Raw genomic sequence first — 245,458 nt, 5'->3', positions numbered from 1 at the left:
ACACAATAACATTTAAAAACCAATGTAATAGTTAAAAATTAAAAAATAATGCTGGACAAGACCAGGTGAAATATAACTAGGATAGAATTTCGGAAAAGAATGGGGCGTACAGACAATTCTAGATCACTAATAAGGTGCAATTAGGGACATATTGCTGGGAGTTTCCTTATTCTGGGAAGGCACACAGGAACAACCACGTTTTCAAGTTCCTCCTAAAAATTGCCAAAGTTCTTGGGGAGTGAGTTCCAGAGTCGGGGGGCCACCACTGAGAAGGCCCTCTCCCTCGTCTCCACCAATCGCACCTGCGATGGAGGTGGGAGTGCGAGTAGGGCCTCTCCAGATGATCGAAGAGATCGTGTAGGTTCGTACACCGAAATGTGGTCACGCAGATTCACAGCTCCTCCACATACACACTGGAATTGTTTCTCCTTCTCACAGCCACCTGATTTATGGTCACCCTGCACACCTGAACAGACGTAAAACCTGATTCCATATAATTATCTGAAAGGTGCATCAAATACAATGTGGACATAAATCTCTATTTTGTACACATGTAGGGCTTTAATCTCTTATGCTAATAAATCTCATTGAGATAAATGAGGCTGATTCTGAATACGTATGGTGTACCTAAGCACTTCCTCCATAGTTTTTCATTCATATTCTTTCTCTCTCCCTCTTCACCCCTGCACTGCCCTGCCTCCTGAGAAATCAAAAGCTTGTCTCTCTTTCTGTTGAGGTTTCCTTCTTCCGTTGGATTTGTCTTGTTTATTTTTCATAGACATTGATCTTGGCAGTGGATGGCATCAAAAGAAGAACACAGGAAACTGCCTGTGGTGTAATAGAACCCAGACGGGCAACGTTCAAACATTGCGGAGGTGTCTCCATAGTTCTCAGACACATTGCTTAAGCCTTCATTTTGTTGTGTTCTAAGGTCTTGCATTGCATGCTGTGTGTGATTATTCCTCCAGAGAAATAACCCATGCTTCAGGCTATTACAAAGTATATAAAAATAAACCAAATGACCACTTGAAGGAGAGACATATATAAGCCCGGATCAAATCCCAGATCTCATATTCCTATAGGTCCTATTATACTTATCGACCACATTCTTCCAAGGCTGAGATACAGATGTGGTTTCTTCAACCTCCAATCAATACATTCAGTTGCGTAACTCGGCTGCTCATTACTGTTGATTTATTAAGACAGGAGAACACTGAAATCGGGACCTCTCTTTGCCCGGGGAGATAATGGGTTAAATGGTCTATTTGCCTGTTTTTCCAACTCCAATAGGAACAAATCAGCAGGGAGGTTCTTGTTTGGCTGAAAATATGATTTGCCATTGCTCAGTTAAAGCATGGTTCCCATTAAACATTAGCTCCCAACGTCAATACAGAAAGGAATGCAAAAACATTGTCATTTGAACTTGTGTATGTATATTCAACAGCAGGTTATTGCTGTCAGTGTTCGCTTCCCCACCCTGCTGAAATCACTCCCAACCTGAAAGGGTGCCCCTGATAACACAGCATAGATTATCTACAGCCAAGCCCAGGAAGGACAGCTGTATCATAAAATGCAGTCAATGCCTCTCCCTCTCCCCACCTTCCCCAGTCATTGCTGTGTGATTCATACATTAAGGATTTATACCATGGTCCATACTCTGGTCACATCGAGAATAGACTACTGCAACGCACTCTACATGGGGTTGTTATTGAAGACTGTTTGGCAGCTTCAAGTAGTCAAACGGGCGGCAGCCAGATTTCTCACCGGAGCGGGGTACAGGGAACACACAATTCTTCTCTTACGTCAGCACCACTGGCTGCCAATCTGCTACCGAGCACAATTCAAAGTGCTGGCTTTAGACTATAAAGCCCTAAAAAGTTCCAACCCAGTTTACCTGTCTGAACGTATCTCCTTCTATGAGCTGAAAAGGAGATTAAGATCTTCTGGGGAGGCCCTGCTCTCAGGTGCAGGAACGAGAGATTAGGGCCTTCTTAGTGGTGGCCCCTAACGAAATTAGATCAGCCCACTCCTTTCTGACCTTCAGGAAAAGGCTAAAGATGTGGGTGTGGGATCAAGCGTTCAGTTAGTAACCCACTAGAGAACTATGGAATAGTGCAATGACAATTTGGAATGACCAAGGACTATGATTTTGGATAACATAATTTTAAATAGCGTTTTAAAGTTTGATAAGTTAGTTCTTAATGATAATTTTAATATATCTGTTTATTTTACTATTATTATTTTTTTGTCGTGTCAGGAGTGACTTCTGATGTGAGAGAATTGGCCGTCTGCAAGGACGTTGCCCAGGGGATGATTTGATGTTTTTATCATTCTTGTGGGAGGCTTCTCTCATGTCCCCGCATGAGGAGCTGGAGCTGATAGAGGGAGCTCATCCGCCTCTCCCCGGATTCGAACCTGCGACCTGTCGGTCTTCAGTCCTGCCAACACAGGGGTTTAACCCACTGCGCCACTGGGGGCTCCATTATTTTACTATATAGGTATGTTATTTTACTATATAGGTATGTTTACATGATATCAGATGACTGCCTATACATGTAAGCCGCCTTGAGTCCCCTGCGGGGTTGAGAAAGGCGGGGTATAAATAGGGTAAATAAATACATAAATAAGTTTTCTGGAATTGTTGTTATATGGCTTCAAGTTGTTGCCAATTTATGGAAACCCTAAGGCAAGTCTATCATGTTGTTATTGTTGTTTTTGTAATATTTGTTTGGGGAGGGGAGGGGTTGCCTTTGTCTTCCGCTGAGGCTGAAAGTGTATGACGGTCCCAATATAACCCAGTGAGTTTCCATGGCTGAATGTGGATTTGAACCCTAGTCTCCAGTCGAACTCCAGTTCTCAAACCTTGCACCACCCTTGTCCATCCTGCAACCCATGGGCCTATGCATGCAGGCCAGTACAAAATTGTAAATCTACTTAGCACATTATGGATTTATTTTTTATTTATTTTTTTTGGTAACTCAATTGCACAGTTCTTGAGAGCGAACTTTGTGGATGACAACAGAACGAAATGGAATATCAGAAAACATAAATATTGGAGTATTATCTTAATTTGTATTATAATTGCAAACAGTCTCACCAGAAGACCTGCTCAGCAATTTTAAGAAATCCTCCGAACTGGAGCAAAATTAGGATTATTATGTGAATTTTATTTTATTTTTTTTTTGCTTCTCTGTGATGGTAGATTATCACAAAAAAAAATGCACTGAGTTTTTTGTGGGTTTGTTTGTTTGGCTTATCACCTATTTTTAATCTTGGTGTATTTTACGTGTAGCCCAAGATGATTCTTCTTCCAATGTGGTCTAAGGAAGACAAAAAGTTGGAAACCCCTTCTCTATACCGTGCTGACTTGCCTCGTAGCCTAGAGTGGTTTTGCCATTAACAAGAAGATGACATTTATACCAGCAACTATTCTGCAAAAACCACTTCAGTGCAACAGCATTAATTATGCACATAGCCTACCCTGAGCATCAGCACCAATTATTGCTGCTAAAGAGTCACAAGGTATTAAACAGCCAGGTGTGCAGACTCTCTGTCCAGGACATTCAGAGCTCCTCCTTCCCTGTATACCCTACTAATTCAGGGCACAAATCGCATAAAATGCTGCACAGGAGGTTCCTAGTTCAGAAGAAGAGTCACTGCTGCAGGAATAGGCAACATCGATCTCCCTTAAATTATCTGTCCCTCTCTATCCCGAAATCCAATCCAACACTTTTTTAGAGGAGACTTCTTTTGGTTTGCCTTGGAGTTTTCTTATATGCACCCTAATGTTAATATGTCATAACTATATCTTTCTTTCTATTAAAGGATTTTTTTCTTATTCAAAAAAGGTTATCCAAAAATCTACAAAGAACTAAAGGACACAATGGATTTTTAAACATTAATTGGTTGCCATTCAGATCTGGTTCTGATTCTCAGGGCAGCAGCCTCAAAGCAGCCTTCCCACTGTTTTAATTGTGTGTTGTCTTATTGATAATGTTGTATATGTTATTGTCTATGTTTTATTTTAATTTGCTTGTATCGTTGTTATTGCTTGTATTGTTGTATTCGGGCTCAGCCTCATGTAAGCCGCACCAAGGGAGATGGTAGCGGGGTACACATAAAGTGTTATTTATTATTATTATTATTATTATAAAGCCATGCTTCATCATAGCACCCCTGTCTCTTGTAAGTCAACATCAAACACCCAGCCAATGAAGAATTGTGGGGAAGTGACAGATTCACAAGGGTAGAACTGTACTCACCCTCTTGCAGGACAGATCCAAGAGAGAAAGGAGTATGTATGTATGTATGTGGAGCCCCCAGTGACGTAGTTGAGCTGCTGAACTTGCTGACCGAAAGGTTGGCGGTTCAAATCCGAGGAGCAGGGTGAGCTCCGTTAGTTAGCCCAGGCTTCTAACAACCTAGCAGTTCAAAAACATGCAAATGTGAGTAAATCAATAGGTATTTCTCCAGCGGGAAGGCAATGGCACTCCATGCAGTCATGCCGGCCACATGACCTTGGAGGTGTGTATGGACAACGCTGGCTCTTTGGCTTAGAAATGGAGATGAGCACCAGCCCGCGGAGTCAGACACAACTAGACTTAATGTCAAGGGGAAACCTCTACCTTTACCCACCTCCACCCATATCGAGGCTTGAATTGTGTTATTGCTATTGGTTTTGATGCTTGTTTTATATTTTGTATAATATTGTTTTATGTTGTTGTTATGCACTCTAGTGTGCTATGTTTTAACTTTGTTATTTGGGCTTAGCCCCATATAATTTGCACCAAGTCCCTACGGGGAGATGGAGCCGGGGTATAAAAATAAAATTATTATTATTGTTATTCAATGTATTGTCAAAGGCTTTCATGGCCGGAATCACTGGGTTGTTGTAGGTTTTTTTGGGCTATGTGGCCATTATTGTTGTTGTTATTATTGTTACTACCTATGAATGAATGAATGTATATGAATGTATGTATGTATATGTTCCTTTAGGTCGCTTGTCAATTTATGATGGTCCCATGAATTTCATAGGGTTTTCTATAACAAAGAATATACTCAGAGATGCCACTTATACCAATGACTATTCTGCTAAAATTATTTCAATGCAGAAGCATAAATTATACACACAGTCTACCTTGGGTATCAGCACCAATTAATGCTGAACTAAAGAGTGAGGAGATTAAAGGGCCGATCCATGCAACAATTTCAGGTGCCAGTTTTCAACCCTTTATACACAAAGGCAAAAAGTCTTTATAATATTAGCTATACCAAATGAGGTTTTTTTCATCTGCTCATCTGACAATGTGGATAGGTATGGACATTGAAGTCAAAAGGTTAGTCTACCAAGGCTTTGATCCTTAAAAACTTTGTTATGGGCACTTAAGAGGGGAGAACAAAAAGGCTTTCTGTCTACCTCTTTGCATTTCGAACCATATATGCTATATACAGCTCACTTCTATGTTTGTTGTTATAATCTGTCCTTAAATTGAACTGAATTTATGGTGACTCATATGGAAACACCTGCAAGAGCCTTGACTCAGAACTGGCAAGCTTGGTGCCATTACATTGGAGCCTTGGAGTTTGGTTCCAGAACCCCTGTGAATACCAAAGTCTGTAAATCCTGAATTCCCCTTCTATACAATGCTGTATAATAGTATCCCTTATCTAAAATGGCAAAAAGGAAAGGTTTGGGTTTTTTGGATTGTGATTGTGGTGGTGTTTAAATATATTCAAGCCATGGATAATGATGGGAACTGTATTCCAAAACATGTGGAGAGTACCAGATTGAGAAAGGCTGGGTTACATTGGTTCTCCAAAGGTCTTCCCCATTCCACCTGGAGTTGCCAAGCATCTAACCTTACAGTTTTGATAGATAGTAAATCAAGTGCAATACATGCAAGGTAGAACAAGCACATACATGATTAGTAGACTAAAAATAGGACTGCTAGCAGCAAGGAAGTTCTTCCTGTCCAGCAGGACTTTAGGCAAAATTCATTTGTGAAAACAGAATTCCACAGGCTTGTGTGGTATGTGGCTGGAATGTGGATGACAAGGACTACGCCACCTTCCCTGAGAGTTTCTGGGCTCTGCTTTTCCTTCCCCTGAGAAAGCAGATTGGTGCGGAAGAAAGTTTCATCCATGCACTCCCAGGAATGCAGGTTGTGATAGCAGAAATGGCAATGAAACTGCCTCGAGGACAAAGGAAAAGCTACAGCGGAAGCACATTGTGTTGCTCTCAGAGGAGTTTTCAGGGAGTTCCTTTTAAATGTGTTCCTTTCACATCATGGAAGAGACTTGTAAAAGGAATTGCAGAAAAGGTCTCAGAAGGAGTTTTCCCTGAGTTTTAATTTTTTTTAAAGTAACTTGAATTATCTTCCAAAACATTAAATACAGAGATGTATAACACTTGTTGTGAGAGATGCCGTAACCAATGGTGAGGGATAGTGGAGGCTGCTTTTATGCAACCTCTGGATAACCATGCATTTAAAGGGTTGTATGTTTAGGGAAGCAATGCTTTTAAACAGACTCAAAAGTAGAGTGGGCAGATCAAAAGACAACCTGTCAAAATGGCACAACCTAAAAGAATCCACCTTGTGCAATTGTGGAGCAGAATGCGATTTTCCTGCTTCTTGGCAGGCGGTTGGGCTGAATGGCCCACAATGTCTGTGCAGGTACAGCTGTACCAGGAGCTCCAATTTTGTTTGCTTTGCATTGAATGTTTGTTGTAGTCCTAAGTTTCAGGGACTCTGCAGATAGGTGGCTTCTTTTGGCTGCAATCATAGGGCAAGCCACCTGTCAATTATCGTTAGGTTCCCTGGTCCCACCCCCTTTTTGAGTTTTGGAGGGAATAGGAGCCATTTTGGGTCCAGTCCACACAGAGAAGCTTTTCATGCAGGACATAATACCAAGAGCTCCTGTAGAAAGCTTTGTCTTCTACGGCTTGGCCGGGGAGATATACAGCCCACAGCTTGGCCAGGGTTATACAGCCCTACAGCTCCTTTGCTGAAGGACTTCAGTCAGCCATCACAGAAACCTGAGTTCTTTTTCCCCTGGAAGTCTACAAAGCTCTGCTTGGCAAGGGTCTCTCGCGGAAGCCAGAAGCAGTTGGTACCGGGTGCAGGGGCTCCACGCCAACAGAGGCAAAGACAGACTGCCCAGATTAGAAGTTAAGGATTTCCCTATTAGTTAATATACAGTTTATGAAGATAGTGCCTGTTCCCTGTGGACAAGATTGAGAGAGAGCCAATAGATTGTTAAGAAAGCCTTAAAGTACCTGTTTGTTTTCATTAATAAAGAACTTTGTTGAACCTTTAAGCAATCTAAAGACTCTGTTTTAAGGAAATCCAAAGGTCTTTAATCTGAGGCAGCCCCAGCGTCCTGTTGGGCACACAGAATTTATGTCCTGTCTATAGTCTTATGCACAGGCCCAGCGTGCGACAGCACAATGTCTCTTCCAACTCTATGATTCTGTAAACAACTCCGCCTCTGTATGCTTGCCCACTATGCACAGAGGAAGAACTGTTTAAAGCCACAGATAGTGCAGTCGCTGTTGCCCATTTTTGGTCTAAAATTATTTAGCTGCTTGTGTTCCCTCTATTTTATCCGTTTTATATTATGTATGCAATGCTTTTGACACTAAATAAATAAATATGTTTAGGAAGGAAAAGATTCAAAAGAGTTTGTCCATAGCTCAATGACAGAACATTTAAAATATGCTGAACTCATATCCCAGCATCCCAAGTTAGGACTAGGAAAGACTCCTATTTTGGGGAGACAATGCCTGGCAGTGTAGGCTAATTTTTCCAAGGTGGTGCCCTCCAGACATTTTAGACTATTTCTCCTCTCCCTGATCTCCCGAGGAGATTAGGCTAGCACCCTCCCTATCCATGTTTCATAAGGAACTAAAGACATGGATGTTTCACTGTGCATTCAATTGACAATTCCCTTGACAGGTGGTTCCTAACCATGTCCTAAAATCAAGTCCCTGTATTTTATTACTGCACTTTTTAAGCTAAAACGACTTTGTTAAAACTGCTATATCCCTATGTTGTTATAGGATCAATGGACTTTATTGAACAGCCTGTTTTCTAACTTGTTTGCACACCAGCCCCCCCCCCCCCCCAAATTAGATTTGAAGTATTTCTGGTTGCTGCTTATGATGCTTGTTTTACTATTGTTATGATGTTGTTTTAATATTTTATTTGCTATGTTTTTAACTGTATGTGTTTGGGCTTGGCCCCTTGAAAGCCACCCCGAGTCCCTTCGGGGAGATGGAGGCGAAATATAAAATAAACAACAACAACTTCTTCTTCTTCTCTCAGCTATAGATAACATGGCCATTGCTGAGGAATTATAGTTATCCTATTTTTGTTCAAAATGTCTAGAGGAGGCTGGTTTAGTTAACACTGTGATAGTAAACTATCCTTGTAAATTACATTTCTTCCCTAAATGGCAAATTCTCCCATATGATATGTTGTGAGTGTTACTATTCAAGGGAAACATGTGAAAAATGTTGCTAGACATGTCCAAGCCCTTTGGCGCACCCAAATTAGCTATTTGGATCCTATCCAACATGTTACATGTGACGATAAAAATGGTATAATAAAAAATACTGTCCAGTTTTGGTACACTTAGAATTTACTTTTAGAAATAATAAGCCATCAACAAAAACAATAAAGGAAGTTCCCATTCAAATGCAAATGGAAAATTATAAGGCACAAAAATCAAATATATTATTCATTTGTAACAAATACACTTTGATAATAAACAGTGATATTTCTATGTGGTGTGTTAAACTGGTTAAACAAGTATACAGTGAGGAATCCTGGAGTGAGTGCAGGGACTTTGTATTGGTAAGAATCAGAAAATCATAGTGTTGTAAAGGATTACAAGGATTATCTAGTCCTGTGGTTCTTAACCTGTGGGCTGTGGACTACCAGTGTGCCTTGAGGATGAAAATCTGGTCAACGAGCCTCCTTCCTCTTTATTTATTTTATTTCCACTCCTTTCACACCACCAGCCACTCCTTCCCTGTCGTTGACCATGGCATATGTTCTGTATCAGAAACTAGAGCTAATATGGTCTAGCCAATGCAATTTTCTGAATCAGCATCCTAAACCGAATCTAAAGTTGGCCAGAAACTGATTCTTAACCATTTTGGTACTAACGTTGGAATGTGGTCCCTAGTCAAAGTGGTCCCTGGTCAAGTGGTCCCTAGTTAAAAAAAGGTTGGGAACCACTGATCTAGTCCAAACTTAATTTGCCATTTAGGAATGCATTACTTAAGCACTCCTGAAAAATGGCCATCCAGCCTCTGTTTAAAAACATCAAGAGGAAGACCTCTTTTGAGGCAGGCAATGCCTCAAAGGCGGCCGGGGGGGGGGGGATGCTAAAGACTGCTCAAACTTCCATACAGTGGCCCTTATTTCTCATGCCAGTAAGGTATTGCTCAAGATCCTGCAAGGAAGACGCCAGCAATACATGGAGAGAGAGTTGCCAGATGTACAAGCTGGGTTTAGAAAAGGCAGAGGAACGAGAGACCAGATGGACAATATCCACTGGATAATGGAGAAAGGCAGGGGGTTTCAGAAAAACATCTATTTCTATTTTATTGACTGTTCTCAAGAATTTGACTGTGTGGATCATAATAAATTGTGGCACATTCTTGGTGGTATGGGGATGTTAAGTCACCTTATCTGTCTCCTGAGGAATCTGTATAAGAACCAAGTAACAAGAGTCAGAACAGACAACACAACAATGGACTAGTTCAAGATTAGGAAAGGAGTACAGCAGGGCTGTATACTTTCCCCCAACCTATTCAACTTGTATGCAGAACACATCTTGCGATGTGCGATGCTTGACTAATCCAAAGCTAGAATTAAAATTGCTGGGAAAAAACATTAACAACCTTAGGTATGGAGATGATACCACTTTGATGGCCAAAAGCAAGGAGAAGCTGAGGAGCCTTCTAACCAAGGTGAAGGAAGAAAGTGCAAAAGCTGGGTTGCAGTTAAACATAAAGAAAACCAAGATTCTGGCAACAAGAATGACTGATAATTGGCAAATAGAGGGAGAAAACGTGGAGGCAGTGACAGACTTTGTATTTGTAGGCACGAAAATTACTGCAGACGCAGACTGCAGCCAGGAAATCAGAAGATGTTTCCTTCTTGGGAGGAGAGCAATGACCAATCCCGATAAAACAGGGAAGAGTAGAGACATCACACTGGCAACGAAGATTCGCTTAGTGAAAGCAATAGTATTCCCTGCGAAAGCTGGATCACAAGGAAGGCTGAGCAAAGGAAGATAGACGCTTTTGAACTGTGGAGCTGGAGGAAAATTCTGAGAATGCCCTGGACCACAAGAATATCAAGCAGTCCATATTCCAGGAAATAATGCCCAGCTGCTCACTGGAGAGAAGGATATAAGTGGCATAGATGAAGTACTTTGGCCACATCATGAGAAGACAGGAAAGTTTATAGAAGACAATGATGTTGGGGAAAATGGAAGCAAAAAGGAATAGGGGCCAACCAAGGGCAAGATGGATGGATCCTTGAAGAGACTGGCAAGGACCTTGAAGGAGCTGGAGTGGCCACAGTTGACAGAGTTGGAAGCGACTGAATTAATAAACAACAAATGCCACTGTTGCCATTAGGATGTTTTTCCTAATATTTAAATTGAATTTATTTTATTGTTATTTGAATCCATTAACTCCCAAGTTTCTGTCACAGGAAACAAGATTGCTGCATGGCATTTCTTCAGATAACACTACTCCGACTTTTCTTCTCCCACTCACTGAGTTGTTCCTCACTCGGCTTGGTTTCCAGACCTTTCATGGCCTTGTTTGCCCTGATCTGGACACATTCCAGTTTGTCAACAATATTTTTGAATTTGTTGCCAGAACTGGAGAGCATGGACAAGTTATGTTTATTTGGAGGACAACTCTTAAAATACCTCAGCTAGCATGGACAGTGGAGGAATTTTTTAAAGCATACCCAATGCAGAGCCGCTTCCGGACCTTATGAGGACTTAAGGTGGTTCTTTTTATCCTTATCCATTCAGAGAAACTGAAAAAGATGGAATCAGAAAAGGGCAGAGTAACGAGTTACTCTAATTAGTATGTGATCCTCAAATTAATACCTGTGCATTACACATACAAGAGGAAGGCCTTGCCTTTCTTGGAAAAAATGTATCCTCCCTGTATGTAAACACGTACTCATCTCTTCTCATCCACTGAAGCTCTTGAAGGGGAAATCTTAGTTCACTGAATCTTCTAAAAGTACAGCAAGGGTCAAGTGTTTCAGAAGCTGCCTCTTGATTAAGTGCAAAGAGATGATGGATGTTAATCCCCAGGTGACACTATAGTTTCTATTAGATAACTGGTGTAAGTCATACTTTCTGTGGCAAACACAGGAAACAGAAAACTGAGCAATGCTTTTGCCGAGGTAGGAAAAGAGAGGCATTTCCTTCCCATGGATGACTATGGCCCTTTCCACACAGCCGAATAAAATCCCACTTTGAACTGGATTATACGGCAGTGTAGACTCAGATAACCCAGTTCAGAGCAGATATTGTGAGATTTTCTGCCTTGATATTCTGGGTTATACGGCTATGTAAAAGGGCTATGAGTTATCCAATGTGCTGAACCCTAACCCTTAGTGCAGTGGTTCTCAAGCTTCCTAATGCCATGATCCCTTAATTCAGTTCCTCATGTTGTGGTGACCCCCAACCATAAAATCATTTTTGTTGCTACTTCATATCTGTAATTTTGCTGCTGTTATGAATCATAATGTAAATATCTGACATGCAGGATGTATTTTCATTGTTACAAATTGAACATAATTAAAGCATAGTGTTTAATCACAAAAACAATATGTTTGGGGTGTATGAACAACAGATGATGGGATTTGCAGTACACATTTGACTTACACAGACCACTGAGACCCCCATGAATGACAGACCTAGACCAAACTTGGCATACCAAACTCCCATAACCAACAGAAAATACTGGAGAGGTTTGGGAGGAATTGACAATGATTTGGGGTGGGGGGGGGGGGGGACAATGATGGATACAGACCAAACTTGACACAAATACTCATCAGGCTCAAATGTGAACACTGGTGGAGTTTGGGGAAAACAGACCTTGACATTTGGAAGTTGTAGTTACTAGGATTTATAGTTCACCTACAATCAAAAAGCATTCTGAACTTTACCAACAATGGAATTAAACCAATCTTGGCACACAGAACTCCCATGACTAACAGAAACACTGGAAGGGTTGGTGGGCATTGACCTTGAGTTTTGGAGTTGTAGTTCACCTACATCCAGAGAGCACTGTGAACCCAAACAACTACAGATCTGGACCAAACTTGGCACACAGACCCAACGTGGCCAACTCTGAATACTGGTGGGATATTAGGAGGATTGACCCACGATTTTGGGAGTTGTATTTTACCCACATCCATATGCATTTTCTAATGGGAGCATTAATAAAAAACAAAAGGAAAGACGGACTTTTTTGCGTTAAAAATTAACTAAGCTGCTTCTGCTGTTGCTCCTCTTCCTGATGCTGTTGGGCCACTCTCAATCTTACATTGTGTGGACGCTTTCCCCCCTGCCTTGAAGGGGCTTGAGAGCCTCCCTCCAGTCTCACACACTCTCCCTCGCCCACACATGCGCACCATGCTGCCATGCGTGGAGCACGCCTGCTCTTCCCTCAGAAACAGCCCTCCCCTTTGCTGAGAGGCCAGCCAATCACAGCAGAGGAGGGCTTTTGGATGGAGGATTTGCCGTCTGTTTCCAAAAAGGATGAGAAGGACAGGCTGAGAGATCTTCTTCCTTCTTTGCCAAAGTGGTTCCTAAGACCATCAGAAATAGGTGTTTTCTGATTATCTTTGGTGACCCCTCTGAACCCCCCTCACGACCCCCCCCAGAGGTCCCAACCCCCACTGCCTTAGTATATTTCACACTATGCATAGTTCCTTTAAATTTCAGAATACGGAATATTCAAAGTGGATTCACTGCTGTGGAACATACAAGCTGTCGTTGCTGTAACACTACAGTTAAGTTATTTCTCACTTTTTAATGGATTTAAGGTTGAAATACTTCTTCAAAGCTTTAAGCTATCAGCTGTAAGAGATTCCAGCAGAAATACATATTTGAGCTAGGAGTGTGGTTTTGTTGCCTTTGCCTTCTCCTATTACACAGGGAATTTGCCTGAATTTGAATTCGGGGTAAAACTCAGTTCTTTATCATTGCTAGAAAGCAGAGAGAAAACAGCTGAGATTGGGACTGTCCCCTTTATGTATTTGCAGTGTGAACAGCTAGGCTTTGTGGGACAGGAAGGAAACGAGGAGGTAGAAATGTACTATCTCTCTCCAGCTGTTTCAGGTATTAATCTTAAGAACAGGAACACAGAGGCCATTTCTTTTTCCTGTTCAAGCCTGGGAGGAAGAGAGAGCACACAAAGAAACTTCCAAGAATGAGTGTTCCCCAGCTGCTCTTTGACTTCCTATCCACAACAATATATTGTTCCTCGCAAACTAGTAGCCTAGCCACAGGTTGCTCATGCTTCTTTGAAAAATGGACCCAAATCAGCAATTAAAAATAGACAAAGTTTGCCATTCAGTACCAAGTGTTCAATCTGTCAGTCTAATCTATATAAATAAAAATGTAATGTTCGTTTGTGGAATTAACATAACTCAAAAACCACTGGTTGAATTGACACCACATTTGGACACTACACTCCTAACAGACCAATGAGTGACTGTCACTCATGAAAACACTGAAAAACACTGCGGAAGGGACTTAAAAAGCAAAAAAAATAAATTACATTACAATGCATGTGCAAAACCACACATATACACATATATACACACACAAAACATATACACAGACTGGGGCACAGCAATGCGTGGCAGGGGACGGCTAGTAGTAAACATCAGGTTTGTTGTTTGTTTTTTTTTTTGATAAAAAAGATAAATCTATATTCTACATTCTACATTTCTTAAACTGTGGTTCCTGACCTCAAATGGGGTCCCTTTAGTTCAATGTTGAGGTCACAAAAATTTGGCAACAGTAAGAGGTTTCAGAACATCACCCTTTTTACACAAATCTGTTACTAACGATGTGCAATGTTTATAGTGGACCCTACGGAAAATGCTTCCGCTGTACTTAATAAAAAGGAAAATCAGCCTGTTTAACAAGCCTTGAAAATGAGGACTTAATATACGGAAATGTTTTATTTTAATACCTATATATCTGGGGTTGCGTAAATATATCAGACAGAAAGCGATAGTGAGTGAAAAAAAATGTTTAAGAAACCAAGAGCAAACAAATCCAAGGTTTCGAAAACCAAAACCTTATACAGTCTACATGTTGCATCTGTTAGAGAACACATCAATTTTGTTATCTCTCTGTTTTGTTTTGTTTTGTTTTTTTCTTGTCAGGAGCAACTTGAGAAACTGCAAGTTGCTTCTGGTGTGAGAGAATTGGCTGTCTGCAAGGACATTGCCCAGGGGACACCCAGATGTTTTGCTGTTTTACTATCCTTGTGGGAGGTTTCTCTCATGTTCCTGCATGGGGAGCTGAAGCTGACAGAGGGAGCTCATCCGCGCTCTCACCAGATTCGAATCTCCGACCTGTTGATCTTCAGTCCTGCCGGCACAAGTGTTTAACCCATTGCGCCACCGGGTAAAGCATTTTCTCTGTGGTAAAGCATGGCTGACCCCGACCCCTCCTCCTGTGGCTGATTCAAACTGGACCGAGTCAAGCACCATCCTGGGGGTGGGGGGGATACCAGAAAAAAAAATCGGAAAGAAATCAAGCTTTTTTTTATTCCTTAAAATAACTTAGCCACTACCCCCCTCAATTTCCATCCTGAATGGATCATTCCAATCCCAATTACTGTATATTCAATCACTGTCGAGGGTTTATAAAGACTTAAAATAGTGTATCACTACTAAAATAATGTATAAATATTAAAATAATTATAGCGTCCCTACTTCGTGGATTATCACTTTTTGCGGGTGGTCCTAGAACGTAGTGTAGGCCATTCAATACTATTCTGTAGCCAGCTTTCAGCAGAAGTTGGCCACAGAGTGGTGTTGAAAGACCCAGAAATTCCAAGAGAGGTGTTCCCTCAAATTAAAATATAGCAAATTTTTATTATTGGTATTTTACTTTCACAGGGGTCCAGTGTCCCTAAAACTAGCAAATGTGGAAGACGGATATAATTGTCCACTGCTGCAATTGCACCTTTCTCTTACAAATAAGTATTGTCCTACTTTCAGATCTCCGGATTAATTGACAATATATAATTCCTATGAATAAGCTCAATTGTGTGCATAATCCGGAGCATATGATGTTGAGAGCATGACCTCAGAACAAAGGAAAAGCTTGTATGAGCTCTGCAGACTTGTAACACACTTGGCTTGGTAGGAACATGCTCCAAATGTGTGCAGTAAATGTAATAGGGATAGAATATTTTCAGGTTTGTTCCTTATAAGAGATCATTAGGGTAAAAAGAAACAAAAGCACAACAACCCCCCCCCCCCTCAAAAGTAAATGGAACTGGGGGAGGGAGAAAGAGCACAAACATGGAAAACAGCTGCTAGCTGAATGCAAAATAATGTTTCCATTAAAGTTAATTGGCAGGCTCTAATTGATTTTAAAAGGAGGCAAAATTTCAAGGCTCAGCTGCAAGCCAAAAACACTGTTGGCATCGAAAAGAGTTTTTCTCCAAACAAACCTGTCACTGAGTTAGAAAACAGAACAAAAAGGTTCGTATTCGTTCAATATAATTCTCAGCAGGTGGGTTTAATACAAATTGACTAATCCCTCTTTAAAACAAATGAATTAATCAGCTAAATGCCACATAAAGTAATTGGGCTCCATCCAGAGAGGGAACGTTGTGCTTTGCCCAGTTACAGAACAACCATCTACCACTGCGTTGACAGAATGAACACGATGCTCCCTACATGTTCTGCATGCAAAAATAGAGCAGGAAAATCAGTGCTATAGATCCACACAGCATTTATTTCACATGCAATAGGAAAGGATTTGATTCTATTGTCTTTTAAATGTCCTCTTCCTTTCTTCTTTCTATCCAGCTCCCCTTTCTCCATGTCTCCCCCCTTTTTTCCTGTATTCTTCATAAAGTAGGAGTCAGAAAAAATAGAATCTATTCTATTATTATTATTATTATTATTATTATTTATACCTTGATTTTCTCCCAGAACTGAGACCACAAATGGCTCACAACCTTAACAACTACACAATTTTTAAAAAACCTACAAAATATAAATATCATAAAAGGATGTTTGTTTGAATGGGAAAACATCTGCCATTCATGACCTGACCTTGGATGATCAGCCAACCTGCTGTATATAGTGGAGAACTGGTTGGATGAGGCTGCAGAGCATAGTTAATAAATGCTAGGGTTCTAATTCAGGATGCATCCACACTGTAGAATTGATGCAGTTTGACACCACTGTAACTGCTAAGGGTTAGTGCTATAGAATCATGGGAATTAGATTTATGAGGTCTTTATGCTGTGATGGGCTGGATGAGGGCTAACAAGCTGAAGCTTAATCCTGACAAGACAGAGGTCCTCCAGGTCAGTCGCTCGGCAGATCGGGGTATAGGGTGGCAACCTGTGTTAGATGGGTTTACACTCCCCCTAAAGGCACAGGTCCGTAGTCTGGGGGTCCTTCTGGGCTCAGCGTTGACACTTGATGCTCAGATGTCAGCTGTGGCCGGGAGGGCCTTTGCACAATTGAGTCTTGTGCGCCAGCTGCGACCGTACCTTGAAAAGTCTGACTTGACCATGGTGGTCCTCGCCTTAGTTACCTCTAGGTTGGGTTACTGTAATGTACTGTGCATAGGGCTGCCTTTGAAGATAGTCTGGAAACTGCAGTTAGTGCAAAGATCAGCAGCCAGGTGGATAACTTGTGGATAACCAGGTGATCCCACCAGTTATTTGTCACAGTTGTTGTTATTAATATTATATAATCTGTTTTTCTCTCTTAAAAAACACTCAAAGCTGAACCCAAGGTAGTTTCCAAAATGATGAAAAAATACCCATTAGAAAAATGTAAAATAATTTAAACTGCATTAAAACAGTTTAAAAACATTTTAAAAATGAACAAATGTGATGATGTCACATGAGTGGAAATACAGGATGATCCAGCTATAAGTTGGAGCTGTCTCTATATAAAGCTCACGATTACTATAGTACTCCAGATATTAATTTTAAAAATATTGTTTTCACATGCAATCTGGTCCAACATAATGCAATACAATCCTGCAAATTCTGGAGATGGCTCTTGTTTCACAATTATATAGGATCAGGGTGTTACAGTACATTTTCTCCCCAAATACCGCTGACTTAACACTGACTTATCAGTGCCTAGAAGTATGCGGATTGCTTTGAGGAAATGTTTGAAAGTTTCTATTTTGCTTAAGCTAAGTATGACTAAGCCTAATCAACGTATAAATGGGAGACCACCCAGAAACCTCAAATGCAGTGCCTTGAGTGCCATCACAAAAGATATATGATGTTTTCTGTATTTTAATTTTATTTTATGTTGAAAAACACTTCCAATAAACTGCATATCTCAAACATGCAAACCTCAAACCTGTTCACAAAATGTGGAATAAATAACACTATGACTTCATTCAAACTCTGATATCATCAGTTGAAGGAATTAGGTTTTGAAAATACTATTTTCTCAGGCTGTAAGAACCACTGTGAATTTTAAAATAGTGCTAGGGATTTTGGAAATTGTAGTCCAAAAACTAACATTTCAAAATCCTGTTTAGAGGATGATAGCTGATTAGATGAACGAGTGGTCTGACCTGATGCAGTAACTTAATTTCCATCACCAGGTGAAAAGAGGAAATGATATAATCTAAATTGGCATGCAGCCCCTCTTTCCATAAACATGTTTGTCTTGCTTTTCTATTTTTATATCTTTTGAGCCTTAAATGTACAATTGTTTTAAGTACCAGCTTGCATTCAGGGAGGTTATGACTGGTCTAACGAAGGAATCTATAATTTAGAAAGCACTACTTGACTTCAATTTAACTAAACTCCTTCCGTTGGATTAGAAGGATTGGACAGAGTGGAAGCTTGCTTAAAGAGATTGTGTTGTCAACCCATGGCACCCCCCTCCCCAAAAGTTTAAGAACAATAAGAGGACTTCAAACACAAAATTTATTTATTTATTTATTTATTTATTAAGCATTTTCCGCAGTTTCAAAGTTTTGAAATGTCAAAGCCACTAGGGCATGGTTTCTCAACCTGGGGGTTGGGACCCCTGGGGGGGTCACGTGGAGGCATCAGAGGGGTCGCCAAAGACCATCAGAAAACACAGTATTTTCTTTTGGTCATGGGGGTTCTGTGTGCCAAGTTTGGCCCAATTCTATCATTGGTGGAGTTCAGAATACTCTTTGATTGTAGGTTAACTATAAATCCCAGCAACTAAGACTGATAACTCTTTGTGTGCAGATCTGGCTAAGGACTTGTGCCAAAATGGGGAGAAAGGCATGTCGGACCTTGGGGATCTGGGGGCTGAACGAGGATTGAATGATGAGTTGACTGAGGGAAGGGGAGAATCTTTGGGCAGTCATAGGATTGAGAACATTGTGGAGTGGCAGCGGTCTATGATGGCCGCTCAGAGGACGATCAATAATATAACAACAGATCTTTTGGTTCAGCCAACCGCAGCCTGCACTCAGGATCATCATCTACAAACGGACATGTTCGCGGTGGACATTGCTGACCAATTGGTAAACAGAGGCAGATGGACCTCTAAGAGGGCAGTTTGTAATTCCTTGGCCCAAATCCTGGGTAAAAGACAACAGGATATAAGACTAGAAGCCATAGTGTGGTTATGGAGGGACTACCAATCATCTGACCGTTCCTCCCGTCTTCAAATAACACCAGAAGACAATTCATGGCTCGGAGAGCTTATGGCAAAGCGCTCTGTCTTAAAGAAATGGGGCATTACCATTAGGAGGGTAGTTGTGGACCCCCAGATACGCCCCTTATTTGCCTCCGGGGTTCCTTCTCGCCATACACCATCAGGTCACCGTGTGAATTCCACAATTAGCTCCCCGGTTAGGGCCTCCCCCTCCCCCCCTCCTGGTTCATACCATTTTGAGACCCCATCTGCCCCGGTCGCCCCCGCTCAGCCAGCCACACTCCTTCGCTCGAGAACACTCCCCTTATTCAGCCCACTCAGCTCCCTTGATGTTTCATTATCTACCTCATCATCAGAAACATCCTTACCTAACGCCCAAGGGAGATTATTCCCCAGCCCGACTTCTTCCTCTGAGAGCTGACTAGTCATAGATCCTGCCCATGTGGGGGGGGGGGGGAGGGTTCCAGAGGAAGGGGGTGCCATCCAAGTCGTGTGGGGGAGGAGAATAGCGGGTCACCAACATCCCAGGGAGAAGCGCAACAGAGTTCTTGCGACCCTGGAGAAGGTAGGGAGTGGTAGGCTCCATGGCAGCCCCCTTGGCCTTAAGGTCCTGCTGATTAATGCCAGATCCGTTAATGGTAAGACCGCGGCCATCCAGGACTTGATCATGGATGAGAGGGCGGATCTGGCATGCATCACCGAGACCTGGTTGGATGAGCTGGGGGGAGTAAATCTCACTCAGTTGTGTCCACCTGGTTTCGGAGTGCATCAGCAGGCCAGACAAGGGGGGCGGGGAGGAGGGTCGCAGTAGTCTTTCGGCAATCCACCGCCGTGATCAGATGCGCTGTTCCGCAGGCTTCGGGGTTCGAGTGTGTCCACTTGAAAGTGGGGAGCCGTGACAGTGTGGGGTTCCTGCTGGTGTACCGCCCACCCCGCGACCCAGTAGTTTCCCTGTCTGAGCTAGCGGAGGTGGTCTCTAATTCGGCCTTGATCTCCCAGCGCCTGGTGGTGCTGGGAGACTTTAACATCCACGCCGAGACCACCCTTTCTGGTGCAGCTCAGGATTTTATGGCCACCATGACGACCATAGGGCTGTCACAAATAATATCTGGTCCCACTCATCAAGCTGGACATACTCTTGACCTTGTTTTTGTGGCGGACAACGAAATGATTAGAGTGGAAGATCAAAACATCCTTCCGGTGTCATGGTCTGATCATTATCTGATCAGTTTTAGACTTGCTGCGACTCTCAACCTCCGCAGGGGTGGAGGACAGATTAAACTGGTCCGCCCTAGGAGACTGATGGATCCGGATGGATTCCTGAGGAATCTTGGGGCTCTTCCTGCCTTGGAGCCTGGTGATTCCATCGACACCTTGGTGTCTCTCTATAATGGGGAGATGTCCAGGGCGTTAGATGTGATCGCACCCGAACGCCCCATCTCGTTGCGTCGTGACAGGCCATCTCCCTGGTTCACTGGGGAGCTGACCGTGATGAAGCATGTGAGAAGGGGGCTAGAGCGCAAATGGAGGAAATCTCGGGTCGTGTCTGATCGAGCACGGGCTAAAGCCTCTCTTAAGGCATACTCCGTGGCTATTCGGGTGGCCAGGAAATCATTCACGACCACCCGGATAGCGTCTGCAGCAAATAGATCATCGGAGCTGTTTCGGGTCGTGGGGGAACTCCTCCACCCACCTGTGGTGGAGGAGGTCACTGATGACCCAGCAGCTCGGTGTCGCGATTTCGCACACCACTTTGCAGGCAAAGTCACCCAGATACGCCTTGAGCTTGACTCCAATTTCATCGCAGTTCCAGAAGAGGTGACGGAGACATCTGCTTGTCCAACCTTGTGGGATTCTTTTAGGCTTGTTCTTCCTGAAACCGTGGAGGAGATTCTTGAGGCTGTGAGAGCGACCACCTCACCCCTAGACCCGTGCCCATCTTGGCTCATTAAATCAGCCAGGGAGGGGCTGGTTGATTGGTTTGTATTGATTATCAACGCATCGTTGGAGCAAGGGATTTTTCCATCTAACTTGAAACAGGCTGTGGTTCGCCCACTCCTCAAGAAGGCTTCCCTTGACTCCACGGTGCTGAGTAACTACAGGCCAATTTCCAACCTCCCTTTTTTGGGTAAGGTGCTGGAGCGGGTGGTCGCCTCCCAGCTCCAGAGCTTCCTAGATGATACCAACTACCTAGATCAGTCACAATCTGGTTTCAGGCCTGGCCATGGCACCGAGACGGCATTGGTCGCCTTGGTGGATGACCTCCGCAGAGAGCTGGACAGGGGGAGTGTGACTCTGTTGGTTCTCTTGGACATCTCAGCGGCTTTCGATACCATCGACCATGGTATCCTTCTGGGTCGTCTCTCTGGGATGGGCCTCGGGGGCGCGGTTCTATCGTGGCTCCGGTCCTTCCTAGAGGGTTGAACCCAGATGGTGAAGCTGGGAGACGCCTGCTCGGACCCCTGGCCTTTGACCTGTGGGGTCCCGCAAGGCTCTATTCTGTCGCCCATGCTTTTTAACATCTACATGAAACCGCTGGGAGAGGTCATCTGGAGTTTTGGAGTTGGGTGCCATCTCTATGCGGATGACGCACAACTCTACTACTCCTTTCCACCTAATGCCAAGGATGCCTCCCGGGTGCTGGACGAGTGCCTGGCCGCTGTGTCGATCTGGATGAGGAAGAACAAGCTGAAAATCAATCCTGACAAGACAGAGGTCCTCCTGGTCGATCGTAAACCGGATCGGGGTATAGGGTGGCTACCTGTGCTGGACGGGGTTACACTCCCCCTGAAGCCACAGGTCCGCAGTTTGGGTGTCCTCCTGGACTCGTCGCTTACACTTGAGGCTCAGGTGTCGGCGGTATCCGGGAGGGCCTTTGCACAATTGAGACTTGTGCGCCAGCTGCGACCGTACCTCGAGAAGGCTGATCTGGCCGGGGTGGTCCATGCCTTGGTCACCTCTAGAATGGATTACTGCAATGCGCTCTACGTGGGGCTACCCTTGAAGACGGCTCGGAAACTCCAACTGGTCCAGCGGGCAGCAGCCAGGATGCTAACTGGGGCTCATTACAGAGAGAGGTCAACCCTTCTGTTTAAGGAGCTCCACTGGCTGCCATTTATTTTCCGAGCCCAATTCAAGGTGCAGGTGCTTACCTACAAAGCCCTGAACGGTTTGGGACCACCCTACCTGCGTGACCGCATCTCCACCTACGAACCCACACGCTCGCTCCGGTCATCTGGGGAGGCCCTGCTCGTGATCCCATCCACGTCGCAAGCGCGCCTGGTGGGGACACGAGACAGGGCCTTTTCTGTGGCGGCCCCCCGACTTTGGAATGCCCTTCCAAAAGATCTTCGCCAGGCCCCTACTTTAGCAGCTTTCAGAAAGAACCTAAAAACTTGGCTGTTCCGATGTGCCTTCTCAGATTAGGAATCCCCACCCAAGTCCTAGAAGCACTTTAGCACAATTAACATTACTGCACACCGTACTATTTTATTCCCATGCTCCTCCTACCACTCTAGCACTTTTAACCCTGTACCCCACTGCGCTGGCCGGCCCAGTTTTAAAGTGTCATGATATATTGTTATTGTCGTTATTGCTTGCTTAACTTATTGATTTGCTATGTTTTCTACTGTTGTGTTGTTTTTACTGTATTGTGTTTTGAGGCTTCGGCCTGTGTAAGCCGCATCGAGTCCTCCGGGAGATGCTAGCGGGGTACAAATAAAGTTAATAATAATAATAATAATAATAATAACTACAACTCGCAAACGTCAAGGTCTATTTTTCCCCAAACTCCACCAGTGTTCACATTTGGGCATATTGAGTATTCATGCCAAGTTTGGTCCAGATCTATCATTGTTTGAATCCACAGTGATCTCTGGACGTAGGTGAACTACAACTCCAAAATTCAAGGTCAATGCCTACCAAACCCTTCCAGTATATTCTGTTGGTCATGGGAGTTCTGTGTGCCAAGTTTGGTTCAATTCTGTCATTGGTGGAGTTCAGAATGCTCTTTAATTGTAGGTAAACTATAAATCCCAGCAACTACAACTCCCAAATGAAAAAATCAATCACCACCCCACCCCCCAACTCCACCGGTATCCAGATTTGGGCATATCGGGTATTTGTGCCCAGTTTGGTCCAGTGAATGAAAACACACCCTGCATATCAGATATTTACATTACAATTCATAACAGTAGCAAAATTATAGTTATGAAGTAGCAACAAAAGTAATTTTATGGTTGGGGGTCACTACAACATGAGGAACGGTATTAAGGGGTCACGGCTTTCGGAAGGTTGAGAACCACTGCACTAGGGGGTCCGGATGGACTAGCAGCAGCTGTACCCCGAACTCTATCAAATCTAAACCCTTTAATAAATGTATTAAACTGATATTTTGTGTAACTTGTATTGCTTGTATACTGTTTCAGTTTCTAAATATATAAACTTTTAATTTCTAAATGTATTTATATCAAATGTATCCTAAAGGCATCCACTGTTCTAAAGGACGTTTAGCATAATGCCAAGTTTTTAAACTTTGTTTGTGTTTTTAAATCCATGTTAACTGTACCCTCAACTCACTTCTGACATGATAAATAAATAAATATCTGCTGTCCTCATGCCTCCTGTTTGCATAAGGTCCGATCACCAGGCCTGTAGCGAGGGGGGGGGGAGGTTTAGGGGTTCAACCCCCCCCCGAAATGTTTCATTTTTTTTAAAAAAAACAAACTGGTTTACTCATGAATTTTAACTGGTTAACGAAATCCCCATGCTAAGTCTATGAGATGCAAAAAATTAAGAGTCCCTCCAGACCGGCAAGCACTATCTCAGGCAAATATTGACAATTTATTCACACTGTCATTACTTGCAGCAATAGTCGATGTAGTGAAGCAACCAAGTTGAGCGTGTGTGTGTTGAATGTGTGTGTTAAGGAGGCCAGACTTGGTGGAGGTGGTTGACAGGGGCGGAGCTGCAGGCTATTGAAGGCTGCTCTGCCCCCTGCTGTGCTCTTTGCTTCAGCATGAGCTAGGAGGCAGGTTTCACCCCCCCCCCCGAAAATTTCAACCCCTCCCAAAAAAAATTTCTGGCTATGGCCCTGCTGATCACTAAACATTTAACAAATATATTTCTAGTGATCTCCCAAGCCAGTTAATGTCAAACATTTTGTGTACAGATGTGAACCAGGTGATCCCTTTTGTCACCAAGATGACCTTAAGATGTTTTCCTGTTTGGACATGGCTAGAGGCTCGTCAGCCCCACAGAAGGAGAGGCTAAACAAATATGAATACAGCAGTGTCATATATCATGTTCCACAGTTGATGGTGGTTGGTGGTGGCAGGCTTAGCAGTTGGTGATGGAAGGGTTAATGCAAGTCTTAGTTCTAAAGGGCTGAGTAATCTGTAAGTAAGAGTTTAAGGGTGAAAGCAGTTAAGGGTGGAGGCATGCAAGAGATAGTTTGCAGCTGGGTTTCACTGGATATAAGCAGCTAGCCTTGGGACTGATCTTCGGAAGCGAAATATTTGTCTTACTTTGGTGGTAGATGCTGTTTGTTTTCCCCCAGGTTTGTGGATGTTTGGTATCCTGACCTGTTTCCTGAACTCTTGGAACCTTGAATCTCTGGACTGGCTTTTGACTGCGGTATAGATTCTTAATCCCTGGATTCCAGTGGTTAAATGCCAAGAGTTTAATCATTGAACTCCTCGCATTTAACCACGGAACTGGACCCTTTGACTACAGTGTTCTTTTGAATTTGCATCAGCGTTTGCTATCAGTTTTTATTTTATATTCTGTGGCTGCTACCTTTATGCTTTATATTGTGGACTATTAAAACAGCCAAAAAGTAAGTGCTGCTTTAATTAAACAGTTTGATACAAACTGAGTGTTTGTTTGGTTCACCTCTGCCTGTGTATCAACAGAGCCCTGGCACGTGACAGGCAGCCAAGTCCCTGGTTGTATTGTCACTCTTTGTCTTTTGGATCTTGCACCTTTTCACTGCGGAACTGGCCACTTAAGTTAATCAAGAGGTCATCTGCATACCCATGTCACCACTTCTCTTTGTTCCATGCCCTCCACATGGGCATCTCTGCAGTGGACTGGATCTTTGAACTGACCAACCATCAGCTGTTCTTCCTACATATTTTCAGCCAATTAGGAAAGGGAGTGGGAAATCTGCCAGAACAGTATAAAATGTCTTGTGTTTTTGTATTAATTTGAAGCATCCTGCTTGTATTTAGATCCTTTTTTAGCCAAATTGTAACAAACCTCTATAGCTTTGCCTTAAACCCAAGTGCTTGTTTTTGGCTGATCAGGTTTAGAGGAAGGTTGCCTGGCATGGACCTCTTTATCCATGGTCCTAGTTGAAATCTCTACAATTGAATGCAATTGTGCCTTTACTTAAATTAGTGGACCTAGACATTGAAAGGAAATACCATTTGCCACCTATCCTATTGTATTGTTCTTGGTTTAAAAACTTGCTTGCTTATATATTTCTGAAATAGAACCCATCAAAACAATGTTGGCAGAACTTCAGGAGATTATTCGTCACATCCAAACTCTCTGCAGGAGCTTATATGGGAATCCAGTGCTAGGGGAGCTGGGCTCGATCAGGACTAAATACAAAAGGAGACAATAAAGGTTTTGGAAGGCCTATCAGCACATCAAGGATAGTTAATCCATCACAAGTCATTCTCTCACCCATTGTTCAGAGACCTGCCAACCCCTCTCCAACCATTGGATGGAGGGAAATAAACATCAGAGGCAGCCAGTACCCTCTCATTGGCTGAGGTGTGCCAAACTCCCGCCTCTACAGGGAGGCCGCACTGATGTCACACCGGCTTAGCCAATCACAGAGAAACTGGGACCAGCTGGGGGAAGCGGGAATTTTGAAACTGAAAATGTATTAAAATGCATGTTTTACTGTATTATGTATCTCAGCTTATCTTTAGCGGGCTACTGCAAGCTGGTATCACTTCAGCTGACTTTAATAAAATCCTCAGTGACTTCTCTCCAATTTGGTGAGCATTATTTCGTCAAATTGGGCTTCCTCACGCTCACCAAGCACAACTGTTCATGGTTACATATTTCTGAAATAGAGCCCAGGTTGGCTGAGCTCCTGGGCCACATGCCGCTTAACAGGCTTGGCTCTTGGTCTCAGGTTCTGGCTATCCGTGGCACGGATGTCACTATTTGTGGCTGCTCCAAATTGTTCCATTTCAACATCATTCTAGAAAATAGGAAATGATCTCTCCCAGTGGCATCATGCAGGTAAACAAGAGAGAGGGGGAAGCTGAACTCTGGGAATCTCCCTCCGCACACCCACACACCAGCTGCCATGTGGCAGAGTAATTATCCCTGTGGGTATGGATGGGTTAATACACTGTACCAAACCAGGGTCTCCATCAGTACTCATTAGAGGGTCTTTGCACAATCTGTTTACATAATGGCTTTGCATCCTGCAAATGTTCAGGAATTTGCATCTTAATGTCAGTCCAAAGTGCTCCCAGTAGCTTAAGGCAGGAAATTAAATTTGTCTTATCCAGTTGATTCTTGGGGTGAGCAGAACTAGGCAGACCTGGATATTTCCCCTAAAGTGACTCTACTACACTTTAACACTATGCTTAAAAAGCAGAAGCTTAATCTCTGCCATTTAATAAAAAAAAAATCTAAATTAGCTCAGCACCTTTCAAAACCATAGTGGATATAGGCTAAGCACAAAAGGGGGGTTGGGTTCAGAATCACTAAGCAACGCAAGAGTGCATTTTGCCCTGCACAGTAATTATGTAATGCCTGAACCTGGGTTTTGTTAAATGTATTTATTTCCCATTACGTGCCATTAAGATGGATGCCAAACAGCTGAAGGTCAAACCTGTTTGCAAGAGCTGAATACGCATAGTAACTTTATTACTCATGAAGACCTTAGGGAAGGAAGAACAGAATGCAACACAATGATGTTCAGTGAGTGATAGCAAGCTTTGTGTCTAATTAGAACGGCACTAGATTACTTTAGTCCAGTATGTTACAGATAGCAGATAAAGTCCCACAGATGAATAAAGAGAGCTTTGTGGAGATGTTGTCTAACAGACACCAGAGATTGTCAAAGCTGTCAAGGAAGTTTCATCGGCTTCATTTCTTCATTAGGCCTGAAGTTCCTGATATGAAATCTCACCAGGACACTTTCATAACAAGCATAAACAAAACTTATTTTAATAAATAAAGGATACAAAGAGACATAAAAGGAAGAAATAGAAAAAAACAGAAAGGAAGAAACCATGAAAATGAACAAAATCTGGCTACCTTATTAAAAAACTCTAAAATTATAGAGTTTTTTTATAAAATTATAACAGTAAATAAAGAACAAAACTCAAACACAAGGGAACTCCAGACAAGAAACAATCAGGAACAGCTAGTCACCTCTCAACAAAGGATTCCCCCAGGCAGGAACAAGCCACACCTAAAAACTGTCAGGCCATCAAATGCTAATTGAATTGAAACATTCACACCTAGCTCCAACAGCAAAGAGTTCTTTCTCCCACCCTGGACTTTCCACAGATATATAAACCCAATTTTCCTAGTTTGCAACAGACCTCACAACCTCTGAGGATGCTGCCATAGATGCAGGTGAAACGTCAGGAGAGAATGCTTCTAGAACATGGCCATACAGCCCAAAAAACCTACAACAACCCAGTGTTTCCAGCCATGAAAGCCTTCGACAATTCATCAAAGAGACATGAGTTATTATATAAATCAGTAATTGCATATCAAATAACCAGACTCCAGCATCGCTTCTCTATGTACAATATGATGCTCATATCCATGGAACAGATATAAGTGAATTCACTTATTCAGGTATAATAATAATAATAATAATAATAATAATAATGAATTTATAACTTGCCGCTCCCTGCAACTTGAGGCGGGATGCAACATAATTATAACAAGAGATAGAACACTTTTAGACTTTGTGTACAAGCTACAGCCTCCTCTTGATGCCTCCGTAATTTGTTCCACTGAAAATAATCATGCTTACTATTATCCACAACTTCACATGTCTATGCAACGTCAAGGAATGCATCCCTCATGGATAGGGGAATTAGACTGTACTTTGTTCTGGATTTGCTTCCCCCTTTTGCCAGGACCGACTCCACAGGAGACAGCTGAGGAAACAAGCCAAAGTCTGAGGTTTAAATATTATGATAAACCATTGTTTACACTGTCATGGGACCTTGGAGAGCTGCACTTTCCTCAGCAGATATTTTAAAACAAGAGTGTTGGCTTGCATGCCCATTTTAGATACAAGAATAGGCTTTCGAAAAGCAGGGTCAGATTCTGGTTCCTTTTTAACAGCCTAGGCTTATAATGGCCTATTGTTGCTGTGTGCCTTGAAGTGATTTCTGACTAGGGCCAGCTTACCACAGAGGTTTCTTGGCAAGACTTAATTCAGAGGGCATTTCTCTGGGGCTGAAAGAATGTGACTTGCCCAAGGTCACCCAATGGGTTTTCATGGCAAAACTAGGATTCAGTCCAATACTCAAACCACTACACCACACTGGGTCCTATGCTCACTTCCCTAGAGCCAAAATTGCTCTGACATCCACTAGCAATAATGAAATGACACTATGGGCAATTTTGATCCAATTTTAGGTGATAGTGACCATCAAGCTAAAAAATCGACTTGGAAGCAGACTTGGGACCCATATTTATTTACCCTTTGTTGTTGTTTATTTGTTCATTCACTTCATGACCTCATGGACCAGCCAACATCAGAGCTTCGTCAGCTGTCACCACCCCCAGCTCCTTCAAGGTCAAGCCAGTCACTTCAAGGATACCATCCATCCATCTAACTTTTTCCTTTCATTTCCCCCAGCATCATTTACTTCTCCAAGCTTTCCTGTCTTCTTATTATGTGGCCAGATTACTTTCTCTTGTTCATAGTAGATCTGGTGGTCATCTGTTGTGAAGTGGCCCATTCTAGTCCATTTCAGTTCACTGACCCCCAGAATGTCTATCTTTAATCTTGACATCTCACCAATAACCACGTCCAATTTGCCCTGGCTCATAGATCTAACATTCCAGGTTCCTATGATATGTTGATCTTAGAAGATTGGATTCGTCGTTCACTTCCAGCACCGTTGGCCGCTAACCTTCCTTTCGGCTTTGAGCTAGCTGCGTTATCACATCTGGGGCTAGTTGAATTTATCCTCTATTCCTCCTCAGTAGCATTTTGAGCATCTTCCGATCTGGAAGTCCTATCTTCTGATGGTATATTGACATACCTCCGGTTGTACTAATCTGTTTAGTTTTCATGGCAAGAATACTGGGGTGGGTTGTTGTAGGTTTTTCAGGCTGTATGGCCATGTTCTAGAAGCCTTCTCTCCAGACGTTTCACCTGCATCTATGGCAGGCATTCTCAGAGGTAGTGAGATCCTCAGGAGAGAATGCCTCTAGACGTCAGGAGAGAATGCCTCTAGACCATGGCCGAAAAAACCTACAACAACCCAGTGATTCGGGCCATGAAAGCCTTCGACAATACATTGACGTCTTATTGCTTGGGGGAATCCTTTGTTGGGAGTGGTTAGCTGGCCCTGATAGCTTCCTGTCTGGAATGTTTTTGCATGCACGGACCCCTAAAACCAGGAATATCAATTATTGTCTAAGGCTTTCATGGCCGGAATCACTGGGTTGTTGTAGGTTTTTTCAGGCTATAAACTTACAACCCAATATCATTGTTTTTAAAGAAGGCACAGTTCTGCTGTTAAAAATCAAAATGTCCCCCCTCCCCATTTTTTTTCTTTCCAGGAATATCAGTGTTGCTTTTAGTGGCAAGTACTTTCTCCCCACATCTTGCCTAGCCCGGTTCTAAGCCAAGAACAACCTCATTACTGAAAATGGCAGGACATCACAACCCCATGATTTCAGCAATCCCAATTTGGCTTGTAACAACAAGGCAAAAAGGAAAGATTTTTTTGTGTCAAAAGCATTGCACACATAAGTATAAAACTGATAAAAATAGAAGGAGCACAAGCAGCTAAATCATTTTTGACCAAAACCCGGAAACAGTGACCACATTGTCTGTAGCTTTAAACAAGTCTTCCTCTGTACGTGAGGGAGGGCATTATGGACAAGCATACAAGTGCAGAGTTCTTTCATAGAATCATAGAATCAAAGAGTTGGAAGAGACCTCATGGGCCATCCAGTCCAACCCCCTGCCAAGAAGCAGGAATATTGCATTCAAATCACCCCTGACAGATGGCCATCCAGCCTCTGTTTAAAAGTTTCCAAAGAAGGAGCCTCCACCACACTCCGGGGCAGAGAGTTGTACTGCTGAACGGCTCTCACAGTCAGGAAGTTCTTCCTCATGTTCAGATGGAATCTACTTTCCTGTAGTTTGAAGCCATTGTTCCGCGTCCTAGTCTCCAAGGAAGCAGAAAACAAGCTTGCTCCCTCCTCCCTGTGGCTTCCTCTCACATATTTATACATGGCTATCATATCTCCTCTCAGCTCCACAGTCGCACAAGGTGGAGGATTCTTTTAGGTAGTTCCATTGTGCCAGGTTTTCTTTTGATTTGCCCACTCCAGTTCTGAATCTGTTCAGGGACTTCCAAGTTGTTCATTCTTGTTTGCCCCTGAAGGCAGACCCTCCTGAGGACACGCAAAGAGCCTCCTTGAAGAATGAGAAAATACAGTCCAGCGTCCCCTGGACAATGTTTCTTGTAAACGGCTAATCATTCCAAACCCAAAAGCATTGCTTTTAAACATAAGTGGGATATGCAACAAAATATTGCAATGTGAAATGCTCCCTGTTAAGGATTCCAGCCACTTAATTGGATTTCCTCTCCCAGTCAGTCAGCAACCTGTGATCAGGAGGGTTATACTGATCCTATTTTACTTCCTCCCAAGGTATGTTTATATTACCATAAACCTTGGGTTCAGCTGGGCTAGTATTTCCTACGTGCTCTTCCAGCAGTCACCAGCCAATCCTTCTCCAATGCCAGAAATACAGCTTAATGGTGTAACATTAGAAAATGTTGATCATTTCTGCTACCTTGGTAGCCATCTCTCCACAAAAGTCAACACTGATACTGAAATACAACACTGCCTGGGCTCTGCAAGTGCAGCTGTTTTCCGAATGAAGCAGAGAGTGTTTGAGGACCGGGACATCCATAGGGATACTAAGGTGCTTGTTTATAAAGCTATTGTCCTCCCAACCCTGCGAGACGTGGACTGTCTAAAGAAGTCATATGCAGCTCCTGGTACGATTCCATCAGCGCTGCTTCCGGAAAATCCTGCAGATCTCTTGGGAAGACAAGTAGACAAACGTCAGCGTGCTGGAAGAACCAAAGACCACCAGCATTGAAGCGATGGTCCTCCGCCATCAACTCCACTGGACCGGCCACGTTGTCCGGATGCCTGACCACCGTCTCCCAGAGTAGTTGCTCTACTCTGAACTCAAGAACAGAAAATGGAATGTTGATGAGCAGGAAAAGATTTAAAGATGGGCTCAAAGCCAAGCTTAAAAAAAAAACTCTGGTATAGACACTAAGAACTGGGAAGCCCTGGCCCTTGAGTGCTCCAGCTGGAGGTCAACTGTGACCAGCAGTGCTCTAGAATTTGAAGAGGCACGAATGGAGGGCGAAAGAGAGAAACCTGCCAAGACGAAGGCGTGTCAAGCCAACCCCAACCGGGACCGCCTTCCACCTGGAAACAGATGCCCTCACTGTGGGAGAAGATGCAAGTCAAGAATAGGGCTCTACAGCTACCTACGTATCCATCGCCAAGACACATCACTTGGAGGTCCATCATCCTCAGGCTACGAGGGATTGCCTAAGTAAGTAAGTAAGTAAGTATTTCCTATGTACCCATGGTTCTGTTTTGGTGAGCAGAAGGTATAACTGGACCTCTTATTAATCTCTTGGTAATATGAAGTAGTTTAGCCAAGATTTCTACAATATCTCTCAGCAGTTTAGAGAGAACAATAAAATGGCTTAACAAGAGGTGTGGAAGTATTGCGTGCTCCTTCCTCTTCCACTACACAAATCAGATTCTTCCCCTTAGGAATCCTTTAATTTTGAACATGCCATAATTTAAACTAGGCTCCAGCAGGTAAATCTGGTTCGATGCATATGAGATTCTGCCATCCTGACCTCCCACTTTTGTTTACATAAAAACCAGCAGTCAATAGTAAAATCGCTGCATCTAATATTTTATGTATTATTAATCACTTCCATCACTAAGTCTGGGGAAAGTGGGACTGGTCTGCAGAAACAATATTATCTAGTGCTCACAATAGCACAAATAAGCCTGGCTGCCCATAAGCAGACTGCTGCCTTGAATCTGCAACGCTTTCATTTCAAACTTCAGAGATCCCACTTGTTGCGGACGGTGACTTCACTCATTACTGCTAGAGAATGACAAATTTCTTTTAATATGCAATCTAAACTACAGTTCATTGAAGGAAAAGAAACAAGATGGTCCGGTTACAATAATGACCTTGTTGACAGAAAGAAACTACTTATACAAATCCTCAAGGCAGTTCATAGCTCTGAATGTTTATCATAACACTGGCTTGAGTAAAAATGAAAATTCAGTAAAATCCCTTAATTTTCTTTATGATGCTCTACAATTTATTTTTAGCCATATTTGTCTCCCAGAAGAAAGATCCCTGAGTTTTTTTAGATGTTTATATTAGGGAGGAAAGTCAAAATGATCACAGTTGTCTTGTGTTCTTACAAGTCAGGATCCTCAAGAAAAGAATGGAACATTGAAAATGTGGGCTTAATGAAGATCTACAAAATCCAGAAGATCTTGACCCATTTTTGAAATTGTGCCAATCAATCCATTTCCCGTTTCTGAGACAAAAATAAGGCTTCTCTTAACTGCTTTTGGTAAACTGCTACGCTCCCTTATACATGAGAAACTGCGCCATCTACTAACATAGTTAAGATTGCAGTTTCTATGGTTCTATTATTCAATAAGAAATACTGAATTTAATGTGACATAGTGTAAGGGATGGATTAGTGGGGTTGCACTCTAGGGCTCTATTTACTATGTCTTGACCAGTGTAGCAACACTGCAGAATTTGAAAGCTCAGTAAGAAGGCCAGATTTAAAATGTTCTTACTTTTAATGTTAATGGAAAGGAATTTAATCACATTTGACTCTTTAGTCTACGTAGATACATTCCTATTTTATTAATATGTGAATTATAAATATCAATAGATAATTAGTCAGCGAGGCTGTAGTGGCATAGGGGAATAAATCGCTGAGCTGCTGAACTTGCTGACTGAAAAGTTGGCAGTTCAAATCCACGGGACAGGTGAGCTCCCGCTGATAGCCCCAGCTTCTGCCAACCTAACAGTTCAAAAACATGCAAATGTGAGTAGATCAATAGGTACTGCCTCAGCAAGAAGGTAACAGCACTTCATGCAATCATGCTGGCCACATGACCTAGGCGGCGTCTACAGACAACGCTGGCTCATTGGCTTAGAAATGGAGATGATCACCACCCTCCAGAGTCAGACACGACTAGACTTAATCTCAGGGGGAAACATTTACCTTTTTAGCTAGTCAGATGGGACATAAATAAAGCCTACAACCAGGTAACATGGGGTGAAACAACAACAGTCTAGTTGTAAAATTAATTTGTAACACATACAAGAGAGAGAAAACCAAAAGGAACAGAGAAAAATCCACAGTAGTGGCTTGACTAGTAGCTGAAAGCTTTGTTTGCCATAATTAAATTCCTGAATTTCTAGTTCTCAGGGGAAGCTTGTAAAACCTCCCTGCCTATTCTATAAATGATTTGTGTTTACTTTTTGTTAATTGTTGGAGCTTTTATACTATGGCATGGAGAGATTTTGTGGGGATTAGTTGTGAATATTTCATTTCTTCCATCTGCCAAACTTGTAATGAACAAATCAAAGCTTAGGGAAAATCCCCAATCTTGTTTCCTTTTGAGCAGATTTGGAATACAGATGTCACATGTACATGTTCTTTTTGGGGGAAAAGATTTCACTTCCAGCACTTGTTTCTGTTGAATTATACAGCAGTGATGTCTGGGTCTGATGTTCAACATTAATTCCTTTGTGACTAAAGCATCAATGCATAATTATTGAAATTGAGAATGGTGCTATTTTTGTCCAATTCAAACTTGACGGCATCTTTGGATTTTGCCCATTGCATAGTTCTATGGCATGGGTAGGGAAGTGCATCCTGAAGCTGCCTTTGTCATCTTTAACTGTTCCAGACTCCTTGGATCATCATTTTTCTCACCAAAAGAAAGGAACCTTGAAACCCCCAGTAGTGGATTTTCATATTCTAAATAGGCCGAAGAGCCCCTTTTGCACTGTATAATAATTAAAAAAGTCAAAAGAGGTGGACTTCTAGATCCCCGTGGCTGAAAAGCTGAATCCCACATTCACTATACTTAAACCGCTGAGCTGCAGAACTTGCTGACCAAAAGGTTCACGGTTCGAATCTGGGGAGTTGGGTGAGCTCCCGATGTTAGGCCCGGTTTCTGCCAAGCTTGCAGTTTGAAAACATGCAAATGTGAGATCAATAGTTACCGCTTCTTCAGGAAGGTAACGGTGCACCCAGGGGCGGCTTTTGCATTACGCTAGGTAAGCGACCGCTGAATAGTTTTTTTTTTTTGCCAGAGGCACAAGGGCGCCTTTGTAAATGCCCCCTCCCCTCGGCAACCTTTCTCTGCCTCCCTCTCCCTCTTGAAGGCTACACAGAGTCCGCCGCCTCCCTTCTGGCTCTGCGCATGCGCCCCACAGTTGGACGGGAAAGGCGGGCTCGTGTGTTTCCCTCCACTCTGTGCCTGTGTGCGTGCGTGCAGGAGGAGGCGAGAGCAGCTGTGTGCGAGGAGGCGCCCCCGTGCCTCCAGTTATTCAAGATCGGGGAGGAGCAGGAGGGGCTCAAGGCCAGGTCAGTTCTAGTCACCTGCTTACAAGGAAAGGGCCTGTGGCTGCGAGGAATAGTGGGAGTTGGAGTCTTCCCCTCTGCATCCAAGAACTTCCTGGCCCCACTTACTGTTATTGTTATATTATTATTATTATTATTATTATTATCATTATTTTATTATATGGGGCAGAAAGGATGAGGGAACCTGGTATAACTTTGACTTGCTGTTGTTTGTGGGTTTGTTGTTGTTTTTGTTGTTGTTGTTGTTATATGGGGCAGAAAGTTGTATTGGATCACACGTGGGACACTTCACAAGTATCTAGGACTGTGTGATGTATAGGTGAATAATGCATGCAGATCCCAGTAAGGTCGCCTTCTGCAGCTGGCAGGCAGATCATGATTTTGTCAGTGCTGATTGTGTTTAAGTGCAGGCCAAGGTCTTTAGGCACTGCACCCAGTGTACCAATCACCACTGGGACCATTTTCACTGGCTTGTGCCAGAGTCTTTGCAGTTCAATCTTTAAATCCTCATATTCCAGGTTTTCTGTTTATCCCAGATTATCTGGTAGTGCGGACTCATATAATCCAGTTCAAAGCAGATAACCTGGGATCGGATCTTGGGTTATAAGGACAGTGTAGAAGGGGGCTAGGGACCCTTCCAGACAGGCCCTATATCCCAAGATCTGATCCCAGGTTCTCTGTTTATCCCAGATTATCTGGCAGTGCAGACTCATATAATCCAGTTCAAAGTAGATAACCTGGGATCGGATCTTGGGTTATAAGGACAGTGTAGAAGGGGTCTAGGGACCCTTCCAGACAGGCCCTATATCCCAAGATCTGATCCCAGGTTTTCTGTTTATCCCAGATTATCTGGCAGTGTGGACTCATATAATCCAGTTCAAAGCAGATAATCTGGGATCGGATCTTGGGTTATAAGGACAGTGTAGAAGGGGTCTAGGGACCCTTCCAGACAGGCCCTATATCCCAAGATCTGATCCCAGGTTTTCTGTTTATCCCAGATTATCTGGCAGTGTGGACTCATATAATACAGTTCAAAGCAGATAACCTGGGATCGGATCTTGGGTTATAAGGACAGTGTAGAAGGGGTCTAGGGGCCCTTCCAGACAGGCCCTATATCCCAAGATCTGATCCCAGGTTTTCTGTTTATCCCAGATTATCTGGCAGTGTGGACTCATATAATCCAGTTCAAAGCAGATAACCTGGGATCGGATCTTGGGTTATAAGGACAGTGTAGAAGGGGTCTAGGGACCCTTCCAGACAGGCCCTATATCCCAAGATCTGATCCCAGGTTCTCTGTTTATCCCAGATTATCTGGCAGTGCAGACTCATATAATCCAGTTCAAAGTAGATAACCTGGGATCGGATCTTGGGTTATAAGGACAGTGTAGAAGGGGTCTAGGGACCCTTCCAGACAGGCCCTATATCCCAAGATCTGATCCCAGGTTCTCTGTTTATCCCAGATTATCTGGCAGTGCAGACTCATATAATCCAGTTCAAAGTAGATAACCTGGGATCGGATCTTGGGTTATAAGGACAGTGTAGAAGGGGTCTAGGGACCCTTCCAGACAGGCCCTATATCCCAAGATCTGATCCCAGGTTTTCTGTTTATCCCAGATTATCTGGCAGTGTGGACTCATATAATCCAGTTCAAAGCAGATAATCTGGGATCGGATCTTGGGTTATAAGGACAGTGTAGAAGGGGTCTAGGGACCCTTCCAGACAGGCCCTATATCCCAAGATCTGATCCCAGGTTTTCTGTTTATCCCAGATTATCTGGCAGTGCAGACTCATATAATACAGTTCAAAGCAGATAACCTGGGATCGGATCTTGGGTTATAAGGACAGTGTAGAAGGTGTCTAGGGGCCCTTCCAGACAGGCCCTATATCCCAAGATCTGATGCCAGGTTTTCTGTTTATCCCAGATTATCTGGTGGGTCGGGCTCATATAATCCAGTTCAAAGTAGATAACCTGGGATCGGATCTTGGGTTATAAGGACAGTGTAGAAGGGGTCTAGGGCCTGTCTGGAAGGGCCCCTAGACCCCTTCTACACTGTCCTTATAACCCAAGATCCGATCCCAGTTTATCTGCTTTGAACTGGATTATATGAGATAACCTGGGATCGGATCTTGGGTTATAAGGACAGTGTAGAAGGGGTCTAGGGGCCCCTCCAGACAGGCCCTATATCCTAAGATCTGATCCCAGGTTTTCTGTTTATCCCAGATTATCTGGCAGTGCGGACTCATATAATCCAGTTCAAAGCAGATAACCTGGGATCGGATCTTGGGTTATAAGGACAGTGTAGAAGGGGGCTAGGGACCCTTCCAGACAGGCCCTATATCCCAAGATCTGATCCCAGGTTCTCTGTTTATCCCAGATTATCTGGCAGTGCAGACTCATATAATCCAGTTCAAAGTAGATAACCTGGGATCGGATCTTGGGTTATAAGGACAGTGTAGAAGGGGTCTAGGGACCCTTCCAGACAGGCCCTATATCCCAAGATCTGATCCCAGGTTCTCTGTTTATCCCAGATTATCTGGCAGTGCAGACTCATATAATCCAGTTCAAAGTAGATAACCTGGGATCGGATCTTGGGTTATAAGGACAGTGTAGAAGGGGTCTAGGGACCCTTCCAGACAGGCCCTATATCCCAAGATCTGATCCCAGGTTTTCTGTTTATCCCAGATTATCTGGCAGTGTGGACTCATATAATCCAGTTCAAAGCAGATAATCTGGGATCGGATCTTGGGTTATAAGGACAGTGTAGAAGGGGTCTAGGGACCCTTCCAGACAGGCCCTATATCCCAAGATCTGATCCCAGGTTTTCTGTTTATCCCAGATTATCTGGCAGTGCAGACTCATATAATCCAGTTCAAAGCATATAATCTGGGATCGGATCTTGGGTTATAAGGTCAGTGTAGAAGGGGTCTAGGGGCCCTTCCAGACAGGCCCTATATCCCAAGATCTGATCCCAGGTTTTCTGTTTATCCCAGATTATCTGGCAGTGTGGACTCATATAATCCTGTTCAAAGCAGATAACCTGGGATGGGATCTTGGGTTATAAGGACAGTGTAGAAGGGGTCTAGGGGCCCTTCCAGACAGGCCCTATATCCCAAGATCTGATCCCAGTATGATATTTCAAGCCTTGGGAAAAGTTTGAATGAAACAGAATTGAAGAATGCCTGTCAACACCTTCAAACCATTTTGGCTGATAGTGAAGACTGTGATGTGAATGGTGATGATCTGTTTGAAGAGCTACAAATATTTGCAACCATGCTGCCCCCAGGAAGTCATCCAGCTAAAGCGTTGTCTTTCATAACCAAACGTGGTTATGTGGATACTTTCCCAAATGTTTATCTTGCATTGAGAATTCTGTTAACACTTCCAGTATCTGTGGCCAGCGGTGAAAGGAGTTTTTCAAAATTAAAACTTATAAAAACGTACTTAAGATCAACTTTGAGTCAAGAGCGCTTGAGTGGACTAGCAACCTTGGCCATTGAAAATGGCTTGTTGGATGAAATGGAAACAGATATAATAGTACACGAGTTTTCAAAATTGAAAGCCAGAAAAATATCTTTTTAATTTTAAAAGTGTTCAAGTTTATTTGTGTTAAAAAAAAAAACTGGATGTTAAAGTATCCAGTCAAGTGAAGGGGCCAGATGCTGGCCGTGTTACCACACCCATTGCAATGGTCCAGGCTGGCATGGCACTTTTGAAGGACAAGAGTTCGCTTTCTTAAAAAGGAGGTGTCTATTCTCCTAGGGCTGCGTTCTCCAAAACAAATCTGATTTACAGACCCAACAAGCATGGGTTTGAGTTCTCTGTTATTAGCAAGACCCTAATCTGAAAAATCTTTTGAAGAGACAGCATGACCAATAAACCTTTGTGTAGTACTTGTAGACCAAAAATAACAACAAAAACTTAAAATTGTTGCTAAGTTTAATAAAATATTTGCATTCTAAAAAAAGTTAATTTGTGTTAATTCTAGGTAATGTAACTATATGAACATAATGTTGTAAGTAAATTTCTGGTTTGTAAGGTAACTCTTTTATTCACCTCTACCTTCTATGTTTTATTTTTCAGTGATTGGTTGGGGGGGGGGCGCCAAAATAATGTTTGCTTACCTTTGAAAATTACCTAGGGCCGCCTCTGGGTGCACCATGCAGTCATGCTGGCCACCATGGAAGTGTCTACGGACAGTACCGGCTCTTCATCTTAGAAATGGAGATGAGCAACACCCCCTGGCATTAAATTGGACATAACTAGACTTAATGTCAGGGGAAACCTTTACTTTACCTCCCTCATATGTTCTAAGGACCAGTGAAGTAGAACTGAACATTATTTCTGATAGCTTTTAACATGCTTCTTCAAATGGTACTTCACCCGTTCGCTTGTACTGCACTGCAAAAGACATCTAAAACTAAGATAGAGTTGGAAGAGACCACAATCATAGAATCAAAGAGTTGGAAGAGACCTCATGGGCCATCCAGTCCAACCCCCTGCCAAGAAGCAGGAATATTGCATTCAAATCATCCCTGACAGATGGCTATCCAGCCCCTGTTTAAAAGCTTCCAAAGAAGGAGCCTCCACCACACTTCGGGGCAGAGAGTTCCACTGCTGAACGGCTCTCACAGTCAGGAAGTTCTTCCTCATGTTCAGGTGGAATCTCCTTTTTTGTAGTTTGAAGCCATTGTTCCCTGTCCTAATCTCCATGGAAGCAGTAAACAAGCTTGCTCCATCCTCCTTGTGGCTTCCTCTCACATATTTATACATGACTATCATATCTCCTCTCATCCTTCTCTTCTTCAGGCTAAACATGTGCAGCTCCTTAAGCCGCTCCTCATAGGGCTTGTTCTCCAGATCCTTGATCATTTTAGCCGCCCTCCTCTGGACAAGGGTCATCCAGTCCAGCCCCCCCCCCCCCAAAAAAATGCAGGAACACACAAAGAACTCCCAAAAGATGGCCATCCAGCTTTTGTTCAAAAACCATCAGAGACGGGGATGCCACCACACTCCAAGGCTGCATATTCCATTGCTAAACAGTAGAAAACAAAAAGGCAGCTCTCTTCTCAATATGGTATTTTTTCACTTACTTAAATATGTATATCATGCCCACTCTTAACCTTCTCTTCTCAAAGCTAAACATACCCAGCTCCCCAAGCCAATCTCCATAAGGCATGATTTCCAGACCTATAACTATTTGGATCACCCCTCCCTGGATATGTTCCAACTTGTCAATATCCTTTGTGAATTGTGATGCCCAGAAATGGAGAGTATTTGAAGTGAGGTCTGGCCAAAGCAAGAATAAAGAGGCACTAATCCTTTCCTTGAGCTAGACACTATATAATAAAATCTAGGCTGTTTACTATCTATGCCTCATCGGTGTGGGTCCTACTACCGATTCCAAATGCGTCTGGGTATCGAGTAGACCTACCAGCCGAGGCTTGTAGATATTTCAGCTGGAGTTCAGTGGATCTGTAATGCTGTCCTCCCTCCGACAATTCTTTGAAAACTTCAGGGCTGTTTTCCCTCTGATTGCTGTGAGGCTGTGAGCTCTCAGCCAGAGCCTTGGGACCTTTCCCTTGGAATTTCTGTTTCTATTTTCCCGGATGTTCTTGAGAAAAGAAGCTTTTCTACGGAACGAGCTGGTCTACGTCCTATAGTTTAGCTTCCTTATGTGAGACTTCCCAAAACATGGCTTCTTTCCCTCCCAGAGCCCTGAACAAGGGGTGGAACCAAAGCTTTATTATGATGGACAAGTGGCCTGCCCTATGACTGCAAACAGATAACAGAAAGAAAATAAAGTTGGAGCTCCTGGTACAGCCGTACCAGCACACTAGAACTAAATGGTCTTTTAAGATACTGCATTATACTGTTGACTCAGATTAAGAGGGTGAACTGTACAGCCCCCAGCCCACTTCTGAGGTCCATCAATATCTCCCCCACTCCTGTAGGATCCTCTAAAAACTTCCACTTTCTATCAGTTGGCTCCAAGAAAAAGCTGCATTCCTTCCTTGGCTTTCTCCTCTTCTCACTATCTACATGTTCTTCTCCAGATAGCAGTGGAAAACAAGGATTAGGAAGACAGCAACAGATACAACATAAATTCAGGAAACCCTTGCCTTCCACTGAAGAAGACATGGGTGTGATTGAAACCTCTTTTCAAAATGCTTTGCTTGCTCCCAAAAGCCCTGTGGGAGGGTTGACTCATGAAAATGACCTGAGCATACATTCCAAGTGACTTTACTCCTTGGGAATAAAAATGGCATGTTGAAAGAGTGAATAGCCTTCCACTTATTACATTCTTCCAAAGAAAGGAAGTGAGGTTAACTTGCCACGAGTGCTGTCACTGTGAATAGTGGCATTTTTCTGATTTGTGGCATTAAGGGTTGGAGGGAATGCTCCAGTCTAACCATGCCCACCTCCATAATAGTGTTTTGACACTAGTATACTCAATGCTCAGTGGTCCTGATTCCCTTTAAAGTAATGCATTATGTTAGTAGAAAAAAGCAAAATGTTGTAATGCTGATCATGTCTAAAAGTCAAAGTTTTGAAGTAATATTGATTTTACTAAAAAAAAAAAAAAAAAACTAATCACACTTTTTGCACAACGTGTTTATTCAGTCCTTGACAGATTACCACTGTGATAGGGCTGTACACAGCTTACAACACAACTAACATCCATGGTGGCAGCACGATTTCTCTACTGCCAATTTGTCGCTTCACCAACTGCATACTGAAGAACTTCTAATGATGGCCAGAAGAGGATTCTGAAATAAATACAGATAGTCTTAATTTGGTCAAGCAAAAAAGCAAGGTCAACAAGATAACTGCACCTTACCATCAAAGTAATCGTAATTGCACTTTTATCATCAGCTGCATTACAAGAGCTGGGAAATGTCACAAATTAGTAAATTGGAACCAAGTGTATCTGAGCTACCTTGGATGATAATACACATTAAAATTGCTAACAATTATGTCTGCACATATAGCAAGCTTCCTGCTTAATTATGACTAAGAGAAATCAAAATCTATTTAATAATTATATTCCTAAAAAGATAGACATATCTAGGTATTCTCCTATGAACACAGCATGCTAAAATCTAAGTAGACTGACAGCATAATCATAATAAGCACTTTTAAAATGGCTTAGTGACCTCCAATATTATTTTAATAAGCATTTGTTCTGCTTTTTAAAAATAATCACAATGATAAACATCAAATACTACATTTCAAATATCACTTTTCTGATGTAGGAGCACAATCTTGGTATCATCATATATAATAAACTAACTTTAGTTTTTCCCTAGTAATTACATCATTCTCCATGTTGATATGTGATTCAAGAAGAGCAACAAAATAGTTGAATGATTTATACAGTCAATAAAAAGACTGCAAACTGCAAAAAAAATCTCTCTGATCATCATTCATATCTCAAAGACAAGACGATCGTTTTTTCATCAAAGCGTTATCCCAAAGGCATTTAATCCAAGATTCTACTGATAAACAGCTCGGAGTTTTCCACTTTGAAGCAATTTCAACCCTTGCAGCTAAATAAAAGTTAATTAGTTCTTTATATTTTAGTGATCTGTACTGATTATGAAATAAAGAGAGAAGTCCAATTTTAGGGTCAACGTTAACTGTACGAGTTATTTTGCTTCCTATAAGTGTGTTTAAAACTTCAGCCTAAGGACATGATCCATATGCTGCAGTTTTTAGTGTTTACGTATGAAGCTCCTCAAATAAAGTGTTAACCACTTTGATAATAAACTACATCACAGGTAAAAAAAAAAACAACTTGAATGGGTTGAATTTAAGCCCAAGCAACCAAACCTGGTAGGAATGGACTTCTACCTCCACCTATGGGTGGGACTCCCAAATGCAACACAATGAATTTTCTCTCTACTAAAACCACAGAGTTGGAAGAAAATCTCATGGGCCACCCAATCCAATCCCCTGCCAAGAAGCAGGAAAGTCACATTCAAAGCACCCCCATCCAGCCTCTGTTTAAAAGCCTCCAAAGGAGGAACCTCCACCACACTTCAGGGCAGGGAGTTCCATTGTTGGATAGCTCTCAGTTAGGAAATTCTTCCTCATGTTCAGCTGGAATCTCCTTTCTTGTAGTTTGCAGCTATTGTTCTGTGTCCTAGTCTCCAAGGCAGCTTAAAACAAGCCTGCTCCCTCCTCCCTATGACTTCCCCTCACATATTTACACATGGCCATCCTGCCTCCTCTCTGTCTCCTCTTTTGAAGCCTAAATATGCCCTGCTTTTTAAGCCGCTCCTCATAGGGCTTGTTCTCCAGACCCTTGATCATTTTAGTCGCCCTCTTCTGGACACATTCCAGCTTGTCAACATCTCCCTTCAATTCCGGTGCCCAGAATTGGACACAGTATTCCAGGTGTGGTATGACCAAGGCAGAATACAGGGGTAGCATGACTTCCCTGGATCTAGACACTATACTCCTAATGATGCAGGCCAAAATCCCATTGGCTTTTTTGCCACTGCATGACATTGTTGGCTCATGTCTAACATGCTGTCCATGAGGACTCCAAGATCTTTTTCGCACAAACTGCTGTAGAGCTAGGCATCCCCCATTTTGCATCTTTGCATTTCATTTTTTCTGCCTAAGTGAAGTATCTTGCATTTGTCACTGTTGAACTTCATTTTATTAGTTTTGGCCCATCTCTCTAATCTGTCAAGAGTGTTAATCTCCTGTTATTTGAACCTGTCCCATTTAACAGGCTTCACTAAAGCACTGAGGCAGCACTTTATGGCTTGCAGTAGGGCAGAAAGGGGATGCAAAGCCCACTTCTATCAGCCCTGTTACATACATCTACATTTGGATCCAAACGAACAGGTATGAGCTCGGCAACATTATTTGCAAACCCGTCTTCATGAAGATAATTCGATTTGACTTTAAGACGAATAATACTAAATGTAAAATATTTTGCATCATACATATAGTCAGTACTTACTTTTGCTGCCTTCAACTGACTTTTTACCTAAAAACAAGCACAACAAATTAAAAACCCTCAATATATCCTGATGAATTAAGTTACTGAAAATGCCATAATAAAGCCATGTTTCAAATTTGATTACTACATGCACAAATGATTCAGTACCTATTTTCTGATTATTTGTAAACATGGCTGGCAAACCCCATGATCTTTACTTTTAATTTAGAAAACGCCTGCAGAGAAATGGACTACAATACAATTTGATAGCTTTTGAAGATAAAATATTGCCCAACAGATTTATAAACAGAAAACCTGCTAAAATGACTTGATACATTTATGGATACTTAACTTTACATTCTATAGTATTATTTAAACATTAGCAATTATGCAAATATAGTATTATTAAGGAGAAGACAGAAAGTGGAAGCATAGAATCATATAGTTGGAAGAGACCTCAAGGGCCATCCAGTCCAACCTCCTACCAAGGAGCAGGGAAATCACATTCAAAGCACCCCTGACAGATGGCCACCTATCTATATTTTAAGAGAAGAATTAGAACTTTTCCCTGGGCTTATTAGAAGTCCACTATGAATCAATCGGCACCTTTTACAGATTCTTTCATGGGTTGAGGAAAGATATCCCAATGCAAGTTTAAAACAGTTTGTCTCGAAACAGGTCTCACACTAAAATTCCTTGGGATTTAATAAAAAATACTACTTGGGCCGTTCATTAAAATTACAGTTTATATAATGTGATTTAAACTGTATCAAAGCTTGCTGTTTTGCCTGTTATTTCGCATTTAAGTAAGCAAAAAGAGCTTCCTAATTAAAATTTGTATTCCTGTAGCCACCCACCTGGTTTGCTGCATCATTTAATTCTGTAGTTCACTGTGATTATAATTCTATTTGGCATATATCCAAAATCTTTTTAACTCATAGGTATAATTGCAAAATGCAAGCAATCACACACATCTTACCTCCATAAGAGATCTTGTAATAGACATATCCTGTTAAGATGATACCAACCCAGAGTTCTTGGAATACCTGAGTGTGGTAAATCCTATTGGTTTCCCACCATCTCTGAACAGCACTCCTCAGCATCTGAAAGAGGGAAGAAAATGATAGTATTTTGAAGTCAAAAGCAATGCTTTGTCTCAATCACACAGCTCTTGTGTAAGGTCCCAAACTGTAGGTGCTCCAGCAGGATTCTGGGGTTGAGATGTGCTGGAGAACCCAGAGATGCCTAGCAAGGGGTTATCTCATATTTAAACAACATAGTTCTTTTTATTTCACATTTTTCTACTTTCATGACAGTCCTGCTTCCCCAATCTTTGTAAAAGTGGACAGCCTACTGCATTTGAATTCAATAAGATTGAATAAAAGCCATTCTGACGACTTCAACTGGAAGTCTGAATCACATACTAGATTGGTTTTTTATTTTTGTAATTGTGCATCCCATATTGACTATCTGATAAGGTAGCATTTTAGAATATTTGCTACCTAGCTAAGACATTAAACTGCTATTTCATAGCTGTTGGAAGAATTCCTCAATTCTTCAGTCAAGTCCAATTCTGAATGAAACTGTTTGCTGGAATATGCTGTTATGGATTATAACTTCCATGCCTTTATTAAAGCTGTGAGCATTTGATACCAGTCACAGCTTTAAATGTTGTCATGAAAGATCTTTCAGTAAAAGTTTGTGAGACTTCCTATGCATCCTCAATTTTAAAAACTACATTTTGGAGGGAAAAAATGATGTACAATCCCTGTGCCTGTGGGGCATACGTTCCTGCTCTGATACAGAACTGCGGATAATATCAAACTCTTTTGAAATAAAGGATTTTTGGCAGAATAATATCATGGAGATGTGCCTAAAGATGACATATTTTGTCAGACATGAACAAATGAAACTCCTGGTATCAGTCCCACAGATACTGGGATCCTACTGGAATTTGAAAGCAAACTTTGATTAGGACATTAAACACTCTTTTGTAGAAGGACTTTGGTAACTGTTGGATTCTTAGCAACTTGTTATCTCAGACAAAAAAAATATGTTTTTAAAAACTTGCAGTTCTCCTGCAAATTAAACTTCTAGTAAAAGGTAACTAGAGTCATGTTGGGGCACCTACAGATCTGTAAAAGTTAAAACCTGCAAATGTGGAAGACCAACTATATACGCATCTTCTCTGACAGTCATAGAATCATAGAGTTGGAAGACTCGTGGGCCATCCAGTCCAACCTCCTGCCAAGAAGCAGGAAAATCGCATTCAAAGCACCTTGACAGATGGCCATCCAGCCTCTGTTTAAAAGCCTCCATCACATTCCAGGGCAGAGATTTCCACTGCTGAACAGCTCTCACAGTCAGGAAGTTCTTCCTAATGTTCAGGTGGAATCTTCTTTCCTGTAGTTTGAAGCTATTGTTCCGCGTCCTAGTCTCCAGGGCAGCAGAAAACAAGCTTGCTCCCTCCTCTCTATGACATGGGCATCATAGTCTCCCTACTCTGGACACATTCCAGCTTATTGACATCCCCCTTACATTGTGGTGCCCAGAATTTGGACACAGTATTCCAGGTGTGGTTTGACCAAGGCAGAATAGAGGGGTAACATGACTTCCCTGGTTCTAGACACTATACTCTCCTTTTTATGCAGGCCAAAATCCCATTAGCTTTTTAAACTGCCGCATGACATTGTTGGCTCATGTGTAACTTGTTGTTCGCGAGGACTCCAATATCTTTTTCACATATACTGTGTTGAGCCAGGCGTCCCCCACTTTGCATCTTTGTATTTCATTTTTTCTGCCTAAGTGGAGTATCTTACATTTAGGAATCTTGCATTTAGGTATCCAGACTGCATCCAGATAGTTAGGAAAATGGCTGACATGTTCCTGTTTAGGTAGCCTTCCATTTATGGGAAAGGAAGATGATATATACTTTTATCTGGGTTGTTGTAGGTTTTTTCGGGCTATATGGCCATGTTCCAGAGGCATTTCTCCTGAAATGCCTCTGGAACATGGCCATGTAGCCCAAAAAACGCTACAACAACCCAGTGATTCCGGCCATTAAAGCCTTCAACAATACATTATACTTTTGGACTTCAGCACCCAGAATTCCTGACCATTGGGCAAGATGACTAGGGCTTCTGGGAGTTGGAGGCCCAAACACCTGGGGGACCACAGTTTGTTCAGGCCTGCGCTAAGTGTAATTTGCTGGTTTCATAAAATCATCAAATAACAGTTGAAAGGGGGCATGATATACAGCTTGGACTATGATTGCGGGGTTAGGTGAGATGTTTTTAACAGTTATTTAATTGTATTTATAGAACAGAATAAATACAAGGGACGTTCAACCATAGATAATTGCTTTGTCCTGCAGACATAATTCAAAAGTATAATTCAAGGGGGATGAGTCTGTATTCAGCATTTATAGACTTGTCTTCAGTGTTCGACACAACCTGTCGTAACATACTATGGGAAAAGTTGGCTGCCACAAACACTGACAGAAGATTACTTACGTTAATCATTATGCTGTACTCTGACACCGTACTGAAAGACAGACTTGGACACAGTGGAGCCCTGAGCAATGAAATCAAAACATCAACTGGGGTGAGACAAGGGTGCATTTTAGCCCCCTTTCTCTTTAACTTCTATATAAATGACATTGTAAATATATTAACCTCTGATAGTCTACATGGCCCTAAAGTTTTGTCCAAAACTGTTAACATCTTGCTTACGCTGATGACATGGTGATTATGGCAACATCTCCAGTGGGACTGAGAAGATCTCTGCCAAAATTCGATTTGTACAGTGAGCTAAATTCACTCACTATGAACAAGGATAAATCCAAAATTATAGTCTTTGGAAAAAACAGGAAACGGTACATGTGGTCCCTGAAAGGCATAAATTTGGAACAAATTAATTGCTACAAATATCTAGGCATTATGTTCTCTTCATCTGGTGCTTGGTCTAACCACATTACTCATAGTATATAAAGAGCAACGAAAGCAGCAGGTTCCATTTATAAGCTGCACCGTCATAGATACCCAGGCACAATCAGACCTGCCCTGAAAGTCTTTAAGACAAAAATAATGCTAACACTTATATTTGGGGCTGAAATTTGGGGGCACATCAATTTGACCAAGATCGAAGCCTTCCAAGTTAAGCAGCTTTGCACCCTCCTGGGCCTTTCCAGAACAACGCTGACGGCGGCAGTAAGGGCGGAGCTAGGAATGCCCCCAGTAAAAGCTCAAATCTTAATGAGACAGTTTGATTACTGGTCAAAAGTAAACTGTATGGATCCCAGTAGACTTCCTCGCCTATGTCTACAGGATCAAGTCCAGCGTGACCAGAAGTCATCGTGGATGTTGGCTCTGAATAATGAGTTGGCTGGAATCGGCCTGCCTTTGAGAGTGGGTCCAGGGGCAGGGCAAGTGCTCAAGGGGCGCACTCGGGATGTCTATGCACACCTGGACCTAGAGAGCATAGGTAGGTCTTCTGCCACAAAGTTTTTAGCTTCCCACAAAAGGAATATTCATTTAGAGCACTATCTAACTATTCCACTTCCACTACCCTTAAGAAGATTATATACTAGGGCTAGGTTTGAACAACTCGGTATTATGATGCAAACTCGGCGCTACTGTAAGAGAGAGATTATGCGTATGGGGAGAACAAACTGTGGAAGATATTGAACATTTCTTAATTGACTGTCCAGCATACACTGAATTGTGAGACAGATATTTACATCCAATATTATCCAACTGCAGGTCCCCCAACAGAAATGATCTTCTGACATCCCTCTTGCAAGGACAGGAAAGATCCATCATAATCAGAGTAAGCCTTTTTATTCTGAAAGCTATCAACAAAAGAGCAGATTTCCTGAAAGAAGAACCAGGAAAATAAGACTGACTGTAAATAGAAGGTCAGCTGCTGTCCTCACATTTTTGCCTTGTTTTTTTACTCGTGTTTTATTTTGAAATGGTCATATGACTGGTCAAATAAATACATTATTATTATTATTATTATTATTGTTGTATTAATATGTTTTATTCTTTGATTTTAATGTTTAATGTGTTGTGTATTTGTATGCTTTTACATTTCAATGTGGCATTGAATTATTGCCAAACCAGAAGCTGCTCTGAGTCCCTCCAGGGTGAGACAGAGCAGGGTAAATATCCAGTACATACATAAATATGTATTGGTTCCAGGACCATCTTCTGTGGCAATAAAAATCTGTGGATGCTCAAGTCCTATTGTCTGCAATGGTGTAATAAAATGGTAAAATCATGATGGTTTTTTTTTATATTAAAAAAATATTTTCAAGCTATGGTTGGTGGAATCTATGGATACAAAGGCTCCATATATTTGTGTGTGTGTGTGTATTTATCAGGCATGGACAAACTTGGGCCCTCCGTGTGCTTTGGATTTCACTCCAACAATTCCTAACAGCCTGCTAGGAATTGTGGGAGTTGAAGTCCAAAACAATTGGAGGCCCCAAGTTTGCCAATGCCTGATATATATGTATTTTGCAATAATAAAACACAAGACTGATCCTCAAGTAGCAACAGGATGATATTTTTCACATGCTGCACTATGTGTGTGTGTGTGTGTGCTTGCGTAATATTATATTATGTTTTGACACTAAACTAATCTGCTGGTTTCATATAATCATCAAATCAAAGTTGAAAGGGGGCATGCATGTTTATGCATGTAGTGGAGCGTCTGGGGGTTGTTTCCAGGACCATCTTCTGTGGCAATAAACAAATGTGGATGATTAAGTCCCATTGTCTGCAATGGTGTAGGAAAATTAACCACCCTATGAACCATTTCAGAGTTTAAGATTGTCCGGGGAGGCCCTGCTCTTGGTCCCGCCTGCTTTGCAGGCGCAACTGGTGGGAACGAGAGACAGAGCCTTCCTAGGGGTGGCCATTCAGCTGCGGACCTTCCCAGCTATGTTAGATCAGACCCCTCCCTCCTAATATTCAGAAAGAGAGTGAAAACATGGCTCTGGGATCAAGCCTTCAGAGAAGAACCACAGTGCAACATGTGCAATGACTATCGGAATGGGTTGAGAGATTTAAAAATTTAAAAAAGTGCATCATTGCTAGGACATCAAGACAATTAACCCAAGAATCTAAGACAAAAGCCATGTACAGGATTTTATCATAACCCAACACAATTAATGGAATTAAAAGGAATTCTCATGAGCTGGTCTTTTACCGTACTAAAGTGAACTTGAACTACATAGCTACATAAAGTGAACTTGAACTACATAACTACATAAAGTGAACTTGAACTACATAGCTACATAAAGTGAACTTGAACTACATAGCTACATAAAGTGAACTTGAACTACATAGCTACATAAAGTGAACTTGAACTACATAACTACATAAAGTGAACTTGAACTACCAAACACAGCATTGCCCAAACATGAATCAAGGAACTATGAAAGGCACTGCAGACTACTTCAACAAGAGGAATCAGCCATAGCAGAACACCTGATGAACCAACCTGGACACAGCATTTTATTTGAGAACACAGAAAGGCTGGACCACTCTCACAACCACCATGTCAGACTACACAGAGAAGCCATTGAAATCCACAAGCATGTGGATAATTTCAACAGAAAGGAGGAAACCATGAAAATGAACAAAATCTGGCTACCAGTATTAAAAAACTCTAAATTGCAACAGCACAACAACAGAGAGGAAGCAGGCAGGGACATCTAATTACATCTCAACAAAAGTTTGCCCCAGGCACAGGCAGGCCATTGTATGCTAATCAAGGTGGTCAGTTGAAACATTCACATCTAACTCCAGCAGATAATAGTCCTTTGTCTCACCCTGGTCATTCCACAGATATATAAACCATTTTTCCTAGTTCCAACAGACCTCACTACCTCTGAGGATGCTTGGCATAGATGCAGCGAAACGTCAGGAGAGAATGCCTCTAGACCATGGCCATATAGCCCGAAAAACCTACAACAACCCACTGAACTTGAACTATCAGAATGACCTGAACTATGACTGCGGATTGTGTGAATTATAAAGACAGTCATGTTTTATAACATTTTAATGTATATAATTTTTAAAAACATTGAAATGTATTTTAATGGTATTCTGTGGTTAAGGCACTGAATCATTTCCTATCTGTAAGCCATCTAGAGTCTCATTCATAGAATCCTAGAGTTGGAAGAGACATCATGGGCCATCCAGTCCAACCCCCTGCCAAGAAGCAGGAAATTTGCATTCAAAGCACCCCTGACAGATGGTCATCCAGCCTCTGTTTAAAAGCTTCCAAAGAAGGAGCCTCCACCACACCCTGGGGCAGAGAGTTCCACTGCTGAACAGCTCTCACAGTTGGGAAGTTATTCCTAATGTTCAGATGGAATTTCCTTTCTTGTAATTTGAAGCCATTGTTCTGCGTCCTAGTCTCCAGGGCAGCAGAAAACAAGCTTGCTCCCTCCTCCCTATGACTTCTCCTCACATATTTATACATGTTTATGATTTATTTAAAACTTTTATTTCCCAATCTTCTCTACCTTCTCTACTCAGACCGGCTAACAGCAAAGATTCAATGCTAACACTGAAAATCTAAAACATACTACACAACATTAAGTTACCAATTACATTACATAAATTACATTAAATTACATAAAAACCATTCGCCAGGATAAAATCGTGTCCAACTCAGTCCGTATGTGCAGTCCATATATTGTGATCAGTACCATTCGTTGATTGCCGGGCTCAGACATCATTCCACAAAAGCTTTGTTGCATGGCCAGGTTTTCACTAGCTTCCTAAAGGTCAGGAGGGAGGGGGCAGATCTAATTTCATTTGGGAGGGGATTCCATAGCCGAGGGGCCACCACAGAAAAAGCCCTTCTCTCGTCCCCACCAGACGTGCCTGCGAAGAAGCGGGCAGATCTAATTTCATTTAGGAGGGAATTTCCTAGCCGAGGGGCCACCACAGAAAAAGCCCTGTCTCTCATCCCCACCAGACGTGCCTGCGAAGATGGCGGGACCGAGAACCGGGCCTCTCCAGACGATCTTAACACTCTTGATGGTTCATAGGTTCCTCTCAGCTTTCTCTTCTGCAGAATAAACATGTCCAACTCTTTAAGCCGCTCCTCATAGGGCTTGTTCTCCAGACCCTTGATCATTTTAGTCACCCTCCTCTGGACACATTCCAACTTGTCAATATCTCTCTTCAATTGTGGTGCCCAGAACTCAGGGCAGAGACAGGCGGGATATCATTAAAAAAATTAAAAATGGTAAAATCATGATGAATTTTTGGGATTAGAAAACAATTATTTTCAAGCTGAGGTTGGTAGGCCCACTGTATACATAAATCAGGCCTGGGCAAACTTGGGCCCTCCAGGTGTTTTGGATTTCAACTCCCACAATTCCTAACAGCCGTAGGCTGTTAGGAATTGTGGGAGTTGAAGTCCAAAACACCTGGAGGGCCCAAGTTTGCCCTATGAAGCTCGACCAAAGGCCTAGGAGGCCCATCTTCTTTTCTTTCCCACCAAACCCACCCTGAGAGAAGGAAGGCCAAACCCACCTTGAAGCCTGACGAGAAAGAACGAGGAAACGCAGCGAAGGTCACGACGCCGCTCTGCTTAGCAGCCGCTGCTTCCTGTCAGCGCAAGGTTTGCCGGGAAAGGACTCACGCAGGCGCACTCGATCACACATACACACTGACGCATGCGCACTCGCTTGGAGAGCGCTTAGAGCAGCGCCCTCTATCTTGGAGGACTTGACATGACAACTTCCTTCAAAGGATGCATTCCACCTTGTAGAATTTACTACAGTTCCCATGATTCCATAGCATTGAGGGAATCAAAGTGGTGTCAAACTGAATTAAATCTACAGTGTAGACACAGCCTTATATTATTTCCATCAGTCACTATGGTGGCCATGATGGATGGGGGATTTGAAGTCTTAACCTTGCCTAATTGTCCTTGGCTTGGGTGAACTTAATTAATATGAATTAACTAAGGAGATTCCATCTGAACACGAGGAAGAACTTCCTGACTGTGAGAGCCGTTCAGCAGTGGAACTCTCTGCCCCGGAGTGTGGTGGAGGCTCCTTCTTTGGAAGCTTTTAAACAGAGGCTGGATGGCCATCTGTCAGGGATGATTTGAATGCAACATTCCTGCTTCTTGGCAGGGGGTTGGACTGGATGGCCCATGATGTCTCTTCCAACTCTTTGATTCTATGAATTAATATATTAATTCATATGAATATGAATTAATATATTCATAATCATCTCCTCATCATACTTGAGCACCTATCTACTTTAATCCACTTTAAATGCCTGGAGAATTCTGGGGTTGGGTTGTTGTAGGTTTTTTCGGGCTATATGGCCATGTTCTGGAGGCATTCTCTCCTGACGTTTCCCCTGTATCTATGGCAAGCATCCTCAGAGGTAGTGAGGTCTGTTGGAACTAGAAAAATGGGTTTATATATCTGTGGAATGACCAGGGTGGGACAAAGAACTCTTGTCTGCTGGAGCTAGGTGTGAATGTTTCAACTGATCACCTTGATTAGCACTGACTGGGGCAATTTTTTGTTGAGAGGTGTTTAGATGCGCCCGTACCTTGGGAAGTCTGACTTGGCCACGGTAGTCCACGCTCTGGTTACATCCCGCCTAGACTACTGCAACGCTTTCTACATGGGGTTGCCCTTGAAGACGGCCTGGAAGCTTCAATTAGTCCAACATGCGGCAGCCATGATTCTAACAGGAGCGGAGCGCAGGGAGCACACAACCCCCCTGTTGCGCTAGCTCCATTGGCTGCTGATCTGCTACCGAGCTCAATTCAAGGTGCTGGCGCTGGCCTATAAAGCCCTAAACGGTTCCGGCCCAAGATACCTATCTGACCGCATCTCTGCCTATGAACCCACCAGGACTTTGAGATCTTCCGGGGAGGCCCTGCTCTCGATTCCGCCTGCTTCTCAAGCACGGCTGGCGGGGACGAGAGATAGGGCCTTCTCGGTGGTGGCTCCTCGGCTGTGAAGACCTGGCTGTTTGTGCAGGTGTTCGAATAACTAGTGCAATGATTGGCAATGAACATAGGAATGGAACAATGGATGATGAATTCTGGATTATGTTTTTGGATGATGAGACGATAGTGATTGGTTAATGTAGTAATTGTTTATTGTTTGGATAATATGCTAATTTGTTAATTGTTGTTACATTATTGCATTGAATTATTGCTGTTTCTACTGGTTGTGAACCGCTGTGAGTCGCCCTCGGGCTGAGAACAGCGGTATACAAGTAAAGTAAAGTAAAGTAAATAAATAAATATGAATTAATATATTCATCCATCACCATCTCATCATACTTGAGCATCTATCCACTTTAATCATTAATGTAGATTGTGTTTATTAGAATGTTATTCTATGACTGCTTGTTTTCTTATGAAATTTTGATGTTGTTGTTGTTTGTTGTTTATGCTTTGATTTTATTGCTGTAATATGTTGTCTGGGCTTGGCCCCATGTAAGCCGCTCCAAGTCCCCACTGGGGAGATGGTGGCTGGGTATAAATAAAGAGCCAACCTCAAAAAATGGGACTACAAAGTGGAATCCCCGACATGCGAGTGTGGAGAAGAGCAAACCACTGACCACCTGCTGCAATGCACCCTGAGCCCTGCCACATGCACAATGGAGGACCTTCTTGCGGCAACACCAGAAGCACTCCAAGTGGCCAGATACTGGTCAAAGGACATTTAATCAACTACCAAGCTTGCAAACTCTGTTTTGTCTGTTTGTTAAAAATGTAATACAATTGTCTGGTTGATACTGACACAATAAATAAATAAATATTATTAAATCTACTTTAAATGCCTGGAGAATTATGGGGTTTGTGGTTTAGGGAGAGGCCTTTTTAGACAAGCCCCCACCCTGGTAGTCTTTAGGAAGAGTCTGAAAACTTGGCTATTCCAGTATGCCTTCGATGAATGAACAATAATCCCTGACCTTGACCAAACCCTGCATAATAAAATGCCCTTGGAAGCACTTTATCCCATCTTCTAGTGCAATTAAACCTCATTTTCGTCCCTCTGATCCTCTGTCTAGATCAGGGGTCCTCGAATGTTTTAAACAGAGGGCCATGTCACAGTCCCTCAAACTGTTGGAGGGCCGGATTATAATTTGAAAAAAACTTGAAAGAATTCCTATGCTCACTGCACACATCTTATTTGTAGTGCAAAAAAAAAAAAAACAAACCCACCAAAAACTTTAAAACAATACAGAATTGTGTCCAATTTCGGGCACCACAATTGAAGAGCAATATTGACAAGCTGGAATGTGTCCAGAGGAGGGCGACTAAAATGATCCAGGGTCTGGAGAACAAGCCCTATGAGGAGCGGCTTAAGGAGCTGGGCATGTTTAGCCTGAAGAAGAGAAGACTGAGAGGAGATACTGATAAATTTATTAGTATTTTAATGGGAAGTGTGGGCCTGCTTTTGGCTCATGAGATAGCGTTGTTGTTGTTGTTGTTGTTGTGTGCTTTCAGGTCGTTTCAGACTTAGGTTGACCCTGAGCGAGGGCCGGGTAAATGACCCTGGAGGGTCGTATCTGGCCCCCGGGCCTTAGTTTGAGGACCCCTGGTCTAGATACATTACACAGCCTGCTCACCCAGTGTTTTTAAACTTTTAATGTTTGCAACTTGCCCTGCCCACTGCCCATTGTGATTTTTGTGTGTGTGTGTGTGATTCAATCACTGTGATCTTATATTGTTTGGTGTGTTCATTTGTATTGTTTTCTGTATTTATTTATTTTTAATTTTCATTATATTTTATGTTGTATATTTGTTTATTTGCTCGGCTGTACTGTTGGGCTTGGCCTCATGTAAGCCGCCCCAAGTCCCCTTGGGGAGATGGTGGTGGGGTACAAATAAAGTATTATTATTATTATTTGAAACACAACAAGATGAGTCCACAGCAGACACTCTGCCTGCTGTTATATTGGATCACACATCGGACACTTCCCAAGTGTCTAGGACTGTGGGATGTATTGGCGAATAATGCATGCAGATCCCAGTATGGTGGTCTTCTGCAGCTAACAGGTGCCGATTGTTTTTAAGTGCTGGCCAAGGTCTTTAGGTGCTGCACCCACTGTGCGAATCACCATTGGGACCACCTTTACTGGCTTGTGCCAGAGTCTTTGCAGTTCTATATTGAATCCTCATATTATTATTATTATTATTATTATTATTATTATTATTATTATTATTGGAGGAAACCTTTCCCTTATTTTTCTATTCTATTATTATTATTAAAGGAAGCCTTTCCCTTATTACATCATTATCATCATTGGAGGAAGCTTTTATTAATATATTATATTGTTATATCATATCATATTATAATAATATAATTATATTCGATCATTATTATGATTGTATTATTTACTATTATTGGAGGAAGCCTTTCCCTTATTATTATAGTATATTATTATTATTGAAATTGTGGGAATTGAAGTCCAAAACACCTGGAGGGCTGAAGTTTGCCCATGCCTGGTGTAGATGCACCCAAAGAGCATTAATAATATAATGCAGATGCACCCAAAGTCCATTAATTGTATAATGGAGGTGCACTCAAAGTGCATTAATTCTAGTGTGGGTTAATGGGCATTAAATCTCAAGTGTAGATGCATTGAATGTGCATTAAATCTAGAATCTGGGGGGAGGGGAGCACAGTGGTGGAAAAAAAAGGGAAGGGAATGTTTAAGCAGAACAATAAGACTATATGTTAAAGAGTGTGTTGAATAATATGTAACTGTTATAAACAAATGTATAACAAATATAATAATTATGATAAAACAATAAAAATACTTTAAAAAAATCTAGAATGCAGATACACCCACAGGTCATTAATTTAATAGCATAAATGCACACATAGGGCAACAAATCTACAGTGTATAGATACGCACAAAGTGCATTAATTGTATAACGTAGATGCACCCAAAGGATATTAATTCTAGTGTGAATGCATTTAATGTACATTAAATCTAGAGTGCAGATGCACCTACAGTGCATTAATTTAATACCGTAAATGTACACAAAGGGCAACAAATCTACAGTTCATAGATGCAGCCAAAGTGCATTAATTGTATAATGTAGATGCACACAAAGGGTATTAATTCTAGTGTGAATGCATTTAATGTGCATTCAATGTCAAGTGTAGATGCACTTAATGTGCATTAAATTTAGGGTGCAGATGCACCCAAAGTGCATTAATTGTATAACGTAGATGTACCCAAAGGTATTAATTCTAGTGTGGATGCATTTAATGTGCATTAAATCTCAAGTGTAGATGCACATAATGTGCATTAAATCTAGAGTCCAGATGTACCCACAGTGCATTAATTTAATAGCGTAAATGTACACAAAGGGCAATAAATCTACAGTGTATAGATGCACCCAAAGTGCATTAATTGTATAACGTAGATGCACCCAAAGGGTATTAATTCTAATGTGGATGCATTTAATGTGCATTCAATCTCAAGTGTAGATGCACTTAATGTGCATTAAAGTGCAGATGCACCCAAAGTGCATTAATTGTATAACGTAGATGCATCCAAAGGGTATTAATTCTAGTGTGGATGCATTTAATGTGTATTAAATCTCAAGTGTAGATGCACATAACGTGCATTAAATCTAGAGTCCAGATGCACTTACGGTGCATTAATTTTACAGCGTAAATGCACACAAAGGGCAGCAAATCTACAGTGTATAGATGCACCCGAAGTAGATGCACACTGTGCAGATGCACACAGTGCATTTAATGTGCATTCAATCTCAAGTGCATTTAATGTGCATTTAATGTGCATTCAATCTCAAGTGTAGATGCACTTAGGTAAAGGTAAAGGTAGTCCCCTGACATTAAGTCCAGTCATGTCTGACTCTGGGGTGTGGTGCTCATCTCCATTTCTAAGCCGAAGAGCCAGCGTTGTCCGTAGACACCTCCAAGGTCATGTGGCCGGCATGACTGCATGGAGCGCTGTTACCTTCCCGCCGGAGCGGTACCTATTGATCTACTCACATTTGCATGTTTTCGAACTGCTAGGTTGGCAGAAGCTAGGGCTGACAGCAGAAGCTCACGCCGCTCCCCGGAATCGAACCTGCGACCTTTCGATCAACAAGCTCAGCAGCTCAGTGCTTTAACCCACTGCACCACCGGGGGCACTTAGATGCACTTAATGTGCATTAAATCTGGAGTGCAGACGCACCCAGTGCATTACTTGTATAATATAGATGCACCCAAAGGGTATTAATTCTAGTGTGGATGCATTTAATGTGCATTAAATTTCAAGTGTAGATGCACTCAATCTGCATTAAATCTAGAGTGGAGACACAAGCACAGTGCATGGGAGGGATAGCCAATACTCCAGAGGACAGGAGCAGGATTCAAAACGATTTTGACAGATTAGAGATATGGGCCAAAACTAACAAAATGAAGTTCAACAGTGACAAATGCAAGATACTCCACTTTGGCAGAAAAAATGAAATGCAAAGATACAGAATGGGGGACGCCTGGCTCGAGAGCAGTACGTGTGAAAAAGATCTTGGAGTCCTCATGGACAACAAGTTAAACATGAGCCAACAATGTGATGTGGCGGCAAAAAAAGCCAATGGGATTTTGGCCTGCATCAACAGGAGCATAGTGTCTAGATCTAGGGAAGTCATGCTACCCCTCTATTCTGTTTTGGTTAGACCACATCTGGAATATTGTGTCCAATTCTGGGTTCCACAATTCAAGAGAGATATTGATAAGCTGGAATGTGTCCAGAGGAGAGCGACTAAAATGATAAAAGGTCTGGAGAACAAGCCCTACGAGGAGCGGCTTAAGGAGCTGGGCATGTTTAGCCTGAAGAAGAGAAGGCTGAGAGGAGATATGATAGCCATGTATAAATATGTGAGAGGAAGCCACAGGGAGGAGGGAGCAAGCTTGTTTTCTGCTTCCCTGGAGACTAGGACGCAATGGAACAATGGCTTCAAACTACAGGAGAGGAGATTCCATCTGAACATGAGGAAGAACTTCCTGACTGTGAGAGCTGTTCAGCAGTGGAACTCTCTGCCCCGGAGTGTGGTGGAGGCTCCTTCTTTGGAAGCTTTTAAACAGAGGCTGGATGGCCATCTGTCAGGGGTGATTTGAATGCAATATTCCTGCTTCTTGGCAGGGGGTTGGACTGGATGGCCCAGGAGGTCTCTTCCAACTCTTTGATTCTATGATTCTAATTTGATAATGTAAATGCATACAAAGGGCAACAAATCTACAGTGTACAGATGCACCCAAACTGCATGAATTCTAAAGTTCAGATGCATACTGTGAGTAGGTGCACCCTTTCTCTTTAAATTGGCGCGAACCTGGGGTTGCAGCTCTTTGGAAAGGAGTGCGCATGCGCCCTGAAGGCGTTTGTAAAGGCGCTAGTTCTCATTATCTCAAATTGGTCCCATCTGCAGGCAGAGGCGCAGAGGAGACAAGAGAGGGGCGGGGCCTGGCAGATCCTTCCCAGCCTCTTGTCCTCTGGAGCTGAATCACTGGCTCTGTTTGGAGAAGTTCCTTTTGCTTGCTCTAGGCCAAGATGTTGAAGAAACTGACCTTGGACCAGATCAATGACTGGTTCACAATTGGAAAGAAAGTCACTCAGGTGGAGTTTTTGGGGCGTTTTGCTTCTGCCCCTTTTGCTGCTGAGGAGAGTTCAGATACTCAAGAGTAAGTATTTTGATTGGTTGCATTTGTATTACTTTTCTTTCGTCTACATGGCAGAATTAGTGCGGTTGGACTGCATGTTTCAATGCTATGGAAACTTGGGAGTTGTAGTTTGCAGCATTATTTGGCAGAGAAGGCCAAAAATCTTGTAAAATTCCCAACTCCTCTGGCAGACAAAGCCAAAGACCTGGAAGAACTACAACTCCTTTGGTGGGGAAGGCTAAAGCCCTTTTAAAACTACAACTCTCTTGCAGGGAAGGGCAAAAATCTTCTAAAACTATAACTACTCTTGCAGAGAAGGCTAAAGGCCTTCTAAAACTACAACTCCTTTGGCAGACAAGGTCAGTGGCCTTTTAAAACTACAACTCTTGCAGAGAAGGCTAAAGGCCTTCAAAAACTACAATTCTCTAGCAGAGATGGGCAACAGTCTTCTAAAACTACAACTCATCTGGCAGAGAAGGCCAAAGGCCTTCTAAAACTACAACTCTCTGGCAAACATCCTCTAAAACTATAACACCTGTGTCAGAGAAGGCTAAAGGCCTTTCAAAGCTACAACTCTCTGGTAGGGAAGGGCAATTTTTTTCTAAAACTACAACTCTTCTGTCAGAGAAGGCTAAAGGCCTTCTAAAACAACAACTCTCTGATAGGGAAGGGCATTTTTCCCCTTAAAACTACAACTCCACTGGCAGAGAAGGCTAAAGGCCTTCTAAAACTACAACTCTCTGGTAGGGAAGGGCAAAAAAATTCTAAAACTACAACTCTGTCAGAGAAGGCTAAAGGCCTTCTAAAACTACAACTCTCTGGCAGGGAAGGGCAAACATTTTTCTGAAACTACAACTCTGTCAGAGAAGGCTAAAGGCCTTCTAAAACTACAACTCTCTGGTAGGGAAGGGCAAAAAATTTCTAAAACTACAACTCTCTGGCAGGGAAGGCCAAACATTTTCTAAAACTACAACTCCTCTGGCAGAGAAGGCTAAAGGCCTTCTAAAACAACAACTCTCTAAAACAACGAATCTCGGCGACTTTGAATAATTAGCTTTGGCTAGCATAGTAAAAGCCAAGTTTTAACTCTGGTAAAAGTTACATAGAGACCGGAAAATACTGTCCTCACCTCACCTCAATCCCTCTAAGAATGCTTGTCATAGATGCAGGTGAAACGTCAGGAGAGAATGCTTCTAGAACATGGCCATATAGCCCAAAAAAACCTACAACAACCCAAATACTGTACTGATTGTACCTTAAATCCTCGGCTGTCTTCCCCGTGCTCTCTGGGGCAGGATGGGAATTCTATATTTTTTGTTCTCTAGCAGTGAGGGTTAAATTTAGCTCAGATGTGTTTGCAGGAAAAGTCAATTCTGGCAACTATTTTCATTGATTTTCTGCTCTACTTATGGCAGTTGTGGCCACAGTTCCCACATGTCAATTTCAGACTATTAAAAGGAAACCTTCAATATGACACACGCACCATACATCCAACAGCAGATGCTTAGGGCAAAAACATATATATATATATAATGGAATATTCCGAGCTTTGTTATCTAACTATCAGTGCTTGTGTATCTTTGTCTAATGGCTCCATATAAAAGCATATAATCCTCTAAAGAAGCGTTAGTCTATTTAAATCCCAACAGCATTGAAAAGCCTTATATTGTTTTCCAAGCAAAGATAGAAGTAGTGGTAATTGTTATTACTTAAGATTAAAAGGAGTGATGGAAAAAAATATTTGCAGCTCTGGAATGTGGACATCAGGTGTTTTTAAACAACTAATTTTTCGTTTTATGGTGTCGAGCTTTGACATTTGCAGCCTGTAGAACGACTCCATCATAATCCTGTGTACTGAAATGTAGATTGTATTGGAATTCAACCCCACTCCAAAATCAGAACAGTAAGTAAAGAATAACATTAAAAAAACAGGGAAATTCCAAAGATTGGCACACTTTGCGTGGCCCCATTGTGAAGGGAAGCCACTTGCTGTGGAAATGTCGTTTTGTAGGTAAAATAAGTGCTCAAATCGGGGCCAGCTAACGCCTCCCAACAAAGGATACCTCTAGGCCAGTGTTTCTCAACCTTCCTAATTCCGTGACCCCTTAATACAGTTCCGCATGTTGTGGTGACCCCCAAACATGATGGGGTTGTGGGGGGGGGGGGAGGTTGTTTTTTCATTTGGGTGTTGTAGTTGCTGGGATTTATAGTACACCTACAATCAAAAAGTCTTCTGTACTCCACCAACAATGGAATTGAACCAAACTTGGCACACAGAACTCCCATGACCAACAGAAAATACTGGAAGGGTTTGATGGGCATTGACCCTGAGTTTGGGAGTTGTAGTTCACCTACATCCAGAGAGCACTGTGAATTCAAACAATGATGGATCTGGACCAAACTTGGCACAAATACTCAATATGGCCAAATGCAAACACTGGCGGAGTTTGGGGAAAACAGACCTTGACATTTGGGAGTTGTGGCTGCTGGGATTCATAGTTCACCTACAATCAAAGAGCATTCTGAACCCCACCAACAATAGAATTGGGTCAAACTTCCCACACAGTACCCCCATGACCAACAGAAAGTACTGCGTTTTCAGATGGCCTTTGGAGACCCCTCTGACACCCCTTCGCGACCCCTCCAGGGGTCCCGACCCCCAGGTTGAGAAACACTGCTCTAGGCAGTAAGCAACCAGGCTTTGAGGCCATCCAGTGCCAATCAAGGTGGCCAATTGCAGCATTCATGCTTGCCTCCAACAGACAAGAGTTCTTTTTTCCACCTTGGTAGTAGATAAATAGGTACTGCTTTGGCCAGGAGGTAAAAGTCACTTCTGAAAGCATGAAGGCAATTCCATCAGGAAGGCGTCCATGGACGACAGGCTCCTCGGCGTGGAAAAATGGAGCAACAGCATCTCCCTATGGCCGCGTCGAGCACAGCCTCCAGATGCCGTGAAAAAGAGGGAAACCTTGCCTTTGTCTATGTATTGTCTGTATGTGTTAATTGTATAATGGCACTGAATGTTTGCCATATATGGATTCCGTAATCTCCTCTGAACCCCCTCAGGGAGACAGAGAGGAATATAAATAAAGTACATTATCATTATCCCAGCAAGCGAGAGTCCAAAAGTGGCAGGCTCAAACCCAGAACCTCAATCAATGGCTGATACCAAATGAGAGACTCCCCCCTGGGCGCACAGAAAACTGGATAACTTGGAAGGCGCTGAACAGACTGTGCTCTGGCACCACGAGATGCAGAGCCAACCTTAAGAAATGGGGCTACAAAGTGGAATCCTCGACATGCGAGTGTGGAGAAGAGCAAACCACTGACCACCTGCTTCAATGCAACCTGAGCCCTGCCACATGCACAATGGAGGACCTTCTTGCAGCAACACCAGAGGCACTCCAAGTGGCCAGATACTGGTCAAAGGACATTTAATCAACTACCAAGCTTGCAAATTCTGTGTTTTGTCTGTTTGTTTGTTTGTTTTTGTTAAAAATGTAATACAAATGTCTGGCTGCTGATGACACAATAAATAAATAAATAAATAATCATTATTATCCAAATTTAACAGGCAAAATAAACATTTTGCAATATAGGAGATGTCTTTAATAACAAACTGCAGTATAGAAACTATCTCAGTTTTATTTTTACAGATTTTTTTTTACTCTATAGTGATACGACTCAAAGGGTGGAGGGCAAAATGCCTATATTTTTGTACAGAAATTGATTTTTTTTTTTTTGCAATGCATAGTTTCATACAGAGGTAAAATTGTCCCTGTACCTTTTTACACAAACAGTAGCTTGACCATCTTTTTGTATCTGGTCACTTACCTGTGTGTTAGGGCCTTTCAATACAGCAATATAACCCAGAATATCTGCTTTGAATTGAGTTATTTGAGTCCACACTGCCATATATTCCAATTCAAAGCAAAAAATGTGGGATTTTATTTAGTGGTGTGGAAGGGGCCTTAAAGATTTGCACAATCTGCAATTCCCCCTTCTCTTTATATCCATAGTAGTGGTTAGGACTATTAGATTTCTCTAAGAAGAGGAGATGCTCTTATATGGATTCTTGGAAAGGGAAGCTTACCTTTATTAATGGCTTGTTTCTTTTTAAAGTAAGGTGTCCTTTTGTTTACATTTTTACTGCAGTTGAGAAGAGATAGTAAAAGCAAACCCAAATGGCAGAGCCTTGTGGGAAGGAAATAGTTCCCATCAGAAAAGTATGATTAAGAACATAAGGGTTGTTGTGAGTTTTCCGGGCTGTACGGCCATGTTTCAGAAGCATTCTCTCCTGATGTTTTGCCCACATCTATGGCAGGAATCCTCAGAGGTTGTGAGGTCTGTTGGAAACTAGGAAAATAGGGTTTATATGTCTGTGGAACGTCCAGGGTCTGTTTGAGGTAGGTGTGGATGTTTCAATTGTCCACTTTGATTTGGAGCTTCAAGGCCTGCCTGGAGGAATCCTTTGTTGGGAGGTGATTATCTTGCCCTGATTGTTTCTTGTCTGGAATTCCCCTGCTTTTGATTATTGTTCTTTATTTACTGTCCTGATTTTAGAGTTTTTAATGGATTCAAAAACAGAGGAATTCCAGACAGGAAGCTATCCGGGCCAGCTAACCACTCCCAACAAAGGATTTCCCCAAGCAATAAGAAGTCAATGTATCGTCGAAGGCTTTCATGGCCGGAATCACTGGGTTGTTGTAGGTTTTTTCGGCCATGGTCCAGAGGCATTCTCTCCTGAGGACCTCACTACCTCTGAGGATGCTTGCCATAGATGCAGGCGAAACGTCAGGAGAGAATGCCTCTAGACCATGGCCATATAGCCCGAAAAAACGTACAACAACCCAGTAAGAACTCAGACCTTGAAACTGCTAGGTCTTTAAATACTAATCAAGGTGGCCAATTGAAACATTCACACCTACCTCAAACAGACAAAAGTTGGGTTGTTGTAAGTTTTTCAGGCTGTATGGCCATGCTTCCGAAGCATTCTAACCTGACATTTTGCCTATATCTATGGTAGGCATCCTCAGAAGTTGTGGCCGGAGGTTTAACACAGCTGGTAAATCATTAGCAATTATAAGATTTATCAACCAAAAGGTTGCAAGTTCGAATCCCCGGTTTGGCGTGAGCTGCCAAATGTCAGCCTAGCTCATTGTTTACCTAAGCAATTCGAAAACAGCTTTATCTGTGAGTAGAGAAATTAGGTACCCCTAAAAGCAGGGGAGGTGTTTTACAACGCCATAAAGAAAGATCAGAAAATGTTGGGCGACTAAAAGGAAGGAGGAAGTCTGATGGCTCTTCGTCCAGCATTCTCTGGACTCGTGCCCAATCTTCCATGGCATCTCCTTTTGTTCTGTCTGTTTGTGTATTGTCTATACAAAGCGGCATTGAATGTTTGCTGTGTATATGTACTGTGATCCACCCCTTTGGGTTGAGAAGGGCGGAATATAAAGTGTTGTTGTTGTTGTTATTATTATTATTGTGTGGTCTCACCATCTCTGAGGATACCTCACAACTTCAGAGGCTTCAAATTACAAGAAAGGAGATTCCATCTGAACATGAGGAAGAACTTCCTGACTGTGAGAGCCGTTCAGCAGTGGAACTCTCTGCCCCAGAGTGTGGTGGAGGCTCCTTCTTTGGAAGCTTTTAAACAGAGGCTGGATGGCTATCTGTCAGAGGTGATTTGAATGCAGTATTCCTGCTTCTTGGCAGGGGGTTGGACTGGATGGCCCATGAGGTCTCTTCCAACTCTTTGATTCTATGATTCTATGCCTGCCATAGATGCAGGCAAAATGTCAGGAGAGAATGCTTCTGAACATGGCTAGACAGCCCGGAAAACCCGCAGCAACCCAGTGATTCCAGCGATGAAACCTTCGACAAGAGTTCTTTCTCCCACCTTGGACATTTCAGAGTTATATAAACCCCATTTTCCTAGTTTCCACCAGACCTCACAACCTCTGAGGATGCCTGCCATAGATGTGGGAGAAACATCAGGAGAGAATGCTTCTGGAATAAGGCCAGACAGCCCGGAAAACTCACAGCAACCTAGTGATTCTGGCCATGAAAGCCTTCAACAATATATTAGTTAATGTTATGAGTATAAATGATAACCGCAACCCCTGGATGCCTGCCATAGATGTGGGTGAAACGTCAGGAGAGAATGCTTCTGGAACATGGCCAGACAGCCCGGAAAACTCACATCAACCCAGTGATTCCGGCCATGAAAGCCTTCAACAATATATTAGTTAATGTTATGAGTATAAATGATAACAGCACCCCCTGGATGCCTGCCATAGATGTGGGTGAAACGTCAGGAGAGAATGCTTCTGGAACATGACCAGACAGCCCGGAAAACTCACAGCAACCCAGTGATTCTGGCCATGAAAGCCTTCAACAATACATAAGGGAAACTATTTGAAGCACCCATAGTCACCTTTTAAGGTGAGAGGATGTGAAAGAAAGAAAAAACCACAAAAAATTAAAAAAATTGTGAGAAATTTTAGCTCTATGGATTTTTTTCTTCCTGCCTTTCCTCCTTTCAAAACGGATATAATGATGGTGCTATTGTTATGAAAGAGCTGAGGTCAGAGTGCAATCCATTTGTGGGTTCTGATCTCTCAGCTGAGCTATTAGAAATAATAATGCCTTATAAGCTTCTTCCTTTTCTAATTCTCTTTTTTTCACAGCTAAATCTTCAGTTCCAAAATGTAATGGCTTGCTTTAGAGAAGGCTGCGCACGTGCAGATCTAAAAAAAAAAAGCCATTGCTTTTCACAGTGATAGGACTTTGAAACGATCGGAAACTTGTATTTGTATCTCCGCATGCTTGTAGGGAATGTATAAACGAAGTATTCTGAATATTGGGTTTACAACAGAACGGTTTAAGGTAGAAGGTTCTTTTATACAATTTTTGCTACCGAAATAGTGGAAAGAAGTTGTCATCCTAACGACCTAAGTACTGTAAATTTATATGCAAAGAATAATCTGTTTAAAATTCTGAATTAGGAATAAAGGGAAATGGAAAGGCAATAAGTATAGTTTCTTTGGAGCGTTGATTCTTCAAAGGAAGGAAGAGGTAGGGAGACAAGGGAATCCAAATACATTTTAGGGAAGAGGAATGCCTAGCTTGAAGGGTAGTAATAGGGAAGGTTCCAGATTCGATGGGAAAATGTGGGGAACATGCCCTGTGTATTTTTGTCGACGTAACTGGATACCGTTGGGATCTCCTCTTTGTCCATTTTCCCAGAGCTGTCTCCAGGTGCCACAAAGTGGACCGAACAATTTGTATTCCATATATCCTCCATTTGGTCCTCTTTTTCCAGGTTGGTTAGGAACTCTTTTAAAACTTGCTTGAAGATATAAACAATTTCCCAAGGCAACACATCGTTTTCTGCCAGGACTTCTCGAAATCTGCAAAGAGACGAGAACAGGAAAAAAAAACATCATCCTTTTACTATTAACTTCATTTATTGATGGTAAACTGGAGTCAATGTGTGGAGTATATGGATCAAGTCTCTGAAAGATCCCCCCTCCTATGTGGGGTACCCCAAGGTGCAATTCTCTCCCTTTTTCTCTTCAACATCTACATTAGACCCCTTGCTAGTTTGGCTCGGAGCTTCGGCCTAGACTGCTATCAATATGCAGACGACACCCAACTTCTTCTGCGCTTGGAGCTTGGAGCAACGTCAATACCAGAGAATTTCACCTTATGTCTGGAGGCTCTGTCGAACTGGCTACGTGCTAGTAGACTGAAGGTGAACCCGACGAAGACTGAGATTCTCTGGCATGGGCGCTCGATAGATCTGACCCATTTGCTACCCACCTTCGATGGTGCTGCCCTATCTCCTTCGCCTACCGTTAAGAGCTTGGGTGTTGTTTTGGATTCACAGCTGACATTGGAAGCTCAGGTCGCTGCTGCCAGCAAACAGGCCTTTTTCCATCTACAACAAGCGAGGCAATTGGCACCCTACCTATCTGACGAGGCTCTGACAACAGTCATCCATGCCATGGTCACGTCTAGGGTGGACTATTGCAATGCCCTGTATGTTGGCCTTCCGATGTCTACGACCCGAAAGCTCCGTATTGTTCAGAATGCAGCAGCCAGGCTACTTACAAGAACACCCATGAAATGCCATATAACTCCAGTGCTGCGGCACTTGCATTGGCTTCCAACTGATTACCGTGGTCTATATAAGATGCTAGTTCTGACCTTTAAATTTTTTTACGGCCAGGGTCCATCGTACCTTAGGGACCGTCTCTCCTTCTCCCATCATCTCCCATCATCGAAGGTCACAACAACAATCCCAACGCGACTTACTTTATATACCGGGTCCTAGAGAAGTGCACTTGGAAAGTACCAGACGCAGAGCTTTTTCCATTTCTGCCCCTGCCTTATGGCATTCCTTGCCACCCTATATGAGAGCCATGTGTGATTTAAGCCCTTTTACCCTAGCACTTAAGACCTGGCTTTTTACTAGAGCTTTTGATCTATGTTAATTTTATCAATATCTGTATGTATGTATCTTTATCCTTTGCAATTCGACCTGTAAATTGTCTGGAGCATCTTGGATGGAGGGCGATTAATAAGTAATAAAATGATGGTGATGATGATGATTTGTTGTTCTCACTTTTACTCTTAATATTAGGGCAAGGATGTCATGCCCCTTATAGCTTTGTTCTTTAGGAATAAAACCAAGGTTAGGAATAAATTGGTATATTTGGATGCTCTACAACAGTGGAAACGGCATTTTTTCCCCTGTATTAAGTTGTCCGAGCAAATTGATTTGAAGTGACGTTGCCCTCGAGTCTTTTTCTGGGCTCAAAAAGAGAGCATAGATTTGTTCTGTTTTCGTATGAAGGAAAATTCTATACATTGCCTTTTGAGGGGAATGACATGTATAGAATTGTAAATAATTTTAAAGGACAACTTTGAAGACTTACCATATATACTCAAGTATAAGCTGGGTTTTTCAGCCCCTTTTTAAGGCTGAAAAAGCCCCCCTCAGCTTATGCTCGAGTCATGGTTGTTTATTATTTTACTCTGTTATTATTACATTTACATTATTTTACTCTGTTATTATTACATTTATATTATTTTACTCTATTATTTTTATTACATTTATTTTACTCTATTATAACATTTAATATTTTCTCTATTATTATTACATTTATTGTTTTACTGTATTATTATTATTATTACATTTAGTATTTTTCTCTTTTATTATTATTACATTTATCATTTAACTATTTGTTATTACATTTATAATTTTACTCTATTATCATTATTACATTTATTATTTTACTCTATTTATTATGATTTTTACATTTATTATTATTTATTACACTAGCTGTCCCCTGCCACGCGTTGCTGTGGCCCAGTCTAGCGATCTGGAAAATAAAATAATGGGAAAGTGTTGGTTTCTAATATATGTCATTTCTTTCTGCTTGTGGGTAAACAGTATTTCTTGTTGTTTCTTTGTCAGTGATGATGTAGAGATTGTCTGGTTTGCCTACTCTGGAACATGCAACATAGAATTGTCCTTCTTTAAGGGTCCATTTCAAATCTATGATATTATGTCTCTCTGTGTGTGAATCATATCTATTCACACACAGTGGCTGGATAGCTCTTAGTCAGGAGGGATTTGATTACGTTTTTTTGCCCTGGTGAAGGGAGTTGGATTGGATGGCCTTAAGTATTTTCTGTTGGCCATGGGGGTTCTGTATGGAAAAGTTTGGCCCGATTCTGTCAATGGTGGGGTTCAGAATGCTCTTTGATTGTAGGCAAACTATAAATCCCAGCAACTACAACTCCCAAATGTCAAGATCTATTTTCCCCAAACTCCATCTGTGTTCATATTTGGGCATATGGAGTATTCGTGCCAAGTTTGGTCCAGATCCATCATTGTTTGAGTCCAAAGTGCTCTCTGGATGTCAGTGAACTACAATTCCCAAATTCAAGGTCAATGCCCACCAAACCCTTCTAGTGTTTTATGTTGGTCATGGGAGTCCCGTGAGCCACGTTTGGTTCAATTCCATCATTGGTGGAGTTCAGAATGCTCTTTGATTGTAGGTGTACTATAAATCCCAGCAACTACAACTCCCAAATGACAATCAATTTTTTTGAGTGATGGTCATTCATTGGGTTGTTAGGTGTATTCTTTCCAAATTTGGTGTCCATTCGTCCAGTGGTTTTTGAGTTATGTTAATCCCACAAATGAACATTACATTTTTATTTATATAGATTTGTTATTTTACTCTATTATTATTATTATTATTACATTTATTATTTTATTCTATTAATATGTTTATTTTTACCCTGTTTATTATCATTACATTTATTATTTTACTCCATTGTTATTGTTATTATTATATTTCCATTATTTTACTCTATTATTATTAATTTTATTACATTTTTTATTTTACTCTCTTTATTATTAATGGAAGATACGTAAGCACATCAACACTGAAGAAGGTTGGAATAATGGTTTAATCAGAGTTGGACAGTTTTTCTTAAATTAAGTTTTATGTAAATCTTCAAAAATATTTACAAAAATATTTGCAATTTTATTTGTATCTATTTTTATTTTGAAATTTGCCAGTAGCTGCTGCATTTCCCACCCTTGGCATATACTCAAGTCATTATGTTTTCCCCATGTTTTTGGTGGTAAAATTTGGTGCCTCGGCTTATATTCGCATCAGCTTATATTCGAGTATATTTGGTAATTTGTGAGCAGGAAAAAAGTTGCTCTTAACAAAATGTAGATCTGGGTTGAATCTTACCACTTAGTTCTATAATGGCAATTGCATATGTTAAAGCCAGACACACTGAATAAAGACATTTTCTGAGGAAATGTCAAGCAAAAAAAAGGGAATTCACCAGCTCTCTGAATAATAAAGACCATTTAATATGTAATTGGGTGTTTGATCAGTGTGCACTGAATTATTTTGCAAAGGATTTATTTCCACAGGAATTTGGAGATGAAGGTTTTTTGCTGTTGCATTCTGTCAACAGATACTTAAAAGTACATCAGCACTCGGCTTTAAAGCCGGATATCTATAATCCTATGCATTTTAACTGGGATGCCTTGTTGATCTCATGGGAACTTTTGAAAATAGTTGTATGTAATTGCATTGGAAGGTTGTATAGTTGTAAACGTACACGGCAGAAGGCAAGTATCACAGAACATATATTTCCAAGTCAACATGTTTAGAAACATGCTGCCGAACTATAGTGTACTTGCTTGGATATATTTTAAGGGAAATGGGTTTGGAGTGTCAGTCAACATACTTAATCCGAAGCTGCAAAAGTTTGTTTTCCTCTCCCCTAAAGCTTTTGAAATTCTAGATCGATAAAATGGGTTTACCTGCTGAGAATGATTCCAGTTTGACACGGTTGGATTTGCGAGCAGAGAACTTCGAGCTGCCTCTGTTCAGTCGCTGGGATAGTTATCTGTGGACTTTGGGAGCTCTTCAACCAGTTGTAATCCACACCGGTCTTCTGAACTTTTTGTTCATTTTCTATCTCCTGGATCAGTCGCTCACGCTCTTTCAAATGCCATTTCAGTTCTCTCAGAAGTGTTTTCGTCACAACCTCTGAGCCGGGGTATTGCCCAGTCTTGTAGGAATAATTCTTTGGCCATTTCATCCAGCCAAAGAATGGCATTTTGTCAGCTGAGTTTAAAACAGAGAGAAAGAGAACTACATTTTGGCATTACAGAAGTAAATTGATAGGTTTCTTTGGAGCTCTTCTTCTAGGTTTGTTTGATAAATCTTATTATTTTATCTATACCATCCCGCTAGAACAATGTTTCTCAACCTGGGGGTCGGGACCCTTGGGGTAGGTTGTGAGGGGGTGTCCGAGGGGTCGCCAAAGACCATCAGAAAACACATTATTTTCTATTGGTCATGGGGGTTTTGTGTGGGAAGTTTGGCCCAAGTCTATCATTGGTGGGGTTCAGAATTCTCTTTTATTGTAAGTGAACTATAAATCCCAGCAACTACAACCCCCGAATGTTATGGTCTATTTCCCCTAAACTCCACCAGTGTTCACATTTTGGCATATTGAGTATTCGTGCCAAGTTTGGTCCAGATTCACATTTTGACATATTGAGTATTCGTGCCAAGTTTGTCCAGATCTATCATTGCTTGTGCTCTCTGGATGTAGGTGAACTACAACTCCAAAACTCAAGGTCAATGCCCACCAAACCCTTCCAGTATTTTATATTGGTCATGGGAGTTCTGTGTGCCAAGTTTGATTCAATTCCATTATTGGTGGAGTTCAAAATGCTCTGATTGTAGGTTAACTATAAACCCCAGCAACTACAACTCCCAAATGACAAAATCAATCCCCCCCTCAACCCAAATTTGGTATTGTATCGGGTATTTGTGCCAAGTCCCACCCCAACCCCACCAGTATTTGTGCCAAATTCGGTCCAGTGAATGAAAATAAATTCTGCATATCTGATATTTATACTGCAATTCATAACAGTAGCAAAATTACAATTATGAAGTAGCAACGAAAATAATTGTACGGTTGTGTATTACCACAACATGAGGAACTGTATTAAGAGATCATAGCATTAGGAAAATTGAGAACCACTGTGCTAGAATATTATATTTACCACTGTGGTTATGAGTATGTTGAACTCATGTCTTATGTTTGTTGAAACGTGCATATCACTATTGGGTAAAACTTAAAACCCAAGTTTAAGCATCCCATCTTCAGAAATCAGTGGAAGTCAATTGCATTTTCATTTGGCTGTATTATTTCTCTGGCATGTGTTTAACCTTTCACAACATATTCAAACTTTCAACAAACCCAAACCTTAGATTTTTTAAAAATATATTTAAAAAAAATAATGTTTAATCCTTCACAACATATTCAAACTTTCAACAAACTCAAACCTAAGATATATATATATATATATATAGCTTACGATTTTAAAAATGCGAATAATGAATCATATATTATGCATATGCAACTATGATAGCTCTCTCTGGTTTGTAAACAATTGCAAAGTAGTTTAAACATGATATCCAGGTCAGTTCATTTCTAATTATTGCTAGAAGGCAGCCGTTGTTTACATTTGCTTGCTGTACCTGATGAATCTCACTTTCTCTTTCTTTGTATATCTCCTGTGCTTTAATTGTCATTTTGTAAGTTAGTTTAATGGTTTGCATACTTACTGTACTTGTTGAAAGGAGTATCTGTTGCTGAGAAGATTGTGGACGGCTTCTGCTTGACTTGAATATAGTTTATTCCAGCATATTTCGTTCTACAGGTTCAGAAAGGGAGACGAATATTCCTCATTCTTCCCAGTTTAGAGAAGTGCATTTTAGTTGGCACATGGTCTTCGGAAAGTCTTTCCTCAAAGTCCACTTCTAGCTTTTGAATACCAGAGTTTTCTTTTTTTCTTTTTGCTTGTAATTCCTCCTGTATGCGAGGGATTTTATTTTCAAAGCACAGACGATAATTTCAGGAGCGTTGTAGGGCTGCTAAACGCATCCGAAGGTATTGTTGGTACCCAGATGAATAGCGATACTCTGAAGTCACGCCAGATGCTCTCCCAGCTACAGTTAAGACTGTCGCTTGGATGATGTGATGCTTGGATGTGCATAGCTGTAGGTCACAGTTTAGTGCTGTATTTTTTTTAATGCCTGTGGTGCTCTAAAAATAACCACGTTGCTTTCGTTGTCGAACTAAACTTTGAGGCCATTTTGATGCTGGGTTCATGGGAAAAGGGGGGGGGCATTGTTCCTCCTATTAGACTCAAGGGAGGGCAGAAGGGGGGGCGGAGAAGATCTCGAATCCAGCTCCTGTGTTTACCTATTCATAGATACGCATTTTAAAACCAACAAAGCCTCGTGAAAGCTCATCTCACTTGGATTTGTGCCAGTTCAAGTCTACTTACAAGGCACAGTAATGGGGGGAGAATCTTAGACTTTACTTTCCCTGATTAAATTAATCTCTCCGCATTTGCGCAGTTCTTATTTATAGTCCACAGCTGTTAGCAGGTTTGTGAAGGTTTTTTTTTTTAATTTTTAAAGAAGTGAAGGTATTTAAAGAAGCTCTCTCTGCCTCATTGGCATCTCCCTCCAAACCACGAAAGACTTAAAAAATGCAAAATACAAATCCTATCTAATGGACAGGCTGCCTTATACTGGGTCATCTGTTTGTACTTCTAGCTCAGTGTTGCCTGTTCAGATTTGCAGTTGCTCTTGAGTAGTGTCTCTCCTATTGTTGTATGCTGTCAAGTTGATTCAGCATTGTGGCAACTTTATCCTTAGGTTTCCTTGGTATGATTCATTCCAATGAGGTTTCCTCTAAAACTGAGATAGAGTGACTTGGCCAAAGTTACTTCATGGGTTTCCATGGCTGATTAGGGATTTGAACCTTGGTCTTATGAACCTTTGTGCCATGCTGCTACGCCTTACCTTTTAATGTCAACGACTTAAATCAAGAAATAGTTTTCTAAGATCTACAGAGAAACTCGCTGGAACACCCCAGCAAGCGAGAGTCCAAAGTGGCAGGCTCAAACCCAGAACCTCAATCAATGACTGATACCAAATGAGAGACTCACCCCTGGGCACACAGAAAACTGGGCAACTTGGAAGGAGCTGAACAGGCTGCGCTCTCACACCACGAGATGCAGAGCCAATCTTAAGCAATGGGGCTACAAAGTGGAATCCACGACATGCGAGTGTGGAGAAGAGCAAACCACTGAACATGTGCTGCAATGCAACCTGAGCCCTGCTACATGCACAATGGAGGACCTTCTTATAGTATCACCAGAGGCACTCCAAGTGGCCAGATACTGGTCAAAGGACATTTAATCAACTACCAAGCTTGCAAACTTTGTGTTTTCTCTGTCTGTTTGTTTGCTTTGGTAAAAACGTAATACAAATGTCTCGTTGCTCCTGACATGATAAATAAATAAACTGGAGATGTCGGGCAATCTCAATCCTTTGGCATGCAAAATCCTGTGTTTTATCTAGTGAATGATGGTGTGGCACACTAGGTCAAGAACACCTTTTCACCCAACAGCAAACAGTTCATTAGTGGCTAACTACAGAAGTTTATTTACCAAAGGCATATACAAAAAGGAAAATGGGCATTTTCCAGAAGACAGTGGGAAAGGTGCTATAAAATATCAATAGTCCAAAGATCTCAAGATCAATAGTCCAAGATTGTAATGTCCATGAAATCCAAGGTAGCAAGACACATGCAATACCAAAAAGGCAAGTTACATAAAATCCAAAATAACAAGGCACGTGAAATCCAAAATCACAAGATACATGAAATCCAAGAGTCAAAGCATAGGCCAAAAATCCATAGCATGGAAGCAAGAACTTAAGCAAGGGAAATACCCATTCAGGAACATAGGCAAACTTGAGAGCTGTTCATGAACTTGAACAGGCCCAGCTTACCTGTCCGAACGTATCAATAATAATAATAATAATAATAATTCATTTATACCCCGCCACCATCTCCACAAGAGGACTCGGGAGATATGAACCATCTAGGAGCTTAAGATCGTCTGGGGAGAACCTGCTTCCGATCCTGCCTGCATTGCAAGCATGATTGGCGGGGACGAGGGACAGGGCCTTCTCAGTGGTGGCCCCCTGGCTATGGAACTCTCTCCCCAGGGATACTAGATCATTCCCTTCCCTCCTGATTTTCCGAAAAAAGGTAAAAACTTGACTCTTTGAGCAAGCTTTTGAGAATGCAGCGGAATAGATAACATGAAATTATGAATGATGAACATGGAATGGCCAGATCAGTGGTTCTCAACCAAGGGTCCCCAGATGTTTTTGGCCTACAACTCCCAGAAATCCCAGCCAGTTTACCAGCTGTTAGGATTTCTGGGAGTTGAAGGCCAAAAACATCTGGGGACCCCAGGTTGAGAACCACTGGGCCAGACGATATTACTGGAAAACGATTTTAACAAGATGACATCGGTGACTACATGTTTTAATGGTTTTTATATATGTTTTTATATTGTTATGTTGACATCGAATTGTGTCAATCTGTAACCCTCCATGAGTCGTTATATGGTTGAGAAAGGCGGGCTATAAATGTCGTAAATAATAATAATAATAATAATAATAATAATAATAATATGTTAAAATGAAGTTGTCTGCTCTAAAGAGCTCAGGGACCCAGCATCTAATTTAAGCTCAAACCTGACCAAACAGACATGAGATCATATTTTCGGCACCTGTGATTGAAGGACTATTTCTTATGAATTGTTTTTGACCTTCTAATTAACCTTTCTTTAGGTTGTTGTAGGTTTTTTCGGGCTATATGGCCATGTTCTAGAGGCATTCTCTCCTGACGTTTCGCCTGCATCTATGGCAAGCATCCTTACTACCTCTGAGGATGCTTGCCATAGATGCAGGCGAAATGTCAGGAGAGAATGCCTCTAGAACATGGCCATATAGCCCGAAAAACCCTACAACAATCCAGTGATTCTGGCCATGAAAGTCTTCGACAATACATTAAAACTTTCTTTAGCTTGCTCTGAGCAGAGCCCTAATCTCATATCACAGGGCAACTCTCCATCTTCTGAAGGCTGAGAAGACCAGACAGCCTGATTCTCAGAAGAAGCATCTGCTATCTCTTCTGCAGCTGTTGGCCCTGGCCTGTCTCTGTGATCTACGGCCTGCATTTCTGTCTATGTTTTCAACCTGAGAAACAGACACAGACTCTGTGAAAATCTCATCCTCTGAGTCAGAATCCCCAATATCCTCTACATCATGCTCTGAGCCTTCATATAGAATCATAGAGCTGGAAGAGACCACAAAGGTTATCCAATCTAACCCCCTTCTGCTATGCAAGTACACACAGTCAAAGTCTTCCTGTTAGATGGTCATCCAGCCTCTGTTTAAAGACTCTCCCAATCCGTTAGACAGCATATGTCACTATTGAACAGCTTTTACCTTCAGGAAGTTCTTCCTAATGTTCAGATGGAATCTCCTTTCTTGTAGTTTGAAGCCATTGTTCCATGTCCTAGTCTCCAGGGCAGCAGAAAACAAGCTTACTCCCTCCTCCCTTATGACTTCCTCTCACATATTTATACATGGCTATCATGTCTCCTCTCAGACTTCTCTTCTTCAGGCTAAACATGTCCAGCTCTTTAAGCCACTCCTCATAGGGTTTGTTCTCCAGACCCTTGATCATTTGAGTCACCTTCCTCTGGAAACATTCCAGCTTGTCAATATCTCTCTTGAATTGTGGTGTCCAGAATTGCACACAATATTCCAGGTGTGGTCTAACCAAGGCAGAATAGAGGGATAGCATGACTTCCCTGGACTTTGCTCAGTCTAAACACTATACTCTTATTGATGCGGCCTAGAATTATATTGGCACTTTTAGCTGCCATATCACACAGTTGATTCACGTTCACCTTGCGGTCTGCCGAGACTCCTAGACAGATTCCAGCTGCTTTGGAGAGTAATCTTCTCTAGTAATCCTTGGAAAAAAAATGCAATGGTTGGAGGAGAGATGTACAGTTCTTCCCCCTCCAAAAGCATATAACTCTCGGCAACATCACATAAGCATATGTGTGTGATGTTAGTAGAAGGATGAGGCCTCTAGATATTAAGAGCCCCACAGGATTTGTTTCAATTGCATCAGTCATGATTCATTCTTGTGTAGTGGGTGACTCAGGAATGCAGGTTGAATATCCCTTAGCAGTGGTTCTCAACCTGGGGTCCCCAGATGTTTTTGGTCTACAACTCCCAGAAATCTCAGCCAGTTTATCAGCTGTTAGTATTTCTGGGAGTTGTAGGCCAAGAACATCTGGGGACCCCAGGTTGAGAACTACCTGTTGGGACCAAAAGTATTTTGGATTTCCCACCCACCCTCTAAACACAAAAGTCATTCATGGTTCAAAGGGTGCTTCTACACTGTAGAATTAATGCAGTTTGATACCAACGTAACTTACTGATGTAAAATTGTGGTAGTTGTAGTTTGGTGAAGCACCAGTATTCTTTGCCAGGGAATGTTAAAGTCCTTGCAAAATTGTAGCTCCCAATTCCACTGCATTGAGCCATGAATGTTAAAATGGCATCAAACTGCATTAATTCTTGCTCAGACATGGGCAAACTGTGGCCCTCCAGGTGTTTTGGATTTCAATTCCCACAATTCCTAACAGCTTACCTTACGGATGTTAGGTATTGTGGGAGTTAAAGTCCAAAACACCTAGAAGGTCCAAGTTTGCCCATGCCTGGTGTAGTTGCGGTACATCTTTAAAGTCATTTAATACCCAATTTTTAAAATAATTTTGTGCAAATCTGGCTATCAGTATTAAAAAAAACTCTAAAATTACAACAGCAAAACAACAGAGAGGAAACAATCAGGGACATCTAATCACTTCTCAACAAAAGATTTCCCCAGGCACTGCCAGGCCATCAAATGCTAATCAAGGTGGTCAGTTGAAACATTCACATCTAGCTCCAACAGACAAGAGTCCTTTGTCCCACCCTGGTCATTCTACAGATATATAAACCCTTTTCCTAGTTCCAACAGACCTCACTACCTCTGAGGATGCTTGCCATAGATGCAGGCGAAACGTCAGGAGAGAATGCCTCTAGAACATGGCCATATAGCCCGAAAAAACCTACAATGCACCAGTTTTGTGCATGAATTGAAAGATCTCTATATTAAGCCATTAGAAAGCAAAGGTGTCACTATTTCAGCCAGCCATATGGACAGTTTTGAATTTGGAGTACTGTATATACTCGAGTATAAGCCTAGTTTTTCAGTACTTTTTTAAAGCTGAAAAAGTCTCCCTTGGCTTATATTCGAGTCAAGGTTTTTATTATTTTACTCTATTATTATTATTATTATTATTATTATTACATTAATCATTTTACTCTATTATTATTACATTTATTATTTTACTCTATTATTACTGTTATTATTACATGTCTATTATTTTACTCTATTATTATTGGAAGGATATGTAAACACATTTACACTGAAGGTTAGAATAATGCTTTAATCAGAGAACAGTCTTATCTTAACTTATAGTTTTATTCAAAAATATTTAACCTACCGATGCCTCAATTAATGCAATGTTATTGGTATCTATTTTTATTTTGGAATTTACTAGTAGCTGCTGCATTTCCCACCCTCGGCTTATACTCGAGTTTTCCCAGTTTTTTGTGGTAAAATTGAGTGGGCTTATATTCGGGTCGGCTTATACTCGAGTATATACGGTATTTTGGGTTTCCAGATGCTTAGCTTGTATACACTTCCAGACTTTTTGCACATCTCAGAACAGTTTTACCATCTCTTGTATTTGATATGTTCAGGTTCTCTTTCTCTTCTTGCAGTTTTCATTGACAATATTCTCTTTCAAAAATATTAGTTTTTCCCGGTCACCCTTTTCAAATGGGTTTTATTGAAATCTTGTAGAAAATTGGTTGCGCTCTTTCGTTGTGGGTGTCAGGCAACATAAATGGCGATGCGTGCGGCTGTTATTAAAGCTGATCTTACTTATATGTTGGAAAAATCCAGGTGTCACTATTCATCATCCTCACTTGGAAGGTTTTCACATTGCATTGTATATAGCGCAATAAGAAGGGGGGAAGGAACTGGACGTATAATGACAGAACTGCCTTTGCAGATTTTCAGAGGAAATTAAAATGTTCCCTGCCACCTCTTCCCTTCTGTAGTTGTCAGGTCACTGCACCCTTGCTAGTGTACATTTGGCAAAAATAAAAAGCATTGGAAAGGAAAGACTGGCCTAAATCCAGTTGTTTGTCCTCGGCTGAATTAGAACTAATGATTCAGTGGGTAAATTCCATTGGTTCAGTGGGCTCGCTCTAGTTGCGGCTAACGATTTTATTTAGGCTAATGCCTTGGATAATATAATATGTTTATTTGTTTTTAAAAAAACCACCAAGATGATTGGGTAAAATTTTGGAATATAAATACTTTGTGAAATTTTTTTCTTCAAAATGTATTTAGCCAGGAGGGGGAATTATGCATTACTGACATTCCTTTCTTCCTCCTTTTTACCAATGTGAATAAAGCAAAAGAAGATGAAATGTTTCTATAATCTCAGAGAAGAGATTAGTTTGGCTGAATTGCCGTGTTACAGTAAGCACCAATTTTTATGGGAAACTGGATTTTGTATCCCCCTTTCAAATATCTTTTCTATGTATGTAGATAAGATGTCAAACAAGCTTTCGTTTATCCATCTAATTTGTAGAATTTGTAAACTGCTCGACATTAAGACTTTCATAACAATATATACATTTTACACAAAACAGATTTTGCAGTAAAAGCCCAATACTTTTATTTATTTATTTATCTATCATGTCAGAAGCCAGTTCAGGGTAACAGTTATAACATATTTAAAAACACAACATTATTTATTTATTTATTTATTTATTTATCGTGTCAGGGGCAGACCAAACTGTTGTACTGCATTTTTTAACAAACAAACAAAACACAAAGTTTGCAAGATTGGTAGTTGATTGAATGTCCTTTGACCATTACTTGGCCACTTGGAGTGCCTCTGGTGTGACTGTGAGAAGGTCCTCCATTGTGTATGTGACAGGGCTCAGGTTGCATTGTAGTAGGTGGTCTGTGGTTTGCTCTTCTCCACACTCGCATGTCGTGGACTCCACTTTGTAGCCCCATTTCTGAAGATGGGCTTTGTACCTTGTGGTGCCAGAGCGCAGTCTGTTCAGTGCCTTCCAAGTCGTCCCGTCTTCTGTGCGCCCAGGGGGGAGTCTCTCATTTGGTATCAGCCATTGATTGAGGTTCTGGGTTTGAGCCTGCCACTTTTGGGCTCTCCACTTTTGGACTCTCGCTTGCTGAGGTGTTCCTGCAAGTATTTCTGTAGATCTTAGAAAGTTATTTCTTGATTTAAGGCGTAGGCGTGCTGGCTGATACCCAAACAGGGGGTGGGCTGGAGATGTCACTATCTTGATCCTTCCATTATTGGCTGCTACTTCCCGACGGATGTCAGGTTGAGCAATACCATAGTATCCTAGACCCATGTGGAAGCATTATAATGGAAGAAAATATTTGAAGTTAGAGGGAGATGTAATTTAGGAAGATATATCATGGTTTAGTAGCCCGGCATGTAGAAAACTTCATTTCCAGAAAGGCTGTGAAAGTATAATAAGAATTTATTTGTATTGAAACATGGCTTGTGATGCACAGTCTCTTAATAAACTGTGGTTTGTTAGCTAGCCACAAATGATAGCACAACCCATCAAAAAAAAAATTGGTTTCTTCATTTTTAGGCTTGTTCCTGGGGTTGTTCGTATTGCTGATTCCGAAAATGGCATTGGATAGACCGCATCATCTCTGGTTTCTTAGATATTGTTATAAAGGCTTTCTGATATTGTTATAAAGGCTTTCTATGGGCGAGCAGATGAACATTGGTATATGTCATGTTTTCTGTATCTCAAAACCTAGAACCAATAGGGGAAAATTGGTGTCATTTTTGGAATCAGCAGGTCAAATATATCCAGAAACAGAACTAACATTTGAGGCACCAAAATGTGTGTTGGCCAGTGTAGTTTGAACTCGTGGTTTTGTTTTTGCCTTACAATTTATAACTAAAGCAACAAACCACAATTATAACAAACCGTGGCTTATTGTGGCATGCGGGCATACCAGTATTATGTAAGGCAGACCATATTAGTATAAGACCCTATTTAGTCTATTGAGACCCTAATTTAGTCTAGGAATACAGAAGGTCTAGAAATCTGTAAATTTCCTTGCTATTATACAGTATGTATCTTAACTGACTTTTGTGAAAGGTGAGCAAATTGTCCTGGCATCTCTGGGAAAGCAATGTTTATTTATTTATTTACTGCATTTAAATCTCCATCTCACCTCGAAGAGAATTCAGGGCGGCTCACAAAAAAGGCACAATTTGATGCCACATACACATACGTAGGATAAAACAAAACATATACATTAAAAGCAATAATTATAACATCATAATCTTAAAACCAATTACTTCAAAACCACACAGTCCAAAGGCATCTTCCAGCAGCCATTCCAATAATAAATTGCACTATTCAACAGTAACTTACTATATTGCAGATTATTGTCCAAAGGCTTGGTCCCACAATCATGTCTTCACTTTGGTTGTGGGACCTTCACTTTCTGAAGGAAAGGAGGGAGCTAATCTAATCTCACTGGGGAGGGAGTTCCATAGCTGAGGGGCCACCACTGAGAAGGCCCTGTCTCTCGTCCCCACAAGTTGCTCCTGCGAAGAAGGTGAGACCGAGAGCAGGATCTCCCTAGACGATCTTAACCTTTGAGATGGTTCATAGAAGGAGATACACTCGGATGGGTAAGCTGGGCTGAAACCATTTAGGGCTTTATAAGCTAAAGCAGTGGTTCTCAACCTGGGGTCCCCAGATGTTTTTAGCCTTTAATTCCCAGAAATCCTAACAGCTGGTAAACTGGCTGGGATTTCTGGGAGATGTAGGCTAAAAACATCTGGGGACCCCAGGTTGAGAACCACTGAGCTAAAGCCAGCACTTTGATTGTGTTTGGTAGCAGACTGGCAGCCAATGGAGCTGACGCAACAGTATGCTCCCTGTACACCACTCCATATGTTAGTATCTTCTGTGATATGGTGTCTCTTCTGTCTTTCAAAGAAATTGGTGCTTGCTTGCAGTAGCAGATCAGGGAAAGAACGATCTTAGCCAGCAAATGACTCATGGCCGGAAGTATTAAGTTTGATTTTTTATTTTATCTGGAATAGTAAGTAGAGCTGGCCCCTTTAATTACATAAGCCTGTATCCGTATCAATTTGGCAGCTGGCTGCTTAAACTCATCTTTGTTGCTTTAAAAAGTTATTTATATTCACCCATATCACGTCAGTGGAAGTTTAATTGGTATTCATCATGGTTGTTCATTTGGTCTAGTTTAGGAGACAAAAACAGGACTCTTTTCAGGAGAAAAGGGTAGGTTGGAAGAGGAAACATCCCGAGTATATTCTTTGAATGCAGAAATCCGTCATTTCTAAATATTTCCAGATAAAAGGATTTGGTAGGAGGTGATCTGGAAGGATGTCTGCTTTAGACTTTCCCCAACCTGTCCACCTCTCCAGATGTGATGATCTGCAGCTGTTCATGGCTCTACTGCAGTGGTTCTCAACCTGTGGGTCCCCATTTAGCCTACAACTCCCAGAAATCCCAGCCAGTTTACCAACTGTTAGGATTTCTGGGAGTTGAAGGCTAAAACACCTGGGGACCCACAGGTTGAGAACCACTGCTCTACTGGGCCAGCATGATGGGTGTTTTAGTGTGCCACTCCTGGAGAACATCAAGTTGTGGGGGTCCTGCTATAATATATATGTCAACTATTCCCTAGTTCTCAGTTTGGTTTTCTCCAGTTCACCTACTTTGATGGAACTCTCGTTCTTATGTCTACACAGCATAGCTTTCAAAAGAGGACCCAATTAAGGCTACCATCCTATGTTCCCAGAAAAATGAACGTAGGACAAATTATAAAGCAATCCTCAAGGTTTTTAGTAATTCTCTACATTTGATGTTGGACAGTAACTCACAGATACTTTTTCCCATCCTAGGCAACGGTGGTTTCCACTGTAATTTTCTTCCTGAGTTTAGAACTTTCCAATTGTAAAAAGCGGGTGTGTTGGACAGTAGACAAGGATGGAGAAGATGTGGATCCGTGGAACTCACATTGCACAACTATGCTTCCTTTTAAGACAAAGATAAATGTAGACTTCAGGGGAAGTATAACCCACTTCCCTTCTGTTGCTTGCAGTTAGAGATCCAAAAAGATCACATCTCTATATACTATCCTACCTGTATATTAAGATCCTCAAAGTTAGAAGGCTTTCTTTTAGTCACATGATTGTCACATCTACATTTGGTGAGGACACATGAAGGGCCTTTTCAGAGACTGATGTCAGACTATGGAAACCCCTTGCATAGGGTGTTAGATTGATTCTTCTGTGCTTACTTTCAGCTTGAAGGCAAAGGCTTTTTGTATGTTGTGTTTCTCCAAATACTTTCCAATTTATGGGAAATCTATAACAGAATTTTGTAGGGGTGGGAGTATGCGACTTGCCCAAAATCACCCAGTGGGTTTCAGTGACCAAACCGGAAATTAAAACTCTGGTCTACAGATTCATAGTCTAACACTCAAACCACTGCACTAGAACTGTCAAACTCAAGAACCATGTGCCAAATTCATCCCGCCATGTCATTTTATGTGGCCTTCCAGATGCTGGACAACAACTCCTGTATTCCTCGTCATTAGACCTCATGACCGGAGTTGATGAAAGCTGTGTTACAGTGACATCTGGAAGGCTGCAGTTCATTCCGTTTAGTCTAGATAGTGGGGTTTGAATTGATACACAAGGCTTGTGGATATGATGAGTTGCAACCCAATTGCTGTTGGGTTCCAATCCCCATTATCTCCAGTCCACATGGTGGATGATTAAAAGTGCAGCTAGTTGTTGTTCAGTAAAATCTGGGGGATGTTTACAAAATTGAAAAAAAACTAAAGCACACCGACCACTATGTAGAAAAATTATTTTTGAAAGCTGAGAGAAGATATCTGGAAACCTGCTCTAATGTTAACTTCCACCTTGCCACCTGCAAATATTTTGTGTGGACTGGCAGCTGCTCAGATCAGAGCAGTTGTCCTGTAAATTAACTTGTTCAACTTTCTTCTCCCCATTTTACCCTGGTTGTTGAGTACATCTGTGTGAAGAAGGCAAAAGGAGCTGAGTTTTAAATTGGCAGTCATTGGAAAGCCTTCAGCACTTTTTTCGGTGGTCTTGTCAAGTGCCATCCGGACGACTGGTGGCCCGTGAATTAAGAACTGAAGATTCACTGGACTAATTATTTCCAGGGACGTGACAACTCTTCAGTAAATTTCTATGCCAGGATGACCCCGAACAGTCATGGTTAGGACTTATGATTGGCACGGCTTAGCTATGTGCTGTATCTCCTTTGGGCATCTGGCTGATAGTCTGGACCTGACAGCTGACTGACAAGGTTAAGTTGATGGCCATCTCATTTTTTGGGGGGCTGCAGGGGGTTTAGGTATAAACTCGACTCTGTCCTTCAAGAGGACTGACTCTCTTCTGCCAAGGGGTGCTGTTTTGTTCTATTTATTTTTCAGATGCGAAGGATGCGCTTCTGAGCCTTGACTTTAGAGCAAAACTCATTTTAAACACTATAATGGAGAATGGACTGGTAGAAAGGGAAGGAATTTATTTTACAATCTGGTTTCTAACCAGTGAAAATCTGATAAAATCAGAGGCTGCACTCTCTGGTCAGACCCAGTACAATTTTCATTAAAAAAAATAGTCTTATCACAAGCTGTTTTTGTTTTAGCCTTTGGTGTTTCAGGTATTTTGGACTTATAGTTTAACTAGAAAGGTGAAAGATCAGGGTTCCTGTGAACATTTTTTTTATCTTGTCAAAAGCAGCTTGAGAACATATTGCAAGTCACTTCTGATGTGAGAACCGTCTGTTTGCAGAGATGTTGTCCAGGGGATGCCCTGGAAGCTTCTCATGTCCTTTCATGGGAAGCTGGGGCTGGCAGATGGGAGCTCACCCTGTCTATGGGTTCAAACCACCGACCTTCTTGCGGATTCAAACCGCCGACCCATTGCGCTCTGTGAACGTAACATTTTGGACACCTGGAGGGTGATTTAAGAATCCCAAACAGTCCATGGCAGGGCTTCTCAAACTTTTTCATTTGTGAGCTGTCTTGTCCTGAGAATTTTTTACACGATCCCAGGTATATAGGTATAATAAATAGATTTTAAAAGTGTACATTTTCTGATAACAAATCAATATTTTCAAGGTTTGTTAAACAGGCTGATTTTCCTATTTATGAAGTTCAACTGAAGCATCTTCAGCAGAATCCACTGCAAACTTACTTACTTAGGCGATCCTTAGTTGTCTGAGTATGATGGCCTTCCAAATTCTTGGAAGACACCTGTGCGTGAGTTTTTTTATGTGTGGAGGTTAGTGCACAGCCAATCGGCACACAGTCTTCACAGAGTGAGGGTCCCAACCAGTGGTGTGGTTAACACGACGGCGATGGCATCTCCATCTGTTGTGGAGTCTTCTTTCGCCTTCACAGCCAGTGTAACATGTCCTGTGTAATCTTCCACCTGATCCGCCATTGAGGTCTTTGGATTGTCCTTGTTCTGGAACCTTCTCTACGCACCCCTGAGAGTGCATGACTCTGGTGGCTACCACAGCTTCATTGTACATTCAAGACCCCTCACCATGGCAAGGTAACAACCCATCAAGTAAATACTGGACAGATTCATATGAATGTCCAAATCAGTCACAAAGTGACATTCAGAAAACTTTCACTGTTGACAACTTTTTTAGAACCCCAACATTGAGCTGAGAGGGATCCCATTTTCAGTTTAAGAAGCAGTGGTCTATGATATGGTTTGAAAGAAGCTTCTTATATAGTCTTGCAATCCTGATGTAACCTGAGTATTCAAATAAATCTGCTTGCCTTGGTTTCCACTGTCCCAGCAAACGATCAGTAAAGACCTATCTTTGAAAGAATGATGGCTTCTTCATCTAGCAGTTGTGTAGGTTGTTGGAAGGAATATTATAGTGCTTTGCCTATTCCTTGCTAGATATTTCTTTCTGTTTGGCCCACAGCGGGTTTGGACAAATGAGACGAATTCCTGACCTGGTCAAGTTGAGGATATTCTAAATCTTCTACCAAACAATTCCCAAAACTGTTGCATAACATTCTTATTCAGTTGATGAAGACTAGGTTGGATTTGACATTGAGAACCCTTAGGCTGTTGGTTTCAATCTTGTTTCTACCCAGATGATTGATTTGTGACAAAGATCTGCTAATTCTCTTGGAACTCTGAGTGATTTTCTATACCATTGGTGGTGATATCTTTCAGGATTTGTTGGGGTTTATATTTGTCAGTCAGGGACACATCATTTTATTGGTCCTACTGTATATGATCTGGCTGCCTGATGGGTAGTTAATGGAGTATTATGCTCAAGAGTTATGTGACATGGATGTGTTTGACAGCCTTGGGCAAATCACTTCTCAGCATGTGATTGCCTCTGTAAATTGGGATAACTATTTACTAATCTTCTTTTATTCTGAATTCCTTAATTATATGCTGCATTTGTATAATTTGGCCTACAGCGTGTGGCCTTGTGAAGTTATCTGCTTTGCATGAAGACGTAGGGGTTTTGTGTTTTTTTTTTTTGCTTTCTGTTATCATCCCATTATTATTTAGCAGTGCACTTTTCCTTCTCCATTAGATACATGGGTGGGATGAGAGATTTCTTCAAATTGATTGACTGAGCTAACGAACTGATCAAGGAATAAAAATGAGAAGAGTCTTCACTACAGCAGACTGATGAAGAGGCAAGCAAAGATTGCAAGATGGAGTTTTGGAAGACAAATGATTAGTGGTATCAGGGAAAATGGATGTAAATGTGTTGAGCATTCTTTATTTGGAATTCTGAAATCAAGAGTACTCCATAATTGTTCATATAGGTGGCTGAGATAGTGACAGTGTAAACAAACTTTGTTTCATGCACAAAAATATTGAAAATTACCTTCAGTTGCTTTTCCCACTTTTCTGTAAAGTGAAAGGTTTAAAATGAAGACCATTCTCAGCAACTGGACTGTTGACATTCCTGAGAAAGTTGGCATTGCCCTGAAGGGGTGAACAGTCATGGTCAAGAGCCCCAGAGGAACCTTCCGGTGGGATTTGAATCATATCAATGTGGAGCTCTCTCTTTTGGGGAAGAAACGCAGGAAGCTGCATGTTGACAAATGGTGGGGCAACAGAAAAGAGCTGGCGACAGTCCGCACGATTTGCAGTCACATTCAGAACCTGATCAAGTGTGTCACGCTGGGTTTTGTTACAAGATGTTCACTTCCCCATTAATGTGGTTATATAGGAGTCTGATTCTCTTGTAGAAATCCATAACTTTCTTGGAGAAGCGTTTATCTGCCCGGGTGCACATAAGGCCAGGTGTCAATTGTATGGTATCTGAAGCCCAGAAGGTTGAGCTGATCCTTGAAATGATATTGAATTGGTATCTAATTCTGCTGCCTTGTTCTAGCAGGCCACCACAGTCAAGAATAAAGTTATCAGAAAATTCTTGGAAGATATCTATGCCTCTGAGAAGGGAACTGTACAATAACCAGATGAATAAACCTTCAACAGATCTTGCAGTGACAAACCTGGGCAGAGCATACTTCTAACCTTCAGCCCATAGTTCAGTGGTTCTCAACCTGGGGTCCCCAGATGTTTTTGGCCTTTAGCTCCCAGAAATCCTAACAGCTGGTAAACTGGCTGGGATCTTTGGGTGTTGTAGGTCAAAAACATCTGGGGACACCAGGTTGAGAACCACTGCCATAGTTGGACCTTCAGTCTATGTGTATTAGGTGTATATGAAACACAAATGAATTTTGGTTTTAGACCTGGTTTCCATCTCCAAGATATCTCATTCTGTATATATAAATGCAAATGCAATTTTTTAAAATTTGAACAAAATAAACCCTGAAAACCATAACATGTGACACCAAGCTTGTACTTGTAGCACCAACAGGAGGTAGAAGTGGAGTAGGGTTGGTCATAGTGATCAACCCTATATGTGACTTACTCTCTTGTAGAATGGGCTCATTCTTGGTATAGAATTAAGGTTATTTCTTCTTCTCAGAGTCTATACCATCTTCAGTATTCATAAATGTAAAGCCTGAAGCTTTGATGGTCTGAAAATGGGTGTTTCATAATAGTTAATACAGTGAAGCATTAGGATTTTGGAATTAATGCATTTTAACTGTTCCTTGCCCTGGTCCAATTTTAACCTGTTTTAGAATTTAAGGACTTTACAGAGTGAGATTTTTAAAAAATTATCGTAGCCCAGAAATTGGGGACGTCTGATCTTCCAGATTATGTTATCATTAAACCCCCATTAACTCCAGCTAGAATGGCAACTGATGGCAAGGGTTGTTGGGCAACAATGTTTGGAGGGGACACAGGTTCTCTGTCCTTGATATATCAGTTTCTCCACTTAGCTTCATAGTAGAGAAATAGCCCTCTTCTCCACGGGACACATATCCAGGGTTTAATTTAGCCATATCCATAATAATACATTCCCTCTTGGCATTTCTAGGTCCTCTAGTATAACTATATGGTATTATCGGGTCAGAAAAATCTTTCAATACAATTTGCTATTATCCATAGCCCAGGAAGGTATCTCTGAACATACAAGAATATAGTGTATGTAACTTGGGTGTCCAGTCTTTTCATTTCTCTGGGCCACATTGGAAGAAGACAAATTGCCTTGGGTTGCACATTGCTGTAAAACTGAAGCTACACACGTGTGCAAATAATGAGAGTGGTGCTGTACAGAATACACACTTGAAATTCATTAATTTTAACATTTTTGTTTCTTCTGGCTAAACTACTTACAATTATTAAACACAGGGTTGTTGTAGGTTTTTTGGGCTATATGGCCTGTTCTAGAAGCATTCTCTCCTGACGTTTTGCCTGCATCTATGGCAAACATCCTCAGAGCTTGTGAGGATAATTATAATACAAATTACAGATAATACTCTGATTATTACTTTGTTCCATGGTTGTCTGCAAAGTTTGCACTCAAGAACTACACAATCAAGTTACAAAAAATAGCAAAAAAACCTCACAATGGTAAGTTTACGATTTTATGATGGGTTGCTTTCATGGACAACTTGGGCCACAAGTTGGATAAGCCTGGTATATAATAAAGTGCCTTCTGTTAGTGTAAAGCTTGTAGACACCCAAAGAACCTTGTTGGAACAGATCTATCATTTCAGTGCCCAGAGTGCCAACTAGGTGCCTGGGAGAATACATATGAGTGTATTAGAACACTTGTGTTCCCTAGCAACTGGTCTTAAAAATTATAATACTTTTGATAGTGCGAGCAATAAATAGCCACTATGATTTGTTCCCACTGAGAGTTTTATAATGCATGGATTTATCTAATCCCCTTTTAAAGCTGTCCAGATTGGTGTCCATCATTAGAGCTTGTTTAACTGCAACCCTGTTTGTAGACGTGCTTACTTTTATCTATCTTAAATACCACTGTTCAGGTTTATTGGATATCCCTGGGTTTTAGTGTTATTTTGGGGTTGGGATTGAATTGTCTCTCGTCACTATCTGCATTCTAAACTGGAATATTATTATTATGTTTATTTATATCCTATCTTGTGTCCAAAACTTGGGTTGAAGGGGTCTCGCAAGAACCATAACCAATACTAGCAAATTGTGCCCTGTTATGCATCAGTTTTGCATGGCCTCAGTAGGAAAATTGGAATATAGATATCTAACTACAAAAAATCTGTGTGGGATTCTGAAAGCAGCTGTAGTCTGAAAGTGTTTTGTTGAGGTCTTTGTATTTTCAGTTGCTCACAATGTATGTTCATCTATCTTCAGGTGTGTGTGTGAATTATGGTATATCTATGTTTGGGTTATAACAGTGAATTATGCTCAGTACTTCTATTTATTTTACGGTATTTATATTCCGCCCTTCTCACCCCAAAGGGGACTTGGGGCGGATCAAAGAATACATATATGGCAATCATTCAATGCCGATTATACAATGACAAGATGGACAGCAGATAGAGGTATATATAGTCTTTCCCATATTTTGGCACCTTTGGAGGCTGTGCTCGGTTCCAGCCACAAGAGGTGCTGTTCCTCCATCTCCTTGCCGAAGAGCTTTCTTTGTTCGTAAACTTCCTCCTTTTTTTGATAGAAACGCCGTGCCTAAATACATCCACACTTTAATGTGGTTCCAATTTATCTACTCACATTTGTTTTTGAACTGCTTGGTAGGCAGAAGCTGGACTAACTCTTCACTCACCCTGACCTGGGCTTCGAACTGTCAACTTTCCAGTTGGCAAGATTTGTTGCAGCTTGGTGATTAACTTTACAATACTGCTGTGAAAATGGCAGACCCACATTGTCTTGTTTCCTTGCAGTGATGATATAGGTTTAGACACCTGAATTAGTTGTTGTTGTTGTTGTTGTTGTTGATGATGATGATGATGATTTATTACTCTTACTTTGGGGACCTTTGCTCTAGGTCCTGTAGCACAATTCTGTTAGTTACCTTCCATGGAGTTATGATAAGGGACCCGAAGATTCCTAGAGAGAACATATGAATCAAATCTGCAGATGTGAAATCCGCAAGTGTGGTGTGCCAACTATAGATGATACAGTTCATTTTGGGATGCTTGTTTTATTCAGCTTCCCCAAATTCCAAATATTATATTTCCTGAACAATGAAGCATTTGAAGTCTGACAGAGTCTAAAACAAATCTAGAAATTACGCATTATGTTCACTAAAGCACACTAAAATATCTGAAAGTAGTAAGCAAACATTACAGTTACAGAGGAAGGAAGAATAATTGAAAAACTTATTAGGGTCAGAAGTTAACTGCAAGGAAGTAGATGCTGGGGATGCTTTTACTGCAGATCTTATGAATTACTTTTCCATGCTACAGCTTGAACATTTCTGAGCCAGAATAGCTATTAACACTTGCTGTAATTATTCCATTGCCATGCCTTCTTCTATCTTTAAGTTTTGTAGATGATTTAATAGTCGTAGTGCATCATAGATTCTCTTCCAACAATTCACTTTGGAGTTGAATATCCATTATCCCTTTATACAGTTGAGTATGCCTTATCCAGAACTGTGAAATCTAAAATACTTCAAAATCCAAAATTATCCTCATGCAGAGTTTAGAGAGTGATACCTTTGCTTTTTCATGCGGTCAGTGTACACAAACTTTGTTTTATGCACAATTATTTAACACGTTGTACATAAAATTACCTTCTGGCTATGTGCAGAGGGTATATTTGAAACAGCTTGCTGATGAGAAACTTGTCACCGGTGTGGAGCTCACCTGTTGGACAGACACCTAACAGGAAAATGTAACTATATTAATCGGACTTTCTTTGATTAACTGATTTAATTTTCCTAGATTTAATTTGCCTATATTCGTGACCACATCTTCCCTTATGAACCCACACGATCTCTAAGATCTTCTGGGGAGGCTCTTCTCTTGCTTCCACCTCTGTCCCAGGTACGGTTGGTGGGGACAAGAGAGAGGGCCTTCTCGGTGGTGGCTCCCTCGGCTCTGTAACTCCCCGGGGAGATTAGGCTAACACCCACCCTGTCCATTTTCCACAAAGATCTAAATACGTGGATGTTCCACTGTGCTTTTCACTAGATAATTCCCCAGATAGCTGGCCCCAACTAGGACCTAAAATCTTATTCTCACACTTTACTTCTGTTCTGTACCCAAAGTTATAATACTCTATTTTATATTGCCCTCTATCTCTACTGTTGCCATATGACCTACACACTTTATCCATCAGCCCTGCCCTCACAATTGCGTTTTTGGACCACTCCGCCTACTCATGACCAGAAATTTATTATTGTTCACTGGTTGTTGGTTCAATGCTTGCTTTTATATTTTGTTATAATGTTGTTGTTTTATTCTGTTTTATGCTGCTGTTTATGTATTTTAATGTATTGTATTGTAACTATATTGATTGGGCTCCTCCCTATGTAAGCCGCCCCAAATCCCTTTGGGGAGATGGAAGTGGAGTACAAAAATACAATTATTATTATAATATTTTGCTCATACTAGCTATAATAGTTATTAGACACTGACCACATAAATTTAGCCAAATTAATGAAAGGAGATCTCATCAGAATTATTACCAGAAGGAAAATTTTGTTTCACACCAGAAATAATTGGCACATTGATACTAAACGCTATCCAAACACCATTGAGAAGGTTAGGCTTTGCATGAATTTGGAGATGTTAAGAAAAGGTCTTCCCTGACTTCAGGCTATGAAATGACATTGGAAAGCCAATATCACCAAAAGGAATAAATATATCCATACAAATGAAGACCCAAAGAAACAACAAAATAGACCACACACTTAACACGCAATAATACATTTAGCAGCCAAGAAAACAGAACAGACATGATAAAGATCACCATGTTCAACCATGCTGAACTTTATTTTTATTATTACTTATTATTGTTTATTTATACCTTGGTTTTTTCTCCACAAAGGAGACTCAAAGGGCTATTGCTTTTCTAAAGCAAGTGTGATCTGCAGCAACATTTTACAATGCAGAATGCAGTTCTTCAGATTTCTATCACTGCAAACCATATCCTTTCCCATTTTTCAGTTGTGAACCCCACAACCATCACATCTGATTTCTGAAACAACAAAGCACATTTAATAATAATAATAATAATAATAATAATAACGATAATAATAATTTTATTTCTTACCTACCTCTCCTCGTGGCTCGAGGCAGGTTACAGAATAATTAAAACACATAAACATTGTAAAAATACCACAAATACACATATTAAAATATATTTCAGTTTCATATTAAAATATACAAAACAGATTAAACAAAGGACATGAGTTTAAAATTCATGCTTAAAATTGTCTGGGTAGATCTGCCAGAAGAAAATTCCAATGGTTCATTTAGATGTTGGAGCTCTTCCGGCAGGTTGTTCCACAGTCTTGGGGCGGCTGATGAAAAGGTCCTCTGAGTCTTGGTCACTAGCCGGGTTCTGGCTGGTTAGAGTATATGCCCCCCAGAGGACTTGTGTTCTGAAGGGGAAATTGTGGAGGAGAAGGCAGTCCTTTAGATAACCAGGACTCAAACCATGTAGGGCTTTAAAGGTCAAAACCAACACTTTGTACTTTGCCCGGGAACTAATGGTCAACCAGTGGAGTGACTTTAGTATTGGAGTGATACGCTCACTCCTGGATGTTCCTGTAATTAGTCTGGCTGCCATGTTTTTAGAAATAATTGCAGTACACACCATTCCCACAACATAGCCATTTTCTGTGGTCTACCATGACTTAGATGTGCCTGCATATGGATCTCAAACATTTGGCAGACCTAATACAGCCTGGCTGCCATATTTTGAACCAACTGGAGTTTCCAAACTTGATATAAATGTTGCCCAACGTGAAGCACATTGCAGAAGGCCAACCTTAAGGTTTCCAGTGTGTACACTACCATCTAAAGGTCCTCAGATTCTAGAAAGGGGCACAGCTGATGAACCAGATGTTGCATCTACTCAGGCTGACATTTGGAGAGATGGATCCAGGAACACTCCAAAGCTGTGAACACAGTGTTTCAGGGGAAATGTAACCCTATCCAGAACTGGTTGACTCACCTCCACTCTCAGATTAGGAACCTTGATGGCAAGCACATCTGTTTTGTCTGGATTCACTTTCAGTTTGTTTTGACACCACTTTAACTGCCATGGCTCCAAGCTATGGAATCATAGGTTGTAGTTTGGTGAAGCACCAGTGGTAGAGGCTCCTTATTTGGAGGCTTTTAAGCAGAGGCTGGATGGTCATCTGTCAAAGGTGCTTTGAATATGATTTTCCTGCTTCTTGGCAGGGAGTTGGATTAGGTCGCTTCCCAATCTGTGATTCTATGGTTCTTTGGCAGAGAAATGTCAAGACCTTATAAAACTACAGCTCCCCACTTCCATAGCACTGAGTCATGACACTTTAAAAGTGGTGTCAACATTGCAAGAGTTGAATGGCCTTGTTTTACAAAGAACCACAAAACAATAAGGTTTTATGCATGAAGTTGGACAGCGGTGCATAGATGATGATGATGATTATTATTATTATTATTATTTACAGCTTTTATATTCCGCCCTTCTCACCCCGCAGGGGACTCAGTGTACACATATATGGCAAACATTCAATGCCAATTTTTGACATACAAACATATACAGACATACACAGAGACTATTTAACTTTTTCTGGCCGCCAGGGGAGCTGTCGCTTTCATCGTCCGTCTGCGACGCCGATGAAACACTTCCGCATTCCCCGCATGCTTCCCCGCTGGAATGCTTTGCTGGAGTCTTCTTTATGGCCTCATAAATCAGTTAATTTAGCCTCCCCACACTTTAAGGTGGTACCTAATTTTCCTACTTGACAGATGCAACTGTCTTTCGGGTTGCAAAGGTTGACAACAGGCTACACACAATTGGTTAGAAACCAACTCCAACCCGGGCTGGCTTCGAACTCATTACCTTTTAGTCAGAGTGATCTTAATGCAGCTGACACTCAGCCAGCTGCGCCACAATCCCGGTGCTAGATCCATTTTTATTGCAATGCAGATAGCGACAAGTATGTGATAACTTACAATCTGCATAATGGGGATAAATATCATGTGGCCTGTCCAATGTTGGACTATAAATCCCAACGATGGAACTGGACAATGCTTGATAATAAGGAGAAGCTAATGATGTTGTTTTTTATTGCCTTTGTTGTGTTTTATACTGTTTTAATGTTTTAATCTTTATTATGATATTATATATACTGTTTTGTTGGGAACCGCCTTGAGTCGCCAATAGGCTGAAAAAGGCGGTATACAAATACAGTAAATAAATAAATAAAATAGCAAATCGTGAGGAAGTGCTAGGAGTTGCAATTCATCAACATCTGGAATGCTGTATGATTCCCAACCATATTATATTGCAACAGATATCCAGTCTTGTCTATATATCTGGAACATTGTATTTAAGTATCAGGTATTCGTTGCTTTCCCTTGCCAGATTACAGTAGTGTTAGGTACTTTTGTACAGTCAGACATCCACATTTGCTTGATGTAGGTGATTGGATGCCTGCAAAAATGGGGAAAGTTTGAATCCAAAAGACATTTTTTTTAGTTGAGAGATCATTTTTCTAGGAATCTATTATTATTATTATTATTATTATTATTATTAAACTTTATTTGTACCCCGCTAGTATCTCCCGAAGGACTCGATGCGGCTTACAAAGGCCAAGGCTTCAAACAGCAACAACAGACAATAACAATACAATGCAAACAAATTAAAAACATAAGCAATAACAAAAACAAAACATTACACTATTATGCAATAAAACCAGGGCCGGGCCAATGATGGGTACAGGTTAAAAAAGTGCTGGGTGTGAGAGGTGATATGTTGGGATTTTGGGCAAGTGCAATGTGCAGAGAGTCTTAAGCTCTAGTAAAGTGCTTCTGGGACGTAGTGCTGGAAGTTATCCTATTCTGGAAAGGCACATCGGAATAGCCAGGTCTTCAAGTTCTTCCTAAAGACTGCCAATGTGGGTGCTAGACTAATGTCTTTGGGGAGGGTGATCCAAAGTCAGGGGGCAACCACAGAGAAGGCCCTGTCCCTCGTCCCCACCAAACGAGCCTGCGACACAGGTGGAATCGTGAGCAGGGCCTCTCCGGATGAACGGAGGGAGCACGTGGGTTCGTATACGGAGATGCGGTCACGCAGGTAGGCAGGTCCCAAACCGTTTAGGGCTTTGTAGGTAAGTACCTGCACCTTGAATTGGGCTCGGTAGGTAAACGGCAGCCAATGGAGCTCCTTAAACAGGAAGGTTGACCTCTCTTTGTAAGGAGCGCCAGTTAACATCCTGGCCGCCGCTCGTTGAACCAGTTGGAATTTCCGAGCCGTTTTCAAGGGGAGCCCCACATAGAGCGCATTATAGTAATCCAACCTAGAGTGTACACATATATGTCTACATAATCTATAGGTCCTCCAATGCAATTCAGTGTCTACATAATCACTCTGGAAAACCTAGAGATTTCTAGAAAGATATTAATCAACATAATCCACAGAAAATAACTCAATAAATGTAGAGGACCAACAATATTACTACTACTATTTCTCAGACACCTTTGACAACATGGCATCACTATATTTCATGGGATAAATTTCAAAGCATGGGTTGTCCCCCGTGCTTTCTCTCCAAAAAATGACATAGAAAAGAACCCATTACTGATCTACTCACACTCAGATACTTCGATTTAAAAATGGTGCTAGACTAAGCATTCTTGCATGGCATTGTGAACATATAAGATGCTGGTTTCAGCCTATAATTCGCTTGGTAACATAAAGCGACGGAGTGTTAAGTAAGGCATGCGAAGTATGGGAATTTAGGTGGAAAAAATAAGCTACCGCAAATTGCGCTCTGAACGGAAGTGCTTGTGACAGCAGCCCTCCTTCCACAAGCCTGAATATTTTGAGTCCCTTATTTTTCCACTTTAATACCCAATTTCTCATTCCTCCATCAATGTTTTTGGAAGCCAAGGGTTGGAATCACAATTAAAATTCATCACCACCTAAGCCAGCCACAGAAGGTATGGCTCTCCTTGTTTAAGTAGCAATGGCTCCCCTTTTCCTTATTTCTAAAAAATTCCTTTCGCTATCATTTTTGAAGGACATAACCATATATTGTAATAATAATAATAATAATAATAATAATAATAATAATAATAAAGATATACTGCTGGCGTCATAAACTGGACACAGGCAGAAGTGGACAATTTGGACAGAAAAACAAGAAAACTCATGACCATTAATAATTCATTACATCCTCGCAGTGATGTTGACCGGTTCTATCTGCCTAGAAAGTTTGGTGGCAGAGGACTTGTACAAGTAAAACAAGCAGTCGAAGAAGAAAAACATGCCCTGGCAGAATATGTAAAGGAAAGCCAAGAACCTGCTTTAATTGAAGTCAATAATCGGAAACTTCTAAAAGCACAGCAGACAAAGAACCAGTACAAGAAAACTGCACTCCAAACCAGAGGTGACAGCTGGCACAACAAAGCCCTGCATGGGCAGTTCCTTGAGAAGATTGAAGGAAAGGTTGACAAGGAGAAGACCTGGTTATGGCTCATGAATGGAACCCTGAAGAAGGAGACAGAAGGCCTGATTCTTGCAGCCCAGGAGCAAGCCATCATAGAATCATAGAATCAAAGAGTTGGAAGAGACCTCATGGGCCATCCAGTCCAACCTCCTGCCAAGAAGCAGGAATACTGCATTCAAATCACCCCTGACAGATGGCCATCCAGCCTCTGTTTATAAGCTTCCAAAGAAGGAGCCTCCACCACACTCCGGGGCAGAGAGTTCCACTGCTGAACGGTTCTCACAGTCAGGAAGTTCTTCCTCATGTTCAGAACCAATGCAATTAAGGCCAGGATCGAAACATCAGTGGATGACCCAAAATGCAGACTGTGCAAGGAAGCTGATAAAACTATGGACCATCTCCTCATGTGTTGCAAGAAAATCGCACAGACGGACTACAAACAAAGACACAACTCTGTGGCCCAGATGATTCACTGGAAATTATGTCACAAGAACCACCTGCCAGCAGTAAATAATTGCTGGGATCATAAACCCGCAAAGGTCATGGAAAATGAACATGCAAAAATACTGTGGGACTTTCAAATCCAGACTGACAAAGTTTTGGAACACATTACACCAGACATCACAATTGTGGAAAAGAAAAAAGTCTGGATTATTGATGTCGCCATACCAGGTGACAGTCGCATTGAGGAAAAACAACAGGAAAACCTCAGCCACTATCAAGACCTCAAAATCGAAGTGCAAAAACTCTGGCATCAACCAGTGCAGGTGGTCCCAGTGGTCATTGGCGCACTGGGTGCCATGCCAAAAAATCTCAGCTGGCATTTGGAAACAATAAACTTCGACAAAATCACGATTTGTCAACTGCAAAAGGCCACCTTACTTGGATCTGTGCGCATCATTCAAAAATACATCTCACAGTCCTGGACGCTTGGGAAGTGTTCAACTTGTGATTTTGTGATACAAAATCCAGCATAAAGATCTCGTTTGCTGTGACATACTGTGCTCTTGTGTCAGTAAAATAATAATAATAACTTTATTTATACCCCGCCACCATCTCCCCAAGGGGACTCGGGGGGGCTAACATGAGGCCAAGCTCAACAATTACAACAAGGCAAAAAGAATACAATTATTTATTATTATTATTTATTTAGAGCTTTTATAACCCGGTCTTCTCAACCTCCGAAGAGGGACTCAGGCCAGCTAACAACAGGAAATTCATACACAAATAAGCTAAAACATATTAATATCTTAATACGTTAATACATTAAAATACATTAAAATACAGATTAAATAATTACATAAAACCAAACATACAGTCATACAATAATACATCAAATAAAATACAATAAAATATAACAAAAGAAAATAATACAAGATAAACACAGGATATAACATAACAGCTCAGATTCCGGACAGATGTTGACTCTTTGTCATTGGTATTGGTAAAGCAAGCAACTGTGTGTTTACTTCCTTCTTAACATCCTTAACTTAAAAGAGTCATTGTCTCTGAATAATGTAAACAAGAGTTCATCAAATCAACAACAGTTAATCATTGTCACAGTTCTCATCAGCAACTTTTAATTACAGTCCATGAATTGTAGTTGTTTTCCAGGCCTTATTCCTTAAGATGGTATCTTCAGCCCATTGAGATGCCATTTATACACCTTTCATCAATTTCATTCAAACCATACATCAAATTTATCAATGGCATTACTTTCCCAGGAGTTCTCCACCCTAATCATAGAAAGCGGAAAGGGATGACTGTATTTAGGATTATTTTTAGTGGGTCCTCAAGAAGGTATGTTCTGTTCTTGTTTATGTTTTTTTTAGTTTATAGAATAAGAATTTGTCTCCTCTTCCTATTCCTAGGATATCTAAAAAGAAGAGTACTGGCATTGAATATGTCGCAAAATACAGACAACTGGAGACAGAAGAACTTAATGAAATAGACAGCAGTTGGCCTCCCTGTAAACCAGGTAAAAAAATTTTTCCTTCTTAGCCATGAATATCAGATGTAAGGCTGGATTTTGAAATACTGCATTTGAGAAAAGTTGGATTAAAATTCTGTGTGAGAAGATAGTTTGTTAGCCATGTGGGTCTGTATATATAAATACAATTTTAGCTGGATGCCAAAAAGGAACGGAGAATGCATTTTCACTACTATCAAATTTTTCTAAAAATCATGAGTCAAATGTCTCATTCTTTCATGAAAGTGAAACCTCCCAGTGAGATGGGAGAAGCTAACTATTCATCTCTCCTACGAAGAAGGACAAGGCAAGAATCCCTATGTTGTCTCCAGTCACCAACCAAATATAGAATAGTAACACATTAAGGCACCTTAGTTCCCATATTGGGAGAAAGGCAGAATATTACATAAATAAATGGATAGTTTCTCAAATCTACCTGTCTTCCTGATTTGGGGGTGCAGGGAGGCAGTAAGCAGGACATGAGAGATGAAGGACTTTATAGGGAAGTCTCCTCTCCGTCTTCTCTATCTTGTAGTTTTTATTTATTTATTTAGGGCATTTACATCCCGTCCTTTCTCAACCTCCGCAGTGGAACTCAGGAACCAATCGGCACAGCACAGTGCAAACAACAGAGTAAAACAAGCATAAATACACATCTTAAAAGCATAAAAACAGCATAAATACACATATTATGATGATACAGATATAAAAATACATTAACAAAGATTTTGCTTCTACAAGTTCCCTTCCTATGACATCATCAAATTATGAAGTTTTTTATCTTGACATGTAACAGGCCATCCCAGTTGGCTGTGATGGACAATTGGAGAAGTTAATGCAAGATAAGACTGTTAATAGCAGTTTTATTGTGGTTGTTTTATGTATCAGAGGAAGTGTGTGGCTTGATATCATTTGCTGGGGAGCACAAATGGGAAGGAGTTCTGCACTTTGGTCTTGTTTGTTGATTTCATGTTTTGGTATTCATTGTATGAACATGATTTAAACCATTCTGGACATATATGAAGCCCAAGAGGTTTAAAAATAGATACCTATATAAGTCCTTTCCCTTTTGTTTGTCTGTTAGAAGTAGCCTCATCTCTCAACCCACAATGGGAGGAACGTAGAATGAGGGAAATAGAAGAGGACCTTTTTTGTTGTGGCAACCTAGTTATGCAATACCCTCCTGTTGGGGCCCCAGTTGGCACCAGTATTGGTTTAATTCTGGCAACAAATGAAAACTTTTTATGAAAGTCTTTAGAGGGCAGTGTTTTCATCCAGATCTGTATACAGGGCAGTCTTCGAATTACAAACACCTGACTTACATCCGACTCCTATGTACAAACCTTGGGGCTGGGGGTGAGACCACAGGAGGCGAGAGGAAATCTACCCGTAGGAAGGAAAATTAATTCCTGTGAGAATTATCATGGGAAAAATGTGTCTTCACCGAAGCTTTATCACCAATTCTAGTTTCCATGACAACACAAAATTTTCTTTTTTTTTTCTTTTTTTAAAAGATAATTTTTATTCATTAAAATCAAAAATTTGCAATATTATAAAATAGGAAGGTGGGATAAAAGAGGGAATCAGGAAGAACAAGATCTATAAAAAAAAAGGAAAGGAGGGGAAGGGGATGTAGAAATGAGGTGGGGGGATTTTTTTTTTACTTCCAATCTTCTTTATTGTGGTCAATTATTGTCCTTAGTTTACTGTTTTATTCGCCGTTTCCTGTCACTCTGCATTCCTGTAAGACAAATCTTTCATATTATTGTTCTCATCTTTTCTCGTTTCATATATTCTCTCAAAGGTAGCCAGTCCGTGACCTTCTTGGGTGAGCCTTGAGCTTTCTCTGATAGCTGAGTTATTCTGTCCATATTCATGATTTCCATAATTTTTATCATTCACTGATCAGTTAAAGGTGTATTTTTATTTCTCTGATTCCTTGCGTAGACTATTCTTGCAGCCATTACAAAATAGTTGAATAATTTATCTTTATTTTTGTCATTTCCATATCTGTTATTCATAGCAAAATGTATTCTGGTTTCATCTGTATTTTTATGTCTGATATTTTTTTTGAATGTTCTCTTGTATCCCCTTCCAATATTTCTTTGTTTCTTCACAAGACCATCACATGTGTTAAAAGAGCCCACATGGGATTCACATTTCCATCATTTATTTTGTGTATTTTTATAACATTTGGCCAATTTTTTGCGGGGCTGTCATATACCATGGGTACATCATTTTGCACCAATTCTCCTTCAAATCATAAGCATATGTATATTTTAATTATCAATATCCAATCACAGGGATAGAAAGTGAGGTGAAATTGTTTGAACAGGGTTACAGGGTGTCAACCCTTCCCTATACTATCAATTTTTTAAATATTCAGCTGAAGTTACACTTAAAAATTTACCTGTTCCAATTTACATACATATTCAACTTAAGAACAAGCCTACAAAATGTATCTAGTTCGTAACCCAGGGACAGATCGCACATGCATGGTTTTAGACTGTTCTAACTTTCTAAATTCTTCACTCTGTGGTCAACTTGCAGGAAAAGGTGACCATATGGTCCAGGCATGGGGAAACTTTAGCCTTCCAGGTGTTTTGGATTTCAACTCCCAGCCGGTAGGCTGTTAGGAATTGTGGGAGTTGAAGTCCAAAATACCCAAAGGAGTCACACTGGAAGATCTAAAGATTCCTAGTGAGGAGTGCTTGTAGGTAAAAAAAAGCAGATTTTAAATCCATGTGGTCAGTTGAAACATTCACACCTAGCTCCAGCAGACAAGAGTCCTTTGTCCCACCCTGGTCTTTCCACAGATATATAAACCCATTTCCTACTTCCAACAGACCTCACTACCTCTGAGGATGCTTGCCATAGATGCAGGCGAAACATCAGGAGAGAATGCCTCTAGAATATGGCCATATAGCCCGAAAAAACATACAACAACCCATTAAATCCATGTGTTTTCCACTTTCATAGATCTCAGCAAAAGTACAGGGCCCTCTGTACATGTAGAACATGTCACCCTTTACCTTGTTTAAAAAGAGGGTGAGTGTTGAACTGTATCTTAATACTATATTTATAATGTGTGAATGTGAATGTATTTAGTGTGAAGAACAAAATACTTTCCAGAAATATCATTTTTGAAGAAGTTTGTACCATTTTACCAAGAATGGCTTCATCTAGAAGCCCTTAAAAAAACACTTTAAATTCCTAGATGTTGGATTTAACCTTCTTACAACCAGTCCTGGGTTTTCTCTTTCTAATGTTACTTGGGGTTGGGTGAAATAAACAAGTAAATAAATTAAATTCTAGGTATCCTAGGATCCCTAGGTGTTACCAACAGACTCCTAGGCACCAGACAATGAAGCTTCTGGGATTTTTCCAATGCTGCCATAAACATTTTCTCCTAGCTCTTTGAAATCTCCTCTAGCCTTGGTCAGATCTCACAGAGCTGTTGATGTTTCCATACTGACATCTATGAATTTGCCAGAGGGTGGGTAGCCAGCCAGCATTGTAGTGTTTTGACAGAATGCGACGGTGTACATGAATCTTTCCAAGGAATATATTTAGAAGAAACCTGGCCAGAAAGCAGTATTTTTTTTTAAAAGTTGCTTGATTGTTAATTCTCAACGACAGCACAGGCAAGCCAAAGCTTACACATATTAAAATGCAATTCACTACATTCTGAATTGGTTAATTGCTAATACAAAATAGCATATATATATATATATAAAACATTCTTCAAGACTTCATGGGTATTATCTCTTTTAAAAAATAAATCCCGATGTTACATAATTGCTGCCTCATTTGAATAATCTGCTTAATGATAGACTTTATGTTAAACAGAACAGCGTGGAGATGTAGAGTTGGATGAAACCACCAAGGCCATCCTATCCAACCCTTTGCAAATCAAAGTTTTCCTGACAGATGGCTGTTCAGCTTCTGTTTAAAACTTTCTAAGGATGGAGGCTTCACCAAGGCAGAGTATTCTGCTGTTGAGCAACTCTTACCATTAGGAAGTTCTTCCTAATATTTAGAGGGAATATATTTCTCTGTAGTTTGAAACCATTGCTCTGTGTTCTAGGGTGCATCTACACTTTAGAATTAATGCAGCTTGACACCACTTTAAGTGCCACGGCTCTTCTATGGAATCATAGAAGCTATAACTTGACTAGATTTTTAGCTTTCTCTGTCAAAGACTGCTGGCGCTTTACCAGACTACAGCTTCTGTGATTCCATAGCATTGATCCATGATAGTTCAAACAGTGTCAAACTTCATTTATTCTACAGTGGTTCCCAACCTGTGGTCCGTGGCCCCACAAGGGGTCCGCAAGAATGAAAATATGCTCAGTGGCCCCACCATTACTACACTGTTGTCTCGAAAAAACGCAGCAACAAGAGCGACTGGTCTTGCAAAACCCTCTTATAGTGCCGAGGCAATGGGGATGTCAGGAGGAGAGAGGTTGACTACCCACGAAAGAGAGGTTGACTGCCCATGAAAGCCCGGTTTACCTGTCCGAACGTATTCTCCCCTATGAACCATCAAGGATGTTAAGATCTTCCGGAGAGGCCCTGCTCTCGGTCCCACCACCTTTGCAAGCGCGTTTGGTGGGAACGAGAGACAGGGCCTTCTCTTTGGTGGCCCCTCGGCTATGGAATTCTCTCCCGAGCGAGATTAGATCTGCCCCCTCCCTCTTGTCCTTCAGGAGGTTATGGAATGAAGCATTCCCAGAATAATGGCTGAGACTGGTTACAGCCCAAGGTGAGTGACCACATATGCGGACTGAATTGAACATGATTTTATCTTGGTGATTTGGTATATATGTATTTTAGCTATATGTATTTTAATCTTGTATTGTTGTATGATGTTTTAACTTGTATTAGTAGCATTGAATTCTTGCTGTAAGCCGGTCTGAGTCCCTCTACGGAGGTGAGAAGATCGGGATATAAAAGTTTTAAATAAATAATAATAATACTATTACCACATCAGCTCTAGATGATTAAATATGGTTTTCTGTGGGCGAGAAGATGGCGATTACTGGATGGCATATGTTCTGAATCAGAAACTAGACCCACTGTGGTCTATCCAATGCAGTTTTCTGAATCAGCATCCCAAATAACCAAACCGAATCTAGAGTTGACCAAAAACTGATTCGTAACCCTTTTGGTGCTAATGTTGGAGAGTGGTCTCTGGTCAAAGTGGTCCCTGTTGAAGTGGTCCCTGATCAAAAACAAGTTGGGAACCACTGATATAGATACATCCCTAGTCTCTGGAGCAGCTGGTTTCATCTTCAATACGGCACCCTTTCAAATATTCAAACCATGTACCTTCTTAATCTCATCTTCTCCAAGCTAAGCATACCCAGCTTCCTAAGGTGCTCTTCTTAAGACTTGGCTTCCAGACCTTTGACCACTTTGACCAAAGTTGATTTTATTAGCACTAATTGTACCATATATACCGGTGTAATTGAAACATGAGGGTGTGACAGTCCTTTGAAAGCTGTTCACCCTTTTTTGCAAAATAGTAAAGGCCTGGAAATCAATCTGCTGTCTCCATTCTCTTCCTTGCCTGCTGCACTAGAATGAACGGGTAACATATGCTGCAACATCCAAGCTAAGCATACCCAACTTCCTAAGCTGCTCTTCTTAAGACTTGGCTTCCAGACCTTTGACCATTTTGATTGTCCCCCTTTGGACATTACAATATCCTTTCATGTCAAAAAGTCTGTTGTGTTAATGGTGGGCTGCGATGAGTTGTGGAGTCCAAAATGTGGGATCAAAATAAATTATATATTATGTTGAATTTGTCTTTTTCTATTTTTTGAGTTTATTACAAACCAAACCAAACCAAACCACCCCCCTCAACCCTCCCCCCAAAACCCTGATTGAAGTGCTTAATGTCACCAAAATGAAAGAGAGAGAGAGAAGCTGTGAGAGAACGTACTGTGTATTATATCACTAATCCTGCCACTAATATAATAATTAATATAATGGTACATCCTGGTTTTATTAATAAGTTGAAGTTTGCCCAAGTGCTCCATCCTCATGTTGCTTGTTCCTCTCTCCCCTTTGTTCCCGCTGCTATAAGCTAGAAAGTCTCAGATTGAAGATGGTTTCCTGAGACTTCTCAACCAGGAAACTACCATATTATTCCAAGCCACTTCAAATAATGGCATACGTTTGTTGGACCACATTTTCCCAGTCTGGTTAAATTCATTATTTGGGTTAATTAAGGACTTACAGAATTATTCAAGAGTATGCTGAGATGAGAAGGTCATTAATTCTTCAGCATGTTTAAGATGAAAGCTGGACATTTGAGTAAATTGTTATCTTCATCTCATGTGGATGACATAATACTTGTGAAGTATCTAAATACCTTAAAGGCACGGGATCCCATCTTTTCTTGGAAGCTGGGTCAGCCCTAGTCAATACTTGGATGGGAGACTGCCAATGAGTAGCAGGTGCTGCAGGCTATATTTCAGAGGAAGGAACTGGCAAAAACACCTCTTGAGTATTTCTTGCCTAAGAAAACCCTGTGAAATTCTTGGGGTCACCATAAGTCAGCTGGCAACTTGAAGGCAAATATATACACACACCAATAAGATTATTTATGAAGATTATTCCAAGTATCCGATTAAAGCAAAAGTTGGAAATTTAGTGGGATAGAACTCTATAGGATTATAAGCCCAGTTTCTGAAAGTATTTTCAAGCTGTGGATGATGGAATCTGTTGATGCAGAATCTTAGGATACAGAGTTCATATTCTTGAATATAAAATTAATTCCAAAATTGTGTACATACCAGGATCTCTGCCAAGTAACAGTCACGTAGGCTATAACACTCACATAGGATATCTTCAACATCAATTTTTGAATAATTAACTGATATAGTATAGGTCAAATGTACATTGCAGTCTTTTTCCCCCCAACTCAGTGGTTCTCAACTTGTGGATCCCCAGATATTTTGGTCTACAACTCCCAGGAATCTCAGCCAGTTTACCAGCTGTTAGGATTTCTGGGAGTTGAAGGCCAAAACATCTGGGGACCCACAGGTTGAGAACCACCACCTTAACTCTATGCTCCTTCTTTGTCTTGTGTTTTGTGTAGCCTTTTGTCTTGAAAATAATGATGATAATAATAATAATAATAATAATAATAATAATAATAATAATGCACAGCAGACAAAGAGTCTGCACTCCAAACCAGAGCTGGTTTGGAGTTTGCACTCCAAACCAGAGCTGACAGCTGGCACAACAAAGCCTTATATGGGCAGTTCCTTGAGAAAATTCAAGGAAAAGTTGACAAGGAGAAGACCTGGTTATGGCTCATAAATGGAACCCTGAAGAAGGAGACAGAAGGCCTGATTCTTGCAGCCCAGGAGCAAGCCATCAGAACCAATGCAATTAAGGCCAGGATTGAAAAATCAGCGGATGTGCAAGGAAGCTGATGAAACCATGGATCATCTCCTCAGCTGTTGCAAGAAAATCGCACAGACGGACTACAAGACACAACTCTGTGGCCCAGATGATTCACTGGAACTTATGTCACAAGTATCACCTGCCAGCAGCAAAGAATTGGTGGGATCATAAACCCGCAAAGGTCGTGGAAAACGAACATGCAAAAATACTGTGGGACTTTCGAATCCAGACTGACAAAGTTTTGGAACACAATACACCAGACTTCACGATTGAAGAAAAAAGTCTGGATTATTGATGTTGCCATAGCAGGTAACAGCTGCATTGAGGAAAAACAACAGGTAAAACTCAGCCGCTATCAAGACCTCAAAATCGAACTGCAAAGACTCTGGCATAAACCAGTACAGGTGGTCCCAGTGGTCATCGGCACACTGGGTGCCATGCCAAAAGGTCTCAGCCGGCATTTGGAAACAATGAACATCGACAAAATCACGATCTGTCAATTGCAAAAGACCACCTTACTTGGATCTGCATGCATCATTCGAAAATACATCACAGAGTCCTAGATGCTTGGGAAATGTTCAACTTGTGATTTTGTGATACGAAATCCAGCATATAGATCTCGTTTGCTGTGACATACTGTGCCTTTGTGTCAATAATAATAATAATAATAATAACAACAACAATAATAATAGTAATAAATCACACAGTCCTAGATGCTTGGGAAGTGTTTGACTTTTGATTTTGTGATATGAAATCCAGCATATATATCTTGTTTGCTGTGACATACTGTGTTTTTGTGTCAGTAAAATAATAATAATAACTTTATTTCTATACCCCGCCTCCATCTCCCCGAAGGGACTTGGGGCGGCTTGCACATGGAACAAAATTTCCACAAAAGATCAAAGCAAAACAATCAAAACAAAAAACACAATTAAAATAAAACATAGCAAAGCATAACAACTTGATAAAGACACAATTAAGTAAACTATAAGGATATAAAACAACAGCATTAAGACTTGCTCAAACAATGCACAACAAAAAACCAACAACCAGAAATACTAAGATTGGCGCAATCAGGCTATGAAAAGGACTGGGCATGGGATAGTGCAAAACAGTGTATTATAGGGCCGGGGGATTGGAACAAGTGCAGGGAACAGAGTACTATCTGGCAAACTAGGGACTGGGCATTTTTAAGTAGGGACTAGTCATTCACAAATGCTTGTTGGAACATCCAGTTTTCAGATCCTTACGAAAGGAGGACAAAGTAGGGGCTTGCCTAATCTTGCTGGGGAGGGTGTTCCAAAGTTGGAGGGCCACCACCGAGAAGGTCCTCTCCCTTGTCTCCACCAGCCGTGCATATGATGGTGGTGGGAGCGAGAGGAGGGCCTCCCCTGGCAGATCTTAGAGCAAGCGCTGGTTCATAGGGGGAGATGCGGTCCCGAAGATAAGTGGGGGCTGAACCGTTCAGGCCTTTGAGGGTCAGAACCTGCACCTTGAATTGGGACCAGAAACTTATTGGCTGATGATCAGGAATAAGTTACAGCACTGCTACTCAAAGTCACGATTCATTGACTGATAACAGTCACAGCATGTTTCCAAGAAAAAAAGGACAGTTGTAGTCTATGAGCATAAATATAATGCAAATATGACCCCTACATTGGTTATTATAAGAACCATTGGGTTATAACAATAACTAATAAGTCATGACCTCAGTTCAGAGAAGCTCACAGTTTAAATAAGGCTTCTTGTAGTTGACAACCAAACAGTGACTCCCATAATCCCCATCATTCATGTTAGTTAAGGATGATGGGAGTTATTTTCTGCCCACTACTGTGGATGCCGTGCAGAGGAAAACTGGGGAATGGAGAGTGTCTTGCAGAAAGCTATGTGGGTGAGAGGTACTGTAAAAATATCTGGCGAAATCTGCTGCCGTTTCATCTGTCAAATCCTATTTGTGTTTGGCTGTAATTGAAGCGCTGTATCAGCAAGGGCAAAGGGATTTGTATTTTTTATGTGTCTTTGCTTACAAAGTGTCCAAGTTTTGCCACCAGGAAATCCAGGTCCTTCACAAAACCACAAATAATGCAAGTACAGCAACTTGTAGAAATCCAATTAAATTTACCCATTGAAAGTAATGGGGGATGAAAATCATGTGGGTAGGTGAGGGATAAAAACGATATATTGAAGAGAAGTGGATTTAGATTATTTATAGCATTGCATAAATGGTAGTAAGCAAAAGGCAGGGTGTATTGTCGAAGGCTTTCATGGCTGGAATCACTCAGTTCTTGTGGGTTTTTTTGGGCTATATGGCCATGTTCTAGAGGTATTTCTCCTGACGTTTTCGCCTGTCTTTTTTTGTAAAGAAGCTGCTTTGGTGGGAAGATTACGGTCGATTAATGAAGCAACATGATTTGTGGAAGTAATCCAAGATGGGTTGTTGTAGGTTTTTCGAGTTGTATGCCCATGTTCTAGAAGCATTGTCTCCTGACGTTTCGCCTGCATCTATGGCAGGCATCCTCAGAGGTGGATGCCAGCCGTAGATGCAGGCGAAACATCAGGAGAGAATGCTTCTAGAACATGGCCACACGGCCCGAAAAGCCTACAACAACCCAGTGGTTCCGGCCATGAAAGCCTTCGACAATACATTAATCCAAGATTATTTACAGAACTGGGAATGGACAGCAGTTATTTGATTCTGAACTGCACCCCCAAATTCATCAAAACTTTGTTCATTCGTTCAGTCGTCTCCGACTCTTTGTGACCTCATGGACCAGCCCACGCCAGCGCTCCCTGTCGGCCGTCACCACCCCCAGCTCCTTCAAGGTCAGTCCAGTCACTTCAAGGATGCCATCCATCCATCTTGCCCTTGGTCGGCCCCTCTTCCTTTTGCCTTCCACTTTCCCCAGCATAATTGTCTTCTCTAGGCTTTGCTGTCTCCTCATGATGTGGCCAAAGTACTTCAACTTTGTCTCTAGTCTCCTTCCCTCCAATGAGCAGTCGGGCTTTATTTCCTGGAGGATGGACTGGTTGGATCTTCTCGCAGTCCAAGGCACTCTCAGAACTTTCCTCCAGCACCACAGCTCAAAAGCATCTATCTTCCTTCACTCAGCCTTCCCTAAGGACCAGCTCTCACATCCGTAGATTACTACAGGGAATACAATCAAAACTATGTTAACAAAATTTTCCATCTTAAGAAAAGTCAATTAGCAGTTGTGTATGTTTTCCTGTGTCTATTGATTTTCTTTCCTAAACATAGATTTTCATATTCTTCATTGGAAGGACAAAAGTATAGTGTAAAGACAGCAAAACTTATTACTTCTTCCTGCCCCCCCCCCCAAAAAAGAACTTTGGGATTCAAAATAGAGTCTTATAAAGAGCAGTGGATATGGAGATCAGGGATGTAATTGGTCTACATCAGTGGTTCCCAACCTTTTTTTGACCAGGGACCACTTTGACCAGAGACCTCTCTCCAGCATTAGTACCAAAAGGGTTACGAATTAATTTTTGGTCAACTTTAGATTCTGACTGGTTATTTGGAGTGCGGATTCAGAAAATTGCATTGGATAGACCACATCAGCTCTAGTTTCTGATACAGAACATTATCCATCCAGTATTCACCATCTGCTTGCCCACAGAAAACCATATTTAATAATCCTTGGCACTATAAGAAGATTTCATGAGACCAGTCATGCTTGTTGCAACGGTGTAGTTACAGTGAGGTCGTGGACCATATTTTATTTCTTGTGGACAACTAGTGGTCCATGAATCACAGATTGGGAACCACTAGTCTGTATGCAGACAGTCTTTGATATCGCAGTGATTCTCAGCCTATGGATTCCCAGATGTTTTGGTCTTCAACTCTCAGAAATCCTAACAGCTGGCAAACTGGCTGGGATTTCTGGGAGTTGTAGGTCAAAACAACTGGGGACCCACAGGTTGAGAACCATGGTGCTAGCATTTGGTTCCAGCACCTCTCATAGATAACAACATCTGTGGATGAATAAGTCACATTATAACAATAGAATAGTAAAAGGGTGTCCCTTATATAAAATTGACAAATGTTTAAAACATTTTCAAGCTGCAGATGATTAAATCCGTGGTTGCAAAATCTATGGATATGATGGAATGACAGCAGCACCAACAACAAGAACAACAATAGAATACCTTTACCCAGGGATATCTTTTCACTGCAAGAACTACATTCAGTCTTTTATATTTTTTCACACTCGATATGCATCTTACTCTTTTCCCCCCTTCAGCTTGGTGATCTCCAGAACTATTTGGACTACAATTCCCATCACATGCAGCCAGTATGACCAGTAGTCAGGGATGATGAGAGATAAGCATCTCGGTATCCATAGCAAGGAACCACTGTGCTCACAGTATTGATGGCTGTTAGTGAGGAAAGATTGGAGTCTCATTTGTGTTGACCACCCTTAACAATAGTCATGAGACTCCTTTAGTTCCTCCCAAAGGTCTTATTTCTCCAGGCTTTCCAAATGTTTTAAATCTTTCTGTTTTCTGGGTTTATTTGTGCATTGCTTGCTTTCTTTTGTATCTTCTCTTTCTCTCTCTCTCTTGCTCTGACTCCTTTTCAGAATTTTTTTGACAGGGTCTTTCTTAAAGTCAGCTCAGCATTATCAGTTTTGGCAGGAGGCCTTTCTCCGACCCCTTCTGTCTGGGATCTTTGTGGCTGGAAGAGACTAAGTTAATTATTAGGGACTCCTGACAGAATTGTCTTCAAAATAGTCCTCTCTCAAGATAGTTTAGAAAGAGGTGTTTACAACTTCCATAATTAAACCAATAAAACCGTAAATCTTCTTACTATAGGGTTTCCCCAGATTGCAATCAGACATCTGCTGGAGAGGCCCTCCTCTCGGTCCTACCACTGTCACAAGCACGGTTGATGGGGAGGAGGGAGAGGGCCTTCTCGGTGGTGGCCTCCTGACTTTGAAATGCCCTTCCCTCGGAGATTAGGCTGGCCCCCACACTGTCCTTCTTCCGTAGAGACCTGAAGACCTGACTTTCAAACAAACTTTTGAGAACGCCTAGTCCCTAGTTGTTTTACGCAGTAGTTATGCAGCCTTCACTTCATCCCATGCCCTTGTTCCATGGTTATAGCTCTGCACTTAACCGATTCCTTTGTCCTATTGTTTACATCCTGGCCATGCTTACGGTAGCTTACCGCCATTGGTTGATGAGCACTATTTTAATTGAATCTTAAGTTGTTGTTTCATATGTCTGTATGTTTTATTCCATTGTATTTTATTTTGTACTTTATTTTATGTTCTGTTTTTAGGCACTTTGTCCCTTGTGTAAGCCGCCCCGAGTCCCTTCGGGGAGATGGTGGCAGGATACAAGAATAAAGTTATTATTATTAATTAAACTTTTATTACCTACCAATGATCAGTTATATTAAAGCATGTTAAATGCAAGATCTATAAGTAAAGAAAATTTTGTGCTGCTGCAAATTCTACTTGGGGATGTACCATTGCAGAAATCACATTAAATGTATTACCTAGTTTGATAATCAGGTAAGTGGGGGACACAGTTTTCTTTTGTCAACATTTTAGAAATAATGAATGCCGCTCTCATTAAATGTTATCTGTTTTTGTACTCGTTTAATATTACAGTGCTAGCCATCCCCTGCCACGCATTGCTGTGGCCTAGTCTGTGTATGTGTTTTGTGTGTGTATATATGTGGTTTTGCACATGCGTTGTAATGTATTTTTATTTTTTGGCTTTTTAAGTCTCTTCTGCTGTTTTTCAGTGTTTTTATAAGTGATTGTCTCTCGTTAACCTGATAGGCGTATTGTGTCCAAATTTGGTGTCCATTCGTCCAGTGGTTTTTGAGTTATGTCAATCCCACAAACGAACATTACATTTTTATTTGTATAGATTTGAACGTGTGTGTGTAGTTGTATTTTTATTTAGATAGTTTATCACCTTCCATATGTATTAGGTGGAATACCAATTCATAACCATATTAGATAAATTAAAATTTCAAAATCCTTGTTTAAGCCAATCAAATGCAATCAGATCTTTGCAATCCATGGGTTGTCCAAACCATGGCTTGAAAATACTCAGAAAAAAAAATCAAAAAGTAAACTTTGATTTTTAAAGTAATATTGTGCATGAAACAAGTTTGGATGTATTGAACTATCAGAATGTAAACCTATTGGTATCTCAGCTACCTGTGTGGACAATTTTGGACTACTCTGGGTTTTGGAATTCTGGCTAAGGGATAATTCAAAAAGTTAAGTTGCCTTTAAGGAATCAGGTTCAAGGACCATGTGTAGCTCATAGGTCACATTTCCCCACTCCTAATTTAACTAGAAATGCCAGGGTCATATCTAAAGAGGAACAAGTATTCTTTCCAGTGTCAGCTGAAAACATTTTTCTGTCTGAAGTGAGGCTCATCCTTTTTATTGTATAATAATAATAATAATAATAATAATAATAATCAACTTTATTTGTATCCTGCCACCATCTCCCCTATGGGGACTCGGAGCGGCTTACATGGGGCCAGGCCCGAACAACAAATTACAATAAAAAGAACCAAAAATGCAAACAATAAACAACATCATAATTACATAAAACATATGAACACATACCAATATAAAAATTTCAATAGACACAGACATAAAGGCAATGGGTGGGCTACACGTAATTATTAAAACAACTAATTAAAACTAATTAAAAACTCAGACAAGATAAAAGAGAGAAGCAGATAATATGTGGAGTAGTAGTAGTATTCAAGGATAGCACCAACTCTGATGACTCTGTAGAAGTGATGGGAACAAGAGAATTCAAATGAGAACACTGGATGAATTCTGTTGATAGGTGGACTTGAATCCAGATCCTTGTATTCAGTAGAAATCTCAATATTTGCCTCCTTATATTGTTGCGTTATGATGCGTTGACTATTTTCTGTTAATGTTCTCTGGGATCTTGGATTTTGATGTCTCATGCAACTCTTGACTAATTTGCTTTTATGTTATGTTTTTGTTTGTTAAGAAACTTCAGCTCCATCTCAACCTGAAGCCAGCCCTGTGACATGTGTACCTGTTAGCAATTACAGGTATCCAGATTTGCCGATATCAGGATACAAGGAACAGGTAAATGACATTGGCTGTCAGTTGTGAAATGTTGGCGTCATAAAATTTGCAGTCTTCTTCATACTCCTTAAGCTTTTTCTGGGCTGATTTCAGTTAAGGTGTGAAATCTTATTAAAATGAAATTTGGAAAAGGTTTTTTGTTTCTTTATAAGAAACACATTGGCTAGCATCTTGTTTGCAATGTCATAGACTAGATGTATGGCCTTTTAAAGTTTTGTATTCATATTTATGATTGTGGGTGAATGAAAATACATTCTGCATATCAGCTAGTTACATTACAGTTCATAACAGTAGCAAAATGAAAGTTATGTAGTAACAACGAAAATAATTTTATGGTTGGGGGTCACCACAACATGAGGAACAGTATTAAGGGGTTGTGGCATTAGGAAGGTTGAGAAACACTGCTGTAATAGCTATTCAGCAGTGGTAATCTCTGCCTCGGAGTCGGTGGAGTCACCTTCTTTGGAGGCTTTTAAACACAGACTGGATGGCTCTCTGTTGGGGATGCTTTGATGGTCCTTTTCCTCCATGGCAGGGGATAGGACTAGATAGCCCATAGGGTCTCTTCTTCTGTGATTCTGTGACTGTAGCCCACTTCTTCAAAAGGAGAAGCAATAGGAATAAAATTGGATAGTATTAAAAGGTGCCACAAGACTCCTTTTTCCATCTTTCCTTTTTAAAAATACTGAAACAGCCAAACAAGCCATCACTTTGAACATGGGTTGAATTTTAGAATGTTTAAGAGTAAATATCAAATGTAGCAAAATGTACAAAATGCATTTTTAAAGATCTTTACAGCATACCTCCAGTATCAGTTAGTGATTGTTGTAAAATTATGTTTTACACAGCTAGTTTCCTTGATAGAGAACAACTCAGTGGTCATTATACGTGGATCTACTGGGAGTGGGAAGAGTACTCAGCTTCCGCAGTATGTCCTGGACCACTTTGAGCAGCACTCTACTTACTGCAACATCATTGTTACACAGCCTAGGAAGATTGGGGCCAGCAGCATTGCGAGGTGGATCAGTAAGCAACGGTCATGGCCACTGGGTGAACGCGTGGGCTACCAGGTACCTCTAACAAAATGGGAGCATGTCTTCGTGTAGAAAGGGGAAATATGGTTTGCTTATTTAATTAATTCATTTATATCCTACTAGCCGCCCCCTGCCCCGTGTTGCTGTGGCCCACTCTGGAGGTCATGGGAGTTCTATGTGGGAGGTTTGGCCCAATTCTATCGTTGGTAGGGTTCAAAATGCTCTGTGATTGTAGGTGAACTACAAATCCCAGCAACCACAACTCCCAAATGTCAAGATTCTATTTCCCCCAGACTCCACATTTGGGCATATTGAGAATTACGTTTTTATTTATATAGATCATTTCCCCAATAATTGGACTCAGGGCAACTTGTATATATGTATTTATGTTCCTTCCAAATGCCTGATGACTCCATATTAGGAGGGTGACGTGCAAGGAAGTAAAGTCGGACCTCCACATCTGCAGGTTTCTCACTTGCGGATTTGATTTCTTGCAATCCTATGCTACCGCCTCCTGAAATTGGGGATACAGCATACGATTGCAAATTAAAGCCAAAAAAATCCTCAAGAGGTAGGGGGAGGCAAGGGACTACTGAAAATGCTGAGTCCAGCTTCTACAGAAGCTGGAAGAGGATAAGGGTTCTGGATCCTTCCCAAGAGCAAGAGGAAAGAGTGATAGATATGACTTGTTTGATTATGTTTGCAGGTTGGGTTAGAAAAGGTTGCATCAGAAAAGACCAGACTGATGTATGCAACGACTGGCATTCTCCTTCAGAAACTTGTCGGAGCCAAAACTCTTTCAGAGTTCACCCACATCTTCATAGATGAGGTAAGTATGAGGATGAGAAAAGACTGCAGTCCTTTAGCAACTTATAGGGGAATTTTCTGAATTAACTGGAGCTTGGTTGGGGGAAACTGTTTTGTGGATTAAAGTTTGCAAAATTTCTCAACTAACATAGGCAATGGTCAAGATCTAGTTCAAAAAGCTGCAGTACATTGAGAGAACTTTTACTTCTGAAGAGACACATTGAAATGAAGACTATTTTTGAAAGATGACATTACTCCAGCATTTAAGTTGATTCCTTTGATGTGGAAATGTTTTTCTTAGACACTTAATGCATGTTCAAATATTGAGAACTAGAATTGTTTTGGAATAACATGCTCACTGGCTTTCAATGGATATAGATACTATACAATCCCTTTGCAATATGGACACCTGCTTGTCAACTTACTGTGACACCATCAATTTCATAGGGTTTTCTTTGGCAAGGAATACTTGCAGGGTGAGCAAGTGTGAGTAGATCAATAGGTACCACTTCTATGGTACGGTAAATCTTTACTTTTTACTAGTGTACCATTCAGATGTCTGCATCACTTTACCAACATTACAATTTCATTCCTCAGGGCACCAGTATCTCTTGATTTATATATTTGAATATCTAAGTTTGTTATTTTTGAGTTGTTCTATAAGTACACCTGATGTTGTTCATTTTATTGTTTATGATTTGATTTGTTTGTTATGTTATGCCGGCATTGAATGTTTGCCAATATTCTATTGTAAACCGCCCTGAGTCCCCTCGGGGAGATAGGGCGGTATAGAAATAAAGACTATTATTATTAATTATTATTATTATTATTATTATTATTATTATTATTATTATTGGGCTTGGTTTATTTCTTGGTGCGTAGCCTTGTCATAAAAAGCCAACGTGGGGGTGTGACTCTTAGAATTTTTTTGAGTTGACTGCACCTTATCACCCATCACGCATACTCCAGCGCACCAAGTTTCTCTTCCCTAAATTTCTCTTTGCCCACTAGCAGACCAACTCTTCTGGTGTTCTCCTCCATTGAGCAGTCCCTTCTAGTGCTTGAGTCTTTTTCTCTGGATTCTCTTTTTCCTTTCTTTCTCCTTTGTATCTTTTCACACTTTCCATTTTAAAAAGTTCCCTAAGCTCTTCTAAATTGCTTTCAGCACAGCACACAATTCAGCTTCTGCTTGGCCTATCTATGGCAGCTACCATAGAATCATAGAATCAAAGAGTTGGAAGAGACCTCATGGGCCATCCAGTCCAACCCCTTCCCAAGAAGTAGGAATATTGCATTCAAATCACCCCTGACAGATGGCCATCCAGCCTCTGTTTAAAAGCTTCCAAAGAAGGAGCCTCCACCACACTCCGGGGCAGAGAGTTCCACTGCTGAACGGCTCTCACAGGAAGTTCTTCCTCATGTTCAGATGGAATCTCCTCTCTTGTAGTTTGAAGCCATTGTTTCGCGTCCTAGTCTCCAGGGAAGCAGAAAACAAGCTTGCTCCTTCCTCCCTGTGGCTTCCTCTCACATTTGTCACATGCCACAACAAGGTCAGGTTTAGACCAGCACAGAGTCAGAATATTATCACAATCTCTGAATCCACTTTGAAATTTCCAGATCCAACCATGGCAGAATATTACATTTGCTCTATTCCTTAGCGCGATTGGGTTATAACAAGAATTTGCAAGGAGTCCTCTAATTCTGTTTGAAAATCTTGCTTTGAATCTTCTACTGCTAGCCCCGAAGAGGGTAGGTTAGGGACTTTCCATGGAAGGGGTTAGGAAATCAGGAATGTGGATATCAGAACACAAAATGTGAATTACAGCAAACTCACTTTGTGCTGAGTCATACGATTTGTTGATTATTTATAGGTACACGAGCGTACTGAAGAAATGGATTTCTTACTGCTGGTTGTCCGTAAACTCCTGCGCACCAATTCACGGTTCGTGAAGGTAATTGTGAACTCCTATTATTTAATTTATTTTATTTACAGCATTTTTACCTCGCCCTTCTCAACCCCCGAGGGGGGAATCAGTGCGGCTAACAAAGGCAGCAATTCAATGCCACAATCAATAACACAATTCAATGCCACAATCAATAACACAGTATAAAACCATAAATACATACAGAGTTAAAACAATAGCAGTTAATTATAACCAAATTATCATTAGTCATTAAAACAATACTCAGTCCACAAACGCATTGATAGAACCATAAACTCCTAGTCCATATTTATGAAAAAATATGAGATCAGTTTACCATAATTCAGGTTTATATGAGTTATCCCCAATATCCTGACATTAGCAACTGTGATGGCTTTCAGAAAGTACTATATAAACTTGAGTATAAGCCGACCTGAATAAAAACTGAAGCACCATATTTTGCCACAAAAAAGAAGGGAAAACATATTGACTCGAGTATAAGCTGAGGGTGGGAAATGCAGCAGCTACTTACTGGTAAATTTCAAAATAAAAATAGATACCAATAAAGTTACATTAATTGAGGCATCAATAGATTAAATGTTTTTGAATATTTACATAAAACTGTAATTTAAGACAAGACTGTTCAATTCTGATTAAACCACTATTCTAACCATCTGCATTGTAAATGCGCTTATTAAATATATTTTTTATTGAATTTGTGGGGGAAGAATTTTTTTTTTTTTAGGAGGGTATAGGAGTATCTGGTGTGTGGGGAAAAAATCTATCTGGGGTGAAAAGGGTAAAGGGGTTTCCCTACAAATGGGGGTAATAGTGAAGAGGTTGAAGGGAATAGGATAAAAAGGAGGAGTAAAAAACATGACAAATATATATATATATATATATTTAAAAAAGATGGAAATAAAATCTTGTTGATTTTTTAATCTTTTCCTGTCCGGGGTATTAGTCTTTTAAATATTAATCATAGTTAATCTCTCTGTCTTCCCATATTTACTTCATTTCCTTTTGTTTTCAAAGAAGAAAACATTTAATAGAGTCCAATCCATAAGATTCTTGGGTTTGCTTTAAAAATGTGCTTATGTATCCTTTCAATAATAGAGAGTGGAATAATAAATGTAATAAAAATAATAATAGAGTAAAATAATGGAAATGCAATAATAATAATAATAGAGTAAAATAATAAATGTAAATAATAATAGAATAAAATAATGCAAATATAATACTACTAACACTAATACTATTACTAATAATACATAGAGCAGTGGTTCTCAACCTGGGGTCCCCAGATGTTTTTGCCTTCAACTCCCAGAAATCCTAACAGCTGGTAAACTGGCTGGGATTTCTGGGAGTTGTAGGCCAAAACATCTGGGGACCCCAGGTTGAGAACCACTGACATAGAGTAAAATAATAAATGTAATAAAAATCATAACAGAGTAAAATAAGAACCTTGACTCAAATATAAGCTTGGGGGGGGGGGGGGGGCTTTTTCAGCCTTAAAAAAGCGCTGAAAAACTTGGCTTATATTCGAGTATATATGGTAGGTATGCCATGTGATATTGAGAATCCTGTAGGATCTCAAAATGATAGTAGAACTATCATAACTGAGAGACTTAAAATGGGGAGGGGGTTGCTTTTCCCTTTCTGCACCTACTTCTGCAATGAGGTGGTGAAATGTAATGTCTATGAGATATATTGCAATGCACAGCATATTTCAGCAAAAAGACACACAAAATGTGAAGATGAACCAAAAGAACCAAAAGAAGAGACCTGAAGGATACTCTCTTACTGTTTACTATCCTGCTGACAAACAAAAGACAGGAATAAAATAAAAAAGAGGGGAAAATATTCCTTGTCCATAGCTCTTTGTGTTATGTTATGCAAGCACAGCTTGTAGGCAACTATTTGGAGAGTTGAATGGAATGTTGTAATTTGTGTATCTGAATTTACCACCACTCTTCTTTGTGATTATTACAAAGGTAGGTAGCTAAGGAGAATCTTGGGTAATTCTTAGTTTCCTGAAACTTCTGTGAGTTGCATTCAGAAATGTATAGCATCCATGGGTTCATGGGAGATTGCTTCTGGGTACAAATGTTAGTAGAACTAGGCAGTGAGCTGGCAGAAACTAAAAGCTACTGCTGAAAAACTTGAGATATTGGACACAGAAAGAATATGTGCATTGAGTGGATGTTTGTTTGCCCACTATGTTACAAACAGGTCATAGCATAAAATAAAATTAGGAAACCATTCTAATCATTGGGCAATCATGTAGAAAGGCTGTTGATCACTTCTTGCCCATTAGATTTCTCTGAATTCAGTATTTCCATGTGAGCAGGATGCTGAAGAACCCTATCATGAAAGATCTGACTGTCTTAAAAATAATATGCTAGCTCACTCGCTACTTCCCTTCTCGGTCCTTTTGCCACTGCCATCTGCTTCCAACAGTCACTCATTCCTCTGCGAAAAGGACATCACAGCTGAAAACAGCCTATTCGAAGCCAGGAGACGCAGCTGGGATTGCCCTCAAGCAATTCTTGGCACATCAGAGGAGGATGTTCCAGCTGGAACACTATCAGAGTTGTACATGCAGTTTCCCCTGATACTAACAATGTTCCCTGAGGTAGCTGCAGACTTTCAGTGGTGTCCCCGAAGAAGACACGGTCTTTTAAAAGCTATCCATCTGTCCTTAAAATGGTGGCACTCTAACTGTGATATTATTAATTTTGTGGTTAAGATTTTTTTTTAAAAAAAATGAAGGATTTGATTGTTTAGTATGCTGTGTAAAATTGTGCACATATTCTCAGTGGAGAAATAAGAAAAATAAGAGGCTGGGTAGAGGATATGGTTTTCGGGCATTCAGTTTGCATAAAAATTAGGTACAATGAAAAGTCATCCACAAATATTTTGCTCAGGATGGTTTTAATGTACCTGGAGTTCCCATTTGTACCTTCTTACTGATTTAATTTAATTTCATATTAATAAACAAAGGACAGTCATAATTTTTAACAACAGTATTTTGCCCCAAGCTGCTTTCGTTCTTGATTTGCACACTGAATAAACAATTTGTGCTCTTACTGAAACGATGTGGAAATGTGGAAAACAAAATATTGTCAACATTTGTTTTCATTTGGTTTTGTGTGTGCATATGAAGCATGTGCATGCATTCAAATCATAAACACACTTGTTTATTCACATGCATCTTCATTTTTGTAATTCGTTTAAAACTTGCATTTCACAGGCACTTCCTTCGTACTACCTCATCCTTTATTCCATGTAAATGTTACATCTTTTTTCCCACAGCCTGCTTCTTTCCTAATATTATAGTGAAGTTGGGAAAATACTGTTATGCGTCTCTTCCTTCAAATTTTGTGCTTCCCTCTAGGCCAGGCATGGGCAAACTTCAGCCCTCCAGGTGTTTTGGACTTCAACTCCCACAATTCCTAACAGCCTGTAGGCTGTTAGGAATTGTGGGAGTTGAAGTCCAAAACACCCGGAGGGCTGAAAGTTGCCCATGCCTCTTCTAGGTCACATCTCCTGCAGTGCTGCTTTCCTCAAGCATGAGAAAGGAGGCTGTTGTCTCACAGAAGGTGACCACTCCTGATTGGATATCTCTGAATATCTGGTTGACTACATTTGGAACACAACATTGGACTAGATAGGCCAGTGGTTCTCAATCTGTGGGTCCCCAGGTGTTTTGGCCTACAACTCCCAGAAATCCTAGCCAGTTTACCAGCTGTTAGGATTTCTGGGAGTTGAAGGCCAAAAACATCTGGGGACCCCCAAGTTGAGAGCCACTGAGATAGGCCTTTGATCAGAATGTCCACTGTGGCTTTTTTTTTTTGTACATTGCAATTCCAGATTTACATCTTCTAGATCAGTAGTGCCCAATCTGTGGTCTGTGGACCACCAGTGGGCGTCAAGAACCTAACTAAGATAGCTGATGGACTTTTTTGTAGAGATGGCATCGCTTTGGCTCTAACTATCTCCTGTTGATACTCTGCAGCAAGCCGGCTGAAGCTCAGTATCTACTCAACTTGTTCCTCTGAATTTTCTTTCGACAGGTCATTCTGATGTCAGCGACAATCAACTGTCAAGAGTTTGCCGACTACTTTGCAATCCCGGTTCGCGATAAATTGTACCCAGCCTATGTGTTTGAAGTGGAAGGCAAACCCCATGCAATTGAGGAGTATTACCTTGATGATCTGACACATGTCATCAGTCATATCATGGTATGGAAAACAACCCGCTTTCAATGTGTTGTCAAAGGCTTTCATGGCTGGAATCACTGGGTTGCTGTGAGTTTTCCGGGTTGTATGGCCATATTCCAAAAGCATTCTCTCCTGACATTTCACCGACATCTATGACAGGCATCCTCAGAGGTTGTGAGACCGCATAACCTGTGAGGATGCATGCCATAGATGTGGGCTGTGTCAGGAGCGACCTGAGAAACTGCAAGTCGCTTCTGGTGTGAGATAATTGGCCGTCTGCAAGGACGTTGCCCAGGGGATGCCCGGATGATTTGATGTTTTATCATCCTTGTGGGAGGCTTCTCTCATGTCCCCACATGAGGAGCTGGAGCTGATAGATGGAGCTCATCTGCCTCTCCCCGGATTCGAACCTGTGACCTGTCTGTCTTCAGTCCTGCCGGCACAAGGGTTTAACCCACTGCGCCACCAGGGGCTCCAGATGTGGGTAAAATGCCAGGAGAGAATGCTTTTGGAACATGGTCCTACAGCCTGGAAAACTCACAGCAACCAAACCAGCTTTCAGTTTCTGTCCTTTGTTGGCTGTCTAACATATTTCAGAGATATTGATGGAAATCAGGGTGACCTAAATGTTCCCAAACTTTCTTTCTCTCATGTATCACATAAGGGCATAGTGTAGGTATACAGTGTATGTGGTCCTTCAGAATATACTGCCATAACTCAACATTAACCATACCTAGCTAGTACTGATAGAAATTTTAGTCCAGCAAAATCTGGATGGCCTTGAATTGCCTGACTTTGACTTAATAGATAGCTAGGCAGTCCAACTCCCTGCTATGCAGGAAAAGCACAATCAAAGCACCCCTGACAGATGGCCATCTCGCCTCCTTCAAAAGCCATCCTTCAAACTACAGGAGAAAAAAAGAGATTCCATCTAAATATTAGGAAGAACCTCCTGAGTAAGTACTGTTTGATAGTGGAATATGTTAATTTGTTGTCTCAAAGTGTGATGGAATCTCCTCCTTGGGAGTTTTTTTTACACAGTTTTGGTGGCATGGGGATACCAAGTCACCTTGTCTGTTTCCTGAGGAATCTGTATAACAACCAAGTAGCAACAGTAAGAACAGGCCATGGAACAACAGACTGGTTCAAGATTGGGAAATGAGTATGGCAAGGTTGTATACTCTCACCCAACCTATTCAACTTGTATGCAGAACACATCATGCAACGTGCGGGGCTTGACGAATGCAAGGCTGGAGTTAAAATTGCTAGAAGAAACATTAACAACCATTGATATGCAGATGATACCACTTTGATGGCTGAAAGCGAGGAGGTGCTGAGGAGCCTTATGACCAAAGTGAAAGCGGAAAGTGCAAAAGCTGGATTGCAGTTAAACTAAAAAAAAGCAAGATGATGGCAACTATACCGATTGATTGAAAATACAGGGAGAAAATGTGGAGGCAGTGACAGGCTTTGTTTTTCTAGGCGTGAAGATGATTGCAGACGCTATTTACTTCTTGGGAGGAGAGCAATGACCAATCTCGATAAAATAGTGAAGAGTAGAGACATCATACTGGCAACGAAGATCTGCACAGTTAAAGCAATGGTATTCCCCATAGTAACCTATGGATGTGAGAGCTGGACCTTAGGGAAGGCTGAGCAAAGGAAGATAGATGCTTTTGAACTGTGGTGTTGGAGGAAAGTTCTGAGAGGGCCTTGGACCGCGAGAAGATCCAACCAGTCCATACTTCAGGAAATAATGCCCGATTGCTCACTGGAGGGAAGGATATTCGAGACAAAGATGAAGTATTTTGGCCACATGAGAAGACAGGAAAGCTTGGAGAAGACAATGGTGCTGGGGAAAATGGAAGGAAAAGGAAGAGGACAAGGTGGATGGATGGTATTCTTGAAGTGACAGGCTTGACCTTGAAGGAGCTGGTGGTGGCCACAGTTGACAGGGAGCTCTGGCTTGGGCTGGTTCATGAGGTCACAAAGAGTCAGAACGAATAAACAACAGCGAACAAAACATATTGGATTGCCATCTGTTGGGAGTGCTTTGACTGTATTCCTGAAAGTCAGGAGGTTGGACTGGATAGCCCTTTGGGTCTCTTCCAACTCTATAATTATTTGATTATAACACAGCAGTGTCTCCAACACTTCCTGACCCTTTGCCTCCACTGATTGAAATGGCTGTCTCATTTTGTGTAACGGTTTCATCGGCCTTGGCTGCAGACTGATTATTATCCTCACTGAAAGAAGAACATCAATTTGCACAGTTGGGATTTATGATGTGTCATACCATCACAAAGAAGATCTAGTGCGATGGAGGACTTTCCCCATTTAAAATTGGTTAAGTTCTGCACTCTCAGTATAGCGAGATCTGATTTTAATGAACCCCTCACCCTTCCAAAACCATAGATTGATGGTTTCCAACTTAATTTATTGGAGAATGGAGCCGAGGGGACAGTAGGAAAAGGGGAAATTTAATTGGCTGCAGGCAGACGTGACCATCAAAGGAGGACTCAGACTCCTACAGCCATCGGAGTCCTAATAAAAATAATAAGTATCTTTCCTCTTCTAACAATGTCCTGTCAGCATTCATATATGTGTCACTGATGTGTCAGCTCCAACAGAAAGTGGGGGACAGGGGAGGATTATATAATATTCTGATGTTTGTGAAAAGATTCATTGTGATGGATTGGAACAAAAAGAAAACCGGGAAGTTGACTGAGGTGTCTTTTTCTATCAGGCGAGATCTGCCAGGTGCGTGATCACTTTTGCGACAAGTTAGTTTGCAACACCTTTTAACTCTGGCATCCTTACGAATAAGAAAAAAAAGGTCTGCTCTAGATTCTGGACTTTTGAGATTGTGAGGCTTCTTAATCCTCAAGACTATTGTTTATGTCTTTCTATGGAGTTTTCTCATTCTCTCCCCATCCCCTTTTTCTAGCTGTAGCCCTTTTTCTTTGCTTACTAGAGAGGAACAAATGCATTGGTACAGGGAATCACGTTTTGTGTCTTTAGGGCAACTCCAGCACAATTTTCATAAACCATTCTGTTGGAGATTTCGGATGGGGGAGGGTGGGAAGGCGTACAGCTTTGTATTTCTGGCTTTGTTATTCCAAGGAAAAAGTAGTCAGACTAATGAAATAGCTATGCGATAGATAGAAATGGACTTATTAGAAATCCTTAGAATTAATGACATTCAATAATAATAATAGTAATAATAATAATAATAATAATAATAATAATAATAATAATAATAATTGAACATGTCAAGCTACTCTGGAACTTCCGAATTCAGACAGAGTTCTGGAGCAAAATACTCCTGACTTCACAATCAGGTTAAAAAACAAAGTATGGATCATCGATGTTGCAATCCCAGGTGACAGCAGGATTGAAAAGAAACAACTGGAAAAGCTGACATGATATGAGGATTTAAAGATTGAACTGCAAAGACTCTGGCAAAGACTCTGGTCCCAGTGGTGATCGGCACACTGGGTGCAGTGCCTAAAGACCTTTGCCTGCACTTAAACACAATAGTCACTGACAAAATTACCATCTGCCAGCTGCAAAAGGCCACCTTATTGGGATCTGCATGCATTATTCGCCGATACATAACACAGTCCTAGACACTTGGGAAATGTCTGATGTGTGATCCAATACAACAGCCAGCAGAGTGATCTTCCCTGCTGTGGACTCATCTTGTTGTGTTTCAAATGCCGGTTGAAATATTTTTGGGACCACCTGTACTGGTTTATGCCAGAGCCTTTACAGTTCGATTTTGAGATCCTGATAATGGTCACCTTACTTGGATCTGCGCACATCATTCGAAAATACATCACACAGTCCTAGATGTTTGGGAAGTGTTCGACTTGTGGTTTTGTGATATGAAATCCAGCATATATTTCTCATTTGCTGTGACATACAGTGTTCTTGTGTCAGTAAAATAATAATAATAAACTTTATTTATATCCCGCCACCATCTTCCTGAAGGACTCGGGGCGTCTTACAAAGGCACTCCAGGGTGCATATGTAACATACAACAGGTAACAACAGTACATAAGTGTTAAACAAGTCACATAAAATTATAACAACAACCCCTATCAACACATATAGCATAATATCAAAATAATACAATTTTAAAAACAACAGTAGATAAAACTAGCTGCCATCAATTCACAAAGTGCCAAGTGTCTACTTCATATGGCCCAAGTCAGCCTACTTGAGGTCAAAAGCTTGTTTGAACATCCATGTTTTCAGGTTGGAACAGAAGGAATGAAAGGCGGGAGCTAACCTAATCTCTTTTGGGAGGGTACTCCAGCGCCAGGGAGTCACCACCGAGAAGGCCCCCCCTCTTGTCCCCACCAACCATGCTTGTGACATTGGTGGGACCGAGAGAAGGGCCTCCTCTGTTGATCTCAGAGCCAGCTCCAGTTCGTAGAAAGCGATGCGGTCTTCAATCAATGTATATGAAGGCTTGGAACGTGATACTTTACAAAAGTAGTAGTACAGTTATCCTTCCATGTCAATGGATTCAATATCCACAGATTAAACTGGGTGCAGTAGATTGTAAATATCTTTTAAAAGTCCCAAAAGCAAATCTTGATTTTACCATTTTATGTAAGGGAGGATACCATTTTTATATGTCAGCCCCCCATCTACATTTGCAGTTTTCACTTTTGTGCAGTTGTTTATTCACAGATTGTCTTAAAAATATTATCTCTAGGAATCTTTTAAATTCTAGAGTCAGCTTCCTCTAGTTATGTCCCATTATTGTCCAGTAGCAGATGAAAGGCCCCCTTTTCATCCCAACTGCCATTACTATGACCTTGCAGAGAGAGAAGACACTATTATCTATTGAAATTAATATGCTTCCACATTGCTATTCTTTTTTTTAAATAAGTCTGATGGCAGGAAATTCACAAATTAGCCAATTGTAATTTTGGCTGAATTGTGCCATGTAAGTGCTCTACATCAGGGTCTTCAAACTTTTAAAACCAAGGGCTGGTTCACAGTCCCTCTGACTGTTGGGGGTCCCGGACTATATCTAGCAATAATAATCATTCCCAAATGCAGAATGACTTCATCAAGACGGACGAACTTTGAAACGAAATCGTTTTTTGAAAAGTAATTTTGTGAAAATGATATATATTTGGCCCTCCACATGTGTAGGTCATCCAGTGTGACTCTATGTATGGTCAACTTCCACCAAAAAATGCTTATTGAGTTGTGTTGGAGAAGCTAGGCAGTGGTCCTCAACCTGTGGGTCTCCAGGTGTTTTGGCCTACAACTCCCAGAAATCCCAGCCAGTTTACCATGTGTTAGGATTTCTGGGAGTTGACGGTCAAAACATCTGGGGGCTCAAAGGTTGAGAACCACTGAGCTAGAGATTCCTAGATAAAACTTCATTAGGTATTTGTAAACCCTCCAGTGTGATGGCCAATGGTTGTTGACCATAGAGTCATGCTGAAAGTCCTACAGATACCTAGAGGAGATGTTTACTCAGATAAACAAGTAGCATATGTTATGTGTGGTTTTCTCACTTTCACAGGAGTCCTGTGCAAATGTGTAGGGTTAACTATTATTATTATTATTATTATTATTATTATTATTATTATTTACAGTATTTATATACCGCCTTTCTCACCCCTGGACTCAAAGCGGTTTACACATAAATAATGGCAAAATGCAATGCCTTACATTGGGCAAAAAAATATTTCAGATACCTGCATTTGTTGGGCAAATATATATTCAATTCCTGATTTGAGGAATTCCCTTTGGACTGCTGTATTAATGCCTGTCTTTATGTCTGGCTCCTGTGTCAACTCTGTCATCTTGCAAACACAAATCCAGCTTGATAAATCACCGTGGCAGCTCTGTCATGCACAAGAATTGGGAAAGAAAGGGACAGTTATGCTTCAGCAAGGTGAAAACATGAGACTTGGAAGCTGAAGAAGAGAAAGACAAATTAATGACTTAATATTCCCACATGTAAAAGTGGATATTTTTTGGGGGGAGATAATAGGCAGCTTCATAGAAGGATCCACAACTCATCCTTGCTCCCCTTTTGAGTAGAGAAAGTTGTGTATCTATTCAGAGGAAGCATATAAACATACACAACCTGACACAAAGGATCCTGTTTATTTGAATACAACCAGGGCTGAGCCATTATGTTTCCTCTCCTTTTTCAATCTTCCTCTTCTCAGATTTCCTTAACCCAGTCCTATTGTTTACTACTCATGTGTTTATCTTATTCTTCCCACACTTCCCTTGTCTGTTTACCATCAATTCATCATTAATTTTAAGCCCTTTGGGAAGATTTGATGTTAGTTTTGCATCCCACCCACCCCCTTGATTAGGCAAGTGGCAAACATAGTATTAAACTGTTTCCCCCTTCTCTCTATTCCCTAGACTTACATTCAAGCTTCTGAGGAGCCTCAAATACATGCAGAAATGTACAATGCAGCTGTCACTCTGATCATGTGGTTTGACAAGCTAGAAATACAGGAGAATGGGTAAGAAACTGTTGTCTCTATTCCTTGTCTCTGTTCAGAAATCAAGATAGTTTCATCATGTAAAATCCTTTAGAATTTACCAACAATAATAATGCGGCTGTTGCATTTTATGGTTTGCAGGTTAGAAATTCAAAATTCAAAAAGTTCAATTAACCCAAACCATGTAGGGCTTTAAAGTTCAGAAACTAATGGTCAACCAATGGAGTGACTTTAGTATAGGAATGGTATGCTCACTCCTAGATGTTCTTGTAACTCGTCTGGCTAGTGTGTTTAGAAATAATTGCAGTATACACAATTACCACAACATAGCCATTTTCTGTGGTCTACCATGACTTAGATGTGCCTGCATGTACAGTATATCTCAATTATTTGGCAGGTCTGATACAGTTTTACAAGGCGGCTTTCCTGTAAGGAAATAATATAGCAGACTTCTTGATTTCCCACAATGTTTACATGATGATAGCAGACAACAACAACAACAACAATAATAATAATAATCTTTATTTATATCCCGCCACCATCTTCTCAGCTTACAAAGGCACTCCACTATGCAGCATTTTATTTATTTATTTACAATATTTCTATCCCGTCTTTCTTAAACCCGAAGGCGACTCAAGGCGGCTTACAAATTGGCAGCAATTTGAAGCCATAACAATCCACAGTATACAATTAAAACATTTAAAACAACGTTATAAAATCCATACAAAAACCATTAAAAACCTATAATAACCAGTGTCTTCCTATTAATCTCATTTACCAGTAGCATCATCTAAGCCGATCCATGTTTCAATCTTACATAATTCCGTATTTTTCTATTATGCTGCATTTCCAAAAGCTTGTTCAAAGAGCCAGGTTTTTACTTTTTTCGGAAAATCAGGAGGCAGGGGGCCGATCTAATATCCCTAGGGAGGGAGTTCCAGACTCAAAGGGCCACCACTGAGAAGGCCCTACCCCTCGTCCCCGCCAAACGCGCCTGCAAAGAAGGCAGGAGTAAGAGCAGGGCCTTCCCAGACGATCTTAAATTCCTAGATTGTTCATAGGGAGAGATATGTTCAGACAGGTAAACTGGGCTGGAACCGTTTAGGGCTTTATAGGCTAAATCCAGCACTTTGAATTGTGCCAGGCAGCAAAGTGGCAGCCAGTGGAGTTGGTGCAACAGAGGAGTGGTATGCTCCTTGAGTGCTGCTCCAGTTAGTAAACTGGTTGCCACCCACTGGACCCATTTGAAGCTTCTGAACAGTCTTCAAAGGTAACCCCACATAGAGCGCGTTGCAATAGTCTATAGCAGATGTAGCCAGAGCGTGGACTACCATGGCCAAGTCAGACTTCCCAAGGTACGGGTGCAGCTGGCGCACAAACTTTAACTGTGCAAATGTTCCCCTGGTCACCGCTGAGACCTGGAGTTCCAGGTTCAGCGATGAATCCATGATCACTCCCAGGTTGTGAACCTGCGCCTTCAGGGAGAGTGTAACCCCATCCAACACAGGCTGTAATCCTATGCCCTGTTTGGCCTTTCGCCTGACCAGGAGTACCTCTGTCTTGTCTGGATTCCATTTCAATTTGTTCACCCACATCCAGACCGTCACAGCGGCCAAGCATCAGTTCCAGATTTGAACAGCCTCCTTCGTAGCAGGATATAACATAAAAGGTTCATGAATATAAAACATACATGAGTTATAAAACAATATCACATAGAAATTATAAAGAACACTATCAACACATATAATATAAAATATAATAGTACAATTTTGAAACACAGACCATCTGAAAATAAAACTAGCTGCCTTCAATTTACAACTAAAGTGCCAGAGTTCCAACTTCATACGGGCCCATTTCAGCCTACGTGAGGTGAAAAGCCTGCTTTAAAATCCATGGTTTTAGGCTGAATCTGAAAGATTCAAGGGTGGGGGCTAACCTAATCTCTTTTGGGAGGGCGTTCCAGAGCTGGGGAGTCACCACAGAGAAGGCCCTCTCTCTCTCAACTGCACTCCAGACGGTGACGGGACATTGAAAGTTTGTCAATCTCAAAGCCTACGCTAGTTCATAAAGAGAGGTGCGGTCTTGAAGATAGGTTGGACCTGAAGCGTATAGGGTTTTATAGATGATAACCTGCACCTTGAGCTGATCGTGGAAACTTGTCGGAAGCCAGTGGAGCTGCTTTAGCAGGGACACGGTATGAGCCCTATAGCTAGCTAAATAGGATAAACCAGGTGTTTACTCAGAGATAATTGCAATATATTTGCACTGTTTTCTGTTAAAATTATAGTGTGCATCAACTATTTCTATCAACTTGTTTTTCTACTATGCTTTTCCAGTTTATTTTTGAGAGCTCACAAAAGTCTACTTCTGGGTTTTAGCAGAACAAGAACAAAACTATCTTACCATTCTAGAAAGTCTTATTGTTCTTCTTCTAACTTTTTGAAGAAAGATGGTTTTGACATGTCTGCAGTTCTTTCAGGTGAAGGAACCGTTGCCAAAACTTTTGGTTTTGTAATATATTATTAACTTTTTAGTGGAGAGTGTTGTGGCTCAGTCTGAGCCTGAGCTTTCTGAGCCTGAATTTCCTCAGGACGAGGAGAATGATGGGTTACAGATTTCTGAACATGTCCCTGGTGTTGATGCAGACAGTGTTGATACTGAAGACGAGGCAGTGTTTCAGTTTCCCAGGGAAAGGAATGTTGTTTTAGAAGATGGTCATGATTTGAGTGAAACTTCACAGCTGCAGGTGGAGGAGTCGACCGCTCCAGCTGTGAGCTCAGTGCCTGTCGATTCCCAGGCGGGCCAGTCCCAGGATAATGAGTTATTTGGCCTTGAAGGTGCTGGGGATTTAGTTAGGGAGGACTGTTTGCAATTAAGGGTATGCCGAAGTGCTCGGCTTGCTAACAAACGGGAAGTTTGAGGTCAACGCAGTGCTTTCATGCTAGGAAAACATATTTAACAATCTGATTGAAGTCAACCCTTTGTCAGTGCAACTTTGCTTACACCCTGTTCATTTCTCTGAAATTGCCTCGGCTTTTGGGGAAAGCTTTTGACTCTTTGGGACTTTGGTTTTGATCTTGGTTTTTGGGGCCTTTGTCATCTGCCATGGATTCTTGTTTGACCAATGCTTGTGGATTATACTTCATGTTATTTGCCTTTGGACCTTGGAAACTCTGCCTTTGCATTTGAGACTTCGTTTTGGCTATAGAACTTTTGGAACCTTATTTCTATGTTTATGATTTTGCTTTTTCTTCAATAAACTACAAAACCTACAGCCTTGGTGTGTGGTGGTGTTCCGAGCAAGGTGAATCTAACCTGAGCTGCGACAGAGAGCTAGTGTGATGTAGTGGTTTGAGTTTTGGAGACCAGGGCTCAAATTCCTTCTTGGGTATGGAAACCTGCTGGATAACCTTGGGTTAGTCACACTCTCTCAACGTCAGAGAATGGCAAGGGAAAACCCCCTCTAAACTAACTCTGCAAGTAAAAACCTGTGATAGGGTCACCTAAGAAATGTTTTGGAGGCGCATATATTCATCATCACCATCATCATCAACAACCCTTTTAGCAGCAATGCATTCCTTTTACATTTTGATTTTAACATTCTTTTTGCCATGTAATCTTAAAATGTTCAGTACAGTCTTTTTCAGAAGAGAAATGTCAGCACAAACTTTGAAAACTGATGTTATCAGCACACATTTCTAGAGTGGAATTCTTCAATGTGCTGTCCTTTGTCTGTAGACCCAAAAGATGTTTCAGATAGTAATTTTCAACCTGCAGAACCGTGGCTGTATAAGACAGGTCTCACTGTGTTTAGCTTCCAATATCAGACAAGATCTGATTCAGCCAGCGTATTTAGGGAGATATTTATCTGGGCAGAATTACCAGGGAGACGTTTTCATGGGCAAAATTACCTGACAAGAACTGTTGCGACTGACAGTTTTTAAACAGAGACTGGATGGCCATTTGTCAGGAGTTCTTTGACTGTGAATGGCGAAATGGGGTTGAACTGAATGGTCTTTGTGGTCTCTTCCAACCCTACAATTTTATGACCTTTTCTAGCCCTCTATTGGGTGGCCAGCACAAAGAATGATCTATTGAGGTCGGAAATTCTTTCACCCTATCCTTATGTATCTCTGCAAATTAATAAATACAGTTGTTTCCCTTCAGGCTTTACATCTGTTTCCTATTTTGAGGGAATTCATAATAAATCCCTTCCCAAGTTCAAAACGGTAATAGCAGTATTTTTTTACAACACTGCATCATTTTAATTACAATTTGTATCTTTATCTTTTATTTATTTATTTTCCAGAAAAAGTTAATCAAAACAAATATTCCACTGAATATCAATATGGGTAGCTTTTTAAGGAGACTTTTAATGTTTCAGTATTGTGGAATAATTATGACACTTTATTTATATTCTGCCCTATCTCCCCAAGAGAACTCAGGGCGAATCACAGTAATCATACATGGCAAAATTCAATACTGTTTTGGATAAACAATACAGAGACAGGCAGAACAGAAGGAGGTATGTTGTGGCAACCAACATCCAGCTTTTTGAAGGTTTGTGCTCAAAATCCAGCCACAGGGGGGTGCTGTCACTCCATCCTCTATGGCAAAGAACCATCAGGAATTCTTCCTTCCTTTTGATCGTCAGGCATTTTCTGATCTTTTTCTTTATGGTGTCGTAAAATACCTCCCCCATTTGTTTCTTGCTGTTTATTTGTTCAGTCGCTTCCGACTCTTCGTGACCTCATGGACCACCCCACACCAAAGCTCCCTGTAGGCCTTGACCACCCCCAATTCCTTCAAGGTTGAGTCAGTCACTTCAAGGATACCATCCATCCATCTTGCCCTTCGTCGGCCCCTCTTCCTTTTTCCTTCCATTTTCCCCAACATAATTGTTTTCTCTAAGCTTTCCTTTTTTCTCATGATGTGGCCAAAGTACTTCAGCTTTGTCTCTAGTACCCTTCCCTCCAATGAGCAGTTGGACTCTATTTCCTGAAGTATGGACTGGTTGGATCTTCTCGCAGTCCAAGGCACTCTCAGAACTTTCCTCCAGCACCACAGTTCAAAAGCATCTGTCTTCCTTTGCTCAGCTTTCCCTATAGTCCAGCTCTCACATCCGTAGGTTACTACGGGGAATACCATTGCTTTTACTATGCGGATCTTTGTTGCCAGTGTGATGTCTCTACTCTTCACTATTTTATTGAGATTGGTCATTGCTCTCCTCCCAAGAAGTAAACGTCTTCTGATTTCCTGGCTGCAGCCCATTTGTTTTAGTGGTACCTAATTTCTCTAATTACAGCACAAGCTGTTTTCGAACTGTTTAGGTCAACAGTAAGGTGGGCTTGACAGTCGGCAGCTCATGCTTCGAATTGGCAACCTTTCAGTTATTTTTTTATTTATTTGTCGTGTCAGGGCAATCAGTCAATTGTATTACATTTCTAACAGAACAAAACAAATAAACAGAAAAAATACAAAATTTGCGAGTTTAGTAGTTGATTAAATGTCCTTTGACCAGTATCTGGCCACTTGGAGTGCTTCTGGTGTTGCTGCAAGAAGGTCCTCCATTGTGTATGTGGCAGGGCTCAGGTTGCATTGCAGCAGGTGGTCAGTGGTTTGCTCTTCTCCACAATCGCATGTCGTGGATTCCACTTTGTAGCCCCATTTCTGAAGGTTGGCTCTGCATCTCATGGTGCCAGAGCGCAGTCTGTTCAGCGCCTTCCAAATTGCCCAGTCTTCTGAGTGCCCAGGGGGGATCTACCAACCTTTCAGTTGGTAGATCTTATCATTGCTGGTGATTTACCATCTGTGCTAAACCCCGGCCCATAACAATTGATTATGTACCCCCAAAAAATCAATGGAACCTAACCATGGATTATATACCCAAAAGTATTCCTGTGGACAAAGGGATATTTCTAATACCCTATAACACATAGGAATTCTCATTGGGGTTAGAAAATACCCTAGAAGGGTTTAAATACATTTGGATCATGGTTAATCTTTGCTTTGGCTTATATAGATTTTCAAAATGCATTCATAGTACATAAATATGTTCAAGGATAGAGTGACTCCCCAGGCAATGTCAAATGGAAAGTTTGTTTTGTTAACTGTAGTACAAGATCATATCTCCGTATAGTGTTTATATTTGAAATCATTTTTTTAAAAAAAAAAAAGAGAAAGGAAAAAATGCATGGAAAGCTTTGAATGCATATGGGGAAATTCCAGTAAGTTACTTTTTTGGAGTTTGTCTTATCTAGCTTTGATATTTAATGTCCATGTGAGTTCAAAGAGCAGAACAGATTAAAGCAATTTAATTTGTTGTGCTCTGCAGCATTTTTAAACTTTGCATTCAGTGAATGTAAAAATGGAGACGCTTAATAGGAAAAGACTTTTTAATCATGACTGCTCCTAATTTGAAATTGCATTTGTCGAGATTTTAGTACTCCCTTAGTGATTAAAAATATGTATTACTTGATATGTTGTTAAAGTATGCAACCTTCTCCTTCCATACTTTTTAATTAGTTAAAAGTTTGGGGAATAGAATGATTTTGCTCAGAGCAGTAACGAAACAAGTGGACTCATTCAACCTGACTTCTCAGGTTGAATGAGTCTGCAGTGCCTTTTGTGTTCCTTGATTTGTGTTTGGGCAATGCTGCTGTGTTTGGTGGTCCCTATGTAGACTTGTCCACAGCTGGATATATATGGTAAACTCCTGCAGAGGTGAGAAGCTCCCTCTTGTCCTTCTGGATGACCTTTGTGATCCCTTTCCAGCTTTAGGATTGTCTTATTCTAAATTCTTTTCAAGGTTTAGCTCATTTAAAATTCCAAAATAATACTGTGTGAAGATGTGTATGCAAAGCAGGCTGTAGAATTTGGTAAAATTTCTGGGTGTCCATTAGACATGTGCAGTACTCAAATCCAGAGTGCATTTCTGCACCTGGTGGGTGCTGCCATCTTCAGGAGAGGATCATATTTGAAGATTTTCATAGCTTTTTTTCTGTTCAGCTTTATATCCAAATATCTCTAAAAGTGGTAACATGAGAAGGTCCTATTGAAATAATATTTACTTTATTTTGTTAATTACAAAATGTGTGAGTTTTTTTAAAAATAATCACTACTTGGCTTGCATATAATTAAAGCTCAATTTGAAAACAAATCGCTAGCACCCAAGTTATCATTATGTACAGACATGCCTTTTGTACAACACCGCCTGATCTCTGCGAGTGCAGCCTTTTTCCGAATGAAGCAGAGAGTGTTTGAGGACCAGGACATCCATAGGGATACCAAGGTGCTTATTTATAAAGCTATTGTCCTTCCAACCCTGCTATACGCTTGCGAGACGTGGACAGTCTACAGACGTCACATGCAACTCTTAGAACGATTCCATCAGCACTGCCTCCGGAAAATCCTGCAAGTCTCTTGGGAAGACAAGCAGACAACTGGAAGAAGCAAAGACCACCAGCATTGAAGCCATGGTCCTTCTCCATCAACTTCGCTGGACAGGCCACATTGTCCGAATGCCCAATCACCGTCTCCCAAAGCAGTTGCTCTACTCCGAACTCAAGAATGGAAAACAGAATGTTGGTGGGCAGGAAAAGAGATTTAAAGATGGGCTCAAAGCCAACCTTAAAATTTTTGGTATAGACACTGATATCTGGGAAGCCCTGGCCCTTGAGCCCTCCAGCTGGAGGTCAGCTGTGACCAGCTATGCTGTGGAGTTTGAAGAGGCACGAATGGAGGGCAAAAGAGAGAAACGTGCTAAGAGGAAGGCGCATCAAGCTAACCCCGACTTCCAACTTCCACTTGGAAACCAATGTCCTCACTGCAGGAGGAGATGCAGATCAAGAATTGGGCTCCACAGTCACCTATGGACCTACCAACAGAACACCGACCTTGGAGGATCATCATCCTTGGACTACGAGGGATTGCTTAAGAAGGTAACATGCCTTTTCTACCTTCGTTGCCTTTTTTACTTTCAAAGAGGCATTAACAAAACAAAACGAAAACCTGGAGCCTCTGCTACCAAATGTATGATTCACATTGCATAATAATGATAATTAAAAAGCATTATGGCATTATGATGCTGCGCATAGAATTGGAGATCCACGGCATTTCATGTCATGGTCTCATCGTGCCTATAAAGCGGATGGGCTTGTTTTGCGCTTTGTAAAACTGATTCATTTCATACGAAAATATAAAGAGGCCATCTGTGCTTATATTTAGAAAGCTCTTGGTAAGGCTTATGGGGGGGGGGGGGGCTTTGTCAAAATGATTTAGCATCGTAATTTGGCAGGATGGCGTTTTGTGTCCTAATTAAAGCATGCCTGAAATTACAGGACACTTATTTATTAGTTTGCCTGTCTTCTTGACGTTCAGCTTCCTAAATCATGCAAGTCAAATGAAAACCTGATTACCATTTGAAGTTTGCAAAGTTTGAGTGAAATTAAAATTGCCATTAGCTCAGCAAGGTTCTTTAAACAACAACAACAGCAGAAACAAAAACAACAAACTATCTATCCATGTGTATAATAGTTTGATTACAACTCTGGAGACTAGGATTCAGTTATCCTCTCAGCCATGGAAACCTATTGGATAAACTTTAGGCGAACCACACTTTACTCCCAGAAAACCCCATGATGGGGATCAGCTAGGAGCAGGGGTCCACAAACTTTTTAAACAGAGGGCCAGATCATAGTTCCTCAAACTGTTGGAGGGCCGGATAATAATTTGAAAAAAACATGAATGAATTTCTATGCACACTGCACATATCTTATTTGTAGTGCAAAAACACTTAAAAGCAATACAATAATTAAAATGAAGAGCCTAGTTGTACCAGTCTCTGTTGCTACTAGGATGGGCTTATCTCCCCTGGAATGGTCCCCTCCCTCTTGCTGTGTCTGGATGCAGCTTGCTTTTCCTGTCAGCTTGGGTTTCTGATACAGGTAAAGGTAAAGGTAGTCCCCTGACATTAAGTCCAGTCATGTCTGACTCTGGGGTGTGGTGCTCATCTCCATTTCTAAGCCGAAGAGCCAGCGTTGTCCGTAGACACCTCCAAGGTCATGTGGCCGGCATGACTGCATGGAGCGCCGTTACAGATACTCTGTTACAGATACAGATACGCCGTTACTCTGATACAGAGAGAACCTGATTTTTCTATACATTTCAATGCTTGTAAAGTACATACAATTTATACATAAATAAATATCTATTTTTTCCAATATCTCCCCATCAAGATAGTTTGTAGATTGTGTTTCCTCATCAGCATCCCTATGCAGTCAGTGGTTCCCTTAATGTGTATGGCAAGAACACTTTTCTTCTTTGTCTTTACTCTCGTTGCTTGTTTTGTATCTGTTTTGTTATAATTTTGGGCCTGGCCTCATGTTAGCCGCCCCGAGTCCCTGTTGGGTAGATAGTGGTGGGGTATAAATAAAGATGATGGTGATGATGATGATTATTATTATTTGAAACACAACAAGATGAGTCCACAACAGACACTCTGCTGGCTGTTGAATTGGATCACACGTTGGACACATTGTTATTGTTATTGGGTTGTTGTAGGTTTTTTTGGGCTATATGGCCATGTTCTAAAGGCATTTTCTCCTGACGTTTTGCCTGCATCTATGACAAGCATCCTCAGAGGTAGTGAGGTCTGTTGAAAGTAGGAAAATTGGTTTATATATCTGTGGAATGACCAGGGTGGGACAAAGGACTCTTGTCTTCTGGAGCTAGGTGTGAATGTTTCAGCTGATCACCTTGATTAGCATTTGATTGCCTGGCAGTGCCTGGAACAATCTTTTGATGAGAGGTAATTAGATGTCCTTGTTTGTTTCCTCTCTGTTGTTGTGCTGTTCTAATTTTAGAGTTTTTTAATACCGGTAGCCAGATTTTGTTCATTTTCATGGTTTCCTCCTTTCTGTTGAAATTGTCCACATGCTTGTGGATTTCAATGGCTTCTCTGTGTAGCCCGACATGGTGGTTGTTGGAGTGGTCCAGCATTTCTGTGTTCTCAAATAATATGCTGTGTCCAGGCTGGTTCATCAGGTGCTCTGCAATGGCTGACTTCTCTGGTTGAAGTAGTCTGCAGTGCCTTTCATGTTCCTTGATGCGTGTTTGGGCAATGCTGCGTTTGGTGGTCCCTATGTAGACTTGTCCACAGCTGCATGGTATCCGGTAGACTCCTGCAGAAGCGAGAGGATCCCTCTTGTCCTTTGCTGTACGTATTGTTATTGTTGTTATTGTTATTGTTCTCGGTCTTGCAGCTCTTTTATTATGACTCTTTGTGGAGGACATATGGGGAATCTTCAGCCCATGGGACAAATATACTTTATCCTCAAGGGTTTTTAATATATTCTACTGGTTATGTAAAGCCTAAATACATTCCTAAGCTGTTATCTCATAGACTGGAATGAAGGAATCCAGAGCCCTAAGTTTGCAAGATCTGATGACAGGGTGACTTGGAGGTCTTTCATCCATAGCATCCAAATGAGACTTAACTGACTTGATGGCTGTTAACAACAGCAACTGCTCTCTCCGATTGCAGATCAGTGATAACAAATAAACTTGCAGAGAACTTAGCTGGGCACTTTGCAAGCTATTATACAGAACTGAGCCATGGACTTTGCAGGCATTTTGCAAACTGTCTCATGGCATTCAGCTGTACGCTTTGGAAGAGACTGCATCAAAGTGACTGGTGTACTTCAGTTCTTCCTGTCCACGATAAAGTGCAGATGCCTGTTGGGAAACCTTTCATTTTTTACTTTATTTTTCATTGTTCAGAAATGACCTTAAACTTCAGTACAATTACATTATTTCATTGCCTTTTCTGGCAGCTGCTTTCTAGTTTGGGCCAGCTGTACACTGCTGTGCATTAAAAGGAGAATGCTATAGGGCCTAAATGCCTTCAGGGTGCCAGATCTCCTCTGATATTGGAAGCTAAGCAGGGCCAGCCCTGGTTAGTACTTGGATGGGAGATCATCAACAAATGTTCTGTAGACTATATTTCAAAGGAAGGAACTGGCAACACCACCTCTGAATATTCCTTGTCTGTGAAGTTCATGGGGTCACCAAAAGTTGACTGGGGACTTGAAGGCACATGCACTCAGACAATTTTTTTTGTAAAAGCTTTTAATACAGCTTCTCTTTATCTGAAATAACATAAAGAATGAGAATGACTTGCCTTCAGTTGATGCTGTGAGCTATGTTTCCCTCTTAGCTTTAATCATGCATGATGGGTATGTAAGAAAATAAAAACCACGTAGCTTTCGGTAACAGTTTTGTAAACACATACCATTCACTGAATAACGAAAAGTTGATATAGCAAAGCAATATCATTCCTTAGGCTGTTCAGAAAAATAGATCACAACTGGACCGGGCTGTGGCACAGCTAGTTAGTAATCTGCTGCATTAAATCACTACTGACTGAGAGGTCATGCGTTAGAAGCCTGCCCTAGTCTGAGTGAGCTCCCTACCATCAATAGTCTAGTTTGCTGTTGACCTATGCAGCTTGAAAGACAGTTCCATCTGTCAAGTAGGAAATTTAGGTACCGCTTTATGCGGGGAGGCAAATTTAATTAATTTACGAAACCATCAAAAAGCCTCCAGCAGCATGCAGGAGAATGAGGATGTACTCCATCAAAGGACTTGGTGTCACAAGCAGACAATGAAGGGGCACCTCCCCGTGTGGCTGGAATTGAGAATACCCTCATGAAGTCGGAAAGCTGGAATGTTAAATTGCCCCTGTGTCTGTCTATATATGTTGTATGTCTAATAGCATTGAATGTTTGCCATGGAAATATGCATTGTAATCCGCCCTGAGTCCCCTGCGAGGTGAGAAGGGTGGAATATAAAAACTGTAAATAAATAAATAAATTTATTGTGGAGTTAATGCAACCTGTTCTTTCTAATACCAGGGCAGAAAATCCTAATCTGGAATACATGTCGGAACGTGGAAGTGTGTTGGTATTTTTACCAGGTGAGACATTTTTTAATGATGGAAATAATTATGGATGAAAATATTTGTCAGATTGGCTTTCTCCCAGTTTTTTTGTGTGGAATATGATGAAATTTGTAAATAAGAAAATTATTGCAAAATGAACCAAAATAGATTTCTCTCCTATATGCTCTATTTAATGTATAGATTGGAGCACATTCTTATGTGGAGATGTCCACTTCATGCCATATGCTGAAAAGGTGAATTCCCTTTGGAAAAGGAAATGACAAATCCTGTTAAGCACCAGTTACATGTCTGAAAAATGTGAGGACTCAGAAACAAAACTTTAAAAAAGCATTCTTCAAAGCCTATGGGCTAGTTGGATGGATTAATCCATTCTTATTTCACTTTTATTTTTTTATTTAGCCTATTTATACCCTGCCTTTCTCAACCCAGTAGGTGACTCAAGGTGGCTTACATATAAAGGCAACAATTTGATGCTATGTAAACACACATACATAACAAAATAAAATAACATATATATTAAAACAATAATTAAAACCATATCAAACCTTCGTATGATTTCTGAAAAATCTTGACTATGAAGAAAATGTATGTTTACGGTAATTTCTTATGAAAAAAGAAACCTAAATTGTTTGAAATCACTCTCTTAAAAAAGATCCCGGGTATATAGATATATAAAATAGGAATAAAAATAAAACATCTACTGAAAATAAATCAGCATATGCAAGACTTGCTAAACAGGCTGATTTTCTTTTTCTTGGAGTACAGCTAAAGCATTTTCTTAAGAGTCCACTGTAAACCCTGCGTGTCATTGTTAACAGATTTGTGTAAGTGGGTGGAATTCAGAAACTTTGTATTGTTGCCAAATTTTTCGTGACATCAACGTTGGTTCTAAGGGGACCTCATTTAGGGTCAGGATCCACAGTTTAAGAAGCACTGCTGTATGTCAATTTTTGTCAGAAGATGACCAGAGTTGTGTCAGAGGACCTAGAAATTCTTAGAGAGAGCACTCCAAGGCGTAGCACCTCCATCAGGTATCCAACAGAATAGCAGTATTAGTCTCCCACTGGCACATAATATGAAACGTACAGATTGGCCAAATGAGGTGCAAATCACAACCTTCAGCCATGGTCTGGTCAGTTGAAATCCTTTGCTTCCTGCCGAATTACAGTTTCACTAACTTTGTTCAAGGAGCCCTGGTTTGAACAGTACACTTAGTATCTCAGGAGAGGGTTGGATGTTTACTGTAGAATAAAATGAATAATAATTGTTAACTAAAGGTCATTGGCATTCAGAGAACACCATGTCATGGCAGTGGCATGAAAACATAAATATAAACTCTGATCTGAGCATTTATTTATTTATTTACAGCATTTATATTCCGCCCTTCTCACCCCGCAGGGGACTCAGGACGGATTACAATGTACACATATATGGCAAACATTCAATGCCAATTAGACATATAGCATATATAGATATACACAGAGGCTTTTTCTGGCCGCCAGGGGAGCTTTCGCTTTCATTGTCCATCTGCGACACTGATGAAGTACTTCCGCATTCCCCGCATGCTTTTTTGCTGGAGTGCTTTTTGCTGGAGTCTTTTTATGGCCTCCTAAATTAGTTAATTAGCCTCCCCACACAGAGGTTGTACCTAATTTTCCTACTTGACAGATGCAACTGTCTTTTGTGTTGCAACAAGCTACACAAAATTGGCCAGAAACTCACTCCGACCTGGGCTGGCTTCGAACTCATGACCTTCTGGTCAGAGTGATCTTAATGCAATTGACACTCAGCCAGCTGCGCTACAATCCCGGTGCCCACTTGACCGTCAAAGTTTGAATGCAAACCAGACAAAGGCTTTATATAGATGTGAGAATCACATGTAGTTGAGCAAACCTCCAAGTGACTTTTGCCATTTTTGTATTACTTTAATTAAGAGTTATAATTTATTTTCATCCTCTAGGTTTGGAAGAAATAAATTACATGCATGAGCTTCTCACAGGCATGGCTTACAGGAGGTGAGTTGTTCATCTATCTATTTATAATACCAGGCAGTGCGCAAGAACCAAAGATCTGGTGGAGTTAACGGCTATAAAGTTAGGGTATAGTTAATATAGTTGCCTTATCTGTTTCCATTCACCAAGTCAAGGGTGGAACTCATGCAGCCCTCCAAATGTTGGTATACTGCCGTAGCCAATTTTGGGAGTTATAGTTCAACCACATTTGGAGGCACCAGTTGTCGTTACTGGTGGAATGGATGAAAATGAGGTTTTACATGAAAACACTAAACAGATTAGCTAGTGGTAGAGTATATTTTAAAGAAGAGGAGTCTACTGTTTATAAACATTCTTCCTCCCTTGTGAAAGTATTGTTGCTTTCTTCTGTCCTTTCAAACATGAATCCAAATGAGTTGATCCTGGGTCAATAATGGGTTGGTATAATGCATGGATATTTCTCACATGTTCTTCACCAATTGACCAAAGAAAGAAAATATATTTGACCCTTTCAAATTCACTCAGATTTCTTTAGAAGCTGATGAGGTCTTTTTTCTCCAACCTGGAAATAAATGGAAAGTCTCCTTTCTTCAGTAGATAAATTAAGTCAGTTTTTTTTAATTGTTGTTCATTCATTCAGTCGTTTCTGACTGTTCATGACCTCATGGACCAGCCCACGCCAGAACTCCCTTTCGGCCGTCACCACTTCCAGCTCCTTCAAGGTCAATCCAGTCACTTAAGGATCTTATCCATCCTTCTTGCCCTTGGTCGGCCCCTCTTCCTTTTTCCTTCCATTTCCCCCAGCATCATTGTCTTCTCTAAGCTTTCCTTTCTTCTCATGATGTGGCCAAAATACTTCATCTTGGCCTCTACGACGCAATATATTTCCGGCTATGATTTGTAAATGGAAAACTTTTGTTGATCTCTGTAGCTACAGGTGGGCTCCCATGGGAATCATCCTTATCACTCAGCTCTTTACTCAATTCCTTATCTACTGTTTCTGCTTCCTATTTCCCCAAATGCCCTTGAGGTCATGCACTTTCAGAGCCAGTTTTATCACAGAGAGAACCATCAGCCTCTGGAGTCTGATCTACAACAATTGTTCTGTTCAAATGAGTTCAAGTTTGTAGCCCAGTGGTTCTCAACCTGTGGGTCCCCAGATGTTTGGGCCTTCAACTCCCAGAAATCCTAGCAGCTGGTAAACTGGATGGGATTTCTGGGAGCTGAAGTCCAAAACACCTGGAGGAAGGGCCCAAGTTTGCCCATGCCTGCAGTAGACTCTCAGTTAACTTGTTATTTTATTTATATTCGAATTATTATCTCATGTTTATTATTGTATGTTTAAATTGATATGCTAATTGCTTAAATTCATATGTTTATTATTATATGTGTAATGTGGCATTGTATGCCATGGATTGTAAGCCACCCTGAGGTGGCTCACTGGGGTGAGAAGGGTGGGGTATAAATGTAGTATAATAATATAATAATAATTAACCGGCACCCATGGGGATTGGTAGATGCTGGATAAATGTAATTTCTGGTTGTTTGAGAATTACTATACAAATTTGGCCTAATAATATATCCTATACCATACCACAAACTCTATATTGACTTGATATTAATATTGAAATAAAATACTTAAAAGCAAAGAAAAACAAACATAGCAATGCAGCACAGTTTTGTTGTAGTACACAAATTGATTTTACTATATCACAAAATAGATTGTATTTTAACTTCTATTTATTCAATTACTTTTCTGGTTGCTTGTGTTCTGGTCAACTAAGAGCCTACTTCATATTGAAGCTTTGGAAAAAATGCAGGTCTAAGACATCATGAAATACCCTTTGTTGGGGCACACCAAGGAAACATAATGTTCTAGTGTTCCTTTTTACAGCTATGTTAATCTATGTCTGTGCTGCTCCTGAGTTTCTCAAATGCTCCCTCTTAGGTTGCAAGTGTATCCACTCCATTCTAGTATCACCTTGGAAGAACAGACTAATGTGTTTTTGGCTCCAGTTCCTGGATACCGAAAAGTGAGTTTTTAATCCTTGTGTGAGCACCGTGAATCCTAATTTTTGGGGTGCAAGTGAGGGAAAGCAGTGTATGTTGTTGACTATCAGTAACTGGAGGGAAGATGAAAGGAATCAGGTCACTGAAAGTTATATGAATTGGAAACAAAGGGAGGACAGAACTGAATTGCCTCCTTTTCCCACCAAATTGAAAACACAAGTTGTTTTCACATTATAAAAGATAACTCTATCTAAATGTTTACAAGCTGATTTTATTATATTGTGATGTTTATCATCATTTTGGTGTGGGTAAGAAGAAGGGGCTGCGGTGAAACAATGGGTTTAACCGCTGAACTGTGCAACTTGCTGACTGAAAGGTCGACGGTTCAAATCCATGGAGCAGTGTGAGCTCCCACTGTTAGGCCCAGCTTCTGCCAACCTAGCAGTTCGAAAACATGCACATATGAGTAGATCAATAGGTACCGCTCCGGTGGGAAGGTAACAGCGCTCCATGCAGTCATGCTGGCTACATGACCTAGGAGGTGTCTATGAACAACGCCGGCTCTTCGGCTTAGAAATGGAGATGAGCACCAACCCCCCAGAGCTCGACTCAACTATACTTAATGTCAAGGGGAAACCTTTATTTTTACCTAAGAGTAGATAGTCCCAAAAAGTAATATTTAAATAGCTATATAAATAAACAAATACACCTTCAGCTGCTTTTGTTTTCACAAGTCCTTTAAAAATAGATCTATGTGTTGGTCTACTCCTCCATTGCTTCCTATTCCTTTACTCCTTTTTAATTGTTTTTGTAGATTCTCCTCTCTACAAACATAGCGGAGAGCTCTGTAACTGTTCCAGATGTCAAATACGGTGAGTATGTTTGGATGCATAATGATTATAATGAGGAAAACGGATGTATACGTGTGTTTTGATTTTACCGTTTTGGATGTAGTGGTATTGAAGATTCTTTGTTCTTCTTTGCTTGGGAGTTACATTTAAAAGTCAGATTCCTGAATTCCTGTTTCAGAACAGAAGCCAGAAATGCCACAGGGTGAAATCCCACTCCAACCCCATCTCTCTCTGAAATGCACTTTTAAAACTAGTACAGAGAGTACTCTATGCCAAAAACCAAATTTTGCCCCAAGGAAATTTATATTTTGTGCAGAGCGGAAGTGGAGGAGAGAAATTTAGTGGTGGCTTTTGGCAAAAACCATTCAGATTAAATTAGGTGCAGTGTTTTAATTTGCTGTGATTCATTCAATTTGCATAAAATCACATGCAGTGCTTGTGGTTCTCATTTGGCAAACTCCAAAGAACTAAAGAAGCAGGGACAGAGAAGAATGTAGGTTAGGAAGTAAAAACAGAGGAAGCAACATCCCTCTTTACTTGGGTCGACATCTACACTATCGACTTGATGCAGTTTGAGACCACTTTGATTGCCAGGCATTGTTGCCAAGTCATTGCATTAAGATTTTGGCTGCACCTCTTACTTGGGCTCCTTCCCCACAGCTGAATAAAATCCCACATTACCTGTTTTGAACAGGAATATATGGAATGTGGATTCAGATAACCCAGTTCAAAGCTGATATTGTTGGATTTTCTGCCTTGATATTCTGAGTTATATAGCTGTGTGGAAGGGTCCCTAGATAATCCAACCTTTTGTCAGTGTGGGGTCATTAGTCCCTTTTCTGTTTCAAGATATGTTGTCTTCCCTTGAGATGAAATTTTAGTCCTGACATGACAAATGTACACTGGAAAAGCACCGAGGAAGCTTTTCAGAGCTACTGTGCCTTTTGAATGAAAAGATTCCTTCTTATGGCTTTTCCTTTGTTATTGCTTTACAACATTACTAAGGGTATTTATTTCATTTCTATGTACACTTGGGTTACTAGTTTCCTTTCATTTATATCAGTGTTAGTTTTCATATACTGGGATTTAAAAAGCAAACAGACTTTTGCATTGACTTGCTTTGAGGAACATTTCTGATACTGTATTATTGAAGGCTTCACAACCTCTGAGGATGCCTGCCATAGATGCAGGTGAAATGTTAATTTTTAAAATCACACTTAAAATAGAATCATAGAATCATAGAATCATAGAATCAAAGAGTTGGAAGAGACCTCATGGGCCATCCAGTCCAACCCCCTGCCAAGATTCAAATCGCCCCTATTTATTTATCGTGTCATCCGCAACCAGAACATTGTATTACATTTCAAACAGAACAAAACAAAGAAACAGATTAAAAAAACAAATTTTGCAAACTTGGTAGCTGATTAAATGTCCTTTGACCAGTATCTGGCCACTTGGAGTGCCTCGTGTTGCCGCAAGAAGGTCCTCCATCATGCATGTGGCAGGGCTCAGGTTGCATTGCAGCAGGTGGTCAGTGGTTTGCTCTTCTCCACACTCGCATGTCGAGGATTCCACTTTGTAGCCCCATTTCTGAAGGTTGGCTCTGCATCTCGTGGTGCCAGAACGCAGTGTCTTCAGTGCCTTCCAAGCCTCCCAGTCTTCTGTGTGCCCAGGGGGGAGTCTCTCATCTGGTATCACCCACGGATTGAGGTGCTGGGTTTGAGCCTGCCACTTTTGGACTCTCACTTGCTGGGGTGTTCCAGCGAGTGTCTCTGTAGATCTAAGAAAACTATTTGTTGATTTAAGTCGTTGACGTGCTGGCTGATACCCAAACAAGGGATGAGCTGGAGAAGTCTCTTGACATCACCCCTGACAGATGGCCATCCAGCCTCTGTTTAAAAGCTTCCAAAGAAGGAGCCTCCACCACACTCCAGGGCAGAGAGTTCCACTGCTGAACGGCTCTCACAGTCAGGAAGTTCTTCCTCATGTTCAGATGGAATCTCCTTTCTTGTAGTTTGAAGCCATTGTTTCGCGTCCTAGTCTCCAGGGAAGCAGAAAACAAGCTTGCTCCCTCTTGGTAAAGAAGAAAAGCATGCCTTAAGCCAGTGGTTCCTACAGGGACTGCTTTGGCCAGGGACCACTCTCCAATACTAGTCCCAAAAGGGTTACAAATCGGTTTTTGGTCAACTTTAAATTTGGTCTGGTTACTTGGGGTGCTTATACAGAAAATTGCATTGAATAGACCACATCAGCTCTAATTTCTGATACAGAACATACTTTAGATTTGTTTTGGTTATTTGGGGTGCTGATTCGGAAAATTGTATTGGATAGACCACAGCAGTTCTAGTTTCTGATATAGAACATATCCCATCCAATGGTCGCCATCTACTTGCCCACAGAAAACCATTTTAAATAAGCCTTGGCACTATAAGAGGGTTTTGTGAGACCAGTTGCTCTCGTAACGGTGCAGTAACGGTGAGGCTGTGGACCATATTTTAGTCATTGTGGACCACTAGTGATCTACAGACAGAGGTTGGGACCCACTGCCTTAAGCGGAATGGGGTTATTTTTGCCCCTCGCAGTCGGGTACCATAAGGGGATGGGATGGCCTATACTTTGGCAGTGACCTTTTTTGTTGTTGTTGTTGTTGGTGGCCATTTTTTTTACACTTAAAAGGCAATTTGTTCCAATAGTGCAAGAATTGTTGAGCATTTATTTTGGTTTCCAAAGCCACCTCTTCTAGTATTTATTTATTTATTTATTTATTTATCGTGTCAGGAGCAGACCGAACAGTTGCGTTGCATTTTTTAACAAACAAACAAACAGACAAAATACAAAGTTTGCAAGCTTGGTCGTCGATTAAATGTCCTTTGACCAGTAGCTGGCCACTTGGAGTGCCTTTGGTGTTGCTGCAAGAAGGCCCTCCATTGTGCATGTGGCAGGACTCAGGTTGCATTGCAGCAGGTGGTCAGTGGTTTGCTCTTCTTCACACTTGCATGTCATGGATTCCACTTTGTGGCCCCATTTCTTCAGGTTGGCTTTGCATCTTGTGGTGCCAGAGTGCAGACTGTTCAGCACCTTCTAAGTCGCCCAGTTTTGTGTGTGCCCAGGGGGGAGTCTCTCATTTGGTATCAGCCATTGATTGAGGTTCTGGGTTTGAGCCTGCCACTTTTGGACTCTCGCTTGCTGAGGTGTTCCAGCAAGTGTCTCTGTAGATCTTAGAAAACTATTTCTTGATTTAAGTCGTTGACGTGCTGGCTGATACCCAAACAGGGGATGAGCTGGAGATGTCTCTGCCTTGGTCCTTTCACTATTGGCTGCTACTTCCTGGCGGATGTCAGGTGGTGCAATACCAGCTAAGCAGTGTAATTTCTCCAGTGGTGTAGGGCACAGACACCCCTTCTAGACACCTCTTCTAGTTAATGGCCATAAGCCACTGTAATAATGATGTAGAGGAAATGTGGCTTGAACTTTGAAGTGTGAGCATCGGGGGCAGGACACATCCAAACAATTATGCAAAGTGACACAAAAACGAGAGATGGAAGACCTTTAGGTTGGTGCTGGCAGCCACTGTGCAGCGGGAGCGCCGTGTCTCTGCCAGAAGAGAAGGAAGCCTGTTTTTGCATCTCATCACCGGCGCTTCCTTGGTTCTGCCGCTTGCTGGTTCAGTGTATCGGTTTGACCTTTGCGCTGACAGTGGCTTGGGGCTATAATTCACAATGTTCTCATGACCTCTGGTAGTAGCAGCCATGAGATAAGAAGAGAGATGCTTGTGTCATTCGCAGCTGCTTAGCAGAAACGAGGCGGGCTTTTCACTTAAGTCAGAAATATCTCCTTCTGCAAAAGCTTCTCCTTATGCTCCAGCCGGTCTTTAAAAAACCTAACAGTGAGGTTTAGTGCAGGCATGGGCAAACTTTGGCCTTTCAGGTATTTTGGACTTAAACTCCCAGAATTCCTAACAGCCGGTTACAGCTGATACAGATATTTAATTGTATTACATGTTTTCATCCATTTCCCGTAGGGTAGCTGTGTTTGTTTTTGTAGTCATAATAGCAAAAAGATTTATGACATCTCAAATAAATCTCCACTCCTTTATTTGTATCCCCTCTTTTCTCCCTGTTTGTAACTCAAGTAGGCTTTTAAAAATAGTTATGAATTCCTGAAATACAAAAGTTAAAAAGAGATTTAAACACTACTTGTTCAGCACCCTTTGTCTGGAAATCCAAAATACTCCAAAACCCGTATTTGTCCACATGGGTGGCTGAGATAACGACCTCTTTACTTTCTGATTGTTCATTGTACACAAATCTTGTTTCGTGCACAATTTGATTAAAACATTGTGCATTAAATTGCCTTCAGACTACGTCTATAAGGTTATATGAAACAGAAATGGATTTTGAGTTTAGACTTGAGTTTCAACTCCAAGATACCTCATTATATATATATATGGAAGAGTTCAAAAATCTTTTAAAAATGGAGTATTTTGGGTAACCAATACTCAGCGTGTCACAATGCGCACAACAAAAACAACAAATAGAAAATCCGGCACATTGTTTAGGAGGGATAGGTTAGATCCAATCAATCTTCAAATGGGCAGCCCTGGGGATAACGTAATTATAATAACTATTTTGAGGTTGGATATGTTTTTAATGGATGTTTTAATATATATGTTTATTATGTATGCATGTTTACATGGCATCAAATTGTTGCCTATATATGTAAACCACAAGGCCCCCAGTGGTGCAATGGATTAAACCCTTGTAACAGCATGACTGCTGACTTGAAGATTGGGTTGCGGACCTGAAGGTTGCCAGTTCAAATCCGAGGAGAGCGCAATGAGCTCCTTCTGTCAGCTCCAGCTCCCCATGCGGGGATATGAGAGAAGCGTCCCACAAGGATGGTAAAACATCAAAACATCCAGATGTCCCTTGGGCAACGTCCTTCCAGACAGCCAATTCTCTCACACCAGAAGCAACTTGCAGTTTCTCAAGTTGCTCCTGACACCAAAATAGTAGTAGTAGTAGTAGTAAATAAATAAATAAACCACCTTGCGTCCCCTGCGGGGTTGAGAAAGACAGGTTATAAATAGGGTAAATAAATAAATAAATAACCCATATATGTTCTGTGGTGCTGGACCGAGAAGATCCAACCAGTCCATACTTCAGGAAATAAAACCCGACTGCTCATTGGAGGGAAGTATAGTAGAGACAAAGTTGAAGTACTTTGGCCACATCATGAGGAGACAGGAAAGCCTAGAGAAGACAATTATGCTGGGGAAAATGGAAGGAAAAAGGAAGAGAGACCGACCAAGGGCAAGATGGATGGATGGCATCCTTGAAGTGACTGGATTGACCTTGAAGGAGCTGGGGGAGGTGACAGCCGACAGGGAGCTCTGGCATGGGCTGGTCCATGAGGTCACGAAGAGTCGGAAACGAGTGAACGAATGAACAACAATGTTCTGTCTTCCCTTTAACCCAAGCATAGAAAGAATATTAAAATATTTTAAAATATTAATGTAATGTTTGAAGAAAATGTGTGCAGTATTCAGAAACTCTCATGGGAAGGATCCAGATTTGCTGAAAATGTTGGCAGTTTTGGATTTACTTTGTGATCTAATGCAACCTTTGATCGTGGCAGTTTTATACCTGCATTTTCCAGCAGTTTTGTGCAAAATAAGTCCCAGAATGCCTAGCTTCCTACGGATGTGTTGGGCAGATTACAACTGCTGTCACTGCAACCACTAGGTGGGGATAGAGATTGTTGTCACCAAGCACATCTGGAGTTTATGTAATTGGGCTCATGTCATGGAAAAACCTTTTAGTTTGAGAGGTCTCCTGTCCAGTCAGTTTATTCCTGCATTGGTGATGACTTTCCTTCTTCTTCATTGCTGTTCAGACTTGGCACACTTCTTTTCCTCGTCTACCATCCTGTGGAGAGAAACAAAAGTCCAAAGCATTCTCTTATAATACTTGTTTAGTTTTCTGCGAGTGTTTTTCTGTGGGTGCTGAAAATACTTTGGCATACGACCCATACCTTTTAATAAGTTCTTCCTAGAGTGGGAGGGAGAAAATACGTAACTATATGTAGAAAGGTCAAGTATCATAAGCATGTGTTAAGAAGTGACTTCTTTAATTTTAAACTTCTGGATGGTAACTATGTCCATAAAAAGTATACTCTTTTCTGATGTGCCTTTGGAGAGTGACCATATATTCCAGTCCTGTTGTGTCACCTATACTGTTTTCCTCGTATTGCACTTTCCCCACCTTATTGAAAGTCTACTTCCACTGTTCAATCCCTAGGAGCTCCTCCCGCACAAATATACCTTTTTCATTGTTATCTCATCCAGAGTTTTATTATTTTATGTCATGCATTTGGCCCGCCCATTATGTTATTTTGTACTGTTTATTTTACTTCATTGGTCTATTCATTTTATTGTGATGTTATTTTGTTGTTTATATTTTATGTTGCTGTAATGTATTGCTGGGCTTGGCCTCATGCAAGCCTCTCCGAGTCCCCTTTGGGGAGATGGTGGCGGGGTATGATTATTATTATTATTAGGTTCTTGTGGGTTTTTTCGGGCTATATGGCCATGTTCTAGAGGCATTTCTCCTGACGTTTCGCCTGCATCTATGGCAAGCATCCTCAGAGGTGAGGTCTGTTGGAACTGGGAAGGGGTTTATATATCTGTGGAATGACCAGGGGAGACAAAGGACTTTTGTCAGTTGGGCTAGGTGTGAATATTTCAACTGACCACCTTGATTAGCATACAATGGGGTGACTGTGCCTGGAGCAAATTCTTCTTGAAAGGTAATTAGATGTCCCTGCCTGTTTCCTCTTTGCTGTTTTTGCTGTTGCAATTTTAGAATTTTTTAATACTGGTAGCCAGATCTTGTTCATTTTCATGGTTTCATCCTTTCTGTTGAAATTGTCCACATGTTTGTGTATTTCAATGGCTTCTCTGTGTAGTCTGACATGGTGGTTGTGAGAGTGGTCCAGCATTATTATTATTATTATTATTATTATTATTATTATTATTATAATATTCAGGTTAAACCAATGTTACATTGGAGCTTAGAGGTTCAATAAGCTTCAGAATTGTAACCCAGCACACATCGGGGCAAAGTTGGCATCTCTGAGCTAGCATCTTGCGTTGTAACCTGTGTTGCGACACACCATAGTGTGGGTGGAGGTTTGGAACAACAGACGTCGTGATGTGACAGTGCAAATACGTTTCCACTGGGAATATGAGTGTTACAGGGTGGAGAATCAGGGGAATTCCACTCCGATGGAACTTTTGAGTAGAATGCTAAGGTTTCTCCCTCCACCACATTTCTTCCTTTCTCTTTTGCTTTTCCCAGAAGATGATTCACTTGGCTTCTTCAGGATTCTACCATTTTGGTCACTTGAAGTGTGGGGGGAAACCCCGATTTCCAAACTGAAGCCTGAAAAGTTAGTTGATGCATTAAAGCTCCCAGAATTCCCCAACCTATAACCATAATGCTGAGGAGATTGCAAGAGTTGCACAGCTAGCTGGGAGTCAGCTGCATTAAGATCACTGCTGACCGAAAGGTCATGAGTTCAAAGCCAGCCCGGGTCGGAGTGAGATTCCGACCAATTTGTGTAGCTTGCTGTTGACCTTTGCAGCCTGAAAGACAGTTGCATCTGTCAAGTAGGAAATTTGGGTACCACCTATGCGGGGAGGCTAATTTAACTAATTTAAGGTGCCATAAAAATCTCCTGCAAGCATGCAAAGAATGAGGAAGTACTTAATCAGTGTCACAAATGGACGGTGAAGCGACAGCTCCCCTGGTGGCCAGGCTCATCAAAAGCTGGAATGTTAAATAGCCTCTGTGTGTCTGTCTGTATATGTTTTGTGTCTATGGCAGTGAATGTTTGCCGTGTATATGTACATTGTAATCCACCCTGAGTCCCCTGCAGAGTGAGAAGGGCAGAATATAAATACTGTAAATAAATAAACAAATAGTATGAAAAGTAACTTCTTTTGTTTGTATTTAATTACTTTATTTCTGTCCTGCCTTTCTCCTGATATAGGAATTTCTCAAGGGTGAATTAAAAATGTTAGAGATGTCATAATTTTTGGTCACTCAGTTAAACAGAATTGAAAATAATTTATTTTAAGGTTTGGAATATATATATATATCCATATACATATACGTATACATATACATAGCATATATATGCAAATGCTATATTCACACACATGTATGCTTACTTTACTTTACTTACTTAGGCAATCCTCCATTCTCCGAGTATGATAGCCTTCCAAGTGTAGTGTCTTGGCGGTGGGTCCATCGTTGACTGTGAAGCCCTATTCCAGCACTCAAATTACTCCACCAGACTTACTTTTGTACATATATATTGATGTGTTCCTTTAAGTTGCTCCTGACTTTCAGTGACCATCAAGGCTTATCTTGGCAAAATTTATTTATTTATTTGGCCTTGGCCCTTCTCTGAGGCTAAAAGAGTGTGACTTCTCATGGCTAAATGGGAATTTGGACCATGTTCTCCAGAGTCCAAGTACAACACTCCAAACATTGGATCACACTCATACACAGACAAATATGTGTTTGTCATTTCTGCTGTTCTTTTGTTATTCACCTTTCTCCCTTTTTATGTGTTTCATTTATATAGAACCAACACATGTTTTGGACTGTTTCACCAAAGCATATTCCTTGTACTTTCCTCTTTTCTCATTTACTCTGCAGTCATTGACTTCTGCTTGGCTAGAACTCTGGTTTGTGATGAAGACACCAACTATCAGAGCTTGAGGCTATGCTGGGCTTCTAAAAGCAGCTGTAATCAGAGGAAAGGTAAGGTGGCCTCATGGCATAGAAGACCAGCTCACTTAGCTATTCCTAATGCATGAAACACCTTTACATATGCCTACTGTCTTACTCATGTGTAATCAAGTTGTTTACTTGAACAGGAGGGATGTGGTGCTCAGGATGTCCACAGCAAATGCCACCATTGTCTCTTCTCTTCTACCTTCCAGGAGCTTCTAATCCTTGAGTATTAATAGTAGTTGTAAGGAAAGGAAAAAGAAAGTGACTGTTGGGTGACAGAAGCACTCCAAATACTGAAATGGTCAATCCTCATTTGTTTATTATTTAAATGTATACCTACTTGCTTACTTAGGCGATCCCTCGTAGTCCGAGGATGATGGTCCCCCAAGTGTAGTATCCTGGCAGCTGACCTCCAACTGGAGCGCTCAAGGGCCAGGGCTTCCCAGTTCTCACTGTCTATGCCAGAGTTTTAAAGGTTGGCTTTGAGCCCGTCTTTAAATCTCTTTTCCTGTCCTCCAACATTCCATTCTTGAGTTCGGAGTAGAGCAACTGCTTTGGGAGACGGTGGTCGGGCATCCAGACAACATGGCCTGTCCAGGGGAGTTGATGGCGGAGGACCATCGCTTCAGTGCTGGTGGCCTTTGCTTCTTCCAGGACGCTGACATTTGTCGGCTTGTCTTCTCAAGAGATTTGCAGGATTTTTCGGAGTCAGCGCTGATGGAATCGTTCTAGGAGTTGCATGTGACGTCTGTAGACTGTTCACGTCTTGCAAGCATATAGCAGGGTTGGGAGGACAATAGCTTTATAAGTAAATAAATAAATAAGCTTTATAAATAGCTTTATATTTAAATGTATAGCAGTCCATGGCTTCTTTATCCTTCCCACTCTTTCCCTTTTTACTCATAGGCCGAGCTGGCCGTGTTTCTAAGGGATACTGCTACAGGCTGGTACGTAAAGACTTTTGGACCCGGTGCATCCCTGAGACCAGTGTTCCTGAGATGATGGTAAGCATTGCTCCCATGGTGTATATATCTTTAAAGTTGAAAGTGGAATTAGAGAGAATTAGACACTGATGGAAACATTAGAGATGGTTCCATCATGTCTGCCCTGCTTTTAGCTCTCCGGTACAGTATTTCTAAATGCTTACCTAGAACTATGGAGCCCCTGGTAGTGCAGCGGGTTAAACTGCTGAGCTGCTGGACCTTCTGACTGAAAGGTTGGTGGTTTGAATCCTGGTAGTGCAGCGGGTTAAACTTCTGAGCTGCTGGACCTTCTGACTGAAAGCTCGGTGGTTTGAATCCAGGGAACAGGGTGAGCTCCTGGTGTTTGTTCCAGCTTCTGCCAACCTAGCAATTTGTATGTGAGTAAATCAATAGGTACCGCTCCAGTGGGAAGGTAACGGCGCTCCATGCAGTCATGCCAGCTGCATGATCTTGGCAGCATCTAAGGACAACGCTGGCTCTTTGGCTTAGAAATGGAGATGAACACTACCCCCCAGAGTTGGACACGACTAGACTTCAGGTTCAGGGGAAACCTTTCCTTTTACCTTACCTAGAACTGTTGTCCCCCAACAGATGGAGTCTGGGTTGTTGTAGGTTTTTTGGGCTTTTTGGCCATGTTCTAGAAGCATTCCCTCCTGACGTTTCACCTGCATCTGTGGCAGGCATCCTCAGAGGCTATGAAGTCACGTCAGGAGAGAATGCTTCTAGAACATGGCCATACAGCCCGAAAAACCTACAACAACCCAGTAATTCCGGCCATGAAAGCCTTCGACATACAATGTACTATGCTAATAATATAGCATATTGTATGTCTATATACCTTGTAAGCCGCTCTGAGTCCCCTTTGGGGTGAGAAGGGCGGCATATAAATGTCATAAATAAATAAATAGATAAATAGCCTCTTGGGATGTGCAATTTGTATGACAAAAATGGAGGAAAGTAGAACTCTCTCCGCTCCTGCTTGCAGGACTTTCAGAATATTTGTTTTCACTTCTTCTCTGAGGAAAATGGAATCGACTGTCTCCCACAAGGATCATTTTCTTGTTGATCTTGGTCTGATGCATTTTTGTGCAGATCCTGTAGCTGTCTATTAGCCACTGAACAGGAGTGAGGGAACTGTGTTGCACACCTTGAGCTTTGAGAAGCCAGACTTCCCAAAACGTTTCAAGCCAGAGCAGGTTTTAGAAGGTTGCAAACCAATATGTGAGACTGCAAAGATGACCTCTAAAAATTATAATTGCAATGTTCTTGTTCTCCTTTGTTTAGTTTGGTCTAGAGAGTAAGCGCAAGCAATTTTTTCTAGATGTTAATAAAAGGCATCATTTGTTATTTCTCTTTCAGCGATGTCCATTGGAAACTACTGTATTAAAAGTGAAGCTGCTTAACATGGGAGAACCCAGGGCTTTATTAGCAACAGCTCTGTCTCCTCCCAGTATATGTGATATTGAGCAGACTATTCTAAGACTTAAGGAGGTGGGTGTTTTTTTTTTATTTGACTATCATCTAAAATAACTAATTTAGACATGTATCAAGCCAAATGTTTTGTATTCTCACTTGAGCAGCTCAACTACTTCTTTAAGAGGAAAATTTGGGGGGGGGGGGGGGGGTGAGGCGAGACCAAGAAAAAAATCAGTTATGAATGCACCCAACATACCTCACATTGAGTTGTTGTAGGTTTTTCGGGCTATATGGCCATGTTCTAGAAGCATTCTCTCCTGACGTTTCACCTCAAAGGGTGTGAGGTCACTTCCTTTGTTATCCATCCTGTGGTCCTCATTAGGACCTCACAACCTCTGAGGATGCTTGCTATAGATGCAGGCAAAACATCAGGAGAGAATGCTTCTAGAACATGGCCATATAGCCCGAAAAACCTACAACAACCCAGTGATTCTGGCCATGAAAGCTTTTGACAATACCTCACGTTGTTATCAGTGAATTAAACATGGGAGAAAAATGGGCTGATGCTCCTAGAAGGCATCATCATAATGTCCCATTCCATCCCTTTTTTCCACTTGATCAAGTAGATAAGTGCTTGAGGTTGACTTTAGTAGGTCACAGATTTTGTAAGCAGAGCATTACAAAAGGGGGGTTAGGGGGATTAGAATGTAATTTTCTGTGATATTCAGTGCAATTAGGTTTGGATGATTTGCATGAACAGAGCAATACTACTCTATCAGCTCACCCATTGATGGGTGATATCAATACTCTGGCCTGCAATGAGGACCATGGATAACGAAGTGGCAATGAGGGCAAACCTTTCACTTAGATTGACCTGAGCAGCCAATGAAATCAAACCCTAGCAATCTGTTTCCATTGGCTGCATTGATGGGCCTGATTATGGAGAAGAACCAGCCACTGCCATTTAGCAGACAGGGATGCCTCTGTTCCATCCATCCCGTAATTGGCCATTGTCCAGTAAGTTGTACAGTAATATATTACATCTGTATATCTCTCAATTAATGGAGTGATTTTGCAGTATGCCAAGTTCTAAAAAATAAATCAAGATGCCCCAATTTACTGTGTCGTTTTAGTTGTAAGCTTTGTGACTGATTGCACATCTTTTCCTATTGGCACGGGTGGTTTTATTTCTTTATGTATAAATTGCGCCTGTATTTATTATTTATTTATTTATTTCTCGCACTTCTACCCTGCCCTTCTCAACCCCCAAGGGGGGACTCAGGGCGGCTTACAAAAGGCACAATTCGATGCCAGCACAACAACAAGATAAAAATAAAACATATATAAACAGTAATTAAAACAATTAAAAACAATCCATTATACATCACAATCCCTAAACCAATCTAGTGCTCAACTTTTGCCAGCTGAGAGTCCGTAAATTCAATTCCACATTGTCAAATCCATCAATTCTAGTCGTCGCTTGTCCTTTGTCTATCTGCCAGATTACCCGAAAGCCTGGTCCCAAATCCATGTTTGTAATTTCCTTCTAAAAGAGAGGAGGGATGTCGATGACCTAATTTCCCCGGGGAGCGAATTCCACAGGTGAGGGGCCACCACCGAGAAGGCCCTGCTCCTCGTCCCCACCAACCTCACTTGTGATAGAGGTGGGGCCAAGAGCAGGGCCTCCCCAGAAGATCTTAAACTCCGAGGCGGGACGTAGAAGGAGATGCGTTGTACCTTGGGAAGCCACTTTCTGGTTACATCCTGAATAGATTACTGCAACACATTCTATGTGGGGTTGCCTTTGAAGACTTTGGAAGCTTCAGTTGGTCTAACGGACAGCAGCCAGATTGCTCACCATAGTGGCATACAGAGAGCACACAACCCCCCTGTTACGCCAGCTGCACTGGCTGCTAGTCTGCTACCAAGCACAATTCAAAGTACTAGTTTTAGCCTCTAAAGCCCTAAACGGTTCCGGCCCAGCTTACCTGTCCCAAAGTATCTCCCTCTATGAACCATCTCAGAGGTTAAGGTCGTCCAGGGAGGCCGTGCTCTTGGTCCCACTTCCACAATTGCGAGTGGTGGGGACGAGAGACAGCCTTCTCAGTGGTGGCCCCTCATCTGTGGAACTCCCTCCCCAATGAAATTAGATCAGCTCCTTCTCTCCTGACCTTCAGGAAAAAAACTTAAGACGTGGCTTTGGGACCGGGCTTTTGGCAAATAAGTGGGGCAGTGCAATTAAGTGACTATGAATTAATCTATATAAATAAAAATGTAATGTTAGGTTGTGGGATTAACATAACTCTAAAACCACTATACGAATTGACACCAAATTTGGACACAATGCACCTATCAGGTCAATGAGTGACTATCACTCATAAAAACACTGAAGAACACAGCAGAAGAGACTTAAAAAGCCAAAAAAACAAAAAAAATCATTACAATGCATGCACAAAATCACACACACATATATATACACGCAAACACACATATTAACACATATACACAAATACACACACAAAACAGGGGACGGCTAATGTCTTGATAAATGGAACAGCCCTGGATTACGTTTTGGATGATGTGATTTTAATTGATGTTTTAATAACTTATGTTGTAATTGTTCAGTTTTAATTGTAATCATGTATTGATACATGTATGTTTGGCATCAAATTGCTGCCTGTTGTTAAGGCCACCTTGAGTCCCTCCAGATTGAGAAAAGGCGGGATACAAATATAGTAAATCAATCCATCAATCAATCAATCATTTTGCTATGTAGATTGGAGCACTTGCTGTTGATGTCCATTCTGAAGAGCAAAACCCATACGACGGTGAACTGACATTCCTAGGAAGAGTGTTGGCAGATTTACCAGTGGATCAGCATCTTGGCAAGCTTATTGTTCTTGGGCATGTCTTTGGGTGTCTGGATGAGTGCCTTATAATTGGTAAGAGAAGCAACAAATCCCATTATCCTGACTAAATCCAAATCCCACTTTCCTGACTAATCAGAACTGGTTTTTGTTTGTTTTGTTAGTATTACATGTCTTTTCCTCTTTCCTTTATAGCTGCAGCCCTCTCCTTGAACAACTTTTTTTCAGCCCCCTTCAGACAGCATTTTGACAGCTACAGGTATTGTCATGAGGTCACGGGAAAAATGGTAGACGGGTTTCCAAGTGCCAAGAGATTGGCTGTTTTTATTTTGGGAAAAGATAAAAGAGTTTTGATGCTTATTTCAGTGGCCTTCTTCAGGGGCTGCATAAACACATAAACATCAATATAAATTTAAAATTAAAAGGGCAACACATAATTATATAATACATATACATTGGAGATTCTTAGTGGAGAGGGGTAGAACCTGGATAAATGTAGATTTTGGTTGCTTGAGGGATACTGTTAAAAACAGGCCTAATTAATGCTATATCCTATACCAGGGGTCCTCAAACTTTTTAAACAGAGGGCCAGGTCACAGTCCCTCAAACTGGTGGAGGGCCGGATTATAATTTGGAAAAAAAAATGAATGAATTCCTATGCACTCTGCAGATACCTTATTTGTAGTGCAAAAAACACTTCAAAACAATACAATAATTAAAATGAAGAACAATTTTCATAAATATAAGCTTATTAGTATTTCAATGGGAAGTGTGGGCCTGCTTTTGGCTGATGAGATAGGATCATAGAATCAAAGAGTTGGAAGAGACCTCCAACTGGCCACCCAGTCCAACCCCCTGCCAAGAAGCAGGAATATTGCATTCAAATCACCCCTGACAGATGGCCATCCAGCCTCTGTTTAAAAGCTTCCAAAGAAGGAGCCTCCACCACACTCCGGGGCAGAGAGTTCCACTGCTGAACAGCTCTCACAGTCAGGAAGTTCTTCCTCATGTTCAGATGGAATCTCCTTTCTTGTAGTTTGAAGCCATTGTTCCGCGTCCTAGTCTCCAAGGAAGCAGAAAACAAGCTTGCTCCTTCCTCGCTGTGGATTGTTGTTGTTGTTGTGTGCTTTCAAGTCGTTTCAAACTGAGGTTGACCCTGAGTGAGGGCTGGGTAAATGACCTTGGAGGGCTGCATTTGGCCCTCGGGCCGTAGTTTGAGGACCCCTGCCCTATACTATACCATACCATCAAGTCTGTATTGGCTAGTTATTAATATTGAAATACAGTAATTAAAAGCAAATTAAGACAAATAAATGCAAATGTAACAATATAACAATTTTAATGTATGATAAATCAGCTTTGTGAATGCAGTGTGCAATTTTGGTAAATTTTGGCAATTAATGCTGATTTTATTTTCATTTTTATTTCAAAAATATTGTTTATTTTTGCCGGTTGTTTGAGAGTATCAGGTAGGCTGTTAGCAATTGTGGGAGTTGGTCCAAAACACCTGGAGAGCCAAAGTTTGCCCATGCCTGAGATAAACTGTTTAGCATTTGTATTGGCATTACCTATCTGTAGTTGAACTTCCATATTTGGGGGTTTCATTTTTGCCCATTTGATTATTTGTGGATTTGAGCAATATATTTGATCAATGCATTCTCTCTAGGACTTTCTAGATACTCCAGTGTGACTCCATCATCAACTTCCACCATAGAATTGTGCTAGACACTTTGAAGCCCAGCAAATATGAACCTCACTGTATTTCTAATGTATTTTAAAACTGAATTATAATTGGGTTGCTGTAAGTTTTTTGGGATGTATGGCTAGTTCCAGAAGCATTCTCTCCTGACGTTTCGCCTACATATGTGCCAGGCATCCTCAGAGGCTGTGAGGTCACACTTCACAACCTCCGAGGATGCCTGCCATAGATGCAGGTGAAACATCAGGAGGGAATGCTTCTGGAACATAACCATACAGCCCGAAAAACTTACAGCACCCCAGTGATTCTGGCCATGAAAACCTTCCACAATACATTGAATTATAATTGCTGTGAGCTGCCCTGTGTGTAAAACATGTGAAAAATTGAATGCATTTTTTTGGTACAAAAATTGTTTTCGTGAGCTGCCCATGTTAGGTGATCTTGCATCAGGGTGTTAACAATTTTTTTTAATCCCATAGGAATAAAATGCATTTTGCTGGGAACAGCAGAAGTGATTGCATCGCACTTGTTGATGCCTTTAAGGTAATCATCTTTCTCCAGAAAATGAAACAAAAACGTCTTCCTGGAACAAGCACGGATGCCAGGAAAGATTGAGTGAGCAGCACAATTTCCCAGCTGCTAATAATAACCATTGGTTGCACCAAGAAAAACATTAATGTTGACTTTCAGTAATTAGAGGATGATGTAAACACTGCCCAGAATTACTGCCATGTATGAAAAATTATTAAAAACTCTTAAAAACTAGTTAAAAGTTTCTAGGTAAAGAGGTTTTTATTTATTCTACCTTTAATTCTTTGATGTATTTATTTCTCCTATGATTTGTTTTGGTGCAATCCTTTAACATCGGTGCTGCACACTATTATTAATCTTTCACTGTTTTATCAGCTATTGGGAAGCACCCTTTAAAGTTCTCAATAAAGAACAGCACGGACAAGTTTTAAATGGGAAAATAATGGGCAACTGTTTATTGTAGTAGTCTTGTACTGTTTTGGTGAAAGACCCTTCTCCTGGCTTCCAGAGTTTATGAAGTATGTCTGCCCTAAGGCTATGTTTACCTTCGCCTTACGTCTATAAAGAGTTTTCCTTTTTTAACTTTAGGAATGGCAGGAAAGCAGGAAAAACGGAAAGCTTCGACACCCCAAGGTCCGTTCCAGTGATGATTTGGTTTGACTGTAATGAATGTTCGGTGGACTATAATGAAAGTTTTGATGCTGAGATCTACTTCATTTTTTCCCTTTGATTAAGCTATTGATTTTTTATATTTGTGTGTGTATATATATATCTAATTATATTAAATTATGAAACATAGCATTTTATAATATTCCATATGCATTTTGTATAAGACAAAAGGATAAAAGGGGGAAATTGCAATAACTGTGTATTGTCGAAGGCTTTCATGGCTGGAATCACTGGATTGTTTTAGGTTTTTTCGGGCTATTTATTATTATTTTATTTATTTTATTATTTGCATTTGTTGACCGCCACTCTCAGCCCGAAGGCGACTCGTGGCGGTGTACAGAACATAGAACATAAAGACGACAGTTACAGTAACTCAGGCTCATAACACACATTTTACTAACACACAGCTAATTAAACTAAAAATCCGCTTCGTCTTGTTTGGGTCATAATCAATCTCGTGGTCATAGTCCATTCCGGTGGTCAATCCAAAACATAGCACTTAATTGAAGGCCTTTTCGAAGAGCCAGGTTTTCAGGCCCCTGCGGAAGGCCATGAGGGAAGGCGCCTGCCTAATTTCAGCAGGGAGGGAGTTCCACAGCCGGGGGGCCACCACCGAGAAGGCCCGCTCTCTAGTCCCCGCCAAGCGTGCCTGTGAGGCAGGCGGGACCGAGAGAAGGGCCTCCCCGGATGATCTCAAGGTCCTCGTGGGCTCGTAGGCCGAGATGCGGTACTCAAGGTATTTTGGGCCAGAACCGTTTAGGGCTTTAAAGGTTAGCACCAGCACCTTGAATTGGGCCCGGTAGCTGATCGGCAGCCAGTGGAGCTGGGACAGCAAGGGCGTTGTGCGCTCCCTGCGTCCCGCTCCGGTTAACAACATGGCTGCCGCGCGCTGGACTAGCTGGAGCTTCCGGGCCGTCTTCAAGGGCAGCCCCACGTAGAGAGCGTTGCAGTAGTCGAGGCGGGATGTGAACAAAGCGTGTACCACCGTGGCCAAGTCAGACTTCCCAAGATACGGGCGCAGCTGGCGCACGAGCCGAAGCTGTGCAAATGCTCCCCTGGTCACCGCTGAAACCTGGGGATCCAGGCTCAGCGATGAGTCCAGGGTCACACCCAAGCTGCGAACCTGCGCCTTCAAGGGGAGTGCGACCCCGTCCAGCACAGGCTGTAACCCTATACCCTGTTCGGCCTTGCGACTGACCAGGAGTACCTCTGTCTTGTCTGGATTTAATTTCAGTTTGTTCGCCCTCATCCAGACCGTCACAGCGGCCAGGCACCGGTTCAGGACTTCGACAGCCTACTTAGTAGCAGGTGGGAAGGAGTGACAGAGTTGGACGTCATCTGCGTACAGGTGACACCGCACCCCGAAACTCCGGATGATCTCACCCAGCGGCTTCATGTAGATGTTGAACAGCATGGGGGACAGTATGGAGCCCTGAGGAACACCACAGGTCAAAGGCTGTGGCGTTGAACAGGAGTCCCCCAATAACACCTTCTGGGTACGACCCTCCAGAAATGACCGGAGCCACCGCAAAGCGATGCCCCCAAGGCCCATCTCTGCAAGGCGTCCCAGAAGAATACCGTGGTCGACGGTATCGAAGGCCGCTGAGAGGTCCAGAAGCACCAACAGGGACACACTCCCCCTGTCTAGCTCCCGGCGGAGATCATCCACTAAGGCGACCAAGACCGTCTCGGTACCATGTCCCGGTCTGAAGCCAGACTGTGCCGGATCCAGATAATCCGTGTCTCTCAAGAATACCTGGAGTTGTGAGGCCACCACGCTTTCCATGACTTTGCCCAAGAAGGGAAGATTGGAAACAGGCCGAAAGTTGTCAAATTTAGTGGGGTCCAGTGATGGTTTCTTCAACAGCGGCTTTATAATAGCCTGTTTTAGGCTCGCTGGAATCGTGCCCTCCCGAAGGGAGGCATTAACCACCACCGTTACCCACTCAGCCAATCCCCCTCTGGCCTCTTTCAGAAGCCAGGATGGGCAGGGGTCTAGGATGGACGTGGTAGGCCTCATTCCTCCAAGTATCTTGTCCACATCCTCGGGTTTCACAAACTGAAAAGAATCCATCAAAATAGGACAAGCAGGTGCTTGTGTCACATCCACAGAGACTGCATTTAATGTGGCGTCCAGCCCAGAACGGATCAAAGCGACTTTGTCTGCAAAGAATCGAGCAAATGCTTCACAGCGCGTGTCCGAGTTGTCAGGGCTCCCACCTGAGGTGGGGGGAGTTAATAGACCTCTGACAATCCGAAACAACTCCGCCGGACGGTTTTTTGCAGACGCAATAGTGGCCGCAAAGAAAGTTTTCTTTGCGGCTTTTATTGCCGCGGCATATGCCCTTAAAAAGGACACAAACCGTGTTCGGTTTGGCTCGCTTGGGTCCGAGCGCCACACGCTCTCTAGTTCCCTCTTCCTTCGCTTCATCGCTGCCAGCTCCTCAGTGAACCAAGGAGCTGGTTTAGCTCGGTTACTTGAGAGGGGACGTTCCGGAGCGATCCTGTCAATTGCCCTGGTCATCTCCCCATTCCAGAGAGCGACCAAGGCCTCGACATGGTCACCTACCGAGGTGGCGGGAAAATTCCCAAGAGCCATCAGGAATCCGTTCGGACCCATAAGCCTCCTGGGGCGGACCATCTTAATGGGTCCTCCACCTTTGCGGAGGTTAGGGGGCGCAGTGAGCCTAAATGTGATCAGGAAGTGGTCGGTCCATGGCAACGGAGAGATGGACAACTCCTCCACACCGCCACCCTGCTCCCATCCCTGGCAGAAAACCAAGTCCAATGTATGTCCGCAGAGGCCGGGTGGTAGTAGTGGCCGCGGCGGCCGCAGCGGTAGCGGTAGCCTAATGGCGGCCGCGGCCTGGCGGCGGCTGCAGCCCAATAGTGAAGGCAGCGGCAACCCCCAGCTGCAGCGATGGCGGTCCGGTAATTGTTCGGCCCTTCCCGCGGGTGGCGGTGGTCCCAGCAACGGCCTCGCGGCAGTGGCGGCCGCTGCTCAGCAGCGGCCCGATGGTAAAAGAGCCGCGGCGGCCGCGTGGGTGGCCTGGTGGCCACTGTGGCCTGGCGGCGGCAGTAGCAGCCTGATGGGACGGCGGCGGCCCGGCGGTGGCTCGGCCTCCGCAACCTCTGCGATGGTCTCGATGGTCATGGCTATATGGCCATGTTCTAGAGGCATTCTCTCCTGAGAATTAAAAAACTCTAAAATTAAAACAGCAGAGGGAAAACAAGCAGGGACATCTAATCACCTCTCAACAAAAGATTGCTCCAGGCACTGCCAGGCTATCAAATGCTAATCAAGGTGGTCAGTTGAAACATTCACACCTAGCTCCAGCAGACAAGAGTCCTTTGTCCCACCCTGATTTTTCCACAGGTATATAAACCCTTTTTCCTAGTTCCAACAGACCTCACTACCTCTGAGGATGCTTGCCATAGATGCAGGTGAAACGTCAGGTGAGAATGCCTCTAGAACATGGCCATATAGCCCGAAAAAACCTACAACAACCCTGCAATAACTGTATTTGGGCTGTTGTAGGTTTTTCGGGCTATATGGCCATGTTCTAGAAGCATTCTCTCCTGATGTTTCACCTGCATCTATGGCAGGCATCCTCACAACCTCTGAGGATGCCTGCCATAGATGCAGGCAAAACATCAGGAGAGAATGCTTCTAGAACATGGCCATATAGCCTGAAAAAAACTGCAACATCCCAGTGATTCCAGCCATGGAAGCCTTCAACAATACAATAACTACATTTTATTGCTTCTAAACAGACTTTTTCTCCTCTTTCAGGATGAACTGGACTGGGGACGTTCCAACTATATTCATATCAAGAGGATCCGGGAGGTGAAGTGAAGAATATCTCTTTTCTTTCTTCCCACCCTTAGCTCTATTTTCCTATTATACACACTGTTTTCATATGAATTTATAGCACATAAACCTCAAGAGAAGAGTAGAAAGAGCAACTCATTGGGATCCACAGAGAGGGAGAGAGCTAGCCTGCAGATATGTGTGAACTGGTCGGAAAAGACCCTGCACAGCTAGATTAGTTCTGTGGAATGGAGGTTCCCACCCCTGTAGTTAAGATGTGGCTGGCTCTTGGTATCTGCTGGGATTTAATTCCATGAATGCCTGTGAATAACAAAATGTGTGGATGCTAAAGTCTATTATAGACTTCCCTATGGTCTTCCTTATATGAAATGGCAAAATTGGGTTTGCTTTTGGGATTTATTTATGTGAGAAGAAGATTTATATATTATTTATTTATTTCAACTACCCCACTCTTTTCTACCCCTGAAGGGGGACTCAGGGCGGCTTACAGCCGGCAATAATTCAATGCCCCATATATGCAACTGATAAAAGCAACAGTTACATAATAAGTAAAACATTAAATTAGATTAACAACAATTTAAAATAGTACAAATAGTCTGAGTTCTACAATCAACAACTTAATCCGAAGCCAGTCCACAGTCCGTTTTCCATAACATTGTCATCATTTTTATTGTCAGCCTGCTATCCGAATGCCTGGTCCTATAACCACGTCTTTAGCTTATTCCTAAAGGAAAGGAGGGAAGCAGTTGACCTAATTTCGCTGGGGAGCGAGTTCTACAGGCGGGGGGCCACCGCCGAGAAGGCCCTGTCCCTCTTCCCCACCAAGCGCATTTGCGATGAATGTTGTGAAGCCATGGATGGTTGACTTTATGAGTATGGAGGACCCAACTGTATATTATAAACACTTTCACGCACACATGGTTGTGTTTAATTCATTAATTTCTTGATTGGTTATGACTTTTCTGCTCACTGAAGCAAAGAAACAATAAGATCACAGAACAGACTTAAAATGTTCTCCAAAAAGAGTCTGAAGAGTGGTCTGATTCATTGTAAAGCATGGAAGAAAACCTCAATTCCAAGACCACTAGAGTTCCCCGTTGCCCTTCCTTGAATTGGACTGCTTTAAAGCTCTGTTTTGATGAATCACATGTAATTTGGACCATTTAGATCCCTAGAATGCCCTGTGTATGTGGCCAGAACATCATATTCTTGCTATAAAAAACTAACCAGGCCACAATGTGTTTTTGTATTGAGACTCTGTGTTACTAAGGTTACTACAGCATTTAGCAGAAAGGACATTGCAGAAGTACTTAATGGCATTAGCGAGTGGGTAACACACAAAGAGAGTGGAAATTCCCCCAAAGAGCTTCATTGGGAGTTCACACTGTCTGCTTGTAAGTCTCATGGAGACAGACTTCTGGTCAAACAGCTGCATTGAACTGTCAGCTGTCTGTAGACAAACTGTTCTCTGAAGTTGGTAAACATTTTCATGTGGGGCAATGTTGTGGCTTTTAAAATTGAAATTCAAGGTATACAGTGGCCCATCTTATCCCAAATCATACCTGAGAATAAAATGATATTTTATCTCATTTTTTTCAGTTTCTAGCATTAATTATATAGACTTGGTTTTTATGCCTGTTTCTCGGATAATTTGGGGCTTTGAATTCAGTAATTCCATTGGATAGACCGCAGCAGCTCTAGTTTCTTAGATATTGTTGCACTCTGGCCTGGAATCACCTTTGCACCACACAAGAGTTCAGTATTACTAATTAAACAGTTTATTGAAGAAAGCAAATATAAAAAAGGCAAAAAAGTAAAAGGCAATACAAAAAGTAATGTCCCCAAAAGCAATAGGAAAAAAATGCTATTAAAAGACAATAGTCCATACATCAGACGTCCATTCAAAAGTGACAAGGTACATGGAAATACTGGAGTCAAAACATAAGCATAAATCCATAACCAGGAACACAGGATCTCCTTACAAAACTTGAATCCATGATCATGAGCACAAAAGGGTTGCTGTAGGTTTTTTGGGCTATATGGCCATGTTGTAGAAGTATTCTCTCCAGACGTTTCGCCTGCATCTATGGCAGGCATCCTAAAAGGTTTGAGGTCTCACAACCTCTGAGGATGCCTGCCATAGGTGCAGGCAAAACGTCAGGAGAGAATGCTTCTAGAACATGGCCATATAGCCTGAAAAACCTACAACAACCCAGTGATTCCAGCCATGAAAGCCTTCGACAATACATGAGCACAAAACTTTCCCAAGGAACTTAAACATAGACTTGAACGTGAAACAAGACCAAGGTGTACATGGTAACACAACGTTGCCTGCTCTAACCACTTTAGTAAACAGTTCTTTAATTTAAAGATCACAGACCCATGAAATCATGCCTTTGACATCTGCTCTGATGCTTCAAGGATTTCTCACTCTGTTGTTTCAATTTCTCACTGAGTCTCATAATCTGGCTCCCTCCTCTCAGAGATCAAGCCTCAAACTCCTACTGACCTCAGGTGTGTTCCCAGGGGAACGATCTTTCCCTTCCAGCTCCGTATCTTCCTTTGCCAAGGAGCGACTAGGGGAAAGGTTCTCCCTATCTTCTGATGCCCCAGCATCTCCCTCCCCGCTCTGCTCTGAAGCCATTTCTCTCTCACCAGACACAGACCCATTCTCCCAGGCAGAATCATGATCTAAAATACCCTCATTTCCTACACTGCAAAGTCCACCAATCCTTACAAACTTGGATGGAACAATCTTATCATCTTCAGCCTTTGGCTGAACTACAACAGATATTATTATTATTAACTTTATTTATACCCCGCAAAATCTCCCAAAGGACTCAATGCGGCTTACAAAGGCCAAGGCTGCAACAACAACAACAACAACACACAAATATAACAGTAAAACTCATAAGCAAATAATAAAACATCAAGCAAAGACAATAAACACTAGAAACAATGACACATGATGCATTTAAAAACTAAAAAGGCCGGGCCAAATGTAATGGACAAAATTAAAAGTGCTGAACTTGACAGGAGGTATGTAGAGGTTTTTTGGAGGTAGATGCAATGTGCAGACAATCCTAGTCTCTAACAAAGTGTATTTGGGACATGATGCCAGGAGTTTCCTAATCTGGAAAGGCACACTGGAACAGCCAGGTCTTCAGGTTCTTCCTAAAGATTGCCAACGTTGGGGCTTGTCTGATGTCCTTGGGGAGAGAGTTCCAGAGTCGGGGGGCCACCACAGAGAAGGCCCTGTCCCTCGTCCCCACCAAACGTGCTTGTGACGCAGGTGGGATCGTGAGCAGGGCCTCTCCAGATGATCGAAGGGAACGTGTGGGTTCATATATGGAGATGCGGTCACGCAGGTAGGCGGGTCCCAAGCCATTTAGGGCTTTGTAGGTGAATACCTGCAGATATGATTATCATGGTTTTCTATGGGTGAGCACATGCCAAATAGTAGATGTTCTGTGTACTGTATCTCAAAAACTAGAGCTGATGGAGAAAAACTGGTGCCATTTTTTGAATTGGCAGGTCAGATATACCCAGAAACAGGGCTAACATTTGAGGCACCAAAATGTGTTGACCAGTGATAGTAGCTTTTATTAACCCCTTTATCCTGGAAGAACTCCTAAAAGAACTTTCTCTTCTTAGGAATCCCTTACATAAAATATTTTTTTCTACATCCAATAACAATTTCTTATGTAGTCCCTAGCATCAGATTTTGGGCACCTAAAATATAGGGTTCTGGCTGATAAATCTTTAATTATAGCCATAAAACAAATGTTACAACATTAAAAAAAAATTATTTGATTTCTGGGATTGTAGTAGGAACCACACGGTTCTACTCATGATGACCCAGTTGTCATTCAGGAAAAATAAGAAAAAAATACCTCATTTTATGAGGGTTTTTTTTTGTAGCTTGTTACTATGTCTTAGTCTTGAATTAACTATTTTAGGTGGCTGAATTGTATGCAGAGTTGAAAAAAAGAGTTGGCAGATTCAATATGCATGCCTATACCCAGCCTCCTGTGATGGATTCGGAGCATGTCTACAAGCAACGCTTCATCTTGCAGGTGAGGCAATTAGTTGTGTCAGATGCAATTTGTTGTCATTGCTGTTTGGTAAATGTTAGCTTATGGCATCCCATCCTATGGTGTCCTTGGCAAGAATTACTCAGAGAAAATTTGCTGTTGGTTTCCTATAAAGCTGGGATTCTAAGAATGTGACTTGTCCAAGGTCTTCTGTGGCTAATCATATTTTTAGATTTTCAAGGCATTGAATGTTTGCCTTTTTATGTCTAAACCGCCCTAAGTCCCCCCCGGAAAGAGAGGGCAGTCTAGAATATAGATAGATAGATAGATAGATAGAGCTATATTGTTTTTGTTTTACTGTGAGTCGCTTTGAATTTCTTTTTTCAGAGAATTCAAGCAAGATAGTACTCCTGCTATAACAGGAATCCCATTTTTCAGTGTTTCCAATGACAAGGATGTTATAGAACATATCTTCTGCACAACTCTGATGCATTATTTGTGGGATTGTTGCAAATTTTATTCTTGAGATTAGTAACTTTTTAAAGTATGCTTTCCTTTTTATCTGTGACTTCTCTTGTTGTATACACTCATGTGATTTTGCTGTTGTAAGCCAATAAAGGCTGTGTATGTGTGTGAATTACTACTACTAAATTTTATTTATTAACTGCCTCTCCTGATGGCTCAAGGCATAGTACAACCTTCACTACCTCTGAGGATGCTTGCTATAGATGCAGGCGAAACGTCATGAGAAAATGTCTCTAGAACATGGCCATATAGCCCCCAAAAACCTACAACAACCCAGTGAATTCCGGCCATGAAAGCCTTCGACAATACATCAAATTCAAAAACATATAATTGTAAAGGTTTCCCCTTGATGTCAAATCTAGTATTGTCTGACTGGAGGGTGGTGCTCATCTCTATTTCTTAGCTGAAGAGCCGGGGTCGCCCATAGACATCTCCAAGGTCATGTGGCCAGCATGAATGCATGGAGTGCCATTACCTTCCCACAAAAGCGGTATCTATTGATCTACTCATATTTGCATGATTTTGAACTGCTAGGGTGGCAGGAGTAGGGCTAACAGCGGAAGCTCACCCTGCTTCCTGGATTCGAACTGACAATCTTTTGGTCAGCAAGTTCAGCAACTCAGAGGCTTAACCTACTGCATTACCAGAGGGTCAAGAACATACGAACATAAAATATGTATAATAAATTACATAGATAAAAACACAAAAATATAAAAAATGTGCACTAAACATATATTCAGAATTGATATGTAGTAGCAATAGAATGTAACTCAAAACTCATTATTGAAAGTTCATTGGGAAGATCTGCTGGAAGAGATGGGTCTTCAGTTGCATTTTAACTTCCAACAGCTCATTTAGCTGTAGGATCTCTTCCGCTAATGAAGAAAAAGAAGTAGTAGTAGTAGTAGTAGTAGTAGTAAGGGTTTTGAGTCCTGATTCCCAAGAATCCCTAGTCCAGCACTCAAGTCTGCTCCAACACTGAGTCTCATGAGGCTCACATTAGAAATATTAAAGACTGACCAGTGGAAATCTGTGAGGTTTTATATTAAAATACACAGTTTTACTTACAAGTAAGAAATACATTTTTCTAGGCATTTTTAGTATTAATTATATGGCACTAATTAAGTAGATGCAATGTTTGTTACATTAATAGGAGCCTAGGGGACTATTGGAGGTAGTCTGAAGGAGAATGCATGTCGGAAATTGAAACCTCAATGTAACCAGAAGCCAAAATGTGGGTCGATCATGCAGTGGTCATGCCAATGGAGTAAATGAGTTCTTAAAAGAGAAGTCAATTTTTAAAAAGTTACTTCCTTTTATCTTCTTTATCAGGTGGTTATGGCTGGAGCTTTCTATCCGAATTACTTCAGTGTTGGAGAATATGATGAGGAAATTTCTGTGAGGGAGCTGTTGGGCGAAAATCCTAAAACAACTATAGTGGTATGTTTATTAAGTCTGAAATAGTCCATGTTGTATACACAATGACCTAATGATTGTTGTTATAGCATTCTTTTCCCACTTGTCTTTCTTCCTGGTCATATTCATATTTACATATTTCATATTTACTCTTGATTTTCTTTTTCTTTTTTCTGATTCCATTCTGCTTTTCCGAGGGAGGGCCTTTTTTCATTTTGAGGAAATTAAATCCTTGTATTGATTCTTCCTGCTTACATTCACCACTTTGCCTTACTTATTACGTATATTACACAGACAATCCAAACAACAACAAATGAAATCTTGATGTCTTGGTTTTTAGGCCTCTTCTTGGGGTTATTTGGCACAACTGATTCCAAAAATTGCAGTGGATCAACTGCATCAGCTCTAGTTTCTTAGATTTTTAAAATTTATTTACAGCATTTATATTCTGTCCTTCTCACCCCAAAGGGGACTCAGGGCAGATCACAGAACACACACACAGCAAACATTCAATGCCGTTAAATAGACAGGACAGACAACAGATAGAGGTATTATGTCAACATTTTTCCCAACTTCGGCGTCCTGGAGGTTGTGCCCAATTCCGGCCACAGAGGGTGTTGTCGTGCCATCCTCTATGGCAAAGAGCCCTTGATCGCACACTTCCTCTTTCCTTTGATCGCTAGCATTTTCTGGTATTTCCTTTATGGTTCTGTAAAATACCTCCTCGCTTAAGCGGTGCCTAATTTCTCTACTCACAACTTACAGCTGTTTTCAAACTGCTTAGGTGGACAGTGAGCTGGGCTGAAAATCAGGTGCTCACCCCAACCCAGGCTTCGAACTGTGCTGCTGGTGATTAACCAGCTGTGCTAAAACCCGCCCCTTAGATATGTTTATCATGGTTTTCTATGGGTGATGAAGACTGGTAGATAGTTCTGCATCTCAAAAACTAGAGCTGATAGAGGAAAAACCGATGCCATTTTGGGAATCAGCCAGTCAAATGGGATTTTAATGTTTATACTAGAATGATTTTATGCTTGTTTGAATGTTTAAACTTTATATATGTCTTATGTTTAATAGTTTTAATTAATTTTAAGCTCATAGTTATACGTAGTAATTAGTTATTATGATTTCCTTGTGTATTGTATGTTGGCATTAAATTTTTGCCATTAGCATGTTGTAAACCACCTTGAGTGCTCCCAGGGGTGAGAAAGGCAGTATATAAATACGGTAAATATATAAATAAATATACCCAGAAACAAGGCTAACATTTGAGGCACCAAAATGTGGCTGACCAGAGTATTGTGGTGCAGCTGGCTGAGTGTCAGCTGCATTAAGATCACTCTGACCAAAAGATCATGAGTTCGAAGCCAGCCCGGGTTGGAGTGGGTTTCCAACCAATTGTGTGTAGCCTGTTGTCGACCTTTGCAACCCAAAAGACAGTTGCATCTGTCAAGTAGGAAAATAAGGTACCACCTTAAAGTGTGGGGAGACTAAATTAACTGATTTATGAGGCCATAAAAAAGACTCCAGCAGAGCATTCCAGCGGGGAAGCATGTGGGAATGTGGAAGTGCATCATCAGCGTCGCAGATGGACGATGAAAGCGACAGCTTTCTTGGCGGCCAGAAAAAGTTAAATAACCTCTGTGTATGTCTGTATATCTTGTATGTTAAAATTGGCATTGAATGTTTGCCATATATGTGTACACTGTAATCCGCCCTGAGTCCCCTGCGGGGTGAGAAGGGCGGAATATAAAAGCTGTAAATAAAATAAAATAAATAATATTAATTTGTGAAAATAATTTGAAAAGGCCCACAGGGCAGCTGACAACATAATACTTATATTTATATTATTTTTCATTATATTTTTATTTTTATTATATTATATTAATATTATATTTATATTATATTTATATTATATTTCATTCTGAATCCTAAATGGACGTGTATGAAATTTTCAAGATGTTGGATTAGATGAGGGTGAAAATGAATTTGTGGGCCTTCATATGTTGTTGAAGTGTGGCTCCGAACATCACCAACATCACTTTGCTCTACTGGCTTGCAAACAGTCCTAGGGCCCTTCTACACAGCTGTAAAAAAATTCACATTGTACTGGATTATATGGCAGTGTGGACTCTGATATTCCCGTTCAGAGCAGATGTTGTGGATTATCTGCCTTGATATTTTGGATTATATGACTGTGTGGAAGGCTCTTACATTTCCATCCCCTACATTACAGATCTTCTGTGGTTTTGATACAGCTTCAACCCACCCCTGTGTGTGTATGTTTTTTTAATTCCTACTTCTTGCTCTACTTCTTTTGGTGGATGATGAGCTAGGTCAGTCAAAAAATGTTGGCAAGCAATGCAAAAAGTGGATAGAGAAGGCTTCAGGAAGGATGTGTGGAATGGAGCAACAGCCTGGTGGAGGGAAAGAAGGGCAAATGGGGCAGGAAGTTGAGACAAAGAGAAAGCAAAGGCAACAGAAACATTACACGAGGCCCAGGGATGGAAAAGACACACATTACTATGTTTTGTTGGAGGAAAGATTGCAGACAGATGGCAGATGCGTGGATGCTAAGAAGGCAGTGGGATGAAGAGGAGTGAAAGGTAGAATTAACAAGGTGAAATAAGGGACACCCATGATTCCACTGTATTTATTTATTTATTTATCATATCAGGAGCAAGTATTGCATTTTTTAACAAACAAACAAACAAACAAACAAACTAAACACAAATTTTGCAAGCTTGGTAGTTGATTAAATGTCCTTTGACCAGTAGCTGGCCACTTGGAGTGACTCTAGTGTTGCCGCAAGGAGGTCCTCCATTGTGCATGTGGCAGGCTCAGGTTGCATTGCAGCAGGTGGTCAGTGGTTTGCTCTTCTCCACACTCGCATGTCGTGGATTCCATTTTGTAGCCCCATATCTTGAGGTTGGCTCTGCATCTTGTGGTGCCAGAGCGCAGTCTGTTTAGCGCCTTCCAAGTCACCCAGTCTTCTGTGTGCCCGGGGGTGTCTCTCATTTGGTATCAGCTATTGATTGAGGTGTTCTGGGTTTGAGTCTGCCACTTTTGGACTCTCGCTTGCTGGGTGTCTCTGTAGATCTTAGAAAACTATTTCTAGATTTAAGTCGTTGACGTGCTGGCTGATACCCAAACAAGGGATGAGCTGGAGATGTCTTCCTTGGTCCGTTCACTATTGGCTGCTACTTCCCGGCGGATGTCAGGTGGTGCAATACCGGCTAGACAGTGTAGTTTCTCCAGTGGTGGCTGTTAGGAATTGTGGGAGTTGATGACCAAAACATCTGGAGGGCAAAGGTTTGCCCATTCCTGGTGTAGATGCACCTGCTAACCTTAGTTTAAGGCGGTAAAGGAGAAGAAAGCGGAGTTGCATGTTTCCTTTTTTGAACCAACCAACTATGTTGGTTCATACAAAAAGATTCTCCTATTTGCCACATAATGAGATTCTTCTGTGGTTGTACCCGTAAGATGACGTCAATTGTGGCACTTTCACTTCCCTATGAAACTGTCTGGAAATGTGTTGCATGAATGATGTGGTTTAGCAACAGGATTGCAATCCAAATCAAATCACTTCTCTTAAACTGAAAAAGAAGAAGTTGTTGTTTCTGAAGGCGCATATTTTCTCCCCCAACAGTTGAAGAACATGCCCCCATTTGGTTTCCTCTACCATGAACAGCTGCAGTCCTTGTTCAGACAGTGCGGCCAAGTAAAATCTATTTCCTACGATGGGACCAAGTAAGTGGATTTTAGCTTGTAACACACAGCATATTTTGAATGGGAATCAAAATACCCAACTAGCAAGCGGTTACTGGGAATACCAGTGCTACCTTTCATCCCTTTTATGCCCTAACTTTTATTGTCCCATTTGGTGAAATCCTCTCAATGTTTTCTCTGCCTTCAAATGAGAACACGAAAGGGAAAATAATGTCAGGCCATAGTTGTAGGATTCTGGGAGTTGTAGTCTTGTGAGGCACCAACACTCTTTGTCATAGAATCATAGTGTTGGAAGAGACCTTGTGGGCCATCCAGTCCAACCCCCTGCCAAGAAGCAGGAAAATTGCATTCAAAGCACTCCCAACAGATGGCCATCCAGCCTCTGCTTAAAGGCCACCAAAGAAGGAGCCTCCACCACACTCCGGGGCAGAGAGTTCCACCGCTGAACAGCTCTCACAGTGAGGAAGTTCTTCCTAATGTTTAGGTGGAATCTCCTTTCCTGTAGTTTGAAGCCATTGTTCCGTGTCCCTGTCTCTAGGGTAGCAGAACACAAGCTTGCTCCCTCCTCTCAAGCTAAAGAGCTTGTAGAACTTGTCATTGAATGTCTCCAAGTCAAGGCAACTCAAAGGCAAAATGATCACAGGGTGTTTGGGACAAGATTTACTCTGCCACGGAAACCCGCTGGGTGTTCTTGAGCCTGTCACAATCTCTCAGCCTCAAAGCGAAGGCCTTCCTCAGAGGCTGAGATAATGTGACTCTCCTAAGTCCATAGCTGAGTGAAAATTCAAACCCTGGCCTTCAGAGTCACAATCCAGCATTCAAACCACTTCACCGTACTGGCTCTGACAGATATTAAAACACATATAGATAAAAGGACAAAGACAAAACACATTTAAATGCCATGTAAAACACATCCATTGAAAAGTACCTAATCAGTAGCATAGGTAAAGTAAAGGTAAAGGCTTCCCCTGACATTCAATCTAGTCGTGTCCAACTAGGGGTGGTGGTACTCATCTCAGTTTCTAAACCAAAGAGCCAGCATTGTCCATAGACACCTCCAAGGATATGTGGCCAGCATAACTGCATGGAGCGTTGTTACCTTGCCGCAGAAGCGATACCTATTGATCTACTTACATTTGCATGTTTTCGAACTGGTAGGTTGACAGAAGCTGGGCCTAACAGCAGGAGTTCACTCCGCTCCCCGGATTCGAATCGCCAACCTTTTGGTCAGCAAGTTCAGCACCTCAGCGATTTAACCTGCTGCACCACCAAGGGGCCCCAATCCCTCACAGCCAGTTCCTAAATGCCTGTAGGAATAGAAAAGCTTTCACCTGTGTTTTCTTGGTTCTAATCCTCAGAACACAACGTTGAATTCATTTCCTTTGCTTGTTTTCATATAGGGCTTTTATAGAATTTTCTCGGAATCCAACCCAAACGTTTAAAGTTCTTCCCGCGGTGTATTTGGCCCTGAAGATGTCGCAGCTCCGAATGCAGTTGGAACTTAACACACATTCCCCAGAAGAGATTGAGAGCAAAATGGGAAGAGGATCAGTAGCGGCTGTGAGGGGTTCTCGGTATGCCTGTTATGGGGAAGCATTCGCTTCCATTCCTTTCCTGGGACCATTTTGCTTTGATTTAACAAGCAGAAATCATATGCACAGAGCAGTGCGTATGACCAAGCATACTAAAAATTAGGGACTGGTGTGTCAAATAAGTGGTTCTGTGTCCCCAAGTCATTTCTGAGTTATGCCAACCCAAGTTGAACCTATGGGCCCTTCCACACAGCCATATAACCCAGAATATCAAGGCGGAATAACCCACAATACTTGCTTTGAACTTGAATACTAATCCACACTGCTATATATCCCAGTTCAAAGCAGATATTGTGGGATTTTCTGCCTTGATATTCTGGGTTATATGACTGTGTGGAAGGGCCCATTTTTGCATTTTCTTTGAGAAAATATTTTCAGACGGGGCTTGACCTAGGGTGTACCTACACTTTGGAATTAATGCAGTTTTACACCCCTTTAACCACAGTGGGTCAGTGTAATGGAATCCTGAGAGCTGTAGTTTGGTGAGGCACCAATCCTCTGGAAGACATTGTGAAGCTACAACTCCAATGTATTGTCGAAGGCTTTCATGGCCGGAATCACTGGGTTGTTGTAGGTTTTTTTGGGCTATATGGCCATGGTCTAGAGGCATTCTCTCCTGGTGTTTCGCCTGCATCTATGGCAAGCTTCCTCAGAGGTAGCCATAGATGCAGGCAAAACGTCAGGAGAGAATGCCTCTAGACCATGCCCATATAGCCCGAAAAAACCTACAACAACCCTACAACTCCAATGATTACATAGCTTTTAGCCATGGCAGTTAAAGTGGTATCAAACTACATTAATTTTAGAGTGTGGGTGCATCTCTTGTCTTCCTCTGAAGCCAAGTGTGACTTGCCCATGGCTGAGTGGGTATCTGAACCCAGCTTTTTTTTTGGTCCAGCACTCAAATCATACTCATGCTTAGATGTTCCAGTACATTGTATTTATCTAATTACATCCAAAATAGCCATTTTTTATGTAGAGAAGAAGTTCTCTTCCCTCTCTCTTATCAGCATTTAAAGAGTATTTACTACCCTGATTGGAGGCTGCCATAAAAGTGATTTTTAATTTCACTTTTTTTTATTTTAGAGTGAATGTGCACTTTCAGAAGCATACAGTGACTGCTGTGAAGTTCCCTAATGAATTGGAAAAACTACCGACCATAAACAGCCTTGATTTATCTATCAGCGTCACTGAGGTACATTCAAAACTGTGTATTCCAGCATCTAGTGATGATGGTGAATTTTAATATATTTTAGCCCTTTTAAGGAATTTTAATTATTTACACTATCCTATAAGCTCATGTGTAAGTCTAGAAAGTTTAGCCTAATAATCAAGCCCCAAAACCTGGTCTGACTTATCTGTGGATCAATGTGAGTCCTGTTCCATAACTTGTTTAATAAGTAACTATCCACTTCCCTGAGCATAAAGGTAAAAGACAAGAGTCTAGTTCATCTTGAGAAAACGTTAAAGAAGCAAAAACTGCCACTGCTTTCTTCGCCGCGTTACTTGTTGTTCATTCGTTCAGTCGTCTCCGACTCTTCGTGACCTCATGGACCAGCCCACGCCAGAGCTCCCTGTCGGCCGTCACCACCCCCAGCTCCTTCAAGGTCAGTCCAGTCACTTCAAGGATGCTATCCATCCATCTTGCCCTTGGTCGGCCCCTCTTCCTTTTGCCTTCCACTTTCCCCAGCATAATTGTCTTCTCTAGGCTTTGCTGTCTCCTCATGATGTGACCAAAGTACTTCAACTTTGTCTCTAGTATCCTTCCTTCCAGTGAGCAGCCGGGCTTTATTTCCTGGAGGATGGACTGGTTGGATCTTCTCGCAGTCCAAGGCACTCTCAGAACTTTCCTCCACCACCACAGCTCAAAAGCATCGATCTTCCTTCGCTCAGCCTTCCCTAAGGTCCAGCTCTCACATCCGTAGGTTACTACAGGGAATACCATGGCTTTGACTAGGCAATGGATCTTTGTTGCCAGTCTGATGTCTCTACTCTTTACTATTTTATCGAGACTGGACATTGCTCTCCTCCCAAGAAGTAAGCGTCTTCTGATTTCCTGGCCACAGTCTGCATCTTCAGTAATCTTTGCACCTAGAAATACAAAGCCGCATTACTACTTACGGCCTTTTTTGAATGCATGGGTGGGGAAATGGCAGGGACATTGGTGTTTTCCTCCTCTTCGCAGAAGAACCTCAGCTTACACCTGGGTTATATCTAAATTCACAATTTTGGCCCCAAAACCTTCAATGTTAATCAAGGTGGCCAATTGCAACATTCACACTTGCCTCAAACAGACCAGAGTTCTTTCTCCCACCCTGGGCATTCCACAGATATATAAACCCCACTTCATAGTTTCCAACAGGCCTCACAACCTCTGAGGATGCCTGCCATAGAGGCAGGCGAAACATCAGGAGAGAATGCTTCTGGAACATGGCCATACAGCTCGAAAAACTCACAGCAACCCAATAATGCCTTTGTTTATGTCAAATGTGTGAGAAATACAGATAAGCAAATTAATCCACAGCATAACTTGGTCTCAAATACTGCAGTGTGTTTTTTTTTGAAGCAAAATGAGACATTTATAAATGTGATTTTCTACCTGCAAAATCTAAAAGTCGATGTTGAAGAATACATAATTATTTTATACATTTATATCCCACTTTTTTCTCAATAATAAGACTTCATACAGATAACATTATCTTTAAGATAATACAAGAGCCAAATACTACAATACATGGTTATTATTATTATTATTATTATTATTATTATTATTATTACCTTTATTTATACCCCGCAAAATCTCCTGAAGGACTCGATGCGGCTTACAAAGGCCAAGGCCGCTGACAACAACATACAATACACAATAAAACTCATAAGCAAATAATGAACATCAAGCAAAACAATAAAACAGTAAAACGATGACACTGTGACGCAATTAAAACCTAAAGGTTGGGCCAAATGTAATAAGACAAAATTTAAAAGTACCGAACTTGACAGGTAATATGTAGAGGTATTTGGAGGTAGGTATTAAAAGACTATATAGACAAACAAAACTCATGTCAGAGCATGGAAATGGTAAAAAAAATGCTATTTATCTTTTAGGTGGTAGAGGTTGGACACTTCTGGGGTTACAGAATAGATGATACAAGCATGGAAATGTTAAAAAGTTTGTGTGCTGAGATCAATCAGCTGAAACTGACCCCTCTGCCAGTTCGTCCTCATCCGGATTTGGTTTGTTTGGCGCCGTTTACAGATTGGGAGGATAAGAGATACTACCGAGCTCAAATCCTGTATGTTTCTGGAGAGAATGCAGAGGTAAGCTTAAAAACAACATAATAGTAAAGTATGTGTGTGTTGTTAGAGTGCATGCCATGGTTAGAGATCTTGGTTGCTGGCACAAGCCAACTCTTTGATTCTGTGATTGATTTGAGGAGCAAACATTAAAATGTGTTTGAGAAAGAAGTTAAGCTTTAATAGAGGAACTCCATTCTAACATAGGATAGCAATTCATCATGTTGATCTAACCTAGCTACACCTTGAAAGATTGAGAAGAGACTCGTGGAATGAAGATGAGGTGGAGAAACGAAGAGTATCAGTTTACATTAGCGTTTCTCAACCTGGGGGTTGGGAGCCTGAGGGGGGGGGTCACGAGGGGGTTTCAGAGGGCTCGCCAAGAAAATATAAATTTGTAATGGTCTTAGGAACCCCTTTGGCAGGGAAGGTTGAAGATCTCTCCGCCTGTCCTCTTCCTTTTTGGAAACAGACAGCGAATCCTCCCACCAAAAGCCCTCCTCCGCTGTGATTGGGCGGCCTCTCAGCCAAGAGGAGGGCTGTTTCTGAGACTCCAAGTAGGGAAGGGAGAGCAGGTGTGCTTAGCACATGGCAGCATGTTCTCTCAATAATTCTCTCACACCAGAAGCGACTTGCAGTTTCTCAAATTGCTCCTGACACACACAAAAAAGCCCCCATCAAAAGGAAAGTAAAAACTTGGCTTTGGGATCAGGCTTTCGAAGAATAGTTCAGTACAATAACATATTTGGAATATGTGCAATGACTATGGAATGTCTTTGGACTACAATTATGGATAGTGTGATATTATATCGAATGTAATGTTTTTAATTGTTTTAATGCATAATATGTATTAATTTCAATTTAATTTTAATTTTACTGGAATTGTATGTGTTTTAAAGCATTAAGGCCTCTACCCTTTGTGGTAGAGAAAGACGGGGTATAAATAGGACTAATAAATAAACCAAAAATAGGACCTTAGGAAACTGGCTTATTGGACCTCAGCTCCCAGGTTCCCCTAGTCAAGTTGTAGTCCCAAATAATCTCTCATACAAACATTGGCTCTAATAGATAGAAATGCTCTTTTTGAGCATGTTCCTTGTCTTACAGAAAATCTTAGTGGTTCTCTATAACCATTTGCGTGTGGTCACTTTACAGGATTTGTACGCTACCCATTGATTCTCCTGAAAGAATATTAGTCTCTTGAAACCACTGTTGTTTTTATCATGCAGATTTTCTATGTTGATTATGGCAACAGGTCAAAAGTGGCTTTGAACCTCTTACGGGAGATCCCGAGTCATCTTCGAGAACTTCCTTTCCAGGTAGGGTTTGTTCTAAACATATTGCCTGTTGGTGCAATAGTAGGCGGGTGGGCAGGTACATCAAACATCTCAAGATCTTCAGGTGTTCACTTTCCAGCCTGCCTCTTCTGATGTCTTCTATTTCTGCTTAGGCTCTGGAATTCAAAGTGCGCAGAATGCGACCCTCAGCACATTCCCTGATCTGCGGAGAGCAGTGGAGTTCTGCTGCAAGTCAAAGGTTTGCCGCTTTAGTCAATGGCAGTGCCCTCATAGTGAAGGTCTTCTCAATTGTGCACAGCATCTTGCATGTCGACGTACTTCGATACTCTGAAAGAATGGAGATCGTCAACATTCGCGACGTACTTATCCAAGAATGTCATGCCGAGCTGGCAGAGGATTCCTACGAATCAGTTGTACGTTTGTGTCCTCTATTTGTGAAAATGGAGTAGAAGCAAGCTTGGAGCTTTGAAAACAATTTGGGGAGGGGGTGGTGAACCAACTTCTTTCAGTTTATGCTTTTCACTTTTCAGCAGTTAAATTCATTCTTGATATGTGAAGGAGGACCAATCCACTATGATTAGGCTTAACCATTCTTCATTCTAACTGGAATGGCAGGATTTATTTATTTATTTACATTATTTATATTCCGCCCTTCTCACAACGAAGGGTACTCAGGGTAGATCACAGAACAGGTTCCGGCCCAGCTTACCTGTCCGAACATATCTCTCCTTATGAACTGTCTAGGACTCTTAAAATCGTCTGGGGAGGCCCTGCTCTCAATCCTGCCTACCTCGTAAGCGCATATGGTGGGGATGAGATGTGGTGGCCCTTCGACTGTGAAACTCCCTTCCTAGGGACATTAGATCGGCCCCCTGCCTCCTGACTTTCAAAAAAAAAGTAAAAACATGGCTTTTTGACCAAGCGTTTAGAAATGCAGCAGAATAAATAATTATGAAATAGAAAGAAGGATCACGGAATAGCTAGATCAGGGGTCCTCAAACTAAGGCCCGGGGGCTGGATACGGCCCTCCAAGGTTATTTACCCGGCCCTCGCTCAGAGTCAATTTAAGTCTGAAACGGCTTGAAAGTACACAACAACAATCCTATCTCATCAGCCAAAAGCAGGCCCACACTTTCCATTGAAATACTAATAAGCTTATATTTGTTAAAACTGTTCTTCACTTTAATTATTGTATTGTTTTAACGTGTTTTTTGCACTACAAATAAGAAATGTGCAGTGTCCATAGGAATTCATTCATTTTTTTCAAATTACAATCCAGCCCTCCAACAGTTTGAGGGGTTGTGACCTGGCCTTCTGTTTAAAAAGTTTGAGGAGCCCTGGGCTAGATGATGATGGTGGATGATTTTAGCAGGACTACACTGTTAATGGTGTTATATGGTTTTTACAATGTCAGGTTAAATGTTTTTAACTGTATTTTTCTGAATTTATGGCATCAAATTCTGCCAATTCTGTGAGCCGCCTTGAGTCGCCGTAAGCCTGGGAAAGGTGGGCTAAAATGCAGTAAATAAATAAATAAATAAATCCATACATACATGGCAAACATTCAGTGCCAATTATGCAATGGCAAGACAGAAAACAGAAAAGTTATATATAGGATTTCCCATCTTTCGGCATCATTGGAGGCTGTGCTCAGTTGCGGCCATGAGGGGACGCTGTCACTCCATCTCCCTGCCGAAGAACTTTCTTTGTAAACTTCCCCCTTTTTCTGATCAAAACCCCATAACTAAATACCTCCCTGGGTTGTAGGTTTTTTCGGGCTATATGGCCATGGTCTAGAGGCATTCTCTCCTAATGTTTCGCCTGCATCTATGGCAAGCATCCTCAGAGGTAGTGAGGTCTGTTGGAACTAGGAAAAAGGGATTTATATATCTGTGGAACAACCAGGGTGGGACAAAGGACTCTTGTCTGCTGGAGCTAGGTGTGAATGTTTCAATTAACACCTAGCTCCAGCAGAATCTTTTCCCATGAATATTTTTCAGTTCAGCCATTAAGACCTTTGCTTTTCTCCAACAGTTTTTATTCTATTCTGCCTAACCAACCAGCAATTCTTGCCCTTCTCTGACAAACATATATGGCAAGGATGTTAGTAAATGTAAATAACAAGGAGAAAATAAGGACAGAAAGGCAACTCCAAGGCATTGGCTGCAAAGTGTAGAGCAAGATTGCAGAAGCAATAATTTTTGTCCCTGTCAGCTCCGAGCACCATTTTGAAAACTACAGCTCTAAGGTAGTGGACTGCTTGGGAGCAATTTGCCTCCAGCTGAACATGCTCAGTGTCTTCCAGTTTATCATTGATAGATGCTAGCATTCGAGATAACGAAGGAGCAAATCAGACATATCAGCAGCTCAGGGGATGTAGTGAAATATGTAAGAATATCTCAGATAGCCACCAGCCTGCGGGCTCTGAAAAGATGAAGAAGGGACTTAAGGGGACATTCAGTTCAGAATGGTATTTGAGAAAAGTGGTTATAAGAGGACATGGAGGCCTGATTTGGAGCAGTCTTCCTCCTCAGACTGAGCATGCTTAGTGTCTCCAGGGCCAGAGCTGAATGCCTCAAGTTGTAGAAATGTCTTGCAGGCAGCACAGAAATGTTTCCGTAGTGAGCATATCATGCCAAAACTGTTTGAAAACATTTGTTCAAACTATCTCAGTAATAAGTGAAATAATTATTATAAGGAAGTTGAGAATGAAGTGCAGGAAAGTAGTAACAATGATATTTGAGAAATTCAGTTGAGCAGCTCAGCGATTTAACCCGCTGCACCATCAGGGGGCTCTTGGTGATAGTATACTAAGTAAAAAGTGACAACAGAGTCAGTTTGTTAGATATTTATTTGTCGTGTCAGGAGCAACCAGACAGTTGTATTACATTTTTAACAAAATAAACAAACAGACAGACAGACAAAACACAAACTTTACAAGCTTGGTATTCTATTAAATGTCCTTTGACCAGTATCTGGCCACTTGGAGTGCCTCTGCTGTTGCTGCAAGAAGGTCCTCCATTGTGCATGTGGCAGAACTCAGGTTGTATTGCAGCAGGTGGTCAGTGGTTTGCTCTTCTCCACACCCACATGTTGTGGATTCCACTTTGTAGCCCCATTTCTGAAGGTTGGCTCTGCATCTCGTGGTGCCAGAGCGGCGCAGTCTGTTCAGTGCCTTCCAAGTTGCCCAGTCTTCTCTGTGCCCAGGAGGGAGTTTCTCATTTGGCATCAGCCATTGGTTGAGGTTCTGGGTTTGAGCCTGCCAGTTTTGGACTCTCGCTTGCTGAGGTGTTCCAGTGAGTGTCTCTCTAGATCTTAGAAAACTATTTCTTGATTTAAGTCGTTGACGTGCTGGCTGATACCCAAACAAGGGATGAGTTGGAGATGTCACTGCCTTGGTTCTTTCACTATTGGCTACTACTTCCCGGCGGATGTCAGGTGGTGCAATACCAGCTAAGCAGTGTAATTTCTCCAGTGGTGTAGGGCGCAGACACCCCGTGATAATGCGGCATGTCTCATTAAGAGCCACATCCACTTTTTTAGCGTGGTGAGATGTGTTCCACACTGGGCATGCATACTCAGCAGCAGAGTAGAGTAGTTTGTTAGATTATGACAGCTTAAGGCAGGTGGTTGGTTTCAGAGAGAAAGTACAATTACCTAGTAATAAAGCTGTGAGATTGGCACTGCTATTTTTTTACATAAGGTTCAGGGATACAATATACAAGTTTGGACTGAAAATATGATAGTTCAAGCTTATGTTTTGAAACAAGGAAGTCTGCACTTGAGACTGTTGGCGAGAGAATCAGACTTTTTGTTTCAGTGGGCAGAAAAACACTTAAATTCAATAACAGCAGTGTATTTGGGAGGAAAGACCAATATCCGAGCAAATTATTTGACTCTAAACAGATGGCACCCAGGGAATGGTGTCAGAATTTCTCAGTGTTTCAACAACTTTGGGAGAGATTTTGATTGTTTTAGGAAGACTTATTTGCTTTGGCCATTAAAAAAATCCTTCTTGATAGATGAAACTGGAGGTGCAAATTACAGACTTTCCTTGGCCACCTACTGGTTACATTGCAAGCTTTTCTCAAAATTCAATGCAAGAGAGCATTTGTGAAACTAATTGTCCCCTATTGGGCAAGGAGGGCTTGGCTCCCTTCTACACTGCCATATAATCCAGATTTTCAAAGCAGATAATCCACATTGAACTAGATTATATGAGTCTGCACTGCCATATTATCCAATTCAAAACAGATAATCTGAATTTTATATGGCTTTTTTCACCCCTGAGGGGACTCAAAGCAGTTTTCAACATAATAGAGGCAAAATTCAGTGCCGTACATACATTTGAAAACATATCAATTAAAACAGTTATTTAAAATCACATAATTTGGGAGCATAAATCAGGAGCCATTCCAATTGTCATCTGTAAATATTCGTTACTGCACTGAGATATCAGTTGTTGCACTATCACTGTGTAAACGCTTGGTCTCACAACCAGGATTTAGCTTTCTTCCTGAAGGACAGAAGGGAGGGGGTTGATCTAATTTCTCAGGGGAGGGAGTTCCACAGCCGAGAGGCCACCATCAAGAAGGCCCTATCTCTCGTCCCCACCAGTCGTGCCTGCGAAAGGGGTGGGATTGAGAGCAGGGCCTCCCCGGACAGTATTAATCTCCGAGATGGTCCATGGGAGCAAATACTTTTGGACAGGTAAGTGTGGGATCTACTTTTCTTATCTAGCAGACTCTACAGTACTGGGAGAAAAAGAAAATCCCAGCTACCATATCTTTTTTTTGGGGGGGGGGGGGGGACATATTTTGGTAGGTGTTTTCTTTTTCTGAAAATGTGGAGTGCATCTGGAACAAAATGTGCCACCCCTTCCCCTCCCTGTCAATAAAGGTCCCCATCTCACCCCCCCCCCCCCCACTTTTCTCTCTCTCTCTTAGCAAAGCAATGAAAACCTCAAGTTGGTGTTTTCAAACCCAGAAGCAAACAGGAAGAATGGATCTTCATTTATCCGGAGCAGCTCTAAAGAAGAAAACCGCATCATTCAAATGTTGTTGGAGAGCTGCTCTGCCAATCGGTTTGGGACCCCAAAATGTAAGGTAAGCTTAAAAGAAGTGACAATTTTATTCCTGCTTCACTCCTGAGAGTCTTTCAGAGCAGCATGTTGTCGAGTTCTTGAAGAATAAAATACTGTTTTTCTTATCATGTTGGTTAATAACATCGTTCGACATCGAAAGCAAGATAGAACTGTCTCCTGGCCCCCTCTCTCTTCACTCTAGCCCAGAGCGGCAGTTGGTGTTGGGGGGAGGGGTCCCCAAATGATGACGTATGCAGGAGACAAGATGGAACTGTCCCCTGGCCCCCTCTCTCTTCACTCTAGCCCAGAGCGGCAGTTGGTGTTGTGGGGAGGGGTCCCCAACTGATGACATATGCAGGAGACAACATGGAACTGCCCCACTGGTTCCCTTTCCAAATTTTCCCATTGCTTCAATCACCCCTTTCCTTGACACTTTGTGTGCCCCTTAGATGTAAGGTCTACCTCACTGTTTACTTGAAACACAATCTAGTGATGTGTGAATGAAAAGCCAAAGGTTTGGGCAACAGATCTTTCTCTTTTCCTTCTGATGAGTCTCAAGAGAAGTCAATAGTGGGGTGTAGAGGTTCTGCTGGGCTCAGTATTGTCCAGCATCCCTATAAATGACTTACTACAACTACATCTGTGCAGCGAACATGGAATGCACTAGTATAACAATGATGATACCTTGTTTTTCTCCATAAAGGCAAGACTAATTGGCCCTTTCAACCCTTACATTTTGAAGTTCAGCAGTATGACCAGAGTCTCCAGGTTCAGGTAGGATGGTTCTTCATGAGCAACAATGAAAGATATATGTTGTCAAGCTAGACATATATTTCCCATGATTTACCTGTTTCCCCTTACATAGTGGAATTTCCTTAGAGACATATTCTTTGGCTGTCAGATTTCAAATCAAACCCATATTTACTGTCTAATAACCCAACCTAATCCAATGCAAAGCACACAAAATGCTGTGAGGGAACACTACTCTAAAATACAGCAGAGCATCCAAAAATCAAACAGGATACTTAAAGTTGAGCATCAGTTCAGAGTATGCAGAGCGTGAAGTGCCGTGTGATGTGGCTGTAAAGAAGTCACAGCTTAGGAGGCAAACATGGAGAGTCCAATCTTAACAATCACAAAAGGTTTATTTACAATAGTAAGGAATAATTGCATTTCTTAGTAATCAAGAACTGGGTATGAGCTACTCTAACACCCATCTCATCTAAGGTTTCAAAGAGAGTGGAAAAACACCAATCACTACATGTCCCTGACACACATGCAGAGAGAGATGTCAAAGCATACAGCACATACAGCACATACACCGATGTAAGAAACAGAAATAAGATTTAAAAGGGCTTGCAGTACACAACCAATCAGAATGAGAACAGAAACAGAGAGGAGAGAAGAAATAGATACATTCCCAACTGTCATACAGGAGACATGGGGGAAGGCAAAACCCTTACTCTATACTAAACTAACTAACTTTTTGTAAGCCGCCCTGAGTCCCCCCTCGGGGGTTGAGAAGGGCGGGGTAGAAGTACACGAAATAAATAAAATAAATAAATGAAATCACAGGAGGCAGTTTGGCCTTTTGGGAGAAGGCATTCCACAATCAAATTGCTCTCTGTATCTCCACTTATGGGTTAGTCAGCACTTGCTTACTTGTAATAGTTTGATACCACTTTAACTGCTATGGTGGCGCAATGGGTGAAACCCCTGGGCCAGCAGGACTGAAGCCCGACAGGTTGCGGGTTCGAATCTGGGGAGAGGCGGTTGAGCTCCCTCTATCAACTCCAGCTCCTCATGCGGGGAAATGAGAGAAGCCTCCCACAAGGATGATGAAAACATCAAATCATCCGGGCGTCCCCTGGGCAACGTCCTTGCAGACAGCCAATTCTCTCACACCTGAAGCAACTTGCAGTTTCTCAAGTTTCTCAAGTCACTCCTGACATGACAAAAAAAAAAACTGCTATGGTTTCAATCTGTGGGGAACCTGGGATTTCTGGTTTGGTGAGGTTGAGCTGCAGTATGGGCTGGGTATTGAACTATGATTTTGGAGATCAAAATTTGAATCCTTACTGGGCTACATTCTCTCGGCTTCAGAGGAGGGCAAAGACAAACAACTCAGAACAAACCTTTCCAAGAAAACTCCATGATAGGTTTGCCCTAGGTCGCCATAAGTTGGAAGCAACTTGAAGGCATATAATAAGATGACATTTGGAGAGGTACGAAGGATTCCAGGCTAAAGAGTTCTAGTGCTGTAGTTTGGAAAATGTACTAGGAACCTTCTACTGAAGTGGCAGATTTATTGCCCTTGAGACCATCCGTCACTGCCCTGGGTTCTCAGCTCATCCTGGCGTACCCAAAAAACAGTCTCAGACAGCTCAAAAAGACAGATTTCTTTATTCACAACTGTGAAGGCACACAGTATCAGCTGAACTCAGCTCAAAGTGGACACCGGGCGCAGACAAAACATGTTCCAGGGTTTTTTTTATATCTACTTGTAAACATCTCAGGTCACAGTTCTCGCCTAGGTCAAGTTTCCCATATTTGGTTATATTATAAAACCTTCTACTTTCATTGGCTTAAGCTCACCTCTGCATTCTACCAAAATAGGCACTACGAAAGATAAACAAAAAGACACAATATGTGTTGCTCCTTCCCAAATAGGAGGGGGTATTCCTGCTTTTTCTAACTTTGGTTCTTTCACTACAGAAAATTGTAAGTCATTCAGTGAACTGGAAATCCAAGGATTTGAAGTGGTTTCAAACTGGTATCAGTGTGTCAAGCATAGGTATGGGCAAACCCAGGCCCAGGGGCCGGATGCGGACCCTTGGGCTCTTTTCTCAGGTCCTCCTCTCGCTCACCATCCTATCCTTCCTTTTTTCCCTCTTTCCTTTATTCCTTTCTCCTTCCCTTCCTCTTTCTCCTTTCCTTCCACCCTTTTGTTCTTCTTTCCTCTTTTTCCTTCCTTCTTACCTCCCTCTCTCCCTTCCTTACCTCTCTCTCCATCCATCCATCCATCAATTTCGTCTTACTTTCCTTCTCTCTTTCCTTCTATCCTTCCCTTCCACCCTTTTGTCCTTCCCTCCCCTTCCCTTTTGTCTTCCTCGCCTTCCTCCCTCCCCTCCCTCTTTCTCCTTCCATCCTGCCCTTCCACCTTTTCATCCTTCTTTCCCTCTTTCCTCCCTCTATCCATCTTTCTCCTTCCTTCCTTCCTCCTCTCTTTCCTTTATCCCGTCCTTCTTTCCTCCCATTCTTATCTTCCCCCTTTTTTTCTTTTGCTTTTTCCTCCCTCCCTCCCTCCCTCCCTCCCTCCCTCTTATCCATCCATCCATCCCTTCTACCCTTCCATCCTTCCTTCCATTGTCTTTTCTTACTTCCCCCTTCCTTCCTTCCTTCCTTCCTTCCTTCCTTCCTTCCTTCCTTCCCTCCCTCCCTCCCTCCCTCCCTCCCTCCCTCCCTCCCTCTCTCTTTCCCTCTTTCTCCTTCCACCCTTCTCTTCCTCCTTTTCATCCTTCTTCCCAGTTCTCCTAGCAGGGAGTGCTATCATGTGGCTCCCAAGTTAGAAAGTTTGCCCATGCCTGGTCAAGCACAACCCATTTTGTGTACTTCTAACAGAGAAGAGGGCTCCTTGGGACAAGTTTTTCTTAACCTGATACTCAATTCTTCATCAGTGATAGTTTTTAATAGAGTGATTTTGACCTGTTAGTAAAAGAAACATTGCTGCTTTAATTTTTTTCTCCTTTATGAAGGGAATTCTCAGAAAAACACTTGCCCCAATGAATTGTAAAATATGATTCTTCTTTCCCGTCCTTTCCTAGAACCGTTTTGGTCATGAGAGAGAGTGTAAACTCTGTTGTTGTCGCTGATGCTCCTGAGAATTCATTCCAACAGATCTTGGTTGCTTCGTCTGTATCAATAAATGCATCAGGTGACTACTGCACTATTCTAACATGATTGGCTTATGCCTCCATTACAAAATTCTGTTTAACATTGCATCTTCTGTTCTACGAAAGTCTGCATTTTGTAAAAGTCAGAATGTATTTTTTAAAATGACAACAGGGACCACAATGTTACTGAGGGAGACGTCTCTTATGCCGCACATCCCAGGCCTCCCAGCACTGCTTGCCATGCTCTTTGCTCCAGTTATAGAGCTCAGGTAAGGGCTCGCTTTGTTAACAGTTGCAGTCAATTTTAACAAAATGCCTTATGCTGCTTTATCCTCTCCTAAACAGAATATGAAGCATTGCTTCTGCAGTTTTCCCATTTCATGTCCCTATATACAGCTTTTTGATACCCACCTTTTTGACCAAAAAGTCAACGCAAAATCCACAAAATCATTAAAAGACTGTTTTTGTGATCATGCGCTATTTTCTCTCTCAATCAACTCAGTGTGCTGTATCCTCCCCCCTGAAGTTGACTTACTTACTGAAGTTGATCTTTTTTATTCAGCAGTATTCAGTGCATCTCTGATATAATACAGCTCCTTGAGATACAATTATTTCAATATGTTAATTAATGAAATACCATATATACTTGATTATAAGCTGAGTTTTTTCAAACCTTTTTTAGTTTGAAAAAGCCCCCTTCGGCTTATGCTCGAGTCAAGTTTATTTATTATTTTACTCTGTTGTATTCTTATTACATTTATTATTCTACTCTATTTATTATTATTATTATTATTATTATTATTAAATTTACATTATTTTACTCTATTATTTTTATTACATTTATTATTTTTCTCTATTTATAACCTTTATTATTTTACTCTATTTATTATTGTTAGTACATTTATTTTACTCTATTATTAGTATTATATTTATTATTTTACTCTATTATTATTATTATTATTATTATTAAATTTACATTATTTTACTCTATTATTAGTATTGCATTTATTATTTTACTCTATTATTACTGTTATTTTTACATTTCCATTTTACTCTATTATTTTTATTACATTGATTATTTTCATCTATTATTATTGGAAGGATATGTAACCACATTTACACTGTGGAAGGTTAGAATAATGGTTTGATCAGAGTTGGATAGTCTTGTCTTAAATTAGTTTTATGTAAATCTTCAAAAACATTTAACCTACGGATGCCTCAATTAATGTAATTTTATTTATATCTATTTTTATTTTTAAATTTACTAGTATTTATTTATTTAATATATTTGTATACCGCCCCTCTCAGCCCACAGGTGACTTAGGGTGGTTAACAGAGGCAACAATTCAATGCCCAACAACAGCATAAAACATTTAAAAGCATTGATATATAATATAAAACCAGTAGCTGCTGCATTTCCCACCCTTGACTTATACTTGAGTCAATAAGTTTCCTCAGTTTTTTGTCATAAAATTAGGTGCCTCGGCATATATTTGGGTTAGCTTATATTCGAGTAGATAAGGTAAGTGCCCCTCCCTATATAGGGGGAAGAAGCAATTTTCGCTGATCTTTTCTGCTGCCCTCTGAACTCACTTTGGATCCAAGGCACTGTTGTTTGTATAGAGTCAGTGTCTGGCGATGCCATCAGAAATCACTGTTCTTTTTCCTTACACATTCTGGGACTCTTTAGAACGGATGAAAAACAAACAAGGTATACCGGTGTCCTTTGTGGTTTGGGATGGAATCGTTCTCTGGGGACCCCCGTCTTCCAGGACCATGACATGGAGCTGTCATTCGATGTGGAGATTGACACAGAAGACATGACTCAGGTAAAACATGCATGACTGCTTCAGATTTTAGACGAGCAAATAATTGGAATGCCTTTTGATGTATGACCCTTAATTTCTTGGAACTGAATCTGGCTTTAGAGTCATCCCTCCACATTTAAATTTGATGCAGATGACCAAGACAGTTTTAAACAGTGTATTTTAATATTGAGATAAATGTTTTTAATGTTTATGTATGTTTGCCGTATAAATGCTGTGCTCCGCCCTGAGTCCCCTTCTGGGTAAGAAGGGCGGAATATAAATGTTTTAAATAAATAAATAAATAAATTTACCACTTTCTCTTTTACTCTTTTGCAATTTTGACTTTTGCAGATTATTCACCCACTTGGTTAAAAATGTTCTCTGTAGGAATTTCTACGTCCTCTAGTGTTACTCTGTGGTCAGCTTATTTATTTATTATTTATTTACTGTATTTGTATACCGCGTTTCTCAGCCAATTGGCGACTCAAGGTGGTTTCCAACAAATCAGTATACATAAAACATAATATAGATAAAAAAAACTTTAAACAGTATAAGACATCACAAAAGCAATAAAAACAACATCATCAGCGTCTCATTATTCTCAAGCATTGTCCAGTTCCATTGTCAAGTCATTCGATTTCCTATATTAGCTACTCTGCATTTGTAAATGCTTGCTCGAATAGCCACTTTTTAACTTGCCTCCAAAACATCAAAAGGGAGGGAGCAGATTTGATCTCCCTAGGGAGGGCATTCCATAGCCAAGGGGCCACCACTGAGAAGGCCCTGTCTCTCATCCCCACCAAATGTGCTTGTGACGAAGGCGGGACCGAGAGCAGGGCCTCCCCAGATGATCTTAAATTCCTCAGTGGTTCGTAAAGGGAGATACGTCCAGACAGGTAAGTTGGGCCAGGACCGTTCCTCCATTAATGCTGGAGGATCTTGAGTTTTCTAGAGATAACACCTTCAAATGTGATTCTGTGTATCCAGTTTGCAGTGGAATTTAACTCATGGAAAAAAATTGCAATTCCTTTATTCATGTTCTTAATTTTTATGGTGGTCTTGTACCCACCCTCCAACAAATGTGGAAAGCTGAGTGTAGTAAGAAGTTTTCTTATATCATGGCTAAATCAATTAATTTACTCTTTTTGCATTTAATCAGATGGATTATTTGACATTAGATTAGTAACTCGTACATTGTATTTTTACTAATTTTAAAAATAAAATGAGTGTCTGTGCCATTGAACAAATTATTTTTTTTCACAGATAAATATTCTAAGAATGGCCATTAACAAATTAGTCAGCGACGGTCCAAACGGCCTGCTGCATTTTGGTCAAGTGAGAATTTCCCAGTTACAGCAGGCTGCGCGAGAAAAGCTGCTAGGGTAAATTATTTATTATCCTCTCTTTTGTTAAAATTGTTGTCATTTTAATTTAAGTTTATCTGTATGTCATCTGATAGTTGGGCTATTCCCTTCACCTGTGTTGTGATAAAAATCTTACTACCAAATCTATAGCCCTAGTTGGGTGTTAAACCTAAAATAATTGGTAAACATAAAAGAATGGCTTATGATTGCCTTCCTACACTGAACCTGAATCTTACTCCACCCGCTTGTTGTTATTCCTTTATTCCTTTCACTGTCATTCCTTTCACTGTCAAGCCATCTTTGATTTGTGGCGATCCTATGAATTTTATGTACTCTATTTTTATCCCACTGGTTGCCTAAGCCTATTTATGAACATCTATACACATAATAAAAGTGAAAATCCTGCAAAAATCCTGAGGAAATCCTACAAAATTCATGGGGTCTCTATAGGTCACTAGGCTGAGTTAATCCACCCATAAGGTCTTTTATCCCAATGTGATCAACTTTAATAAGTATTATCATCCTACCCCTGTGGGCCAAAATGGTAAGGTGGAGGCAACTTGCATTGGAATTTCATTTTCCGTTCAGCTGGCGTCTTTCCACATAATTCCCCCTATAATGACCACAACTTTCTAGGCAAAACAAAATAAAAAACTTCTGTCCAGAGCTGTGGTGGTGAATATCATTATTCCCCATTCCCCAGCTTCAGCATCCATAGGCATTTCTGCAGACGTGAAAAATGGATTCTGCTGCCACCCTTCAACTCTTGTATATCTAGGTATACTTATTCAAGCCCAAGATGTGCCTAGTGTCCTCTTTACCTCTGAAACACAATTGTTCTAGATTTTATAGACTCACAGAATGATAAGAGTTGGAAGAGGCCACAATGGCCACCCAGTCTATCCCCCTGCCATGCAGAAATACACCATCAATGGTCTTATGAAAAAGGCACTTCAATCTCCTGATTGCTTTGGTTCTCCTTGAAATGGAAATAGATCCATGAGCTTGAGTGTATCAATCCACCCCATTCACAAAGGTTAGTTCAAGTGGGAAAAGGAGAGCTTAGATCAGGGGTCAGGACCCCTGGGGGGTCATGAGGGGGTGTAAGAGGGGTCGCCAAAGACCATCAGAAAACACAGTATTTTCTGTTGGTCATGGGAGCTCTGTGTGGAAAGTTTGGCCCAATTCTATCGCTGGTGGGGCTCAGAATTCTCTTTAATTGTAGGTGAACTATAAATCCCAGCAACCACGACTCCCAAATGTCAAGGTCTAAACTCCACCAGTGTTCAGATGTGGGCATATTGAGCATTTGTGCCAAGTTTGATTCAGATCTATCATTGTTTGAGTACACAGTGCTCTCTGTATTTAGGTGAACTACAACTCCAAAACCCAAGGTCATTGTCCACCAAACCGTTCCAGTATTTTCTGTTGGTCATGGGAGTTCTGTGTGCCAAGTTTGGTTCAATTACATCTTTGGTGGAGTTCGGAATGCTCTTTGATTATAGGCTAACTATAAATCCCAGCAACTACAACTCCTAAATGACAGAATCAACTCCCCTGCCCAATCCCACCAGTACTGCTCTCACAGTGGTCCCATGACCCCATGCATTTAGGATATGAAAAGGAAGTGACTTCTGATCATTTCCTTTTGTTAAAAAAGGCTTCTCCTGGGTCCAAAAATATAGTGAAAATGTGTCCCATGTCCTGTGAAGATATTTGGGGTTGTTGTAATGGGGTGTAATATGTGATGAGTAAGGTTTCCTAGGGGTCCAATGCGAGTCAGCTAGCCTTCCATAGTAGCTTCCAGTTATCCCGCAAGTGTAGCCAATGCCATTCATCCAATAACATTAAGACAGTAGCTAATGGGATAAGGACAGGTCTACTATGCCATCTCCCCCAATAATCCAACACTGACTGGACTCATTTATTCAGAACTATTTGACAGGACAAACATTTAAAACATCATAATGTAAATTCATCTCAGTGTTAACGTTGGATTGTACATGCATGTATGCTCCGGTGCTCATCTATTGAGATAATCCTAGCTATTTTTAGAAGCTTTTGTCATGTGTGACAACGCGATTACCACAGACTCCCTGCCTGCCAACTCTTGTCTTCCAGAGCCGTGCAAAGTACGGCAGTGATGTATTTTAATTCATTCTGTCTAGACATGTTATTCAAATACACGGTTCCTTCTTAAGCAGTGATGACACATGGTAAATACAATTAACTTGCATGAATTGTAGATGCATGAATTGCCCTGAATACATAATGATACTTTTAGGTTCTTTTAGGGCTGCCATTATTTTGTGTGTATGTTTATGAGAAAGAGTATGAGATAGAGATAGAGACAGAAAAAGAGAAACAGAGAGAGAGAGAGAGATGTCCTCTCTCCACATTGAATCATAGCAAATTAATCAGCATTAAAGATAACAGAACCAAAACTTAACAAAACAAATTTCAACAGGAAGAAATGTATGGTACTGCACTTTGGCATTAAGAATGAAATGCGCAGATATAGGATGGCTGACACTTGGCTTGAAAACAGTAGACATGAAAGGGATTTAGGAGTCTTAGTAGACCACAAGCTGAACATGAGTCAAGTGTGTCATGCGCCAGCTAAAAAGCCACCACAATCCTAGACTGCGTCAATAAGAGTATGATATCTAGATCAAGGGGAGTCATAGTTCTACTCTATTCTGCTTTGGTCAGACCTCACCTGGAAAAACCCTCTGTCCGGTTCTGGCAAGGAAACTAGTCCAATGTGGGCTAGGCAAAACTACGGTGAGGTGGATCTGTAATTGGTTAAGTGGACGAACACAGAGAGTGCTCACTAATGCTTCCTCTTCATCTTGGAAAGAAGTGACAAGTGGAGTGCCGCAGGGTTCCGTCCTGGGCCCGGTCCTGTTCAACATCTTTATTAATGACTTAGATGAAGGGCTAGAAGGCATGATCATCAAGTTTGCAGACGACACCAAATTGGGAGGGATAGCCAATAGTCCAGAGGACAGGAGCAGAATTCAAAACGATCTTGACAGATTAGAGAGATGGGCCAAAACTAACAAAATGAAGTTCAACAGTGACAAATGCAAGATACTCCACTTTGGCAGAAAAAATGAAATGCAAAGATACAGAATGGGGGACAATGCCTGGCTCGAGAGCAGTACGTGTGACAAAGATCTTGGAGTCCTCGTGGACAACAAGTTAAACATGAGCCAACAATGTGATGTGGCGGCAAAAAAAGCCAATGGGATTTTGGCCTGCATCAATAGGAGCATAGTGTCTAGATCTAAGGAAGTAATGCTACCCCTCTATTCTGCTTTGGTTAGACCACATCTGGAATATTGTGTCCAATTCTGGGCACCACAATTCAAGAGAGAGCTGACTGGAAACCAATTCTGGAAACAGTTATGATGAAACATAGCCACAAAATGCTTAAATAAATCAAAAGCATTGTTATAGCAACAGTAATAGAATCATAGAATCATAGAATCATAGAATCAAAGAGTTGTGTCCAGAGGAGGGCGACTAAAATGATCAAGGGTCTGGAGAACAAGCCCTATGAGGAGCGGCTTAGGGAACTGGGCATGTTTAGCCTGAAGAAGAGAAGGCTGAGAGGAGATATGATAGCCATGTATAAATATGTGAGAGGAAGCCACAGGGAGGAGGGAGCAAGCTTGTTTTCTGCTTCCTTGGAGACTAGGATGCGGAACAATGGCTTCAAACTACAAGAGAGGAGATTCCATCTGAACACGAGGAAGAACTTCCTGACTGTGAGAGCCGTTCAGCAGTGGAACTCTCTGCCCCGGAGTGTGGTGGAGGCTCCTTCTTTGGAAGCTTTTAAGCAGAGGCTGGATGGCCATCTGTCAGGGGTGATTTGAATGCAATATTCCTGCTTCTTGGCAGGGGGTTGGACTGGATGGCCCATGAGGTCTCTTCCAACTCTTTGATTCTATGATTCTATGATTCTATGACAACAAGTCAAGAAGGTTATTGACAGTCTTTAATGTGTCCAGAGAAAGGAGACCAAAATTATTAAAGTTTTGGAAATCACAAATCTCTATGAGGGAGCTGGGTATGTTTAGCTTGCAGAAAAGAGAGCTGAGGTGGATATGATAGCCATTTTTAAATATTTGAAAAGAAAGCAGGTGTTTTCTCTGCTTCTCTAGAGACTAGAACACAGAGCAATGGATCCACATTGCAGGAATGGGGATTCCACCTAAACATTAGATCGGACTTCCTGATGATAAGAGCTGTTTAGCAGTGGAACATACTGCTTTGGAGAGTGATGGAGTCTCCTTCTCTGGAGGTTTTTAAGCAGAGGCTTGGTGGCCATCTGTCAGGGATGCTATTTGGCAGAGAATCATAGAATCATAGAGTTGGAAGAGACCTCATGGGCCATCCCGTCCAGCTCCCTGTCTAAAAGGAGGAATATTGCATTCAAAGCACCCCTGACAGATGGCCATCTAGCCTCTGCTTAAAAGCTTCCAAAGAAGGAGCCTCCACCACACGGAGAGTTCCACTGTTGAACGGCTCTCATAGTCAGGAAGTTCTTCCTCATGTTCAGATGGAATCTCCTTTCTTGTAGTTTGAATCCATTGTTCCGCGTCCTAGTCTCCAGGGAAGCAGAAAACAAGCTTGTTCCCTCCTCCCTGTGACTTCCTTTCCCATATTTATACATGGCTATCATATCTCCTCTCAGCCTTCTCTTCTTCAGGCTAAACATGCCCAGCTCTTTAAGCCGCTCTTTATAGGGCTTGTTCTCCAGATCCTTGATCATTTTAGTCGCCCTCCTCTGGGCACATTCCACCTTGTCAATATCTCTCTTCAATTGTGGTGCCCAGAATTGGACACAATATTCCAGGTGTGGTCTAACCAAGGCAGAATAGAGGGGTAGCATTACTTCCCTAGATCTAGACACTATGCTCCTATTGATGCAGGCCAAAATCCCATTGGCTTTTTTTGCCGCCACATCACACTGTTGGCTCATGTTCAACTTGCTGTCCACAAGGACTCCAAGAAAGCTAAATAGTATACATTATAAAACGACAACTCCCAGGATTCTATAGCTTTGAATCATGGCAATTAAAATGGTTCAAATGGCATTAATTCTACAGTGGAGATACACTCTTAGTTGTAGAGGCTAGTTGTAGAGGCATGAAGTGTTCTTTCTCACATGATTATTAGCAGCATAGAGAGCAGAACCAGGCTGGGCGTGGCATCCATGTCTTTGGAGAATGTCTCCAACACATTTGAACTGAGTTATCTGAGAAACGGGCCTGTTTTGGAGAACTTCTCAATGCTAGAACTTGTAGTACCCAAAACAGCAAGAAATATTTCCCAAACTCTGCATTGGATGCAATATATCTACAGGTGTCCATTGGAAAGACTGAAGTGTTTTGGATCACAGCATAGGGATGGGGAAAAGTTACACCCCTTCTCTCTCGCTGGACACTAATGTACAGACAATCGTTGTCTTCTGAAACGTATTTATTTATTTATCGTGTTAGAAGCAAATTGAGCGTACAGTTAAAATGTATTTAAAACACAAACAATGTTTAAAAACTTGGCATTGTGCTAGATGTCCTTTGACCAGTAGCTGGCCACTTGGGGTGCCTCTGGTGTTGCTGTGAGAAGGTTCTCCATTGGTGAGAAGGTCCTCCATCTTCTGAAACTGCTTTGCGGGGAATGGCTGTTGGAGCTTGCTTTTTTAAAACAAAGGGGAACCACTCAATTCTGTGTTCAGAGCAATTTGTTATGACAACTAAACTCCAGTGAATAAGCAAATCACAGATTCAGAAATCACCCAAGGTCACCCAGTGGGCCTCCATGGTTGAGCAGGGATTAAAACACTGATTTCCAGAGTCATAATCCAGTACTCAAACTACTATACTACACTGGCTTTCAAATAACAACAACAACAATCAGCTGCAAAAGGCCGCCTTACTTGGATCTGCGCTCATCATTCGAAAATACATCGCACCGTACTAGATGCTTGGGAAATGTTCAACTTGTGATTTTGTGATATGAATTCCAGCATATATATCTCATTTGCTGTGACATACTGCGTTTTTGTGTCAATAATAATAAGCGACAGCAGGATTGACAAGAAGTAACTGGAAAAACTTACACAATATGAGGATACAACTGCAAAGACTCTGGCACAATGCAGTCAAGGAGGTCTCAGTGGTGATCGGCACACTGGGTGCAATGTCTAAAGACCTTGGCCTGCACTTAAAAACAATCAGCGCAGACAAAATTACCATTGATCAGCTGCAAAAGGCCACCTACTTTGATCTGCATGTATTATTCCCTAGACACTTGGGAAGTGTCCAACGTGTGATCAAATGCAAGTCTTAGAGTGATCTTGTTTGCTGTGTACTAATCTTGTTATGTATTTAATAAGGATAATAATATTAAGTCGCCCTTTGGCTGAGAATTGCAGTATATAAGCGAAATAAATAAATAAATTATATTATTATTATTATTATTATTATTATTATTATTACTGGCCATAACTGAGCACAACTGTCAAGGTCAGACGCCAGCCAATTAAAGAAGTATAGTTTATTGTTCAAACAAACACAAAACAGCCCAAAACAAAACCACAGGGCAAAAAACACTTAGTTTTCAGTGTGAAAAAGCCCAAACAGGCAAAAGAACCCACAAAACCCCAAACAGAATATAACCTGGATTAATCAGAGATATAACTCGGATTAAACTCAAAATGCTTAAATGCAGCTCAAACTTGTTCCATCAAACAGCAGAAGCAAAATAAACAGTAGAAGTAAGTTTGTTGCCACACTAATGAGTAGCAGCCTTTCAAGGCTTATAAAATGTAACCTGAGCCTCAAACACAGCAGGAACAGCACGCTGACTCCAAGGCTGGTATGCAGGAATTCAGGAAGGTTGATAACGCCAGCTCCAGAAGCTCAGCCGCAGATGTGGAAGAGAGAGAGTAACGACAGTGGTTGAAGTCCAGTCCGGTCCAGTCCAAAGGGAAACGAACAGCTGCAAGGTCAGATCCCAATCCGATGGATAAGCACAAGGAGCCAAAGCCGCGGGGCAATATGGCAGCTAATGCAAACATCAAAACAGTGCAGTCCAGCAAAAACCCACACAGTTCCAGCCCCCTTTGCTGCTTAAACCCAGAGCATAACTTATGTCCCAAAATCTTCTTCCAGACCTGTCTTCTGTAAACACAAAGATCCAGAAAGCGCCCAACAAGACTCCTTGCCGATTGCAAGGTTACAATTGCAAACACTCCCATTTTATCTACAAGTCCTCGTCAGAACTTGATTCAGCCAACACCCTTGTCCCAGCTGCATCTTGTTGCAGCTCCTCATCCGAACTGGAGTTGCCCCTAGTTCGGCCCAACCCATCCCCAGCTATGCCTCTTCCACCACTCCTCCAAGTAGTCCATCTCTGGTCTAATCCTGAAGTTCCCCAAGACCCATCCATGTCTTCACTACTCCAACCTTCAAACGTGCCACTGCTTGTGGGTTCAGCACCAATATCTCGAATCTCTTGAACCTTTGTCCAATCCATCCCATCAGACCCAGAATCTGATATCCCATCATCCATATCATTTGCATCAAAACCTTCAAAAGAATCCTCATCTGTTGGCTCACTAAGTATCTCTTGGATTCTTTTCCTTTGTTGCTCTTCATCATAGTCTTGCTTGCGAGTAGTTTTCCTGCCTCTCCTAATACAACTAGTGTTACTATCACTGCCAGCAGATTCTATCACAACAACAACCTCCAAGGTGCCGAAAGATGGGAAAAGTCTATATATATATATATGTGTGTGTGTGTGTGTGTTGTCTGTCTTGTCATTGTATAATCGGCATTGAATGTATGCCATATATGTGTTCTGTGATCTGCTCCGAGTCCCCTTCCGGGTGAGAAGGGCAGAATATAAATACTGTAAATAATTAATAATAATACACAGTCCTCGACACTTGGGAAGTGTCTGACGTGTGATCCAATACAACAACCAGCAGAGTGATCTTGTCTGCTGTGGACTCATCTTGTTCTGTTTCAAATGATGATGATGATGTTTATTTGCACCATGCATTCTCTCTCTACAGAAGGTACTCAAAGCAGCTTACACTAAAACCAAATGAGATTTAAAACCTGAAAAATATACAAAAATATACATTAAAATAAAGTTAAATATTAATGATGTTAAAAAGTAAATAGTCCTCAAGGAATATAATGAATTTTAAATTTAAAAAAATCAGTCCTCATAAATTACTCACTTCCTTTGTTTTTCTCTAGCTTGATCTGCAAATCAAAACCTCGCAATGTGATTCCTCCCAAGTGGCATGCAAACGTATATGAATGGAATCAGGTAGGATTGAACTCTCATCCTCTGCCTCTGTCGTTTTAAATCTTGGGAGAATATGGCCAGATTAAATTAAACAGGCAAAAGTAGCAGAGTCCTTAAAATACCCTGCAGATGTAATGCATCTAGCTCTGGCTCGCCATCATTGTGTAATTCTGAAATATTCTACCACATTACCTTATAAAAACTAGAATATGGCTGCATTCAAGTGTAACTCCAGCTATATATTAGTTCAGTGTTAGGGAGTTGCGGCCTTCCAGTTGTTACGGAATTGTATTTCCTATCACCCATAGCCATCAATAGCAGTGGCAAAGGACTGTGGGATTGTAGTCCAACTAGTTGTCCGCTCCCACCCAGAACTCACCAATAATAATAATAATAATAATAATAATAATAATAATCCTTTATTTGTACCCTGCTACCATCTCCCGAAGGACTCGGTGTGGCTTACAAGAGGCCGAGCCCAAATACAACAATAAAACAGCAGCAACAACAACACAATAACTCAAAAAACAAAGCAATAACAATTAACAACACCCAATGACGCAATTAAAAACAATGGCCAGGCCAATTGTAACAATTAAAATTAAAAGTGCTGGGCATGACAAGGTGGGGTGTTTGGAGGGGGATGGGCATGCAGATATCCCGAATCTCTGATAAAGTGCGCTGGGACATAGTGCTAGGAGATTCCTTATTCTGGAAAGGCACACTGGAACAACCACGTTTTCAAGCTCCTCCTAAAGATTGCTAGTGATGGGGCCTGCCTGATGTCCTTAGGGAGAGAATTCCAGAGTCGAGGAGCCACCACCGAGAAAGCCCTATCCCTCATCCCCACCAATCGCGCTTGCGATGCAGGTGGGATCGTGAGCAGGGCCTCTCCAGATGAATGAAGAGATCGTGTGGGTTCGTACACAGAGATGTGGTCACGTAGGTAGGTGGATCCCAAACCATTTAGGGCTTTGTAGGTAAGCACCTGCACCTTGAATTGGGACCGGAAAATGAATGGCAGCCAGTGGAGCTCCTTAAACAGGAGGGTTGACCTCTCTCTGTAAGGAGCACCAGTTAACAACCAGGCCGCCGCCCGTTGGACCAATTGAAATTTCTGGGCCGTTTTCAAGGGCAGCCCCACGTAGAGTGCATTACAGTAGTCCAATCTGGAAGTGATTAAGGCATGGAAAAGGCAAGGATTTCTTATGATACTGCTCTCAAGTTTGATAATTTCAAACTAATTTTTTCCCCCCATTAGCTGAAGCCAAGCCTTCTCATTGACCAGTCAGACCTGCGGGGTGCAAGAGGAACGAACAGTTGTCTGTACCAGTTGCATAACCTGGTTTTGTTGAATGCATGAGGTTCTTATGCCCACTTTACTGGAAATAAGTCTTGTTTGACTGCTTGTTGATGTATGTGAGATTTAAATTGTTCCAAGAAGCAACTTATCTATAAGAGTACCATTGAAAAAATGCAGTTCTCTGTTCTCTCTATATGTGCCTTAATTGATTTCTGAATAATACTGTTCACATGTTAGCTGTATAGTATTGATGGAGAGGAGAACTTTAGTTCTGCAGACGTTATGAATGGCATCTCCCATAATCCCTTATCATTTTGTTCTGTCTTGGGCATCTTAGAACTGGAAGTCCTCAAATACATAAGGGTTCTGAACATTAGCCTTGTTATTGCAACGTTCAGCTTTTGATGTGTGTAAGTGTCAGGCAGATGTCTGAAGGGGCAAGATAGTGGCTACTTTTGGGAGTGCTGTTTCTGGAATTTTGGGTTTTCCCCATCTACTGTTCATGTTGGCTAGAAGATTCTGGGAGTTGTAGTCCCAAAAAAATAACTCTTCCTCCACTCATTCATAAGTTTCTTGGGAAATGTCCTTTCTTGGCCTACAGCAAGGAGATTGTGTTGTCGAAGGCTTTTATGGCTGGAATCACTGGATTATTGTAGGTTTTCCGGGCTATATGGCTATGTTCCAGAAGCATTCTCTCCTGATGTTTCACCTACATCTGTGGCAGGCATCCTCGCTACCTCTGAGGATGCCTGCCATAGATGCAGGCAAAACGTCAGGAGTGAATGCTTCTAGAACATGACCATGCAGCCCGAAAAACCTACAACAACTCAGTAAGGAGATTTTCTCAACCAGAAATACGATGTTGACTGAAGGATTGTGATAGTTGTAGCTCGAGGAAGCCTTCCATGGCTTGGTTCCTCCCCACAATTATACATTTGGGTCATATAATACTACTGATTGCATGGAGGAACTTACACAGGAACATGATCTTTAAGTTTTGGCTCAAAAAGTAGAAATTGGAGGAGTGGAACCAATAAGGTAAACAAATGTATTGTCGAAGGCTTTCATGGCCGGAATCACTGGGTTGTTGTAGGTTTTTTCGGGCTGTATGGCCATGGTCTAGAGGCATTCTCTTCTGACGTTTTGCCTGCATCTATGGCAAGCATCCTCAGAGGTAGTGAGGTCTGTTGGAACTAGGAAAAAGGTTTATATATCTGTGGAATTCACACCTAGCTCCAGCAGACAAAAGTCCTTTGTCCCACCCTGGTCATAGATGCCTCTAAACCATGGCCATACAGCCCGAAAAAACCTACAACAACCCAAGGTAAACAAAGTCAGGATTCAAGGACAGTGGGTTGGCATCAGCCTCAGAAGGGGCGGTCTTTTTTCTTCTTTCAAGCAGAGGGGCTAACAATCTAATAGAGTACTAGCAATTACCCTCTTATGGGTTTAAGGAGATTTATAGTTCACTACGTTTAATGTTTTTAGGTTGGCTTTGATAATATAGCTTGTGCTTGAAAAAATCCAAGTGAGAGAAATAAAACAGGGAAATGAACTCCATCTAACTCTTTAGTTAACTTTCATTCAAACCAGCTAGGAAAATAATGTTTGCTTTAGGATTACAGTTCAATTTGGTATTTGCTTTCTGTTGTAATTTTGACTGGAAAAAAATAAAACTGTTGAATATTGCATTTCATGATTATTATTTTTTTTGCTTTTTTACAAAATTGTGTATATGTGTGTGTGTGAAAAAATAATGGTAAATGGTCATAGATGAGAGAACATATAATTTTTTCTTCCTACAATTAATGTTTCTCTTGTCCCAGAGGAATGTATTTAACTATACATTGTTGAACTGTAAAATATACATACAGCAGAGTCTCACTTACCCAACATAAACAGGCCACCAGAACGCTGGATAAGCGAAAATGTTGGATAATAAGGAGGGATTAAGGAAAAACCTATTAAACAGCAAATTATGTTATGATTTTACAAATTAAGCACCAAAAATTTACAGCAAATTGACAGAAAAAGTGGTTCAGTACACAGTAACATTATGTAGTAATTACTGTATTTACTTATTTAGCACCCAAACAGACAAGGGTTCTTTCTTTCTCCCACCCTGGACATACACTCCACTTCCCCACCTGTAGATCTGGGCAGGAGACTTGTGGTTACTCACATACATACAGACACACCTCTTTTCAAGAAATCTGGTAGAGTTACAGATACTATTTTGGATTTTAACATTTTGGACCTTTAAGACACTGCACAACTCATTGAATCCATCCCCCATAGTTGCCTGCCTTCACAGCAAAAGAGGGCTAAGAGTGGAAATTGAAGTTCTGCATTATTTCTAGGAATCTGCTGCCATCCAGTGGATTCTGTGATTGTAACTTGTATCTGAAATTTATTTATACCTGGATAAAGGTACAAACAAGGTAGCAGTTTGAATGTTGGGCTAGAAATTCAGTAAACAAAGGTTTCAATCCCCGATAAACCATGGAAATTCACTGAGTGGTCTTGGGCAAGTTACACTCTCTCAGCCTCAGAAGAAGGCAATGGCAAACCCCATCTGAATAATCTTACCAATTAATAATCTGTGATATACTTGGATTTAAGGCACGTAAATAAGAAAAAAGTCACCTAAATAGTTTCCAAACAGACAATTTGGGAAAGGAAGATTGCTCTCTCTCTCTTGGTGTGGTTGCTTGACATCTCTTCCAACAACACAATTTTGAAGTTACATTTGGTAGAAAGAGACAAAAACGGTACAGCAGATGAGACATAATCTGTTTATGGATTTTCTCTAAACTATGAATATCAAGGGTTTCAATAAGTACTTCTAGCAAAAAGCTGCAGTAAATGGAACAGTACGAGGCAATACTGTATTTAACTTCACCTAAGCTAAATGTAATGCATTTAGCTTAGGTGAAGTTAAATACAGTATTAGGAAGGCCAACACCTTCCTAAATATCTCAGTGTTACCTTAGATCATACACTAACATTTAGGAAACACTGCATAAACACCAAGCACAAAGTAGCTGCACGCAATAACATCCTGCGGAAACACTGGCACCGCATGAGGTGCAGACCCAAAATTAATAAAACATCAGCCCTGGCCTTGTATTATCCAACTGTCAAGTATGTCTGCCCTGTTTGGCACAAGTCCGCCCACGCGAAAATGAACATAGCACTGAACGAAACATGCAGAATAATCACAGGACGTCTCAAACCTTTACCTGTTGATAGAGTCTACAAGCTAACTGGTATTCCCCCCAGGAAGTTGCTGCTAACTGTGAGAGAAATAAGGTTGGATACTATGAAAGTCATCCTCTGCATGGCCATCAGCCTCCTCCCAGTAGACTCAAATCAAGGAAAAGCTTCATGAGAACCACCATTCCTCTTAATATTTACTCCAGCAACAGCAAGAGTATCCCTCTGGGCAGCTAAACCAGGAAATCTCAATCGGATGGTCCCCCACAAGGGTCTGCCTCCAAGAGCAAACCACGAATGGGCAACTTGGAAGTCCCTGAACATACAATTTGGCAAAATGGCACTACCTAATAATAATAATAATAATAATAATAATAGTAATAATAATAATAATAATAATAATAATAATAATAATTAATAATACTATATTTATACCCCACTACCATCTCCCCCAGTGGGGACTTGGGGCGGCTTACATGAGGCCAAGCCCAAGCAAAAAAATTACAGCAAAATAAAGCACAAGCAACAACCAACAACATCATAATTACATAAAAACATATGAATACATTAGCAATATAAAATTACAATAACACAATCACAGTGACAATGGGCGGTCCACATGTGCAGAATAAAATCATTAAAAACTACCTAAAAGAATCCTCCACCTTGTGCACCTGTGGAGCAGAACTAACAACTCCACACTTGTATGCTTATCCACAATGCTCTGCCTCATGTACAGAGGAAGAATTGTTAAACGTTACAGGCAATGCAATTGCTGTTGCTTGGTTTTGGCCAAAAATTATTTATCCGCTTGAACAGGAGGAAGAACTTCCTGACTGTCAGAGCCGTTCAGCAGTGGAACTCTCTGCCCCAGAGTGTGGTGGAGACTCCTTATTTGGAAGCTTTTAAACAGAAGCTGGATGGCCATCTGTCAGGGGTGATTTGCATGCAATATTCCTGCTTCTTGGCAGGGGGTTGGACTGGATGGCCCATGAGGTCTCTTCCAACTTCCAATTATGATTCTATGCTCCTTTTTTTTATACGTATGCAATGCTTTTGACACAAAATAAATAAATACACCTAAGCTAAATATAAAAAATATTATTGTCAGTGTTGGTTTAAAGACTTTCTTTGGAGATCTTTAAACAGTTTGAGAGTTTTTTTTAGATGTGTATTTCTGCATGGAAGGAGGGATAGACTAAATGGACTTTGTGGACCCTTCTGATTCTTAATTCTGTGCAAGGTAAGCTAATAGTGTTGTATAGTTTTGTATGATAGTGCTTTTCTTGCATGGCAAGGATTTGGACTGGATGGCTCTTGTGGTCCCTTCCAACACTGTGACTCTAATGATACTTTGCATTTCCTCAAAGAAAGGCCAGAAAATCTTGAAGCATGCCAGATAACTTGGATACCCTTGATTTTTCTATTAAGATTGCTGATACCTTCCCCCAAGATGTCTCTCTTGTGGTTTAACGGTTCAGCCTTGTTCCAGCCTGAAAGAGTTGGGAATCGGGTCTTCCTGGCAGTCTTTTGCAGCAACACTGGCAAGTCTGAGAATGAGGTCACACAGCACCAGCGTGAATGTCAGATGGAAGATGCCACATGCATCGGATAAAAATAGAAAGTGCATGGAGATGATAGGATCAAGGCTTCGGGAAGATAAGCGGCGCTGAATGTTTGTGATCCTCCTGGGCTGGCAGAGAGCATGGCAGCAGCAGGCACCACGACTCATGCCCCACGGCTGCGGCGGCTGAGGAGCTCTTCCCTGAGCCATGAGAGCCTATGGGGCTCCCAAGAGGTCTGGCCCACCAAGGAGGAGGCCAGAGCGCGGGTCCTGGTGCTCAACACTGGGGGCACCATTGGCATGGGGGGCAGCGAGTGCGATGGAGGTAAGTGGCAATGGGCAGGGGTTCAAGCTAAAGGACACAAGGGAGGAAGTTTGGCCAAGAGCTGTTCAACAGTGAAATATGTTACCTTGGAGTGTGATGAGGTCTCGTTCTCTGGAGGCTTTGAAGCAGAGGCTGGATGGCCATCTGCTTAGATTGTGCTTTACTTCATGGCAGGGATTCCACTGGATTGCCCTTGTGGTGCCTTCCAGCTTTGATTCTATGAAATCCATATTCCTCATGATACTTCCCCAGCTTCTGCCAAGTTAGCAGTTCATAAACATTCAAATGTGAGTAGATTGATAGGTATCACCTTGGCGCCAAGGTAACAGCACTCCATGTAGTCATGCAGGCCACATGACCTTGGAGGAGTCTATGGACAATGCCAGCTCTTCAGCTTAGAAATAGGGATGAGCATCACCCCTCCCCCCCCCCTCCCAGAGTTGGACATGACTGGACTTATTGTCAAGGGGAAACCTTTACCTTTTACATGATACTGCTGTTTGGGTGTTTACAGTATTTTTTACTTTCCAAAACATTGGAAGGCCCTTAGCTACAGAATAACCTTAAACAGGAATATTCTGATATCTCCATATCCTCCAACTGTCCAGATATCCAAAACACAGTCCTGATTAATCCTGTGTTTAAAATGTGCCAGTTTCTTCCTCTGCCGCCACTTGCCTCGACTTTCAGCTTTCGTTTTACATTTTGAGTTCAAAATTCAAAAGTACCATACCTTTTGGTGTACCTACACTGTAGAATTAATGCAGTTTGGTGCCACTTTAACTGCCATGGCTCAATGCTATGGATTCATGAGAGCCGAAGCTTCTAATGCCTCACCAAACACAAATCAACGCAGCAAAAAACCGGGATGGATTCTTAATGTTCCCAGTAGACTGAGGCAAAGGCAAACTGCTGTAGTGTCTCCTAACTTGTGTGTTCATTAATAACTTTTGCCATCTTAACCACATTCTGATATTCTGTGTGTTCTTTTTTCAATTGTTGACATATTAAAAGCAAGGAAAGATAGTCCCTGTTCTGTAAGCTAACAATGTAAACACACCTGACACACACAGAAAGGGTGAAGGGGAGGGAAAAGAGAAATGATGAACTTGAAGAAGCCTGTTTATAGCCCTGCTTATGTGCATTCATTTTCTCATCTACAGTGTGATAGGAGGCTTTCACCCTCTTATTTTGAGATATTATGCTAAATTGAAGGGTTAAACTGCTGAGCTGCCAAATTTGCTGACCGAAAGGTCGGCACTTCGAATCTGGGGAGTGGGATGAGCTCCCACTGTTAGCCCCAGCTTCTGCCAACCTAGCAGTTTGAAAACATGCAAATGTGAATTGAGCTGCTGAACTTGCTGACTGAAAGGTCGGCAGTTCGAATCTGGGGAGTGGGGTGAGCTCCCACTGTTAGCCCCAGCTTCTGCCAACCTAGCAGTTTGAAAACATGCAGATGTTAGGTACTGCTTCAGCGGGAAGGTAACAGCCCATGCTGACCACATGACCTTGGTGGTGTCCATGGACAACGCTGTCTCTTTGGCTTAGAAATTGAGATGAGAACCAACCCCCAGAGGCAGACATGACTAGACTTAATGTCAAGGATAAATCTTTACCTTTTTTTTGCTCAATTGAATGTTAACGACCAATTCCTTTTGTATATCTCTCTCTTTCCAGGGCTTGCTCCTCAGGCTCATAAACTGGTGGAGGCCTTGAAAAAAATGCCTATGTTACACGATGAAGAATATGCCAAGGCCACCAAATTTTATGAGTCCTGTCAATTTGCAGAAAGTACTTTGATGCTTCCGTAAGTATATATGGATATTCTTCTTTGAAAAGTTAATCACCTGTTAAATCTAAAGTATACAACGAGAGAAGTTCTCTCCTCCCCCCCCCCCCCCCCGGTTTTAAAATTTTCTAAGCCTGGAAATTTGCCAAGAGTTTATGAGGAAATGGTGCAAGGTATCTTTGTTCTGCTGGGATTTTGCTATATGTGCGTGCTCATGTGCCTTCAAGTCAGTATATGGAGATCCAGAGATTTCTTAATATAGAACAATAAATCCCATAATATCTTAGGGTGGCAGTTACAAGGGTCTAAAAAAGTTATAATTATGTAATAGGAAATAAAACCTTAGATTGAAACACGAAAGGAGCTATCCAAAGCTCTGAAGCTATTTGGGTACTTTGGTTCAACTGCTTGGATTGCCTCTCTAAAGCTCAGACTAAAACCCAGAGTGGTTTGCTTATAGTCATAAAGGCTAGCAGAACTGACAGTTGTTTTCAGGCCAATGACAAGGACAAAAGACAAGTTGGGTAGAACTACAAAGAAGCATTTCACTCAGATATGGACCTCATCTACACTGAGGTCCATATCAGGGGTGATTTGAATGCAATATTCCTGCTTCTTGGCAGGGGGTTGGACTGGATGGCCCATGAGGTCTCTTCCAAATCTTTGATTCTATGATTCTATGATTCTATGACCGTTTAATGCAGTTTCAAGCTGGAATGGTTGGACAACAAAAGCCCACCAAAAATATGTTAGAGAGCCCTTAATGTGCATTAGTGTTCTGTGGTTTGTGTAATCACCATCCTGATCTCAAATGGGTTCCAGGATTGCCTACGTGATCAACTGCATGCTTTCTTTAACACCAGTTTGAAACTGACTTAAGGGCTCAGTGCAGGTGTGTCCAAGGTGAACCGAAGCCTTTCCTTTCTCTGAGGTCAAATGTGGAAAACGATGGGATGTCCAGGATGTTGTTTCATATAAGAGTAAAGCCATCACCAAAGTGTATATTTCTGTTATGTTTTACTTTTGTCCCTATTCATTTCTATCTTATTCAGCCTCTCGAAAAGAAAGAAAAGGGTGATCTACAGCATCCTAGAGTATTCGCCGCTCCTTGATTCTTGCAACCTGACAACAGATGACTGGGCCAAGATTGCCAAAGATCTTGAGGTATTAAACAACATGATGTTTCTTATGCTTACATATTAAAATACATGGTAATGTAACATGTCCTCCAGCTGTTCTGATTTGGCAGGGGACAGTCCTGATTAATCTACTGCCCCTTCCTTTCAGCTGTTTTTAAAATGTACCAGTTTTGCTTTCCTGTTTCCATCCTTCTTTGCTTTGTCTCCATCCAAAAACTGCAATTTGTGTCCCCAGTTTTCTTCTCAAACCTATTTTAGCTGTCAGTCTAGTGCAGTGATGGGCAACCTTTTGAGCTTGGTGTGTCAAAAATCACCAAAAAAGTGAGCATAATTCAGGTGGGGTGCGATATTTATAGTTTAAATAACAAAAATGCATAATTGTAATATATAACTGTATTTAATAACCCAAAAACTAATCATTTAACTTACCTGCTTAGTGACTTCTTTGTTCATTCTTCAGTTGGTGTCTTTTGTTGGTCTTGATATTATTTAACTTGTGTGGGTTGCCGTACACTAAGATAAGTGAAGGGGGGGGGGAATTCTTTAACTAAGCTGCTTATTAGTGACTTTTTTGTTGCTGAATTTCATTGCCTAAATCTTCAATTGAAGGTTGGTATTTTGTACACTTCAAGCCCAAGCAAGTGCTACTAACATCATCTGTCAATCTGTTTCTTTTGATGGTTTTGATATTATTTAACACTGAGAATAAGGTCTCACAAAAGTATATGGCTGCGTGTCATCAAAAATGGTTACATGTGTCAGTGCTGTCATAGGTTCGCCATCCTGGGTCTAATGGAAGAGGGTATAAGAAACACATACTTTCCAACTGTCCTGATTTTTCAGGGAGAGTCCTGATAATTATTCCTTTGCTATCTCATTGTTTCAGCTACTTTTGAACTGTCCCAGTTTTTGTCTCATTCTCCCACTTCCCCTTTTTGTACTAAGCAGTCTTTTCCTAGCTTATATCCTTTTCCTCATTAGTACTTCCTATCACAGTGACTATGTTCTGCTGTGGCTTGGCCACGTATGCCCTAGTTTTTATCTGTGATATCTTGGTGGGTATGACGTTGATGGAGAGGGAGATTGGTGTCATGGTTTAGTTGTGGGATTATGACTCTGGAGACCAGGCTTCAGTTTCCTGCTCAGCCATGGAAACCCACTGGACAAGTTACTCTCATGATTAGTTTGCATTAGGAATACATAAGTCGATAATAATAATAATAATAATAATAATAATAATAATAATAACACTCTCCATGGACAGTTCCTGGAAAAAACTGAGAGCAAAATTGACAAGGAAAAAACATGGATGTGGCTCACAAATGGAACTTTGAATAGGGAGACCAAAGGCCTAATTCTTGCAGCCCAAGAACAAGCAATTAGAACAAATGCCATCAAAGCCAGAATTGAAAAGTCGACTACAGATCCCAAGTATAGACTCTGCAAAGAAGCAGATGAAACAATGGATCACATACTCAGCTGCTACAAGAAGATCATGCAGACGGACTATAAGCAGAGGCATAACACCATTGCCCAGATGATCCATTGGAACTTGTGCCACAAATACCATCTGCCTGCGACGAAGAACTGGTGGGATCACAACCCTGAAAAGTTATGGAAAATGAACACATCAAACTACTCTGGGACTGGGTTGTTGTTTTTTCGGGCTATATGGCCATGGTCTAGAGGCATTCTCTCCTGATGTTTCGCCTGCATTTATGGCAAGCATCCTCAGAGGTAGTGAGGTCTGTTGGAAGTAGGAAAAAGGCTTTATATATTTGTGGAATGACCAGGGTGAGACAAAGGACTCTTGTCTGCTGGAGCTAGGTGTGAATGTTCCAACTGACCACCTTGATTAGCATATAATGGCCTGACAGTGCCTAGAGCAAACTTTTGTTGAGAGGTGATTAGATGTACTCTGGGACTTCCGAATTCAGACTGACTGAGTTTTGGAGCACAATGCTCCTGACCTCATGGTAGTGGAAAATGAACAAGTATGGATTGTCAGTGTTGCAATCCCAGGTGACAGCAGAATTGACGAGAAGCAACTGGAAAAGTTTACACGATACAAGGATTTAAAGATAGAACTGCAAAGGCTCTGGCACAAGCCAGTAAGGTGGTCCCAGTGGTGATCGGCACACTGGGTGCAGTGCCTAAAGACCTTGGCCTGCATTTAAACACAATAGGCGCTGACAAAATTACCATCTGTCAGCTGCAAAAGACCACTCTACTCGGATCTGCACACGTTATTTGCTGACACATGACACAGTCCTAGACATTTGGAAAGTGTCTGATGTGTGATCAAATACTCAAGCTAGTATACTGATCTTGTTTGCTGTGTACCAACCTTGTTATGTAACTAATAATAATAATAATAATAATAATAATAATAATAATAATAATGTTTTATTTGTTGCCCACCGCTCCTATAGCTCAAGGTGGGGTACAATCCAGTCAAAACAAATCATCATAAAACATATACATCAAAATAGAGATACTAAAACACATGGTACAAAGATTATAATACAGTAGTAATAGAATGTAAATTTAAAATTCATGGTTTAAAATTGGCTGGGTAAGCCAGCCAGAAATGACTTGAAGGCACACAACAACAAGAGCAGTGATTTAGATACAAATTAATGTCATTGGCTCTAAATGCGTGAAATCTCCTTCTTGAAGTGGCAAACAAAGTATCTGCTTGATGACATTTCCAGAATTATATGTGGCGCATTGTGTTTGTCAGGGTTTTATTTCTCAAAATGTTATCCTTCGTATTCTTTTCTTCAGATTCTTCTGTTACATTTTCATGTTGTTGATTTAAGGGTTTCTCTTTCTGGTTGTAAACCACTTTGAAATACTTCTATATGTGTTACAGTTGGGTCTTGCTTATCCAACATAAACAAGACAGAACATTGGATAAGTGAAAATGTGGGATAATAAGGAGGGATTAAGGAAAAGCCTATTAAAAGTCAAATTATGTTATGATTTTTCAAATTAAGCACCAAAACATCATGTTTTACAACAAATCAACAGAAATAGCAGTTCAATATATAGCAACATTATGTAGTAGTGACTGTATTTACGAATTTAGCACCAAAACATTGCAATGTATAGAAACAGCTGTGTATCTGGGCAGAAGGCAGACTGTGTTGGATAATACAGAATGTAAGATGAGTGAAGGTTGGATAAGCGAGACTCTATTGTATAGAAATAAATACATACTTTAAATATTCAGTCAAGACACTGAAGTCTAGGAAATTCCTTTGAGACTCTGTGGCATAAATCTTGCTATTAATTACAATTGAATACTGTGTCAGAATTTTGAATTTTTGTTTTCTTCTGATTGCTACACAGCCCTACTTTGCTAATCCTGAACTGTTTAATCATTTTGTGTTGTTTTTTGGTTATTATGTGCCTTTAAACAGAGTCCAAGTTATGGAAACTCTTTCCTAGTATTTTCTATGCACGATATATTCAGGGGAAGGTTTAGCACTGTCTTTTCCTAAGACCAGGACAGTGGACTATGGGTTTTCATGGCTGAATAGTGATTTGAAACCTGGAGTAGAGTATTGAGTCCAACTTTCAAACCACTTTGCTCAGCTAGTAACCTACATGTGACAGGGTCCGGGGTTTTTTAATAGTGATATCAGCTTGTGTACAACTTGTAGATGAAACCATTATGCTTAGTATTGTTGTTATTGTTGTTGTTGTTGTTGTTGTTATCTTTATTTATATCCCGCCTTTCTCCCTATGGGGAGTCAAAGCAACTAACATCTACCCACACTGAACAGTTTTAAAAGACCAATACAAAAGTTAAAAACAAATAACAACAGTGTGGTAAAAACAGAATTAAAATACAGCAAATACATTAAAATGACCTTTAAAACTCATATAAAAATAATAACAATAATAATAATCTTTATTTATATCCCCACCCCAATCTCATCCACCCTCCCCAGAGCCTCCCCTTACCTTTCCACCAAAGCCTGTTGGCAGAAGAAGGTCTTGACCTGCTTGTGGAAGGCCAGGAGAGATGGGGCCATTCTGGTTTCTCTTGGGAGGGAGTTCCACAGCCTGGGAGCAGCCACCGAAAAGGCAGTGATCTGTCCATGACAACAGAACCACTGAAAGTTCCTCCATTCTCAGATCAGCATTCCCACCCTCTGTATAAAATACAATTTTTATGTCTGATTGTACCCTTGTCTTTGAGAATTATTTACAAATTATCTTTGCTTCTCTTAGACCTACTATGAACAATACGATGGCTTTGTGATCCTTCACGGAACAGACACAATGGCTTATACTGCTGCTGCCCTGTCCTTCATGTGTGAGAACCTTGGTAAACCCATTGTTCTAACAGGAGCTCAGGTATATAAACTTAGCCTGTTCTTGCGGGAAGTCTTTTGTTATAATGCTGTTCATCTATCAGAGTGTAAGATCCTTTGACTTTGCCTCTATGTTGCAACTTGCTTAAAATTTCCACTGCATTAATAGTGCTGTGAGAGATCTGTAAGACTTGTCAAAATGCAATTGAAGGGCTCCATTAAGATTGTTCTCATGGGTGTGTTGAATCAGCTTTGCCAGTTATGTCAGTTATGGCTCTTTGGAGACTTAAAATTGTAGTGTGTACGGTGGCTGGACTGTGTGTTGTACATTGGGTTACCTTTGTTCCAAACTCAAAAACTTCAGTTAGTTTTAAACATAGAAGCCAGCTTCCTTATTGGTGTATCTAGAACAGTGGTTCCCAACCTTTTTTTTGACCAGGGACCACTTGACCAGGGACCATTCTCCAACATTAGTAACAAAAGGGTTTTTAGTCAGCCTTAGATTCGGTTTGGTTATTTGGGTTGCTGATTCCAAAAATTGCATTGGATAGACCACATCAGTTCTAGTGTCTGATACAGAACCTATGCCACCCAATAGTTGCCATCTGCTCGCCCATAGAAAACCATATTTAATAAATCTTGACACTATAAGAGGGTTTCGTGAGACCAATTGCTCTCATTGCAATGGTGTAGTAAGACCATATTTTAGTTCTTGCGGACCACTGGTGGTGCACGGACCACAGGTTGGGAACCACTGATCTAGAAGTAACAGTATTACACAAATATTAAGGTCACTCCATTGATTGTTAATTAGTTTCTGTACAAGGTACAAACTTTTGATTATTATCATTAGACTGTATATGGTTTGCGTCCATCTTATTTACATATAATCAACTACATATACTCAGGATGACATTTACTCCATTCAGGCAACACTGAGTTGTTGTTGTTGTTGTTATCTCACAGTCAGGAAGTTCTTCCTCATGTTCAGGTGAAATCTTCTTTCTTGTAGTTTGAAGCCATTGTTCCGCATCCTAGTCTCCAGGGCAGCAAAAAAACAAGCCTGCTCCCTCCTCCCAATGGCTTCCCCACACATATTTATACATGGCCCTCATCATGTTTCCTCTCAGCCTTCTCTTTTGCAAAGTAAACATGCCCAGTTCTTAAAGCCGCTTCTCATAGGGCTTTTTCCTCAGAATCTTTATCATTTAGTCGCTCTCCTCTGGACATTCCAGCTTGTCAACATCTCCCTTCAATTGTGGTGCCCAGAATTGGACACAGTGTGATTCCAGGTGTGGACTGACCAAGGCACAATACAGGGGTAGCATGATTTCCCTGGATCTAGACATTAGACTCCTATTTATGCAGGCCAAAATCCCACTGGCTTTTTTTTTTGTGCTACATGACATTGTTGGCTCATGTTTAACTTGTCCACGAGGACTCCAAGATCTTCTTCATACATACTGCTGTTGAGCCAGGTTTCTGCTTCTTGGCAAGGGGTTGGACTGGATAGCCCACAAGGTCTCTTCCAACTCTATGATTCTATGCTGCAGAATTTTATGAGTCCAGATAACAATCGCTTCCAAACTGGAAACATGTTTGTTCACTCACTTTACCATATTTTTAAATCATAAACAATCTTTTAAAAAGTGAGGTTGTGAAATACATGTACAGGGTCTTTGGTAGTGCTAGTAGTTCTCTGTTCAGAAAACATCCTAAATTCCCACGTAATTGCTATCTTTTTTGTTTCCTAGGTACCAATCTATGAATTGAGGAATGATGGGCGTTCTAATCTCCTGGGGGCATTGCTGATTGCTGGACAATTTGTCATTCCGGAGGTTATTACTATAGTATCAATATTCCTTTGCTTGTCAGAAAAGTTTTAAAATCCTGCCCTTTTCACTACACATGACCCAAGGCATGATTTGAAAAGCAGATATAGGTATATCTCAGTTAATGAAGTCGATGTGTTCTGGGCCATTATTTCATCCATTTTTTTAAAATGGTACCAGGGGCAAAAATGGACTTGAAGAAATAGGTATAGGACCAGTTTTGCAAGCTTCAGCAATTTTTTTATTCAGAACTAGCAATACACACATGTAAAATAAAATCACAATGTCTGGTAAGTACACAAAAGAATTTTAACCTTGAAAAAGAACACGCAAAAGCTTTAAAAATGCATGTATAAGTTATTTTTAAAAACTTTTTTCTCAACTTTCATGTTGTATTTTAATATGTTGCAGTGGAGAAAGGCAGGCAATACAAATAATAATATTTTTTTTGTCGTGTCAGGAGCGACTTGAGAAACTTCAAGTCGTTTCTGGTGTGAGAGAATTGGACGTCTACAAGGATGTTGCCCAGGGACGCCCGGATGATTTGATGTTTTTATCATCCTTGTGGGAGGCTTCTCTCATGTCCCCGCATGAGGAGCTGGAGTTGATAGAGGGAGCTCATCCACCTCTTCCCGGATTTGAACCTGCGACCTGTTGGTCTTCAGTCTTGCCAGCACAAGGGTTTAACCCACTGCGCCACCGGCAGCTCCAATAATAATAATAATAATAATAATAATAATAATAATAATAACAACAACAACAACAACAACAATAATTTATTTATATTCCACCCTTCTCACCCCGAAGGGGACTCAGGGCAGATCACAAGTACACATACACGGCAAATATTCAGTGCCGTTTGTATAGACAGTACACAGACAGACAGAACAAAAGGAGGTATGTTGTTTTGTTGCCATGGACAGTTGGGCTCGAGTCCATAGGGGGTGCTGTCGCTCCATCCTCTATGATGAAGAGCTGTCAGGACTTCCTCATTCCAGCATTTTCAGATCTTCTTTTTCTTTATGGCGTTGTAAAACACCTCCCCCGCTTTTAGTGGTGCCTGATTTCTCTAATTACAGCTAAAGCTGTTTTCAAACTGCTTAGGTCAACAGTGAGCATGGCTGATGGTCGGCTGCTCACGCGGACACAGGGCTTTGAACTTGCAACCTTTCGGTTGGTAGATCTTATAGCTGCTGATGATTTACCAGCTGTGCTAAACCTCCGACTCTGTGATGTATTCCACATACACAATAAAATCATGATGATGATTATCATCCTCATCCTCCTCATCATATATATGTGTGTATGTATATGTTTCCCTCCTCTCCCCATAGACTGAGATGAAGAATTGCAACATATAAAATTACTATTGCTGTATTAACATTAGTAGTAGTAATAGTAATAGTATTTATGGTGGAAGTACATGGTGATGCAACTAAACTGCTTTTTGATAAATTAGTATGTGGAATACATTACAGTTTTCACAGTAGTTGGTTAGTTAAGTTGAACAGAGGGTGATTTCTGCTGAACTGATTGCATGACAGCCTTCACTCAGACTTGCTTTTTCTTCCAGGTGTGCCTCTATTTTCACCATAAACTCTACCGGGGAAACAGGGTGACCAAAGTGGACACAGGAAGTTTTGAGGCCTTCTCTTCTCCTAATCTGCCTCCTCTGGCAAATGCTGAGGTGGATATGAGAAGTAAGTGGCACTAATTTGCTGCGGCTCTGGGTTGCCCCATGAGAGCAGTTTAAATTTTGAGCTATTTTAAGGTTTGACAAGTTAATGTGAGGCCTCATTGAGAATTATATTTTAAAACTGACCTGGTTTCAAGCTCATACGATATCAAGAGACAGATTCATTATATTATTTTAGATCAGTGGTTCTCAACCTGTGGGTCCCCAGGTGTTCTGGCCCAGAAATCCCAGCCAGTTTACCAGCTGTTAGGATTTCTGGGAGTTGAAGGCCAAAACACAGGTTGAGAACCACTGTTTTAGATGGATCTCAGTAGAAGAACAGTGAATTACTTGGCATTTTCCCCTTCTTCTTTAGAATACTTCAGTCGCTACAAACTGTGCATGCGCTTGTGTGTTGATGTCATCTTTTCCCAATCTCCTAGCCCTTCCTTTATCTTCTTCCCTTCTTGTTTCTCAAAGTTTTCTTCTTCCCAAAGTTTCTCAAAGTTTTCTTCTTCCCTTCTTGTTTCCCTTCTTTCTCAAAGTTGACTGGGGAATTGTATGGCGAGCCACTTCCACCAAGAAGTTCAAGGTCCACACTGAAATGAACAGGAACGTGGGGTTGCTGAGGATCTTCCCAGGAATTACTGCTACTACAGTATGTGGTCCAATAAAAATGATCAAAGCTATGTCCAATAAACTACAGGTTGAGCATTCCTTATCTGGAATTCTGAAATCCAAAATATTCCAGAAATTATTATGATGCACATGGATGGCTGTAATAGTGACACCTTTACTTTCGGGTAGTTCAGAAGCAAACTTTGTTTCATGCACAAAATTATTGAAAATAGTGTGTATAAATTTGTAGAAGGTGTATACCATGCAAAAGATGAATAAATGTCTTGCTAGACTTGAATCCCAACACATTAAGAGCACATATATAACAATAATAACAACAACAACAATGTTGCAATAATGTGATAGCAGGATTGAAGAGAAACAACTGGAAAAGCTGATACAATATGAGGATTTAAAGATTGAATTGCAGAGACTCTGGCAAAAACCAGTCAAGGTGGGCCCAGTGGTGATCAGCACACTGGCTGCAGTGCCTAAAGACCTTGGCCTGCACTTAAACACAATCAGCACTGACAAAATTACCATCTGCCAGCTGCAAAAGGCCACCTTACTGGGATCTGCATGCATTATTCGCCGATACATCACACAGTCCTAGACACTTGGGAAGTGTTCGACGTGTGATCCAATACAACAGCCTGCGGAGTGATCTTGTCTGCTCTGGACTCATCTTGTTGTGTTTCAAATAATAATAATAACATAAAACTATATTTTTAACTCACCCTCTCTCCCCAAGAGAACTCAGGGCGGCTTCCAAAGTAAAAAATGGCAAATATTCAATGCCAGTACAAATATAAGCAAATACACAAATATTCCAAAATCTTGTTGATAAAAACTGAAATCCAAAACCCTTCTGGTCCCAAGCATTTTGGATGAGGGATATTAATTATATATTGGCCATAATTTCACATTTGGCCAATGCTCTTGTTCCAATTTTACATTTTGAAATCAAAGGAAAATATGCAGAAAACGTTTATACAAATAGACCAATTTGGTTGCGTGAATAATCAGTATAACTTCTCAAAACTGCTGAGCTGCTGAACTTGCTGACCGAAAGGTTCAAATCTGGGGAGCAGAGTGAGCTCCTGCTGTTAGTCCCAGCTTCTGCCAACCTAGTAGTTTGAAAACATACACATGTGAGTAGATCAATAGGTTCCGCTCCAGCAGGAAGGTAATGGTCCTCCATGCAGTTATGTCAGCCACATGACCTTGGAGGTGTCTATGGACAATGCCGGATTTTCGTTTTAGAAATGGAGATGAGCACCACTCTACAGAGTTGGACATGACTAGACTTAATGCCAAGGGGAAACCTTTACCTTTATTTTTACTGTATCAGATACCGGAAGTCTGTGCTATTATTTTGTTTGTTGAGACAGAATGCAATGGTTTTCGATACAAGTATGCCATATTCTTACAAAACTATCTCAACTGTAGTCATTACTGTTTCATTATTTTTGCAATCACAATAGGTGAGGGCGTTTCTCCAGCATCCAATGGAAGGGATAGTACTGGAAACGTATGGTTGTGGCAATGCCCCAAACAACCGTCCTGATTTGTTGGAAGAGTTGAGGCAAGCAACCGAGAGGAATGTGGTGATCCTAAACTGCACACAGTGTTTGCGAGGTTCTGTGGCTCCAACCTACGCAACCGGACAGGTGAAGGAAGCGGTGAATTGTTAAGTAACTGTTCAGTAACAGCATAGTTTGTTTATTATATTAGGAACCTACTTTATGAGTTGCTATAATGCCTGTTTCTAAGGAAATAGCAAGTGAACATTCACAGTGTAGGAAAATAAGGTTTTACAAAATTGGTTTTACTCCAAACAATTATATAAAGAATCAGGAACAACATATTGTATATACTCAAATATAAGCCGGGTTTTTCAGCCCTTTTTTTTTGGACAGCTTATAATGGGGCCACGGTTCTGATGCAGCCATTGCTTGCAATATATGATATATTTTCCTCTTCTCTTACCTTCCCTTAACAGTATGTTTTCTTTTCCAAATCTTCCCTCACTCCTCCCAGGCTGGAGTTGCTCATTTTGGAAACTCTTATTTTTTAAAAGAGAGAGAGAGAGAGAGAAGGGAATGTTTTGAAAAGGGAAAGGAGAGTGAGCTTGAAAATAATATATATTTATATTCCCCTAGAAAGCTTTGCAATCCCTGTGTTATCTGTGTATATATATATATGCATATTCTTCTTATATATGCATTTTCTCCAAAATCTTTTGCGAGCCTGATTTCTGTGTATCTAAATGTATTAACTTTATATGTGCATTTTTGTTCCCTTGAAATTGGTCACTGGCCTTTGCAAGCCCTGTAGATCTATAAATATGTTTCGATATATACATGTTTCTCCTGAAGTATTTGCATACTCTCTCTCTCTCTCTCTCTCTCTATATATATATATATAAAATATTCATTTATTTGATCAGTCATATGACCATTTCAAAATAGAACATGAGTAAAAAACAAGGCAAAAAGGTGAGGACAGCAGCTGACCTTCTATTTACAGTCAGAATCTTATTTTCCTGGTTCTTCTTTCAGGAAATCTGCTCTTTTCTTAATAGCTTTCAGAATAAAATGCTTACTCTGATTATGCTGGATCTTTCCTGCCCTTGCCAGAGGGATGTCAGAATATAATTTCTGTTGGGGGACCTGCCGTTGGATAATATTGGATATAAATATCTGTCTCACAGTTCAGTGTATGCTGGACATTCAATTAAGAAATGTTCAATGTCTTCCACTGTTTGTTCTCCCATTTGCAGAATCTCTCATTCTTGGGATGTTACAGGCCTATAAGCCTGATTGATATCACAGCAAAAATCTATGCAAAATATCTTTTGATCAAAATTGAGCAATGGTCCAACGAAAACAATATTCTCTGTGAAGAACAATCAGGCTTCCGACAGGGATGTTCAACCTATATATGTGTGTGTGTGTGTGTGTGTGTGTGTGTGTTGAATATCCCTGTCGGAAGCCTGTGTGTGTGTGTGTGTGTGTGTGTGTGTGTACACACACACACACACACAGATATGAAGAGATAGGCATTTTCCCCTGCAAGCCTTTGCAATCCCCATGTACCTATATCTCTCTCTATCTATCTCTCCATCTATCTGTATACATTACTTTTATATATGAATTTCCCCTCATATGTATGCAGGAGTTTGCAAATCTATATACATGTAAATATCTAGAGATTTCCATGTATCTGTATATCTCTATCTATATGTTTACATTATTCTTATATATGTATTTTCTCCTCATAGGTTTGCAAGTCTACATTTGGTGACATGGATCATGGGATAAACTATGTTTGTGTTTTGTCACAGTAGCTAGGTTAATTGTACCCAACATTTTACGACATAATATTTTGTTATTTCTAGGACCTTACTCATGTTGGAGTGATTTCAGGAGGGGATATGACTCCCGAAGCATCTCTGGCAAAGCTGTCATATGTGTTGGGGAAAAAGCAGCTCTCTTGGAAAGAAAAGAAGCAGGTAAAGCCTCCAAATCATACCTTTTAAAAAAAAGATTCAGATTATAGCTTGATTTTAGTTTCTTTGGAAGTTAGGATTGGCTGTAGTGGTTTGTATCTTAATTATGCCCCACTATGACTACTATAATGTGTTCCGCATGCTTGAAAAGCATTCAGAAGCTACAATTAGTGCAAAATGTGGAGGCTAGTCTGTCTAGGGTCCACTTTAGAGAATGCATTGTCGTGAGTCTTGCATCAGCCACACTGGCTCCCAATCTGATTCAAGGGTTTTCTTCTGCTTGACAAAGGTTTACATGGTTTAGGGCCAGGATAATTGAAAGATTGCCTCTCTTGCATGATTGCCAGAAATTTGAAATCCGCAATGAAGGATCCCATCATATTCCAAGACATAAGTTTGATGAATATAGTTGGCCCTTCACATTTGTGGGGTTTCATAGATTTGATTAAAATGTTCTTTCTAATGATCTCTAGGTGCAACTTTTTTTAAAACAAGCCATGAGAATTATAATTCTATTTTTGTTTGTTTTCCAGTGAAGTTTTGATCTCTTTCTCTCTTTCTCTCTTTCTCATCTCCAGATGCTGTGCGACAATCTCAGAGGTGAAATGTCTTCTGTATTCACAGGAACCCAGTGCTCCTTAAATAACAGCATCTTTATCAAAGTGATGGCCAAATTTATAAGTCGTAATTGCAAAGAGGTAAATGCAGAGATCAAACTCTGTTGCTGTCGTTGTTATTGTTGTTGTTGTTGTTGTTATTGTTGTGTGCCTTCAGGACATTTCCATTATGGAAATGTAAATCTAAAATGAGAACTTTTCAATACTATACTGATAGTGAAAGAAATCTAAAACTGTGAATTCTCCAGATTGTGTTCATTCCTTTACTTTTTTTGAATTGGAATGATTTCTGTGCTTCTCTAATAAATTAATATAATCTCCTTAATCCAGTGGTTCTCAACCTGGGGTCCACAGATGTTGTTGGCCTTCAACTCCCAGAAATCCTAACAACTGATAAACTGGCTGGGATTTCTGGGAGTTGTAGGCCCAAAACATCTGGGGACCCCATGTTGAGAACCACTGCCTTAATCCAATTTCCACATTTATTATAAATGAATATAGTCACTTTAATCCAATCTCCACATTTATTATAAATTAATATAATCACTTTATTCCAATCTCCACATTTATTCTGGGGACATTGCATCAATTTAATGGGCCGGGCTTTAGCACAGCTGGTTAATCACCAGCAGAAATAGATCTTACCAATTGAAAGGTTTCCAGTTTGAAGCCCGGGTCAGAGTGAGCACCAACCTTCAGCCCAACTTACTGTCCACCTAAACAGTTTGGAAACAGCTATAAGTTATGACTACAGAAATTAGTCACTGCTTAAGTGAGAGGTATTTTACGTCACCATAAAGGAAATACCAGAAAAATACTGGCGATTGGGGGAAGTCTGTGATCAAGCCTCTTCGTCATAGAGGATTGAGCGACAGCACTTCCTTGTGGCTGAAATTGAGCACAACCTCCAGGACACTGAAGTTGGGAAAAACGCCTCTGTCTGTTGTCTGACCTGTCTGTTTAACGGCATTGAATGTTTGCCGTGTATGTGTTCTGTGATCTGCCCTGAGTCTCCTTCAGGGTGAGAAGGGTGGAATATGTATGCTGTAAATAAATAATAAATAAATTTATGGAATATTGTATTTTTTTAGCTATACATATATATCTATATTTGCCTATCTATCTAATGTGTGTATGCTCATGTAATCAATACTTTGAAACGTTTTTTGGGTTTTGTAGGAACTTGGAGTGTTGATCCCATCTTTGGCTTGTGCTGCTGCTAAAACTGGTGACATGGATGCACTGAAAGCCATCGAAGAAGCGGTAAATACAAATGTTTGAAGCCTGTTCAGGGGAATTATAACATTGAGACTTATAGGAGTAACTCTGATGTAACGTCTGGACTCAAAGTCCATGGGGCACAAATCAGTGTGAGGGTAAGATTTGGCTGCAGCGATTAAGTGATAAATGAATGATACTTTATTTCTATCCTGCCCTGTCTCTGCATTGGGGACTCAGGGTGGCTTACAATATAGGGAGAGGCAGACATTCAATGCCATATAAAAATACAAAATAACATAAACCGAAAGATAAAACCCAGTGTGCATTAATGTAATAAGGAGGTGGGAGAATTTAGTTTTTTATATTTTGGAGAAATGATACCAAACTGGCATGTTTTGAACAATAAAATGCATGCAAAATAGGTTAGAATGCTAGCTGTTTACTGGTTATTTACTAAGATGAAGGGGTACACTGCCACGATGTATAAATACATCAATTAGCTTCAGTGCTAATGAACAGAACATAGACAAAACAATCTTACCCATTTCCCCCCAATCTGGCACCTCCACTAATGTTGACCTACAATACGTTTGTGGAGGGAGCAATCTTGTTTTGTGCTGTTCCAGAGAGTAAGGCGTGGAACAATTTGTTCCTACAACAGGAAAAGAGAATCCACCTATACTTTAGGAAGAACTTCCTGACAGTAAGAGCTGTTTGACAGTGGAATATGCTGCCTGGGAGTATGGTGGAGTCTCCTCTAGAGGCTTGTAAACAGAAGCTGGATGACCATCTGCTTTGATTGTATAGTATTGGGTGACAGATTGTATTGGATGCCACTTGTTTTATCTTCCCATTCAGGCGGGTAATAAATGTATCTCCTTCTCCTTCTCCTTCTCCTTCTCCTTCTCCTTCTCCTTCTCCTCCTCCTCCATCTCCTTCTCCTCCTCCTCCTCCTCCTCTGTCTCCTCCTCCTCCTCCTCCTCCTCCTCCTTCTCCTTCTCCTCCTCCTCCTTCCTACTATGCCCTGGCAGTAGGAATAGTGTCAGTGGTTGTCTAAGGCTATAAACCAGAGGCCCTCAACCTTTTAAGGTGGGGGGAGGTGGTTCACACTTCTTCAGAATTTTTTTTGGGGGGGGGGGCGGCATAGTTTGGGAAAAAATGAACTGATTTCTACACACACTGCACATATCTTATTTGTAATGCAACCCCCCCCCCCCCAACAAAACAATGAAAGACAAAACAATATTTTAAATGAAGAACAATTTTCATCAACATAAACTTATTTATTTATTTAAAGCATTTATATTCCACCCTTCTCACCCCAAAGGGGACTCAGGGTGGAGCACAGCATATATACGGCAAACATTCAATGCCGGGACACAAATTCATATCCGCATACATAAACATTAAAAACATTTATCTCAATATTAAAATACACAATTTTAAACCCAACTTTCAATGGGGAGTGTGGGCCTACCTTTGGATGATGAACAGATGTGGCCCTAGGTAATTTTCAACAGTAAGCAAACAGTATTTTGGCGCCCCCCCCCCCCCAACCAATCACTGATATATATTTTCTGTTCGTTGTGGGAGTTCTGTGTGCCATATTTGGTTCAATTCTATCATTGATGGAGTTCAGAATGCTCTTTGATTGTAGGTAAACTATACATCCCAGTAACTACAACTCGCATATGTCAAGGTCTATTTTCCCCCAAGAGCGCCTCAAGAGCACCCCTGGGCAAAATCAACTATACTGCAAATGCTTACTTTGCGTAATGGGTTGGGCCGCCCTGATGATGAAATAGTCAAGTTCATTAGGATTGTTGTTGCATTCCTTCAAGTAATTTCAGACTTAGGGCAAACTTAAGTCTAAAGTTTAGATCAGGGTCGAGGTAAATGACCTTGGAGGGCAGCATACGGCCCACGCGCCTTAGTGTGCGTATCCCTGCTGTAAGCAGTGTTGTTTTCCAAGATGGAGATTGATTTAGCTTTAGAATGACTAGTTATTGAACCTGTGGTGTTTACATATCCTCCCAACATTTCACAAATGAAAACATGTGGTCAAGATGATGAGAGTGTGGTTAAGATGGCAAAAGTTATTAATGAGGGAGAGCACACATGCGGGAGATGTGGCCACACTTTACTTTTGCTTTACTTTTTTGAGGAAGAGCAAGATTCTGCCTCTTCCTCTCCTCCCTCCCTACTGAGTCAATTGAATGAAAACTATGTTTTGTGCTTTGAACTCACTTTTCTGCCATTGATATAAACTAAGGACAAAATGGAAAGGGAAGAAAGAAACCTGGGGCATTATCAAATAAGCTGAAAATATGAGACGGCTGAGGATTAATCAGAATTATCCTTGCAAACCAGGGCAGTTGGAGGATAGGTATCTATGGCCTCTTCCAGCTAAAATAGATGTGAAAGGAAAACAAAAGTAGTGTCTGAATACAAGCTGAAGTCTTTGGAGAGAGAGAAAGTTAGGACGATAATAAGCTCAGGAAAGTTATTAACTGGAGATCTGATGTGAAATAATGAGCTTGGTTGTCTGTTGGAATTTTGGGCTCTGCCTACAATTGTACTGATTCAGTATATTTATAAATAAGATCAGTTAATTATGTAATGCCATATAGAAAGGGATCTCAGGACTCACAGATCTAAGTCCATCCGAACTTATATTAAATCTTTATAATGTTGATTATTATTTAAACTGGAGATGCCAGGATACGCTTGGTAACAAATAGAATATTTCTTCCTAAGAAGAATCCATGGAGTTGCCACAAATCATAGAAGCATAGAGTTGGAAGAGACCTCATGGGACATCCAGTCCAATCCCTTGCCAAGAAGCAGGAAAATCGCATTCAAAGCATCCCTGACAGATGGCCATCCAGCTTCTGTTTAAAAGCCTCCATAGAAGGAGCCTCCACCACACTTCAGGGCAGAGAGTTCCACTGCTGAACAGTTCTCACAGTCAGGAAGTTCTTCCTAATGTTCAGGTGGAATCTCCTTTCCTGTAGTTTGAAGCCATTGTTCCGCGTCCTAGTCTCCAGGGCAGCAGAAAACAAGTTGCTCCTTCCTCCCTATCACTTCCCCTCACATATTTATACATGGCCCTCATCATGTCTCCTCTCAGCCTTCTCTTCTGCAGGCTAAACATACCCAGCTCTTTAAGCCACTCCTCATAGGGGTTGTTCTCCAGGCCCTTGATCGTTTTAGTTGCCCTCCTCTGGACACATTCCAGCTTGTCAATATCTTCCTTCAATTGTGGTGCCTGGAATTGGACACAGATATTCCAGATGTGGCCTGACCAAGGCAGAATAGAGGGATACCATGACTTCCTGGATCTAGACACTAGACTCCATAATCCACAGTCTGTTCAGCCTATTATTGTACCATTTTAGTCCTTCTCGTTGCTAACAGATGGGAGTATATATTATCTCTCTTTCGCAGGGGGGAAATCTGAGCTGTGAAGATTATGATGGGCGCACCCCACTTCATGTGGCGTCAAGCGAAGGACATGTTCACTTAACTGAGTACCTCTTGAAAAGTGGGGCAAGCGTGCATGCCAAAGACAGATATGGTGCCACTCCTTTGATGAATAGTATTGAATTCAGGTGGGAAATGTGGAAACTATGCTGAATATTCCTTTTAACCATTGTGGTTCCTCCTTCTCTCTAAAAGGTTGTTGGAAGGTTCTTGTCTGTATTAGAAGACATTTAAAGAAGAGATCTTGAACTTTGAGTTCAAGAAGTTGTTATTGTTGCTGGTGATAATGATATTGAGGTTTTCTGTTATTTTTCCCCCTTTTGTTCCATGAAGGCACTTTGAAATCATACAGCTGCTTCGTGAAACAGGAGCTCACCTTTCCAATGAAGAGCTGGAGAATGCTGGGACCAAACTCTGCCTGTAAGAAAATCCAAATTAAACCTCAAAACACAAGAAGAGCTTCTTTGGTGCACCAAATCTCTCTTAACCCAGCATCATGCTTCTCAGGGCCCTTCCAGATAGGCCCTATATCCCAAGATCTGATCCCAGGTTTTCTCTTTATCCCAGATTATCTGGCAATGCAGACTCATATAATCCAGTTTAAAGCAGAAAACCTGAGATCAAATCCTGGGATATAAGGCTTGTCTAGAATAGCCAAACAGTTGCCTATGAGAGGCTCAACAGAAAGGGCTCTAAGCAGTTGTCCTTTCCACTAGTTCCTACTCAGCAACTAGTATTCAGTGATGTATTTTAAGCTAAATATGCATCCAAATAATAGCATGGGAATGGCTGTCCGGGCTTTACACCACAGGGTGTCTGTCCCATATAATAGCATAAGCAAAGTATCATCATTTTGCAACCAATGTGATACTCAATGATTATCAGTTCCTTCAGTTCTTGTCTGTGATTGTCAAATACCTTCAAACTTCTCAATCTGTGGTTGTGAAAAATGGGATATTAGAATGGATTGAACTGGTTGGGCATGTTTAACTCTAGAGTTCCTACTCTTGTTTATTTATTTTAATGTATATACTGCTTTTCTCCCAAGTGGCACTGTTATGGAAGTTAGTGGAATTGTAGTTGTATAGTCTCAAAGCCTTAGGTCAGTGGTTCCCAACCTTTTTTTTTTTTTTTTTTTTTGGCCAGAGACCTCTTGACTAGGGACCATTCTCCAACATTAGTGCCAAAAGAGTTTTGAATCGGTTTTTGGTCAACTTTACATTTGGTTTGGTTATTTGCATTGGAAAATTGCATTGGATTGCATCAACTCTAGTTTCTGATAGAAAACATATGCCATACAGTAGTCGCCATCTGCTTACCCACAGAAAACTATATTTAATAATCTAGATCTGATGTGGTAGTAGTAATCTTTTGTGTGTAGTCAGCCTCTCACCTCCCAACATCCCTGCTACCTTGGCACTATAAGAGGGTTTCACAAGACCAGTCGCTCTCGTTGCTGCATGGTTTCGAGGCAATGGTGTAGTAATGGTGAGACCACAGAGCATATTTTCATTCTTGTGGACCACTGGTGGTCCATAGATGACAGGTTGGGAACTGTCATCTATGGTAAACTGATTTGGAAAGTGTCTTATCTTTTTCTGCTTACTAATGAATATTCTAATTTGAAGTCTGTGTGAGTAACTGAAACAAGATAAGTCTACATTTCTTGGGGAAGTCTGTGATGCAAGAGTGTCTGAAAAGAGGTTGTTTGCATGAATTTCCCATAGACTTTGGAGATGAGCAAGAATCTGATGTGCTCAATTCACTTGATGCAACTTTTAGTGCCCTGTGTACATCTTATATCATCTTGAGGAGATAGAGTGGAATACAAATAATAATAATAATAATAATAATAATAATAATAATAATTTGAAACCCAACAAGATGAGTCCACAGCAGACAAGATCCCTCTTCTGGCTGTTGTATTGGATCACACGTCGGGCTGTGTGATGTATTGGCAAATAATGCGTGCTGTAAGGTGGGCTTTTGCAGCTAGCAAATGCTGCACTTAAACTTAAATGGTAAATTTAAGTGCAGGCCAAAGTGTTTAGGCACTGCACCCAGTGTGCCGATCCCCACTGGGACCACTTTTACTGGCTTGTGCCAGACTATTATTATTATTATTATTATTATGGGGGTTTGTAATTTGGTACTCTGTGTTACTATATCACAGTTTTTCCTCTTATGCTCAAACAATTGCTTATACTATTCTTCAGAACAATGGGGAGCATCCTAAATTCTAGAGTTGCATGGGATTTCACAAAACTCCATTATGTGGAAAACAGTTTTGCAATGCATGTTCATGATTTAAATATATCTTAGTGCATCCACCAGCACTGCTGTTGCCATCCTAGCTCAGAACTGCTGGCCTTCTGCTTTCTTTTCTATTGTCTTAATTGAGGATTGTTTTGCAAGGTTCACTATGCATAGAAAAGATATGCCCATAGGGAATGGGGAATCACATAAAAGATGCTTGGTTTTTTAACGCATGTATATATATTCCTCATTCTCAGTCTCGCTGCTAAGGGAGATGTGGATGGAGTGATGGCTTGGCATCTTGCAGGTGTAGATATGGAATGCATGGATTATGCTGGCAGAACACCTTTCCAAGTAGTAAGTATACCTACAAGTAACAGTTCTAAGTTTATGTGTACAGTAGATCCACCATTTTCATGGGAGTTAGGTGTGAAAGATCCCCATGAACATGGAAAACCCACACATTAAAAAAAGCCACAATAATAATAATAATAATAATAATAATAATAATAACTTTATTTATATACCACTCCATCTCCCCGAAGGGACTCAGAGCAGTTCCCAGGTAACATCACAAACATACAAAGTAAAAACAAAATAACCACAAGATTAACAAAACAAAATATAAGCATAAAATTGTCACCATAACACACAAATATTAAAAGTAACCCTGCCTGTTCAAAGCAATTTAAAAAATTTAAAGGCCGGGCGAAGATTTCTGCAAGGCCAAAAATTCTAGGGGGCCCGGGAATTAAGTGCAATGCTATGGCAGGCAACAATAATATTAGGTACGGGTCTTTGGCTGTTGATTCCAGGGCCGATTAGAGGAAGTGATCTGGGTAATTGGTAGGAAGAATAAGGCCGTATTCGACAATGTGTAAGACTGAATTAGAACTGGTCATTTTCAAAGGCTTGTTGAAACCACCAGGTCTTCAAGCTCTTACGAAATGAGGGGAGGGATGGGGCCTGTCTTATTTCTCTTGAAAGGGCGTTCCAGAGGCGGGGGGCCACCACCGAGAAGGCCCTCTCTCTCGTCCCCACCAACCGCTCTTGAGATGGTAGTGGGACCGAGAGGAGGGCCTCCTCGGAAGATCTTAGAGCTCGTGCCAGTTCATAGAAGGAGATGCGATCGCGGAGATAGGCGGGACCCGAACCGTTTAGGGCTTTATAGGCCATGACCTGCACCTTGAATTTGGCTCGGCAACTTATCGGCAGCCAATGAAGCTGTTTTAATAGGGGTGTTGTATGCTCCCTATAAGGAGACCCCAGTGGCGCAATGTGTTAAAGCACTGAGCTGCTGAGCTTGTTGATCGAAAGGTCGCAGGTTCGATTCCGGGGAGCGGCGTGAGCTTCCGCTGTCAGCCCTAGCTTCTGCCAACCTAGTAGTTCGAAAACATGCAAATGTGAGTAGATCACATGTGAGTAACGGCGCTCCATGCAGTCATGCCGGCCACATGACCTTGGAGGTGTCTACGGACAACGCTGGCTCTTCGGCTTAGAAATGGAGATGAGCACCACACCCCAGAGTCAGACATGACTGGACTTAATGTCAGGGGACTACCTTTACCTTTACCTATGCTCCCTATAGTTTGCTCCAGTAAGGAGCCTGGCTGCCGCCTGTTGTACCAGTTCAAACTTCAGGGCCGTCTTCAAAGGCAGCCCCACGTAAAGCACATTGCAATAGTCCAGTTTGGATGTAACCAAGGCGTGGACCACCCTGGCCAAGTCAGACTTCACGAGGTATGATCACAGCTGGCACACAAGTTTGAGTTGTGCAAAGACCCTCCCAGCCACTAACTATTTTTTTTGCCTGAAAGAACACCTATTTAAGAACCTCTAGTTCCTTCAGCAGAACTCGGTGGCCCATTTCCAGCAGTCAACCCACAAATGTGGAGAGTTGTCCTCCATTTTCACTCAGCCCTCTTTTGGTGTATAATATCTATCTTCTATATACCGATACCTAATATATACCTAATAAAAGTGAAAATGAAAATATGTATGTGTGTATTTGGCTGGGGTGCCCACTTCCACAGACAGGCTTCCACTTCCACAAACACAGTGCTGAGGAGCCACCAAAACATTTCAGGTTATAGCAAGCGGCATGAACATGTGGCCCAACCCCTGCCAATGTCCTCCCCAAACACCATCCTGCCCACCACACAAGGAATGCTTTCATTCGGGGGCAATTTCATCCTAGATTTTCCATGTTTCCTCTACCAGTCATCCCAGTTTTTCTTACTCTCTCAATTGGTGTGGAATTTGCATGATCCCACCCACTTCTTCTCCCTTCTCCCTTTCATATTCTTTTTGTTGAGATTAATTTCACAGTTCAGCAGCAGATCAGTTGCACAACTTCAGCGCTTTCCAGTAGCTTCTTCCTGCACAATATTTTCAGTCAACTGCTCCCACAAACTGCAGTCACTCGAACTCTTTTACAGACACTTGAGCACATGCCCGGCCATTGTCAGTTTTACCATTGTCTTTTCCCCAATCTAGATGACACTACAAACTTACCACAGCACACGCTTATATCTTTTCTTAGCAGACAGGTTCTTTTAATCAATTACATAGAGCCTTCGACGAATAGCATCACAGCACAAGGAGAGAGTATACACTCTACATGACTTCCTTATATACAATTCTATACAATTGTATATAAGGAATCTCTGATTGGTTCCGAACTCATTAAATTAACTCAGACCCAGGATTACATCATTCACAATCACCTGGACTAGGCCAGAACACATTCCCCAAATGAAGTTCCATATACAGTCAATGCATGACTCAGCATCTCCAATAGAAGCCTATTAGCAGTGCATGACTCATCTATATTACATTACAATACATTGTAAAACCTGACACTTTTCAACTCTGTCTGCACAACAAACAGAGCAGAACTAATCAGCAAGTAAACATACTGGAGGAGTTTGGGAGATTGACTCCACAACATGGAAGTTGTAGTTCACCCTGCATCAAGCCAGAGCACTGTGACCCCTGCTGACAATGGACTTGGACCACATTTGGCACACAGACCCCTCATGACCTAAGTAAAATACTGTAGAGGTTTGGGGGGAATTCACCTTGATTTATAGCCATTTTAGGACTGGGATTTATAGTTCACCTTCAATCAAAGAGTACTCTGTACCCCACCAACGATGGTCCTGGACTTAACTTTTTCAAATAACATGGGCAATGCCAGATACCCAAACTAGTGTTATAATAAAAAGCAATCTACCAAAAACCTGCCCGGATGGAGCTCTGTCCCACTAAACTGATGGGAGATTGGGTTGTTGTAGGTTTTTCCGGGCTATATGGCCATGTTCTGGAGGCAATTTTTCTCCTGACATTTCGCCTGTATCTATGGCAAGCATCCTCAGAGGTAGTGAGGTCTGTTGAAAGTAGGAAAATGGGGTTATATATCTGTGGAATGACCAGGGTGAGACAAAGGACTTTTGTCTGCTGGGGCTAGGTGTGAATGTTTCAGCTGATCACCTTGATTAGCATCCAATGGCTTGGAAGGTGGGAGATTGCCAAGCTCCATGCAGACCAATTCAACTGCGCCCAGCTTTGTGAGTTGCTGGCAGAACAGGGTTTGCCCTTCCTTTAATAACCTTGACATTTTCCCGAATTTTAGAAATTTATCAGGTTTTGATATATTTGTAGGCAACTATGACAAACAACCATCGAATCTTGGACTTGCTGACTCAGCTGAAATCAAAAGGAGGTAGGTGTTCAAAACCCTTACTTTTTCCATTATATGTTTTGCATGGGTGGTTGCTATAATTGTACTGATGTCAAGACTTCAGTCAGAGAGTCAGAGCTGGGTGAGGCCAAAGTTGGTTGGTTTAATTCAGTGCTACTCATCATGGTGGTCTATGGACTGGTGCCATTGTGTCATGTGCTCTGATATGGAGGGCTGACTGTATTCTTTCACTACATTTGATTAGGAGCAGAAACAAGTCTGCTGAGAAGAACCTTTGTTATTGGGGGCTTCCAGATACTGTAAACCAGGGGTCCTCAAACTAAGGCCTGGGGGTGAGATACGGCCCTCCAAGGTCATTTACCCGGCCCTTGCTCAGGGTCAACCTGAGTCTGAAGCAATCTGAAAGCACACAAAAACAACAACAATCCTATCTCATCAGCCAAAAGCAGGCCCACACTTCCCATTGAAACAGTTTATATTTGTTAAAAATTGTGCTTCATTTTAATTATTGTATTGTTTTAAAGTGGGTTTTTTCTGCACTACAAATTAGATATATGCAGTGTGCATAGGAATTCATTCATGTTTTGTATTTGTTTTTCAAATTATAATCCATCCCTCCAACAGTTTGAGGAACTGTGACCTGGCCCTATGTTTAAAAAGTTTGAGGACCCCTGCTGTAAACAAATAGAAAAAAATTGATTGGCCCTTTCAAAGCAGATTCGGTAATATTTCATTCACTAAAGTTTTAGAGGAATTTGGACACACAAATTGAAGTTACAATTAACCATTCTCTCTCTGATTTCTCCTTGTAGAATCTTCAAAACGACTGTTCTGAAGAAATTTCTAATAAAAAGGCGATTGAATGTGTGATCTTTATATTGGATATCGAAACTAGAAAAAAACCTAGAGGAACAGACCTAGGCAGACTGACAGATACTAGGCTTGCGCTTTGGGGGTAAACCTTGCCCCATTTTGTGTCCTGGCTTTTGCTGGGAGCCCCAATCTATTTTTGAGACCCTCTCGAAATTGGGATGGTTGTTTTCTATTTGAGGCCCCCAAAATTTGTACCATTATGAGGGGGGAGGCTTCCCACCCACTGTCTCCCCTTCCTGGCCTTCTTCTTATCTGGCACCTGCTGTAAGAGGCGCTCAGCTGCAGGCGCGCTCTAGGCTGCCCCACGTGTCCTGCCACACTCTTCAAGAGTGCGTGTGTGGTGGGGCCTGCAGGCAGGCCCGGAGCGTGTCTGTAGCCAAGTTCCGGGCCTGCCTACACGCAGGCAAGGAGGCAATTTCGGCTCAACAAGCAGATTTCCATGTGGGGAGGGAGTTCCCATTTCATGCTTCTGAAGAAACACAAGACACGAAAGAAATAGTTGAAATGGTACAAACAAATTTTGCACACATATCTAATGGATGTTGTTCCCAGAAGAAAAGCAGTGACATTTATAAGAATCTAAAAGATTTTGTTTATCTTTTAATCATTACAACATTTTTGTCTTGTCCTATATCACAGAATCCTGAGGCAATGTATTCATCAAATCAAGTCTAAAAATGTAGGACAAATTAACTTTGAAGTAATAAGAAATATTATTTTCAGACTAAGAATAATACATTTTGAGCAACTTAGCAGCTGAAGGAATTAACATCATTTAAAACTTGTACAAATGTGGGAAAAATTATACTTCTCAATGATATAATAGCATGTCATATCATAGCCTGAAACATGAAGTGGAAGAAACGTATCTGTGCAATGAAATGTGATTATCTATATAAATAAAAATGTAATGTTTGTTTGTGGGATTAACATAACTTAAAAACCACTGGATGAATTGACACCAAATTTGGACACAATACATCTATCAGGCCAACGAGTGACCATCACTCATAAAAACTATGAAAAACACAGTGGAAAATACTTTAAAAGCCAAAAAAATAAAAATACATTACAATACATGCACAAAACCGCATATATACACATATAAACATACATGCACACACAAAACACATATATACAGACTGGGCCACAGCAACACGTGGCAGGGGATGGCTAGTTTATAATATTGTCATTGAATCATGGTATTTTTATCCACTTGCAGATTGGAAGACATAATTGCAGGGCCTCTTACAGTTATAACTACAAAAAATCTTTATTTTGCTTTTAGAAATGAGAAAGGGCAAACGGCTTTAAATAATTATAAAGATGATAGTAATACCACCACTAAAATAAATAAACCCACAAAAGAGATCATTTTTTAAAAGCATCCATAGGATTAATAAAATAACGGCATAATCGTATGCCCAGACTTCCCCTTGTTTCTCCAAGTAATCATAGAATCATAAAATTGGAAGAGTCCAACCTGCTGCCAAGAAGCAGGGAAATCGCATTCAAAGCTTCTGCTTAAAAGCCTCCAAAGAAGGAGCCTCCACCATACTCCGAAGCAGAGAGTTCCACTGCTGAACAGCTCTCACAGAAAGTTCTTCCTAACGTTCAGGTGGAATCTCCTTTCCTGTGGTTTGAAGCCATTGTTCCGCGTCCTAGTCTCCACAGCAGCTTAAAACAAGCCTGTTCCCTCCTCCCTATGACTTCCCCTCACATATTTATACATGGCCATCATGTCTCCTCTCAGCCTTCTCTTCTTCAGGGTAAACATGCCAAGCTCTTTAAGTTGTTCCTCATATGTCTTGTTCTCCTGACCCTTGATCATTTTTAGTCGTCCTCCTCTGGACACGTTTATTTATTATTTTATTTATTTCAGATATTTGTACCCTGCCCTTCTCAACTCCCGGGGGGACTCAGGGCGGCTTCCAGCCAACAACAATTTGATGCCTCCAATGTACACATAATAAAATCCAATAATGACATACATTCAAAACATTAAATCACATTAATTAATTAAAATCTGTTTCTGTTTCAATAACAGCCTGGTGGCCTTATCTGAGCCTAATTCTGTAGTTAGAGACGCCATCAAGCTTGTCCATAGTCCATATCCATAGCGATTGTCATCATTGTCACTGTCATTGTCGGCAAGATTACACGAAGGCCTGGTCTCACGTCCACATTTTTAACTTCTTTCTAAAGGAAAGGAGGGACGTCAATAATCTGTGAATTCCACAGGCGTGGGGCCACCAACGAGAAGCTTGTCCACATCTTTCTTCAATTGCGATGCCCACAATTGGACACAGTGTGATTCCAGGTGTGGTCTGACCAAGGCAGAATAGAGCGCTTCCCTGGATCTAGATACTAGACTCCTGTTTATGCAGGCCAAAATCACATTGGATTTTTTTGCCACCACGTCACATTGTTTAACTTGTTGTCCACGAGGACTCTAAGATCTTCTTCATATGTACTGCTGCCGAGCCAGACATCCCCCCCATTCTGTATCGTTGCATTTAATTTTTTCTGCCTAAGTGGAGTATCTTGCATTTGTCCCCATTAAACTTCATTTTGTTAGTTTTGGCCCATCTCTCTAATTTGTTCAGATCATTTTGAATTTAGCTCCTGCCTTCTGGAGTATTAGCTATCCCTCCCAATTTGGTGTCATCTGCAGACTTGATGATCATGCCTTCTAATACTTCATCTAAGTCATTATAAAGATGTTGAATAGAACCGGACCCAGAACGAAAACCTGCGACACTCTGCTCATCACTTCTTTCCAGGATGAAGAGGAATTATACCTGAGAACACTGGACAGAAGTGTCTTTTTTAATACTTGAAAAACCATGCTACAAATCTAAAAACTACTTTAAAAATAAATGCCAGTTTTGTCTCAGAAGAACCAGCTGCTCAAAAAAACATTACATCATTGATCAAATGTACAGGATTACAAAAGACCCTTAAAAGTTTTTTCCCAGTTTTTGCAATCCTGTGGCTGTTACTGCAAACTAAATCAAAACAAAAGGCACATAAGCAGAGCACACCCACTTCTCAGCATAGCTACTGTGCTCATAACTAGTTTGCATATTTTCCACACTTGGCAGAAGCAGTGAAAATGCAGGAGAGGGCAAAAAAGTATTCAGAGTGTTATACTTCCATCTTTCCTAATAGTAATAAAAACAGAAGCTGCAAAGGGATCTTGTAACATGTTAGACATCTTGTAGCTCTAACATGCTACAAGATTATTTGAAGGAAGTATGGGAAACAGACTTGGGGGGAAAAATGAATAATCACGAATGGGCAAACATGGAATATGAGAATACTAAAAAATATGTCTATAAGAATAAAAGAAAATTACTACAAAATGATATGGAGGTGGTATCTAACTCCTATTAGATTAAATCAGATTGATAAAAAAAATATTCAAATCAGTGCTGGAGAGGTTGTCAGGAAATAGGGATGTATCTTCATATGTGGTGGTCATGTAACATACAAAAAAATTGGGATAGCATCTTCAAAGAAATAAGAGCAATAATAAAAATAGAGACTGAGATTACACCAAAATTAGCATTATTACTTATACATGATAATATAATTCCCTTACAAGAGGAGAAAGAATTGGTTTCTAATTTGATAACAGCAGCTAAATTGTTAATAGCAAAAAACTGGAAAGAAAAAAAATTCAATTAGAAGAATGGTATAGGGAAATTTGGAATATAACGATTAATGATAAGCTACCTTGCAATATTAAAATTAAAAGGGGAATATGTAAACAAACAGATTTTTGGGAAATATGGGGGAAATTTATCGAGTATGTGTTTAATGAGGGAAAGGGGTATAAGCCAGCAAGAGAGACAATGATATTTTGGAATGGTGAAACAACATGAGTTGGTTGGTCCTGGTGAAGGGGGCACAAATTAAGGGTAAGGGGAAGAGGGGGAAAAACGGTATAATAATAATTATAAAGAAATACAATATGTATAACCAGATAAAAGATGTGTGATAAGAGTTATATGTAGCACAAGTTGTAATGGAAATTTAAAAATAATGATAAGAAATATGATTAAAGAAGTTTTTGATGTTTATTTACTGTTAGATTGTATATAATATGACATACTCTTTTGTCTAAGATACTGTAAAAAAAAGAGAGAGAGAGATTGAGATCTCTACATTGGACATTTAATCTGTGGCTGGTTTTGAATAGTCATGCTCTGAACCAGCCCCGAAGATAGCTGCACACTCTGTCCACAACCTGCAGCAGCAGCAGGGGAAAGTGGAGGTGGTCCAATAGGGCCAATACAGGTTTGACCTTACGTTGTTGCTCCTGCTGCTGGATGCCACAGAGCTCCATGAGAACTCCCAGTTGTCACAGGTGCTTGTGCTGACATCAGGAAAAGTGGCAGACAGCGAAGGAGAAGGAAGGGGTATTGTGCAGGAAAAAGGAATAACTGTGTGGCCTGTGTGGAGAGTGGACTGGTTCTCATTGGACAGGGTTATGCTGTCCAGTCTGCCAAAACTGCGATGTTACTTCCCAAAAAAAGCCAATGGGATTTTGGCCTGCATCAATAGGAGTATAGTGTCTAGATCCAGGGAAGGCATGCTACCCCTCTATTCTGCCTTGGTTGGACCACACCTGGAATATTGCATCCAATTCTGGGCACCACAATTGAAGAGAGATATTGACAAGCTGGAATGTGTCCAGAGGAGGGCGACTAAAATGATCAAGGGTCTGGAGAACAAGCCCTATGAGGAGCGTGCATGTTTAGCCTGCAGAAGAGAAGGCTGAGAGGAGACATGATAGCTATGTACAAATATGTGAGAGGAAATCACAGGGAGGAGGGAGTAAGCTTGTTTCCTGTTGCCCTGAAAACTAGGACGCGGAACAATGGATTCAAACTACAAGAAAGGAGATTCCATCTGAACATTAGGAAGAACTTCCTGACTGTGAGAGCTGTTCAGCACTGGAACTCTCTGCCCTGGAGTGTGGTAGAGGCTCCTTCTTTGGAAGCTTTTAAACAGAGGCTGGATGGCCATCTGTCAGGGGTGCTTTGATTGCAATTCCCCCTTCTTCTTGGCAGGGGGTTGGACTGGATGGCCCATGAGGTGTCTCCAACTCTATGATTGTTTGATTCTATTCTATGATTTTGGCCAAACTCTGGAGCATCCCATAACTTTCCTTAACTTTGGGGTAAACTGGGCAAACCCAATTTACCTCATAATAAGAACTGGACATCCTTCGATGTGATAAAGAAGAACTTAATGGTGAGTTCAGGCTATTGAATCCATGTAGACCACTACTTGTTAAACTGTGGGTCCTCACCCCAAATGGAGTCTCCATAGCTCAATGTGTGGGTCCTGAAAAAATTGGCAAAAGTTTTCTGAATGTTTTAGACATTTATACAAATCTGTTGAGCAGTGTTTACAGTGGACTCTGCTGAAGATGCTTTAATTACCCATATAAATAAAAATGTAATGTTTCTTTGTGGGATTAACATTATTTATTTATTTATTTATTTATTTTATTTACAGTATTTATATTCTGCCCTTCTCACCCCGCAGGGGACTCAGGGTGGATTACAATGTTCATATACATGGCAAACATTCAATGATATAAACAGAGGCTGGATGACAGCAATTTTCCTGCTTTTTGGCGGTGGTTGGATTGGATGGCAGTCAAAGACCCCCTGACAGATGACCATCCAGCCTGTTTAAAAGCCTCCAAAGAAGGAGCCTCCACCACACTTCTAACTCTATGATTCTATGAACTATAAATTCCAGCAACTACAACTCCCAAATGGCAAAATTAACCCCCCTCCCCCCAAACCACCAGTATTCAAATTAGAACGTATTGGGTATTTGTGCCAAATTTGATCCAGTGAATGAAAATACATCCTGCATATCAGATACTTACATTATGATTCATAACAGTAGCAAAATTACAGTTACGAAGTAGCAATGAAAACAGTGTTATGGTTGGGGGTCACCACAACATGAGGAACTGTATTAAGGGGTCGCAGCATTAGGAAGGCAGAGAAACACTGCTCTACTGATTGTCCTGTTGCTTCAATAGTTAAAAATCAGAACTACATTGCACCCACATTTCTTTCTTTCTTTTTTTTTTTGTTAAGGGCATTAATCCCCATGCCTTTAATGACCAAACCTTTTAACTTATTCCCCACATTTCCTGACGTATTTGATTCCAGCACTCAGTGGTTTGAGCTAGTTCTTCCAGCCTGCGACTAAAACTAAACAGTAGTTCATCTAATCTCTTTTATAGGGCAATGGGGAGCTAGTTCTGCATTTGTATGAGCAAACACTGTGTTCAATTCTTGTTTAAAAAGTTTTACTATTGAGTGCTCTGGCACCCAAGCCCTGGCCTTTCAACACTATTTTTCAGGCTGACCCAGAGCAATCCCCACCTTGGTTGTTTGAGTATCTTGTACAGCTTTGGCACTCCATTATTTTATGACTGTATGATTCTATTCTAGTCCTTCACTAGAATCTTTTTGTGTGTGAATGTGTGGCTTCATCTTGAGCCGAAGTCTGTTATCTTCATGTCTAAATATGAGCAAACACCACCTCCCAGTGGAGATTAAAAAGAGCTGATTTTTTAATGGAAATCAACAGAGTAGAATCATAGAATCAGATTTGGAAGAGACCTCATGGGCCATCCAGTCCAACCCCCTGCCAAGAAGCAGGAATATTGCATTCAAAGCACCCCTGACAGATGGCCATCCAGCCTCTGTTTAAAAGCTTCCAAAGGAGCCTCCACCACACTCCGGGGCAGAGAGTTCCACTGCTGAACGGCTCTCACAGTCAGGAGAGTTATGTTCAGATGGAATCTCCTTTCTTGTAGTTTGAAGCCATTGTTCCGCGTCCTAGTCTCCAGGCCAGCAGAAAACAAGCTTGCTCCCTCCTCCCTGTGACTTTCTCTCACATATTTATATATGGCTATCATGTCTCCTCGGCCTTCAGGCTAAACATGCCCAGCTCTTTCAGCCGCTCCTCATAGGGCTTGTCCTCCAGACCCTTGATCATTTTAGTCGCCCTCCTCTGGACACATTCCAGCTTGTCAATATCTCTCTTCAATTGTGGTGCCCAGAATTGGACACAATATTCCAGGTGTGGTCTAACCAAGGCAGAATAGAGCATGGGGAGCATGACTTGTCTACCTTGCTGGATTCTCCTTGGAGGTCTGACTTGTCATGATGCAGAGGTCCTCAAACTAAGGCACGGGGGCTGGATACGGCCCTCCAAGGTCATTTACCCGGCCCTCACTCAGGGTCAACCTAAGTCTGAAACAAAGTCAAAAGAAGGAACCTCCACTACCCTCTTCTCTGCCCCAGAGAGTGGTGGAGGCTTCTTCTTTGGAGACTTTTAAACAGAGGCTGGATGGCCATCTGTCGGGGGTGTTTGAATACATTTTTCCTGCTTCTTGGCAGAATGGGGCTGGACTGGATGGCCCGCCAGATCTCTTCCAACTCTAGCATTCTAGGATTCTATGACTTGAAAGCACACAACAACAACAACAACAACAACAACAACAACAACAATCCTATCAGCCCAAAGCAGGCCCACACTTCCCATTGAAAGACTAATAAGTTTATATTTATTAAGATTGTACTTCATTTTAATGATTGCATTGTTTTTAAGTGTGTGTTTTTTGCATTACAAATAAGGTATGTGCAGTGTGCATAGGAATTTATGCTTTTTTCAAATTATAATCTGGCCCTCCAACAGTTTGAGGGACTGTGACCTGGCCCTCTGTTGAAACAGTTTGCGGACCCCTGTCATAATGAATGCCTCAACTGAACTGCGTCATTGTATCTTGGTTGCATTTTAGCAGCTGAATCATTCATCACCACCACCACCACCACCACCACCACACCATTCCCCTTTTTACTTCCCAGTCCCTTTCCTTGTGTCCTATATATTATTAGTATTCTTATATTATTTGATACACAGCAAGATTAGTACACAGCAAACAAAATCACTATGCTGACTTTTGTATTTGGTCACACGTCGGACACTCCCAAGTATCTAGGACTGTGTGATGTATCGGCGAATAATACGTGCAGATCCTAGTAGGGTGGCCTTTTGGAGGTGGCAGATGGTAATTTTGTCAGCGCTGATTGTTTTTAAGTGTAGGCCAAGGTCTTCAGACACAGCACCCAGTGTGCCGATCACCACTGGGACTACCTTGACTGGCTTGTGCTAGAGTCTTTGCAGTTCAATCTTTAAATCCTCATATCATGCAAGCTTTTCTAGTTGCTTCTCATCAATTCTGCTGTCATTGCAACATTGACGATCCATATTTTGTTTTTGCCCCACAATTGTGAGGTCAGGAATATTGTGCTCCAAATCCCTGCCAATCTGAATCCGGAAGTCTCAGAGTAGTTTGATGTGCTCATTTTCTATAATCTTTTTAGGCTTGTGATCTCACCAGTTTTTTTTGTCACAGGCAATAATAATAATAATAATAATTATTATTATTATTATTATTATTATTTCTTGGTTACCTCTCCTCATGGCTCAAAGTGGGTTACTTACTTACTTAGGCAATCCCTCGTAGCCCGAGGATGATGGTCCTCCAAGTGATGTGTTTTGGCGATGGATACGTAGGTGGCTGTGGAGCCCTATTTTTGACTTGCATGTTCTCCCGCAGTGAAGGCATTGATTTCCAGGTGGAAGGTGGTCCCAGTTGGCTTGATGCACCTTCCTCTTGGCACGTTTCTCTCTTTTGCCATCCATTTGTGCCTCTTCAAATTCTGCAGCACTGCCGGTCACAGCTGACCTCCAGCTGGAGTGCTCAAGGGCCAGGGCTTCCCATTTTTCGGTGTTTATGCCAGAGTTTTTAAGGTTGTCTTTGAGCTCATCTTTGAATCTCTTTTCCTGTCTGCCAACATTCAGTTTCCCGTTCTTGAGTTCAGAGTAGAGCAAACTGCTTTGGGAAATGGTGGTCGGGCATTCGGACAACATGGCCTGTTCAGCGAAGTTGATAATGGAGTACCACCACTTCAGTGCTGGTGGTCTTTGCTTCTTCCAGCACGCTGACATTTGTCCGCCTGTCTTCCCAAGAGATTTGCAGGATTACAACATTGGGTTGGTGGGTTACAACATTGTAAAACACACATTCTCCTAAAAACAGTCTTTAAAATATACATATTAAAACATATTTCCATTTTAAAGTGTATCTTGATGTGGCAGAGCACTCTTGTTTTGGCCTTTCCCCCCTTTCAGCTCCTAGATAACATCTTTTTAATGCCTTTCTGATTCTAATTTATTCCCAACCACTACCTCAAGGCCTCTTGTGTTTTGTTTTGGGAACATTCCTCACTGGATGAAAGGACACTATTGTGGGCAAGTTGCCCATGAATTGCATCAGCACCCGTTTTAATGTTTAATAAGGGAGGGGGGGAAGCCTTGGCTTTTCCTCCTTCATTAGAACTTGACTGATATATATATATATATATCCCCTGCCATGCATTGCTGTGGCACAGTTTGTGTATATGTGTTTTGTGTGTGTATGTATGTGTTTATGTGTGTGTATATATTTGTGTATATATCTGTGTTTGCATATATACTGTATCTGTGGGTGTATATATATGTGTGTGTGTGGATGGATATATATTTGTGTGTTTATATGTGTGTATGTATATTGTGTATATGTGTGTGCTTGTCTATGCATATTTGTGTGTATATATGTGTGCATGTATTTGTATATGTATAGGTGTGTGCCTGTGTATATGTGTTTGCATGTGTATATGTGTATGTATGTGGGCATTTATGTATACACATAAATGTGTATGTATATATGCA

The 245,458-nt window shown here is 41.2% G+C and overlaps 4 protein-coding genes and 1 pseudogene across 6 annotated transcripts; 3 read left to right on the top strand and 2 right to left on the bottom strand.

Moving 5' to 3' along the window:
• Positions 1–41,438: 41,438 nt before the first annotated feature.
• Positions 41,439–52,466, bottom strand: ATP5MJ (ATP synthase membrane subunit j). 2 transcript variants are annotated; one of them, XM_060754996.2, is made up of 5 exons: positions 52,353–52,465; positions 47,307–47,367; positions 44,774–44,897; positions 43,816–43,842; positions 41,439–41,608 (listed from the first exon to the last, which is right to left on the bottom strand). In XM_060754996.2, exons 2-5 carry the CDS (start codon positions 47,313–47,315, stop codon positions 41,586–41,588), a joined length of 183 nt encoding a protein of 60 aa, XP_060610979.2. In that variant the 5' UTR covers positions 47,316–47,367; positions 52,353–52,465; the 3' UTR covers positions 41,439–41,585. The 2 variants fall into 2 exon arrangements, with proteins under 2 accessions (XP_060610979.2, XP_060610987.2); XM_060755004.2 differs by lacking the exon at positions 47,307–47,367 and having other exon boundaries at positions 52,353–52,466.
• Positions 52,467–59,378: 6,912 nt separating this feature from the next.
• Positions 59,379–204,171, top strand: TDRD9 (tudor domain containing 9). Its single transcript, XM_067463023.1, has 36 exons — positions 59,379–59,509; positions 99,099–99,205; positions 113,633–113,733; positions 114,582–114,803; positions 115,474–115,596; positions 117,446–117,526; positions 121,573–121,740; positions 128,131–128,234; positions 140,126–140,187; positions 142,133–142,187; positions 144,112–144,196; positions 144,988–145,045; positions 153,751–153,855; positions 154,735–154,832; positions 156,171–156,302; positions 159,004–159,169; positions 159,290–159,353; positions 161,273–161,336; positions 161,913–161,957; positions 165,787–165,840; positions 169,785–169,901; positions 171,717–171,824; positions 175,450–175,550; positions 176,930–177,103; positions 178,208–178,316; positions 180,224–180,436; positions 181,642–181,731; positions 181,863–182,123; positions 186,657–186,815; positions 187,497–187,567; positions 190,618–190,727; positions 190,859–190,955; positions 192,377–192,515; positions 193,758–193,876; positions 202,138–202,210; positions 203,451–204,171. Exons 1-36 carry the CDS (start codon positions 59,379–59,381, stop codon positions 203,550–203,552), a joined length of 4,068 nt encoding a protein of 1,355 aa, XP_067319124.1. The 3' UTR covers positions 203,553–204,171.
• RD3L (RD3 like) lies at positions 63,075–73,235 on the bottom strand. 2 transcript variants are annotated; one of them, XM_067463021.1, is made up of 3 exons: positions 72,679–73,235; positions 70,857–71,190; positions 63,075–66,903 (listed from the first exon to the last, which is right to left on the bottom strand). In XM_067463021.1, exons 2-3 carry the CDS (start codon positions 71,153–71,155, stop codon positions 66,615–66,617), a joined length of 588 nt encoding a protein of 195 aa, XP_067319122.1. In that variant the 5' UTR covers positions 71,156–71,190; positions 72,679–73,235; the 3' UTR covers positions 63,075–66,614. The 2 variants fall into 2 exon arrangements, with proteins under 2 accessions (XP_067319122.1, XP_060610994.2); XM_060755011.2 differs by having other exon boundaries at positions 70,857–71,163; positions 72,679–73,233.
• Positions 87,123–87,716, top strand: LOC132761995 (large ribosomal subunit protein uL6-like; annotated as a pseudogene).
• A 4,070-nt stretch (positions 204,172–208,241) lies between the features above and the next one.
• On the top strand, positions 208,242–235,633 carry LOC132762186 (60 kDa lysophospholipase). Its single transcript, XM_067463020.1, has 16 exons — positions 208,242–208,597; positions 210,275–210,404; positions 211,439–211,550; positions 215,768–215,893; positions 217,605–217,688; positions 219,256–219,382; positions 219,903–220,015; positions 221,460–221,645; positions 223,376–223,489; positions 224,065–224,184; positions 225,283–225,366; positions 228,772–228,935; positions 229,141–229,227; positions 231,321–231,420; positions 234,727–234,787; positions 235,579–235,633. The coding sequence occupies exons 1-16, from the start codon at positions 208,414–208,416 to the stop codon at positions 235,599–235,601; spliced, it is 1,815 nt and encodes a 604-aa protein (XP_067319121.1). The 5' UTR covers positions 208,242–208,413; the 3' UTR covers positions 235,602–235,633.
• Positions 235,634–245,458: the final 9,825 nt, after the last annotated feature.

The sequence above is a fragment of the Anolis sagrei genome, chromosome 1 (genome assembly GCF_037176765.1).
Source record: "Anolis sagrei isolate rAnoSag1 chromosome 1, rAnoSag1.mat, whole genome shotgun sequence".
Taxonomy (NCBI): domain Eukaryota; kingdom Metazoa; phylum Chordata; class Lepidosauria; order Squamata; family Dactyloidae; genus Anolis; species Anolis sagrei.
The sequence above is the reverse complement of the archived record's forward strand: the minus strand, read 5'-3'. Positions and strand labels throughout refer to the sequence as shown.

Bases quoted from the DNA above. Each gene is read 5' to 3' on its own strand.
- ATP5MJ (XM_060754996.2), bottom strand. The intron at 43,843-44,773 runs GTAAGATGTGTG...GCTTGTTTTTAG, and splicing joins TTACAAGATCTCTTATGGAG to GTAAAAAGTCAGTTGAAGGC. The intron at 41,609-43,815 runs GTAAGTACTGAC...TATTTATTTCAG, and splicing joins GTCAGTTGAAGGCAGCAAAA to AATCCTCTTCTGGCCATCAT.
- TDRD9 (XM_067463023.1), top strand. From the start codon at position 59,379: ATGTTGAAGAAACTGACCTTGGACCAGATCAATGACTGGTTCACAATT. The intron at 156,303-159,003 runs GTGGGTGTTTTT...TTTGCTATGTAG, and splicing joins CTATTCTAAGACTTAAGGAG to ATTGGAGCACTTGCTGTTGA. The intron at 161,958-165,786 runs GTCCGTTCCAGT...CTCCTCTTTCAG, and splicing joins GAAAGCTTCGACACCCCAAG to GATGAACTGGACTGGGGACG.
- RD3L (XM_067463021.1), bottom strand. From the start codon at position 71,155: ATGCCATTCTTTGGCTGGATGAAATGGCCAAAGAATTATTCCTACAAG. The intron at 66,904-70,856 runs GTAAACCCATTT...GTCTCTTTGCAG, and splicing joins ACTGGAATCATTCTCAGCAG to ATTTCGAGAAGTCCTGGCAG.
- LOC132762186 (XM_067463020.1), top strand. From the start codon at position 208,414: ATGGCAGCAGCAGGCACCACGACTCATGCCCCACGGCTGCGGCGGCTG. The intron at 215,894-217,604 runs GTATATAAACTT...TTTGTTTCCTAG, and splicing joins TTGTTCTAACAGGAGCTCAG to GTACCAATCTATGAATTGAG. The intron at 221,646-223,375 runs GTGAAGGAAGCG...TGTTATTTCTAG, and splicing joins CAACCTACGCAACCGGACAG to GACCTTACTCATGTTGGAGT.